The 288,358-nt window shown below is 36.9% G+C and overlaps 5 protein-coding genes and 1 long non-coding RNA gene across 11 annotated transcripts; 1 reads left to right on the top strand and 5 right to left on the bottom strand.

Annotated features, from left to right (window-relative positions):
• Window positions 1–47,271: 47,271 nt before the first annotated feature.
• On the bottom strand, window positions 47,272–51,110 carry LOC114942961 (very long chain fatty acid elongase 7). 3 transcript variants are annotated; one of them, XM_029318469.2, is made up of 7 exons: window positions 50,963–51,110; window positions 50,075–50,123; window positions 49,560–49,750; window positions 49,218–49,298; window positions 48,783–48,945; window positions 48,472–48,611; window positions 47,272–47,569 (listed from the first exon to the last, which is right to left on the bottom strand). In XM_029318469.2, the coding sequence occupies exons 1-7, from the start codon at window positions 51,020–51,022 to the stop codon at window positions 47,405–47,407; spliced, it is 849 nt and encodes a 282-aa protein (XP_029174302.1). In that variant the 5' UTR covers window positions 51,023–51,110; the 3' UTR covers window positions 47,272–47,404. The 3 variants fall into 3 exon arrangements, with proteins under 3 accessions (XP_029174302.1, XP_029174303.1, XP_029174305.1); XM_029318470.2 differs by lacking the exon at window positions 50,963–51,110 and adding an exon at window positions 50,202–50,411; XM_029318472.2 differs by lacking the exon at window positions 50,963–51,110 and adding an exon at window positions 50,218–50,411.
• Window positions 51,111–54,527: 3,417 nt separating this feature from the next.
• Uxt (Uxt prefoldin-like subunit) lies at window positions 54,528–55,536 on the bottom strand. The gene is made up of 2 exons (XM_085482090.1): window positions 55,396–55,536; window positions 54,528–55,174 (listed from the first exon to the last, which is right to left on the bottom strand). Exon 2 carries the CDS (start codon window positions 55,160–55,162, stop codon window positions 54,722–54,724), a length of 441 nt encoding a protein of 146 aa, XP_085338216.1. The 5' UTR covers window positions 55,163–55,174; window positions 55,396–55,536; the 3' UTR covers window positions 54,528–54,721.
• A 21,023-nt stretch (window positions 55,537–76,559) lies between these two features.
• LOC114942848 (uncharacterized) lies at window positions 76,560–135,107 on the top strand. Of its 2 annotated transcripts, XM_029318302.2 has the most exons (6): window positions 76,560–77,511; window positions 83,062–83,549; window positions 84,036–84,237; window positions 100,025–100,180; window positions 120,750–120,996; window positions 130,701–135,107. In XM_029318302.2, exons 2-6 carry the CDS (start codon window positions 83,184–83,186, stop codon window positions 130,708–130,710), a joined length of 981 nt encoding a protein of 326 aa, XP_029174135.2. In that variant the 5' UTR covers window positions 76,560–77,511; window positions 83,062–83,183; the 3' UTR covers window positions 130,711–135,107. The 2 variants fall into 2 exon arrangements, with proteins under 2 accessions (XP_029174135.2, XP_085338137.1); XM_085482011.1 differs by lacking the exons at window positions 120,750–120,996; window positions 130,701–135,107 and adding an exon at window positions 100,529–102,624.
• LOC114942849 (uncharacterized) lies at window positions 123,435–125,569 on the bottom strand. Its single transcript, XR_003821900.2, has 3 exons — window positions 125,352–125,569; window positions 124,270–124,466; window positions 123,435–123,878 (listed from the first exon to the last, which is right to left on the bottom strand). It is a non-coding gene; the product is annotated as an uncharacterized LOC114942849 (long non-coding RNA).
• Window positions 135,108–146,253: 11,146 nt separating the features above from the next.
• Window positions 146,254–195,813, bottom strand: LOC114942914 (homeobox protein prospero). Of its 2 annotated transcripts, none has more exons than XM_029318396.2 (5): window positions 193,206–195,813; window positions 192,311–192,781; window positions 189,918–190,072; window positions 170,492–170,651; window positions 146,254–169,722 (listed from the first exon to the last, which is right to left on the bottom strand). In XM_029318396.2, the coding sequence occupies exons 1-5, from the start codon at window positions 195,792–195,794 to the stop codon at window positions 169,543–169,545; spliced, it is 3,555 nt and encodes a 1,184-aa protein (XP_029174229.1). In that variant the 5' UTR covers window positions 195,795–195,813; the 3' UTR covers window positions 146,254–169,542. The 2 variants fall into 2 exon arrangements, with proteins under 2 accessions (XP_029174229.1, XP_029174230.1); XM_029318397.2 differs by having other exon boundaries at window positions 170,507–170,651.
• A 440-nt stretch (window positions 195,814–196,253) lies between these two features.
• LOC114942915 (uncharacterized) lies at window positions 196,254–272,591 on the bottom strand. Of its 2 annotated transcripts, none has more exons than XM_085482006.1 (4): window positions 272,085–272,591; window positions 256,182–256,242; window positions 237,999–238,036; window positions 196,254–196,662 (listed from the first exon to the last, which is right to left on the bottom strand). In XM_085482006.1, exon 4 carries the CDS (start codon window positions 196,584–196,586, stop codon window positions 196,254–196,256), a length of 333 nt encoding a protein of 110 aa, XP_085338132.1. In that variant the 5' UTR covers window positions 196,587–196,662; window positions 237,999–238,036; window positions 256,182–256,242; window positions 272,085–272,591. The 2 variants fall into 2 exon arrangements, with proteins under 2 accessions (XP_085338132.1, XP_085338133.1); XM_085482007.1 differs by lacking the exon at window positions 272,085–272,591 and adding an exon at window positions 265,835–266,606.
• Between the last annotated feature and the right edge of the window lie 15,767 nt (window positions 272,592–288,358).

Below are 288,358 nucleotides of genomic sequence, written 5' to 3'. Positions count from 1 at the left end.
TATAAATTCCCGGAACTTGGGTACGGCACTTCGCTCAATGAGAAAATCCAATACTTGGTAATTAATTGCGAAGAGAGAATAGCATAGTAGCTCGGGGAGGAATATAATTGAAATATATTATGTTACTGAGATATTAAGTGAAAGTACTCCCGCGTGCATTAAACTGTGCGAATTGTATCCCAATCTCATACGATATGCGATAATTAAAAAAAAATAATACGTCGTTATATGTGATATATATGCCCATCAAACCGTGGAACGGTATAAAATTACGTAAGCATTGATTAATACGGAAAGTCAATATCTCCAATCAACTTCAATAAACTTTAATATAACATCGCGAATACAAGAATGTATTGTAATATTTGTAATTTGCGCGCTATGATAATCTTTCTTGTTTCATATTAATGCTGCGCAATTCGCTGCATTTCCAGATCTCGATAATATCAATATCTCGACAATATAATTACAATCGTCCGATATTAATAATTTACTTATTAAAACGTAATTTATATATACTTTGTGTAGCGCATTTGATAAATCCCGCAAAAGTCTCAATTTTTATTTCGTTAATCAAAGGGTCATCAAGGAAAGTATGAACATAGTTTATTAACCATATGTGCGTTTATGCATGAAAGATAGTATACGTTTGAGTTATAATAACTTTTACTATATGCTGTATCATTTTATGAGAGCGTTATATGTTATCGCGAAAGGAACACAGCCATATTAAACCGTAGCAAAGAAGAGAGTGTGGGGTTTTGAGCGCCACCAGAGAAACGTTCTGAATACCGCATTGGGAAACTTTTATACTATGTTGTAGACATAAAAATGCTTCTTCATACCTTATGCAGAAGTTGCCTTGAGTTCCATATCCCAAAATGATATAATCCTACTCGCGATATAGAGGATCTTCTTGGTATACACAAGAAAGATGTAGATATATATACAGAAAAATTTCAGTGGCAGAATAAATATTATCTTCAATGAGATTTCAGGATGTAAAAATGATGCTTTTCTACTTCTAGCATCACTTTTAAAGAGAAAACCACGCATTATTCTTAATAAATGTTTATATACGTAATATTATCAAAATAAAATAAAATTTTGAAACATGCGCTTTCTAACTGTAAATTATAGTCTAAAATTTTTGAAACGTGTACGAATAAATACGTTATTTAAATTCAGATCATGTTTATATGTATTATACACTAAAATACTATTTTTGTGTAACGACTCGCCGTATAAGAAAAACTCTACGAATGTGCACTCGAATTGACAAGCTCTCTAGCCATTTATCTTTGGACAGTACGTTTATCACGTGAAATTTCTATCTTAAAATTATGCGATCGCAGTTTTGTGCTAGACAATTTTCAATCCGCGTCGCCAGTTTTTCAGTCGCGTGCCCACCAGGAGAAGATACACGGTTGAAACGCACGAGTGAGGAAGGAAATTTACGGAAAGCGTCGAGACGCTGCGTGTCCTCATCCGCGACATCATGCTCGAGCGAATCTTCGCGCTGCTGGTTGCACGCTGCCTCGCGATGAAACTACAACTTTACAAATCGTCATCCAACGTTTCACGACTATCCGGTACCTGGTTCACCCTGACAAGAGAAACTATCTTCGTTGGACGTTTCACGTACACGCTTAACGAGGCCGCATGCAACTCGTGTGTTAAAGTGTGTGCAACCGAGCAAGTAGACATCTCCTCGGCTGGAGACTAGATTTAACCTTTAGGACAGAATCCCACAAGTGTGTGTGTTTGCATGCGCACAGGCACACTAATTTCTTGTACTTCCGCTTGCATCCCACGATTGCATCCCCTACTTCATTTAGTTGTGTCTATTACGCCTGCTTCGTGCATCTACGAATTTTTTACGCTCGAATCAGCGCTCTGAGCGGTGCATACATAATAGCAGAATTAATCTACGCGGAAATTCCATGCATGAAATTTAATTCTTGATCCTTCCGCTTTTCTTTAATATTATAATAAAAAATAGTTTCGTAAAATTAATTATGAAACTTAAAAATTAGATTTTTTATTAGAAAAAATATATATATTTGAATTTCAGAATGCTTCTAATTAAAAACAAATTTTTTTAAATATATATGATATATAATTATTTCTTTTTATTTATTTGTTGCATCTTTCATTGGTAAAACATGAATAAGGTGCTGAAGCAGAATAAGGCAACAAATCCAGATTAAAGTTACTACCTACTATTTACGACTACATGATAATATAGCGTGAAAATTATTCCGGATGCGCGAGATTCCTATGTGCGTCGACGGCGACGAGAGCGAGAGCAATAAGTACGCGCAAACTTAAACTTAAGAACGAAGTACTAGAGTTCCAAGGAACTTCACCTCACTTCGAAACTGGATACGGCAGTCGCCTTCGGGTTACTATATACCGATGTAATACACGGATTTCCCTACGAGAAGCTATGAAGCCATGCGACTTTGATAGAAAAATCAAAATTAATTTACAGCGTCACGATAATTAAACGTAAACTGAATAAAATATATTTTCTCAAATTATCTTTTATATTTATATTATACTCGCGTATTTAATCGAGCGGGATATAATGCACCGTAATAAAGCGGCTGAAAAATTTTACGATTCAAAATTACGAAATTATGGCAACACTTCCGGCACGATGCTTAGGTCAACCTCGGTCTGAATTTGCAAGTAACATTTAAGACAATTAATGTTTATTGCCAATGAAATTACAGCTGCTGCGGCAGATGAGAGTTCGAGCGGCTGCAGAGGAAATTAAATTCGGGTATTAACTGTGCATCCAACTGCGCCGTTATGAGTTGACATTGTGCCAGGATAATAGACTCTGTTCCCGTAATTAACTCGTTGCAAAACACGACCGACAAACGCGGTTTGCACGTTTGCTCTTTGACCATAGCAATTATAATTAACAGACGCCTGTTGGTTTGGGCAAGAGAACCTTTCGATTTTCGAAAAACAGCGAGTGTAAATAGTATTTATTGCGTTCCGATTACAGCATGTGATTGAGCTTTAGTCGACAAACCGATTGATTGCTTCCGCCATTAACAGATAAATTATCCCGACGAATTAATTATTGACCATCAAATTCTCTGATTTAAACTATATTGTATGTAATCTTTGTAATTCTGCTAAATAATTATTTATGATTTATGTTTATAATCTATCTTATATTTTATATTTCTGCATATGTAATCTATAATTAAGTTAACAATTTTTCAAATCATTTTCCAACGCCATTTAAGAAAACTTGATAATTCAATGTTATATTATAACATTTCTTTCTAAATCTTTTTTCTGTTCAAATCTGTTGCAACATAATTTATCTAAATTTCGCTACAAAGATTTATTTAATAACTTTCACGTGTTGGTTAATCGTATTATAATGATTAATATTATTCTACAATCCCAATCTATAAGTACCGAATTTCGATTCGATAGGCAACTTCGCAGTTTCACACGCTAGAAAAATAAAATAAAATATACGCGATGCCACGTCGCTCGAGTGCACATCGCTGAAAGCAATAAAAGTCAAGGAAAAGGAAACGCATTTAGAAGAGTGACGATATCAAAGATATTGATCTACTAAATCTTTGCTCGGAGAACAAAACCATTCTCGAAGAAGAAAAGATTTGTGATCGATGAAATAAAAACGAAGACAGAGGCAAGTCGAGAGTTGCTGTAGTAGAATTTTGGTAAATCTTGAAATGTATTGGCAATAATGTGCATGTATATATGTATATGTATGTATGTATATATGTATGTGTATGCTCGCGCAAAAACGAGGAAGAGGGACTAGAAATGGCGAGGTGGACAACGCGAAGGGCGAAACAGGACGACACTCCATTTCCGTACGCGCTATACCAGCTCCCTGCTTTTGCTTGATTTTCCTGCAAACTGCGTTTCAGCCAGTCTGACGGTTTGTTCGTCCGACTGTGCATTTATGCACACAGCGACAAATACACTCTACCCTTTAACCCGTTACTACTACTACTTCTGAGTTTTGCCGACCGCTGTGTCCACATTCCGCGCTCTCCTTCGCTTCTGCGCCATAAATGCCTGCCGCGGCATATAACTACTTCGCTTCGACAACTCGAATATACATGTTACTGTTAACTTTGTGCGTGTATATATTTGCTAGAAAGTTCATCATCGATACTTTTCAACGTATCTATATCTTTGAGAAAATTAATAACTTTCTTTTCTCATGTTAAAACATATTTAAGTAGAGTACATGTATAACCAAAATTTTTTTTCAAATATACATATATGTGTGTGTAGAATAATTTATATAATTTTATATAATTATCTGCTTCGTCTAATATATATATATATGTTAGATAATAATTTTCTTACATTTAAAAATGTAGCAAAAGATTGCTCCGATGTATTTGTGAATAGCATATTACTTTAATAAATGCGCTTCCTCCGGACGGACTTTTATGACTGCTGCGACTAATAAAAAGTTGCCGCAATCCTTTCAATTCGCGCCTTAATTATACCGTCACGATGCACCTTTTCTAAACGATTTTCTCTGCGCCAGAGATTAATGGAATCCAACATCAAAGTCTACCTTCGCGGTTATTACATCCGTTTTGGTATCAAAATGCCGACGGACTTTTTTTTTCGTAAATTCTGACTCGGCTTACCGAAGCATGCATGATACCAGTCTGAATTAATTTCGCGCGCAGAGCTCGTTGTCGCATTCCCCCGGGAGAGGCCGGTCCGGCGATATATACGAAAAGTAATATTACCGCCGCGGGCGATAGTGCAAGTGACGGAGAATAGAGAAAGGGAAGAGAGAAAGAAAGAAATTCACGGTGGAAGGGTGTCTTCGGTGAGAACGTCGGTCGGGGAAAATGGAAACAGTGGTGTCGGAAGGAAGAGGAGCTTCGCGGTGGATAGAAAGAAGGACAAGAGAGCCGGGCCGCGAGGAAAGGAAAATATAAGAAGCCCCTTCATTTTCATTAATAAAACATCTCGTCGGGTAAGAAGCGGCTGGCGAGGAGACGCCGAGAGCGCAGAGGCTGGCGAAGGGATGACAAAGGGATGGGGAGGCTCGAGAAGAAACGAGACAGATGCGGTAGAAAGCAACGGACAAGCCACCGGTTCCAGGCGAGGCGGTTTGCGACTATTTCTGAATAACAACGAAATGCAAAGTAGCTGATAGCACGCGTTGAAGCTATGCAAGCAAGCAAGCGCACGCCATTCCTCGGCTCCTCCGTCAGCTTTCGAGACCGCAAGCTCTTCTTACGTGCACTTATCGTTAGTAAGAGCTCCCGCCTCTCTCTCTTTGAGATCCTCGCTTCCCGTTTCGCCAGTCACCGGCTGGCCTACATTTTGACTCTCTCCACGAGGGTGTAATCCTTTCGTGAGAAAAATTAGCCCGCAGTTCGCAGCTCGTTGTGCTCGCTGTTTCTTCCGGATTTGTTCAGTTATTCGACTTTCAGACGGGCGATTGCTCGATTTAAGCGATTGAAGTGTATACTTAGTTGCCGCGGTACTTTATTGCAAGCATTTTACAAAACGCATCTCAGAAATCATAGAAATTATAATGAGCACTATACTTATCACGTTGATTAATCTTTCTCAGATTGTGTTTCTCTCTTATCGTGAAACTTTCGAATCTTTCGAAAAATGAAATAAACTAAAAAACTGTTGTATGATTTTTGAAGACTAGTGCAGTTCTAATTAGGATATTTTTAACCAAATCAATTTATGCAATAAATTATTATTTTATTAATTGTTGATTTTTCGTGATCTGCAAAGACCGATTATATTACAAGCAATTTTCATTAACTAGAAATTCCGTTACCCACAAGTGTAGCTTACACGATTACTGAAATGTTAAATGCAGTATGAAAGTTTGTGGGTATATGAACAACGTAACTATCGATAGATAAATAATTTAGCGAATAGTCGATTCTACCTCATTGTGAATACTATATTTTCTTACTCGGTAAACGGAATTCGTTATTACAAATTGATACAGATGATAGTATGTAATATCTTTACATGCCAAAAAGTAATATTACTAGAATTCTGACACTTGGAAACCAAATTTCACATTTTTAATCTAACTCAAACTTAAATACACGAATAATTGCCGCCAGATCTTACACAATCCGAAAGCCATAAACATTCGTAAAAATTAATAGTAAAAATATGATTTATATTTAAACGCGTGATAAATTATCGAAACACCGTTAATTAAGGTTAATTAAGTGCACAATGTAAACTATTGTCTACGTAGTTGAACAATTGTTGTCTATATTGTGAATGTGTGTGTGTATATACATATATACGTATATACATATATAACAATCGAAAACCCAGACTATACTGCATGCCGACACAGTTGTTGAAGTAAAAATAATATTTAGTATAGATAAGATAGCGATGTATATGTGTGAGATGTTTTCATATAAAAGTTACAAAATATATTCTCTCGCGAAATATGCAACGAGATCGTCGCGCCGTACAAATGAAATAACAAAGTTATTTGAAATCTTTATTTTGCGTCTAGACGCGAGCGACGTGCCATTGCGTATGAATTTATTGCGCGTTGCCTATATTTATATACGACAGAGAGAATACAGGTACATATATAGAGATAAATGGCTGTGTTAACATTTCGTGTGGCGTTTTTTTTTTAAACGCCCGCAAGAATAGCCGCCTTTTCCCGGCCACACACATACACATCCCCCCACAATACTTTCGATTAGATCATTTATTATTTGAGGGAAACAGTGGCAAAAGTGATATATAGTGTGTCGCGCGAAAAAGCACATCAGAAGTCTAGGGGACGAGAAGCAACGGAGTACGAAAAATTGTTTTACTACGCATACCAGCGTAACACATATGCGTCACGCTTACCTTACGAGCCATAGAGATAAAACGGCGATGGTGATGCAGGACAAAAACTCAAAGGGGATGTCTGGCTTCTGAAGAGATTCACGCCTGGATGAATTCTTTTGACGTCGATACAGCTCTTTTTCTGAACGCGGAAAAACGGACCCTAGCGCGCCGTACATCACGTCACGTTATGACAAACAGATAATCAAAAGGAACGTCTTTCGATTTTCTTGGAGATTGTAGACAAATATATAAGACAATCTTCCCTACTAATGCAATGAATTAATTTTTTTTTTTATGATTGCTATGATTCATAGCCGTCCGATTAAAGATAGATAATGTCAGGGATATTTAGATGTGTATCTTTTCGAGCTGCTAGACATTCGAAGCTACTTTGTCACAATTTTCTGAATTATATTCTTTCATTTTTTAAATAATAAGTAGAAAGAAGATTTCGCCAACGAAATTTCTATCTCATAAATTGTAGCAAGAAACTCGAAAAAGCGATTATATTGATCACATTTATGGGAAATTATATAATGCACTTTTATGGGAAATTATATAATGCACAAAACAATTACACAATGCACTCGATATACCGATACTGGCGAATAGAATACGATCGATTCTTTGTTAATACATTGCGCTTTCAAACGTATGTTTATATTATTCACAACGAGACAGCATTGTACGATACTGAAAGGATGCTGGTATTACACGAACGCAAATCCGTAACGTTAAAACAATACGGCTGAATAGTGCGTACTAACTGCCCTCGAGCTAGGCAAAGGCGGGAGTAACAAACCATAACAAACTAATGCTGGAAATATAGTTGGTATAGACAAGAGACTTAAATACAAAGCAAATATAACTATATATTCGGTCACGCGGGGAAATGCTCTCGAAAGATAATTAATAACATAATGTACTGAGGCAAAGCCGCTTACTAATATCCCGGAAAATTATTGTATATATACGTGAATTTCTGTATGTAAGAGCAAGGGAGGAAGAGAACCGCGAGAAAAAAAGGGATAACATATAAATTCGTATCGGAAATTCATAGCAGATTGTAGAACAGAATTTAATGTCATTAATACATCTACATCGATATGCATATGTCAGTCGTCATTGCATATTTTTCGTACATTCAGCGCAATCCTGACAGGTTTACGAAATGAGATACAGCTTTGTTGTATATTCCGTTACATGGAGCGTTACAGCTTTGCAGGTGATAATGCAATACAATTCTTCACTAAATACGTCGTAAATAGACTTAGCGAAAACGGATTAGTAATGACGTCGTTGTACTCGATTTGATTGTGCGAGATATTATCGAATTTTCAATTCAAAAACCTGCTGAGATTGCATTAATTAATCTGAAAATTTAAGTATTATTATTTTGCCGTCAAAATATATCGCAATTTTATGATCGATGTTTATGGCATTTAAATTGAAACGAGTTTTGCAATACTTGTAAAAAAAAGAAGATTAAAGTTTACACGATATTATATACGATAAGAGCGCAATATCCAATAAACCAAACATGTATTTCGACCAAACATACTATTGATTAAACCGCAGTTGATTTATATAGCTGATTTACTGATTTATATCTTGATGTGGCTTATTGATTTGATTTGGTTTACACGCATGATTAAAATTACACATTTAATCACAGGAAAGTAAAAATACCTTTAAATACAGAAAAATGATTTTTTAGATATATTTATACTTTCCGAATAATAAATATCAAAAATACCAGTTTTAGTTTTATATTATTTTAATATAAGAATGTATATTATATTTAAAAATATGTATATATATATTTATATAATGAGAAATAAAATTCGGCTCGTGTAAAATTAAAACAAGTTATAAATTAAAAGGCCAACCTAACGAGCTGATTAATTAGGTGTTAACAATTTATTCTAAGTCATGAAAATAATACAAATGATAATTAGTAAACGTTTCGACTGTACGACAGTCTTTATCAATACAAATATCGCTTTGCTAACATATCCATAAATCAAATAATTTGGAAAGACAAAACTTATATCATACATGTAAAATTTTACTTGTTTTAAAAAAAAACTTAATAAATTTTTATCGTGTCTTGAGAGTTCTATATTTTTCTATAGATATAGACATATTTATAGATATATGTAAGTACATTCATATAATTTATATAGACATATATTGTTCCAAACGGCAGAATAATTTTTTTGAAAGACGCGCAAAATTGGCAAAACATTTTCTTACTGCAGTACTGATAAGGCAGTTCTTCAATTACGAATACGCTACATCGCCGTGCTCACATTAATTCTCCAGCTAGTTTCTGCCACGAATGCACACCGGTGATATGATGATGCGCATGCACGTACACCGTAATTTCACAGCAGGAAATTTCGCAAACTTAAGTTTGCGATGTTACGTCGCGAAATTCTCTGGTGCGACTAACGAAACTAAAATTCACACGGCCACTTTACGCTCTGTCATTTGCAAGGACCCGGCAGCCTTTGAAACAATTGTTCCTCATTTATTTTACTTGGTATCATCTCAGATATTTCAGCTTTTACTACATACGAGTGATATTGCGTTTGCAATTGGTCTATTTCATTAATGAATAAAACTTTGATGTTAATAAATAAAACTATTACAATTTTTTAATTTCGTTTTTATCACTGTAAAAAGTATATAACTATTTTACATATTTTGAAGTTTCCTAGTTATAATACTTAAATATTTTATTGTCTTTTTTTAAAATATTGTTGTAAATAATATCAATAATATATTTTGTGTGTGTCTATGTTGCTGTTATCGATATATCGATAGATAGTTAAAATGAGAAGAATAAAATATACTTAAACAATAGTTTATTTATAGTGTTTTGCTAAATATTATTATATGTTCAGTATTATATGTAACGTTATTTGCACACGTTGCCGCTTTCCATCACTACAGATTAATGAGTTACTGTCGATTAGAATTGCCATTTCCACGCACTCTAATCATTATATTCTGTATACATGTAGATAACAATTACATGGTGGCTCTGCATGAAATCATGTAATTTATCATTCTCAGCCTATAATTGTTTACACTCATTATCGTTTGATATTGTACTTTGATTTGCATCTCTATCAGTTTACATTTGACTATATTTGTCACTATTATATTAGTTCAACCATGTTAATGATCATATTTCCATTACGCGCACTGTCTGATTTGTAAATTGCGCACTGACCGTATATATGATTTCGTTTGCAAACTTGATGGGCATGCCTGAATATAATAACATGTACTATTCGACATGTTTATGACGCCGAAATGCTTTTGCTCCGAAACCCTTGACGAGAGAGAGAGAGAGAGGGGGGGAGAGAAAGAGAGAGAAAACCAATTTGTAATATATTATCATAAATTTAGCATTCACATCGGCTGTGTCATAAAAAGCTGCGTACAATTCCCAAATCATTAATCACAAGATAATTCCGTGAAAAATAAAAGTAATTTAGCAAACATTTGATAACGTTATGTTTGTCGTTAATGAATTCTGCTCGTCATAGAAATCTTAAATATTATGCTAGATATACACTTACTTAGACACTTTTGCGTCTACACTAAGTGTCGATGTGTGTATAGTGCTTTAAACTCTGTACACACGTCAACACTTGGTGTATATTTAGTGTAGGTATACATTCGATCTAGACACAAAAGTGTCAAGATGTATACGTAGCATTAGATAAAGGATGCTTAAGAAAATGACACAAATATTTTGATCAAGACAAGTCTAAGATCTTACAATTAATCCTAGATTATATCGATTAAAAACACTGTTCTGGAAAAAACAACATTTAAAAAATATCGTACCGTCATCTTTAACTCTTTTGTGATCTTTCACATTATTCCATGCACGCACATCCATTTTTCAATAAAATTGGCAATATCGACTAGTTTCCCCACGGGCTTCGGTATCAAATAACTTACAAATTTAAGCAAACTATATATATCTTTTAAAAAGTATTTTTACATACGGGAGTATGTATTAAAAAAAGATATTTGTTATGATGTTAAAACCTTCAATAAAACTTCAATTGCTTTATAAATATAAATTTAAGAATTAATGTAATATAAATTAAACTCACACAATAGTATTTTTAATTTAAATTAAATTAAAATTATATTTTCAAGAAACTCTAATTTTATATATTATATCTAATATTGATATACATGTTTTTATAAAAAAATATCACAATGTTCTAATTCTAATTTCAAAGGGCTTTTGTTAACTGCAGCTCAAAAGAGACAATTCATGTTCAAACAATGTCTTCCAGTATTCAGTTTGCGATTTCGTATTGTCAAGAGCGTCAGTTAGAACATCAGGCACTAACGTTGCATTTGCAACAACAGTCACGTGTGTTTCTGTCTAATTACTTTATTACACAAATAAGCAAATGTATACCTCTACAACCACGAAACCATATATCAAAGAGAAACATATATAGAAATAAAATAATATAATTTTTCTCGCATATTTATAAAAGACAATTTAATTAAAACTGAATATTTTTACAAAGACACATTAAAACATCCAGAAAAATTTTGTTATTTAAGTAGAATTTAAAATCAAATTAATAAATTTAATTATTAATTATTACTTTCACGAATATAAAATTTAAAATGTTATAACTCGAAACATTATTCACATAACATTACACACTTTAAATATTATCCATTTGTTTCACTTTTAAAATATAGAATTTTCAATAATATTTCTTATAATTCTGTATGTACACATATTCATATTAATGGTTGCATTTATTACAAAGCATTTTGCACACTTGAGAAAAACTCGCAATTATTGTATATACATCGTATTTAAAATATAATCACGCAATGTCCATGAGCAATTTTGCGAGATTGAAGTTTTTCGGGGCAGAAGTTAGCGATTACCAATTGCTAGAAAAACATTCCTGAATTCCTCCGAGACGAAAAATACTCCGATAAAATATACATCCGGTTAACGATTTCCGTCACCTCGCAGCTACAACGAGTCTAAGGCATCGCGAGGGAACTGCGATATATACTCGAAAATCGACTTACTACTTCCCGATACTCCGCACTCGACCACTTTGCCCGACGAGCTGACTCCGACCGACCGAGTGCTAAGAGTTCAGCAGTCGAAGCGTAATGCACGACTCTAGAGAGACGCGAGAGTGTCCCCTAAACTCCTTTAATATCCACGTACTTACCTACCCACCTATCCGCGCGCTCGCTGCTTTTAAATTCTCCCTGAGCCCGACGCGGACTGCTGAAAGTCGACGAACGAGTCGTGAGCAGTATGTTTTATGAAAGTTTCATCTCTCGTAATCTCGGGGTATCTCGCCACTCGCGTCTTTCGTTTTCGCCGTCTTTCTTTCTTCTCCGGCTGTCTGCCGCGCGCGATGCGCCTCTTTCTCTTCCTATATACTGCATCCGAGATGTTTCGCGACTCGTACCTACTCCTTTCGTCGTGACGTCCAATGCTTTTGCGAATTTATTCTTTTGCAATATTTCGTCGTTGAAAAGCCTTAATTTCACATCTCGTTAATCGTTATTCTCGGAAAAAGAGAAAGCGTCAGATTTAATTCACGGGAAACTCGAAAGACACAAGTACGGCGATGAATGTATTACTAGTCACATATTCTCAGATTAAATCGGGCAATTTTTAAACAATTTCGTAAACGATATCAGCATACTTGAATATGGAAAAGTAAACATCGAATCGCGTGACAGCATCGAATATAAATTCGTTCGGTTTCCCAAAATGTAAATGCGAAATGGCATCGATATCGAATTCGCCGTTTTCGATTCCTCTAAACCCTTTCACGAGATTTTCTGCCTTTGAATCTGATATATGCGCCATAACCCCCGCAGGCTGATGTCCGCAGATTCACGCGGTCTCGAATCTGTTGGGAAATCGTCTTCATGCAAGATTGATCACGAACGTCAAAGGTTCAACCTACTGAAAGATGTGGTCTCAATCTGATCTTCGAAAATACGCTATGCAATCCGTCGAAGAAGGTCGGTAGAATCGCCTTGACATTCGCACAATCTGATTTTAATCTAACCACGAATGACTTTTCGCGAATCTGTTAACGACTCGCTCGACGGATCACGAAACCGAATAATTTGGAATCAAGGACAAACGTTCGGTCATTTAAATCTGCGTCGAATAAAATTCAAATCAGAAAGAAAAAGCATTCCTATATTTAGCCTTTGTACCTACAATTAAGAGAACGCGACGACAAGCATAGGTGATCGAAATACAATATAATAACGACGGTTTATTACATATATATAGCTTGCGGCTAACGTAAGTTTCACCATAAACCGAGGCCAATTCGACGCCGCCGGTAAAGTCAGAACTAACAGCGACATAAATTTCCCGTAACGTGGATCACCGAGGCCTTAGACAGGTTAAAAGGAGCCCGTATATACGCAGACAGAACGAAACAAATTGCATTTCAGCCGGCGCCGCGAAATATTCCAGGTCGAATGTAAATTTCGCCTGTGTTCTAGAAACGTGTGGTGAGAATTCGCCACACGGAACGGGACGAAAGGGAGGACGAATGTAGAGTCGCTCGGTAAGACGGAGAAGCATAAGAGGCTGAGTTAGAGGGTGATGTTAAGGCACGACGGGGGTAGGAAGGGAGGGGGGACGCGCTCGGAGAGTTATGTGGCGACAAGCCGACAACCCCTTAGCACCCGGTGACAAATACGAGGTGCGCCGTACCTTTTTCGCCGCGAGACTACACTCGGTTAGTCTCGCGGCGAAAAGAAGAAAGAACCGGGGCCTCGCCGAGAAGTCACTCAGTCATCAGATTATAGCTGCAACTGACAGACCCTTTCGTCGCTTATACGCCGATACGTGAATATTTTTTTTTCTCACCCCACCTCGCATTTTCTCACCGAGGGTGTGGCGCTGGATGCGTGCAGAAATTGCGGACAATTCCTCCGACCGACGCGGCGGGAGAACTTGTTCAACTTCAACCCGCCGCGCCGCTTGTCTTTTTCGGAAACTGCTCAGGAGGGCTGCTCCAACACCATACGTCATCGTTGTTATTTATTTTGCCAATTTTTCCCGCGAGATGTATACCGAGAGTTGTCAGACTCAGATGCAAATATTCTGTGACTTTGAAACTGAATAAATTTACCAGGGAAAAGTGTGCGCCGGGAATGGAAAACGAAGCGATGTGTAGACATTTCGCGCGCTCGCGTTTTGTCGTGATGATAAATTTTCAATGTAACGACCCATAGATCGTACGATATACCGTATACATACCGGAGGAAAGATCTGGTTCGCGATATAAAGTCATCACCGCCGGAGTGACCACATGTAATTTCGCGGAAAGAAATGGCGAAACCGAATCCATGAGCGGCGAAACGAATTGTCCATTTATTTCCTAGCCGGTAAGAAACGGTCTCCTTCCCGTAAACAATTTAATTGTCGCGCGAGATTAATCACCGCGGACGGAATTAATGGGAGGAATGCGTTTATTTCGTAGGTACGCGGGCTCGTAATTAATGAGAAGGACGCGCTGAATGTGGTCCGACAAACTGTGGGTGTCCGCAGCACTTAGAACGACAAGGACGACTGGCGTCGACGACGCCGTTGCCGCGGATAACAAAGGAAAGTCCATAGTCATCCTTGATGATATTAAGGGCGATTATGTAAAATGCTTAATAATACTACGCTATCCCGCGGATGCGTCATGGTCCATTATTTTCTCGTCTCCGTTCCTGCAATGCATGCCTCGAAATTTGCACGATGGCGAGCGCTTATTTGAGGAAATTTACGCGTTCCTTCATGTAATTAAACCGCTATAAAAGAACTATACGTGACATTGCGAAATATCAGGCGCGATTTTAATAAATTGTTCGTCCTTAGCAGATGTATATCTCAGAGATGACGTGATTGATAATAACGAATATTCTTAGACAGAATGCGTCGTGAGGGAGACTTCAAGGATTTACTTCTCTCTATTCCTCATTTTATATTCCATAAATTATAATTTCCCCTTTAATCTAAAATTAGATTTCCAACGTCCAAGAATCTCTTATCGGGACAGAAACAGCGTCACCGCAGAATCGATAAATCATTATCCGCGATTGCCATTTGCGTGACGCCGCAAATCCGAAGAAAGCCTATAACGTTATTTCTTGGAGCGACCACAGTAAAGAAGACTCTCCCTCTCTCTCTCTCTTGCACGCGAAAATCGGGTCGCGTCTATTGCTTCGCCATCGATTCCCTCCTCTCTTTCATCGAGACATCGCACTTGTACAAGATACTTGACGCGTCCACATTGGAGTACGGTGATTGGCACTTGAGAAAAGGTCAAGTGAATACGGTTAATATGTACTGGGGACATGTATATACAATCAATGTTTCAAGTGTGTTTACGTGGGTAATCTTAATCGACGGTGAAAAGAAAGCTCCTCTCTATGGCGAACCGGGTTTGCTACGGTCAGGTCAGGGCACGAAGACAGAAGGGGCTGGGTAGAAATGCGAGGCAGAAAACGCCACTCGAGGCAATCGCTACGCTCTCGGCGGCCCGTGACCGAGTGCTTGTAAACCCTCTCTCTACCCCTGTATCGTCACCATCGAACCCGGCCGCAAACCAACGTCGTTCGGACGCGCACAAATACATGCATACACAACGAGCAGCCCACCTGACCTCCGATATCGACCAACCGGTCGTATCATCGTACGCGCCGATAACTTTTTCCACTGCTGTGTATCATCTCGCGAGTGACCGCCGCCGAGGATTAACGCCCGCGAACAAAAAGGGGAGAATAAAAAAAAAAAAAAGGAATGCGCGGACCGTAATGACGAAAATAGTTTCTCGACCCGTCGAGCTCGACGCGGCGCCAATTTTGGTTGCGCTTCCACGCGCGCTTTACCACGAACGTTGTTGAGTAATCAGGCTAAAATCCGGATGTTGACGAATTTTCGTGCCGATTTTGTAATGCCGATTGGAAATTTTCTCTTTCTCTCTCTCTCTCTCTCTACCTTTCTATTTCTCTCACTTGCTTTTTTCTATGGAGAACACGTGCCATGCGGTTTTTATCACACATCAGTTCGTTATATGAAACTAGTACGATTATGTTGCAGATCATGACTTTTTGTATAACTTTCGACGCAATTCCCGTTAATCTGTGCTGTTTTCATACATATTAAATTGTCTACGCTTATCGATTTCTTTTGTTATTAAAACAAAGTCAATGATAATATATTATATTTATTTAAATTTTGTAGATTTACCGCTGCCACATAGCACTCAATAAATAAAATTTCAGTTTAAAATAAATGTCAAATTATTTCATTCTTTCAAAAAATGTAATATATTTGTTACTTCTTATATACATTATTAGTGCATTATTTTGTTCACCAAACAAATTTTACTGATAATTTATCCTTATTTAACAATTATAATCAAAATAAGAAATGAGACTATTAAAAGTACTCATCGAGCTAACGTATGATATCAATATTTTTTTTAGAGCTAGAAAATATAGTTTGATCTAACACAATAAAATGTGAATACAAGAATTTGTATTCAGTATTTGACAGGTATTTCTGAAATTCATATGAGAGATGCGTACACATATTTTTATAAACGTTTGACTTTATCCTGACAAGTGTGTTCTCTTGTGTAAAATATTTTTAAAAACTATGTTTATCTTTGTCAGTTACATAAATGTATATTTTATTTTAATCAATTAGATCATTTGATGAAACAAAATTTATGCACACACACACACACACACATATATAAAAAAATCTCTGTTACATGTTTAACGTTAAACATTGCTTCTCCATCGATATGGAAAATTATATAAATTTTTTTACTTTAAATATAAAAATTATTATTAAGAACAAAGCATAAAACTCTTTATCAAAATCTATTGTATATTTTAAGTATCTCATATTTGTAATAAAGGGAAAATTTTAAAGATACAGAGCACGGATTCAGAACCGAATGATTCGATTGCGTAATCCCTATGATTTTCACTGATAATAATATAATACGAAGAGACACGACCACGGATACTTGCATGCGTAATTATTCGTAGCGCGTGCGCGTTTTCGCAGATTTTATCGTTTGCACAGCGGATAGGTACAGTGGACCCGCATTATTAGCTCGACAAATAATGCCCGCGGATTTCGCAGTGACAAATTATCTAGGACGCGAAGCAGTTTATTCGAATAAGTACACCATGTCCGCTGATATTTGCATACACGTTATTCTACATAATACCAATTTCTACATAACAGTCCGCAAATTCGAATGGACAATCGAGATCTTTCCGTATCGCTACGGAAGCGCGATTAATATTCCTATATTAATGTGTACTAGTCGCTAATTTGACGGCTCGTGATTTCTCTCAAACGCACCACAGATATCAGTTTAAATGCATATCTGTATGCAAGAATAATTCTAATTTTGAATATATCATTTTTATATAAAATGGAAATTATATAAGCCAACTATAAACTATTTAACGTATTTGCAATATGTGCAATGTATTAATTATATGATCTAGTTCAAATATATATATATATATATATATATATACATATTAAAATATTGTGTTAACTTTTATCTACTAACCGGAATTTTATAAAATTCCGGTCAGAATAGTTTGAGTAACATTTTACAATTTAAAATTTAAAAAAACACTTTATCAAAATAGATTTAAAAATTTATATTCCTGTAAATATTTTTTTAATATATGGTATTTTAATAAAAAATTCGCGAATAATTTTTATTAAAATCCGATAAAAAGTGCAATGTCAATATTTTTATAATATAATATTTGAATTTTTTTAAATCATCTTATTCGCGAAGTAATATATTGTTTAATCTGTAATATATATATATATATATATATATAGTCTCATTACTTACATCAAATTCATTAATTAATTAAGAGCAACAGTTAACTGGAGTATTGCTATAAAAGCCTTTATATTTATTCTCAATAGTCAATTCGAGTATTGCTAAAAGCCTTTATATTTATTCTCAATATTTGTTACAAGTCATATGTTTAATCCTTAATTTTTATACGTACAAAAATAACTTCTATCTTTAATTTATCTAATTAATTGACTAAAGTTCGAGAAATGTTGTCAAACTTGTAATAAGTAAATTTTATGTTTTACAATAAATTACTTTATGCACAGAATTGTTGAAAACTGAAAAAGACGATAATCTTTTCCTGAAGGAGATTTGATAAAACTCTTCTGAAAATAGTTTCAAGCAATTTTTCCGAATACTCAAAAAATTGTGCATAAGATAAATATATTATATATAGCCTGCATTTAATATTTTTTATTTCAAAAAATCTAATAAGAATTCGTGATTTTTAAGAAATCTTAAGAAATATTATAAAACAATACGCGTACAATAATCATCAACATGATTTATTTTCTACGATAAAAAATATACTCTCATACACAAAACTAGTCGCAAACATCTTTCTCTTATTACATATACGATCAGAAAATCGATATATTCAGCGGTAACTGTTGGTTCGTGCATCTCGAAAAAAATCTATATCTTTAATATCATTCTTAGCTACGTCGGCGAAGATGGTGATCGACAGAGAGAGAGAGAGAGAGAGAGAGAGAGATGGAAGGAGTGTGAAAGGAAAAAGACAAGTTTGGGACGAATGCTACATCAAAGTTATAGAGCCATCTCAGAGACTTTTTCTCAATTTTGACCCTCGAAGCAGCGGTTACGAAATACGACGTCGCAAGATGTTGCCAATTTCTCGTGATCGGATGAGTCAGCAGTCAAATGACGGTTATTCCTCTAACGAAACTCGTAGAATATCTCGGGCTTTAATATTTATTCATAAGAAGAAACGGCGAGAAGACAGAGGAGCTACGAGAGATGGAATTCTTGATACACGTACTACCGCATATCCGCCGTCGTGGTAAGAAGCGTGTGCGTAAATTTGACTAATTATGCGCGCCTAATTCCGAGTGGTACACGCAAAGCTTCATTAAGCAGATATAGAGATATAAAGCTGCGTGTCGTCATTACGCACGAAGAAAATTATCATGAATAAATGCGCATCACGTAAATGGATGCTAAGTTTGCTTTGAGTATGTCAACTTGAGTATGTCTTAGTATAAGACTTATTTTTAGTATTAATAATATATTTAGTATATATATATATATACTAAATATATTATTACATCAAAAAATTCTTATTATTTATAATATATTTAGTATATATATATATATATATATATATATATATATACTAAATATATTATAAATAATAAGAATTTTTTTATAAAATCTTTTGTTTATTGATATAAGAAATAAATATTGGCAGAGACTGATAAATTTGATCTTTATATTTTATGAAAGAGCTGTAAATTTATTATGCTATTCTCGTATATACATACATACATCTAAATGTATATGTATGTGTATATATATATATATATATATATATATATATGTTATACATTTAGATGTATGTATGTATATACGAGAATAGCATAATAAATTTACAGCTCTTTCATAAAATATAAAGATCAAATTTATCAGTCTCTGCCAATATTTATTTCTTATATCAATAAACAGAAGATTTTATAAAAAAATTCTAATTATTTTTATTCTCTTTTATATGTGTATGTGTTTATATCTCATATGTGTATTGTATCAAGAGTATTATATGTATAAAAAATAAGGCAGTTAAAGTATTATTGAGTTTTTCAATGGTGGAAACTAATTTTTATGCTAATTTTTCCGCGCGTAAAAAAACAAAATTGTGAAGGATATTTATTTTCTTTAAAAAATATATAGAAAAGAGAAAAAAGAAAAAAGATAAAAAAGAGACTGCATTAAATACAGCGTAAAAATAAATAGATTTGTTATTGAGTGTCTGAAAAAGGAATATTCCTTTATTATAATCTCGTGGACGATAAATTATTTTATGTCCGTGTGTTTGCCTTATAATAATTTGTCAAATTATATAAATAATAAAAGAAGAATGACAAAGTAAGCATATGCATATGTGTGAAAACAATAAAACAAAATAATGAAAGAAAAACAAGATAAAGAATAAAACGCAAGAGAATTAACTCCTAATGCCGTTTTCTATTCGGTTTCACGTCGCATTAAACACGCCGACGTTTTAAAACGTACAGAAAATAGCCGTCTCTTCACTGACTTTTACGCGTTGTCGCGTATCTTTTTCTTGTTGCAGTCTGCGCCTTTTTCTATCACGTTCAAGTACAAATTTCCGAGCTGAAAATGCGCGTCGCGTCCGAGCACAAACGCGATTTTGACGGACTAGAAGCTACCGTAAAGACGAAATTTCCTTCGCTTCGAAAGCAAGCGAGATAAGAGCTGAGACATTCACAAAGTAATTACGTTGAGAAAAGAGAGAATGACACAGTTTTATAAAAGAAACTCTTTTCTTTTTTTCTAAAGTACTCGTAAAATGTACAATGTACACTGTAACTCCGCACTCTTCTATGTAATATATATCATTATATAAAACATTTAAATATATTATTATATGCATATACTTTCGAGTATATTGTAAGAAGTAACAGATTGTGAAAGATGAGAAAAAAATGTTGCATAATATTATAGATTTCAGTCAAAATTAAATAAATTTATCTCATTCACCGATGCTGATACACAACAGGTGGAGTAGATGATGTTAAAGCTACGTCTGCAACATACAAATATAAAATATAAATTATAACAACGTTCAAATTAATTACTATTTCAAAAAATTACTATTGGACACGTCGAACTTTATATTTGGTGCATAGCAAAATATTAAATTATATATATATGTAAACAATAATTTTATAAATTTAAAAAAACTATTTTTTAAGTAAAAACATTTTATAAAATTTATATATATATATATATATATATATATATATATGTATGTACATTACAAATTTTCTATCAGTTGAGTCATCAGTTTGAGATGTCTCATTAATGTACAAAATCGTCAGTAATAGTCACATGGACGTTTAAGATAAGCGTTTCGAGACATCGCGAACTGCGCGTTATTAAATACACGGCTATGCTCGAATTTTGAAAACAACTTTTCAACGCCACCAAACGCACCCCCATGACGGCCTTCACGGCCTGCTGTTGTCACTTGTCGCCCGTGCTACCACCGCTTCTTCCTGCCTTCGTCGTGCAGCCAGTTTATGTTTATGCTTTATGGAAGTTTCGTATTAAATTTACGACGTTGCACGCTCCACGGAGTTTTATGATTTCACGGCTGTAAACGTTTCGGCAGATTTATGCTCAAAATTTGAATTAAAATCGGCGGTGATGTCATATCTTATTGCCATTACATCGTCAACTGTTTATCGGGGATGTAAATTGTAAAGGATGGTAGGTGGCGAGCTGGTAGGACATGAAAGGACTGATACGGTGAACATCGATCGAGTGCGCGAAGCCCTGTCTGACCAGAAAATAGGCCCTTGCTTATGAAGAGGATAATGACACGCCATGTTGCATTCGAATATTTTGTGGTCGAACGTCAATGTTTTTGTATACAGAACAGTTTGAGCGTTTAAGCTCAAAATAATATAAAATTAGGCCGAGATAATTATGTTTCGTATAATAAAAATTAAATAGTGTGCTTTGTCATATTATTTGACCGTCTAAGTATCAACGATTTATTATAGAATATGTGCTCTTGAATAGGCATAATATATTATAATGTTATATATATTATTTCGATATAAAATCACCGTAATTTAATAATAAAAAAGACGCAAATATAATTAGATATTTGTATAAAAATACCTAGTTATACAAAATACAATTATATATAAAACATTTAATTATAATATATATATATATATATATATATTTATATTTTATAGCTTATACTACTTACATAAGCATTATTTTTGTGACACGGAAATTATTTCAGTAGAAGCAAAAATTTTGTGATTATACATATGTTTGTTTTTATCAAATATCTTTATATACTAAAATGCAATATTAGATTATATAAAAAATGTAAAAAGACTTTTACAAATTAGTTTATCTCATTTATTTAATCATTAAATCGGCGTTTTACATTTCCTAACAAAATTTCTGATAACGTACATTAATAGATTTTTATCAAGAGACTAAAGTGTGCATTAATACCGCTGTTCCGAGTGCGTGACAGGAAAATGTAACATTTATCAGGTATTTAAAACAAATTTAACCAAAGACCAAGTTATTCACCAGCATGAATACTTGGCGAGAAACAGGCAAGTCTAAGCGTAAAACAGGAGTGGTTAGAACACAAGAACGATGCTGATGAGTTTTAAAGCGCAGAAATTACCGTCGGCATTCAACCACCGAGTCTTTTATCCAATCTTTGTTTTAGGAAGCATTATGAGAGACATCATATGACCTAAATCTCGATTTAATTCTTAAACTGCATTCACATTTGCTGCCACTGCTTGCGTCGCGAACGTAAAAAATATTGTCGCGCCTCTTCTATGAATTCCTATTTTCTTGTTTTTTTTTCGTGGTTTGTCAAGCGCATATTCGGTATAGCGCGCACGATAAAGCGCAGTAACGAACAATGAAATGTTTATCAAGTGCTACTACAGAGAGTGGAGTTCGTGGACGGATTTAAAAGTGCGCTGCAACTGAAGTGGCAACGACTCGAAAGGAAAACGTGATTTTGACTGACATAAAAAAAGCTTGTTATGGGCGGCCTGAGTTTGCGTTCGTTACTTCGGCCGATGAAAAAATTTGCTTAATAATTTAGCTTAGAAAGTGTCTGCGTAAAAAACTTTAGTTTTAGTGAATGCGAACGTAAATCGCGACGACTCGCTCCGGCTCGTCGCATCTCGAAGACGCGCGTCACATGATTAATGCACCGGCTAGCAATAGTTTTGCGAAAGATTATAAATTTTGGCTTCGACGACGCGCAAGGCGAACGAACACGGCTTTTCGCGATGATAAAACCGATTCAGCGTGAGTTACTTTGGCACAAGAACTTGGAGAGGAGATCAGAGATCGTAAGACTCGGGAAAAGTCTCCGCAAACTCTGAGACGTTCATAATTAATTAAACGCGCACCTTCTCTCTTCCTTCCGCTCAGCCTATCTCGCTCGCGTAAGAAGAGACGCATCGTATATTAGTAATCCTCTTTTTCATCAGCTTTCGTTCGCCGAAGAGACCAGTCAGATTCTTCTAACAAACGAGAGCAGAAGATGGGGTAGCAAGTTTTGCATTTTTCAATATATCATACTGTACAATTTACAAACAAGCAACATAATTTATAGCATAAAATTTAGTTTTTCATTGACTCCTTTAGAAAGAAAGACGCATTTCAATCAGCGAATAGCTTCCACATCAGAAGTAAAAATTTCGTTATTGAACATTTATTCATCGTCATCTTTTGACGATGACAGCGTTTAATACGAGCGATATCTAATTAAATCCGCGCGTGCGTACACAATTTATCTATTGAAAAGCATCATATAAATGAAATGACTAAAACTTGAATTGTTTGTGTCATACATGCCTCGCGCGTACATAGATTTTGTATGCAACCGAGAAAGTGCCAATAGCAACCACTGTTTGTAGTGCATAGTTTAGATATGCAAATAGAAAGCTTCCAACAGAGCAAGAAGAGACGGATGTTTCCTCACATATATGTATATATAGAATACAATACTCTCTTGCAAACGGTCTAAAGTGCTTTCGACTGGCTAAAATCTGGAATCCACTCAAAATAATTATTAATAACAGTAAGTGACACGCCTGAAGATTTGATGACTTAAACAACATACAATATCGCAATAATATCTTTTAAGTGAAAAGCAAAGATGGATAAATATGAATCAAAATCTCTAATAAAAATAACGAGTATGAATAAAATAATTAATAAAATAAAATCAATGAGAAAGAATTTTATAAAAATATTTTGCAATATTTAGCGGTATTTTGCATTATTTACTTTTAATAATTTAATAAAAACTCTGAATATTCAGAATATTTACATTTGTTGCTTTAAATTATATTTTATATAATCACGTACCTATAACCAAATTTTATCAAAAATTTTTTCTTCAACAGTACAGTTCATAAAACTTAAAACAGAAGATTAAAATGTTTTGTTCTGATTCAACTACGACGTAAAGCAAACAAAGTTGCGTCAAAATTGAACACGATATCGCCAAAAATGGAAAATAAAGGAGGAAGAAAAGTGGTAAAAGAACAGCAAGATGAAAAAGATCAGGTTTAGAATGATCGTTTCGCGTTATAGACAATATGCATAGGTGTGCATTCGCACGAGCGCATACATCTTTACAACCGTATATATACGCGCATCCACCGGCTGAATGTGCAAACGGGGTAGTTTCGAACAGACGGAAAGAGAGAGCAGAGAAGAAAGGGAAAAGGGTGCCTCATACCCGACTGCAGTTTACTTTAAATCTCCCGGATGGTTCCTCGTCCGCCCTCCTGGTTTAAGATAAGCTGCGGGGTCCGTCCGGGAAACGGAAGTAATGGCTTACCAGATATTATCAACTGCTACAGAGCGTACCATAAAGGGGTGGCGCTGGTTGCCGGAGAGCCGCTCCATATCCTACATCACTTTTAAGACACTACTGTACCGAAACTAACAAGCGCTGTAAACTTTTCCGCGCGGCTTACCGCATTACGTGCTGGAATAAGCGGCTTATTGAATTCCGGAGCGCTCAACCAAAAGCTCTACCTTTACCCATCGCACTACAAACTTTGTGCCATTTGTTGTACCGATTGCGCGCTCTCTCCACTTTACTTTACCTTCTACACACGTCAACGCTATCATCAATCTTAACATGTATCAGCTTCGACAAGGATTTTATGTAATCATTAATGTCAACTATTTTTCAAGAAAATGATGAGCTCTATGCGCCATGATATATTTTATATATATACATATATACCCTTTCATGTAAATAATTTGATATGCAAATCATATATATAGAAAAATTGTATGTATAAGCAATAATTAATAGTTTGGCATTATAAGATTAATAGACGAGAAATTTTAAACATCAACAATTTCAGAATTTAATTTTAATTAATATTAATTTTCGAAATTGATATATTAATAGAATTAATGTTATGAATAATATATAAATCAAATTCTAAAATTGTTAATATTTAAAAATTCTCATTTATTATTCTTATAATGTCAAGCAACTGTGTAATTCTCGTTTGGTCAGTAATGTGACAAACTCGAAGTATTTTTCGAGAAACGAGATGAAAGATTAGAAAAAAATAAAAGAAACTCGCTCAAATGAGAATGAGCAAACCGTTGGTACAAATTTAATGGTTAGTTAACAGAACACGCGATATCAGAAACTGGCTCAAAAGAGAAGTCACAGAAATTCTCAAGAGTAGGTGTTTGCCGAAGAAGTTCCCATCTTTATTCCATCTGTAAATGGAAACCTCTACAACTCTAATCCGAGTCCGCGAATTATGATCTAAGATAGGAGACTCGAGCCTCCTCGGAAAGAGGTCGGAGAATATGATAAGAAATGAAATTTTAACAGAGAACATTTTGTATTTTCAAGGACACTTTACTTGGAACATAACAATAAGTTCTTTAAGTGTAATAATATTTAATAATTAAATAAACCATGTTCTTAAACTTTCTTTATCAGCATAAGATGTTAGAAATGAAAATAAGAATGAATGGAATAACATTTGATCAATCGAATCACAATTTAAATGTTATATGTCGAGCCTGGATTCAAGTTTGACTTTACGATCGATTGAAAAGAAGATAGAATTCTCCGCGGTATTTTGTTAGGTCAGCAACCAGCAATGAATCTTGCCTTGTTTTACGGGAAATATCGCGGTTAAGTCGGTCAGATGGGTACTTTCCAGACCACGAAATTCCAAACTAAATCCATTTCCAGTTTGCACGATGCTCTTTCCCGTCGTCGGCACTCGGACGTCCCCGGACGGTTACCAACTTCATAACAGCATCCCCAAATAATTAGAACCCATTAAAACAATCGCGTAACACTTCAACCGAGTTAATTGCCTCCAAAATAATATTAGATGAATCTAGCGTTAGTTTTCTCGCATAAAGTTTGCGCGATATGTGCACGATCTCCATATAGTCTTGCACCTCTCTATTAATAATGACTATTTAAAATCATAATGAATGAATTATAATTGTTTTCTAACACAATTATATTATGTATAATTTTTTTTAATCACATTTTTGCGTTTATAGCAAGATACTAAAATTATGTTATTATTATTAACAAAAAGATAATTTCGTATAGATCAAATATTTTGATATTCTTTATTCTAACAAAATATATTATATTAGCATGATTATATTCTATAATAATAATTTTAGCATACTAAAATTATATGTGTGTGTGTGTGTGTGTGGGTATAATTTTATATAAAATATATGTATGTATGCGATAGAATTCAATATTCGCTTGTAAGGCGTATAGTCAGAGCGATTTGCAACATACTGGATGTCGGTTGAAAGGCTAACCGGACCAAACTTTACCGGGAGTTGCACAGACGGCCGTTAATCATGGTTCTTAATTGCTTTGTGGGTACCTACATTGAGCCGAACGAACAATTTAGGATCCGTTCCATTGACTTATCAAATAAATCGTCGCATCGATTCGTTATCGAGGTTACGACACGAATCCTTCTTTCTCATCACAAAAGGGATTTAAACCTCGTTAATAATCCCAACTTTTTACAATCAATTAGTTTATCACCGGGAGAGAGTAAAAGTGTAAAGAATTAATTTTCGATACATTGATAAGATATTTGTGTATACATGTATTATATTTTTAATTATATATATTCAGTTTTTTTTAAAGTATGTTACTTCGACATTCTTATTAATAATGACGCTATAAAATATGAAGATATGTATATTATATGTAAAATATTCTTTAAAATTTTTTTTGTAATTTTCTCACGCTGATTAAGTGGCAAGTGCGAGAAACAATGTATCTTTAATTCCATCGGTTCTTTTACTCGCAAAATCTTTACTTGAGCGTCTTCGCGCTCCGAGATTGCGACGCGAGATATGTATACCTAGTATTCGAAAGCACATAACCGATCTTAACCGCAACGTCCAGAATAGTGAATGGAGCCAAGACGAAGCCGGATGAGAGTTGGAAGCTATCGCACCATCTCTCTGATGCGGCTAAGTAAACTCGAAAACCTTGGTCGAAGTTTTCGGGTCAAATGAATTTCGTGTAGTGGCTCCGCAAAGTTATGAGTCCTCGTGAAAAACTCCATTAATCGTGCCTGCATGTAGCAAAGCAAAGGAGAATTGAAACGAAGCATATATGTTGACGATGCAAAAGACTGAAAGTAAAGGGTAACATTGCGCCAAGAAAGATGGCCGAGTGATTCTCTATGAAAATGGAGCATTTGGTCAAGACAAGTTGACTTCCGGAAAGAAGAATATCAGCGAATCTATCTGGCGTACTCTTTCTCCGCGGTTGAAAGTACGTTATTAAAATGCGAGTCTCATTTTCTTTCGAATGACTCTATGCTCATGCTACCATTGCTTTCGCGCTCTCATCCACATCGTCTTCCGCGTATCACCGTCCAGTTCTCTATGTTCAACGAGATTTCTGTTATCGTTCAACAGAAACGGAAAATGAAGTAGAGCGCAAAGAGAGATGGCAAATACGACAAGCCTTCCACCAGTCAGATGAGCAGAACTCCATTCCAGCAAACCAAATGACAGATAAACGCTGCCACGTTCTGAATCGTCTTGGAGCTGACTGAGATTAGTCATTCCATGAATAAGCAGGTAAGACGACGAAAATCCGTAAAAGAATAAGCCACTCATCGAGGCGAGTTTTAAAAAATGTGAAAAGTTCGAGAGAGATATACGGTTGTAAAAAAAGAAAAACACAGATACAAATGATAGTTTTGTTAAATAAAACTAAAATGATACATAAAACATACGTAAATGTATATAAAGAGATTGTGTATATATTCCTCTTTATTACAAGGGAGTACAATCCTTAACATGATTTTATGAAATTTGTTTTCTTTTTTTTTAAAAAATAATTATACTTAATTTTTTATCTCGATTAATTTGCGTAGAAATTAATGTATAAGAAGAGATGAAAAAGATACAAATTAAAATATTTTCTTATATAAAATCGAATTAAAGTTAAAAAATTATCAACAATCAAGAGACATGCAAATACTCTTTTATTTTGGATAATTAGAATATTTTTTATATTTAAATTTAAAATAATTTCGGCGAACAGCAATCAATAATACAAAGTGTAGAAAAAAGTATTTTCGAAAATGATATCCACATCATACAAAATGTGTATTTTCCTAAAGAAGCGGTCAAGGAAATTCGCGCATAGTCTGTTGGTTCTGTTATCGCGAATAACCATTGCCCAGTTGAGTAGTCAGACGGAGGGAGAACGTACAAAAACTGAATATAAAAGTGGAATGAAGAAAAGGTGTTCAGGAGCTTATGAAGGGATTCGTTATAAGAGCACTTCCGGCGTGTTGACATTACAGCCGGTTGGCTCAAAAAGAAACAAGTGGCCCTGATCGTCGTTCCTGATAACGGCAATAAAGTCTAAAGGAGTGCTCACATTTATTTATGAAAAATATCAAGCCGACAAGAAACAAGTTCTGAGATATGTGACGTAAAACTACCTTTAATTTAACTTTAATTTTTTTAAATCAATATCTAATCGATGCAGTAAAAATTGACCGTATATTTTTTAATGCATATATCCTAAACAAAATTCAGAACGCGTTACTACATAATCTATTATTTACAAATCTTATACGTACATGTAAAATAATCGATTTAATTTCCAATATCGGTATATGTATATGTTCAACTATTTATTTACACATAATAAAGAAATATAAACATTTTATATTTATAAAATATTATGTTATAGTATCTACATAATATGTGATAATTAATATATAAGTGACAAATGTCCACGTCGATCAGTCTTTAGAATCACTTAATGTTCTTGAATCTTCATCGAATATTTTTTATTGGAGTTCTGAAAAATATAAATGAGACATTTAAAGAAAACATTAAGATATAATTTAGACATCATATTAAAATATGTCTTTAAGACGTCTTATGTCCCGTTTTTAGATGTGATGTTGTTTAGGACTACATATAATAACATCAAAATTATACAGCTTTTATTACATTTTCGTATAAATAAGATCTCTTTAAAAACATTTTTTATATCTTATGCAAAACTTGATTTTATTAAGTGCGCTGCGCGCGCGATTATCTGATATTGTTTCGAATTAGAAAATATAATAAATAACTATATAATAGCTGTTATTTGTTATTTATTTAATTAAATTAATGTTTTAATATTGTATTTTTTTCTATAATTGTTCTCTTGTATAATTTTTCTTATTCTCGATCAATTTCTTAAAGTCTCTAATGTTCGATAAAATTGTAGTTATTATTACAGTCGTCCCTGTGTTTGGTGCCAAAAATTATGAGTATGGTTACTTACTTTTAGATTATTAACGACAAAAAAAAATTTATTTGTTAATAAACAAGGCCCGGAAGAGTTCCGTTTAACGAGATGTTTATATATATGCGTACAAATTTCTGCGTAGACGCCTAAATACTCGTTTAACAATTTATTACAGTCGTCCCTGCGTTTGGTGCCAAAAATTATGAGTATGGTTACTTACTTTTAGATTATTTACGACAGAAAACAATTTATTTGTTAATAAACAAGGCCCGGAAGAGTTCCGTTTAACAATATATTTATATATATGCGCACAAATTTTTGCGTAGACGCCTAAATACTTGTTTAACAATTTCCCTGCATGCAAAAAATCCAGGCAAAGGAAAGGATCCAAAAAACAAGAGATATATGTATGACAAAAGATATACATTAAATGTGAAAATCAATAAAAATCTCGACAGCATTTGACGTGGCGCAAATATGGGCCGCATTAAAAGTCTGGTCAAATCCAGACTTGCGCCCGTTTAATTTTATAATGAATGCCACGCCATTTATATATCAGGCGCAAGGATGGCCCTGATATGTATCTTTTTAATTCTTTTAGATAAGGCTGTAGTGGTGCTAGCATGGTGCTAGCAAGTGTCGTGACACCGGCAAGGCAATTTCTATCAGGGATGTTTTCTTAAAAATACTATAAAATATTCTAATCATTAATTCAATAATATATGTTTTATAGAAAATATATTAGTCTCTCTTTTTCTTTCTCTCTAAAGTAAGCAAAGATTTATGTATATTTATGGATTCGTATAATTTTATATTATAATATTGAATTTGTCAGATATAATTAAATCCTACGATAAAATATGGATCAATCGCGAGTTATTAAAACTTACAAATTATAATAAAATTATTAATTGTTTATTTTTTATTTAATTAGAAAAAAATATGGCATTGCAATTTAAAATATTTAAGCATATTATCAAATCAAATACTTGAAACAAATACTTGAGATGTGATTTAAACTATCGCATGCACGAGTCTTTTCTCTTTCCGATCAAAGAATCAATGCCCATCCATCGAACGCCAGTTTGGATTATCCGTCAGTCGGCCGAACCTAAATCTTTACCTGACCTCGAAAGTTTTAACAAGATATAAGACGCCACAGATGATGTATCGCGTGGGTATGGTAGCGACCGATAAAGATGTAATTGAAGTCCACGAGTGCACACACTGCTGCCCAGAGGCAGCATCATTGATCATCCCATTTAGACGGATACACCATTCTTCGGCATTTGTCCAATTACGCGCTCCGTAATACCCAGGCGTGTTACATAATGGGGAAACTTATCACTTTAACGCATGCCGTGGGAAATGTTTTTCTCTTATATCGAATATTTAGCGAAATCATTCCCCGCAGTCCCGATTCTCGCGATATTGACGATCTTGAAACCGATCCTCCATCTTTCTCCCCGGGTACGAAGGTAAGATCGATTATATTCGCAGGAATTTCTTTGGTTTTATTTCTGGTTATTTTTCCGTATAGTCTCTATCCGGCCTGCAGCAGTGTAGCTTATCGCTGATTCATGTAGTTTTCCGCGAGAAACACTCACATAGATTCCGAAAAACGTTGGCAATTTATCATTGCCGTGATAACATATCGCATATTTATCACAAGTTTGTACAGAGAGTTCGCATGGTGAACTTTTGTTTAGCGCGTAATTAATTCGAGTTTGATAAAATGGAATTGTTTTGAAATTGTTTTCTTCTCCTCTATGCGTTTATACTCGTTAGATATTTTTAATAGATTTTAGTGCTGTACGCGAAATTTTGTGCAATATTACTCCTATTCAATATGATTTGTACATTATTATTTCACGTCAGAATTAAAAATAGATTTAAACAAGTGTCTACATAGAAACCCTTTCTATTTTTTAAAAAATACAAACTCTTTATCGTCGATCATTTCTAATTATATCAATCAATTGTAATTTAAATAATAAAAAAATTTAATTTGCATTACATTAATCAATTAATATTCTTACTGTATAAAAAATCGTAATATTTTTTCTTAAAATATTTCATAATTATAAAAGAAAATGAGCTCTGTAACTTTAATTTTTAAAGTACTAAAGTACAGTTTTTAAACTTTGAAGCATTCTACGACGTGCAAGAAAAATAGCAGAAATTATCAGTCGCCAATACAGCCATTAAATCTTAAATAGTTTCAAACTACCGCATCTTTTTGTACATATGGTACAACGCGAGAGAGAGCTTGCAATGTGCTCAAAGACGAGATTAACGTCGTTATTTTGAAGTCAATACGCGACCATTCGGTGCAAGTTAGTTTGGCATACCGTTTAGAGCGCACAATGCGCGCTCACGTGCCTTCCTGTTCGATCGAATCCCTAACGTAAACTGTTCCGTCGACAGAAAGGATTTTGACAGATCCAAGTGCGCGCGCGGTACTCGCAAGTGATTCGGTTGAATGATTGTTAGAGGCCGTATCCGGTTGGATGCTCGATCGAAGGATCTCGCTATTCGACGCGTAACGTTTCCGGCAAGACAATGCAAAGATCAGAGTTGTCATTAAACGGAGGATAGTGGCGGGCATTCAACCAGCGGAATGCCGATGCGGAGCGAGCCGTCAGCGAAGTCTTCAGACTTCAGGATCCACGACCAACGTCGAGTATCCTCCAGCGCATTCTGCGCTGCCGAGTATATCGGGCAATCCTCTTGCGAAAACAAACGATACAATGGAGCCCGGCGAAACCGCCCCGTTACAGAGGCAGCTCGCTCGGCTCGCTCGGAACTGACGGAGAGACCGAATTCCGTGGATCGAGGCTTTCGGAACAATAGCGGGAGTTGTCCGCGTTTCCCGCCCTACTCTCTCTCTCTCTCTCTCTCTTTCTCTCTCACCCTGCACTACTCCCGCAGATTACACAGAAAATGCCTGCTCCGGTATACACACGTCTGATAAATAGTCCTTTCCTTGCCTAATTCCATGGACGTCGACATCCTCTCCCGCGGGACCGACTCACCCCATGTCATCGAACGAAAGCCGTGCCTCGCTCGCAATCGTTCCACGTAGAGACTCGCACGTAGGAGGGCTTGAAAAAGTGCGCCCGCCACTCGAGCGAGCCGCAAGCTCGCGAAACGGCGGAATTGCACGACGACTAATAAATTGCGGTTTTACGGCGCTGCGGAACGAATGCGGCTGAAAGAGGCTTACCCGATGGAAATGGCGCGCTGGTGTTTCTTACCACTACGTAGTGCAATACGATTTAATGCATACGGTGGAGAGAATTAAGGCGATTCTTCTCGACTTGCGTATAGTGATAAAATTTAAATTTATTGCGGCTGCGACGCGCACTTTCCCATCGCTAAGCTCAATATGAATTACGCGCCATATGGTTTATCGTTCGATAAATTTATATTGAAATTCTTAGTGATATATAAAATAATAATAAAGTCGAGTATGTATATGCATAAGCTAAATTTACCTCTGTCCTGCGAACAAATGGTTCGTAAGAAAAGCACAATGACGCGAAATAATGTTATATGTCATAAATTCGCTTGAAATACCATCATCTACAGATCGAAAGCATTACTGATAGTACACAAATTCCGTCTCATTATTTGGAAGTATTGTTGTATTCTTTCTAAGCTTCTTTCCTGGGACATCGATTACCTGAAGTCGCGAAAGAAATCGTTGTGCGTTTCACTGTACGGTCTACTATCGTAAGAAGATCAAGCTCCGAAGCTTTGCACCGACATAAATTTCTGAAAGGTCACGCGGTATAGCGGCCAATATCCCGAGAATCGAGTCGCGCGAGTGAACAGCGAGCTTGCGAAATACCGTTTGCCGGCTGATTAATGGAGCAGACTTATATACCACAGGCCTCCATCCACTTCAGCATCGAGTGCCATTCGCTCCAACATTCATCCACTCCAGTATCTTCCTAATGCGCGTCGGCGGGAGGCTATAAGTTAAAAGGAGATAGGAGTAGACCGATAACGATGTCGACGGCGGTCGTCTGCAACGTGTTCGAAATAAACGCGCTTCACTCGAGCTTCCTTAGCGCCGCGGAACGAAAACGAGATTAAGCTAGCGAGAAAGCGGAATTGGAAAATACAACTAAAATATTGATGATCCATAATCCTAGTATCAATGCATCGAGGCTCTTATGCGACCATAAATTGTTAAATTGACTAGAGTGATGTAATCGACAGGTCTTCCACAAAGAGAATACCCCCCTCCTAATGGGTTTATTCCCACGGGTGCTACATCTGGAATCGCTTAATTACAGGATCGATATACCGCAACGGCTTGATAAGCTCGATACATCCAAGTTATCGTGCATAATAATTTATAAGAAAATCTTGCAATTTATATAAATTATAACTGATAGTGTATAAATGCAACGTGTATTGTACTAAAAAAGTATATTTTTAACTGCAGTATTATTTTTTTATAATCAATGTATGCGAATACAGATATAAATATGAAAAAAATTATTATATTTATATTAAACATTAAACCTAAATTTTAAAAAGATATTAAAATTTTGCTTTTGAAAATATCCATGAAAAATGAAAATTTATTATATTTATACACACATATAACTGATGTTTAGCACAAAAAACGCGACAATTTCTGTTGCTTATAACTCGATAACTTTTGATGTTTCTGCTAAAATAAAATCAACTCCAAATTTATATAAGAATATGTTTGAAAATTTGCATTGACTCTACCTATATTTTGACTCTCTGAACATTCTGTATGTAATTTAACTATGAGTAAAACAATTTTCTTACTCATATTTGATAAAGGATATAACAAACGATGATTGAAATGTACGTACATAACTCGAGCTTAATCGTGTCCTCTGGATAACTAAGTATTCTTAGAAAGCGAATAATTTGAAACTGCTTTCCGCATTCCATTTGGTGACTTTTTCGTTTGAGAAGCGAATTGGAAATGGTTTAAAAGCGCACCCAAGAAAATGGAACGAAATTGCAGATAAGAAGCAAGCGGAAAACGTCCTGTCCTAGTGCGATTCTCACAAAGGAAATGCTAAGAAATTAGGCAAATTTTAAGCCGGTGATAATTTTGTAAGAATGCTTTCTCTTTACGCCATCTTAAATTAAATCATGACCGATTTTATTAAGGCAAATACAAAAGAATGTAATTACAAAAAAATCAAACGAATTGAAAATACATAACAGCGTAATATACGTAAAATATGTAATATATATGTACACAAAATTTTAGAAAACTCAGAACGCGCATACATATAATGCACTATGTAATAAATTCATTCATTGTTAGAAAATTATATGATATACATTTTTCCTTGAAATTATTGTTATAAAAATAAATTTACAAATTTAAATACTACCTTATATTCACAAAAAATGCGATATAAAATCTATAGAAATGGATGAATAATTGTATTAAAATAGAAGAAAGCAAGAGTTTTTCACAAAGAAAATCACCAGGAAAATAGCAAAAAGCTTTGCTTGTTCGTGCGATCGACGACCTCGTACTACCGAAAGGTCAGTAATTGGCTGTTACATTTTAAACAACCGACCGCGTGCGCTTTAATTTACTTTTATTTCCGCCCAGGGAATTTTCGTTCCAGCTTTCACGGAGGTTTATAACTGGACCCTACCTCGGCTCGACATTGGCTACATCGTGTGAAAAAAAAGACTTTTTAGTGTACTGCTTCCACCCGTCGTTCTTTTACTCTCGATCCCGTGAAGCTCCCACAGCTGCTTAGGGAATTTTAAGTAGTACAACGAAGCGTGCGAAACATCTGCCTTTATAACGCTGAATTATATTTTCTGAATTTAAAAACGCAATACACGCTTTTACATTTTTTTATATTGCAATATTCTATCTCTAAATATTGCAACATTATCAGATTTATTAAAAAGATTAAAGGTTAAAAAATTATATTTTTTTGTAAAAAAAAAAGAATATAAAATATTTAAATTACAAAAATATTTAAATTAGAATTATTAATGGACGGTATAAGAAATGTGTGGATATATATTTTTAGAGAAAAAGAAAATACGGCAAGGAAATATAAAAATTTCAAAAATATAAAATACGGAAAAGAGGAGAGAATATTCTTTCCTCTCTTCCAAAAATTACTTTTGCCGTCATGACTATAATGTAGCGCGCAAAATGCAAGACCAGGAAAAGCCTGTCAAATCGTAATACAAAAATTGGAATACAATTTTGCTGCCCGTGCAACGGGAAGACAAGTAACGTAGCAATAAAAAGTTTGGACGCGAAGAATAATGCAAATTTTACATTTAAAAAAGGAGATGCGCGCGTACGAATGGTCGGTGCCTTTTTTTTCAAGTACGTCGAAAAATATCGAACGCGATAAGCCGCTATTTATGTAGCTTCAACTAACTTACCATCCGTGTTACATAGCGCCGTGTTGCTCGCGGATAAGCGCGTGCGAGATACGCTAAACTAAAACCGTACTCGAGAAGCTCGCTCGGAAATGGGTGGGTATCGTTACGATACTTCGGAAGAATCCCAGTACGCGAATAAAACTGATAGCGAACGTCGGAACAAACGCGGACCGCTATTCCTTTTTACCGCATAGAGTTTAACCATTGCTGCAACCTCCATTTCAGAGAATAGCTGGAAATAGGACTTGGAAGGAAAGACGCGGCAGAGAGAGAGAGAGAGAGAGAGAGAGGCAAGAGAAGAGAAGTGCAGACAACGGAACTAGCTGGAGGTATCCCCATAAATATTAATTGAGTCCCTATCGAGGGAGAAAGGGACATCGTACGAGAACGCGGAGATTTCAAACGGTGCGACGCGGCGTGTCGTTCGGCAGAAAACGAAAATCCGCAGGCCGCAAGGGCCATAAATCCCCAAGTTTCTACAGCTGTCTTCGCCAACCCGCGTAGTGACAAAGAGAAGGGAAATCGGCCGGAGAGGAAAGGAAGGTTGATGGGCCCGCTGTTACACTCCGCGGCTACGGTTGCCGTACCTTATCCTTCCGTTCTCTATTATGTTACTTACGCGCGGTACGCTGAATTATCCGAGAAAGACCTACTATTATGTTTGTTCCAAGCGCCCGTAAACGCGATGTGTGCTCGTCTGTATGTGTATGAGTTTGCGAACCGACTTATCAACCTCGCGAATATATCTTCCCAATTTCTCGCTTGCGCGTTATCGAGCTTTCCGCGCGGGCTACACAAGACCCGCCCGAGTGTCGACACTTGCCTTAAAGTGCGCGTACGCGCAAAAATAATGCATGCTAAAAAAAAAAAACAGAATGTTTCAACAATAAATCAGTTTTGAATTAAATACTCAAGATTTGTCAATATTTCAGAACTTAAATATAAATATGTATGTATATACATACACGTGTATTGAATATATAATAGAAAGTTTTATACGCAGATAAAAAATTGAACATAGCCATTTTTGTATCATTTTTAATTTTATTTAGATTATAATTTATAATGTTTCTCCGAGCAGTATGAAAATTGTAATATAATATAAAAAAATATAATATACAATAACATATTGATTATTCATATGTATATTTTATTATATATATATATATATATATATATATAATAATAATAATAATAATAATAATTGTTTAATTATTCAAAATACTCTGCAATATATTATGATTTTTATGCAATTTTTTAAAATAAATTCATTTCGATTAAACACTACTATTTATATTTAATTTCTCATATAGATAAAAATAAAGGCAAAAAATATTAAATTTCTCTTAGAGATACATTGTAATATGAATCGAACCCAAATGTTATAATAAAGAGAACTCCTTTTGACAAGAACCTTTGTAAAAGATTCGATAGCAATATAATATGTGTGAGTTCATCACTACTATAATATATTTACCAACATATTCTTAGATATGAAGACATTTTTCCACAACGTTATTGATTAAACAAATAATTGATTACAATGTATTATATAAATGCAAATTGATATAGAGATTGAAAGAAAAATGCACTAAAATATATAACAAATTTATATTTTAAATAATATATAAGTAAACAAACATTTTTTAAAAAATATTTAAATTTTTTAAAAATAAATTTGAAGTTAATTTTTAATGTATTTATTAAATATTTTATTTTTTTATCTAATTATATTTTCTATTATTTCTATTATTTTTTTATAAAATAATTTAATTTATAACTTGATTTAGAAGATAGAAATAAAATCTCTTCTAATTAATTATTTAAAAGAATTAAATTGAAAAATAAATTTTAATCTTAAATTATTATATTTATGAAATATTATAATATTAAATGTAATATCTCAAAATTTATATAATATATGAATTATAAATTATCCAATATAGTATATAAAGTATTAGAAATTCCTTCTTTTTATTTGTAAATATCTATAATCTCAATTTTTATCTGTATTGTATTTTGCAAATTGTTTAAAAAATGATTTCATTCGAGAGAAATATATTTTCTCTTGGATATATAGAAAATTTAGAAATATAATAATGGCGCAATTTAAGAAACATAATAAAGGCACAATTCTTGCGATATTACATATATCAAATATAAATTTAAATATAAATACTTTTTCCTATATTTTCTTCTATATTTTTTCAATTATAGAAATTAATTTAATAATTTTATATTTATTTTATAAAATTTAATAAATTGAAATATAAAATAAAATAAATTGATTATTGATTAAAATATAAAATTTAATAATAAATTAATACTTTGAAAGATTAAAGTATATAAAAATGAGCAAGATATAATTTTATAAAATATAAAATTACTTAATTTATTTCTATAATTGAAAAAATATAGAAGATTTATATTTAAATTTATATTTAACATTTATACGTAATTATTATAAGAATCTATCTTTATTGTGTTTTTTAATTTGCATGTTTCTAAATTTTCCATATATCCAAGAAAAAATATATTTCTCAAATGCCTTCAAGTGCAAGTTAAACGATGAAATATTATTGTCGCAAATAAAAAAGGCCGCCAATGAAAAAGATTATAAATACCGGTTGCTCTGCCGTTGCTCTCCTCTCCTGAAATATAAAATTATGGAATTAATTTCTATAATTGACAAAAATATAGAAGATAAATTTTTTGAATAATTAAAAAAATTATAGATAAAAATATGTATTAATTATTTTTTACCTCTCTGCTGGTTTGCATCTCCTATCCCGATTCCTCATCGCTGCTCCTTCGTGGCACTTACGTAACACGTATTCGCGAAAACATTATTTATTTACAATATCGCGTGGCACTACAATACGACGCGCGATACTTTGCACGGCACTCCCGAATAGTCGAAGTTAATTGCAATCGCGCAGCACACTCTATACGGCACTTCCGATATATTATACTCGCATGCATATATAATTTAATTGTATATATCGCGACTGAGAACTAATGCGAAAATTACGAATTGATGAAACTATGATTCGCACGACATTCGTGATGTCTCGCAAATGGGCGAACGAGGATCACGAACGGAGGAAATTCGAGAGTCGCGTCTAACTTCGCGCGCTGCCCGCCACCATGACGATGCTGCACCTGTTGCTCCTAACTATACTTTTATGCATCTTCCTCCTGTAACAAAGTAATACACGCTTGCGTTAAAAGGCAAATTTCTACTTTATATTATATCATGCGTGAAAATAAGTATACAAATTCAAGAGCAGGAATCAGATTTAATTCCACAGATAATTATCTACGTGCAATAAAATATCCGAAAATATACGGTATCATTGCTTTGTCGACCACACACACGCGATATATTTTCCTATCGAATAAATCTCGCGAAATACGTGTTTCGACATATCATCGATATGAACGCCAAATCTGTTATCCATATAATTAGCACATCTTGAGTTGTATTAATTATATATACTTACTAATTACACGCCTCATCACGCCGCTCTCGATCCGTCCCGTGTCCGTTCCGCCAAAACTTCTAAAGCGGTAACTTCTCACAGTACTCACAGTACATGAGTCAAATTCAGACGCGAAATCTGTAGAGATACACATATATTAATTACACATAATTAAAATTCAATTCGACGCACAATACATTCTAAATGCATAAATTTGGCAAAAAAACTTATTTGTTATTAATTTGTTATTAATTACTGAATTATTTTATTTGTTATTAATTATTGATATATTACGAATTTCTAGGTATGACACATTCTGTCCTCCGCGCTTGCTGTACGTCGTAAAACATAAAAGGTATTGTAATGTTTATTTTATTACTGCTACGAAATATATATAACGCAATATATAAAAGAAACATGTTACATATGGTATTCTCTTCGTATACATTAATTTTGATAAACAGATTATTATCGTGTATATATATATATACATTTCACGTACGTTTCATTCTGCATTCAACTTCTTACAGTCGCTCAAGATAAAAAATCATTGATGTTACGAAATGATAAAAAATTTATTCATGCTGTTTAACGATATTCAAAACGCTATACTGTACGATTATCTCGATCTGAAAAATTGTCACGCGTACGCACCGTCAAAGTATATATTAAACCGATCCACCAGAACGGCTAGACGATATATATTTCATGGTAGTGGTTAGATAGTAATAAAATGCTATCTGGCTTCCACTTCGAGTCACTTAACGTTCTCGAAAACATTTAAAGTCCTTAGAAGCGCGAACTATCCGCGTTATAAAATACTACCTCGCCACCTTCGCCGCAGCTACTTATTATAACGACATTATTCTCGCTCCCCCTCATTAACTATACCATCAACGATACTTCCTACTCCTTCCTTCCTCTTTCCCCGTGCTTTCGCAGTCAACGATACCGTCAAGATAAGTAGATGTACTTTTTTCTACCTTTTTTCCCCGTCCCTTCTCCTTCTCTGTTCTTCTTCTCAGCACGACGATCGTGACTGAATTAATTTCGGTTCGATACGCGTAGTAGGTCGTAATCCATTTATCTCGAGGACGAGTTGTTACGCCGTAACTTCTTGCCCTTAGCAATGTCCTTAGCAGGAAACAGGGCATTATCATTTGCGCGGATATCAGATCCCTGTCTTTGCATAAAGCGTGAGTGATAATAGCAATATTGAGCGATATACAATAATTAAACAGATAAGATTATCCAGCGCTCGTCTCATAAAAAATCGATTATTCGAATTTATGTGTCTAAGAATGGATAGGTATCTGATTTTTCTTTATAAAAAAAATTATATAAACAATTCGTATAAAAGAATAAATAATCTTCTTTATTTTTTATATAGCACAAGTAGGTTATTATATCTTTCTTTTAAAGTGGAAGAAAATAAAACATAGTCTTTCAATTCAGAACTTTAAGCAAATCTTAATTTTTATATGTGATCGTAATTAATCGTGTTTTCGTGAGTGCTACAAGTAAAAGAATAGCGAAGGAAAGATGATCAACAACAATAAAAGAGGAAGAAGAGGTCCAGGGAGGCATCGGGCAACAGCGGAGCAACCGTGAGGTGAATAAAAATTTGAATCATTTAATATACTTGAATTTTATGAAATTAATTGTTTATTTATATTAATGAATCGTTTTTGTTATTGTAATATAATATGCATACAATGCATTTTATATTTTATTTTAAAACATTAAATAAATTATTTACAAAAGCTAATATTTTTTAAACATAAACAGATACATATACATATATTTTTTGTGGAATTGCATTGTATTCAAAATTTTTTAATTATTTTATTATTTATGTACAAATATTTGATTTTTACTTATATTATAATAGTTTACTCTTTAAGAAAAATTTTTTTCTTAAAAAACATTTTTTGTGTAACATTTTCTTTGTATTAGTATTTATTTTAATAAATAAAGATGAACTTCTCTATTAAAAATAGAAATTCAATAAACAGTTTAATTAATATTTGACATAATTATTATTTTTCAAAATAATAATTATTTTAAATACATTTAAAATTTTATTAATATTCGTATTTTGCAGATCAAATATGTGCACTACAACTCCGCTACTGCGCATCATACCGGTGAATCTTAATTTATTCTTTAATGAACTAATTTTCCCAAAAAATATTTTAAAATTTTTAATTGGGAAATTAACGCTTTATTAATTTTTAAAAGTATATAGAAAAATTAATAATCTTCACGTAATAAAATAGAAATAACTGAATTAAAGCATTTATTACATAAATAATCATAGTAATATAGCAAAAATTTAATAATGAAACACACATATCACTCGCTATATATTTACATATATGCAAAGCAAATATGGTAATTTGTTATTTATTGCCATTCAACTGCAAGAAAGTATACGCAAAAAAAGATTACGCTTTTCTAAAACTTCTCTAGGTTTTATAAAATTACGTGAAGCTACTAAATCTAGTTCCTTTAGTCAAGAGGTAGCAAGGCACTAAACAAAAAGTTAGTATCCATTTTTTATACAAGTCAGTAAATTGCCCCAGCGAAGTTTAACTACAGCTTTAGTTAAGATAAAAACTTTGAATCTAAAGGGAGGAGCCTCTGAAGTGATCGAACATTTCTTGCGGATTCGAGCTGTTACTTTACTGAATTTTGTTGATGCATATTCACGAATCAATATATATGCATATATGTATAAATTACTTATGTGTAAAGAAAGTTTTATAAATGTTCTTTTACTTCAAGCTTGGCACAATGTAACATTAGCATTTAATCTTATTCAAAGAAAAATTAGCAATTTCTCTAAAAATAATGCTACTTATACTAATTACATAGATATATTTAATAATTGTTTTATTAAATGTTATTCTCATACGAATCTGCACGAATCCCACGATTCATAAATTTTTTCTATGCTTTCCTGAGATTTGTCTAGCCACATGCAACCACTCTCGTTTCAACTGAAAGTCTTAAATCCTGCGCGACACAGAATTTCATCGATATTCTCTAATAAATTCGAATGGGCTGCTCGAGATCCCCAATCCTAGTTGTAAATATTCAAAGTTTTTATTCCAATCAGTTTTTCTCTCCCATCTTCTTGCTCTCACTCTCTAGAATTTCTACCTCTAACCCTCAGTTTCATTCTAACACGGCCGCATCGCGAAAAGAAGGAACAATCGAAGTTTTACTCGGGATGGATTTTCGGACGGAAAAAGAAACTTCCTATCTCAATATTCGCGAGAAGGCTGCGCTGCCTGAAATCGAAATTCTTGATCGACTGTTGTGGTAAATTTTGACGGTATCTCTCGTAAGCAGTCCAATGATTTATATCCCGAAGTAAATCATCTTTTTACGCTTGCTTTTCAAATTACAACGAGCTCTTCGTCATTTAAAATATAAAATCGCAACGGGAAGAAAATAAGCCGACGTGCAAACACGATTTTTTTTTAGCATTTTATTTTCCATTCTCAGTTTGCGCAATGTGTTCCTCGCCTCATCTACCTCACGTTCATTAATCTTCGCCGGCTTTCGGCGGTATGTCTCGCATCCTGACATTTTAGTTAAAAAGTTATGACTGCAACGCGGGATGCAGAGAAAAGATTTTTATACATTTTTTTTCAATAATCGACAATAATCGTTGCTAAGAAAACGCAAAAGAAAATATCTTCATAAATAACGCAGTAATTAATAGCAACTCATTACAAAACTATATAAAGATTTTTAAACCATGGGAATAAATTAGAGCTTACAGAAATGACGCTAATTAATTTTCTGAAAAAATGTGTTCTAGAGTGGAATTTTTTAATAATAGCAGCTTAGGGTAGCGTAAACTATAAGGAGTATGATTGTCCATGCCGTTTATAAATGCAGACGCTTATTTTCATTGTGCAATCGTATATTGGCACGCAAGCCATGCGGCGGACGCGTGTGCTTCCGACGACGTGCAAAGAGGTAGAGGAAATTAAATTAAATTTAAATTAAGTTCAATTAATTAAGCCGCTTTCCCCGTGGGAACTGCGCTTCTGCGCTCGCTCGTTGTCCCTGAAATTCACCTCCTCCGAAAGGGCTGTCTGAGAGGGTAGTGATCCTTGTCTGGCGCCGGATACGGAACTAATCTCTTTTAAATTAGTATTAAATTCTAAACGGTCCCGAGTCCGTACGCGATGTTATTAAATTCCGCTGCGGTGCCACGTGTTGCCGTGAAATTTTCTCGCTCTCCGAGCGAGTCGGCATGGGCCCGATGTTTTACACCGATCATAAATACGGTGAACTCCTCTATTACGTTCCGGCGGCACGGCGTTACGATTTCCGCAATATACGGTATAATCTTTCATCTACGAAATTGTCTCGACAAGATTTAAAGACCGCTTCGAAACATCTGTGGATTTTTAATGATATACGATTAATAATGTCATATTTATTCATCCCCGGCTAATATAACATGCTCGAATAGTAAAAATGAATAATTTAAAGTTATCACTTGTTTATGGTATTTGAAATAAGCATCGTACTATAGCTGCAATAAATTGAAGCAAATTGGATTGAACATACAAAAAACTAATTACTTTCTTTCGCAAGCGTATTTGTTTGATATAATAGCAAATTAAGGACAAGATCGATGCGACCTAGTGTTAGTTTGGTTGTCACTATTTTTCTAAACTTGCGCTTCGCTACAACTTGATCCAAAATCGCGCACGTCGAATCGTAAATCAATGCTATAAGTCACTGACACCAAAAGAAATATACGTTAACAGACAATTGGAGCGAGGTTTCAATCCCGATTGTCGTGCCAAAGAGACTACCCGCCCTAGTCTGTACATTGCCGTCCAAATAGGTACTACACACACACACATACACAATTATGTAGTATATATATATATATATATATATATATATATGTACTTTGGTATTTAAGCAACCAATTACAAGCGATCGTAACAGAGGATCGTAATATGGGAGCGGCGACTGTATGCCGAGCAGAGTGCTACCTTATAAATTTTACAGAATTGGCTGCACCACCGTCACGAGGCAGAGGAGGTAATAATGACACCGGGTGCAGTATTAAAATTTTCCAAAAATAAAGTACTACCGTATATTATGCGCCGCGATATTACCATATGCGTTTTGCCATACGCACGCTAACTACGGTGAATATCACAATGCAATATCTCTATTTTCAAGCCAAACGATTTAAAAGTAGAGAACATAAAATTATATTAAGATATAATTGTAGCTACGTATTAATTTATTATGGAAATTACATATCTCTCGGCAATGTAAAAGAATATTTTAGCCGTAAAAGTATCTTGTATATAAAGAATTTTCCCTGGTACTTTACAAGAGAGTCATATTTTAAAATTTGTATATATACTCAACATTTATAAATATGCATAAAATGTTATATACCATAACATCTATTGCAAAATGTTACAGTGCAACCAAATTATTTATACACGCAATTCTCCATCTACGAAGATTCTTATCTCTTTGTTTTCAAGCACATTCTAATGTGCTCGAAAGTTTCCTTTTAGTTTAAAACAAACGCAATTGTACCTTCGAAGTTTCCTTTCTCGAAATAGTCGCAAACGATGTTCTTCTCTCGCTCTAATAGAACGCATCTACCTACGTCGCACAGCTTGAAACTTGCAAAATATTCTCTAAAAGTTGTGGCTGTGCACCACTTCGAGGTCACGTTCCTAGCTAGAGACTGGCTGAAAAATGAATCTTCTCCATAGTGAAGTGAGATAGGTGCCGAGACAGTCATATATTTCATACAAGAGAATCTACCTTTAGTTTGACTTTTTTTAGTTGGATTGCATACCAACTATTATACACCGATATATAAAAGCTGCTGTCGTTCCATATTTCACGACGATGAATTAAAAGTTGATGTAGCCACTGCAAAATTATTAATTAATTATTGAGCCGAATAACGCGACTATTAAATATTACGCGATCTGTTAAATATTACGTACTGTTCAAAAATTCAATACTAACGAATACTTTATTGCAATTATAAGATGAATCGTCATATACATTATCTTTTTATAAATTTTTATTTCTTGTTTCATCACAATGATTAGAATGACGTATTAAATATAGATAGAAGTATAATATCGTTATAATGCTGAAAAATTGAACGATCAAACTTTTTTGACTAAATAAACGTTCAACATAATTGCGTTAAAACGGTGATGAAATTTTAACTTCAATAATCCATCCTTCTTGTACTTTCTCTCCCTTTCTTTCGTATACCAAACCAAAGTACACAACCCTCGGTCCCTTATACTCGAAATAAATAAATCATCGCGCCGCTTCAATATGTTCAGCAACGATTACTCACGCTGAATAAATAAATGATAAGCAGTGATTATTATGTTAAAGAGCAATTTGTAAACGCTTGTTAAGTAATAAAAAAAGATAATTAATTCTCAACTGTGCTCGGATGTAATAATAATCTATAATTTGCCATAATAACGAATGAAACATTCCTATAAGGAAAAGACAATATAAAGCCGTTGTGTCAAATTGTATGAAATAAAAAGAGCAAAATAATATGCGGTAATACACATAATATATTAAGGATACATGGAACTATTACATGAAAAGGATTAACCTATCGTGTATATGGCAAGAGCCTATAAAGGGAAGGACGTGCTATGCAGAAAGGGGTCGCCGCTTGAAGCACGAGATAAATACAGGCGACGTTAATAAAGTCTTATCGGCGTGAGGCCATGCGTGTCGACTTAAAGCCATGGACGCACTAATCCACTATGCTAATGTCAGTCGGCCGGGAAAACAGTCGAGTAAGGTAATACAATTTTCCCGGACACACGCGTATCTGTATAGAACACAACATGTATGTATATATTATACTCAACCATGTGTGGGGAAAAGCACGAAGGTTGCACGGGATACTTTCGACCAGGGAAAAAGCTATGCGCGCTCAAATATCGGAGCTTTCACGACTTACGGAAAATAATCATGTAAAGAAAGTTTAAGCAACTGTTCACAGAAATGGTAACAGAAATTGAAGTTTTCCCAAGTATCATTTTATTATTATACTTCGATAGCTTTCCGAAATATCTTTTTATTTTCAATGGCAAAGACTCTTATGATGTAAGAAAGAACGAGAACAGAGAAAAAAAAACAAATAACTTCCACTATACGTATTACCGCATATTATATTTACGATACTGACAGGACGTGATCTGGAACATTGTATAATGCAAAGCAAATCAGAAAGGAGAAAAGGATTCGACGGCAAGATAGCCTTGCGAATAAAATCCGAGCTGACGTAACGCGAAAACATTACGAGCAACGTAACATATCTCATCTCATCTCATATGACTGATGTGGGTTCTTTATGTATGCCTTTCTTAAATCTTTCTCTTTTGAGATGCTAGATGAACAATATTTGATTCTATTCTCATGTCTTGTTTTGTTTGATTTTATGATAATTATATAATAAGTAATAAAATGATAAAATTTTTTTAATAAAAGGATTATAAATTATGTTATTGCATGAAAAATAAATATCATAGTCTGTAATTAGATTATGACAGCAATACAATTTCAAAGTACATTGGCAAATATATGCAAATAAAATTAATATTCACAAATTAAAATTATATTTTTTAAAGATATTTTTTATTACAAAATATAATAATGCTGATTATCATTTATACGTATAGCAGAGTGAAAAATTATGATTAATAACATTTTAATGAATATAATAAACACACATACTATAAATAAAAAAATTTTACGTATCCTATAATTTATAATAACAATTTACGTAACTTCTAAAATTTTGCAAATTCTCAATTAATTTGTCTGATTTGTTATTATTACTAATAATTAAAAATTTATATTTTTATAGTATTTATTAAACTTACTGTAAATTAAAAGAATATTTAAGAGAGTGACTTTATTCATTTATTTATAATATATGTATAATATTTATTCTCAAATTTCATGCGCGAATATATTGAATTGATGTTCATGCTTTTTGGCTAATCATAACGTTGTCATCAGACATTACTCATTTACTCAATTTTTTTTTTCAAGTACGATTTCCTATAAAAGTCTAAGAACATAGAAGCTATGATAACAATTTGAGATATGTAAATGCATGCTAATGGTTTCCTCGTTGGCTCGCAGGATGGTAGAAACGCTTGGAACGTATGGATCATCATGATAACAAATTGGATCTGAAATAAAAAATATTGAATCAATTTTCATTGTAATAAATGCGCAGAGGCACATATAATTTTTTTAAATAATATATTGTATAGAGTCAAATATTTAATAGTAGATATTATTTTAATATGATTTTTAATATATAATGATTCTCTTCTCGTCCTAACCATTTTATATTTAGTTAAAAATGTGTCAAAGCAAAATATATTAATGAAATTTCCAAAAGAAATGCAAATAAATATTTGCTACGAATCATGTAAAAATAACAAGGACACATAATATTTATATAGTGTATGTTTGACAGCTTTATATACATATACATATATATATATATATATATATATATATATATTGTGATATATATATATATATATATATATATATATCACATGTAAAAAAAAAAAGCATTTTGCCCTCGTCCAACCTCTGACAGGAATTCTAGAGCGCAAAAACTCCGCACAAAATTAAACAACTACGTAACCCGATAAATCGTTCCGTCGATATCGCCGGAAATAAAAATTCTCTGGTAACGGATTATTTAATTAAAAACGGTACCACGAGCCTTCGTCCACCCATTTCACCCCGCCCCTCGCTGTTACGCTCAAATGCAAACCGAATTGGGATTCGACGAGAACACGTGTGATTCTGCAAGCAGCGCTTACGGAGCTTTTCAATCCCTCGTGAAAAGCCAGTTATCAAGTTATGGGAGCACTGTAACCACAATGAAGTTCGCATGTATGAACATATCACGCAAAACGCGCTATTTCATATGCCCGCCCATGAATCCGGAGTACATTGTAAAACTATTAAAAATTGGACGTAAAAACCTAATTACTTTGAACAATTGATGGCTAAAAATTTGTTAGAACGCCATAATATAGCAAATATAAATTGTCATAAAATCATTACGTACCAATTGCAAAAGTGTCATATATTTCTTCCAAGGGGTGATTATCTTCTGCATTTTGGGCCCCAAACAAGCACAGAAATAATACGTATACATGAATACGTGTACTACACAATTGGGCAAAAAAACAAAAGTCCACATGCCACCTATATAAATATTATTTTATCTATAATCACTACCAGATTGTAACGTTATTATAAATGAAAAAAGTATATATAATATATACCATCTTTTTATTCAATTAAAATATGAATAAAGCACTGACTCAATTTTCTTTCAAAAATATATTATTTTATTTATTGCTATGTAATGCTTACCAGGTGCATATTTACAAGCTATCCACACCGAAGAAACAGTTATTGTGTGATGATATACGTGAAGAAATGACGTTTGATTATATTTTTTCCTGGCGATAAAAATCACAGTATCTGCAAGCTCAATGATTTTTAAAATTACCATCCACCATATCCATTCAGCCATCTATAAATAATAAAAATTTATATTCACGCACACGTACACACATAGATACACAAACACACATTGTTTTCATAAAGAAAATTTCTATATTAAATACTTTTACATTAAATTCAAATTTGAAAAAATAAACTTTATATATGTTAAAATTCCTGAAGTTCTTGTAAACATATTTTAAATATTTTAATTTTATTTTAAATATTTTTAAATAAATCTCGAAAAATAAGAAATGTATCATATTTAATTTTATTATAAATTTTAATCAAAGTATTACTTACTCTAAGTGACATGGGATTATTGGAAATTACAAAAGGCTCACATCCCAAGGAAAGATGTGTTGTATAACCCGATGTAAGTATCTAAAAAACAAAAAATAATATTACAACAAATAAATACAATCTATTAGATGCAATTTTAAATCTAAAAATATAAATAGAAAGTAAACTGAAACATTACAAGTAAAACTATTTACTACATATACTATACACACGCACGCACGCATAAACACCCGTTGTCCACTCAACCGCATACACACACACACACACACACACACACACACACACAACACACACACATACACATACATACATGCATAGATATTTTGACAAATTAATACTTACACCATAAAATGAAACAAGATTTGCAATTGCAATAGAAATATTGTAACAAATCATAGTCTTTTTAAGCGTGTAAGGTTTTCTGTTCTTCATATAACGTGGTCCAAAGTAAAGCACAAAAGATAAATAAGTGAGTAAAATTAATATTATCCCAAATGGATTTGACATAAACAGCCAATCAGAAACTCTGGGATCTGTAAAATTCGGAAAAAATTCAAAAGTTACAAAACAAAATACTTTGCGCGTACTTAACACATTTAAATATAAAAACAGATTGTAATGATATTGCGACGCAATGCGTACAAAAATTGTAAACATTATACAATTCCAAAAGAAAGAAATTAAAAACATTATCACACATTTAATAACAAAAAGAGTCTCTCATTATAAGAGACTCTCAAAGAAATAAACTATATTTTTTATATAATATTATTATTGCTTACATATTTATTTATTTTCATCCATTATAATATATTTCTCATGTATCTCTATCCAATAAATTCATTCATCTAACTTACCCGAAATTTCGTCGATGAGATAGTGATAAGTGTTCATGATTTCCATATTCTAAAAATAAACAATGCAAACAAGACAAATTAATTTGTAGCCGCACATCTTCGATAAGTATGATTAATATTAACGAACCTACTAATGTTATTACCTACTAATCAAAGTAACAAAAAAGTAACAAAATTAAATCGGAATTTACTTTGATAATAAAATAAAGTTTATTTAAAAATTGATTTCGAACTCTTGGACCACAATAATCGAGGCGAAAATTATACATCTATTCGATATAAGTATGTTCATTCGCGAAAGTTTCTACAATTTATACACTTTAAGTCAACTGAAGAAATATTGAATATCCGATGTTTTTTATCCGGCTATTATCCGCGAGCGATAACAAATGAAATAATTATATAGTTAGATATTCAAACGTATTCTAGAGATAATACAAAAAATTAACAAGGTCGAACGAAACATTTTTTCTCGCATCCAAATATTCATGAAGTTGACATTAAGAATCTAATTTAATGGAAATATGTACTGTGTTCTTGAATATTTCACCTACCTCGTTAATCGGATAGGTTAATCTAATAATCGTATAATTAAAAATTAACATCGTCACTGTAAACGTTGGACAAAAGACCGCGACAAATAATAACTTATTTAAAAACAATAAGATAAAACAAGCAATTGCATAATTCTCTAATATACATTTATTGGTAATTATCTTAATGCAATTATAGATTAACCTAAAATTAGAATTCTATATACTCGAAAATATTTACGTAAATTTTATAGAGAATATTTTACATAGAAAGATGTGTTACGAACAATGTGAACTAATAAAACAAAATAAACACATATTAACAATGAAATAACAATTAAAATACAATACATACCTTTAAAAAAAGATTTGGCAGATTCTTCTCACATTGTGACTCCAATTTTTCTGCCGACATTTAAGAAACACTTGTATAATCAATATTCGTGTTAACAACTCTCCGCGTCGGTAACCTATTGTGCTTTACATTCATCCGCAGGCCAAGAACCCTTAATAGGGGTTCGGCTTAAAATGCAGGGTTGTAATAAACATACAAAGTGCCCTGTAAAGAGTCCATTACCAAATACGACAAAACATACATCAAGTAAGAAAAATACTTAATAAAAATTATTTAATAAAAAATATTATTAGGTCTCTTTTTCAGATATATTAACAATACAACTTTAGAATTCATGGTTTTCAATATTATAAATAACTTTTTTGATATTTGAATTTTATATAGATAGATATGATACCATTACTAAAATATCAAGAGAGAACATTATTGCAAATCAAAAAAAATCTTTAAACTATATAACAAACATTATTTTATTTTCATTGGCATTTATCATTCTATTATACAACAAAAATAAATTACATTTAATAACATTTCGTATATTATATTTATTAAATAATATCGATTGACGTAAATTTAATGAAATTAACGATTAAAGACATATAACAATATTAGTATTGAAAAATATATTTTTGGCACGCAAAAATTATTATATTCAATAAATATCAAAATTATGTATACAGCCATGGCGAATAATTATATTCCGGGTAGTATAAATGTATGGCTTCTTCGTAGTTATTTAAATATGGATTATACTCGACTTCGTATACCCGTACTTTTTAACATCACGATCTGAGTCTCGAATTCATCTTTTATTTTAATATTAGAATCTTATTGCCCTCCTCCTAATCAGATCATTCAGCTACTACATTTTGCATAATTCAGCCGGACAAATTGATTTCCGTGTCTAGACTTCGTTATTTCTTTTTCTCTTCTTCTCTTTCTCTTGCAGAAATCAAAATGCAAGTAGGAGCTGGCTGCATTTTTTTCTACAAACAATTTACTTTTGAAATTTATTTGAAAACAGAGTTAGAAAGACATGATGTATGTACTATATTTACTTATTATTAAATATATAGAATACAATATTAGAACATATAATATACATTTGTTACACATCGTTTCATAATATTAAAAAAAAACTTAAAGCACCAGAAATCATAAAATAATTTAATGCAAAAAATATTTAATGCAATAAATATGCATGTAGCACAAATTAAAATACACTAAAACAGAATCAGAATTTCAAGATATATATATTAAAATACCTGACAACGCGCGCGCGGAAAGACTGCTAAAAAGCCGTGTCTAAATTATATAATTTTCCAACTTTTAAAATATGTAACTAATATCTTGTTCATCTATATATTTTTAGATTTTAAATAATAAATCGACAGAAGCTGGTTTTATATTGTGATTCAAAATTTCATTACCCAGACAGTACCAAGCCCAAAATTAGCGCATAAGATATCATTAAATAATCTTTAAGACAGCTTTAAGAAATCTTATGATATGATATCCAAAAGATATCTTAAACATATTTTAAAGATATCTTATGCGCCGATTTTGGATTTGGTGATGTCTGGGTTAATAATAAGTTTATATCTTCTCTAGTGTTTCTGAATAAGTAATTCTTTAATTTAATTCTGTTTCTTTTATTTATCTTTTTTAACGAAAAAGGTAGATATGTATAATAAATTATAGATAACAATTAATGATTATTAATAGCAACTTAAATTGTTATATAATATAAAAATAATATATAATAAACAATTTTTTTGACGCCATCTACGTATTTCAAAAGCAATATTATTAAATATATTTGTGCACATACAAGATTTACTATCTGCCACTAATGCAAGGATATTTAGAATTTACTAACTGATAGTATATAAATAATTTCTTCGAAAGAATTAGTCATCGTGCGATGAAAATGAAGATATTATATATTATCAACTGATGATATTTTCGATGAACTATATCCATGTGCTTTATTTATGGACAGAAGCTTATGTAGGATTTAAACAGAAAATGTTCCTATAATTAAATTTAAATTAATCTTCTAAAATATAAATTATTGGATAATTTGTATTATTATATATGTTTATTATTAATGAACTTTATATATACATATAATTTTATAATATAATCTAATAATTATTAAACTATAAAATTAATAAATATTAATTATATTTATGTACTAGCTAGATTATATATTTATCTTCATAGAATTTGGCAATTTTATCAATCACATACACAATCAAGCAATAAATAAAAAAAAAACTTTTTAAAATATTAGTTTTTAAACTAACAGATGTAATAATTCAAAATTAAATTAAATACCGAAATAAAATTAGAATGAATTTTTTTAGAAACTTTGTGTCTTTTTGCAAAATCTTAAAGAATTAATAAGTGATTATGTGAATGAATATTCTTTATGCCTAATAGAAGAGCGGATAATATATGCGCAAGTACACTAGTAAACACTTGAAACATATCATGCAAGCCTCAAACTCTTATATGCAATATAGCACAGCATCAGCTTAAGTCACAAAGTACAAGATGCATGAAGGGAGAATAGGGAAAAAATGCTAGGAAGACTACTTTTGCATATATTTGCATAAGTGGCTGCATCTAAAATTTGATAAGGGTAATGAAAGAAGCACTTTTCAAACATCTTATCTTGGCTAAAGACATGATTAAGACACTAAAAAGTGCTTCACAAAATGTGTTAGATGTTAAATATTTTACTATTATGTATATATTGTGTCACATTATTTTTGCATTAGCACATTATAAAAAACAAATTTTTTTTTGGAAGTGAGATATTTAAACGAACTAACAGTTATAAAGTTTTTTAAAAAATAATGTGAAATCAGCATAAAAAAATTTAAAAGTAAGCCGAACAATTACGTAAGATTTTATAAATTGTGACCGATTATTAATTGACTTGATTGTACGCAGTGCATACCGTTATTAACCATTGCGCGCAAAGAAACGAAGAAATTTCACGGGAAGCATTTTATAACTTAAGAGGGATCTCTACACAAAAGGATTCATGGACGAAACATCAGATATGACACATTGCGACACGTGACACATTTTTAACATTATTAATTCGATAGGATATTAATGTAATATAATAGCGGTTAAGATATGACTTGATAATTTATGTAACACTAAAGACGACTGCGTGCAGTCGAAACGTCTAATTCTTTTATGTAAAATTTTGTAAATTTACGGTTTTGTCCAAGTCGGTTGATATTTTTTCGGTTTAACAATGCTTGCAGAATATATTAAATAAATTTCTGATTCTAACATTCTATTTAATGCTCGTTATGCTGGCCTCTTTTACTATATTAAATTTTTTTTCTCTTTTTCTCTATATATCCTTTGTTAGTACAGATTAAAATTAAACAATATCTTACATAATGTATTTTTTCTCCTTTTTATATTAAAAATAAGATTATGTCCAAATTTTGAAAAATGAAATATAGATATATGTAAAAATATTTCTTATTATATACAATATTTTAATATATATCATATACATTAAAATATTAATAGATTCTTTAAATTAAAATTAATATATATTGATGCAAAAATTCAGGTAATACATATAAGTTTATATTAGTTTTACAAAATTTATTGCCATTGCAGCTTCAACACACATATACTATAATATTTTCTTATATCTATTTATGAATAAAAAATTTTGTTTATCTTTATATTAAGTTATCTTTTCATTACAAATGATTTTTATTAATCATTTTCTTTAATTCCTTGCAAATCTCTAATGACAATAAGGGTTAACTTAATGTGAGCATTAGTTCTTGCAACTGCTTTTCGTAAATGAGCAATCTGTTCCTCAAGCAGTTTAATCCTTATATTTATAACAATTAAAGCTTCTTCCAAATTAAATTCGACGTAATGTCCTAAACCAACGTCTAATAAAATCTTTGAAGCGTCTGGCACATGAGCTTGAATAAAAAAATTATTTCCTATATCAACTTTGGTCTTGAAGCCTGTTTTTTCGACATTTGTATTCTGAAACGTAGTTATCACTGATTTCAATTGTAGAAATTCGGCAACGTCAGCATTTTTAGCATCGAGTTTTTCAGCCAGTTTTGCAAGATCGGCTTTTAATACATCATTCACAAATGTCTCAAATTGCAAAATCTTCTGTTGAGTTTGCAGATCCATTACACCTTCGTTCTGAAAAATAAGAAAAACGAGATATCAAAAGAGATCATATTATTCGATGTAAAACATTATGCAAATAATTAAATTAGACGTCAAACATATGTTTAGTCAAAAAAAATCATAAAATCAGTAAAAATCATCTAGTTTTCAGGTTATGTCACACATTACAATATCACACATGCATATAACATTTATACTTTGTCCTGTACAATAGCGATACTCATGTCACTCACATTGTTAACTTAGAATAAAGTATGTAAAAGCCAAAGAAATCATATTATAAAATCTTTCTGATAAATATAACTATAATTTTTTTAAGCTATATTCTTAGCGTGTAGCAACTGTTTACAGCGTGTATAGTATAACATCATGCGACATCTTGACCTGGCAGAACTAGCAACAAGCTTTAAAGACTGGAGCAACAGCTGCTAAGAAAGGTCTCTATAATATGTATTAATTCGGCATCATCGAATTTCAACAAATTATACAATAAAATTAATATGATTAAAATGTATAACTTACATATACCACAACTTTATATAAAATATAATTTATGTTTTACATTCACGCGGTCAAATACACATAATAGATAATACATTTTTTCAACACAGCAAAACTTGATAATGAATCTCTAATGAAAACTTACAAAAAAATTACTTTTATAATGACATCGAATCTCTTGATATACATAATAAGTTTTTTCTCCATAATCATAATCAATATTATTAGAACAATCAATATTATATAAGAATGACAAAAAATGGAGTACACCCGCAGATACATACGTGATTATGCGAATATACGATCATATATATTTTTTATATGATTGTATATATATCCTATTTGACATATATTATTTATAAACACATATTAACTATTTGATAAAAAATATTGTCAATAATTTGCAACAAATATGAATCTCTTAAAATAAAAAAAGACGAAAATTATTCAACGTCCTACTTCGTCAGAATAATCATATATCTTTTTTCCAATAATTTTCATATAATATATCGACAGTACACCAGTAGTCTTTTGCATAATTGTATAGGATATTGGTATATTATACATAGTACCCAACATCTTACAGCATCTGAATTAAAAAATATATATAGCCAACACTTACACGATAATCACAATATGATAATATGAAAGAGAGTGTGCTCTACGCGATGCATATATTTAAAAACATGTTACCGAATATATGCTAATAATCGCAAATTGCTCCTGAGTTATTAAGCTGCTGGTAATAGTGCAACGATACGTCTTACAATAATTATATTTACATGACGCTTATGATGTCTACAGTAAAAAGAGTAATTATACACTGCGCTGCACACTTCGCTGTTTTTTTTACATTTCCTGTACTTATTTGAACCTTGTTTGCGATAACTGAAAAACTTACTATGCATACACGTTGTTACGAAATAACTATAAAGCAAACGCGCATTTTCAATCAACAAATATATCAAATTTTACCTTTCATGTAACTTAACTGGTGCATTATAACGGTATACGGTTTATTATGCAAAATCAACCGCTGTATATAGCATAACGGGATTCTGAGCAACTGACAGCTTGATAGATGAGGGATATACGCATAAAATGTACATACACGCGATATAAAGTGAAGCAAGTTTGTGAAATGGACAGAGAAAAATGAATGTAATATACGTAATTGGGTTCAATACAATAATTAATAATTAGTTAATAATTTTAAGTATTGTGACCAATTTGATAGTTATTGATAAAAATAGAGATAACAAACTATAGGATATACTTTATATTACTTTATATTATTTTTTTTTAAATTATATTATTTTTAATATAAAATTGGACAATAGTGCGCTTGTATTGTTCTAGTCCGCAAAAATTTTTCAAATGCATACAATGCATCAACACAGATTTCTACTTTGACACGGGTTATGGCAAAATCAGGACTTAATAAAGATTTGCCGATTTGAAAACGTCAATATACAAGCGACACAAGAGCGCTTATTCTTTCTAAGAGTGTAGATTATTATTTGCTAATCTGTAAAATACGATCGCGGAAAAGGCGATTATTTCCGCGTTTTTTACGACGCGTTATCGTTGCGATCTATATAATGACGGCAGAATCTTTCGTTAATACGTGTCCGTGCATTTACTCGCTTTATTCCAACAGTGATGCGCAAAAAGCGACCATTCTCATGATGCATTTCGCTCACGCTTTTGTGCATTAACCATGACTTAGCAAAATACTTCGAATATTCGTTTTGGGATCGCATGATATAAAGGCTCCATCATTTTCAAATAAAAGAAGCTTAGCAAGAAGATTCGTTTTCGATTTACTCTTATAAGCGCAACAGATCAGTAGGAGTGGTTGCAAAAAGCTCTGTCTCGATATTATTACATGTTTTCATCCCGCGATAAAATGAACATCATTAATGACTACCATTTGAAACACTCTTACAACTAAGGTTTTTTCAACGATCACCACGAGGTAGTAAAATATTTATTAATTTTCAACTAATAGTACGATGTGATGTGTGTGTGTGTGTGTGTGTATTAATTCTCATATAATTCTATTTAATATAAACTATGCAAAAAATGAAGTGCACATTTATTTATATATTAATACATATATAAACATAATATATTTATATATATGTTATATAAATATATTTATATATATATATGTATTTATATATTAATAAATATTCGTTTTCTGAAATATACGTGCTGATTCTCTGGATATCTGTTGCACAATATTGCTGCATAATTGTGCACCCGCATCAATTGTATGTATTTATACACTCCTACTCACATTGGGAGACGCATCTTGCGAGAGGATGTCACTAATTACACAGCAGAGTTTATAAATCTCTATTAAGAAAGTCTTAGAACAACCGAGAATTTGTTGTTGCGACAGATTTTAATTGATTGGAGCAATTAATTTCCACCGAGAAGACATTAAAACGATATCGCGTTGAAAAATGCATTGCTTCTCTCGTGCTTATCATTCAAAGGTGTTTGAAACGATCTTTACAGATTTGACACAATCAATATCAAATATCAAGAGGAAATAGAAACATTTAATTTTTTTTAAACTTATCAACTGACAAGACACTAAAAACACATGACCAGCGCTTATTGCCTATTGTTTATAAGAATTTTACTTAATTTTTTACTTCTGATGTGCACAAATTCGTGCGTTAACATCAGACAGCGTAGGTGTATCGTGCTCTTTACGAGCGCCATCGCGGCCGAGGATGTTTGTCAAGGTTATCTGGCATCCATGGTATAAATTGTAATTTATATCGCAGATAGATATTTTAGCGTCGTATTTTTACCGATTTCATAAATTACCGATATCCCGGAGCTTACGCCTTAGAATTACCAATTAAACGTAGAAGGAAAATACGAATATTGTTTCCATGAAAATTAATTTCTATGAAAATTGTACAAAATATATATGTAAATTACTTTTACCAAATGTTATAATTAATTACAGCAGTAATTGCTCCTTCGATAGAATTATATTTATATTTATTTATATTTAGTAAATACTTATATTCGATTAAAAAAATTATATATATATATATATATATATATATATATATACATAATTATAGATTAAAAATTTTTTTTATAATTAAATAAATTACAACGATGTATATCTTGTGTTAACTAATTGTAAGACTCCTTTACATTTGATAGCAAAGTTATTATAATGTCTATTACACACATTATGAGATTGCAGCAATTCATATTTAATGAGATGTAGCATCAATATTTGATTATCAACAGCTGTTGAGGAATATATTTTTTTTGTGCGAAAAAATTAAAATCCTATTTTTATTTAAGAGAGCAGTAAAATTATTCGACAATATCTCTTAATATCAATTATTGCATTTATCCTATGGTGTGTGATCAGTGTCGGCGACTCAAATAAATTCTTTTATACATATCTCGCGCCTGAAATCAGCGGCTCTGCCTGAAGCAAGAATATCGCCTTTGCAATGATATGCATGACTATCAGATGCATGCAGATACACAAATTTATATATATATATATATATATATATATATACACACATGCGTTTAACAATAAGTGGAAATGTGTGACGCAGCAGGCAGCATCGTATAATCAAGCGTGAGTGTGCGAGATTCTCGTACAGGCCTATAAAAGTCGCCGCAATGTTTAACTGCGGTGTGTCGCAGGCATAAACTAGAGACTTATACCGTGTAGAAATATTCCACAGAGACGATCGGGAACGCTATAGCGCTTTTATGTGTCTGCGAAAAAGACGCTTGACTCGCACTGATTTCTTGGCGAGAGAGCTGGATATCATATTATGTCTGGTCGCATCGGTCGCACTGTCCTTCATCAAAAACGGGAATCGTGATTTTCCTGAAAATACCGTATTAAGCCTTGTATCCACTTTATTAGAAATTGGTTCCAAGTTATTTCGGACCGAGAAATATATAGCCAATAAAATTTCCGTAAAAACTACAAATTAATTGGCTACACATTTCTCGGTCCAAGAACTCGGACTAATTTCTAATCTCGTGGACATAAGGCTTTAGAGGCGTATAAAATTGAGACGATCCGCTTTAGAATAAAATCGAGAGTAAAATAAATTCGGGATGAAGATCGTGACAAAGCGCAAAGTAACATTAATGATGATCCACCGTATAATTGAACCTTCAGATCGAGATCTCGTTTATAATATTTTTTAGAACAAATTCAGTTTATATATATATATATATATATATATATATATATATATATGTTTTAAAAAATTGTACATTTAATATACAAGTGATACCTATAGTTTCATTTGTTGGTATTAAAAAATTCTTTGATTCTTTACTTAGGAGAAAGTATATTTATTTTAATATTGTATGACATAATTTATATTTAAATTTTTTATAATTATAATTGTTTTAAACAATTATAAAAATTGAAAGCAAAATTATATTTTTTACATTTAATAGTTTAAAATTTAAAAAGTTTATGAGAGACATATCGCAATAATATATATTCTCTTGTTCGACCTTCAAGTGTTGTCAAGTAATCATCATTGCAAACTATTTTATGTATCGACGAGCACATGACTGTGTAATCATAAAAAAGATAACCCTGCTTAATGAAGCTGATAAAAGACCTCAGAACCAATGCAATGTTCATACAATATTATCTGAGTTATTATTTCAATCGAGAAACAATTTATACACCTCAATATAATTAATGCAATAAGCAATAAAATAAAAAATGGAAAATTTATAGAACGCGTTATACATGAAAAATCTAATATTTAAAATCAATAATTTATTTATATTCAATAACATTTAAAACGACAAATTCTTCATTTATACGCACCTATAATCAGTTCAAAATTAATTGATAAATTATCTGCTTTTGCACCGACTGAAAATTTCTCTAATATGTATTTCTTATAACATTAGACGTTATAATGAATTCAATTCAACGAGAAATGATTGGTCGAATCGACATCGATTTGATCAATTTGATATCGATTCGACCATCATTTCTCTCTGGAAATATTGTGATAGTTGGTACCACATTCAGTGGTTGTTGCGGTGAAGTGAAATCTCATCACTATGTTCTTATTGCCCCGATAATGCATTTCTATGATAATTCGTGTCACCACTAATTTAAACGTAGTCTCTGTTTAGTTGAAGATTCACGTTCAGACAGCAATTTAGCATAAATCTAACAATTTTCAGGAAATATTGATTAACAGAAGAAAAATTATTAAAATAGAAAAAGACAATATGAGAAAATGAATACTAGACGATGGAAACTTTAGAAATTGTATATAATAATATAGTCTTAGATAATTATTTTGTTTTTTTTTATTTTCTGGTTTTGAATTTAATTCTTCAATGCATAATGCAGTCTATCAACTGTTTCTCATAACTTCTGCATAAATAAAAAGAATCAACCAAATAAACTCATTATTACCAAAAGTTAATTGTTAGTTAAAACTTAAATGGTTTTAATTACGACAATTAGACGATAGTTAATTACACATACATTAATAGAGATGCGTTTCTACCATTTTATCTATTACAGAATGTATTAGACAGAATGTATTGAAATATATTGAACAATTGACATTTATAATTTAAAATAAAAATGTTTAATTCCATAGTTTTTAATTGTACCGCTAAAGTCGATTTTTTTGCATTATTTTCTTCATTTTAATTGATGCAATATATTTTCTATTCCGGTTTAAATGTATAACATCATTTTTAACAGCTTTTATTTTATTTAACTTAATGTTTACTTTAACAGTTTGTATACAGGGTGTCCGGTAATTTGCCCCCCACCCGTCAGATGCAGATAGACTATAGTCTACCATTTTTCGCGATTTACAAGGGGAAGAGCGATCGATAAAAGATAATAACATTTACGAATAGACCTCCAAATGGGCTGTCTCATCTCCCCACACGCTTGTAAGATGCGCGAATCGGCCAATCTTTTTCAAAGAATTTCTCATTAATTATTGCGAATATCGAAAAATGGTAGAGGACTTTTCTACTAATTGTAAGTTTAACCTATTTTATCTGCAACTGACGGATGGGGCGCGAATTACCGGACATCCTGTATACTTAGTAATAGTTTGGTAATAGTGTAACAGTGTATACAAATTTAATTTATATTAATCACTATCTTGTTAATATATTTTATATTTTATATTTATGCCATCTTTTATTGATAATATCAAATGGTATTATGATACAAATCTAAAATTTTGTTATACATATAATAAAATTGTTAAAACATTTGTCTTAAAAACTAAGATTTATATTATAAACATATTTGTAATAAATTTATATACTTATTAAAAATATATATTTAATATATTTTTATATAAAAAATAAAGTAATATGTTCTAGTTGATAAATGAAAAACTAAGAAATACTTATTCCTAAATAACTTAATTTTTCGATAATTTTCTATAGACATATTAATTTTTAAACTAATCAAATTATCAAATTAAAGATGATGTAAGCACAAGTAATAATCTGGTCATTTATATCGTCACAATGTCAAAGATCATGTATTTAACTGCGCGAAACACACGCGCACTGTGGAAACATTTATCATCTCTGATAGATACATTATAATACAATATTATCACATTTGAAGAATATAGTCATGCTTATCTCTGTTACTAATAAAGTTTTGAAAAACAAGTTATATATATATATATATATATATATATATATATATATATATATTGTGTGTGTTGCAATTTTTAAAACTCAGTAAGAAGTAGGCAGCAATAGGACATTTGGTATTTAAAGAGAAAAGAAAGGAAAATAAACTTTAAGTTAAATCATACAAAATAGCCTCCGCCAGGCTCATGCAGCCTAGTGAATATTTGGGATGCACGAGTCTAATAAATAGAAAAAGAGAGATATTGGGTTTATGTCAGTCGCTCGCCGGACTTCATTCTTGGCTGTGAAGTGAAGTGAAGTTACGTTTCACCGACAGACTGCGTAGAGTCTTGCGATCAGTAGTAGCGATTAGTCTTGTGCGAGACGTGCAGCGCCAGCGTAAGGAACATATGGGGACGTGTGACATGCGATTTTGGAATCGCAGGTATTTTTATTGAAAGATTCTTATAGATTTTTTCTTGTTCGGATTTTTTTTTGTTAAAGATTTAAATATTGAACTTTTATACATCACATAATTAATTAATAATCTATTTTAATGCATGCATTGCAATTTTTAATACTTTATTATCAAGGAATAATATAACTTTGCTTTAATTACGCATAATTATATTTAATTAGATTAAACAAAATAAATATATTATTTTTATAAATATTTTTATAAATTAATATTTATAAATATATATATCAATAAAGTTACAATTATTAAATAATTTATAATATTTAAATTACGTAAATTTAAATTATATTTAAATAAATGTAATTTCTAATGAAATTTTCAATTAATCTAGAAAAAGAAAAGATAGATATTTGAAAACATAAGAAAAAAAGTTACACATTGCATGTTAAATTAATAAAGAAAAAAATTATATATTAATTATATTTAGAATATTATTTTACTTATTTCTTTATATCATCTAATAAATCCCAAAACTAAAGATAGATGTATTTGTGGATACAAAAATGTAATGATGTCGATACATATAAATGTGCTCTCTAAAAAATAATTATTTTTACATATCATTTTTAAGAATAAGAAACAAACATAATTAAATGCATAATGTAGAATCTATATTATCTATTATGATGTTAATGAATATTAATTATGCATCGTTATATCTCTCGATAACATTTGCCTGATATAATAACATGAATAAAAAGATATGAATTAAATTATCAAGCAAGTCATTTTAAGATCTTCATCAAGAATGCAAATTTTCTTATAATAAATATGCGCGTTGGAACGTTAAACAAAGAGCAAGTAGTCCCGGTGCTATGCGATCGGGATGAAAAAAGACCAATATGAGTTCACCATATTTTGTTATGTAGGATATCGAATTTCTAGATCAACAAAGTTTATATTATCTCGATTTATTGAAATTGGAGAAGTTCTTTGCGGTACACAACGATACACAACTACACATGTAATGATACAGACTACCTTTCTCCAGACGACTTCCTTCGAAAATCGTCTTTCTCGTCCAATAAGAATTTAATAAATATTACATAATAGTATAAATAAGAGATTATAATATGCGACTCAAGACAAAAATTTATAATTTTAGCAAAATATTATAAAGCGCGTAATACATGCGCGCTATTTATTTTCTAATATGTATATAGTATAAACATGTATTAATTAATCTGCACGAAATCATTAATCAATAGCCAATAATCGTAAACTTCTTTTCTCATAGTTTTTCATTAGAAAAATCATTGCTTGGAAGATTTATTGTAATCTGCTAACACGTTTCACACATCAGTGGCGTTCTGAATTCCCTGACCCAAATAATTCGCGCTGATCGGTAGCCAATAATCAATTATAATCGTTCAATTATTATGATCCAATAGAAAAATTAGCTGTTGTAAGATTCATCGACTTATGAACACGTCTTGCGTGTTAGTGATATATTATTGATATATTAGCAATTATTTGCATGAGAAGTAAATATTTATACATTATTCATATTTTTTTAACTCTCAGCTATAATACAGCTATAATGATTAAATGTGATCGATGCATCAGGACAATGGTTACCATTTATTTCTATAGTAGATAGAATAATTTGCGTTCTATTGTTAGATAATGATTGCTAGATAGTCTCATGAACAGCAGCATATTCTTTTACTTGTCTATCGCAGCCTTCTTCTTTCTTCTTCACCTTGTACTTTTACGCTGTCCAGGACGAACACATATCTGTGTTCGAGATGTCCTTCTTCTGTATTCGTCTTGTTAAAATCTTTGTATTTTTGACAAGTTGTCTTACAGCAATGTCACTGGTTGCTCACTCGACAGAGCACAGGCAACTTGTATAAAATGCCTCGAAGTAAATCAGATAAGAATCTTCTCTTTCGACTTCTGACGAGAATCAAAAAGTCACCGAAGTTTAGCTCGCATCATCGAATTTTCGACAGGTCTTTAACTTCGCGCATGCTCATCTTATTTAAATCTATTTAGATACAAACAAGAAGTACAGAATACGCAGCAAAAAGTGATATTTAACTATTAACAATTTATGACAGAAAAATTTTATAATAAAATGTAGTTGAAAATAACTTATTGAGTAAATACTCTAGTTGAATTACACTCACTAATTATAATAGATAAAATACATTAGAATAACAATAATAAATAAACATAAACAAAGAATACTGTTTTATAAGTATTGGAGAATGTGCTACTAAGACTATTTAATACCAAAGAGAACTTTGAATAATATTAATAATATTTTATATTATCTAATAATTTATATATTACACAATATATATTATATCTGTATAGAGATAAAATATTTTCTAATTTTATTTTGTTTACGTAATGCGTTTCATGACGTATTATATATAAACGTATTATATAAAGACCTCTTCTAATTACAGATGGATAAAGAGACCATGTTATTAGAATATCACAAAATAATATGTTATGTTATGTTTATATGAGTCTAAAATGTTCTTTCTTGTCAACTACAAATGATATATATATATATATATATATATATATATATATATATTTATGACGTTTAAAATAATAATTAAAAATAAACATATTACATAAATAATTTGCCATATTAAAATCAAATGTATCACGCAAGTAATAATTGCGCATCATTATTCGGCCATATAAATACATGAATTATATTATTGTAACTGGTACAGTAATAGTGTGATAAGATGTCTCGAGAGCTATAGAGTGATACAGATAGCCGTGTTTATCAGGGTCGTGAAAATTTCAAAATATGAACATATTAATATACAGAATATATACATAAGATTTGATAAAATAATGAAAAATTTAATCGAAATTTATGAGAATTATCTCTCCCTATCTTTACTTGTGTTTTCGTGAATGTTCGCTATTTATCGCAAGATTAATTTATGTGACCTTTATTCACATTGTGTCATATAAATTTTATTATAAAATATACCGTTATTTTAATTATATTAAAAGCTCAAATTACTCGTATCTTTTTGCACTATATCTTACAGTAATCACAGCTTTATTGCGTGTGTGACATGCAGCCATGCAATGGCCCAGATGTGACCGAAATATATTTCCACAGGCTCCAAAATAGTCTATGAGATTCCTTAATGTGTTTCGTCGCACTTTGTGTTGTGCGCACGCACACACGGCATTTTGCGTATGTATGGTATAAATCATGATGCGACGAAATCAGATACGATCCGATCAACGGCCTGCTATTTCTGCCGGTACAGTCCTTAGCAAAATATGAGAACTGAGCTCAGATCATGACTGGCCGGTTCGCCAGTATGTCCTTCGGCTATAGCCATAAAATAACATTTTATCGCCAGGCAGCCATCCGGTAGTCCATGTGTAGAATGTTGCATCAATTATCTTCTTTAATAACGCTTAAAGAAATTTGAACATAAAATTTTATTTGCAAAGAGATTTAAAATTATAAAATATTAATAATTTTATTTAAATTTGTTAAATTTGTTTATTATATGGAAAGTTAATTTTATTTACAAAGGAATTTATTATATGTGTAGCAAATATAAATTTTAAAACAGTTTATTTACAAAGAAATTTACTATATGTATAGCAAATATAAATTTTAAAACAAAAACTAAATATTATCTTTAGTCATGCTACTATTTTATACCCATAAAAAATGCCAATATATTAGATATTAAAAAGTATTAATATTATATTATTTATTTTATTCATTTATATATTTAATTGTTAATTATTGATAAACATTATAAACTTTCATATATACAGGATGTCCGGTAATTCGCGCCTCATCCACCAGATACACATAGAATAGGTTAAACCTAGTAGAAAAGTCTACTATTTTTCGATATTCACAATAATTATTGAGAAATTAATTGAACTAGATCGGCCAATTCGCGCGATCTACAAGCACGTGACGAGAAGAGACAGCCCACTCGGAGGTCCAGCGTTTATACGACATTCGTAAATATTATTATCTTTTGTCGATTGCTCCTCCCCGCGCTTAGCAATCGCGTAATTTTATACTGTTTCTTCTTGCCGTGTACTTGGTAACCGTATAAAACTGGGTTGTCTTATCTCGCCGCGTACTTGTAGGACGCGCGAATTGGCCGATCTTTTTCAATGAATTTCTCATTAATTATTGAATATCGAAAAATGGTAGAAGACTTTTCTACTAAGTTTATCCTACTCTACCTGCATCTGACGGGTGGGGTGTAAATTACCGGACACGCTGTATACCTATATAATAAAATATAAGTAAAAAAATAGTAAATATGCGCATTTACATACAAGATAGTTTCTATCGCGCACTTTGAATTTCCATCATAGACACGTTTGTAATTGAAAACGATCCAACTGATCTAACAATGACGTGCCAACTTATTCTTTGTAATTGATAGCCAAGATCATTGCCAAAAATAATACAAAGATATAAGTAAGTGATATAATTGCAGCAATTAAATCTAAAAGTATGACGAAGCTTTGCCAAAAGGCTGCATGCCAACTAACGAATGCTATAAGATCAACTTTAAATACTACTCGAACCTGACGTTGACATTCCCAATGCTAATTCTATACACACATATATATATATATATATATATATATATATATAATTGCATGTAGAAATATATCTTGTTGTGTATGTATAAGATAAACGAAAATTATTATCAGGAGAGAGAGAGATAAGTCACATATTTATTATTTCATATTTTTTGTATTTTCCGAGATATTTTTAATTTTTTTTTTTAATGTAAAATATGTGAATGTGATTTTTTGTATAATCAGTAATCATATAATATTTATTATCATATAAAATTTCTATTGATCATGCATATATATGTGTGTCATCTATTTGTGTTTCAAGTATGTTGCATCTTAAATTATAAACTCCAAAACTATCTTAATGATCTAACAGATTTCGTAACAATACTCTGGAAGCTTTAACAGTAAATTTCTATCACATAACATTGTATAAAATAAAATCAAGCATGTCAGAAATTCGTCGGAATTTCAAGTGGATAATGATCAGGCTTTATAAATTAATTGTCTTTTTTCGCTTTTTTTTCGGTAGTAATAAATAACACATGTTTAAACGAGATCTATCAGAAATGAAAGATAGAAAAAATTTTTAATTTAATAAATAATTATGTTGCACATATACGCACATTACTAAAGTGTCGTGTTAATCACATTTGACCAGTCGGCAAAAAAGTGATTTTATTATGTAACATTTTGCTCGATTTTGGTCATTTGATATCTCGTAATCGAGTATCTTGAGTTATTTTCTTCTTTTTTTTATGAGAAACAAGTCATCTATATAATCTATAATGTGCCAAAATGTCTATCGTATGTATGCTAAAATAAGCGGAAAGACGAAAGGATGCTCGACGTGTTTTCGGCCGAAACTCGTTCCCGGACGTTGCGTACACACGCAAAACAAAATGCGTGTATGCGTGCGTGAACCAACATCTCTACTACATATATATATATATATATATATCTTCATGAGGCCGAGGTAACACGAACGTCGCAGAAACACGCGCTTCGTTACGATATGTATACATATACCGAGAAGTTGCATGCCGGTTGTTTATGGGTAACTAAATATGGATGGGGGGACGAGGGAACGGAAGTAAGAAGGAGAACAACTCTCTGAAATCCGTAGTGGGAGAATGAGGCGAACAGAGAGTCAGATAAAGACCAGGAAAGAGGGAATGAGAGGGTAAGATTGAGTGAAAGAGAGACGGGGCAATTCGAAAGGCAAAATATCAGGCTGAACAAGGGTAAGAGAGATGACGCGACAGAAACGAGAGAAACAGAGTAGGAGAGAGAAAATTTGTGTGTGTGTGTGTTGTATTTTTTTTTTTTTTTTTTTTTTTTCATATCATTGGGAGGAGTTCATAAGCAGCAAAATACCAAAGTAATACTCGGTATGCATGCAAACAACGCGATAAATCGAAGAGTACCAATACACGGAAGAATGCGCGCGAAACAGGTTCACCGATGGAGAATACAGGTGCTCCATTTTTTTCACATCGCGTGTCGCTGCGCGCCTAAATACGATTAAATCCATCTCACGCATTTCTATCGGGAAGGGATTTTGTTTGAGAAAAAGAAATAATATTCGCACGTAATCGCACATAAGCAGTGATTGCATGAAGTTTTCATCTCAGAAGAAAACGGATAAAAATTGTATGGCTGTTTTAAAATCATTAATTTATAGATTATAATTTTTTATTAATTATGCAAGGATATTGTTAATTTTCTCGCGTGTCGATAGAAACACTTTTAAACGAGATACAATGTAAAAAATTAGCATATGCTTTGTCGGCCTATTTGCAAATTTTCTAAGGTGAAAATAGCATTATGCTAATTTAAACGATAGCTTCAAGATTTACGTTGAATCGTCTTTTGCCGTTGACTAGCGTATACATTTGCATAGGCAGTGATCACACAGTATTCACTTATTTTAATGCAAAACGTGTAATAATTCTATGAATAGTCGTTCTATTCAGAAAATTGTTAATAGATTGAATAATTGTAGCGTATTGCATATATTAATTACGATTATTTATATATATAAGATAATATCATATGATTTAGAAGCAAAGAGAATAAGAAAATTTATAATGTCCAAGTTCGCGTCATTCTTCTTTTTGATAACACATTATTGATTACTTTTATTCTAAATTCTAAAGCCATTGAGTTGCCAGATTTATTGATTTAAAATTTAAAAAGATGATGAAATTAATTATCCATTTTGTGGTATATCTGTAGGAGAAAAGAATAATAAATTTCGCAATATATAGTTTGCAAATAGAAACATAAGACATAAAAGATAGAAATAATTTACGAAATTTAACAATAAGTTTTTTCCACTTCTCAAAGGTTTGTCACTTATAATTATTACATAAAGTTCGCATAATGTAAATGCAAAATTGATTAATTTTATCTATGAAATTTATTCAAGTTTTACTAATATTAATTATTGTTAAATTATGTTTCAAGTTATAAAAAATAAAAAAGCAACTAATTATTACAAAACGAATCGAATAAACTTTAATTATCCAAAAATGAGAAGTAGCTGGGAGTCAATTATTTTTTGAATGCTATCATAAAGCAAATGAGACGGAATCAGACGGATGTATTAATTTTTTAAATACAACGATCTCTCGGTCAAATGGAAAGCTTGTAACAAATTGGTATAGGAAGAACGCGAGTTCGAACAGATATATGAATTTCTTTTCTAATCACCTTTTTAAATATAAAATAAACACAATTTTTAATCTTGTAGATCATGCGATTCTCTTATCTAATGACCAGTTTTACGACGAGAATATTAATATCGTGAAACAGATTTTATTTAATAACTGCTTTTCTAAACATGTAATTGATTGTTGGGTTAATAAAAGGATTAATTTTTTAAAACACAGAAACATGAATGAATCGAGTAATGAGCGAAATATTGTTGATAAATTTCCTTTCATTTCACTATCTTATGTTAATAGCTTAGGCGATATCGATCGAATTTTTAAAAATATCGGATTTAATGTTGTTCATAATATTCCTAAAAAACCGAATCATTTAATTACACTCGGCAAGGATAGACTGCCTACAGATAAAAAGATTGAAGTAGTTTACGAAATTAATTGTAATGATTACAACGTGTCATACATCGGACAAACAAAGAGACATCTATGTACACGTGTGAAGGAACATTTCAGCAACATCAAAATGCATTTGAGTAATTTATCAGTTATCAGCAAATATAAAATTGAATTCGATCACGATTTTGACTGGACTTCGCCGGTTATTTTGCACAGTGAAAAACACGTAAGAAAAAGAGAAATCGCTGAAATGTTTTTATTAAGAAAAATAATAAACGCTATTAACTTACAAAAGGATACCGACAATTTAAGTAATATCTACGACAAAATAATAAAGGTCGTTTAGTCTCTCATAACTCGTCTAAAAGTCTTGACGTGTTGTCAAACCGACACTATATTCGTTCTTGACATCTTAAAATTATAATTTTATTTTTATTTTTACAAGTATGTTTCGCTTTTTTTTATTATTTTGTAATATTGTTAAGTAAAGTAATTTTTTTATTGTATTAATCTCTGTACTGTATTTCTTCTCTATGTATATCTAGATCACTTGATAAGGACTCAAAGAAGCGTCGAAACGTTGTGATTTAATAAATAATATTTGCCAGTACGGTCGAGAGAAGAGTTTTACTTTTTTAAATTCTGTCTGGCGATTCTCAAATATCTACGTTTATAAAGCAAATAATATCAAAGTCATCGACTGCAAGAAATTATAATGGAATATATAAATAGAGTCGCATACACACTCACACTCACACACACACACACACACACACACACACACACACACACTTGCAGTGCAACATTGACTCTTGTTTTGACCGGAATACTTCCAACACATCTTCTGTCGTCTCTATACGTAACATGTTTAAAATTCTCATGAATTTCATGAAAATAATAGCACGTTTAACCGACGGGGTAGGACAGCCAATTGCCCAAGGCGACGAATTAAACCATCGGCGATTTTGATTACCATGCACGAAGTTAGGTACCGTTCACATGAGGGACGTAGTCTCAAACGAAGCAACAATTCTAGTAATTACATATCGTCAATATAATACGCATTTTGCGCTTTCATCGATCAGTCGAATGATATCAGGGTACACTCTCGGACTGGAAACAGAGACCGCGCATCTCAGAAATAATTCTTATGGCTGTGCACGATAAAATACTCGATAGTGCAATCGAAGATCGAGTATGTATAATACACCGAGCCCGTCCAAAACGATCCGGATGATATTAATATTAATGGGATCTGTATTAATGTCGATGCAGTTTGCGAAAAGGCCGATCATTTTCATCCGCTACCACGTAATCTTTCGAGAGAATCTAATTACTCGCGAGTCTCCATTTCGCGGTGGCTATCGACAATTCCGAGCTCCGAGTGGCTGATAAGCGTGTCCGCGTTCTCCACATTAACTCTACCAAAGATCGTTTTTCAAGAGAGAATCATTTTGCCCGAGATATCTTGGTCGGATCCCATCAATTAGTCACACATAAAAGGGATCCTGCTTTTAATTAAGCGCCAATAAAAAAATGGTCGTCGAGAAACGTTTGCAAAAAATGTTTAGCGCAGGTGTACTGTGAGAAACTTATTATATATAGAGAATTTAATGTAAGGAATAATTAAGTCTTCTTATATATGTATATTATATTTAAAGATTGCATATAGATAATTGCGTTTTTTATCATCAATGTTTAATGCAATTTTTTTGCTGAATCATAAAAGGACGTCTTATAAACGTTCTCGCATTATGTCCATAAAATTATTAATTTTAGATTTATTGCACGTTGAGAAAGAGCAGCTGATTTATCGAAAACAAATTAATGAATTTTTTAACAGACAAGCAACAAATTATTTATGTCAAGAAATTTTTTGAAACTTCGTGTTTTTATTCATAAAAATATACAAGAGTACATTTTTGACGAGATTTAAATGCTTTTCTACAATATAACATTTTCTAAAATATAACAGTAATTTGTAAAAAGTAATAAATAAAAATATAGTTAACATAATATATGTAAGCATATACATATATTTGACTTTTACATTTGACAATGTAAAAAAATTCGACTAAATAAAGCAACTTATTCATTGATTTGCAATGCACAGTGCCAAACGCTTCTCATTTGATGTAAATTTATGCATATGTCATACAAAATATTCTTCAAAATATAAATCGATAACGATGAGATATTTTTATGAGAGATAAAAATATCTACATACGAATTTGTTCGACAGTTTCAGCGCGCATTTTGTTTTACCGAACTGAGAATTGAGAGAAAGTTCTTGAGAGGAACATCACGAGTGTATAAAAATGCAAAAAAACCAGTATGCACACTATACAATTCGAAAGCAGGTATACGGTACAAGTGTATCACAAAACTGGTCGATGGTCAATTACGGATTTTCATTGATCTCTTCTACATGCGATTTACGATGAGATTTTACTATTCGCAACGACAATCGAACATGTTTCGTTGCACCATCGCTGTCTCTTTTTCTCTTTCTTTCTCTCTCTCTCTCTCTCTCTCTCTCTCTTATTATAAACCTTACTCGTATATGCATCTTAAATTGAATTCGGCTCGAGCGAATCCCGTGATATGTCGCGCGCGTACGATTTCTTATCGGAGCGATTCTGTCTCCGGCCAATCACAATTTGACGTTCTCCTTTTTGACTGCCTTGTCGCTATTCTATCACGTGAAATGCGCTGTGCCATCGTTATGGACGCAGAATATTTTTTCAAGAGCCCTATCAAGAACTCCACCTTCATACTTGACACTCGAGTAGCGTGTGTACGATTCGATGTCTTTTATCGCGATTTGCTCTTGTTACCCGTTCCTTACATACGAAACTTAACTTATTACGAATCTAATATTTCGTCCGTCACGCAACATACGCTGTCGTGCTGTGTAAAGCTGTTATTAAAAATTACGCTGCATACCTTTCGTGACAAACTGTCGCCATCGAGCGTTTCAAGCTTTTAGTGGTAGAATTGAGATTTCATAAAATTTTTTAGATTACCACAGCTTGCGAATGATGATATGCAATCCCAATAAATAAAAAAAAAGATTATATCATAGACTTTAAAGTTAAGAATCAGTAAAATGCACCGTAAATATTTATAATAGAGAACAGAAATATATAGTTTGCATTTTGCATATAAGAAATATAAAATTATTAAACGCAGTGAATATAAGAAATAGTTTAAAAAATTGCATTATTTATTACTCAGCAGCACACATGTTTCATACGGATCAATTGAGTTATATATATTATATTGCAAAACAGATAGCTCTTGAGACAAGTATTATTTAAGTTTTACGCTCCAAAGATTATTTGTTACACATGTACAAAAAAATGCTAAAAAAACAGGTAGACAGCATTAAAAAAATGTCTTGATTATTATATAGTATCCTTCTATTAAAATATCTATAAAACATATAACTGCGCGTGCATACAAGTACTGTAAGATACAAAATCTATAAACTATGACATAATTTCATCACTATCTTAATTGCTCGAGATGTAAAAATTCAGCAACATATACATATATATATATATATATATATATATATAAATTTTTTAAGAACGATAAAAACACATATATATTATTTTATGTATATATTTCGAAAAGAGTACAAAAGCACTCTAATAAGATAAGAATTTTGATTTTATTATTGAATTTGATGCCAAGTATTTAATGTTTTAAAAGCTTCTGACTATTTTATAATACTATACATAATGTATACGAAGAATAAAACTGAATTTACGATCTGTTCTTATTCCCGATATAATACTTTAAAATAAGATTTTAAAAGTTCTAATTGTAGATGAAAACATTTCTATTCCGCGACCGATCTTTACAAAAAAATAAATATTTTATTATTTTAAGCTATAAACGCTATAAACATTTATATTTCGTGAATTTACAATGTTTGTAAAATATAAGTCTATATTGCTCAATTATATGTACGTATAAGTTTCTTGTCAAAGAAATAATCAATTTTGAATACCAAACTTTTGTGATAAGGCAGAACATAAATATGTTAAATCAAACGAGAAAAAGAAAAATGTGTTTCGCATTGTGATAACGTTCTTTTGAACATTTGATGTTATTCGACATTTTACTTGACTGTATGTACAGAGCAATTCTTGAATATGTGTAATATTATTTAATTAGCAACATTACACACAAAAGATACGTGAAGCAAAATCATTATTAGTAAATAATTAAATAATCGTATAACCGTTAAAAAAATCAATAGTCATAATTCAACATACGAGTACCCATGTGGGATTTTTTTTTTTTTTTTTGTCATGTGTTCATCTTTTCATTCAACTACAATAATGTTGGTCTCTTTGTGTGGTTGGATAAAAAGAATCCTATTGGGTATATATAGAACGTGTGTGTGTAAGATATTCATGCATGTCAAGAATATTAACATAAAAACAGGTATACCTATACAGATATTGAATTTTTCTCCGCGACTAGTTTCGTTTTACGATCGTAAGTTGTTTCTATGCGAAAGCTACATACACATATACACTTTTTTTTTCAGTTGAGCTTTATTTCCTATCTATCTCAGTACGCCTTCCCTCCGTCTTCAGTTATTTAGATTGCATTGTTTGCATACGCGATACTTATTGTTAATGCATTATACGACGATTTGAAATACGTCGCATTGAGCTTGCCGAGGACAAGAAATCTGAGGCTGTAAGGAATAATAAAATATATAGCTTTGTATATTTTTTTATTTTCTCTCTCTCTCTCTCTCTCTCTCTCTATATATATATATATATATATATATATATATATATATATCACAATGCGAATGATTGGTATCTTAACTTTGTGACTGTATGGCTATTCCATAGGTCAATGCTTCATTAATTAAATAAACGCAAAAATGGAATACGAAAATGTCAAAGGATCTAAAAGATTGCAACAAATATATATATATATATATATATATTTGTTGCAATCTTTTAGATTCTTTGACATTTTCGTATTCCATTTTTGCGTTTATTTAATTAATGAAGCATTGACTTATGGAATAGCCATACAGTCACAAAGTTAAGATACCAATCATTCGCTGCTGTGTCGACTGCTGACGCAATATTACGCACTCATCTGTAAATGCGAAGAAATATTTGACACTAATGTTGTCTGAATTTTCGAATTTTAAAACATGGATATTTTCTTAAGAACAGAATAATACAGTAAAATGTGTCGATCAAAGATATCGATATGAAATTATATACATCGAGATATTTCCATACTTATAAACATATTTTACATATGTATGTAATATATTGTCATATATTTTTCAGTTGTTTAGAAAAAAATTTAAAGAAAAAAATAATGAATATATTGCGATTATCTGCTCTTTTATCGATATGTCCAAAAAAAGAATCTTAGAAAAATAATTACTAAATATAATTAACATATTACAACGAAATGTACATGCACAATGGATGTTATTTAACAGAAAAATAAAAAAAATCGCAATTTTTTTATCGCGTCTTCAATATAATTGAGCAGGGAGTAAAAAGTTTTGTATTTTTTAATTTTATTGCCAGAACATATGTCTCTCCTCTGCAAATATTATGTAAGAAATTATTGCTTTACACATATACATACTTTTTGTCATTATGCTATCTCTAATAAATATTTTTGCATTAAATTAATCTCTAAATTGTTTTCTGCACATTACAAGTACTACAGAAATTCTATTCTTGAAATTTTTAGTAGTATCTTTTTATTTGAAGTCTTATACTATTTTACTTTTATTTATTTTTTAAATATAATAGCAGAATAAAAATGCGAAAGAATGTCAAGTGTCGTTTGACAGCGTGTGTCGTGCACGTAGCCGCAATATTATATAATCTATGCGACAGATTTAACGATCTGTCGATCGATGGATTCAATCGTAAAATCTCGACATTTCGTTTAGAAAACCGACTACAGAAGTGTATCCTACACTGGCGCACAAGGCACTGTCCCCTTGCCTCTCTACCCGTGCATCACCGGGGGAATAATCGCCGCGACGTGTTCCCTCACTCTGCCAGCCGAATGTCCCCACTCCGCGGCCAGCGTGTATTTTGCCGCCGCTACCACTACCGGTACTCTCAGTGAGTTACGGACTACAGGTGTGGATCGAGCGTACTTAGTGGCTTCCGACAGTGTCTCGGTTAGGTTTGCTTCGCCGTTTCTTGCATCTTGCTTCGCGTACCAGTCAATAATTCGCGAACGACTGAGGGTCATCGATGAGATTTTCTCGATCGAAGGATTTAGAATCGAGCTAGTGTGTTCAAAGTAATCATTGACGAGAAAGAAGAAAGTGAATATTCGAGAAATAACAAAAGGACTGTGTGTGTGTATGTGTGTGTAAAGAACGAGACCTTGAGACGAAGTGCGCGTGTGCGGTAAGTGTTTCTTTGGCGGCTCCTTTATCGCTCTCGTCGTGTCTTGTCGCGCTACCGTTCTTCGAAACGTATCATCGCTATATATCCGTGTATCGTTGAGAAAAAGTCGAACTGCTTATTATCGAGGAGACAGACTAATAAAGACTGAGAAAGATATATCCGTACGTGGATATATAAAAACGGACACAAGGGAGAGAGGTAAAAAAAAAAAAAGACGAGGAGAGAAAAGTGGCGGAGAAAGGAATATCGCATTTCCGGAGGCGGAAACTTCCTGTATAACGTTTCACCTGTGTGTTTAATTGCATGCATGCAATACGTAATTTACGTTCGTCGGAGTGTGCGCATCGCAATAATAATCTGCAGCTATCGCGCGTCGTTGATGAGAGTGCGCACGTGCGGCAAACTTAAGTCAGTTACGTCGGCATATTTTGACCGGAACCGGTGAATCGCGCGAATAAATTACGTTTCATACGCGTTTCTCAATCTCGAGTGTGCCGCGTCGGCGGATCTCGCGTGATTGTTAGATACAGTGTTCGCGTGTGTTGAGAAAACTAGTGAACCCTCGCACGACTGCCAATTTATCGTCCACGAAGCGTTCGTTACACGGAAATAGCCATTGACCGCGAAAAGAGAGAAATAAAATACAAGGTAATTCAACATCGCGAAGAATTCTATTATTGTCTTCTTGTTATTGTTGCAATAGTCGCGCGCGTTTTTTTTCTCGGTAAAACTGTACAAATAACGTCTAGAAATGAATAATAAGTAAAGCATAAGTGGTAGAAACAAATGTAAAAACACACTTTCATTGAATATTATTGATTATACCGAGGAAAATTGTTTGATATATATTGAAGGTGATCTGCTTCCGAATAATTTTGATCAAAGTATGCATTAATAATTCCAAATATTAACTTTGCGTCCGACTACTCTTTCATAATTTGTAAATATTATTAGAAAAGTAAATATTTTAGCATATATGTATATATATTATTCACAATACAATACTTGAGCTGAGAGGCTCTTGAAGCAATTGAAACAGAATATTAATTATTTATTGATGCAACATATGTTGAAAACAATATATTCTGAGAAAAATTATATTCTGAGTTTATTTCAATTTATGCTTTTTAAATTATATTTTTTTTTCTCTACATAATTCTTTTTATCCTGTATAACAAAAGAAAGAAACAAAGGCATTCTGTATGTCAGTTTTTGTAATTCTTGTTATTTCATTTATGCACGCCAAATATTAATTATATAAGAATTATATAATAGAGGAGCGTATAGTGCAAGTTCGCATAAATCAAAATAAAATATCCATTCTGAATCTATTTGAATCAACTTCCAATCTTGAAAGATTCACGCAATTTTTACAATGCGAATTTTACGTATCGCGGAACGCGCACTGTCGACTTAATGATATATAACTTTCGATTATTCATTTGCAATAAGGACAAAGTTTTTAGAATGTTTGCACGAATTTGTTTTATGTTATTTTCATGCTTTTATTCCTTAAAAACTTGCGATTGTATCTTGGACAAGTCGCATAATGAGATTTAATCGATTCCATACAATCTCTTATTATCACTTGCCTACCAATCTTCTTATCGATGCAAGAGAAGTATCTGAGGATAGATCAGCCACTTAACTTTATTGGACGTAATGAGAAAATTGTTCTAAAAATGTATGCTATCTTTTAATAGAGCTACATCTAGTTTGCCATTTTATCTGTATATCCAATCTTAGGCAAACGCCTTTATCTCGCCTGTGTATAGATATTTTTATTTCAACTGAAATATTTTTTATAGAATGTATACTTTCATGTTTTATAATCTATCGAAATATTAAATTAAAAATTTTAAAATATAAGATTAATTTGTGCTGTGCAAAATAATAAAAAATTAAATAGACAACTACAATTTGTAAATAATAATAATAATTATAATAGTAATGTTTATCGAATGCTTGAATGAAAGAATTAGAAATGTTACAATAAAGTTGTAGATCAGGATCGAGACATGCAAATGACGTAGTGTGACAGGTAACACATTAAAGAAGGTCAAAAAGAAATCTAACAAGTCTGATTAGGTAGTTTGTTTTGATACAGTCATTCACGAAAGTATTTGGACAAGCATATGTGAATAACACAAGAAATATACTTTTAATAATAACTTCAATAATTACATTTTTTCTCTAAAATGTATATTTAAATTAATCTATTATTTCTTGCATTATTACAAAGAATATAAAATTTATGTTTAATAAAAATATAAAATAATTATGAAAAATAAAAGCAATACGAAAATGCGTGTATATATATACTAAATTGTTAAAATTGTTTTAAAAATATGTACATGTACGCATTTTTGTGTTTTTTCGTGAACGACCGGACACTTTTATGAATGACTGTACTTCGCAATTGATGGAATTTGTCAAGACGTGCCAGGATGTTGTCAGTTAAAAAATTGCGTAAACGAGGTACACACAATGTAACTAAGCGGCGAATATGTATTCGCTTCTTCTACTACGTTTCGCGGTTCGCGTTTCGCACTGCCAAGATCTATTCGCGAGAATCGCGTTCGCGGCGATTTCATCGCGATAACATCGAGACGCAGCGCACATGTATATGTATATGCGATTTATTCCAAGCCTTTCTCGTGTGCACAGCACGAATTTATGCGTAATTGGCTTACAGTCGGCTCTACCTTCGTAAACACTTTGAGATTTCTATCTGTGATTTTATTTTCGATTTTCTCTCTCTACATCTCTATTATATTGTTATTTATAGATATATTTCAATTATGCATTTCTTTAAATAAAATGTTGATAAAACTTCTTGCGATATTTGCAATATTAGAGTGATCAATTAACTCATTAATCTTCGCAAAAAATTAATTAAAAAAAAAAAACAGATTAATCAGATTAAAAATAAAGTAAAAAACAGATTAAATTAATTGAATAGAAATCACAAGATAATTTTTTTAAACCACAAATAAGATTAGATAATTATGTAATTGATTGCGCGAATATAATTTCATATTATCATCATAGATTTGCGTAAGGGAATGAGATAATATTTTAGATTAACTTATATTACACGATTTTTGATAAATAATAATTTTCTTACGCATCACAGTTGATCTGAGGAATAATCTGGTAAATCGGCTTGTCAGTTATCACGGAAAATATCGTGAATTACGTGACAATACTCGTATCACGCATGCGCATTTAAACCTCTGACATTATTATCACGAACGAAAGCAACGATCACTGCTAATGCTATTTATGCCATACAAAACTCACATCATTGTTGACTTTTTACATTTTATAGCGTTGAAATTTACTAATTTTTTAATGTTCCTGTCCTTAAAAAAGTTATTTATTCAAGCAAAAATGATTAAAAGTTATATAGGAAATTACTATGGTATCTATTCTCACGTGTTTACTAATTCAATTAAATGTATAACGCGTTATTAAAAATTCATAATAGGTATGTAATTGTAATAATGTTGCGCATTCTAGATTTTGAAGCGATTGCATATATACCGAAGTTATTCCTTAATTAGGAATACTAAGAAATAACATTTGCGAATTTCTTTATCTATATTTAAAATTTTTATGACAATTATACACGCACACACATATACACACATCCACCAAATCACACGATACATGACATAATAAATTTGTGTATAATTGTTTTTGTTCGTTTAACTTTTGTGTTGTAATTGTTTTGTTTTTTCTTGATAACTATAGTGTTATATCTCATGAATTACATTTTCCTTTGATTCTGAGAAGTGTAGTATGTTTGAGAAACTTTGATAGTGATGAGAATATTTCTCAGAACCCGTGCTTGATTAAAAATCATAATACTTGGTTATACTCTACGATTTTACTTAAAACAAATGCATTTTGCAACATGCATACTTACATTCGTGGATAAACTTTAGCATGCATTTCTAATAGTAGATTATCTATTACATATTAATTAAAAGTAGATCAAATTTAATTAACTTAATTAAATCGTTTTTATTTCTATTTTTATAATTTTCTTGATGAATTTATCTTTTACACCAATCTTATTTTTTTTTTAATCGAGACTTTATTCATTATTAAGTTTTACCTCGCGAGTTTCGCTTATAGTTTAAACTTTGATTGCATTAGTTCCATTTCAGTTCATTAATTCCACCAAAAAATACATCGTGTAATTCGAATTTGTGCAAAACATGAATCGATATTTAAATGCGATGTATATTTTTCGTGCAAACTTTTTTCATAAAACTTTGCAAAAATTACATTTATGTTACTTACACTGCACACAATTTCTGATAATATTTAATCTATGTTTTTGGATTATTTTATGTTTTAAGTTTTATGTTTAACACAATTAGAAAGAATGTGAATTATGGAATTTAAAAATTTTCCGGATAATTGAAAGAGCAAATATAAATATTTTTTATTTACTCTAGCTTACCTGACATTGGCAATTCTTGTAGAATAAATATATTTACACAATTTAAATTATTCGGCAATTATTAATTGAATGAATAGCAGTTAATTGACATTTTCTTATACTATATATTATTTTTACTAATAATAAAACATATGTACATCTATTTCTAAATTTTACTTTACTCTGGATGATATTAATATATATTTTAAAAGATGATTGAATATATTTGAAAAGATATTTAAAAAAAAGTATAAATAATGAAATTATTAATATAAAAATAGTGAGATTTACATAACATTTTTTATAAAATTGTTATTCTCATATGTAATTTGTGATCCTTTGCTGTTAGACAAGTCTTGAGTATTTAATGAGAAAGGTTTCTTATGTGTCGTATCTTTTACCTGCCTTGACCATCTGTGGCGGCGTCAGTATAGAAATTTATCTTTACCTTAGCGAGATCGTGACTCTTGTGTCCTTCACAGTGGCTTTAGCCATGTCAGAATTTATCATAATTTTTGTAGATGTAGTTTATCCATTATCTTATTTCAAGCTCTCAAATATCTTTTATCTAAACATAGATATACGAATAACCGTTAGTGATCTTAAAATATTATTACATTTGTTTTATAATAAACACAACGTAGTTTTAAATATCACATTTTTTGACAATTTTAGTTAATATTAGATATATTTTTTTCCATTTATTATTTAATGTAACATTTGCAGTAACGATATTAATAAAAAATATTTGCTTTTTCTAATTTACATAATTTACATTATTTTCGAAACATTTTGATTATTTTATCATATACACTTGGCTATTTACATTTTAAGATTATCTCATATGCGATGATAATATTTATTCGATAAAAAAATTTTAATTGATGTGTGTTAATAAAAACCTTACGAATAATGCTAATATTTATTTACCTATCTAATATTAACGAATACGCTTAAAAATCGCGAATAGGTATACTAATTTATGTGCATTATTTTGTATCGAACCAATGTAAAAATGGATACAAGCTGTCACACTATGACGTTGATTATTTCAGTCGATTAAAAATTCTTTTTTTTGTCCTTGTCAAGGCAGACAACCTTGTTATTCAAACCGAGGTAAATATGAAGTATTTCTTTATTCTTCTAGTGGTGTTTGTAATGACATAGACCGATCGCGAATGTATCAGCTTATTTTACGATTCTTAAATCGATCATCATAAAAAGATGGATGGCGAAATTACATTGTATTGATCCATCATGAATAATCTACACAGGCGAGATACAGTTTGATAATTGATATTGCGTATCGAGCAATAGGATAAATGCTAAACTATACTCGGTTCGAAAAAATACGGCTAATATTACTGTATAAAAATTATTTTTTGTGTGAATTCAGTGTCATTCTAACAAATTAATGAATTTAATTTATATACTCTTTAATGTAAAGTATTGAAACGTCAAATACAATAAATTAAATTTGTTCATTGAAATAAACTCAGAATTATAAATAATTGTTTTAATTAACGAAAATGTTTGATAACCTTTCTTTTTTCTTTATATTTTGCTTCTTAGATCATAGTCATAATTTAACTATTTTTTAATTTTAATTTTTTTAACATCTAAATGATCAACTTATGCTATTGCTATTTCAGAAAATAGAAATATAAAGATTTTAAATATGAAAAATACATTTTACAAACTACAATTTGACGCGAAAATAACAGACAATTGCCCTTATTTCATAGGTAGTTATCCGAATCGATTTCTTCAACATCGCCAAAAGATTTGGTCATTTCTTCTTGTCTTAAGAAAGAAACAGAAGATATCAGCGCTTTTCCTGTATTAGTAATAAAATTTTACGAACGCCATGAATAGTGAAGATAGTGGATTTGACCAGTCATCAATAGAAAACTCACCTAAATCTTCGAGGAAGAAGATGGTCAAGAAGTTATCAATAGAAGAGTCGCTTAAAATTTTGGTCAGCAAACTCACAGACAAAGGGGGGAAAACACGGATACCACTTTGCAGATTTTGCAAAAATCATAATAGAAAATCATTGTACATTCTTGGTCACAAGACCAACTGTGAAGGCCAGTATTGCACATGTAAACTCTGCACGAGAGCGCGAAATGAACAAATGACTTCGGCAGAAGAGACAAGAAAGTCCAGAGCGATGACGAATCGTCAATTGGAAAAAAAACTAAAAGATCTGAAGAAGCAATATAATATACCGGTTAGTTCTTTTTTTTGTTTTTCCATATAATTCGATTGGAAATTTTGTATATAATTATTGTAGTTGCAAAATATTACTCAGTATTTAAACGAAGTTAATCGAGGTTTATGAAAGATCATTTTTTAATTGATGGTTTAAACTTATTTCTTTAAAAACATTATTTTGTATATTTTTATAAAATAGATTATAGGTTTAGTAATTTTTTTATTTGTATTGATTTTAAAAAAAATCTTTGAAAATGCACTATATAGAGTTAAATAGAATAAATATGCGAATACAAATTCAATATCATCAAAATATTTATTCACGTATGTGCATATACGATCTTTAATGTTTAAAATTAATTATCGCGTTGATAATAATACAGCTGACATATATTATACGAAAAATTATAAATGAGTATTAAATTCGATGATGCGATTGTGATGTACATATATATTTCCTATAATATTTTTATTATGTTATTATAGTCGATTTTTTTTCCAGGAAGATGTTCCAATAAAAAATAAACCAATAACAAAATTTCAAGTCGATAAAAAGAAAGCGGAGGAAAGAAAAGAAGCAGCATCTTTCTTTTTATCTGAGAAACCAAAGTCAAATAAGCGAAGAAGGACAAATGAGCTAAAGACAAATGAGCTAAACACAAATGAGCAGAAAAAAGACACGGAGGAAATAATCTTTCTGAGGAGTAAGTAAAATTGACATTTACATTCATACATTTTTTATGTAGTCTTTAAAATATCATCCAAGTACCTAGTTATTACATGATTAGTATAAGTAGCGTGAATTAACCATATGATCTGTGAATACAAATACGAAGTAAATTGATAGGTAAGAAAATACTTTCGTATCTCTGCACAACTTTCCTTACGGATTAAATTGAAACACATGATTACTCTGTGTTTATATTGAGTCAGCTGTTGTTATTCACAGCGACAGTAACATTTTCTCAATCGATAGGGTCGCGTCGCGTCATATCGTCACGGAGTTATGATTTCTCTACGAATATTTCTTCAATGCGCTCTCGTTGATGCGCAAGATTTATTTGGCATTTAAACATTTCACGTAGGTTATAGTAATATCTATAAAGCATTATTTAATTGACGATATCGTGATTTTTATATTTTACATTGCGATGTAACAATGTTATTTAAGATGGTTAAATATATTTGACAACAGTTTTAAAAATCTGTTCTCAACTGTTTTGACATGTTTTCTGTTATATAATTGTTATATGCAGTTATGTAATTGTTTATGATTTTAAAAATAATTTGGATAATATAATTTCGGGAAAAATGTATAAAATTATATTGACATTTCGATATATGAAATACGAAGTTTAGAATTTTTAAAAGTTACAATAGTATGGATGAAAGATAATCACGCACGTACTCTTCATATACAATTGAAATACTACCTGTGTTTCTTCACAAATATAGCCGAGTTTCTCAGATTATTTTGTTAGATCGATACATATTTTGCAGACGATACTGTTTTCGTTTCGTGTGTTCATTAATCTGAATAAGAAATATTTCGATCTGACTGTTTACGTAATGATACATTTATAATTAACTATAAATCAATGAATCAATTTTTGTGCAAAAGAGATAAATGATCTTACGTTATATCTTTCAGAAATCTTTAGTTTTTTCTTTATTAAAGTACATGTTAAATTTCTCACAAATAAGATTATTTTCTTTGTACGCGATTTTATATTTGGTTTTTTATTATAAAATCTTATTCTTTATTATAAACTTCTATACAACATATAACATTTATAGAGCAATTTTAAAACGTTGGAATTTGTTGTAAAACGGATGACATCACGAAATTCTCAATTGCTCCGAATTTATTAATTTATTATGAGCAGCTGACATAACACTATTTGCTTGTTATAAGCTTTGATTTCTTTTCAATTTTGCGTGCTATGTACTGCACACATATTTGTTTATTCGAAACCTTTTCACTTGCTAGCACAAAATTATATTTTCATTAAGTCTAATATACACAGCACGGAAATATACCTATACTTAATGTGTACATGCGGTTCATCTATTTAATATGCATCTGTTTGATACACATACATATATGAATGTGCGCGATGAAAATTGAGATTGCCAACCTGTTGCATGCTCTTCTAGTCTCCATCCTCATCTGATTTTTTCCATCTTTCGTGCGTTTACGAAATTTATCTTTTATAATGGAAATAATATCAATATGGAAAGTTTAAGTAAAAAAATTTTTTTTAATTTATTTAATATTAATAATCATATACTTTTACGCTTGCGATTTTTATGTGTTGAAGAATGTTTATTATTCGACTGTTGCTTTTCATTAAGCTGTGATATTTAAGTATGTAAAGGATGTAAAAATAACGAAAATATAGTACGAAAAAGATTCTCGAAAAAAGGGAGGATAATTAACCGTCTGAATGTATGAATTATGCGAACGCGCAGGTGTTTTGATTAACTTTAAATTAATATAATTGAAGAAAAAAAAGACTTTTAACGTTCGCGAACGAAGTGAGATTTGCTATCTAGCGATAGGTCGTTGGCCGGTCTTCGTGCATTCCGGTTTCTCGGATATTTTGTAACGGTATGACAGCACCGCGGTGCTAATAACAGTGCCAAAGCGTAATACCGGTGGTTATCGCACTTGTCTCATAGGAAGTCGAACTAAAATTTAATAACGCCATTAATAAAAATAAGAAAAGAATCGTAAATACGTTGCTGTCATTTAAAAAATATTAGAACGTTATTGCTGTCGTTAAAATAACTCGGAAAACATTTTTTTTCTCTTGGTTTTTTCTTTTTTAGATTGTTTTAATTGGTTAAAAAATTAATTTTGCAATCATCATGCTTCAAATCAGTATTTATTATTATAATTTTGGAATTCCTATTTGTAATCTTGGAATATCAAATATGTACAACAAATTTTTTAAGCCGTGATAATTTATAATAATTCTAGTACCTACATATAATAGAAATATAAATTATCATATTCTTGCGTTTGTCAGCCAATTACGAAATAAAAATCTGAACTAATTTATTCTCAATAAAAATTAAAATTTTGAAAAAATTGATCAATTAACATGTATAACACTTTAATATGAAAAATTAATTTTCTTATTCAAATGCGACTTTGTTGCACACAGAGTGCAACAAGAGTAAACGCATGATTGTGCGACTCCTTTATTTCTTAACGATCTCCGCAAAGATTCCGACGAAATGCCAAAGTTCACGAACTCTGATGATGATCGCCTACATCACCATGATATCGTTCTAAGTTGCAATAAAAGTAATTATAAAATAAAGTATAACAGTGAGATAATAAGACCTCCGTTGCGGAGTTTAGGAACAAAGACTGGCATTTAGTAAACTTAAGTAAAGGAAGTTATTGCTTATCCTTATGCACATATATTTTAAATCTCTATCATTATACGATTATTGTACAAACTGTCATTTGACGAGGAAGAAAGAGGGACCATCTTTCATGGAGAAACAATTCTCAGACTGTTCTCAAATATTAAATTGGCTCAATATTGTTAATGCTCGATATTCTCAGTTTTTTTATAGATTATGAAACTAATTGTTTCTACAGTATTACTTACTAAATGTAAATTAATAAAATTTGACATATGTGCTATAGAAAAATTGTTTTATAAAATTTGCGAGAAAAAAATGATTTAGAAAACGATTATGTGATATTGTTTTATTTTGCGTTTCGATAATAATCTCAACCGAAGAATCCACATGTCGCTTCGCGCGTTTGTCATCTTTGATTTTAAAAACTTAGTATTTTAAAAACTAGTCGCAAGTCTCGAGACACGGTGAATAAATGAGGAGCGTACTTATAACATCGTTCACAATGATTCCAACGAAATTCAAGCTACTCTTTCACTTGACAACCCAACCGAATGTTAACCCTGGTTTTACGAGCGTTCCCATTGGTCGGCAGGCAATGCGAACCCGACTAATATAATATGAACTTATAACCAAAGCCGAAACCTAGAAGCTCGCTCTTGCTTTTACGAGCCTGCTCGTTTTTAAAAGTTATCGTTATTTTGCTCTTTTACGGATGAAATAGTTTGTTCCCGTAAATGAGCTGGAGCAAGCGAAAGTCTCTGCGTTCGGAGCTAACTAAACTTGAATTGACAATAGCTCATTCTTCTTTCTTATTGTTAGAGAGAACAATATATTTGTTTGTATCTGTGCGTTTACAAATTTTTCTTTATTTATATGCATATAATGAGAAAGATTGCAATATTTTTTTCATAAGAACGAAGAAATGCAATGGAAAGAGAAAGAGATATTTAATACGTACACTGAAAAAAAAAATTGGTTAATTTGACTAAACCTTTCAACTAAATTACTATTTTCTTAATTGAACATATATTAGTATTTAAGTCAAATATACGTTATATTCGATTTAATGTTTTATTTAATTTAAATATTTTTATATATTTAATTAACAAAATAATATTTAATTAAAAGGTTTAGTCAAGTTAACAATTTTTCTCACTGAAGAACAGTAGATATATTTAGAGCCAACCTTTTCTCTTCATCGTGGCACATTATTTCTTCTAATGCGTAATTATTGTGAACACGCGGTATATTATTTTGCGTTTTCAAAATTAAAAACAAAGATAAGAATTTATCTGAGAGATTATTGAAATTTATCCTTTATATTTATCCCTCTGTGAGTCTCTCGAGAGTTACCACCGAGTTTAACAATAAATGCGCTAATTGATTTACAGCATATGTGTGTGCGTATGACCTAACTATCGGGTTACTCAGCAAAGAGCGCGTCTCCTCGTACGCGATCGGCGATAATGGAAAAATGGCATGGCACTCGATAATACGTTAAGCCAGTGTTCGCCATGATATCATGGAGGGATTATGCCTCAACTTTAGGGGTGATTACGGCGAATATATGGGGGTTGTAAAATTTGACTTTACGAGCTTGCATTTTAAGGCATTGAGTACGGGCTTTTAATAACGCATTACTCGTCTTTTTTACGCGAACGTGACCCGCAAAATCGTAACGCGTGATCGTTGTTTCACATAGACATCATACACATAATACCTCAAAAAATCCTGATTTTTAACATTGAAATATGATAGTATAAAAATATATATTCGAAAAAATTTTTAATTTAACTCATTGTTTATTTATTTGTTCTTCTTTGTTACGTATCTTACTCTTTCAATAAAATAAGGTAATCTTTGTTAGCGTTTAATTCTTAAAGGACATTTGATCAGTTGTAAAGATTAATTTCTGTTACGCATGATTTTGTGGTAAACCAAAGAAATATTAATTTATACTAGATATAGCACACACGAGAAACTGTGATAAACTGGCCGAATTTATTGCTTTTTATTACTTTCAACGTCTCGTTTTTGATCATGTTCTTTGTTTTTAATTGTACGATTCTGTAATTGATCGATTATGAAATCTTAAATGATAACTGATGTCACATATAATTAAGTACGTAATATACTGTCTTAATTAATTTTAAAAAAATTGTTAACTATCATTTTGAAGATAAATCTGTAACTTTATATTTTTTCATTATTTTGTCCTTTCGCTTCTGGCCACTGGACGTGAAATTTAAGACACTATCAAAAAAATTTAACAACGGTTTAATCTTGATTTTTAATCACGTGTTCTACCCGTCCGAACGAATCATCATTTTCAGAAAGTTAATCGAAAGAAAACGGTTTGCGGTTTCATAGAACGAAATGACAAGAGCTCTCTCGCATTCTCGATCATCTTGAGACTTTTACGACTGTGTAGTTCTTTTTCGGTGTCGACCCTATCGAAAATCCTATACTCGTAAATCTCGTGAAGACCTTAGTCGGTTTTCTTTCTTGTTTGGTCAGTGCGTGATGACATTTCATTCATATTAACCATTTACAAATTCAGCAATCATTTCACCGGATATTCTTTGATTGAATCGGATGAAATGGATTCATTATATATGAAACACTTTTAAAATAGAACCGCCGTTTTCAGAATACACGTGCCACCATGAGGTGGCACTTACAATCTTCTTTAGGGTATTATAATTTCGATATTATAATACATAAAACATCATTTTTTTTTATATATCCATGCATTATTATTTCATTGTTTCAAACGAAACATTATATATTTAGATGTATGGTTCTAGATATAGGTATGTATTCTCTCTCTCTCTCTAGAATTGAATGCAGCTAATCAATATATAGAGCTATAAATGCCGGCAAATTATACTCTTTATTGAAACTTTATTGAAACTAGAACAACTCAAGCACGCCATTATATTCAATTTTATGTTAAAAATAATTTTAAAAAAATATAAAGTTTGTTTTAATTTGATTAATGTTTTTCGACAGAAATCAGATAATTGTCAAAAATATTAATTGAGTTTAAAATATTATAATATACATATTTAAAATATATTATTTTAATTTTTATAACATTATTTCAAAATTTGATTAGCAAATTAATGCTTTAATCAGTTGATTTTATATCTAAAAAAAATATTAATCGAATTAAAACAAACATATATATTTTTTTGAAAATATTTTTAACAAAATCGCGAAGAATAAGGCACGCGTAGCACGCACTTGTGTTCTAATTTTAATATAAAATTGAAGAATAACGCAACGCTTATGTTACTTTAATGAATATTAAAATTGCTGTTTAGAAAAAAATAGAGACGGCAAGGGCAAGCAAAGAATTTAACACATTAATGCGTATTAATCCGCGCGGAGTCATCGTTTACAAATAATTATAATTGTTTTATTCCCAGTTTAATAGAAAAATCGTAGTTTAAGAGATGCATTGTAATCCGTATGACATTGACGGTTTCTCATCAAAACCACGTGGAGTCCGCGCGGAGTCATTGAGCGATGACCATTAAATCCAATAGAAAAGTCGAAATTCGTCGACTTGCGAAATAAGCTCGTCTTATTGGAGAAACATCGCTTCTTATTGGTGTTTCGGATTTTCTTTCTGCGTCTCGTTCTTTCTCACGTTATCTCTCACTCTCTATAAGGCACGTCGATCCACGCGGACTCGAGCCTCGAGTTTTTTTTCTCTTCCTCTTTTTCTAATCCTTCGCGTACATCCTTCTTACGCTCTTCCATTCTTTAAAACTCATGCTCGAGTGAGCATCGCATAGTTTTGACGAAACTCGATACTTCTAAAAAAGATACGCCGACACTTTTTTCACAATTTTCAATTGTCGCACACCGCACATCGCACTTCGTAGTGTGAAACTACATGTCAAGCTGTCATCGAGTTTTTTTCTCATGGTGATTTATGTCTTAATTTAGTTTCGTACTTTCATTCACGTAGTTACTCACACGCGCTTGTAACATCGATGTGCGAGCATTGATGTTTCGTTTTTTCCATTCACATTCTCTCTCTTCGTATCCTCTTTCCGTCCTTCTCGTGTTATTTGTATCGTACCTATTACTAATATAACATATATTTCGTTATGATTTTCACACACACACACACACACACACACACACAAACTTATAATAAAACAATATTAAAATTACATTGCAATTAAAATGTAATCTAGGTATTGTTTATATTTTCTAATAACATGATACATATACATGTTTTATTAAGAAAAATTTTTCTTATTACTTAAAATATTTAATTTTTATACATACATATAACTTTTAATTTTCTACATTTAAATTAATTCGACTTTGATGTCTCTGCGATCACGATAATTAGTCAATTCGATTATGATATCCATAGCCATTTCTACGCAAAAGGTGTTTATGGCTTTATCGTCCAAACACTATTAACAAGCAATAAGTTTGCGATTAGTTCAATGTGAATAATAGCTGCTCCCCGCAACAATGAATGTGTCTTGATGTATATATTGAAAGAGTATAAAGAACATATAATTCGTGATTAAAACACCAGCGCGATGTGAAGTTTATATTACGCCATATCGGTTTTCACACAACGATTTTCAACATGATTAAATCATTATTTATCGATAATGCATAAAAATGGTAGGATTTTATAGAATATTACTTTTAATATTTTTCTCTTATTATTAGAAACATTATATCTCAACGCTTAAAAAAAGAACAGTTTTTTATTAACATATATTTAAAAACTAATAAGTAATCTCTTGCGTATGTAAAGAATATATTAGAATTAAAATATATTAACTTTAGAATATAAAAGGATTTTGTTAAATGTTATTTATAAAATGTTATAAACTGAATTTGTAAACTGATCTATTATATATAAAGATTGAAAGGATCCGATATTTATCTTGACATTTTTAATTTGCGCGATTTAAAAAATTATTTTAATCCTTTCTAATCAACGAACATGATGCTTTTGGGAAAGAAAATTACCTAAAAAAATCACTATTTTACAAGACAATTTTTTGTTTTGCTATTTCAAACACGTTTCGTATAGATTTCATTAAAATGACGATAACGATAAAATTATGGTTTTATTTGTACTTAATTTAATACATCTAAAATTAATACAAAAAATATATAAAATATATTTTTTATATTTTTTATATAAAATATATTTTTTATATTAATTTAGTTTTTCAGAAATATAAGGCATTTTATTTAAGTAAAAGTATATCATACATTTAATGTAAGACCTGTAATCGTATCCGTAACGAATGTATAAAATACGATTCGACGAACTGTGATCTCGCGTGGATAAAATTTTTTCTTGCATATTAACTTTATGACGTGAGTGTTAAAAGCCTCTTCCACGAATCTTTCGTGTTAGTGATTCGAGTCAAATCGTTCCCGCATTGGTTTGACTCATCTTTCGTTCTCTTACGATGAAACTTCCCTTTGTGTGTCTCGATTTTAGTTATTGCTGCCATCGTGCCACTGACGCGAAAGTTATGACTCGTCGCCGGCGACGATACGTACAATGCACGCTGGTAAAATTCGATTCTTTGCTTGATGTGTCATCGTTCCGATTCGACAATACTATCGGGACATCTTTTTCACGATTCTGCTTCGATCGTTATCTGTCATTCAAAACGCGCTTATACGGAGGGAACAATCCGGACAAGAATCATTTGGGGTATCTCTTACACGTTTTCTCTCTCTTACGTTTTATGCTTTTTCACAAAATGCCTCCGATTATATATGTATTGATATTTTTATAAAATAGGTCGATTTATCTCGCTTAACTGCAAATAACATTTTTAATATTTCACAATTCGTAGCACGCGATGCTTGACGGGTAATCAAGTGTGACGGAGTAGAAAGCTATAAAAGTGTGTTTCCTGTCGCGAACCGTTTTGCATTATGGTCGGTGGAATCGATCGATTTACTTGGAAATTATTAATGCTTAAATATTCTTGGATATAATCGTCACACTTATGAGCGCTGATTATAATATAATACATAAAATGAAACTCAATATACATATATATAGGTACTTATTAATACATACATGTGCGTGTATGTTTATATAATTATATATATATATATATATATATTGGAATGGTTTGTTGTTAATTGGACTACGAGTAGGATTCAATTGATAAAATTACGCATAATAATTGATTGCTCATTCATCGTAATTAAAGCACAACTTGTACTGAATTTTTATATCACATATACGGAGTACAATCAAAATAATTATAAATTATAAGTTTTAAATTTTAATTAAATTTTCTTGATTGCTTTAAATGCTTTACAGTATTGATACTAATCATGCATTATTGATACTAATCATTCTTGATTGATACTAATCATTACTCGAACGCAATGTCGCGGACATTGATCTTGCTTCCAAGTTTCATAAGATAATTATGGAATATTGTTCGTATATAGATCGACTCTGTCATTTTCTGTGAAATAATAGATGTAGCAATATCGAATAGTTTTCTATAGTTGAATATTACATTTAAGAACTGATATGTATTGAGTATTTAAGAATGAGATTCTATCAATTTCAGTAGATATATTCTACGTTGTTAATATACTTTGTGTTACTTTTATTTAAAAAGTATACGATACTGTTATTCAAACCACAGAATCAGTGCTTTATGATTTACCGGAGAGGAATTAAATTATTTTGTCGTGAAACATGTACTCTGCGTCGTGTCATGTTTTATCTTTTCATTTTACACAAGTAACAGTTTAAGTTCTCGAGTCTCAGTTATTTAAATGATAATAATATTCAAAAGTAATAATACACATAGTAAAAGTATTATAATAATAGAGTAATAAAAGTACACAAAGTAATTATAAACTTAAATATATTATCAGTATAAATCTTTTTCCGTAATCTTTTGTTCTTTTTCTGTTTTATTTGATTATATTATAAGTGCTCTGATTTAATTTTCTTATCTTTAGATCATTAATTACAAATTGTATTATTGAAATAGATTGCTATTCGAAATTCACGAAGAGGATCTGATACCTATATGATTTTTTCATCACTTAAATGCACAAGCCATATGAATTGAAACGGTTTCGAGGGTTGTGTTTTACTTACTGATTACAGCTTAGACTTGATCACGTAATGACGGGTGGTTCGAGGGGTAGTAAATAAAGTTTGGTCACAGTCTAGCGAGTGGAACCGGCTTTCTCTTTTACGAGGTACGGGATTAAACGATCTGTCACTTTCTTCTCCCCTCCCATACCTTTATTCAGGGCAACGTACGACTTACAAAAATATCGTAAAATATTATATGATGCCCAGTGGTTGACGACGATCCGACGACAGTGCACATACTCGTGCATGCTATTTGAGCACACAAACATACATTCCATCCCTCTCTTCTTTCTCATGTCGATCCTCTCGTTTCGATGCTTAGTCGGGCGAACTATGAGGGAACGTCCAAGAGAAACGGGGAGAAATTTTACGGCGGAAACGAACGGAGGGCGGCTTCATTTTCATTCTCGCGAAGCTCCGCGCGAGCCAACTTCGCGTGTCCGAAGAGTCCTAAAATCTTTACGGCTGCCGCTTCTTACTCTCCTACTCTTTCGAGAGGGCAATGATCTTTGCGGCATCTCGAGCAGTCTCCGGTTGTGTTTATGGTTACTTCGTCTCCATAGCCCCACCATCTTCGCTCTCTCGCATTTCTCTCTTGCGCCACGTTTTACATTGTATATCGTTTGCGCATTGATAGACAACGGTACTTCTATAGTAGTAGCTGTACTTGTGACAGATGACTTTGTCTTGATACCAGGGAAACAATATCAATTTCGTGTGAAGATTTGGTAACATGCGATAGAGTCAACTGTAGCTTTCTTCTTAAAAATTATCACGGCGATTCTGCTTAAGATATCGATATATTTGTAAATAATTTTTAAAAAATTTACTGTCAAGATAGGATTTTTTATTATTTTTAAATATTGTTTATGTATGAAAAAATTATTTAATTTAAATTTGTCATGATTAACTTGTTTCATTGTCAGTTATAAAATCCTCGTGTCTCGATGAATAAGCTATTTTAAATTTGTTTATTATAATATAAAAGCTAATTTTTTATAGTCGCGACGTTATATCACAAGCATATGAATGATATTAAACGACATCGTACTATCGGCCACCCATGTCGCTAAGCGGTCGACATACTAAATAATTATATTTTTTCCTCCTTTTTTCGCGAATCGAGAGTGAAGCTGCTTACGTTTCTTCTGTTTGCGCCACAGTGGCTGACGAGCAGGGATTTTATGCGAACATTTGACAGGGTAGAAATTTTACTGCTTCCGAAATATCGTGTCTCGTAAAAGCCGCCGCGTTCACGATCGTTCCTTCATTCGACTCTTTCCGCTGAAACTTATTGCGATTCCGCGTTGACTATTTTTATAGGCGACAGAGAAATTATATGTTGCAGAGAGAAAAAGAGAAAGAAAGACTTCTCTCGGTTATATTATTTTTATTGAAATAAACGGGGTTTGTGATATGCGCGCATTCTTCTAAACCAGGAAGTAAGATTATCGGAAATCTATAACTACTCTTGTTTTGCATTTAATTTTTATTTTACCGCACGATGTTGAATTGGTCTAACGCTTTGGATAAAATTGATGGTATTTAACAAATATACCATCGCATATTGTATTATGATATAAAAATATTATAATGTATCATTCACTTTTGGCTCTTCTATACAGTATCGATTTGGATGTTAATATCATGCTAGATTGTTCTAAATCTTACGCACATTTATATATTTTTTATTTTATATCTTGACAAATCACTAATGATGAATTTTTAAGTGTAATATATGTAATAAATAATATCAATTTCTTATATATACATTACTCTCTATAATCATTATTTATATTTTTAGAATCATAGATATTAATTTTTTATATTTCTACATTAAGTCAATCGTATGAACAGATATATTTTTAATATTTACATTATTAACGGGATGTTTTATAGTAACAGACTTTACGATCATATATCTATATGTTACAAAAAAGGAACCACGGTTCTCGACATATCTCGCGTGTTTCTCGTCGTTTCAAAACGGGCCCCTCAGTCGTATCATGACGACAACGCTTGGTTTCGATTACGCACAGCGGCACAACGGTATCATTGATACAAAGCTCTCATCTCCATACCCACAACCCTCAATATGTTGTGCAATGTCGTGTCCAACGCGGTGCTGAATCGCGGTCTGCAACCAAGGGAGGTACGTTTGACTATGCAATTCGAGCTCCTTGTTCACGACAAGCTTGAAATACGCGAATCCTCTCGGTTGATGTGTTGAAGTACTAAAAACGATTGTTACTGCTCTATATCTGCTACCTGAAGACCTTCATTATGCAACGAATTAATTTGTTATAATTAGAATATGTTACAAGCTTTAAACGCAATATTTCGATAATATGATGTAAAACAAGTAAGTTGAGAAGTGACAATTGTCTTCCTTTTTTTCTTTTTTTTTTAAGTTTTTCACCAAACTTTATGCATATTATATTTTCTATTGAGTCATGCAATTCGGAGATAGAATTTATAGTAAAATTGTATAAATCACGAAAAAATAAAAAATTTTTGTTTTCAAAATCTTTTTTAAAGATCTTTATGACTTGGGCGTATGATTTACATTCGAAAGCAAGAAGCAGTAATGATTTTGCTAGTCGATCACGTAGTATCGAACTATCAGATTTCTTAGATTAACTTTCATGCTGATCCCGCGGTCTTGGAAACTGTTTACGAGCGGCGCGTTTCTCATAGTTAGTTTTTTACGATGTGCACTTCGACCCCGAGAAATTTTTCGTGGTACGGGTTAAGGAACACGTTTTACGAGGATCTAACAAAGTCGGTGGCGACCTACCTTCGTTAGTCGAAACTGATGCGGCACCAAAGCTTAACGAGCGTTCTCGTGCGATCAAAGAGTCTACCATCATAAAAATTGTATAATTATCTTTGTTGACTAGGCAGATAGATGTCTGCTAATTATTACATTTTTATGATCTAATAGTAGTTGCGAGACAAGTCCGATACAATAGGTGTGATATGATATCGAGAAGATATTATAGACGTGGTAAATATTTTAAATCGTATTTATACGACAGTGTTTTATTCTAAAATATTTTTTGGTTTATGCTAAATTATTACTTTAAAACTGTTCTAATTAACATTTTATGATAAACATTTATTAAACATTTTATATCATATAACAGATAAATTAATGTTTAATCTATTATATATTTTAATAGAAATGATGGACTGCAAGAATCTTCATTAATATCGCATATGCACTTTGTGCAAATACAATTGCTGTCTCGTATCTTATCGCAAAATTATCAGACACTACTGATCACATTTCTTAGCTTCTACGGTTTCACATGTGTGTGTGTACACATTTAATCGTTATATATAATTGATGTAGGTATAAGAATTGATATAAATTTTATCTTTAACGAAAATCTATTTTATTACACATGACCAGCTTATCATATGTTATGAAGCACAAGCTATTACATATTCTCTATGAAACATTTATATATATTATTTAATTATTATGAAGTTAACAGGCTCTATATATAGCTTGTGAACAGTTAATATTATTCGAGTTTAATTAATTAATAAAAATATGAAGATAATAAAATAATTTGATATACAATTTTTTGGAAATATGAAAATATTTGGAGAGATAATTATAGAATTATACATATATGCAAATAAATTAAAAAAAGATAAATGTTTTTTATATTTATAATTATTTTATTTATTATTTTAAAACTATATAAATGAGGTTTTAACGCTGCATATTATATAACTCTATATTTTATATTTTATATAATTGAAATAGTAAGAAATACAGGAAAAATATACGAAAACATATATTAATAAGAAATTAATATTAATAAGAAGTAAAATAGAGCAAGAGAAAATTAACAGTGTTGTGCCTTAAAACATTGACTGCAATATAAAGTTATCTATAGCTGCTAATATTTCAAACATAGACATAGAACGTCATGTTTATTTGAATGAGACGGGTCAACTAGAGAGTACGTGCAATCATTCATAACAATCATCATCTTCGCGCTACGTAATCATCCCGTTCTCTCGCGTCGCGAACATTAGAGACACGTCCAAATATTATCAGACTGATTTCATCGGTCCAATGTTCTCCTCTGCTTCTCTTCTCGCAAAGGAATTCGTTTAACGTCCGGATAAAAAAATGAATATAAACGTGACGAGATACGCCAACAGTCATTCATTCTTTCGCATCTCCGTATCGCGCCGTTCATAGAAACGATATCGCATTTGTATATATTCCCCTTCGTATTATGTAATCGATCCCGGCGTTGATAATACGAGCGCAATCACGTCGATTACTGAGAATTGCATAGCAACAGAGTCAGATTTTAGATTTATGACATTGCATTCTTCTTCCGACATATGACTGATATATGGTTGATATGTAAATGAGAATTATGTTCATATAACAAAATGTATAAGTTGTTTAACTATGATTATGCAATGTAACAATGCCATTAATCTTTGGAATGAAAAAATACGTGGATTATGATGCGAAACGAGTCATGTTTGCATTATTTTTATATACATATATTTTTTTCTCATCTCTTCATCAAAAATAAAATTGCAATGTTAATACATTGTACGGATTTTACACTGATAGAACGAGATATTAAATAAAGAGAACTGAATAATTATATACGTGTCACTTGAGCGTCCGCTAGAAAGTCAAGGGTTAATTAACGGATCAAGCTGCTTATATTCACTTTATGACGTTTGCGCATCGTAACACATTCTGCGTAAAGTGACATCGTTTGGTAATATTAATGTTGGATCGAACAATGATCTTTGAAAAAATACCAGCATACATATATACTACTACGATTTACACATCGGTGTTATTAGAAGGGCATACCTACACTTCTTTATATTGATCATAAGGGCTCCAAACTCATCTCCTCTTCTCCGAAACCCTTATTCATTCCGGCCCCACCCATGACTCCCATCGTTCTCTATTCTTTCTCTCTCGCTCTCGCGACACGTGTTGCCGCGCACACGCGCGCACAACAGCACGTGGTTGGCCGGGTTCACCTGCGCGCGTCAAAGGAGGGATCCAACACCAGGCGTCCCGGCGGCGCGGCACCTGCATCATGCTGTTGTCTATTCTGTCGGGTTGCCGCGCAGGTCGGATTCGGCAAACAAGAGTTAGAAAGAGAGGAAGGGAGCTATCGGAGTGGGGTAGAGATGGTGTGCAAACGTGGAAGGGTGAAAGCAGGGGAGGTGAGAGGGGGGCCATTTCCTTATTTTAAAAACGATTCAGAGAAGTCCTTAAGGTAGAGGCGGAGCCATAGCCGACTAGACATGATCATTGGTTATTGGCGTAATTCTAATTATAATATAATGTAAATGTATAACGACCCGAAAATGATGTCCATGATATTCTGTGGTCGAGAAAAGGTATCACGATATTCTCTTCTCTGATAGTGTTAATATTCGAATATTTTGGGTATTATTTGGGTACTTGATATTTTGGATATTGTTGGAATATTACATAAGAGGTTTATAGATACCTTTTAAAATGTCTACAAAGTTTCTGAAAAAAATAATTTCTCAGAAAGATTCTTTTTAATTTCTGCGAATTTCAGCGAATTTGTAAAAGAAAAATCTCACTATGAATCACAAACGTGTAGAAAGTGTTCAATTAATTCTTGCTAATAAGCAAAAGCAAAAGCTTGTCGAGTAAAGAAGTAATATATTGCAGGTAATTCTATTTGTAAATAAGATTACTGACCGTTTGCGACGAAATGTTTAACACGACAAAAGCTTAACAAACATATTTCGAATTATGAAGATTGCCAATGTATACCTATTTTAATACTTATTTATTTTTGACCTTAGACCATAACGATTTCTAAATACTTTTAAATATCCGTTTATGTTTCGCTGATTGATCACAATATTCACAATTTACATCTAGTTTTTATTTATTTCGATAATAATTTTCAATCGACAAATTTCAGATTTCGAGGAATTGCTGCATTATTCGCTGGAGTGTTGCCTGAGATACGATATTGACCTCATTAAATCTTTAATGAACGAAATTATTGCCATCAACTCCAAACATATTTGTGGAAAAATCACGTTATATGACGCTAAACTCTACATATCTAAACTTAGTAAGTATATTTTAAATTTTAAATATTTCTGTCTCTCTTGAGGTAAATCTTTAACAAAAGAAATATCTCACAAGTGTGTGTTTTCGAGAAAGAGTTTTAATATACATATACTTTAGCTATACATAATCAATTATAAATTTAAGAACTTTTAACTTTAATTTTCGAATCAATATTAGATTTAAAAACAAAACATAATACATGATTTTAACTTTTTTTAAAGAATACAAGAAATAGATGAAAAAATATTAAAACAGAAAATTAAAACATAGTAAAATTCAAATGAACTAGATGTATTACATATATTTATATAGTGAATATGATAGTAATTAAATAATTTTTTTTTCATAGCTTCAATAATTCGTCATTTGAAAATTATTCCGCAGTTCGTAATTTTGTTGTTTCTAATTGTACATTTAATATATTATCTATTTCCATTTATATATTTTCCAACTTGAATCATATAATTACTAAATTTGAAGAATTTAATTCTTAACTGACTTTTGATAATTTTTTGATAGAATTACATATTACGGTAATGGAATTATTACATTTTGATTTCAAATAATAATAGAATACTTGTGATTATATTCAAGTACAAGTATTTGCATTTTATAATATAAATTGTACACGGTAAAATAAATTGATACGAACTTAATGAGAACAAGTTCAGCAACAACTTGAAGACCTCGATATTTGCGGATATTAGTTACTTAAATAAACATTTCGAAAATCTGGTGACTATTCAAGAGATCACACAGTTATCTGTCTCATACTTCTCATCACAAATTGAAGATTTCATATCGAGACAATTTATTAAAAAAAATTTACCTGTTTCGTACTTCTTATCACGGATTAAAGATTTCATATCGAGACAATTTATAAAAAAATTTATTATCGCGTTTATCTATTTTTAGTTATTAATTGGCTTTGATTATTTTTCGATAGAACTGCATATTACGATAATGGAATTATTATTAAATTTTGATTTTGATCAAATAATAATAAAATACTTGTGATTACATTCACGTACTAGTATTAATTATATGCAAATTTATATGGTCAAAAAATTGGTAAGTACTGAATGAGAACAAGTTCAGCAACAACTTGAAGATTTCGAATATTTGCGGATATTAGTTATTAAGTGAACATTTCGAAAATCTCGTGGCTATTAAAGAGATCACACAATTATCTGTCCCATACTTCTCATCACGAATTGAAGATTTCATATCGAGACAATTTATATAAAAAAAAATTATCGCGTTTATCTATTTTAAAAGTTCTTAATTAACTTTGATTATTTTTTGATAGTGTTGCATATTCCAGTAATGAAATTATCACATTTTGATTTTGATCGAGTAATAACAAGAGAATATTTGTAATTACATTCAAGCACAGATATTAATTATGCATTTTATAATATAATGCAAATTTATGCGCTCAAAAATTGGTACGAACTTAATTAATGAGAATAGGTTCAACAATTTAAAGATCTCGAATATATTTAGAGATATTAGATTTACATCAAATGCACACATTTCGAAGATCTTGTGCTATTCAAGAGATTACACAGTTGTCTATCATGAGATCATACTTCTTATCACAGATTGAAGATTTCATATCAAGACAATTTATTAAATTTTTTTTTTTTAATTTACGTTACTACACTATTTGAATTCGAAGCAGATGATTTCAGAAGGAACGTTACGATAAATTTAATCTGCTTGATATTTCTAAAACGCTTGCGACTACTACTATTATTTTAACTGTGAAATTACGCGTGTTTGTTTGTTTTCTCAAAAGTCATGCCAACTTAAATATGATTAAAGTTCTGTGAGAGAATAATAGACGTATAATGTACTCTTATTTTGCTCTTCGGAATAAACTCGAGAATCATCTGTGATTGTATTTTGACGGTAAGTAGTAGTGTCTCGATATAAATTGCATCATGATAAATATCTTCTCCGCAACACATGAAGATATTTGAAAAGATATTAGTGAGAATGACGAAAAAGATTGTGGTTTTCTCGCTTTGAAAGAAAAATTTCTGATTTCATCTCTGGAAGATATTACCTGTCCGTATATCTTGAAGATCACCTGAAAACCTGTTTGGTATCGCGACGGTGTGTTTAAAATATGTTTTGTGCGGCTTGCAAATCTTGTGTATACGGCGTTTATAATTCCGCGTTCTATTGAAGTAATATACCTTACAGAAAGTTTCTCCCGTCTGCTGTTGTACAAAGGAATTGTGTGTATGTGCGCGTAAATCGTGATACGGTAATACGTGGCTGACACTTATCTATGCCTTTTCTTATACCAGGAATCGTGTTTGAAATAGTAATGTTGCTCACAAATAAACGACGATCTTGATTCGGCAAATGCAATAGCAATATTGTACAGAATAAACGACGAGTACAGATGAATAATGATATACAGATGAATAATGATGGAATGCTCTTGATTTATTTTATGTATCCCTGCTCTTTACGACTTTGGTAATAAATTAATCTACTAAAAAAATATTCCAACAAAGTAAAAATATACACTTTGGAGAATTTTTGCGAAAGAATATCAATCTCGATATTTATTAATTCCCTTTAATATCATAGTACGAATTTTCACGCCTTAAGCTTGCGAGAAAAGAATGAGATTAATTGATAAAAAAAAAAATAAAATACGCGCTATAGAATGTTTTATCCTAAAGCGAATAAGGAGTTCAAGGTCCATCAAAAAGAAAGGTATGGTATTTTTGCTAATCATAACCGTGGATAATCGATATGCTCACATTAAAACTCTTCCTTCGTTTATCATAAATCGTCTCGGTTCCGGATCACTAATTATTCGCCCAGAACCGTTGCGAGATACTTTATTTAATTATCGATGGTTCACAGCGCTACTTTTATAATATCACTGTCTTATATGCTCTGAATCTCGCATTCAGTGATGAAATTGATAAATAGTATCAACTTAATTGTGCACGTGCTGTATGTACTAATGAGCTTCATGATACAGTCTCTCGTATATAAATGTCATTTTTTGTTCGTATGAGCTTGAAAAGTTTTAATCTATGTATCTACACACGCAATACAATATTTTTTATACAATTAAAATTTATATTAGAAATAGAATTCTAAAAGTTAAGCTCAGTAATATTTTTTCTCTCTATAATGTTTTTACCATTACACGAGATGTCTGAAAAAACTACCGCGTAATTTTTTACAGAATTTTGTTCTATTTACGTTCATATCTTTTTCATAAAATAATTTTAAAATATTTCTTTCTGATTTAAAATTATCGTTTATGTCTTGTATAATTTTTAACATATCTTGGGAATTGAAACTTTCATTATCAGTATATTAAAAATGATCATGAATTATGCAAACATTTGGATACTGGTGAAAATGTAAAAAAATTGTAAATTAATAGCAATATATGCACATATTTATACAGATATTTCAGATTGAACAAAGAGCTTTCTTCTTTATTTTACTTCTAATTATAATTTTTATCGGTGTTTCGATAAAATTATGATTATGTTTTATATACGGCATAACAAGAGGAATGCGTTTATTCCTTAAAGCTAAATTTCGGGAAGAGACAATTAAGCAGCAAAGAAAAAAAGAATAATCTGTTAAGTAGTCAGTCCGAGATACGTGATTCGCTCAACCTGATCATTATAAATCGCTTACGCAAGTATTATTCATCGAAAGAGTCAGTTCCTTGCATACAAATTAATCGTACATTCTAATTCTTGCAAATGAGCAGAAGATCGTAAATAATGGCGTCATTATATTATTATACCTGAATATGTCTATAAACTTTTAATTAATACATGTTTATAACTTTATTTTATTATTACAAGAAAATACATTTTTATTTTACATACATTATTATAACAATAGCATAATTGTGTAATACAAATATTTCACCGTTATATATCATTCATAATAAATCGTGAATAATCGATGCAATCTCGTTTGTCCATTCTGATAGTTAAATTTAAACCAATGCAGAAAGCGACATTCCAAAGACTTGTATAAGTAAGTGGACGATTAACGGCTCCACATCACACTGAATGCATAGTTACACCGTTGCTAACGTTATATATCACGGCATGTAAGGCGCATAAATTTACGCGCGAGGCTATCAAACATGAAACCATGAAATAAAATGACGCATCAACATACACATTAAATCTACTATTTATTAAAGAGTAAAAGAACTAAAAGGTTTTTGATTTATTTAGAATATGTATGAATATAATTATAAAAATCTTTATGTTATTCGGAATATTTCAAATATACATGTATTATATGTGTGTATATGCGTATATGGTGAGTGATATTTATGCATTTGACGAATAAGAATATTTTACTTTATATTGATTATTAACTGTAAAAATCAATATGACATATTGACTATTTGTGTTTGAATAGATATAGTATATATTTGACAGACTTAACCGCATTAGAAGACACTTGATTAAATAGCGAATGTCTGCACTTCTGTGTTCGTGTCAGAGATTAATGACGTTTATTATGAAAAGGTAAGAAGGCTTCGTAATTGCGACAGAGGCAGAAGCACCAGTCTAGTGTAAATAATGAGTTAGTCATACTAATGTACATTAATTGTATCCACATATTGATGGTAGCAATACATAATATTATATGTACTATGTACATAGTTAGCAAAGAGGATGTTACGATCCCTCTTAATTATGGTCGAAAATTACATTATGCATTCTTAAAGCAATTTTTTTTAAATTTTGCTAGAAATTGAACAGATGATTATATCGCGATAAGCACGATTTTTATAAAAAAAAATTCAAAATCTTTGACTCACAAGTATCAATTAGTACAAGTATATAGCTAATAAATTATATAAATAATTATTTGGTTTTGCAAGATAATTATCGATGCGTTGCTGCGGTTGCGTATGGCTACACCGCATGAAAAAAAAATGATATCGCAGTCGCGATACGACAATATGAATGCGTATTTGCCGCTCGCATGTGTTCGTGCACGCAAGTAAATGATAGTCGTATCGCGATGCGAAAGCGCATTTTCAGAGCATTTCTATAGCTGGATACTTTTGGCTTGCATTACTTGCAAGTACTTAGCGCCAAAATTCATGACAATCCAACTTGACATAACTGTTAGAGCAAAACGCACACTGCACTGGCGTGAGACGAAAATACTTCATGTTTGCTGTAGTATGCCACGTGCTACTTTCTCTTTTACTTTATTTCTCCCCAATATTGCATCTGTCGGGGCGTAAATTCTCTAAAACATTACGTAACATTTATACTTACGTTTCATTTTATGATATATATACTTTTATGATATATAGAGACTTTGCGCGAAAAATATTAAGATTTTAAGCTTAAAAAATTACATTTTTAAAAATATGAGATGAAAGAAATTTTTTTTATTTTATACGACGAGAGAAGTTAGAAAATAATTAGGTTCTATAATAATTGGAAAAAAAATTATGAGAAGTTTAAAGGAGAGAGAGTACTTTATCGTAATTAAATAAAAGTGATAAATTTTTTTAAGAGTTTTTTAATCATTTAATAAATAATATAAATTCGCTATCAATATACATGCATCCGTTTTTGACTTTTTACTGGAGTTTAATTTCTAAAGTTTATCATAGCTGAAGATTATTAAAAATTTTATTGAAAACATGACATTGTTTGATAATATCATTAGCGTATTATTATTACGAATCACTGATATATCACGTGGCTGATTGCATTATATATTGCTATACAGTGTATATCCTTACCATTTACTAGAATAATCATGCATTGCATTGTTCTTGTACATTACTAAACGTACACACATCATACGAACGCATATACATAGATATAGCAATTGCAATAGATATGTAATTGTGAGAAATTAAATGAAAAACTTTTCTATAGCATATAATTTAAATAAATATCCGGCTTTAATTTGTAGAAATTATATTTAAAGATTTAACATTTTTGCAGTCCAAGTTTTCTGAGTTGGTATTTTTGTTATAATCATGATTACGGTGCAACACATTGCCTAATAAACGTACAATTAAATAATTTTTATGCATAACATTTTTATGTTACGAATTTGCATTAGTGGATAAGAAACTATAATTAAATAGATTATGGAGCAAGTATCGACTTGAATTCAGAAATTAACATGACGAAAAGGTAAACAACTCACGTTTTTTTATACGATAAAATTTAATCTATTAATAAAATAATCAGATTAATGCAGAGATCAAATGTCATTTAAAAACGATATGTAAGTGCAAAGTCGCGATAAATGTATTCTGCATTCAAAATGCATTTACCTTGGAGTCAGTGAACTTTTCATCAGTTCATCCGCTTAAAAATTAAAAAGGCATTTCGTAAACAAGCAGGTGAGATTCGAGCGATGGCACGATCTCGTTTAATCCAGTATTTGTCTGGAAAACATGCGTGCTGCGATGCATTTAAGACTGATACCATCAATTTTATTGAGCGCCTTGTAATTTAGTGCAGATGATTTCTGAATATAAAATTTATGTCGACCTTCAAGAAAGTACGAAAGCACGTTGTTAAAAGAGGATATGAAAATGCAGGAAGATAAAATAAATCGCGAAATGTAATTTACGTTTTAGCGTTGACTTTAAATTGCATGTAATTTATTTTTTCATGATAATTATGAAATAAAAAAATATTCTGTTTGCATAATAAAAGATAATTTTTATAATACATTATTAACTTTGTTACATTTTACAATATTATAATTCATGGTTAAATTGAAAATATGAATGGATATCAAGTAAAAGTGTTTATATACCTACTGATGTTTAACAAAAAAATGACATGAGGAGTCTTGTTTTTAGACAAGTATGACGATTATTGATTTGCGCATACGAATTGACGATAATGTTCCGTATCTTACAATTAAAATTACCCTTATTGACGCGATAAAAGTCAATATATGAGTTTTGTTTCAGAGTGATTGTATGCCTCTATGCATGCGACAAAAAGCATACATTGGTAAAAAGTGCCGCGTTATACAGAATAATACGCTTGCCGAGCAGTAATGCCGGCCAATTAAAACTTGGATAATTCTTGAATTAGATTAGATAATTCTTGGATAATCCTAGAGATTAGATAATTCTTGGATAATTTTTATACGCTTAACCATTGTGTTGTCACACAACTGATTCTTGTGTGATTAAAAATGAATCTTTGTAATGAAATTATCAAATTGAAAGATTCACCAATATTGTATAACGATTGCATTAAAGTAGAATAAATAGCGAGATAGTAAAAAATTATGTTCAGTTGCATATATTTACAATAGACTTTTTTTATATTATTATTAACTTTGAATAATTATTTTGTATATCATATATGTATATTGTGTGTGTACACATACATATAGTGGTATGAAAAAATTAATTCTTTTTGTTTTGTAATGAAAATTAAATAACTGATTTTATAAATATTTAACAAACAGATTTTATGCAATATTTCTTTTAATATGTACAATTTCTTATAAAAAGCTGATATTATCTAATGTGTTATTTTAATTTTAACGGTCTTTCAGAGTAAAAAAAAATAATTATCACGAGAGAAGGAGAGAGAAAAATATTTCTATATTTAATATATCAAGTCTAATCTTTATCGTAAATTAAGTATGTATATTTATATATTCCAATAATATTTATTAAGAAAAAAGAAATTTTAATATATATATATATATTTCAAGCATATGCACAATTTTGCATGGAATCAAAAAACAAGTTTTTGTTCATACATACATATATGAAAACTTGTTTCTTGATCTGTGCAAAATTAGTAAAACTAACTAGTGTTGGGTCCAACTTATCTCTTTCTCTCTGGGTAATAATTTCGAATAGAATTCTAGACACGAAGAGGATCGACGATTGTCGTCGGGCGTTCGGCGGCGTGCAATTTTCATCGTCGTGTAACAATCTACCTCTGTCTTCTCACACGCCACGTCGCGTGAGGCGAGCACACAAGCGTTTATAACAGTGTGCAGCAGAAGCTGCAAATACCGCTCGCGTCAGCGAATCACTATAAGTGATACCGAAGAAGATGCGGATACGAGAATATAGTCGGCCGAGTCGACTCGTCTAATTCCGTCTGTGACCGCAATTGTTGCTAAACAGACTGAGAAAGCGAAAGCACGTCGTGTATAAGACAGAGATCGCGAATGAGAAAATTTGAGGAAACTAGGGAATGCCCAGGAATCCGGAAGAAATGACAGATGTTCCTTCGCGTTAAAATGTCGACGTAATTAATCTTTGAAGACGTATTTCGTTAAGCATTCGTACCTTAAAGTTGTTCTTACAATCATAAAACTAAGTTTTCTCGGATTCTACAATATTTTTGCGACATATTATAGTATCATTTTGATTGCAAATACTTTAGCAAACTTGACATTTATTTTTTATAGAAATTTTAAGTATCCTATTTATAATTTTTTCTTCTTAATATTTTATTCAATAATAAATTAACAATAAAATGTTATTAGCTTATTAATTAAGTTGCTTATTTAATGCTAATAATAAAAATTCTACTTTTGCGAAATATTAATCTCGTTAATATAAATATATAAGAAAGATTAATAAATAAATCATGAGAATTTATTAATATCAAGTAATGATGTAACTGTTTTGTCACGTACAACTTAATTCAATAAATTGATGACCTTGCTAGCGTCTTTCTGACAGCTGGATAATTTCTTATGCTGAAATTATCATTGTAATTAACTATGACATAATCGTATCACGAAAGTGTTTGCTGTTACGAATGTGACTAAAATTGCATATATCTATAGGTTTTCTCTCTTCAACTCGAAACATTTTGATATCAATAAATACGTATTATATTTGCGTGGCCTTGTCTAAATTTATGTTAAGATATTTATGTTATTGTCTAAATTAATGTTATCTAAAATTATATTAAGACAATTTTATCGGAATGGCAGAAAGATATTTTACCTATCCTTTATTTTAAATATTTTGTTTAATAAGGAAGACCGTAACTATATATACAAATTGTAACAAATAATAAAGAAAAAATGTCATTTTTAAATTATATATAAATAGCCCTCTTGCTAAAATTATATCTCTTTAAAAATCGACATATAGATCAAAGTTTACGATAAATATGTTGATGATCGTATCACATAAAAATGATAAATAACGAGTTTAAAAAATTGTTCCTTATATATATATATATATATATATGTGTGTGTGTGTGTGTGTGTGTGTGTGTGTGTGTGTGTGTGTGTGTGTGTGTGTGTGTGTGGTGTGCGTGTGCGTGCGTGTGCGTGTGTGTGTGTGTGTGTGTGTGTGTGTATGTGTGTATGTGTGTGTGTGTAAAAAAAATATTCAACTATTTCTCTAGTTATATAAACCGCTAAGTTACACATGGCACATTGAGTCGATTACAGTTGATTATAAACTGCGGATAACTGTAAAAAGTGATTGATCAGCGACTTGACCGTTTTTATTGTCGAATCCTATCTCGATTAATACCGGAAATAATGGCACTTTTCTGTCATGCGTCCAAGATGTCACGCAGACCATCTTATCGCTTGTAAATGGAATATCATTAATTCGCTCATTGCGATAATTCCATGCGCACGTGTAACAGCGGTCTTGAACGGTCATGTTACATAAACCACTTTTAAATGACGTATATTTAGACACATAACTTTTTTGATACTACATCAGAGTGATTTATAACATTAATAAAAAAAATCACAAGTATGACTAGTTTATAAATGCATGCAGCTAGAATATCGAAGCTCAGAGATAATAATTTGATTAGAATAATTGTTTTAATAGCGTAGAATTTATAATGATTTGCATTACATTAAAATTTTAATTATTTCGAATGAACTTGATTTGATCATTAAACTTTTTTCTTGATTTGCAAATAAAATTTGTATTTATTATTCAATATTATACTTCTTGATTAATTCAATTTACTGGACTATTAATTAATGTTATTTAATTATTCTCTATCCTCTATAATATTATCATATCTTCTGAAAAATATAACGCAAAAAAAACTTTTTAAAAACAGATAAAATTATAGATTCTTAAAATTAAAAAAGTGAATAATACAACATTATTATTCTTATACACTTCTTAAAATTAAAAAATGAATAATACAATACAATATTCCTTGCATATATAAAGCATTTCATCAGCTTATACATTCCTATGTAAAAAAATTTCTATTTGATGCAGCATTTCATCGGCCGATAGCTATAGAGTCAAGGTTTTTAGTCGATAAATATATTCTCAATATAATGTCCTTGCACTCTTGAACTGCATTAAGGAAACGTTCAATAGAATATGTCACATATGCGACTCGAAAGTACTGCATAATGACTAAACAACTTCGTTGCTATGTATTGACTTGCATACAACTCCATGCAAAATGGACAATGCATTTACAGCAAAAATTTATTAGCGCAAACAACATTGCTCAGTTCGATTCAAGTAACTAATATTGAACTGTGCATTCCAAAAAAAAGAGATTATTACAGACACAAATTAGATTAATGATTAATTAATCGCGCATAATACACTATTTTTGATAAATTAAAAATGTAATTAAAATAAATATCTCTCTCTCTCTCTCTCTCTCTCTCTCTCTTTGCATATGTTGTATTATTTCTATAATAAACAAGTATAAGCTTTATACTTGAAAGAAGATTCGTCATAGGATGTAATTATGATGCAAAATTTATATCCCGACGCTCTGAAAGAGAATGCTCATTATCTTCCTCGTCGAAGGCAAATGTCGTGATTACAGCTCTTGCTTGCACCGTTTGATCCACTTGCATATCTTAATCTTTCGCTGGAGACTAAATGAGTTTATGATCATTACTTCCGTGCATGAACTGGAGCGAGAAGTTTCAATAAAGAGAAAAGATATAAGAAGAAAAAAAAAGATTAACACAATTTGCTAAGATAACTGGATGCATGACTGGAACTAGTGAGCATAGAGTGAAAGAACACATTATATTTTTTAAATTACAAAGGAAACGAATCCGTTAGCTTGATACTTAGATATACTTCATTAGTTCGATGTTTAGATATAACGATAATTGTGTAGAAATAAATAGATAAGTTGTTGAGATGTAAAAATGTATCTATCAATTTACTTGTCAAGTTATTTGTTAATTTATCTTTTGTCGAGCTGTTCTTATATTGCCAGTATCTTAACAAACATTTATTTCAAGTCATAAATGAGTTTTATCGCAGTTTTAAAATATATCGTTTAGTATTTTTACAATTATTTTTGTAATCATACATATATCACATGTATTGTAAAAAATGATTTAAACCATTTTATAGCGTTAAATTATTATTCAACATATGTCTAGAATATGATAAAATACAAAATTACATTTCGAACGTTTAACTTTGACATGATAATTTGTGTAAAAGATACATATACTAATATATTTTTACAACATATGCTACAGTACAGAAATAGAAAAATATATGCAAGAAATAATCTAGATTAAATAATATATACATATGGATTAAATATAAAAATAAGAAATTATAATGCGTCTGATGCAGTTCGCGACATATGAACGTCACATTTCGTGTCTCCCCACAATTTCAGAGATTCTAAAAATCGCCATTGCATTTACGATGTAATCTATTCATATATAGTATGGTCGATTTTTCAAAAACATACATACATACGTATTCTAATAAAAATATCGCGCGAAATCGCTAGAATTACATCAATTTTTTTCGTATCGCGTTCCTAACTGAATCAAAGTCGACACGATCGTTTTCGAATGCCGTATCAGAGTATACAGGGTTTGTCCGGAAAGTAATGCGTCGCATTTTTTTGTGACGCGACTATACATCGCAGAGCGATGGGACCGGTTGGGGAGGAAGGGGGGTACCCTTAGCTTTCCAACGGTAGGTCGCTCAATTGTTTCCATGCGCTTGGAGGGTTAGGACGGCTTATTCTGTGAACCTCTGCTTAGTGGTCGCGTCGAACTTGTGATGGAGAGAACGATAGAGCAACGCTATGCGATAAAGTTTTGCGTGAAGCTGGACAAGACGCCGCTGGAAACTTTTGAAATGCTCAAGAAAGTTTTCGGGGACGATTGCCTTTCCAAATCGCAGTCAAACAGATGGCACAAGATGTTTAGAGAAGGTCGGAAGGAGGTCGCCGACGAGGCCCGCGCAGGACGCCCGTCAACATCGCGAACGGACGACAATGTGACTCGTGTGCGCCAATTATTGAATTCAGACCGTCGAATTCAACAATCGTTTTCGGCAAGTTCAATAATTCCGACATTAAGCGAACATTCATTCGACGGTCTGAATTCAATAATTGGCGCACACGAGTCACATTGTCGTCCGTTCGCGATGTTGACGGGCGTCCTGCGCGGGCCTCGTCGGCGACCTCCTTCCGACCTTCTCTAAACATCTTGTGCCATCTGTTTGACTGCGATTTGGAAAGGCAATCGTCCCCGAAAACTTTCTTGAGCATTTCAAAAGTTTCCAGCGGCGTCTTGTCCAGCTTCACGCAAAACTTTATCGCATAGCGTTGCTCTATCGTTCTCTCCATCACAAGTTCGACGCGACCACTAAGCAGAGGTTCACAGAATAAGCCGTCCTAACCCTCCAAGCGCATGGAAACAATTGAGCGACCTACCGTTGGAAAGCTAAGGGTACCCCCCTTCCTCCCCAACCGGTCCCATCGCTCTGCGATGTATAGTCGCGTCACAAAAAAATGCGACGCATTACTTTCCGGACAAACCCTGTACTGTAAGTGCAATTTTCCATTTTATTTGAAAGTGTGCAAGAAATCACTTTTTTCGATATCTTAATTACATGATAACGGTTATCATGAGTTCGAGAAAGAATGCAATCGGATTCAGAGAAAAATTTATATAAAAACAAAGGCTTATGTCACAAAAATTATAAATGTTTCGATTGCTTCACTGTTTATCCCAATACAAAATTGTTTAGTTTTATAAAGAGAAAAAGGGGCATTTTATAAAAAGCCTAATATTTGTAAATTTGTCTCTATAAATTAAATAATGCAATATAATTCTCTTCTTCTAAATTAATTTAAATTGGAAAATGGCTATTCTAGTATACATAGCAAGCAGTATGCGGAATTAAAATTAGCCATGATTAATTTCACGTTGTTATTGGTCACGCGGTGTGGTGTCACGTACGCAATGTGTTAAACTATAAAATTTTCAATTTCTGGATATTTTAATCAAGAAGGCAACTTCGTATCTAGGAATACGAAGACGTATATTTTTATAATAGAAATTTTTCGTATCTTCCGGGATATTTTCTATAAGAATTGTAAATTAAATAAATAAAAAATTAACATTTATTGACATGCATAATATTAACATTTTATGATACACATTTTTATTTGCATTCCAAGAGTTCACTTTTTTAATTTTTAATGAAAATTTTTCATTCTTATTGCAACGTTATTATTTGCATTTAGTATCATTATCTGTATATCTCAATCTCGAGGTCGATTAAGTTGACGTCCTCATATAGATCAAATAATGGATAAAATTTTCTGGCAATAAACTAATTATTATTACCACGCGTAAAAGTACATAACGTATGGCATAAACCTATAAAAGTTTTACGACATCGTTAATTTTATTGCGTGGACATAACGTCCGTTACTTTCCCATTGTTTATTATCGTCCTAGTGATGATCGCGTAGGGATGTGCATTGATGCACCGGTGTCCGATTATCACCGATTAGTATATAGCGAGTATACAATTATGCTTGATTACGAACACGGAAACTTGTATACGTGTTCGCAAAAGAACCAGGTCGGTATTCAATATGTCGATACGGTTGACGTGACATCAGAAATGGAAATGATTTTATACGGCCCTGAATTGCAACGAATAAGATTGTAAGACGTAAATACGAAGAAGAGAGAAGAGCCGAACGAATCGGTGAGGGAATTCTGCGAGGGGATGAAAGGAGGATGGAGGAATGATTGCAAAGAGAAGAAGATAAATCTGGTAGAGAGAAGCCGGCAAGAGAGCAAAAATAAAGGCTGAGATCCGTCTGTGGAACATCAGTGAGCAAGACGAAGCAAACGTGCGAAAGGTCGAACGGAAGCAAAGTGAGAGAGAGAAAATCACGATTGCAATCTGTACGGACGGAGTTAATATATGTAACTTAAACATAGTGCGGTATGAGCACGAGCAGAGGAAGCACTGCTTTTTTATTTTTTTATCATTTTTTTTTATTAAAGAACGACGCGAAATGGAATGCTGCATGAGGCGAGGATATAATCGAGCGACTGCAATTGCGGGCAATCCGGTCGAGAAAATTGGCAATGCATGAGCTTACGTAACCGCAAATCAGACGTAGAAAGATATAGAAGATAGAGAAAGAGAATAAGAGCGAGAAAGACACATGAAGGAGAACGGATGAGAAACATTGTTCGCGTTGCACTTCGATGAGACGGAAGAGGAGGTGGAGTGACACGTGCACTCACACATGTATACACAGCATACACACTCACACACACACACACACACACATACATTAGCGCATTTGCGGTGGGAAATATTAGGCCCGAGGCGTGACTCGGTTCTCCTTGACATTAGCAACAATGTACGTAACACTCGAGCTGCGGAAATGCATATAAGCGCGCCGCGCTTATCTTATCTAGAATGCACAAACAACCGCAGCGTCGTGACATCGCATATTGTGCACCAACGTAGACCGTGTTGGTACCCATATATGTAAATTACGCGAAGTCGTTTGATCAGTGGAATGTTTGATTGAAACGCACTCTTTTTTGCAATATATATATATACATATTACTTATATGAATATGACATGGATTCTTGTTTGATTTAACGTTTATTTATAAAATATAAAATATTTTTATTGTTCACGATCTCGAATGCAGATCAATGAGAACGATGGTGCACACAAAGTGCAAGAACGATACTATGTGCGCGACATTTAAAGCTTTTTTTAGACAGTATTCTTGAAATGTATTTATACATGTAAGGTCTTCAAATTTTATTGCGGTTTCTTTTAGTCTTTATATTATATCTCTCTACAAAAATTTACAATTAATTTTTTTCTTTTTCAGAATTTGATTAAAATATTATTATATAAGATGCGAATTATATAAAAACATTTGAGTTTTGAAATTTGTAGATATTTGTCATTTATGTATAAACTTTACTTAATTAAAACTTTTTGATTTTTAGCGTTTACAATAATTTTGTACTTGTATCGCAATGTGTTGCACAATATTAATAATAATATTATAAAATAATATTTTTATGATTTGAAAAAACGGTGAAATTTATATGTATATTGCGATTATTATATCCATATAGTTATTTTGTTTACTTGTTCACTATACAATAACGACATTGTTCTTTTTGTAATGCTTTACTTCTTTATAATTTTGTGCATTCTACAAATATTTGTATGTCAATCATTATTTGTGCAGCAATATTGTAATAAGACATGAATGTTTCATTATGCCATATATAACAAGCACGTGCATACAACGTGAATCTTACGGTTTGTCGAGTGACACGAATTAACTAATGATCTCATGCTTTCCGAAGTTACATTCACAAACGCATAGCTAGAGCTTTGATGTATCGTGCAGATATAGTGTTTTCGTAAAAATAGATAACGCATAATTTATAGCAAACATCTATGTAATATCCACGTATCACATGCACCATCATGCTTATCGCGATAAATAATTTATTGATATCAAATAACAGACTTATATATTCATCATTCTTATCGGAATTAATGCAAGCAAATTTTTTTTCTTGGTATGAATATATTTCCAATAAAGTATAATACATTAGTGCACAAATCAATATTTTTATTTATTAAAATTTAAAAATTAAGCTTATTATGATGTGCATATTATGACGAATCTCATTAAATAGAATAATCTCAATAGCGTGAACGAAAATTCATTAGTTAAAATACACTTAATAGTGAATTTTTTAATTTCTAGGGATCAAGAGAATTTTGCAAAAAGTATGTTTTTCACATTGTCCTCATTAATTGTTATAAAAACGTCGCTTTTAATTTTTGATTTAGCAATTTTGATTCTGTGACATTTCAACTTAAACAAATTATCGGGGGGCCAACTTTCGTCAAGCGAGAGAAGGACAGAGGAGCAGGAGACGAACTTTAAAGGCCCCAAGAGCATAAAATGGTAAACGGTCCTTTGCACGCGGGAGACATAACAGCAGGCAAGCCGATTTATATGCGCTTCTTAGCTCGCGCGTGCACGCACTTTACGATATGTAAAACCACTAGGACCGGCATTGTGCGACGTCGGTGCTCCGTCGTAAAACCGACCATTCGAACCGCCTCAACTTTGAAAGACTCGAATAATATTACAACTTTTGCATCACGCAGCCATTCATTTTTTAACGGATGTAAGGCGGTTGTACGTGTATTCCGTTCAGACAGGGTATCGACTCTTCTCCCTGTTATTTTATTCATTCCGTCGCACCTCGACGCCTTTGGACACGCTCCTTATTTTGCAGCAGTAATTATCTTATGCGTAACGTTAAATAAGTAATATTATTCCAGGCCCAAACCTATAATATTAGATGTTTATTATTTATTTTTAATATTATAAGAATTTTATCATTATTATATTTATTAAGAACTTACAAAGTAGATATGCATATACATATATGTGTATATACATATTATATTTGATTTATAAATAGTATTTTAATATTAGCGAAACATTTTTGGGTTTTCCTTTCAAGTAATAAGTAAGTAAATAAATGAGAAGCATATCTCTCATATTTAAACCAGTTTATGTAGGGTTCATAAAATTCCACATTTTTTAGATAAAGTATATATGTAAGTGATAAAAACTAGTATTTTTATAATCATAGAATCACACATGTGAAAAATTAATACGAGAAGAATTTCGTCTTCTTCATAATTATATATTTCCCAAAAGGAAGATCATAATCTGTTATTGATTGATCTGTTTGTATAGATTCTTGCTAAATATAATAGATGTCTTCATTAATGATAACATTTCAATAAATTTTATGTTATATTTGCGCGTTTGCACTCGATGTTTGCCATGCATCGTTGTATGCGACAGATGGTTGCGTAATTATATCGTCGAGAAAACCGGTAATTTCAATGCAGGAAAAATGCATGTGTTCCGCAAAATTTTTTGCTAATATATGTATAATTTGTCACGACTAAATTGCAGAGAGCAATCATTGAAGAATGAAGAAGAAGAGACATTGAAATAATATTCTGGTAACATGCTATAGTTATAGTAAATGAACAGGTGACTGATAAGTCTATATGCAGAAATACCATCTATTTGCATTTGCACCGTTGACCGCACAACAAAATTTTATTAAAATAATATAATCCTGCAATAAATGCCTTTGATTTTTTAATGCATAATTTGAAACGATTGATAAGAAGATTCATAAATAATAAAAGATAAAATATAACACATTGTACTTAAAAAGAAATGTATAGCGGGCGTCACTTCGTCCGCAATGGAGATGGCGTCATGTAATTCTAAAGCAACCGGAAGTCGTGGCGATTAAGTAAGCTGGACGCCAGCGAACATGCAGCTGCGAATCCTATTTCTGAGCACGTTTGATCCGATAATACTCTGTTACTCGTAATACTCATCGTTTAACTTTAGATTTGCGCATTGTTCCCTCGCTCGCGGTCGTAATATCACTTATATATATGATACCCGCTGACTTTCTTTATTACGCAATAAACTCGGATTTATTACATTTTAAGAAAAAAATCAAGAGATGTATGGAATTTATGAAACTTTCTAATTTCCAACGCATCCTCTTATATTCTTTTTTTCTCTAGGGTATATGTATATATAGTGTCATATAAATCGTCGTGAATCATTCCTCACAATTTTCTTATTGCAATCGTAAATGTTTTTCGTGTCGCGGGGTTTAAGTATAGATAAGAGATTCCTGTTTCATGTATCGCGGTGTTTTAACATGCGACGATATAGCGTCAAAAAATCGCGCGATTGCAGACAACTCTCGTGAGAAAAGGATCGGGAGATGAAACGAGCGTGTAGGTGAGATTACGTCGTTGAATGTAAATTACGAAGCAAGTAGAATTTTTTTAAGCTCTCGAGTACTTTCTAGTATTCTCTGGTTGGATTCAAACCTCATGATATTTAAGCGCGTCTTTTTCACCTTTGTAATGAATGCGCTTTTTACATAATAATATATCGTGCAATATCGGGTTATCATTTTTTGCGTGTAGATAATTTGCACGTATCTGGGCGGACGTGTTTCGAAAAATTTCTCACTTACGGCCGACGTGTGATCCTCGTTGAACATATGTAGAAAACTGAAACCCGTAATAAATCTCGAGAATACGCTCTCTCTTCTACGGCCGCGTCGTAGTTTGTTGATAACCACACCGGTTGTCCGAGGTGCACAGCATAAATACTCGAGTGGCCGATAATGTTTCGAACGTGCAGTTGGTGCAAAACACCCAAGATGTTGCCTCTAAGAAAATGATTGCCCCAAGCATGACTGTTATGTAATCATAGTAGATTTAAATAGAACATAATAAATGTATTTTATATTATATATTTTTATATCATATTTTATATATTTTATATATATGCAATATATTTTATATATATGCTATATATACTTTTATATATATGCTATATATACTTTTTTCAAATTTTCTTTCTTTTCTTCCTCGTCAATAATTGAAAGAAAATTAAAAATAATTGAGGTTTCATTCTTCTATCTTGTTTTATTCATTTCTAGACAAAACATTAAACATCACTTTGTCATATTTTGTTATATTACGAACACAATAGCTGTATGTACACACATGATTCATTTGGAAATAATTGCAAGTCTTAAGTGACAATGAGCGCACGTCAGCGTTACATTTAGTATGTCAGTCGTGTTAACGAATGAGTTATGCAATAAAAGTTTTGCAAAGTAATTTCCTTATTCTCTTATTTCTTAGAAGTACATTAGAGGTGAACTTTAACTGCGATCACGTGCTGCATTAGAGGTGAACTTTAACTGCGATTACAAGGAGTGCAATAATCGATGATTATTAATGCACCATAAACTGCTCTTTTAAGTATCGAAAGCATCAGATCTTTTTTGGAAAGAAACTGAGCGTAAGATGTAATTTAGAATGCAGATGAACTTTAAAATTATGATTTTTAAGGCGTGATAGATGCGTTATAAATTGGCCTCATCGTCAAATCTCGATGAAGGTAGTACATCCCTGCAATCAAGAAATGTCGGTCGCAACATGTTAAACCGGTAATTATCGACTCTAAGTAAGAATCCTGTGCGCTTCGCGTGAATTGAAATTGTCGCATAATTTTTAGCGTATAAATTCTACAACCTTGCATATAATTTACTATGATATTCAAGTAATCCTTGTAATTACTGTACATACTTCACGACAGACTGTTACGATGAAGTAATTCAAATTGTAATTTGTGTCTATATAAATCATACAAAATTTATATCTGAAATTAAAAGATAAAGCCATTTTCTTTATTAAATTGGCGATATTTTTCTTTTCGAGCATAAATTCTTCAAGTGTAAATTCTCATTTCTTTTGGATTCACCTTGTTCTAAATCAATGATTTAAAAATGTTAAATGTCATTAAGTTTTCTTTATTTAAATGAATCAATGATTATTTGTATTTATTTATACATTTCCACATAATTTATTTCACGTACGCAAAATAAAAAGTTTTTGAATAAAGCATTGCAAATTTTTAAATATAATATCTGATCATAATTTGATAAAATAGACCATAAATTGGTCTATTTCAGTGGGTGCTCGAGTATTCCGGTAATCGGGAGAGTAACTAATTTAGATCGTTTATAATGCTCTGAACTGTAAGTTAAGTTTATACCGCTAAGGAAGCTCGAGAAATATGGGAAAGGGCTCTTCCAACAATGAACAGTATTCATTATCCCGGTCGCGGGAGCGGTAACAATTAAAATTAAATACCATCAATTAAGCAATGAAAGCACAAAAGCAGTAACTATCAAGATGCATTCATTCGATAGGTCATTTTGAGCCGTTAGTACAATGGGAGAGGTTTATACTTATGCACGTTTGTTATGTGTGAAACAAGTCTCGACACATCCGGTCCATTTTAGATCGAGTGGAATCTTTATTGAATATATGCGTTTGATGGATTTCAAAATTTTATCAGCAACACATGCAGTCTTATAGATAATTTTTATATATGTATCAGTTTACAAATTACTTATTCAGTTAACTTGTGATTATTTAAAAAGAAAACAAATTAAAAAATTTATTAATAGGTATATTACGATTCTTGAAACATTAATTTAATTAATTCTAATGATGTGTGTTGCAAAACAGAAATCATTTATGTAATAAGACTCGATTTGTATATAAATTTTGATTTGTAAATAAATCTTCAATTTTATTACTGTGCACGCGTATATAATTATTTTTTTTTTACAGTTGATGAAAGCGACAAGCTCAACAAATTACGCTGCCCGTCATCGAACATTGTAGAAATTTCTCCGTTCCTACCTAGATTGGCGGCACACTATATGGCGCATTCATATGTTAATGGATTAGAATTGCAGACTCCGTATGGCTTTAGGCCATTTTGGAATGTAACGGGCTCCTTGAATGCGTTTCCGCACATTGACAACTTACCTAAATCTTCTACCGAACCATCTACCGAATCTTCTATATGTTACCGGTAAGTATTACTTTATTATTTGCTTATATTTCCTTCTGTAAACAAATTATTTCGATTTTGTCACATGAACATGAACATGATCACTATACATATAATCTCTCTGAATGAATGCATCAGGACTAATGTCTTTCGTGATATTAATTGACTGTAACGCAAAATCCGACTGATGAATTGAATATGATCGATAGACAGGCGCTAGATGAGAAAATGGATTATCTTTCAGTTTAAAACATAAATCGTGGTTATTTCCTGATGCCTTTATTTTGTTCGGATCGTTGTGAGTCTGAATCGTGTAATTACAAATTCGGCACACATAATAGATTCTGAGCTATAAAATGTCCTTCCTTTTGAGAGCCCAGCAGACTACAGCGTTTAGATCAACAAGCTCATCCTTCTTTCTTCTGTAAAGAAATTTCTGTAAAGTTTTTTCTACTGTAAAGATGCTTCCTAATTATCCGCTTTTCCTTTTCCGTTCTCTTTATCATTCGATATTTTCTCTTCCGTCAATTTTCTAATTTTTAATAAGTATCCGTAATTGTAAGAAGAGATTTTTTTACTTGCAGATTTCATATAATTGTTATCTGATTATTAGAAATTAAATTTTCTCATATTTTCTCGTATATTAATATATTATAATAGTAATAATTGAATTGTAAAAAATTAAAATTACATCAAACAATCCAACATCGTATCATAGCTATATATATTAAGTATATCGTGTAGAACGAATGGCAAATCGTATAGAGGGAAAAAAGAGAACTACTACATTGCGTTTTCTATGAAAAACTTCATCCATATCAATTTTGTGACTAACTTCGTCAAAGCGATCGCTCAGGACGCATATATATATAAGATGTGCAGAACTTGAGAATACGACAACCCTTTTCGTTTCTCCAGCTTTAACGATGACAACACTATATAAAGAATTGAATTTACGAGTGCTGACCAGTCTCCCTTGCCATTTTTATTCACGATAGTCGGCTATCGTTTTTGTCGGTCGATTTAGAAGAAATAGCTTTGCTGTTCGTGAGAAAGCAGGATTCAAAACCCGAGGCCAATCGGCTATCAGGGATTACGCGCTCTGCCTCAAAGATAAGCTGCCTACGGTATTTACATTTAATTCGCTCTCATACGTTTGCTGGTATCCCAAAAAGATTACGGCAAATCTCGATTAATTACCGATACTTTTCAAGGATTTCTCGTATCTCATAGTTTGCATATATTGAGATAAGCTCCAAATGCGTACATGTTTATATTTACGAAATATTTTTGCAACAAATAATTTTAAATCATAAAGTTTGCTTAGAAGAATAAACTTAAAAACTTGAAATTATAAGTAAATTTTTATATTAGAAATTCTCATTTTAAAAGTTCTTTCTTTCATATTACTTTCTATAGTGATTTAATATTATTTTAATTTTGTTTAATTTTATGGATTTTTTGGATAAAGCTAATAGATTATATATAAAAAATGTATATTAGAACGAGAAGAGAGAGAAGGAGGATTATTTCATAGAGACAATACAAAAATTTGATATTAATTTAATAAAGGTGTTTTGTAAGTAAAACGTAAACGTAAGATACTGCGTACACAAGGTTCAATAGAAGATTCTTTTTTTTTCTCTTAACGTTTAAAAAAGATTGACAGGCAAACTGAAATGACATGTTAATACAGGCATAAAAATTTATATATCATGACACGAAAAAGAACAGCTGATAAGTATATATACAAAATTGAAGGTAATGATAATGTTTTTACTAATATAATATTTTCTTTCTCTTTCCTTGCTCTCTGCATTTATTGCTCCTTTCCTTTTTCATTCTTTCTTTCTTTTCTCTCTCTTTTTCTTTAGATATTAAATATAATAATCACAATTATAATTATGGTAGATATGATAATATTCTTAATATGTTGTGTTAGAGTAATTTTTATTTATTTTAGTAACAAAATAATCACATATTGAATAGACCAATAATCAGGATTGAGAAATTTTCTCTTATGTTTTTATTAATATAAAAATGAAACTTCGTAATAATATAGTCACATTTGTGGCGAGTGTGTTTTCTCAAACCGCAACATCTTGATCGTCGAAAATGCAATTCACCGTAGAATTTATGTCTTGTCGTATTCAAACATTTAATCTTGTAATGGTTGATATTTCGAAATTCATTTTCTTTCTCATTCTTCATTCAAAATTAAATGATATTATTGGGATAAAAGTTGCATCTACTTACAAATGTACGTAAGTACTTTAAATCCGAAAAAAATTGTGAAATAAATTGATTATTTTTATCGTACAAATTAAATCCGACTTGAGACGAGGACGTCGATTCTCAAGATACTGAAGAAATCCAGATTTATTGGATGCATATATACTCCACCGTTAAAACCGAAGAGGTATCAACATCGCACAGCGCAATGATGGTCGTAAAAACAATTACGTATAAATATGTACGGCTCGCTAAACGACACGCGGCGATATGAAAATGGAAGAGGTAATTAAAACGTCGGCAAGGTTTCGTCGACTATCTCGGCATACTGATTGCTTTCAGCCCGTAATTAGGGGTTGTTAAAAGCGAGTCGATTTTCCTTGTCGTTGATGTTTGTTCTTCGTATCGAAGTCGAGGCTAACTAAACGATTCGGAATTCGGCACGCAAGTTGATACTTCGTACGCCTTTTCTCTTTCCTTCTCCAATGTAAATAAATGTTAAGCGTTTCTGGCGGGAAGTCATGGCGAAACGTTTCACGTCGAATGACGTTTCTGTCGGTCATTATGTGGTGGATGTTGGAATATTTTGCGACGGGAATTGTAAGACACGACGTTGCATTTCTCTCAATCGTCGCATATCCGTATTATCACTCGTCTCGTACTTTTTGCATCTGCAAAATTGCATATTTGCGTGTAAAATATGATACACAATTTCTTTCAATATTTTTCTCTATCTCGTAAATTGATTTGGAAAAATATCCTCGGTGACCGAAGACACTTGTTAAAGCCAACTATACATTTAAAAGAATGCCTAATACTCTTCTCATCGACTCAGAAAAAAATCGATCCTCGTCAATTTAACGTCGCATAAGCAAAGAGAACAAGGATTCACAATTGCCCCCTAATAGTTGCACGAACGTACGGCGAAAGGATTAGTGCCGCTTTTGCAGTAAGCAGCATCAATGTAATCAGACAGGTCGGTCAGAGCGAATTTAACGACGGTCGTAAACGCGGTTCGCTTTACAACTTACTCTTTTTTTTCTTATTCTACGCTTCACCTACCTCGTCATCATTGTTTTCTTGTTCTTCTTACCGCCCTTTTGCGTTCCCCGTCGTCGCAAAGTCATAAGTGAGGCACCACAGTTTCTCCCGCTCATTTTGCTCCGTGCGCGGTAAACTACCAGAGTTTATGTGACAAGCATTAGGAAAGTCGAGTCCCATGCCTCACAAAATATCGCTGATCTCCCCAGAACTCATTTCTATTTTTAGTAAAATCCTTGATGTATAATAATACAGGAAATCGTGATATTAACATCAGCTGAACTTACATGATTATAATTGTGTCGTGCATTATTGATAATTCTTTTATAATTGCAGATATCGTTGCTCTTTTGTTAGTTTTTTGAATTTTTATATCTATAAATTTTTTGTGAATTTTATGTAAGTTATTCGCTAAATTATGTGTACAAATATAATTCTGTTTCTTCGCGTATTTTAGACGAGATATAATAAAACTTATGGAATTAAAACATCATTAAAATAGTTTATTTCAATCTCTTTGAATAAATAGTCTGGAAAAATTTTGATAAATCTTACGAGAGAGATCTTTAATTCTTACATTAATTTTTACACGGTAAATTTAATTCTTTATATAAATCTATCTGTCACTATTTAAATCCGCGAACAAAATTTTATGATTGCAAATAGAGAAAATCTACTGGAAATGACAATGTCATGATTTTTAAAGCATGCACACGAATATAAGTTTGCTGCGAGCTATAATTTTGAAATGTATATTGCGCAATTCGTTTCCAATATTTGAGAATTCGCATGTTCTAATAAACTGTATTAATAATAATTTCCGTCCGCAGATATGACAGTTTCGGGAGAATCGATATTTTATAAAAAATAAAGTAAAAAATAAGTAAGAAAAGAAAGTAAAACATGTTCAATATATACATGAATCATATTTTGTACGTAAAGTTTCTGTAGATTTTTCTTCTAAGCCTTCATATATATTTTAAATTATTCTGAAATAACACTGTTTTTTTTCACGGAAATATTTTTTCCTTCATTTCTATCCATTATCGCCTGCTGCAGTTTATTATACGTTGATTATGTACAATTATCTTATGTATACTCACAACGTTATGGCATCACTCGTTGAAATCACTGATAATGATTGCGAATCGGCGAAATTGCTCGGACACAACATCAATGATCTCGATAACGATTATCGATCTTATACTCGGAAAATAAAGGCACAATTTATTCGACAGATAAAACAATAATTAGCAGCATCAAAGTGCGTGAGCCGCTGCGAATGCTTCTTTGCTACTTCTTCTTCATCGTGCACACACACATAAACACACACACACACACACACACACACACACATTGTCCTTTTCATATGTAACCAGGAACTGGAGAGCGTTAAGCAGTGTAACAGACTACAATTTCGCTGGCGGAAGGAGTTTTACTACTTTCTAACTGCAGTCGCGGGCTACAATTAAACCCTCATAAACTTCGTCATAACTTTTTTAAAAGCGACCGACCGCGGGTTCACGCGCACTCCCTTCTTTTGCTTGGCAAAAAACCCGCCATATTGCATTCTTAATGAAGCTCCGAGACGATACACGGGTACCCGACGTCTTCCGGTCGACTCTAAAACGTCCTTGCCCGGTCGCCTGCTAGAGACTTCTCGAAAAGGGGGAAGGTTTCATCTATTCCTAGAATTGCAATAATCGGCGAACGTGCGCATAAGTTGTGTCCATATAACTTTAAAGTGTCTTTCGCGCATTTACGTTGGTTGTGGCTAACGATCGGTTGCGCTTTTTTATCACGAAACAATTTTTTTTACCAAGAAGGGTTATACTCTGTACGACACTATTAATTTTCAAATCAATAATTCACAGTTTGTTTGAGATAGAAATCGATATTTCGAATTTAACACGATGTATAGAAAGGCACAAGGCGAAACGTCGATCGATATATTCACATTATGTGTAATTCAAGAATTTTATTTTCTAACATATGTATGCGAAGAGAGAGTGATTGCCTTTGTAGGCTCCTCTCGTAGACTTTCCCGTTAGTGTACTCGTCAAGAGCGACGTCCTTCAGGAATCGCGCCAACGGGTAGAGAACTGTCGGATAAATTCACATGATGTTCGCCGAAGACGTCGGTTGCTTAAAGGCAAGAGAAACGCGAAAAGAGCCAAAGAGAAGAGAAAGAAAGAGAAGAAGGTGGCTAAGAGAGAAGGCTGAGGAACCTGACAACCTGGCTTGCGGTTTTAGCGAGGACTGACGTTTACGGCCTGGAGCGGTCGACCTAGCGCCAGTAAAACTTGAGAAGAAATACAGGCGAAGCTCGCATCGACAGTTAAAGTCATACGCGCGAATATACAAGCAGGCTTCTATAAAATACGGTGTACTTACCTATGACGAGAAGAGCCACCGAGGTCCACCCAGAATATTTCGTCTCTTCTTAATGAAGGTGACTGCGCTTTCTACCGATTTGCACTTGCCATCGATAAACAAATCATAACTGACATGACAGTCATGTTTCATGTTTGTAAACGAGAACGAGGAAGCTATCTATTATATTATATTCTAATCTCCTAACCAAATCCTCGGATCGTTTTTTAAAAAATGTAAAACTGCACATAGTTAGTATAAAAAATAGCAATAATAATATAATATAAAATCTTGAATGAGAAGTGCGAAAAGACGACCGTTCATTCGCCAATATTTCGGTAGAACGAAATGGGACATTGAAAGTAGATAGGTATTATTTCAAGTATCCACAGAGTGATTTTACGGCCTCTCCCTCCTACCCACCTAAATCCTCGTCAAGGGTAGTAACGCACGGGTAAAAGTGTGAGAATCTGCGAAGCACTTACTAGCAGACTATAAATTTCCAACCACCTCGTCTCCGCAACCATCGCGACTGTTTCCACTTTAGCTACGTGTCTGGAAATCTCTTCCTCAGACCTTGTTTACGACTTTTCGAGCGGTCCCCTGTTTGTCTTAGGATCTACTTAGATTGGAAGAAATTCTTTATATCGATAAATATATGACTCATCGTGTGTAGATATTTTCACGAAATTGAGAAAGAATTCTGCTTGATAATGAATTTGATTTTTATGTCATTCCTGTATTAATCCTCGTCTTATATAATTATCGAAAACATAACGAAGAACTATCTTTAACAAATAATCTTCGATCAATATAATTCAATCAGTGGACAGCAGCAATAATCAGTGAACGCGAAGTATCTTAATTTTTTCTTCTGTCAGATCAAAAGTCTATCAAAAATTTTTATTATATATCACATGAAAGAAACATTTGCAAACTATTTGGTCGATAATTTTTGTTAATTTAATCTTCAATGTGGCTTGTCAAATCAATCGAATCATGCATAAAAATCATCGATGAAAATTGCATGGAACGAGACAAAACACGAATCATCATATAAGGAGATTATAGAAGGCAGTATAGCTGTAAATTATATTTTTACGAGACACTCCAATCTGGAAGAGAGAGAGGATACCTTTCAAAAATGACGAAAACATTAACTGTACTGATGATTCATCGAATCTTTTTTCTTTTAGACTATAATTATATTTATTATCTGCTATTATTACTCCTGTGAAACTATGTTTTCAGTTGTAAATTTCAGTTTTTAACAGAATTTACATTACAGCTTTATATAGAGCGTTATATAATATATGTGCGCAAGATATTCATATTAATATTTCTTGTCTCATTTGGAGATGATTATATATAATTACACATCTTATACAGTTTTTACGAGAATACGTAACAAGAATAATGAGTTGCATAATATATTCGGCATATAAAGATATTGTAATGTAAAAAGATAATGTAAAAAAACACCGTATTTACAATGGGACGAGACGTTCAGCTGCATTTTTATTCGTCGTCGTGCTTGAAAAACTTGTGTAAAAAAAAAGGTGCGACGACTATACTAACTCTCGTGCATTCGCAATTGGTCGTCGAACATTCTTGAAGACTCGCATCCACTTAAAGCGAGTAGATCTTACACTCGTCGTGTCATTATAGATACATGTACTTAACAAAATGGCTGGCACTCGGACAGTAACCTCGTAAAAAAAGGACTTTGGTACAGACGGTTAAAGCCCCATGAAAATGAATCGTATACAGACGCAGATCTACGAGCTAGAGTGAGACAGGAAAAAATCTGCGTATTGCGGAACGACTGGAAACGAGGACGTAACACCGGTTTCGTCTCTGAGATGGTGCATCAAAATGACTAGTGTTAGAGGGAAATCGACTTACTTAATATTTCACGCATCGTCGGAGCTGGTCCTATGTAAAAATTGATGGGTGTCTAAAATATCAGATTATTACGCGAGCAACAAAGAATTCAGTCAGTCTTTAACGTAACATTTTTTTCTCCGTCGGGTATATTTGTTTTTGAAATCAATTTTCTTTATATTGATTTACTGATGCGTTAACAGTTTAAGTTGCTTTGAAGCTATTATATGCTAATCGCTCTTACTTCTACAAACATTTGTCTCTCCTACAGTCTTCTCTTATTTGAATTACGAATAGATTTTATCGATGATACGAGTGGTATCGACAAACAGAAGAGCTGATTAAAACGATACCTCTTCCGAGAAGAAGTTGATGATGTCTAGGAAAGATCCTTTCAAAATCGATTCTTCGAGATGCGAATTGAACCTTTATCGCTACTACGCTTTCGGAGCATTATGTCTGCGGAACGTGTTTTACGATGCGACCAGGTTTTAGTATCGGACGATGTTTTGCTTGGTCAAGCTTTTTAGTGTCTATCTTACACTGCTCTTTATTTACAAGTTACGTAGCTTCGTGTATCTTCCAGATAAGATAGAAGTCTCAATCGAAATATACAACGCGTCAGATTTTTAACTTTGTTATCAGTGTGGTTATACACTGCTGAGACCGCCGATTTTTCGCATATCATACAATATTTTATTTATGTTTCTTGATTATTTATTTTCATTTTTTATTTAAAACGGATATATGATTTTAATAAAATGCGTATTTTTATGACTCTGCATTATTGTATCGTAGTTCCTTAGTTTTATTATATTATTTTGAAATGTTTTTTTTTCATACAATGGAACAATGGTTCTTAATCAATTAATGTTTACAATAGTTTAAAAGTTTAATTTAGTTTATGATTATTTTATTTATTACTCTATAAATCGATTTCAGACTTTTGCGATGCTCTTTTCGGATGCAATATTTCTTTATGTATGAGGTGATGTTCAAGATGTTGATAAAAAAAAGAACAAACGAAATTGTACCTCGGTGGGTAACTTTTGAAAAAGTCACGTGATCGGCTTTCAGCAAGCAAAATTGTCTCAACGGAGATGTCCGATCAAGGCATCAATGTGTCTAGACTTTTGAAAAAGTCTGTCACAATCCTTTCCGCTGTGTTGAGCAGAAAACCGGGTCCGTCGGTGGTGGATGCACGTATGAAAACTAAGTCCAGGTTTCATTTGACTGGCTTTACGAGGGAGACATAAAATGGATTTTACTGTTGGCTAGTTCGCCAGTTCTCGAGTTGGTATAACATTGCTTTAGCGAACATAATATATTCTCCCCCTCTCGCACGTCCCGGTCGTCTCTTTCTCATATATTCCTCTTGCCATCATCCCTGTCTTTTTCTTATCCGTTCCCGTTTCCCCTCTCGCCGACATTTCGTAGGGGAGATTTCGTTTATGACAGAGAGAGAGAGAGAGAGAGATCGTGTATCCCTTCCCCCGCATTCGTGATCTGACGCATCTTTAGAGCATCACGGTAAGTTTCCTCTCACGTCGTTCGTCTCTTCGAGAGAAAACTTTTCGAATGAGAAACGTTCCGATTTAATATCCGTCGGTTAAGTCGACACGGCGATCGTTAACTTCTCGGTTACGTTTCCAGACCGGCGGTTTCCGGTATTTGGTAATTCGGTATTTCTTTCGCATTAGTATGGTTGTTTGAAACTGCTGGTTTGTAGTTAAGATCATACTAAAAGTAAAGTATAATTTAATTTAATTTAAGAGTAAAATATTTTTTTTTATGCTAAAATAACAGATATTTAAAAGAATGATAGTTAAACTGAAATTATTACTAATTTAAAAATAATGATACTTTTGACAGAAGGAAATATAAAAATTACGTATCACACATTAGTCACATTACATTTTCAAGTAAATCATTACTTGTTTTCTGAAACTCTTCGTCGCAGAGTAAAACACATGATATGTATCTGTGTAAAACTCATTACACAAAACTCATTGCTTATTGTAATTATCTGCTGGAAATATATGTAATTACAAGATATAGCAATTACTATTGCGGCTTAATTAGATATAATTATATTGTACATAAATGATAGTTGGAGAATAAAAAATAATATAGCTTGGCTACATATGCATGTCTTCTATAAAAATAATTAAACAGTTTTTCTTTTTTGTTTTCAGACCAGTCTAATGGTCAGTGAAGTCGAGGAGAAAAACATGTCAAATCCAAAGAAAATCGCGTTGCCTCCAAAGTGATAAGACGGCTATCAAGGAGAATGGTGGACCTGACAAATTTGATCATTGCTAGGTCTATTTTGGACATCTTGAGGCATCGCTATGCGTATTCGATGGACTAAATCAGTTGATTGTGAGATCAAGATTTCGAGTGCTTTTTTGTTGCGAGAAAGTCGCCGTAATAATTTCGAAGGACGTTCCTAGACGCGTTTTCCGTCCTTTATTAAGCTTGATCATTTTAAACGTCGTAATCGCGGTTCTTTAACAGCAAGTTTCTCCGGTAGATGACGAATTTCCGATTATCTCTTTACGCACACGATTTCTCTGTAAGTTTCATCAAATAAAATTCTGGAGAACGAGAGATCGCGTTTCTGATTCTCTTTATTATTCGTTTTCATTTATTTAACGAGTCGTTTCTTCTCAAATGCAATGCGTGTCTCCGATTGTGTGTAAAAAACCGGACATCCACGATAATGGCGACGGCGATCAGTCAAATTAATCGACAAATTGTAGTGATTTTGACGTTTTCTGCTTTATTCATGTATCACATATACATATATTGATTATCGCAAATATTATTTTCTTGATTTGTGTTATTAAATGTTACTGGAGGGTTACGAGATGTGCAGCTATGTGCGTGTAGCTTTGTGCGTGAGTTATGGTAAGATATTCGCAATTTGGTTAATTTTATTTAAGATTTAAGATTACGTCGATGATGAATATTCATATAAAATCTTTCTACCAGAGTATCTCTTTCTAACAATAAGATATGTTCCTTGTTTTTGCTCAAGAACAAATTCGTGACTTTCCTTTAAAAATAATATTGCAAAACGAAGCAATTAATGCGACAAGCATTAATCATCAGGACGTCACGCGTTGTACGTATTAAAATTCTTTTTTTCGCACGGTATTCAGTGATTTATCGTGGCCCCATTTATGTTTCCTTCGATAATTAAAACTTACATATACACAAGTGCAACTGCATGTATTGTATAATCGCGAAATCGGTGAATGTATCAGTCATGCGATGCGGTGCGATAAAACAGCCGCTCCAAAACTGGTCCTTCCAGCTCGCAGCAAATTAATATATAAATAAGAGCATCGAGAAAAACTGTCTTCGACACATGCAGTTTTAATTTTCTTTTGCTTGTTTTTTTTCTTGGCATTTTTTCGACCTTTTTCCTTCTCTCTCTCTCTCAGTTCTTTTCTTCTGCGTTTGAAACATGTGCCGATTAATTTGATGTATAGTTCGATTGAATATTATCATAGATCTTAATGACTCGTTTTTGTAAATAATGTTATGTTACATGTCGCACCGCGCTACATCGAATTTGTCGTCATTGCTTTACTCAATTTGTAACAGAAAAATTAATTTACATATTAATCAAGCTTTGTGGACACAAGGTCTTACTCGAAAATTATCTCATGATTAATTTTCCTTTTGTGATTTGCATATACATATAACAGATGCTATTTTTTTTGGTGAAATTGTATACAATATTTTTTGTTTTTAATAATATTAGAGTTTTTCAATTAGAATCAATTCTATTACGGTAATATTTTTATTTTATTTTCGTGTCTTTATGCTGAGATGAAGATGTATCATTTCCAGCGTGGCTATTCAAGTGTAGAAACATCATTCTACTTCCGCCGTGTGAATCGCGAAAAGAGTTTTCATGGCTAACGATAATTAATTTGACAATTAATTTTTAATTAGCTGAAATCCGGCAACCCTCCCTTTTCTTAATTCGCCATTGTTTTCTTCGATGATTTAAAATGAGACACCAGTCGTGTAAAATGTCATTACAAAGACAACATAAAGTACGTCTCATCAACCAGTAAATCGATATTCTATAATTTGTAGCATCCTGACGTATTTATTACAGAAAATTACATATTCTCAATTCAAGGTAGTCCGCTTAACGCGGATTACATTATGGAAATGCGATTGTAATGCAATCTGTTTATCATCTTAATGGGAATCACAAGGCAACACGAATCGAATTAGTTGATAGGATTTGTTACGTTTGATAGAACTTGAGCACCTGTGAAAATTATAATATTGCTGAACAAAGATTACTAATTTGTTCTTGTTTGACTTTGTCTGTGTTAATGCGTTCTTTAGAATGCCTCAAAATTGTAAAGTATCAACCAGTAATGGTAATTGACGTACGTTGTAGAAATACTCGCGTACATTACATTTACGTGTGCAGCATGTACAATATGACTATACCTAAACATATTGACGTATGTATTTGTATATATATTCATATATGTGCTCATCTCAGCCAAGTATGTACATATGTACAAGTAGATCTGCACGCGTTACATCATACATGATACGTGAAATTATCTGATCTGAGACATATAACATTGACCTAATATAAAAAAAATGAGAACATGCAGAAGTTTTGAAAAATTCTATAGCTAGCCGGATGTCCATAATTTTTCGATAGTTCTAATTGTTATAAAGAGAGAGAGAGAGAGAGAGAGAGAGAGAAATTTAAAAATAGATTTTTATTTGATTTTAGAGAGTTAATATAATTACTACAGAAAGAAAATACAATTAGATCGCTGAATTATTAATTAGAACACATCATATTAATGAAACGGTTTTTATTTTAAAACTCGACGACTTTATTTTTTCATTTGTGAATAATTCTATTGAAAAAGAAAGGATTTTTATTTTATGTTTAATTATTAATTTAATTAGTCAAAACTTTATATTTTTGTTTGACAAAATGTACTTTGATGTATTGTACGTCTTGTACTTTGGATATTAATGTTCGCACGTTTCGTGACAAGGGGAGGGATTGTTAGCCTATATTGCTATTTGTTAGCCGTTAATATAACTTTTAATAAGGTACACGATTTTAGAGATTTGACAATTTTACAAGTGTTAGGTGCTGCGCGAATTGCTCACGGCAGATTCGCTCTTAAGCTTGCAAATTTTACGTATTGTCGCCATATTTTTTTAAAGAAAATAATTCTTAATTATAATGTAATCTATATCCTATAGATGTATTTGTTAGAGATATGCATCCCTTTTGCGTAGATAAGAATAGATTTGCGCTGTGTGGATAAATGCACGCACACATTTAAGTGAATGATAAAATATAATATTAAACTATTGGTGTCAGCGATAGCGATTAAATCGGTCGTTATATATGTACATGTACACACACATACGCATATTCACATACATACATACACACATATACACATGCACGCACATATATACAGGTATACATTTATTGTTCGTGATATCTATTTTTTTTTTATAAATATTCATAGAGAGACTTATTCGCGAGTAATGTTTTGTGAAGCCAGCTCTCTAAAAGAAAATAATTGTTGATTGTTGTTTTTCTTTTTCTCTTTTTTTTAGAAGTCGTTTATTTTGCGCAACTGAAATAATCGATGGCGAATAATATTTAATACTTGATAATACGTGTATATGCTGATATAGAGATATTTAGTGTATAAGGAGGGTCATAAATAATTCTACTTTATCTCGTTACAATGTGCCTTTTTTGCAAAAGGGAGAAAAAGATCTCGATCGTGAAATCTAGGCGTTACTCGTCGATCGAGACGACTTTTTTTAATGTTAGTCTATACACTTTGTAAGTTTTCGTGAGCTTCTTCTGAAAACACACTGTGACGGACACTTTTATCTTGTAATCGACAGTAAATATGTTGAGACATTGTATTGAATAGTTTATCTAATAGTAGTAGTTTGTCTGTTCACCGATTACATGTACGTGACTGCACAATTATTTTTGCACAAATTTATTTCAAGTATTCAAGATTTAATAATACGAGAGTGGAACACAAGTTATGTAACCTGTATCGAGTTATTTAAAAATAAAGCTAAACAAAGTATATTCACGCTAATATTTCAGTATGAAACGTTGATTTGCATAATTGCAATCTATTTCATATTTTTTATTTACATCAAATAATGAACATCACTAGGATATGAAAAGCGCGAATGATACTTTGCTTAGCATAATCGGGTCATAATAAAACCTGAAATTAAGGGAAGAAGACTCGAGTATACAATTAATGCAACTTACTTGTTCTAATAAATTTGGCTCATGTAATAATTTATTCTACGATTCGTGGAAAAAATATTGTCAGAAGCAAAAAATATTGTGTGTCAGAAGCAAGTGCAGGAATAATAATAATTGCAAGATGAGAAAGAAAGATGATTATGATATGATGAAAGAAAAATAACAGTTTTGCTTAAAGTGAGAAGGCGAAGAATGAAGCATATTATTGTCTGCGCATTCGGTGTATTTGACGTATTTTTAAGTGTGTTACACAATACATATATAAATAAAATAATACTGCTAATTACAACGCATAAAGCACTTAATCTTCCCTTCCAGAGAGAAAATGCCATTTTCATTAATACTAAACTTTATCAATATCATCTCATATTTGATGTTTCATTAAAGAATAATTATATATATATTGTATAATTTTAATATTATTATATTATCAGCTCTCATTTAAACATACACATTCGTCATATTAAAAAGCAAAAAAAATCATTGATAAATATATCTCGGCGAATTGAGGTAAGTGCAATATATTTTTTGCAAGTTGAGAGAAAATAGATGGTCTAATAATAAAAATTATCAAGATTCAAACTAGAGTGATTAAATCGCTATTCTCAGAATCGATTTTGCGAGGAGTGCGAGTATCGTAGCAATTTTATTTGCATGCTGGCGATTTCTAGCATAATTATTCGAAAAAATGATTCCTCTTTTATTTTCGAGAAATTGTTTTACAAATCTCTAGGAATGAACGTGTATGCGAATTCAAATTAGAATGCTAAATAAACCTCTCACTAATTATATTATTGCACTCTCTTTAAATTGCAGTAATATACGTAAACTGTTTTAATATCTTAATGTGTCTCGGATTTTATTACGTACGAACTTTTTTATTTTTTTATATGTTATTTTGTTACTCTCGTGGCTTTCGTTTCTATTTGTCGCTGTAACTGTCCCCGGGTTTAAGGTACAAATCACTACTATAAATTATACCTTTATATCTTTATAAAAATTCCCGTGAAATGACTATATATATTAAACTTTACTTTCCTGCCGCATATACATTGCATGACCGCGATTATATGACGGCTCAATCCTATGTTTCATCCTGATACCGTTACCATACCTAGCGAGAAATGATTGTCGAATCGATGTCGATTCGATCAATTTGACATCGATTCGACGACGAATTAATGTCGTTTTGACTCTCATTTCTCGCTGAGATATTTTAAGAGTACGTTTATTACTTTTTCTCAAAAAAAGCTCGCGTAGCAAACGTGAACCAGTACGCGTGATTATAAGGCTGAAAAAACGAGAACCGAAAAAACTGAGAAAGTACTTTTTTAAGAATCCTATAACGGGAAAAACCAGGTCAAATCCGGTTTTGAAATGGAGTTTAATATTATAATCGAAAACAAATAAACGTTATATTTTTCCAAATAACACTTATTATGGAAAAGTGACACCTTTAAACGTATATCTGGGTATCAATTCTGTAACTTTTTCTAAAGTAAAAACGTGAAAAATGAAAAATTTCCGCCAATCACGCATTGATTTTAAAATGAAATCGATGCGTGATTGGTGGAAATTTTTTACTTTTCACGTTTTTACTTTAGAAAAAATTACAGAATCGATATCCTGAATTTTCGTAAAATCACCACATTTCTAAAAAAAGGCATGTTAAGTCGATACTCGCATATCTCGAAGTTTATTGTTATCGTCTTTTCGTGATGCTAATTAGCTGTCGCGTTATATTTGTAGCATTATTGAGCAATTGTCATCACGAGGGTTATTAACAGTTTGATAGTAATTTAAAATTAAATTAAATTAAATTAAATTAAATTAAAGCATTAAAAACGAAATCAAACAATTTTTTAGAAATTCTAAGTTTTCCATTTAGATAATGAAACTTTAGTTTATGACATGATGTTTTTCAATATTGTCTAATTTTGAACCGAGGACCATTTCATTAATATATTTCGATATTTTTAAACACGCTATTTCATTTTCTTACGTTTTAATCATTAGCGGCGGTATTGAATTTTTAATACGTAATTCGTAACATCAGCTTCTGTACGCATGCGACAATTTGCTTTTGGTTGAAAGGCAAGCAGGAGTCACAAATATGAGAACTGTATTCACACATAATCGTTTCAAGTTTTTTTTCTGCCCTCTAGAAGAGCACACCCGCTATTATGGCGCATTTAACCACAGTAAAATATCCGATGCACGCGAGCAATCTTTTCAATCATTCACAAAACAACGGAGTGGTATCTCTCGCAATAATTTTCGCGTTTATCTCAAATGTCAAAAAAAAAAGTTCGATGGGTACGCTACAGGTATGTTACGTGCGTGCTGGAAATTGTTCGAATACAAAAGTAGAAAGTAATAAAAACAAATAAGAGAAAAGAAATGTGGAGCACGTCATTCACTATATCAAGGAATTTGGTTCTGCATTAGCTTGGTGCGCGCATTAGTTTCAACCTTTCAATGATGAAAGATGCCGAAGAAACGTGACGATTTAAAAAAAAATGTGCTTTCTAATACATAATACATTTCTGCAGCTTCTGAGAAAAATACAATAGACATAATCGCAATATTAAAAGTTTCTATACGTCACATCTCAAATTATATAAAAACATCATCTTAGAACTAATATTTCAAGGTTGAATCTACAAATACATTATGTTTCTATAAATTCTTTTAATTGCTCAAAATAGATGTACAAATTATACACTTTCGTATATGCAATTATTCAAAATCAATAAAACATAATTAAATTAGAATGTAGAATTTTAGTTTTGCAACATAACAACACACTTGAAAATGTATAATTTGCGAGAGAGATCCGTATTCGATAAATTGATCTGATTGTGATAATCCGTGCTATACAGATCTACAAGCTATCATAATAATGTGTTAACTTACCCGTGCAATCAATTAGATCTGCTTATACACCAATTGCGTTATATTTACTGAATTAATTTTGCACGTTTAATAAGCATAACATATTATGTAGATATTTATTTCATAAATTAGTTAGAAAATGATATACCGTTCTGATCACCATATTAAATACATATATACATATATACATATATACATATTTAATGTATGGTATCATCTCTCTTGTACTCTTATTTATACGCGCTTATATCATTCTCATTATTACGGAAATTTATCTTTCGATATAACTGAGATAAATCAGCTGCATGAGATATTACTCGTTGTAATACTTGACAGAGTTTTCTTATTGTAAAATTACTATAATTATTTATGCTACCATCTGGTCATTCTCTTCGCCAAGGTCACCAAAACTTATCTCTTCCAAGATCTTACTTGATTCCTGCCTCATATCCGTTGAATATACATTTTGCTAATGGTTTAGTGGTTTAGTGTAGTATATACTCAATGTAGAAATTCCATCATAGCAATTTACGAAATTTATTGTATTTTTTTAATTATAAGAATAAAATAATAGAAAAAAAATCAAAGAATTTATCTTTTTGAGCGGATTTAATTTCTAAAATATAAATTTAAAAAAATTACGATGAAAAATCTATATCACATCATTATATCAATTAACTTATAACTTTGAAATTTAAATCTATCGCGCTAATTAACCCGATAAGAATTAAATATATGAATCTTTTAAATGCAATAAATTTGTCATTTTCGCAGCAAATTAAGACAACTATAGAAGCAATCGCAATCTATAGCGCTGATAATAATTAATTAATCTGTCAAAACTTAAATGTGTATTTTTAAAAATTTAATAAATGTATCATTTTCTCGAGAAATTATGTTAACTGTGAAGACAAGCGGAATCTCTCACTGATAATTAACCTGTCAAGAAATAAATATATATACTTTTTGAAAATGCAATAATTTTCTCGGCGAAATTAAGTGAACTGTCGAGACAACCGGAATACTGGAAATGAAATCTCGTTCATCGACGATCTTCTTAGGGCTCGACGTGTGTCGCGTCGCGTTACGGCGTGTCGGGGATCATTCGTACACACAAACCGGGCGCAACAACCGGCGGCGGTTCGTGATGTACGGCAGGAAAGAAAAAGAAACGAGAAAGAAGGAAACTCGCCGCCACAGACACCGTCCGTGCGAACATTCGCCGATCGAGAAACTGGATTCTTGGCTGCAAGATGATTTGCTTTTGGATGCTGCGCACGGTTGGGTAATTCAATGTCGTCGACGGACGGCGCCTCTTGCCTTGAACTGTACACGTTTGGGCAACACATTGTAGTTGCAATTTGTCCCTTTACTATGCGTAGAACGGCCTCGGGCGCATCGACGTGCACCGTACCTAATATCTCGTTGTCCTTCCCGACATTCGAGTTCCTTTCTCCCTGCATTTGTACTCCCCTCCGTACTTTTCGCGAGAGACGCGCAGGAAATCAGAGAACAGAATGCGTACAGACACCGAAAAATACGTATATTTGTCGCCGCATCAATAGCATTTCATATATTTCTATATATAGATATGAAATAAAACTTGCATTTGATTTACGATTCATCGTTAAATTCTCATTACAGCACAAACTGAGAATTTTTCAAGAAACGATTAAATACATTTTCAGTATAATTTTTACTGTTACGTGAATCTTGAAAAATTCATTTGAAAGACTTCACTATAATGCCTTTATTATTTAAAGGACGGAGGCCATATAAAATTAATTTACGATTATAATTATGATTATATATTTACGATTAAATATATTTATGATTTAAAGTTAATTACGCCAAGTTTCTCATTCACTTCTTTTCTTTAAACTGAACTGTAACGAAATTCTTAAACTGCGCACGTATTTTCTAATTATCTTTGCAATTACTTTGCAATAATTATATGTATGTATGTCGTCACATTTAATAGCAAGCAAAGGTTATCAATCATGTCAGTTATTTATATATTAAATGCAGAACGAGCGTGGCCATTTCAAATTTACTTTTTGAGCAAGGCAGCAAAAGAGAGATGCAAACACGATGAACGATCTGAATGGAAAGTTATTCTTTATTTATTGTTTAAATTGTTCATGAATTTGCCTGAAATGTACGCGCATTAAAAAAGAAATATCAAAAATTCAGAAGGAAAAAAGAAACTAATCCAAACCCCTTCATTTTCTTGCATCGGAATGAAAGTACAGTGTTCATGAATGTCGGCGGAGATCAATCAAAAATCATAAATTTTGAATGGTAGATACGTAATGAGTAGCAGTTCGTACGCTTGAGGGGTGGGTCGAAAAAACCGGTTTTACCTAATGACAGACTACCAGCCAAGACGAGAGAATGTTAACATCATTTTTCTGTTTCAATAACACCATAGCAGAATTTTGTGATTTATTCTTGCAGTAAACGCATTTCCTCGTAGCTAGTCTTTTGTTTCGCACGAACCAATTAAATTGCATATTGAAATACTTAGTTATAATAGAGAGCAATTTCCTATTAATTAAAGAGACTATTAATTAAAGTAAATATGCCCTTGTAAAAAAACATTTCGAATTCTTAAATAAATAATTAACGTTAAAATATGTATTTAAAATAATTAATTCTGTTGAAAAATAGTTTTCTTTCTAATTTTAATTTTTATTACACAATTGTAAAGAATGTAGAATTAAAATAATATTTTTCATTGCATTTCTTCATGATTACAAAACTTAACATTGATCAACAGCAATCACAAGCTTATTTTTTTATAACATATAATTTATCAAAACTTGTCATTTACACTGTATTATTTTATTTCCACTTGAACAAATCTCTTATATATCTAATATAAAATAATATAAAATAATATAAAATTCGTATGTATCTAATAGAAAAAACTCTTGGTTATATATTTAATAAAAATTCTAGATAGTTAATTTTTCTCATATTTAATTCGCATTTGCATTTTATACACAACATATTAGTACGGAGAAGATTAACGATAAGAAATAAAGTGATAATAAATTAATCTTACCATCACGTATGCCCACGTATTCTAAATTAATCATCAATATTTAAATTATAACAGGTAATATTACGATGTTTATCGAACGTTGTTACATCAAAGAAATTACATCACAGCGCACTCTCTGTGATATTTTAAGCTTCTCTCTGTGTAGACTGCACTTTAAGCGATCGATGCATGTCCAGGAGATGCAACAATAACAATGTCGATAATATAGTTTTACAAATAATTTTATCGTAGAAAATATATAAAATTCTTAAATTAAATAAATATTCTCGTTTATCAAATAAAACTAAAAATAGTTTTAAAGCATGTTTATATTGTTTATTAAAAACTTTTTAATAATATAGTATAAATCTCTGAGATTTTTGAATATAGACAACGCTGCAATTGTTATATATATTTAATTAATTTATATAGTTCATATAGTAATATAAGATGAGAAATTAATAATTGTATCGATAAGAAGAAAAATATCGAATGTCGGTAGTCGGAGTCTAATCTGCTCTTTATGGAACATCGAGACAGGAACATCGCAAACCGCGGTCGGCACATGAACAAAGGAGTGCGGCATCTCTCCGATGCATACGTTTATATGCAACAGTTTCTGCTGGTCAGTGGACATTTCCGTTTACCGACACCATTGGACGATCCACGAGTGGTTTTGGTCACTATGCTCCAGGAGATCCGGTGCATGTACATATATTTAAACCAGCGCAACCACTCACTCGTGCTCGTCTTGGATACTCGATCATCCTTCGGAGGGTCGTTTCTACCCCTGTTTTCCTTTCGAGACGAGACTCCGTGAGAGGGGTAGAGGAAACTCGAAGGACCCGAGAGGAGCCTACGACGAAGATACGTGGCGGTCGGGCGTGAAAACGAGTTCACTGGTTATATATTTCTCGGTTCGTCGGGGCGTTAAAGTGTTGAAATTTCATTGAGGGTCTAATGAAGCGCGCCGCGGATAAGGTCTCTCTTTCTCGCGCGGGCTGTTTGTTCGTAGGGTGGATGGCCCTTGGAGATGCGTAAGCGAATTTACATGCTTCAGGGTGGTTCTCTCAGTCTCTCGGAAGACCGGAGCAAATGGCTCGAGCTTTTCAGCCAGAATGTCCGCTCGAGTTTAAGAGGGACCCCCTCCTTCCATGCGTTTCATTAGCTTTTCGTCGTTAGCATTTTCTCCGAGTAATTCAATTATCCGTTTAATGTAAGTATATTAATAGTTTTTGAATCTCTCGTAATACGCGCGGCGTGCGTATATTAACTCGAGCTTGAAAAGAAAAAGTTCAGAAGTTCTGGAAATCGTGAATACTTGGAATTTTAATTGAGGTGCCACCACAGGGTTGATTACATTTTCCTATTATTTTTTAACTTACGAAAATTTCAGTGTTTTTTTTAGCTATTAAAATTCTAGGTATCTTTTCTTTGAATTATTGTTTAATCATGATTTTTGGAATTTTAATTTTTCCTATTTGAAATTCGAGACATCTGTAAAGCGTTCGCGAGACATTTAGATGAATGCAACTTGACCGGATCGAATATATAGGTCGGCTTCCGTTCTAATTGCCCCTTCGAAAGTTTTTGCATTAAAATTTCACACACGTGTAACTATTGGCGTAATTGTAAGGAATTGTACGCGAGATTACCTCGAAGGGTGCTAAGTCGAGGAGACTGCCTCTGCAGGTACTCTGCGTCTTCGGGTCGACCAAATGGATCAAAGAAGAACTTTGTTACTCTCTTGTCTTTTATCGATGGATCATGCACCGTCCTTGGAGTATATAAATACGTCTTCATCACGACACAGATACGTGATCTGTTAGGAATGCGAAATGCAGAAATTCCCTGAGAACTTGATTAGGAATTTCTTTGGAATGCATATTACTTTGCGAACGCGAGATCACGTATCGGTATCATGAATTTTTGGTAAAAGAGAAAAGGGGTGAATAAAGGTTGCCAGACATATACCGCATGATTTATTTTTTTTTATTAAGTTTATTTTATATATCGACAACAACACGTCATACATTAGAAAACAGAAGGTTTCTTGAAGCAAACTCGAATGAAAAGTTTTGTGGAACAATCCGAGAGACACTATGTGAGTGTGCCGCGCCATCATCTATGGAGTCGTATATATATAATATTGCGTGTCTCTGTGTTTCATATATGTCGCGTGTACTGTATCTGTATGTATTTCCGTGTGTTTGCGCTGTGTACATGTGCGTGTCTCCGTGTACTACGATACTCTTGTGTCTTCTCTCTCTTGTTTTCTCACTCTCATTTCCTCTCACTCGCATTCCTTTCGCACTTTCCTTTCTCGCATCCCCTATCACTCCCGCCCTTTTTCGCGTTCCTTTCGCGCCCTGTCACATATACGCGCGTACACTTTCTTTCTTTCCGCCCGCCTTTCTCTCCCTCCCTGTTTTACTCTCTAACAGATTCCGCGTGCGTTCTCCTCTCTTCGATGTACTCCGATGTATTCTCGATATTCGCGTATTTCTACGGAATCGAACTCGACTCTGAGGAGGGAAACTGCGCGAAATCGAACGAGACTCGTAATCGTTCCCCGTTCGATCTCGCGTCTTGGGGTTGACAATCGATAGCTTCCACTTTCCCTTTGCGTCCCCTCGCGCGCGTATCGGATTTTTTTCTCTTGTCTCAACTCCTTTCCAACTTGTCTTTTCCTCTCTTTCTCTCATCGATATGCATTCTCTCTCTTTCTCTCGCTCTCTCACTCTCTCTCTCTCTCTCTTTCATACTCTTTCTCTCCCTGTTTCTATTTGTGATGAATAGTCTCCGAAAATACTTTATGTAGTGTCACGGTGGGAAATAAAAAATTGTAACATTATATAACACGCCAGAGAAGAAGCAACGCTCTCGTAGAAAAGAAAAAAAAAAGATGAAACGCAAAACGTTTTCGGTATCGGTCGCGAGGGGTGCAAAAACTGAAATCGAGATTCCAAACGAAAGAAATTCGCACGAGGCGCCCTCCGCGTTTCATCCAGCCGCGCGCGGAATTTCGCACGATTTCCGTTCTGCCATTTTTGGTGCCTCTATCTATCTATCTATCTATATATAATATAATATATTTATATTTATATATATTATTTTGTTTCATTTTTTGCTTCAAAAAGCGGCAGTGCATCGTCGTCGAATTCACTCTCGGGCTTTGAGAAGGGAGGGCGATCGTTCTTTCTCTCTCTTTCATTCTTTCTTCCTTTCTTCCTCACATTCTCTCACTCGTTCCTTCTTCCACCCTCTCTCTCTCTCTCTCTCTCTCCATCTCCATCTCACACTTTTTCTCCGTTTAATATTCTTCTAAGTTCGATTCGCGACGAAATAGTCTTGAATCACTCTTCACATCTTCACGGCCACGATATAATATCTAGGAACGTCCGGGGTCCGGCCGACGGCCTTTCGCAGCGACGAGATATAAAATTTCGACTCCCGTGCCGAAAGAGGTGTCTTTTTTCCCCCTTTATTTAGCCAAAGATATATAAGAGAAAACTAGCCGCGCAGCGCGTGCCAGCGATGCAACCCACCGCGCCTCCTCTTGCAATAATTTATGTACAATTTTACAACCTACGACGCCGCCGACGATATAATTTTATTCTCCTTATAGTTCACCTTTAAGTACACGAATAGGACCTAGACATCGTTAATTTTTTTTTCATCTTTACACTATACTAACGAAATCTAAACGTTCAATTTTCATTTTCACCACACTAGGAATAATAAATTTTGCCGTATCGTTAGTATACCTTTATAGAAATATGCTTACAAAAATAGAATTTCGTGAGGCGCGGAAAGCGCGTCGCTGCCGGATGCGGGCGAGTTTATAGGAATTTTTTTATCTTTTCTTTCATCTTCACTTTGATACGGAAGACAGCCTCGTGCTATCTATTCCTCATATATATAATATATATAGCCCTAACTTTCATCGCTCGGCGACCGAAATACCGCGAGTGTGTGAGAATTTTTTTCCCTTTTGTGCACGCTTCTCTCTCTTTCGCGCGCAGACCATCGGACGTTTATTACCCCGGGTGAATAATTTTAGCGTGTGAATTTTCTCCCTCGCTAATTTTCTTCGTCGCTTTCACGCACATTCTCTTCCGATCACTCTTCTCTTTCTCTCCCTCTCTAGCATTCTCTCTCTCTTTTAATAATCTTACACGCACTCACGCATCCCCATTTCTCTTTTCTCTCACATATTAGCATATCTTTCCTCGTTCGCGTATCATTCTCTCCATATCATTTTCTTGTCACAAAATTCACACTCTCTCGCTTACATGCGCAATCTTGCTCTCTTGCATCAGTCGGTCTTAACATTTCTTCACTTTAAGCGCTCGAGTCGATCTCTTCGTTTTTTTTGTATAGTTTGCCAAGAACGTATATGTGTCTCGAAATTGTGAACAACTTATATATCGTTTCGCTCTGTCACGCATCATGTACATACAATAATAATAATATTATAATAATAATTATAATAATAATGATAATAATAATAATACAATCAATCGCCGTAATAATGATAACGGTGACAATCATAATGTTTGATAGGGTAGTAAATATATATATATATATATAACGTAATGTATATAATATGGGGGAGGGGAATGGACTAAACCGTTATAACGAACAATATCAATAATAATAATAAGTGGCGGGTGGGACTGATAATAGTTAATCGCAATAATAATAGTAATTATTACCGGTAATTATTATAAAGGTGTAATTTGTCTTTTTTTTTGTTTTCGTATGCACAATAACCTCTTTTGTCCTCTCTTTTTTTCATTCACGTGCACTCTCACGCGCTCTCCTAAACTTCAAGGTAACATCATCATTTAGACTCGTCATTACAATATTACATTATTAGATTACATTATATCATAATACGCTAGCGTTTATTCAATAAATTTTACATACTTTGATACGCAGTATGATGGTTTCAAAAACGGTCATCGGCCAACCAAATTTTGTTCACACATCAATACACCTACGCTCAGTAGTCGAAGTAATTTGTACTTGTAGCCATATATTATAAATATTTTTAGTAGTTCGGCCTCTCTCTTTCTCTCCCTCGCTATCGTTTCGCAACTTTTTTTTCGTATCTCTTGTTCCATACGGTCGCCAGTAGTTCGAGGCCCTACACATTTTTTTTCTTTTGATACGAATATTTAAATATTATTTTTACCACCGTTTTTTCCTGTCCCGTTCTCTCCCCCTCTTTCTCTCGCACTCTCATGTTCTTTCTCACACATGCGCTCTCTCTCTCTATTCTTCTTTCTCTCGGTTTCTCTTTCGCTCTTTTTCCCTACCACCCTATCTTTCGTCACCGTAAACTTCCGATCTGACGAAATTTTTACAAATTACGGAAGTGATGCGCTTTCGAGCCTATCGATCTCTTATCAGTTTCGTTTACGTCATTCATTATCTCTTTTTTTTTCGTGACGCTTAAATGGTACCGACGTATTTTTGCCAAAAATATATAAAAGAGACATAATCGCCGTTTATTGTTATTTTTCTTTTTTTTTATCGAAATCGAAACAAGCGTATTGCGGCTCGAATGAACGAGAGCACTGTAGACAGAGGGACCGTACGTCTTTCGTTTTTCTACACGTATTTAACGTTCACGAGTTTTACCCCTTTGATTCCTCCTCCACCGTTTTCCTGAGAAATCTCGCAAACGTCACACGCGACTTGTGGACCGCGATGAGGAAATTTAGATCTGTCTCCGAATGCCATCGCGAGGAAAGACATTTACATATTCGTGACCCCTGAGCTGACAATCGAGTAAAAATCTCCCATCTCCAGGGATCACCGATGTTTTCCCTCGCGCGTCATTCCTTTTTGGCGCTCCCGAAAATTTCGAGCCCACATCGAGATCGAGGCACGGTCACCGGACGACCGAAACATTCTCCAAAAATGTACAATAAAATTTCTCTCAGTTTCGCCACCTCTTTCTCGCATACAGTCTACTCGTTCCTCCAAGGTACACACTTCCGCAAGAAACACTCACTATATATTCCCAATGCACTCTCTACCCTTTCCCTCTATAATAGATCATTCGTTTTCTCTCTTTTTTTTACAATAACTTTTTTTAGAACATCCTAAAAACCACGAGAGGATAGATAAAGTCTCGATATCTTTTAATTCTTTTTTTTCTTTTATACATCTAAACGTTACTTGCATCCGTTACGGACGGGATCGCCGGTGACCGAGCCGTATCAATCGCGATAGTAGGATTCAACCTCTGTTGACATTTCGTCATTTCCTCCCTTCGTCTCTCACTTCGCTCTCATATGTTCATATCGCGCTCACACAATCGCATTCTTGCTCTGTCACGCGTTTTCATATTCTCGCACTCGACATCGCTTTCGCTCTTTCTTACATTCTCACTCTCACGATCATGTGTTATCTTTCTCTCTCTCTCTCTCTCTCTCTCTCTCTCTCTCTCTCTCTCTCTCGCTCGTTTCGTTCCCTTTCTCTCACGTTTTTTCAAATTAATATTATTATCATGATTCCTCGCTACGAATATGTCGCCCCTTTATTTTTGTCTGCCGCATCTAACGTATTTCTTTTTTTTATCTTTCGAAATGCAACCGCGACCTTTATAAAAATGTACACTTACTACGTTTAATTGTCATCATTTTCATCATTTAAGATACAACAACATACTATACGTATATGGCTCTACAGATGTTCGCTTGCACTGCAACTCAAACGTGTGTCGTGAATATCTCCCCGGCCCGTCGATTATATCGACGCGAGAGAATCGGCCGATCGGCGGACGAGAGGTGTTCTTGAAGAGGATCGATTGCGCGCTGAATCGCGGGAGTACACTGTACACTCTCGTCGTTTAGGCCCGTACTTTTGCTCTTTATATTTTTTGTCTCGTCGATGGAGAGGCATCGATCGCGTCGAAGCCGTCTCGCCGACTCGATCGTTCGATCGATCGCGCCGATCGATCGACGAGCCTCGGGGAGTATGGATTTAGTGTTTCGTTATTTTTAAATTTGTTTTTTTTTTGTTTTTGGAAAATTAGGACCTTCCCGCGAGCCGAGTCGCCGAGGGCCACTCGGACACGTCAGGAATTCTTGTTTAGAAACTCCTACCCGCGTTATGCTTCTATCGGGGTACCCGCAAGCAACACTTCCCGGGCTGCGTGATCGTCTTACATCCCTTCGCAAACCGTTCTCGTGAGATAGCCGGCACGGTTTGCGCTACCGCTTGCTCATTTTCTTTTATTTTATTTTTTTTTTTATTCGATTTTTCGACACGAGTTTAATACAGCTCGATGGGCATAACGGCCTAATGAGAAAATCAGGATGTTAATTTCCACGGTGTGTAAAATGCACGGGTTATCGCGAATTCGTGGGCCTAATTCTGTGTTTCTCCCATTCTTTTTTTCTCTCTCTCTCTCTCCACTTTCTTCGCCCTTGTATATTTACGCACGGCCTTACGGATCTTGTCATCGCGCCGTGTCGATTCGAGAGGGTAGCTCGACTCGCGCATCGGGACGGACGCGCATCGATCGATACAGATCGTTTTGATTTTCAACAGGACTCTCCCGTCCGATTCTCCGATCCCGTTCCGCGAGTCTAGTCTCTCTCTCGAATCCGATATCTAGTCTCATCCGATTTTCACTGTGTTGCGAGCGGGCGGGCCCCAGTCTCGTTGACCATGGCGTGTGTGTTAAAACTGGTCGCCGTGTCGCGGCGGCACCAGGCGGTATACTGTATACAAATATCATTAAGTTTTATCATTACAATATAGGATCTGTTTTTTTTTTCTTGTTAAGTTTATGTGGCATGTATATACGCATTGTCATGGGAAATGAGAACCAGTCTTATGGCGCCTGGTCTGTTAAGAGCTCAGGCATATTCTGTAACGTAAAAATATATACATCATCTGTGTGGTATGTATAGTGCTGCTCTGTAACTCAAGATTTTACATCCAGTTAATTGCATCTCCTGTTTAAATCCTGTACAAAAATGTTCAGCTACGCTTTGAGGCAGATTCAGCCCCGGTCGTTAAGCCCGAGTCGCGCGCGTTAACCCGTAACGTTGATTCGCTTCGATTTGTTTCTCGAGACGATTACGAGTCCCTCTCCGGGGAACGCGCGACCCAGTCTCACGGGGCAAGAACGAAGCGGACCCGCGGGTAGGTCGGTGGTTACCATTATTATTATTATTTTTTTTTTGTTGACAAACTGCACGGCAACTAGTGTTCTGTTTATCAATTTTTTATTTCTGCTGTTACGTCTGTTCTATTACTGCTGGTACCTGTACTGTGTATACGTATGCGTGTGCCGGTGTATTATATATTCGTGTCCCCGTGTAAAATGTCTCTGTCCCGTGTCGATCGAATGGTCGTGTGAGGATGGCGTAGTAATCCGTGTGGTGTCCTATTAGTGTGTGACCAAACGTCTCCCATACCTTATCATCGTCGTATTATCATTAAATATCATTAGTATACTATATATAATATTATATCGAAAATAACGGATAATACAACACGTAGGGAATCGAGGGGTTGCGATTGGATAACGGATAGGGGCGCGGGGGAAAGGGGGAAGAGAGAAGGGAAAGTCAGCGGGATAGTTGGTGTTTCCGGTTAAGGTGGAAAGAGGACGTCGAGGGACATTATTATTTTTTTTTTTTTGGTTACTGGCGAGAGGGTAGACGGGGTTGGGGGAAGAAGGGGGTTGAAAGGGGCGCTAGCTGCTAACACCAGCTGGTGGTGGTTGTTATTTCGGGGCGTTCGCGCATCCGCGCTCGCGATCGGTGCTCGATGACCTGGTCGTGTCGCGGGAGACGCGCCGATCGACGCTCGACGTCATCCCGTCCGATCCCGCGGGGAACAGGACGGCGACCTCTCTTCGACTTCCTCCCTCGGGTGCCGATCGTCGTGCAAACTCGATGGTCGAGCAAACTCGTCCGGCGCGAACTCGCCGATCGCGGGCGCTCGGACGGCATTTTTTTTTTTATGAGCGGCGGAGCTAAAGTTACATGGTCTCCCCACACGTGTGCGTACAATCGTAAACGAAGTCCTTTTCATTATAAGTCTGTCTACTAAAAACACTAATGATAAATACGTTATCCGGCGCGGGGTTTCTTTATACTGACTGGATTATATTTTCCGGAGGATTAATTGAACGGTGAGCAGGAGGGGGATGGGGATTAATGGCGATTAGATTCATGGATGGTTATTAGATACGGGGCTAGAGAAGGAAGGGATCCTTGGGATAATCGGTAATCGATCGAGGGCAATTATATTCGGAATAAACGTAGGTAAAATCGAATGATCCACTGAAGAAGGGTCGGGGGAAGGGTAAAGGGGGAATGGAGGAGGGTGAGCGGGACTTAAAACCGGATATCGGGTTACTTTTAATCGCTTGCTTATTAGAACTGGACTGGCTGATACAACTGGTAGAATACAAGTTTTTTTTCTTTCCTTTTACATACGGCTATTACTTCGATATACGGTAGGTAGTTAGTTATGTAGTTGTCGACACACAATTCAATGATTACTGGGCGTTTACTGTTTATACTGCTTTACTGTTTGTTTAATTGTTAATAATTAAGTAAGTTTAATTGTAGTTAGTTAGTTAGCTCTTACGTAGCTTTCGTCATTCATAGTTAATGTGGTTAAATTCTACGCTTGTATTTGGGAAGTCTTAAGGGGTTTTTTTGGGGATCGGTGAGTGTGGACAGCGCCGAGGGATCGATTCCGGACGATGCCGGGCGATCGCCGCGAGGGTGTAGACGCAAAAACGTCGCTCGATCCCCCGAGCGATGCATCCGGTTGCGGATCGGAAGCGTCGTCAGCGCGCGCTCTCGACGATCGCCGATCGTCGCGAGATCGACTCACGACTCGCGGGTTAGTTTGATGGGGAGTGGGAGAGACCATAGTACACATATATATTATGTAATTATACTTATCGCATAGTAATTGCATTTAATCAATATACGTGTGTATTATCGGTGCATAGCAGCGTTCCGAACTCCTTGCACGAACCAAAATACTTTTTTTTTTTTCGTTAGGGCGTGGATAGATGGTATGTGCATGCGTGTGCATATATAAGTGTTTGTGTGTCAATAGTTTTGTCTCATATGAACACGCGCGCGAATATTCATATCTTCTTCTTTCAGTCGAGAGGATCGGACACTTCCGAGGATGCGTTTCGAGCGCGTTTCCGGCCGAGCTGCGTACACGAAGCTTTAACAAGATCGCGACACATGCGTTATCATTATACGTAATGTGCCACGTGCAACACGTGCCTCGACGATCTCGGAGGTATTCTTGTTATTAAGCGTACGAGTGTCACGCGAGGACGATAATGCCCATGGGATAGCCGTTGTCCTCCCGTTCAGCGTGCGCCCAAATATTTACCAAGGCGAGATCGAGGAGGCATCGCGGTAGGTCATCGTGCGCGGATTCATCCGGAAACGCGCCAAGATACGTCGTGACCACTCACTGGGTATGTCTACGTGCGGTCAGATTAAAGACAGAATGTGCGTCACCCTAAGATTCGATATATTTTTATTACGCATGGTCCCGATACAGAGTAAATAGAGGCGAACTCTTGACATTCGCCGCGTCGTATTATGTACCGCGAAGATATTTGAACAAGGGCGTCTCTCCCTTCTCGCTATCCCTTATCTCAGACGCCCTGATTGTGACGGATCCTCTCGACGACGATGGTCGGGTGTCGCGCGCGAACTCTCTGTTTCTGTTCTGTATTTGGTGTATGATATAGCCGGCTTAAGGGACGAAATTAACGGGCAGCGGGCGAGCACCAGTCAGGCTTTGGGTGGGCGTTCGGTCTATGTCGGGCCCCTTTGTATAATTTTAGTATTTTTTTCGTATAAAATCAACACTGAAGGCACATTCTATCGGACGAGTCGGCCCAGTGTGTGCTGTGAGTGAGAGTGGGCGCGGGACCCGAATCCACGTCCTTTACGTGGCCGCGGCGAGCCTGGCGTATTTTTGCTGCGGGCCCACGGGGGCCTTATGCACCCCCGTTGCTAGCGCGGGGCAATTACGGACACAAGGGCGGGAGGGGGGACAGGCTAGGAGAAGAACGGGGTAATCTTAAGCGGGAGATATCTTGGTGGCGGCCGCGGCCGGGCCCCGCGCGAGAAACTGTTGTTTCATGTGACAGTTATTTTGATCCGGTTGCCTTCGTCTATTGCGTCGGGTTTTGGGGGTCTGTTCATTTTTTTCGCTTAAGTCGAAATGGCTATTTCAAAATTGAGAGCCGGCCCGACGCTCGCCTGACTTTGCCCAGGCCAAACACAATGGTCTTCGGGGTATTTCGTGCCCGGAAGTTACGCGCGTGTCGATCGCGACGTCGATTTTACGATTTCGTCCAAGATCACTTTGGTGAAAGATTTTGGAAAATTAAAACTGGTAGTTTATGCCGAAACGTCGAAGAGTCAAGTATGGCTATTGTTTGCTGTTGCTCGCAAGAATCAGCGTGTAAATAATTAGAAATATACATGCGCTTATGTGATATCTGTAACTAAGGCATTTCATCTAGTGGAGAACCTTGAAAATATTTCCCTGAGTATATATATAATATACAAATTGTATTTGTGAAATCTCTAGCTCTGTAGTCTGTTTGCGATCATCGGAGTATCGACGACGATCGCATATATCGGTATATACCTATTTTTGCTACATCCTTGCGAGAAAGAAGACAAACTTAAAACAGATCGAACGATCGCATAATCCAGAGTGGATTGTCTTCGATCGTGTCTGCCGCGTGTTTGTTGTGAGTAACAAACCTGATAGCGTGTGTATTATTATATAACCCAACGTGATCTTCGACGGATATTCAAAATCGTGCCGCTCACTCGCGAACTCCGAGCACTAGGATTACAAACGTGAAGAGTCTGCGTGTATCGTGATGCGTATATAATGTGTGTGTACGTGTTTACATGTGAATGTATCACTCTTTTATTCTCTGCACTTTGAAGAATTTTGTCGGAGAGGGAAACATTGCACACTGGCGTGGAAGAGCGTAGAACCGGAAACCGTCGCTTCGATCGATCTCGAACGATTGAAGACGTCTCTGAGTTAAACGATATACCTGAGGTATAATTCAGAGATTGATTCGGAGATTTATTCCTCGACGACAAGACGTGGCGTCTCATTCTCGGAGAGAAATAACGCAAAGACTCTCGCCAAGAGGAATCTCGAGATCGTTCTCGATCGATCGATGCGCTCGTGTTTACAGTTCCGCGTTTTTATATTTATGCGTGGCTCCTGGAGATCGTATCTAAATCGATAATACTGCTTTTCCCCTACTTTGTCCGTGACACCCTCTGATAACGGCGTAATCTATACAACAGTCGGGTGGATTTCTCCGAATACGCGGATTTCTCCAAACGGATGATGAGTGCCGGTACAAGTGCGCGTCTCCTCCCGAATTATACTAGCGAACTATACAAAGCGAGTTATATTAGCTTTGAGAAACAGAACGAACGATCAATTAATTCTCCGTTCATGGTAGTAGCGGCCTCGCCGTGTTCAACGTACATATGTCAACAACTTAACCCTGGGCGAGAGAAACAACAGAACGCATTTAACTACCTTATTATCGTTTGTACATAACGGAGGCGTGTTATGAGATCACGACGAAGAGTATCGGAATTTTTGCTCGACGCGAAACTCGAAGGAAGAAAACGCGCCTCTTGACGCGGCACTCAACGTGTTCAAAAAGACTTATTAGCAATAAAACATCGTTAATACGAAAAAACACATTCTAGGTCGATAAAAATCGAAGCGGCACTTAAGCTATTGCGGAATGTACAAAAAATCTCGGCGACTGGAGAGATCGGCGAGAGAGCGGCTTTTGCGTACATTTTTTTCTCGAGGCGACGATTTAAGGGAAATATATCCCAGTTTTTGCCGGCTCCACGCGAATCAAACTCCCAGTCGCTCTCTGCGTCTACCATACTCACTAGAAAACTTAAACTCAACAATCAGGCGAACCTATGATTGGAGACGTCGATCGAGAAGAATATGATTCGTCGCGTCTGTCTCGCAGACGCTATTATTATTATTATTATTTTTTTTTTTTGGCTTTCCTCTCTCTTGCGACAACAATAATTCTACATATTATCTTCGTATATAATGTTTCGATGCGCGCGTCAATATTAATGCGTGGTTCTCGTCGATGGACGTCACATGGGTACGCGTGCTTAAAAACAGAGGCAGAGGGCTCGGTAGTGTTTCTCATAGAATTGTTTCTCTTCTAAGCCTTTTGCTTTCTTCTGCATATCTCGGGCCTTCGCTTTCTTCCAAACGATTATTTGCGCGCGGAGGGTTTTTTTCTTCCGCATTCTATCGAGAAAAACATCCATTACGGTAGATTTTTCTCATACATTTTTTTTCGATGCGTTATATTCACGTGATTATCATATGCTACTGCGATATCGAATAGTCGTAGATGCGAAGGATATTTCTCATTGTGATTATGTCGTAGATATGTAGCATATTAGTTCGATAGGTATCAGTATTCTTACTGTACTGTACTGGGTTGCTGAAAATTTCTCGTTGTCAGTCAGCATATTTACATCACGTGTAAACTTGAAATAATCTTTCTCGTTTTACGTCGAAGCGTTATTTTCATGTTTGTGATCTCAGCAAGAGACGGAAGAAAGGAGCTGTGAGTAGCTTCCTTGTTACTATCGTACTGTTCTTGCGTGAATTGATTGAATTTGGAACATAAAACCGGTATAGAGTCTGACGATACTATCTGTATGTTGCGTTGTGCGTTGCTGGAGAACGTAAAACTGAAAACTCGTTTTAACGATATTGTGCGTCTCTTACATGATTCTCCATAGAAAGATTACGCTTCGCGATTCATAAATGCGAATTATATCTTGCAGTAGCTTACGTTTTCCTCGCGATGATCAAATCTTTAACGCACCTCCGCGCGGACTCCAGTTTTCTTGTTTCAAACGGAGGGTTATTAGCCACCTCTAAACATTTTCTTTTTACACTTCTGACCAATATTTAACTTTATCGAATTTAACGGTTCAATATGATTTTTTTTTTTTTTTTCGTTTAGCACCCATCTCTTATTTCGGTTCTAAACGGGGTATAATATTTCCACTTATGTTAAGAGTTTTGTGATGTCTTTGGAGTGGATTGTGATCGGTTATTATATTGATAAGAGAAAGGGAAGGGGGTAGGGGGTGAGGAGAGAGGGAGTTTATGGGTGGACTTGTATAGGACTCTCGACGGATAGCATAGAGTTCCAAACGCTCCGTGATCTACAGACATTCAATATTAAACAGATCAATCAACTATGTCGTCGTATAATACCACTAGGATACTTCATAATCGTAAGTTATATCAATAATATAATCATATCATTAGGTATCATTAATGCTGTGTGTATGTGTGTGTCTTTCTTCCTCGTATGTGTATCTCATTATACTTAAGTCTCAAGTTACAAGCTAGCGCGTATAAATGATGGGTAAGAAACGACCACGCGAGACGAGATAAATGGGTGGATTCTGCCGGTCCGGACTTGACGGAGTGTGCCGATCGACTCCTGCTGCGAATCCGCACGTTCGGACAGAAGAGCTCAAGGTATAGCATCGGATATAACAGCCGCCGTAAAAGCGTCCCACGCACGGTCGATACACCCCTTTACGCTCGATGAAGCAGAACCGTCCCGTCTCGGTGGATGGTTTTTTAGCCACCATGTGTACCGGGTTGCCTCTCGTACCGTTTATACTATATATCATTAATCGTATTATCGTTATGTATCATTACTCATTAATTATTTAATTAATCGTTAGGTATAATTCAATTAATCGATACTCTTAACCCCTTTATCGTTTAATTATTATTGTTAGGTAGTTTATAGTTTATTAGGTTTTTTTTTCGATAACGCGTACGGATTGGAAGCAAACCTTGTTCACGTGGGGAAGGATCACGGGAGGGGCGTTGGGAGGATGAGCTGGCTCCTGCGGGTTGTCACGGGGGGCAGGTTGATGTCTCGGAAGGGACGCACCTGTTGTCCCGCGCGAAAATCTGCGAAAAATCAGAAAGTCGAATAGCGGATCTCCAGTGATTCCTTTTCCTTTTTTTTTATTATGTGTCACTCATACTCTCTCTTTCCCTTTTACACTCCTCTTTCGCTCCCGTCCTTTCTCTCCTTCTCTTACGTACCCGCTCTCTTCTTTTTTTTCTTCTCACTTTCTTTACGTTATGCGAATTGCGTTCTTAGAAACGCGTCACGTCTTCAACGAATTGCAAGTGGCAAGGTCTGATTCGTTTCGCAAGTCAATGTCTTGGGCATTTTTTTTTTTTAACTCTGCCTGCGTCGGTTCACACGGTTGTGTCCGTGTGGAATTTTTGTTATATTCTCTATTTTGTTTTTTCTTTTTTTACTTTTTATCTCTTTCTCTTTTCCTTTACTTTACTTCCTTCTTTGGTCGCGTTGGTACGCTTTGCTTATCTCACGGGACCAATGATCATTTCTCTCGTCCCGACGCGTGGCATTTTATCTCGTTCTTCGTGGCTTTTGCGTGCGATCTCGTCCCACCTGTCTGTGTTTTTTCTCTTCCGATCCTTCCCAATATCTATCTTCGGAAGTACGATGCGCGTCACTTTGAATCGTAATGCCGCCGCACTACTAAGTAAATCACCGTCCATCGGTAAAATATGTACTGCGTGTACAGCGTGTATTTGACGTGGAAACTCAAGTCGTTACTATGGCATTATCGTTCTGTTATACTATTTTATTCAATCGACTGTATTGTATGTATGGCATTCTGCGACGAGAAGATTTTTCCTTCTTGTCGACGCATCGTTAATTGCATTAATTCTGTATTACATCGTCGTGAAATCTGTAACTTCTTGTGGGAAAACTGAGACCGAATTATTTAACGAAGGAATCTCGATACACAGATGGCGTAAACTGAAAACCGGTGTCGATCTGATGTTCGACGTGTCTGTCTGGCGGAGTATATTGTGGTAAAATCTTGAAATTAGCGCAGAAAAGTAGGATCGATTGATGAGGTATCGATATAATAAGTAAGCCGTGTGTGTCCATATTGATTAAGTGATGCGCAGCACTTGCATCCGATGTGTCGTCATTAACGAAACGCCGTTATTATCGCGCTCTTTGGAATAACAATCCCCATGTTGACGATATATTTACGATTGGCCGAATTAGCAGTAATGATTCCCGTAATTATCCCGTAATTATGAAATTGGAAAATTTTTGCGAGGCATCACGGGTGGGTCGAGGCACATCGTATTTTCCGAGAGCGCTTTCCGACGTATTCGTTACGATGCTCTTTATTATTTATGCGTGTTTTAATCGGAGTACGCTATCATCCGGCGTGCGTGTAAGTGTGTGTCCAATATCTCTGATTTGTCGATTTTAATACTTGATATTTCAATATTTCGGATTTCTGAATAGTATACTATGTTTACTCGGATCTTGTTGTTCGTTTTTCTCAGTGGAAGGTATCGGGATTTTTATATTGCGTCGTCTTGTTTTACATCGCGATGATTAGATAATTCTTCGGTAAAAATAGTCGTCTGAGAAATTATGGCAATTGCCGTAAATCTCACAACATTAGTCCATATTATATCGTCGTCGTTTAGTTTGCTTGAAAATCTAATATATGCAATATATACGCGTGGCTGAATAATCAAAGTGATCGCTTGGAGAGTGAAATACAAACACGAATAACGCGAATGTCTCGTTTTTTTCGTGAAGGATTGAAAATTCTTATCAATTTGAAATATTGCGCTTCACTTTATTCCTTATTGTTGCTCGAGCGCGATAAATATCGCTTTACATATGTATATATATATATATTTTTTAAATACAGTTTCCATTTTTGTTCACGCAGTTTTAAAGCAGTGATGTGTGTTTCTCTCATGTGAAATATATTATGCATACAACAATTGTAATACTATTTATATGTGCATAGCCTCGTCGAATGCGTCGTTGCGCTAGATTATTTTCTGGTAGCGTACAATGTAGATCTTTTTTCTTTTTTCTTTTTTTTCTTTAGCTTTCTCTCTCTCTCTCTCTCTCTCCATCTCGATCGTCACAGAGTCGAGTCTCACGAAGATACGCTCGTGAAAAGAGATATGGATGGCAAGGAATACCGCGGATATACGCGACGAGATAATGATACGATCTTCCTCCTTCAGCGCGTATGTATGCGCGTGTGCATCCTCGGTACATCGCTCTTCGAGTCTCTCGGATTTTCAGCGAATTTTCTGCCATCGGCCCCCGGGAGACCCCGGGGAACGGCGAGTCGACACAGTCGTCCATCTTCCGCATCAAAAAGTTGTCTCTCCGCTTCTTCCTCTCTTCCATTCCACGTCATCGTCTTTGCTTTACTTTAATAGCAACGAGCGTCCTTACACTATAATCCCGGGTGACCCGTCCACTCGCGTCGTCGCTTCTTTTTGTTACATGCAGGAAGTGTTTTTCTTCTATGCGCGAGAAAGGCTCGCCTTCTCGCCGGATAGGTGTGTCTTTTTGCTTCGTTTTTAGCTTTTCTCTCTTTTTTTTTGGAGGGGAACACCTTGCGGGGAGTGTGGGGTACATCGGGACGTGCAAGCGAAGACGAGCGACTTTCCAGGCTTGGGAGGTAGGGGTTTTTTGGAGGACCGGGTTAACGCGTCCACGATGCGTGCTTTTCTTTCGTTCGTCGATATCGTGGACACGAACCGCGAAAAATTTCGAATCCGACCTGACGCGGCGGGAACGGAGAGATCTATTAATTTTAAAATTTTTTTTCGATGGTTCGGTGGTTTGCTGAGTTAGCTGCGAGGTTTCGAAACTTCCCACCGCCGGCGGAATATAATTATATTGTATATATATATATTATATATATATTATATAATATTTATATCATTTTTTTTTATATAATCTAAAGAGTTGAGGATTGGCGTGGAAATAGGTCGTAGAAGGAAAGTCGCCCGTCCTGTGTTTTCCACGTACCCTGGAAAAGTATATACTAAGGCCGATTTTGGTTAAGAATACGCTTCACTTTTTTCATCTCTTTTGATCAACTTTTAATTTTAACGTTAAGGCGCAACGTGATAAACTTGTACTTTTTTCCTTGATGTGTCTTTTAGATTCTGGCCGAAACTGCATGTATCTGTGTGCATGTTTCGTGTGTTTAATGTGTGTACTTGTGCGTGCGTGCATGCGTGTGTGTGTAAATGTACGCGTGTGTGTGGGTGTGCTGCATCGCGATCGATGTTTATCGCCTTGCTGAGCACTATCTGTTGTGTGGCTTCGAGAACTCGCGGGAGAAGACGCCCGTAAAACTTGACGTGCGTCTTCTCGCGCGCGGCTCGCATTTTAGGAGCTGCTTTTTTTGGTGTCTGCCAAAAAACGGAATTTTTTCACTCTTCGCCGCAATGAGGCGCAGATGCGCGTCGGTGCGCGTATACACCCTGGCTTTCGAAATCTTTTGACATTTTCGAAACAGGTAGATATCGCAACGATGGATATATGCGCGCGCGCGCATATGCGCCCTTCTTGCTCTACTCTCTGTGTGTCGTCTTGTGCGCAACCAAAGTTTAGCAATCAACTAACAAAATTGTTCTTCGTGCCAAAAATGAACCCAGAAAAACGCCGGTAAAAGGTACGAAAGGAATTCTCGCGTCGAAAGTGGTATAGTCATCAAACATCGTAATGTATGTATAAAAGTAGTCAGGTTTCTCTTCGTCCGAAGTTCTGTCTCTCCTGAGTGAGTCCAGGTACAATGATGCGCAATTGTATCGCCGGTGAAGACCTGGCGATCACAATACAGTACGTGGTTATTGCAACTAAACCCGGTTTTAAGAGAGTCACGTGAAGGAATAAGTGAAGTTGGTGCAAAATTTGCCGAGACAAAAATATGATTGCCTTCTGCAATAATTTGTGCGTTCAACAGTCTCTCCGCTCAGTGTACTTTTCTTTCAAATGTTTTTCTTAAATATTTCTTTAATATTTCTTGGCATATTAATGATTCCCCGAGAAAAGTTTCATTATCTAGATAGTACTAACCGTAAGCGCAACAACGTAAACTTTTTCTATCGCGTGACTTTTGCATAAATAAATGGAGTGTGAAACGGTTGAGGGTATATCGGCTGTGATGAGCCTTTCTGTGTGGACTGTATGAAATAAAGATTCCAAGTACAATATATACATACATACATATATATATATATATATATATATATATATATATATATGTAATCGGAATGTACATACACTCTCTCTCTTTCTCTCTTAGTGCGAGAGCATCAGCGGGTAAAGACAGAACTTCCGGCCTAAAATGTACTGGCTCGTGTGAATGGTGCCCCGTCTTGGACCGAAAACGGACTCTCGCGGGGCGCAGAAAAACAATTCCCACAATATCTTACAAGACGTTCCAGCCGACCGAGCAAGTCGCCAACTTCGTCATTCATTCCGCTTTGTGCCCCGTTACGTCGGCTAAGTCGCTCGTAGGAGACATAAATTTTATCGTCCTTCGAACCTCTTTTCGCCCGTGCTACTTTAATGTAGAGGAAGAGTTTTTTTATTTTATTTTATTTTTTTCGTTGCTGCTATCTACAGAATTAATTGACGCGAACGTTTCGACGTTTTTGATCGTCTCGATTTAGACGAAGTGACGAAGATGGCCGACAAGGCTGACAGTCGTGCGCCCTTTCACCTCATTCTGGAGGGTCTGCGTTGTACATCTCCGAGGAGTTCAAGTTAGACTCAACGCGGCGATCTAGCTCACATCCTCACACATCAACGTAGGTTTACTGTTGTTTGTTGCTTGCTGCTAGTCCTCGTCTTTGCTCTTCTTCGTTACTAAATAAGTTATTCTTTTTTTTTTGTCTTAATACACCTACGAGATTCCCTACACGATAATACGTATAATCTAACACGACTGTTGGTTGAGACGTATGCGCAAGTAATATATTCCAGGAATACAGGCATTACATGTTCTCATTCTTATTTCGTGTGTGCTTCTCTCTGGTACACGCGTGCATACAATTCACACTCTCTTTCTGATTGCCACTCTCTCACTGTCTCTCATTCTTCTCTTGATTCACGCGCGACGCAGGGTCGCAATAAGAATTGCAGACGGTAAGAAGAAATATTTTTATATTAAATACGAAACATTGATGTCCATTATTCAAGAGAGTTTTAACACATTAGCGGAAAACCGTTAGATGATAGATATACGAATTGAGCGCGGGGATAACTGCGAGCATGTTACGAGCGTTTGGATAATATGTGAATATACGGAGTATTGTATATGTATATGTGTTAAACTAAACACACATATAGATTGGAAGCGAAGGCAAGATCAAAATAATCCAATTTTCTGTCAAGCAGGATTGGCCAAAATTCACTGTTCTACACTCACTGTTTCTCATATTCTCGGTGGCCGAAGGGTTGGATGGATAATGACATTTGTGATATCTGCCATTCTTGATGTGCGCGTTGCCTGCCTCTCGATTCTTCTTCTTTCTCTCTCTCTCTCTCTTTTTCTCTCTTTCTCTCTCTCTCTCTCTTTCTCTCTTTTCCCTGCATCTCTTCTTATTGAGTCGAACGTCGGATCGTGCTGGACCAGATTGCGTGTCCGATTGCTCTTTCTTTATCTCTTTCTGCCTCGATCTCTCTGTCCTCTCTTCATCCGAATCATACGTAATTTCAGATATTCTCTCACGCTCATGTATAAATATTTTTCTATCTCCCGTCTTCTCTCTCACATTCGCGCTTACCTCTCCGCATTCACACTCGCGAAAGATTTGCCAAAAGTATCGTGCACGAAAGGGTGGGGAGGGGAGAAAATTCCGTAATAACTTACATTTACAAACTGGCCTAATAATTTCTCCTCTTAAAACTTCGCTTTTTCCTAATTTTATCATTTACTAGTCTTGACTTTACAATACATATATGCGGACCTCCCGGTAGGCAAGGAGGTCGGCTCTCTCTGTATAATTTCTTCACCTTTTTTTTAGCAATTTTTTTAGCACATTCACTCCTCGTCTCTCGACTCCGTCTTTCATTCTGTCCCTTTCGCTCGTTGTCTATCACTCCGTCTCGCATTCACTCACTCTAACATACCCTTTCACTCGTCATCTCTTTCTCTCAGCTAGGATCGGTTTGCGCCGAACGTCTTTTGCCCGTGGCTCCGAACTCAGTCCGAAATCGCAATTCGCATAGATTTCTTCTCAGTCGTGACTCTTTTTCCCCGTGCATGTTATTCGTTTGCGTCTCTCATTATCTTCGATCCGCTTTTATCTCCCTGCATGGTTCAACTCGTCCGAACAAAAAAGATCACCTGTTGAGATCGCGAGATTTCGTGGCTTCAACGACGGTCGCATCAAGGACACTTGGCTCCCTACACGCTTCTACACCATCCACAATTTCGTCGGTTTCCATCTTTCTTTCTCCCATTAATCGCCATCCCTTCCATCCCTCGTCGCCCACCCATCCCCAAACGCCCGACTGCTACGGATTTTCCGAGAGGTGCTCTTTTCGACGCTCTTGAATCTTGAGCGAGACATTATTGTGACAGAAATTTCCGACAATTGACATTCACGATTCAAGACGAGAAACGTGCGCGTTGTGTTGTATGTAAGGTCACCAAGCCGGGAGCTGGAGTATGCACAGCCTCCCGACGTCTGCTTAGAAATTAAAATATGTATAAAGTGTTATTAAAGCGTTAGCTTTTCACGGTCTACAAATTATAAATATTTATTTAAAAAAAGTTATCACGTACAATTATTAAGTTAACCAATTAGGTATAGTTAATATAAAAAAGTGTAACGAGATGAAAAAATTGATCAATAATGCAACCTTCAAATATATAAGTAGTAATTAATAACTAATAATTTCAAATAATATATTAATCATAATTAAAATAGTGGTATACGACACATGACGAATTCTCGATAAATCAATCACCATTGCTAATCAACACTTTATTTAACGACCCTGATTTAACTCACAAAGATTTTATTTAACTTTCTGAAATAATAATGTGATCTCGCGTGGACCGTAAAAAGTTAAAGATATATTAGTCGCGAGACAGGAGTATCGACTGTGCTCGCTATCGTCCTGCAAATAAAATCCTAGTTTTTCACGACTTCTCGTTCTGGATCGTAAAGTCAGGGGATACGAAATTATCGGTATAAAATCAACTCAAAGTTCTCACAAGCTTATCGAGGAAAACTTAATGTATAATCTACGTTAAATCGAGACGCCGGAGTAGTTCGACGGCGTGTCTCGAGCACCCTGTAACTTAGAATTACGAATTAACAATTCATAATATACACGCGGTGATATGTCGAAAGCCGAGGGATTGGCGCGCCCTCGATCGATTTTTTTTGTTTTTTTTTTTTTAGAAACATCGTTGGGAGGTAGACTCGGAAGACCTCTCGGATTCCTCGGTCGGATTTTAAAAAATTCCCCGTTCTCCTGCCCGACTTTTCGAAAGTCGCTCTCACCTTATAATCCCCTACCAAACGTATTGTAGACTTAACATGCTACGTGTACTACGAGATTATCACACAAAGTTTGCTCACTCGGTGTCAACAATCAGTTTCTTTTTTTTATTTTCCTCTTTCTTTTGGCTTACGCACGCGATCTCACATAGAAACATAGTTTACGCTCTATTTTCACGCTCTCCCTCTTTCTCCCATCGTGTACATATATATAACATTCTCTCTCTCCCTTTCTCTCTGTTTCATTCGCACATTCGGTCGTTCTCCCGGGTTCGCTCCTCCACTTCGTTCCTATCGCGCGCGCGAAAATTCGAAAGACGCGATTTCCGCCTCGCTGAAACGTCATCAACGGGGGAGATAACGTAATTTCCTGTCCCCCCTAAATTTATCTTCCCCCCTTTTTTGTATATACTACCGCGCCACTATCGTAATCGCGCATTCGCCATAATAAATATACCCTAATTACGCTCCTAATAGTTTGAGGAATTATTATTCTCAATGAGTTTCACTTTGAATTCCCACTCTGCCTCCTTCGCTTTCTCTCCGGTATTTCTCTTTCGCTCTCTCCCATTCTCACTGATTTTTCTTGTTATCACGGCTTAATCTCAAACTCGATAGTAATGATCGTAATAATAATAATATAATCATATAATAATAATTAGTTTATTAGTGTGTGTTTTTTTTTAAAGTAGGTATCCTCTTCCGCTGCAGCGTGATACGACCTTTTCCGCTCGTTTTTTTATCTTTAGTTAATCGTTTATATAATAATTAATAGCTTGCAAGTGTTAACGTTAAATACTATTACTTACTTCTGCTTACGTGTCCTTAAAATTTACGCGTTTAGGTATGTACGTATGCTTATTATTTCTTCCATTCTCTCTCTCTCTCTCTCTCTCTCTCTCATATTCGTTCTCTCATTTTTTAATTTCGTTCCGTCCCGTGTACTCATTTTCTCCGTGCGTCGGCCCCGCTACATAAACGTAATGAACGGCGAGTCTCGATCGACTTCCTATATTTATATGTAACTTCGTATTTAATAAGGTGAACGCGGTCGACGACTCTAATCTTTCGTTTATCATCCCTCGGGAGAATTGTGTGTGTCACTTCGCCGCTAATACATCCTTCGCATACATACATCTCGTCGATCTCGCCGTCTGCCTTTCTTACGTTCGTTATTTTTTCATTTTATTCATTCTCATTGTATACGCGCATCCGTAAAATCGTTGAGAATTTGCCCCTTTTTTTCTCTACGCTCGTGCTGTTCGTCGCCAGTTTTGTCCCGCGATTTCTACGTCACGTTGGACATTGTAGATCATCATCGGGATCAGTAGCATCGATCGGGAGGTAAGGATCCGCGGCTGGTTCTCCCATCGAGGAGAGAATCTCGCGGTGAGAACCACCGATCGCTAATTTATTAGCCTTTGCTCAGACACTGTCCTGAGCCTCCTTTTTTTTTTCACTTGGCTCGAGTAAACCGCGTCTGCCGTATTTAAGATGTCTCACGGTCTGTCCTTCGCGCGCTAGGAGCTTCGATTCTCGGTCGACGGAGAAATATAAAAGCGGACTTGTACTTACTCTTCCATTTTTCAATTCGTAGATGGCCTCGAAGGATCACGCGAAAGTTACTTATGCGTTGTAACGGTTTCTCATTCTCATTTCAGATCTTTACGAATAAGCATAACCATACGAGATTCCTCTCATGTTTCAGCTTATCCGCTATCAAAAGCGACTGGGGATCTAAAACCGGCTGGTCTTAAAGCCTTTGTTCAATTTTCCGTTTATCACTTTTCGAAAATTTGTGGTCATATTCCGAAGAACGTGGAAGCGAGATATAGTTGGCTTAATCAGCTTATTGTTAGATAATTGGCTTGATCGGTAATAATATGTAAATTCAGTTGTGTGTAGTTACATGATTTTCTCGATAATAATTGTCAAGGTAAAAAAAAATGAAAGCATTGTAAGCATTGAAGTATCATAAGTTGTGGTATTTAGAATATGTCGATTTAATGTTATAGTGTATTTAAAGGTTCCTTTTTCCGTTTAATGTAGTTAATGTTTAAAACAGCGGACTGATCATTTTCTGTACGACAGAATAATTTTAAATTTATTTTCTTAGGTCTCAGATGAATTTCATTACTGCTGAAATTAATTTGTTTTCTATGACTGCAGTTATACAATCGAAGAAAAAAGATGAGAGAATTATCTCATATATTAATAGCGTAATATTAAAGTAGCGTATAATCTATGTAGCTATATTGCATTTTTTTCATATTGAAATTTCACGTAAAAAGTTATGTAATGTTTTGTTGCTATAAAAATGATGATAACTGAAATATTAACGCATATCGACGTGAAAGCGCAAAGCTTTTAAAATCGTAATGCATAATAATGCGAAAAGTACATTAAAGATCTGTCAAAAAGATCGAACAGATCAAATTGTATTAAGTCATATTTACGTTTTAATTTAGGTACTGTCTTCCATTAACCCAGATAAAAAATACTTGGATAATATGGAATATTATATCCTTGTGTTTTATATTTTTTGCTAATAAAAAATCAATTGTCAATTTATGCAAAATGTTAATATAATTAACTTTCAGAAATTATTTCTTTTTAGTTTTTGGTGTATTATCAAAGCTTTTAAATAATTTCTTAATCGATATGATATATATAGGATATATTTGAAAAGGGATAGGATATATTTTATTAAAATAATCTCAATAATATAATTAAAATTCAATTGAAAATAAACATAAAAGACGTAAAGATAAGTTTTATCAATAATTTCCCAATAAAATTATAACGTCGATCTTGAGAAAAACGCAATTTTTAAAAAATACAATTGAATTAATAGAAATTTAAAATAAATAATAAAATGTAAATATCCGAGGAATATTTTTCTACCAGTGCCCATTATCTTGTAACGCGAATGCCCTCAAGCCACTCGAAAATTGCGACAAACAAATTTAGATAACGCGTATATATATCATATAATCTCTTGTTTTATAATATCCAAATTTTCTACATTACTTCCTCTTCCATTTCCTTCTTGTCTCGCTAAATGTTTAGACCAAAATCTTAGGCCAGCGCCGAAGGAATTGCTACTAGTTTTAGGCCAAAGTCTAACGTATTATATTATAATAAAAATTGAAATTTTCAAAATTTCTTACTTTCTCAATTCAACAACGAACATTCTAGTTTGAACGAAAAAAGCTACTCGCTTCTATCTTTATTGAAAATAATTCACTCACTAATCGCAAATTCAAGAGTGGTGCATTATATTTTTTACATAAAATATGATAGGTCTGGTAGGATGTCAAAAATATTCCAAATATGCCAAATTAAAATCATATTTTTCTTTTTTCATTGTATCGATGTAACGATTTCCAAATTCTTTTTAGGGAGGGGATGGCGTAGAACAGTCAAATAAAAACAAAAGTGAAATGACGTTTACGCCAAATTAAAGAAACGCAAATAAAATTCATTTTCTCATTTTATTGTCGTAATTAATAAATAAAATAATAATCAATAAATCGACCATTAATCAATTAAAAAATAGTGACTCGTGACTAGGTTAAGACTCACCGCTTGCAAAAAGATATCCGTGTGGTTGTGTATACGGCCTGGTATAAACTACTGATATAATTTTAGTGATTATTATTATAATAACTAAATATACATAATAACTAAAGATAGAGCACGTAATTCCAGGCACGGGATAGGTAAGCTTGGCAAAGTTGAGAAAGGTAAAGTATAGGAGTTGAAGGAATTGACCTTTGTAAATAAAGTAATGATGAAAAATTGGTAAAGCATCGTGGAAATTACATATGGAGCAAAAATGTAGGATTAATTTTAAATTAACTAAATTCCCGTAAGTGACAATTCTAACGTTGACAATAATAATATTAATAATTATTTCATACTAAAACTGTCGTATTAAGAGGTAATAGTGAGTCTAATAATATAATAATATATTAATAATAATATAATAATAATATAATAATAGCAATATAATAATAATAATAATAATAGTAATAATAATGATGATAGTGCACGTAGTAGCGGAAATGATAGTGATAAAAATAAAAGTTAAAATATATGTGCACTTTTCGCGCTACCACTCAAATTATCTCTAATATTTATACTGTCTCGTAATATACTATATCTACAGAAATTTCTAGCGCGAGAAAGAGTCACTGGTAAGAGTATAGGGCGCCGTCTCTGATTTTTCGCACGTTCGCGCGCGTGCGTACGCGTGATGCAAATTAATATTTGTATAAGTGGTCGTATATGTGTCCGTGTACGTAAAGTCTGTACGTGGGTCGGAGGGTCGTAGATGATAATATAGTGAAGAAAAGAAGGAAGGGAGAGGACGCGGTCTCTTCTAACACGCGTCCTCTTCACACTATTTTAATCACACGCCAAGACATCCGTCTCTCTCAGCTTTTTTTCGCTTTTAAAGAGTCTAATATTTATTTATAAATTACGCACACTGCGATACGCGCGATTATATAGCGTCTTGAAATCTCTTTTTATCTACCGCACACAGTTTGAATACTGACGACGCCACAATCCACATGTAGCAAAAAGTCTGCTGCATCTAATCTGTTTATCTCTTTGTCGCCCATACTATTCCTAATTTCGTCTCACTACAATTAGCCTAATCTCTCGTTTATACAATCAACCATTAATAAAAACAGCTATGTATAATATATTGATCCGTGCACTGTTTCTCCCAATGCAACGTATGTATTCTCTACGACTCTTTATCGGCCCGATAAATAGTAGTACTCGGCGAGCGGAAAAAAAAATACGGGGGGAACGAAAAGGATGTAGGAATCTCTTCCTCGGCAGATAGGAACAGGTTCTTCGTGCGGAAATTGCCATAAACGGATCGCTTGATTATTTATGCGTCCGGTGTTTTCGCATTTAGTTCTCGTGAAGTCGATTCTTTTCTTTGGTATCGATATAAGCGCGCACGATTGTTTCTTCGATTTAAATTACGCGCATTGTAATTTAATAGCCAAGCATTTTCACGTCGATTTCGAATCTTGTCGATCGATTTTTACGCGAAAAAAAAAAAAATTAAAATTACGTACGTATAATAAAAATTTCTTTGAAATCGAAAAGCATCGAGAGGTAAACCTCATATTTTTTAACTAACGTATTTATAACGAAGACTAAACTTTTCTTCTGAAGAAAAAAAGAAGCGTGCTACGCAGATTGCAGTAAAAGTGTCTTCTTATCGACGTATGAACTGTCATTATACATTCATTCGTCGATAGGAAGTTTTCTTTTCCAAAGTTTTATCAGAGAGCATCGATCTTTGCAAAACCGAAGCCACTTGCAGAGCTCAAGGTAGAATTATCCGGAATTGTTCATAGCACAAGGTTTTTCTCCTCGTTTACAAACGTATTGTTACAGAACGGTGAGGGACGAGAAGTACTCGCTGCCCGTCCTACATCGTTCCTTATCGACGAAGGTTCCACTTCCGGTTCTCATTCGAATCGGAAGAAGAACCGCCGTGCGATTCTAAATTTGACTTAGTTGATTTTTGGATATGCTCGCAAACGTTCCGAACGTCTCTGTTTCTCTCTGTAAGTGCAACCCCAGCAGTGTCATTCGTCCTTAAGTCCCTATCCTTATCGTGATGTAAAATTAGGCGGTAACAAAGTAATTACCCTACACGTTACAAACAAGACGGACAAAATCGACGCTAAAAGCTATCTATCCTCGTCGTTCGTTGACCACGTATTCGTCGATGCTTCTTCGTCTCGTCCCAGGATCACCTTCTTATGCTCGTTCGGTTGAAACAAGAGGAATGTCGATGAGCACGTTCGGCTGACATTTTTACGACCTTGGAATTTCGTCGGTCGTAGATTCGCCATAGGTAATGTTTTTCTTTCGTGTATGTATGTATGTATGAGTGTATGTGTGTGTTTCTTCTCCCGTTTGATTCGGTCACAGCCTGATCCTTCGTTGGCATCTTGACGTCACCCTTGGACGTCGACGGTGCCTTCGCGTTCCTTGGCTTTTTCGTCCGTGTCTCTCCCTTCCTAGCCTTCTCTCTCTCCCTCTCTTTCTCTCTCTCTCTCTCTCTCACGTTCGTTTCTGCGATATGTTATTTAAGGATACCTGAACACGCATTACGCGAAGGACGTGTACCTCCTGGCGGATGCGATCCTTCCTCGTTGGTCGTTCCTGATTATCGGGAGCCGACGAGCGCAGGCGAGCCCGCGCACCACGAAGAGCAAGAGCCACGCGACCTCCTGATTCATTCGAGTTGCTCCAGGAAGTTCGGACTCTTGAAGTACTCCGGCACCGGATCGTCCAACCTCGAGATCACCTTGTAGATGGACTTCTTCCAGCTTTGCTCGGAGTCCTTGCCGCCCTGAATCGCTTTGAAGAACTCTTTCAGCGTTTGCTCCACAACGTACCTAAAGTTGCTGGGTACCTAAAAGTTTCGCGATACTGTTAGCAGATTGCGTGATGATATAGAGTCGCAGATTCATATTAGCTATCAACGTTTTTGCGATAAGAAATGCCGCAATGCGATATTTTCGAATAATGCAAAAAAATTGTAAAAAAATATAATTTCTTGAAGGCTTTCTAGATTTACTATTTAATACATTTGATTCTATTAATTATTCACCTTCATAAAACTAGTAGCAAAAATAATATTAAATTATTATTTTTTTTATCATCTTAACTATTAATAATAATTGAAGGATCCAATGCAACAATGATGCATTTCACATTTCAAGAATTCGAACATTTTAACATATAAATTTGTCTTTTTTCCAACACCTCTTTTAAGATTAAATTTTGTAAGTTTTCGAAAAAATGATTCATAAATATCTAAATTTTTGTATATCTGCAATGAATCCTTCAATTCACGATGTCATATAAGTAGAATTTTTCAATTGTACAGGCAATAAATACGTCTTACTCGAATGTTTCTTTTAACCATACAAAACGTGCAAACACAATTACAATTATAGTGAACCACAAAGACGCACGTGAAATGTTTGATAAAACGTATGATAAAAGTACTAACACAGAAAGCTTAATTTTGTGGAATTAATCGACCGACAATTCGTAATGGAAAGCAAAAAATCTGTAGCGAAGAAATACATGCTCGTCTTTTTACTTTTTCGATTCGCGAAACAATATTGGATGAAAAATAAAATAAAATGCAGCGAGTGCGTGTTCGTGTTGCGCACCTGGGGACCCCATACCTCAATGTGGTTATTACGGTTGTAGTGAAGGTTGAGAACTCGGTAGATTTCGGAGTCGCCACCGACTCGTAGATCTTCGACGTTTTTCACTCCTTCCGAAACCGCTTGTCTCGCGTATTTCTCCATTTGGATGTAGTAGAACTCCCTAAAACGATAGAAAAATGACACACATTAGACAATATAACTTGACAACTTTGTCAAAATTTGCAAGAATATACTTGATAATTTTAATTCAACTTAATTGATACATGCGCTTTCATAGATAAATTCGACAACTCGATGCGTATATCGGGGTGTCAATTAATAATAAATCTTTCTACGTCATCGCGGCTGATTCTTGTCTCGCCTGGTTTTCAACGCAACAGACAGCGGCAACGTCTAATGCGTCATCGATAATTAATTAAAGATCGATGCTAACAGTGGTCTGACGTAAGCGGAAGAAGATGAAAAAAAGAAGGAAGGGGACGACGCACGTGGAGAGCTCTATGCGAGCTCTCCTCAACGTTAAGCGGACAGAGACGCAAAGAGACGATGAGAAAGGTATCGTATCGAAAGAGACCCGATGCTCCTCGTAACGTACGATGCGATCGATGCGATATTACGCATTCCTACTCGTAGAACGACCTGCAAAATCGGTTGTTACTTTTACGCTCGTTAATTAATGCGGAAAAATAAACACGACTCGTTAATTGGCAGATAATTGTTATAGGAATAATGATCAGAGAACGAGGGAGCAGATGCGCGAAGGGCAGTTCTCTTTTGCGGATGACGCATGCGAAAAGAGAAGAAAAATATGATGAATATATGAACATGCTCTGTACGGAAAGAAAATTATTAATAGAAAGTTTAAATTTATAACATTTTTATATTATATTTGCCTCTCATTTTTACTTGCAGTTTTTCGTTAAGCGTTCCATTTAATGATGAAATTTTATTTGCATTATTTCACCTCTCTTTCAATACATCTTACTACAAATATGGCCAGAAAAATGGATAAAGCCTACAAGATGCGACCTACGTCAACATTTTTTTATTCCTTTATCGACCGTCAATGCGGCTTCTAGGTATTAAAACCCTTTAGGTACATATTAGCATCAGCCGATTATTTTCGTAGAATTGAGTATAATATAGTAGTTGATCTTGCACATTACATCCCTCGGGGATACAAATAAGTACGATTCCACGAGAGCGGAATACGACTCATCATCGCTGAATACTCGACAATATGAAGCAACTCTGCCTACAACTCTGGCTTAGCATCGTTGAGAGCAATTTTTAAGATTGCTTCCGCTTGGCAAATCGGAACTTCATTTGCGAGAGAAAACGGAAAATGGACAATGGAATGTTTAGCGACCTAAATTAGTAGGACATTTTTTCCAGCTTGTCTCAAACCATTCAATAAATGTTTACGACTATATAAAATCCCCTCTCTGATATATTTTTTTACAATTTTGCATCGAAGCAAACATTATTTTATCTACAATATTATGCTTGTAAATTGAGAAAGGTCGGAAGAACTTGACTTGTTTCTCTTGACGAAGAAAACAACGGGGATCTTCCGCAACGTTCACCCTATTCAAAAGCACTGAAAGAAAGAAAGACGACGGAGAAGCAGACGCTAGCGGGGGACGGTAGGTTCTTCTCGTTCGATCATTCCGAATTGGCTTTACTGCCAATTAAGATAATTTCGCGTGCTCTTATCAGCAGTCAGTCGGCGAAAGTTACGCACGCGGGAAGAATCGAAAGAGGAGAGTTCCTCCATCCATCCCTTCGAACGAATACCGTCCCTCTTCATCTCCTCGAAACGTCACCATCCATCGGCGAGCCGTCCCCGACTTCGCCCTATGCATGTGTTACCTGCGCCTATCATCCTTACTCAACCATCCATCGACCGCATTCAAGCTCGTCGGATCGCCGAGTATAGACGGTATATCGCCGAGGTGTAGTGGTAGAGATATACCTGTGTGTTGCGCTTACGTACCTATATTAACGTATATCGTACGTCCTGGACGCACACATATATGTACGCGGGCGCACACATGTGTGTATACGGGTATCTACGAAGTGCCTAATTAAAACAGACACCCGGAGACAGAGAGAAAGCGGCAACGAGAGAGAAGGCTGGCCGTATAATGGGGCGCGAGATCGCGAGGGAGACGCCGCTAGTTTCGTAGTCTGTTTGACAAAAAGCCCGAGTGCTAGAATTGCCACTCTTCGACCACCAAGTGCAGAGGATAAGAGCAACGACGAGCGAGAGAAAGCATTGGCAAGAGGGAAAAACAGAAAGAGAGAAACATATAGGTGACTGCGAGTAGTGAAAGATGCGCGGATAAGTAAGCGAGTGCTAGAGGGTGAGAATCGCGGAACCATTCATTATAGTATTGTATAATTAGGATAATAATAAGCTCTTCAGGGCTTCTCCGGTTTTCTTGCGCTCCGTTGCAGCGGGCCGATATCGCGAGAAAAAGAGAAAAGAAAGGAAGAAAAAAGGTTAATGAAGAAGAGAGAGGAAGAAGGCAAAGGTACTAATTATTAGTATCTAATTACGACACGCTTCGTCAATGAAAAAGAATGAGCCACATGTATAGAGATCGCGACGTTCCAGATTCTTCGAAGCGAACTCTTTCGTCTCCTCTCTGTTTCAGCTCCTATCATTTCACTTTCTCGTTTTACTTTTTAATTCGAGGCAATTTAAAAAGACGCGAAAAGTATAGTCACAATATTTGTGTATGACGTGTTTACTAACAAACATTTGTATTCTGAAGTTTAAGTCACTTTGTCTCCGAGATATTATGATATCCGATCGGATGCGTTACGTCTCTCGCTCTTATGTTTTGTAATAAATGTACTCTTTCTTATGTATAAAAATGCGTGAGATGGAGAGAAAAGAGACAAATAAAACAAAACTAGAAGTGTCGCATATTGAAGCAGTTAATAGTAAGCGTATTTGCCAACGCGATGCCTCCTTCAACCGCGATCTTCATCGTTGTCAGTCGCTTTTTCAACGCGCCGCTTTTGTGATGTGTGTCGTATATGCGAGAGCGCCAATTAAAAGGGAAATTCCCGGCTACTCAAAAGTTTTTTTTTATATCAGTGCCATTCTGTAATTATTCGGTCGATTCGCGATAAACAGTGCGTACGTGTCGACATGTTAAAGAAATTGAATTTAGAAATGATCGTTATAATTTTCTCGTAATTCTAATAAATGAGCTGGAAGATTTATTTTTTTTTTTTGCTTCACAAGAATTATTTAAAATTATATTATAGAACATCGTTAAAATTAATCGTCTTTTTAAATATATTATATTTAAACTATCAATAAAAAAAGGCAGAAAGGGTAAAAAAAAACGGAGTTTTCTTTTTCTATAAGTAAGCAGGGAAAAAATTTGCATTGTGACTTTAAGAAACTAGGCTGGCAACGATACACAAAAGGACATGGCGAGAAGTCGTATAAACCTTCGGGAAGTCTCGCCTTACGATCTTCCCCTTCCCGATCTCTATTCAAGGAACGTATTCCTTAAGTCACCGAACCAGCCTGCCAAGCCCCTTTTAACGGTTATGCCAAGTCGGTCGACCTCCAACAATGGCAAACGCCGCAGCCCTCAAAGACTTGACCCTGAACGTTTCAATCCCTAACCATCATGGATTTCTTGGCGAAAGTTTCCCACGGCATTTCTCTCTTATATAGAGATTGTAAGAAACTTGCGAATTCATTCATCTTTCGTAAAAAAAAAAGAAGCAAAGATTTCACTGGTATTTAATATATATTTTTACTTGGAAATTTTCTCATAAGATTGTCGATTTAGCAATTCATAATTTTTATAATCTCCGTAAATTTTCTATAAAAAATTATATTAAAAATATATAAATATATTTAATAAATAAATATATTTATTAAATATATTGCATATACGAAATTATACATAAAATTGTCGACAAACTCAGCTGACAGATTGGCTGACAGGTCGCGGCCGTAAACTCGAGAGCGCGGTTAAAGAAGAATTGGAGAGGTAGCCGTCGTCTAGCGTCGTCACGCTCTATTTTACGGCGCGACGCGAGACGGGAGGTCACGAGGCGTGAAAGTGCGTGTAACGAGAGAGCATTAAGCGTCCGCGCGTTAGAATTCGCGCGCGAGCGCGTCCGTGCGCGGGTGGCCGCGCGTGGTAGATGTGCGTGTCGCGTCTTCTCGCACGTCGTGCGTCGATGAGCGCGACGCGGATGGATGAGCGACTACGCGCGTTTGCCCGCTGGGGCGTAAGCGTCTTTCAGAGGGCGCGTTCAAAAAGGTGTCGCGCAGGGTCTTGATGTTGTGCCGCGCGCATGCACCCTTCTTAATTAGTAATTAACACTTTAATGCTGTCTGCACTCAGACTTCGCTCAGATTGAGCTCGCGACAGCCTCGATTTTAAGCCCTCTCGCTCATCGGAAGAGAGAGAGGCATGGCATGTCGTGGAAAATAATATATAACCAAAGCACAAGTAGAGCAGAAGCAGTTTATGCCGACACGTCGGTTTAAAGATTGTCAAACATGTATGTATGAATCAATATTAGATATAATTTATTATTAATTTTAATCAATTAATTGCGAAGATCCCAAATCGTTTTACTACGATATCGATTTTAGCGTTTCATCTTCATTCATTTACCGCACCAGAGTTAACGCAAACGAATATCTTGGATATTTTCAGAATACGTAGTTGCATGCAGTCCACGATATTTGCGCGCGGCAAAAAGTGGCGCCACTACTTGGGGAAGATCTTCCCCATTCTCTTTTCGGCGGCCACGCGCGTCCACGCACCACGTGCGACGTCGCCCCGTCAGCTAAGCCGCCTTTTTTTCACGAGCAAGTTTCCTAAGCCTGCGAGACAATCGGCCGGCGATCGCACGGCAGATGTGCCCCCGACAATGAGCTTCTGGGCCCTCGCCCTTCATAAAAGAGGGAACCCGAAGAACGATGGCGCGGAGAAGGGACAGAAAAAGGGGGTTGTGGGGAGAAGAGCCAGGCGAGAATGAACACGGGGGGTTCTAGGCACGACGGTATATCGAAGGTTCCGCGTGCCGCACGCGCCGATCTTACAATGCACACTTCTCGTGTGCCCCTTGCTTTTCGACTTTCCCTTCTCGTCCCCTCGCATCTGGCTTGCCTTAGACCCGTTCCCTCTTTCATCCCTCGGCAACTTCTGTCCTTTTCCTTCCCAGCTGGTTCTTTCCCCTCGCCCCTACGAAGGATGCAAAGCATCGGCAGACAGATAGACGGATAATTTTGTCAGCTACGCGCGCACTTCTCGACGTAAATCCGTCGCGTATGGGACTAAATTTATTATGCAAAGACCGCGCGAATAATAATAAGGATCGCAGTTCGCTCGTAGGGTGCACGCGTTTCACGTTTCACGCAGATGAATTATATATATATATATTGTATATGTATATTTCGCGTGGAATAATAAAAGAATCGAGAAAAAACGAAAAATCGGCGACGTCGATTTTCGAAAAATGGAGAAGTTGAAAAATCTTGTATCGCGCACCCAACGAACCGGTATATAAAAGTTACCGTTAAGCTCTTCTCTTAACGAAGAAGATACGCGCACGGCGGAAAAATGAGGGGAACCTAACTACATTTCTTGCACTTATGGCAACGAGCGAACCCCTTGACGCAAAGTTTTCGACCGCGCGGCCACCCCCTTCGAAGTAGAAGAGAAACAAAGAAGAAGGGAAGAGAGTAGGAGCTACGGGGTGCTTTGCAGGGGTGTACCGTCCAACCGAGGCTGAGGTAGGGATGGTTTTTCAAAGCTATACCAGGAGTAAGAGAGAGGCGAGCTCCTAGGGTCGGCGCACAGGCCGAAGCGGACGGGGAAGGGGGTTGGAAGCTTGGACGCAAGGGGGCGAGAGGGGGGGGCAGCTGCTTTGAGCGGTTTCACTCTTCAATGGTCCCGGACTATCCCTCCTTCCGCTACCGTGCCGTGCACCCCTGTCCCCTTCTTCGCCTCGTCCGTTCATCGCCCGCGATTCGCGTCCTCGTCGCGCTTCGGCATCGGCCAAGCATTTTTTTATTCGATCGATTCTCCCTGCCGGTGCCGGCGTTGCACCACCCATTTGCTGCACTATGCATGTGCATCCTCGCGTGCATAAGGTGCGAAGGCTGGACTGGACTGGACCGAACTCTATTTGGGTACACGACAGCCCAAAGAGATCGAGCTCTAACGTGCCGTGGTCTAACGTGTTCCAATGTAATGGGAAGCAACGTTGGATACTTCGTGACCAATCTCGTGTGTTAAATCTCATCCCGATTGCTCGCTCGGACGCTCCGAAGAGAGAGATTCTCGTATAATTCCGCCAAATCCGATAAATATAAAGTCACTTGTCAGAAAAATCATGTAAAGAGCTGTTATTCAATTTAATAGATATCTCTCTTACGTTTCATCGCTATTTAATCAAGTTTGTATACGCGTTGCGCGATATTCTCAGAAATTGAACAGTCTACAACAAATCAGTATATGTACAAGAAGCGCGTATAAATCGAAAATCATGCGTCAACGATAACTTCTCAGCCTTAAATTTTGCACATCTGTCGCGAAGCTCCGATTCCTGCTGGGATGACAATGAGGCAGTTAAGTCCTCGCCACATCGGCTGAGTACACACGGACAGCGAGACGCGAGAAAAGGTGGGGAGGGGAGCAGGGCACCGAGAAAGGACCGCGAAGAGAAAGGGAGGCTGTGCGGGGCAATCCCGCGTCGCATACAGAGACGAGTACACCCACGGAACTGAGGCAACACACGGCAGACACATACGGGACGTCGAGCGTAGGAGAAGGGTTGCCTAGGTTAGGGACTCGGAAAACATCCTTTGTCGAATACCCTACCGGGACCGCTCAACCGCCCAGCAACTCGTTCAACCCGCTGAGAAAAAATCAATAATTCTTTGTTGCCAAGTTTACCTCCTGCCATACCACGCTAAACTACATTACGGGTGCAGCGCGTCACACCGGTAAGGGCGCAAACGAGAAGACGGCGATTCGGAGAAATAAAATCGTCTCGCGATGCTTTACTTCGATGAGACGACCAGGCGACGAATCTATAAAGCCGGAAAAGGGTATTACGTCTTTTTCTTCGTGCTATATACATATCTGACAGAGCCCTAACTCGTGGATTTTCTGATAAATATTCATCGATAACCATTGAATATATTGACGATTAATCGCATCTTATGTTCGACAGTGATATAACGTTGCGAAATCGTTCATCCCTTTTCCAGAAAATCACGAGTCCAATCGTACTTATACCAGCTATTTATACCAGCGTGCGTGGACTTTATGAACTCGGGGAGAACAAAGGGAAAAAAAGAACGTCGGCGATGCAGTGAAACAAATTAGCCTGGCGCTTGCATATCACCTACAGAGAAAGGGATCGATAGTTCTTATTTGTTACCGGCGTATTGGAAACAGTTATAGGGAAAGAGAGAGAGAGTGTGTGTGTGTATGAAGAGTAGACGAGGAGGTATTGCACATTTTCACCGCGTGAAATGGGGCCGATATTTCAGTATCCACCCTGAAAACCCCGTAAAATGTTTGCAGCGAAAAACGAGAAATATCGTGGGATCATTGCGTGATTCCAGCCACGAAGAACCGTTACGAGCTCTGTGGAAGATGATGCGCGATAGCATAGGGGAGAGGAGTATGAGGTGAGGGCAAAAAAATAAGAATCAAAGTGTGACGAGGAGATCGAGATGGCGAGTGAGAGAGAGAGAGAGAGAGAGACCGCGGTGCTTTTAGGGGTGAGACTCATGGCAGTAGGGCAGTAGGTTAGCTAGGGGTGATAGGCACCCTCCCAGCATCTCTAGTGCGTATATAGTTCGTTGGGTAACAGTAAATAGGATTTGTTAGACAACTGTCGACCACATTGGGGATGGGTAGAGAGGCTACTGTAAATATTCCGTAGGATTACGTTTATGGCTCTTAAACGATCCCGGTCTGTCAAGTCCAGGTAAACGTAAACGGAATCCCTTCCGATGCCCCGTGAAAAAAAAAAGCGTGTACCTATTTCGAGAAAGCGTGCGTAAAATCACGTTATCGATCTTACACGACGGATATTACCGATATCGTAAATATATTTATCCGTAATCCGCGTCTTTTAATTATATCTGGCCTGTGTGCAAATTTTTCACGCATACATACTTTTATCTCTTCAACTGTGTTCGCGAAAGATTAAAAACGGTAAGCCATCTCGGCGACGTGCATCACATGTATACGCTACAAATCGATAATCGAAAGTATATAGCTTGCATTTTTTTTTCTCCTCGGCTTATTTCAATCGAGGTCGCTCTTCCTTTAGCGGCGTTGTATATATTTGCCGCCCGTATATGTCGCGGCGTAAGATAGTCGTGCTTGCTTACTTCGCTCGCCCGCATGCTTATGATGCACTCAGAAGGTGACTTGGTATATGGGCGATTTGCATACGATGCCAATAAGAGTACCGTTCGTACGAATTCTTCGACAACGCGTGTCTGGCCCGTATCGATCCCACTGGCACCAAATTTTGTACATCGTTTCAAGACGCGTCATCACTCTGCGCGTTACACGACATCCCTACGTAAGTGAAACGAGAAAAACTAACGTCCAATATCTATAAATGATCGGCCTGGATTAAATCGATTGAATTAAATGACGATTGTGCAGATAGCTCGTGCGGCGAAGACAGATTTTTTTTTCTCTGCGCGCGATGTTATCGCGTGCGTATAACCCTCTCGATTTAGAAGTACTCGATCGTCACCGACTGCCAGATAGAAACGAGAGAGTGGTGCCGGGAACCGACAATATCAAGGGAAGAGTAATATCCAGGGCCGAATACTGTTTGATCTGGCTCGGCGCCACGGTGTAAAGGACAGATGCAATTTGCCTGATATCGTTTTACTGACAAAAATATCGAATGACGTGGCGCCGGGAACCGTGACACCGACCCTTTCTCTCGTCTTCGAGATCACGATGGATATTATCGGTCGATTTAACGAAATTTTCGAATTCTTTTTTTTCCTCGTGCGAGACTTTTCCATTAATCCCGCGATTCTTTTTCTTTTGGTTCTAATGCGACGATCTTTATACCTTCCGTCATTCCCCCTTTCATTGATTCGCGCTCTTTTCAATATCTAATCTATTTTCAAATGTAAATATATTACTTCATTAAAATGAATCAATTTTATTTTTATTTTGTGCGTTAAATAATTCATCGAGATCGAATATTCGATTGTATCATAAGAGAGATACTTACTATATATACCGTTCGTCCGCGTATTTATATTAACGAACGAAGATTGTATTAAAAAAAAAAAAAAAAACAGAGAGAAAAAAAAAACACAAATACCAATTTTTATGGCGTAATCGTTTTATAGAATTATCGTCAACATATATCGTTCAACATGTAAATCGCTTTTTACATAAAATTGACACCCTCCAGCTTTCGTTTCATTCGTTCGCACACGTGACGCACTCTCCTTTCGCGCATTTCCGATCGAACCGGCCGGCAATTAATTTTTCGAACGTTCGCGGACGATGAAAAAAAAAAAAAAAAAAAAAAAAAATAGCAAAGGGGGAAATACATTTGGCGCAGCGTCTGTAGCGAGGCGCCACGGATGAGATTAAAAAAAAAAAAAAAGATGGAGACGGCGAACCATGGCGGGAACAGAAGAGGAGGAAAAGGAACGAGGACCGAGAATGGAAGGACGAAAGCGCGTGAAAGAGGAGAAAGCTGGAGAGTGGCGAACGGGCATCGATGGAAGAGAACGAGACTCTCGTTGGAAGAGGCAAGCGCGGGGAGAGAAGCAAGGGAGGGCTCTCGGCGAAGGGGTAGGGGTTTCAAACGAAATCAATTCAGAGTCGCTGTCCAGTCGAACGTTACCCCCGCGGCTGCCGGGGTAAATGTTGGCCGAAACAGTAATTTTACGCCCGGTCCCCGGTGATCGCAAACCCGCCGCGCTGCAACTACGAAACGTCACGATGGATATCGGACCACCATCCCGATGAAATTCATGCGTATTTCATAACCACCGGTGTGCGAGTCTCGCATATATCTCGACCGGTTGGATATTTTATAAAGGCGTCTTCTCATCAGCCGATGATAATTTTATTGCGAGAGAGAGAGAGAGAGAGGTTGTTTACGTTTTCTATTTCTGAACATTTCTCCGAAATTAGATATACTAAATGACAATTAAATAGTTAATTGTATGCATCGCATTTCGCAGTTTAAATGACATTAGCATTATATTATCCGTTGCTGTTCCCGTTCTATAGAAATGGAAATCGAAAGAATTCGTTTAACGAGAAACGTAATTAATTCGGCTTTTATTACGCACGAACTATAATAGAAGCGCGTGCTTTGAAAATGTCGAATATAATTGGTAGATACGCGTAATATTATACAAAAATGGTCTAAGAATTTCCTTCATAGCCGGTTACATTTAAGTACCTTTTTAGAAACATCGAATAAGCATTGCATCAGGCTTCAAATATAGAAGAATGGTAGAGATGAGGCAAAAAAGGAGAGAGGTAGATAAAATATGAGAGAAAGAGGAAAAGAGGATTGCGGAGAGGAGGGAAAGAGCACTAATGCGAGGGCATAACGAAGTCGGCGGTAATCCATGCACGGACAATTTCATTTCTGCCGTCGTGTAACCCTCTTTCTTCCGTTCCCTCGCGTCCTGCGTTTCTCTCTCTCTCTCTCGCATGTTCGTTCTACGGCTCGAGCCTGCGCGGTAACTTTTTTGATAAACTGTTTTCCGCGTTTTTCGCCGGTGGATGTAAATTAAATCCTTCATGGAGGCTGGCACAGACTCGCCTCTCTTGACTGCCCCCCAGGATCCCGGCCATGTATCCTCCGCCCCGTCGCGCCGGAGCCGTCCGCGTTTAGTACTTCCGATATCACGCCGCAACCCCCTTCGTCCACGAGCCGTCACAGGCGGATACAAAGCCGATTAGAGCGAAACGCTGGGAACATTATCATATCGCATTTTTCGCCAAGATTCGTCCGATGAGCGCGCACGCCGCGCGCTGCGTCTAGGATTTCACGCGAGGGTGTGTGCGTGAACGCTCGCTCGCGCACGCATACACACACACACGCGCGCGCGCGCGGAGATCTTTCGAACGCGGGGATGAAAAACGGCGGCAGCCGTCTGGATGACTGGCATGGGGTCGTTGCTGACTAGCGGAGGGAAGGGGACAAATGGGTGGCATTGGCGATGGACGTGACGTAATGGATTACCGGTTGCCGGGTAACTCATTTTTTTAATCTTTACCTATGATGATTTTTTTCCGCTCGGACATCGCGATTGTTCAACCTGCAGAAAACTCGGTGAAATTTGGAAATTGTACTTTCGCGTCAGGTATTCGGCATCGTTTTAAGGTGTTTTATTAAATAAAAGTGTCGAAAAGAAAACAAGCAAGATATATCGAGTGATACCTATTGTAAAAATATATAATAACGATATTTTTATATGTATATTTCATCAAAACATATAAAAACTATAATTATTTTTCAACTACTTTTCGTGTGTGAAAATATAGTACTTCTTGTGAAATGCACAAACTATTAATTTAGGACCGCGAGCGGTTCTAATTCGCGGTTTCGCGAACTCACATTTTTACTCGTAAGCGGGTTCGATGAACTCTTTTAATTGTCCGGCAACAACCGGAAAAAAAGATTCGCTTTGAGGAAATCTTTGGCGAGGAGTGTACCGTACTTATGCTGCAAGTAGCAGCTCATAGCGGCGGATTAGCCTTGCAGTAGCGATGCTTACATCCCCTATAAAGCCTCCGCTGCCATCACCCTCCCTCTCGCCCACTCGCTGCTCCTGCTCCTTTTTCCCTCCCCGCATGTCACCTCAACCATTCTACCGCCCCCTCTGCGAAACCCCCGACAGCCAACCCCCGCCTCTCCTTCGTTGTTCCTCTCGCGATAGCCCTGCGGCCACAGCATTGTCTGCCGCTCAGCCAATACTTGGTCGTGTTTCTCGTACTTGTGTTCATTATCAAAAAATTCGAGAAGAACCGACTGCTGCTATCGGCTGCCTGCTGCAACGCCAGCAGGAACCCCTTATGTTACGTTACTGACGTTTCACGAGGGTGGCCCCGTGTAAGCCCGTCCTTCCGCGTTCATCCGTGCTGATCCGAACTTTTATTCTTCCTGTTTGCTCGCATGTTAAATCACATGTGAACATTGAATTTCAGTTAATTATTCTCGCGATTAATCTACGACTATTTGTCAAAACAGAGAGCGGCCACATGATGTAATTTCGCAATCTTCAACGTTCTATTGGCTGGTTACATTTCAGTTAAAATATTCGAGAATGTTAATAATCTGTTTCCGCAAGCTTGAATCGCGCGAATGATCAACCATGAAGATTAGGTTGACCACGGTGCTTAAAAAAGTCGGCCATGAATCTACCGGTTTAAGAAGAGATCCAACATTACTTGGGTTTTTACGGTATGTATGCACCGCTGTGAAAAATTAGCTCGTCGGTGATTCGATATTCGTCTAGAAGAGAAGGAGTTTTCGAGAGAAAAGTCGCCGCGAGCAAAGAGCGAGAAGGAAAAAGCAAGGAACTTCAACCAAGGCAAAGACTTTGCTGGCGAATAGATGTGAACGGAGTGTAGAGATGCAAAAGAGAGTGTAAGAGACGGTGGAGGCAGTTAAAAGGCGATGGCGATAGAGGGGTGAGAGAATAGGAGCGAGATGGGCAGAAAGTGGGAGAGAAGGAGGTAGTCGTGGTGCACGGCTAAGAGAGAACCAAGCGTACCTAATTAGTGCCAAGAACGTAATTAAGTAATTTTTAATTAAGTGACTGCCGTTTACGCGCACAACGACTACGTATGTGGGGAGCCTGCTCGATGCAGGGCGTTTCATCTATATCTACAGTAACGAGTAGGGTTTATTGTTCTTCGAAAAACTATCTCTCTCGTAAGATTTCTCGGAATTGCAATTCCCTGGGGTCGATTAACAAGGCTTCATTAATGATATTAATACAAAATATCTCACGGGGCGACAATTTAAGACAATATTTGCATGAGATAATATATATTTATATTTATACAGAGAGAACATTTGTTTGAATATAAAACATAAATTGTATCGACATCTATTTAAGCAATTATGACATAAATTCGCTTTAAAAAGCGAATTTAATCTTCTATGATAAAATATAAAGCGTGAATATATTTTTTTCTTATATCAATAATATATTGTTCCATATGGTTTACTGATATATATAATTTCTTTGAGATATAATTTTCAGCGTGCAACATTCATTGATACGCTGATGACAGCTGAGGCATCGTATAATATTCTCATGCGTATGGACAGTTAGAAACATGTTTTAGATTTATCGAAATGGAGTAGATAGATTAAATACCTACAAATAAATCTTAAGAAAATAGAAATGATAATTCGATAATGACAGTTTACCGAAATATTTTGAGACAAAAACGTTAAAAAATGCATATTAAGGGCTCAATTTGGAAAATTTTGATAACGAGTTATTTGTAATTCGATGAAAAGGAGATATTTAAAAAAGCAAGAAATACTAATTTCCAATAATTTTCTAATGTATATACATTACATGTATTTGAATTTATTTATAGAAATGCTAACAATAAGTTAAACAATTGTTATATAATATCCCTTTGTGAATATTCTTTTGTTAAATATCAAGAGATGCAGCTTCCGTTTTCTTTATTCGTAAGTCTAACTGCAACGTTCTTAACAAGACAACCGACCGAAAATCAAAGACTAAAAAAAACTTCTTTCTGTTCATTAACGGCGTACGGCCAAGATACAACCCACTGTCTCTACCCCTTTTCTCTCCCTTCTGCGTTTTTCCTCCTCGACTTCTTCATTTCGATTCTTCCTACCACCTCGCGGTAACTTTTATCTCAAAGGATTTTTACTTGCTCATTTTTCTCGGACTCTCTTGTTCATTTCGAGGATCGCTCTCGCTCGATTAGCTTTTTCTTTACCTTTCTGAACGACTGCGACGAGATGTATATATATCTAGAAATATTTAGCTATGCGTGCCATAGAAAAAAGCTCGCGCTTTTTGATCTTATTTCACGAGATCGTCTTTTAACCGGCGAAGGTGATACAGAAAAGATGTCGCGGCGAAGACGTTAATATCCAATAGCAATAGATATTCGATAAAGAAGAGATGAGGACAAAATCGACTGTAAATAGTACGAAATGACGGATAATTGCGAGGAAGATATTAGTGGTCTCCCGTTTTCCCGGAGTTAAGGCGCAGTGAATGACCCACGAGAAGGATGCTGAAAATTTGCTCCCTTGCCTTCTACACGCATATACACTTAGGAGAGCACATATGCTTCCATCTCTAGCTCAAAGCACGTATTTTCCACACTCGTTATCGCTCTCTCTTTTGGCGCGTAACCACGATCGACTTATTTCTCAGCGGTAAGAGAGAACCCGGTGTTCTCCATCGTCATCGTACATAAACGTCTAGGCTTTCACGCCAACTGGTCACCCACGCACACGTCAATCCTCCGTCAAACAACTGGGTGAGTTCTTGAATAAGCCCTACTACTCTTCCAGTAGTAATCTTGAATTTAAAACGCAAGCCACTGTCGGAAGTAGAGAACGTAAGCATTTTTTCTTTTTTAATCCAAGATTGCCAGGTTCTCTCTCGATTTCTAAATAAATGCGCTTTTTCGGTTCAATATCTGAGAGATACGACGTAAGATAGTGCAGTCACAAATATCTGAGGCATCTAAATCTTTTCTATGTATTCCATGAAATATTAAAAATAAATGTTAATAAAACAATTTTATAGATTTTATCATTAACGAGCGTAGTACGGAAATAAAATATGTTTATCCTTGACTAGAAGTTTATCATTTTTATCCTGTCGTTTATAATCGCTACTTGGATCGTAAATGCCAGTATATATAAGTATGTACCAGAAATTCTCGTTGCGACGGCCTCTCGATAATAGCATGTCACTAGGTGAGAAGATCATGCTCGATACAAGCAAAGGTGCGCTTTACTCGGAAACGTGGGAGAGGTGCTGCGTGTCACGGTAGGGCCGGTAGTTACTAAGAACGCGTGGACAGACCGCACGAAGGAGGAGAGCGAACGCTAATGACCGGTCACGTGTCCGACCGGGAGGGAGATAAGGGTTGAAAAAGGAAATTTGTGTTTAGAAAATTACCGCGTCATTACCCCGACTCCAGCACGTCGTTATATATATATATATATGTGTGTGTATACGAACAAGCAGCGACACGGTAATGCTCGCCCACGAAACCGATCGTCGGTTGATAAGAATGAGGCGAAGAAGCAAATTAGAAAGAGAAAACCGCCGTCGGAGTCATCCCCTTTCGAGGAGAATTATTTATCGAATATTTCGCGCGGCGATAAGCAGCCCCTTGAAAGCGTGACTGGGTAAATTCATTGTGAACTTCATTATTCGACTTACTCGAAAGAGAGCTTTCGATTCTTCAATTTGTATATCGTTTTTCTCATAACTGTCTCTTCTTTTCCCGCAATATTATGTTATTTAGCTCGTGTTTTCTCGTCAACCGCCACTTGAAGGTCTTTCTCTTTATCGACGATATCGTTGTCCTCCACTTTGCAGTTTCCGGAGATGCTCTTTATATATCTAACCGAAATTAATCCCACTCCGTTTATAAATCCGTTCTCAATTCATCGCTAAATAATGCGAGGAAAATATTTTAACGTTCACTCGATTGAATATGTCTATCGGAAAATGCTCAACGGATCAGTGAGATGTTGCACTTATCTCTCACAATCAGAATTGCGCAAATAAAATATTGATCATCACCGAATCGTGTCTCATGACGAAAAATAACTACTTTTGAAATGAGTATCTCTCACATAGAAAAAAATATTCTTTATATTACAAATATAAAATTGAATACCAGGAAAACGTCCAAAAAGATGAATGCAATATATTTAAAAAGGGAAAATCATTGCACGATTCTCGTTCCGCGGCGGTTCAGGTTTTTCGTGCGAAATGAATTCACCGTCCGGAGTTAGAACCGTGTCGTGTGTACGTTCGCTATCCATTCCGTTGTCCATTATATACGACATAAAATTTTCTTCCATCCTACAGAGATAGGATCTATCGCTACCTCAGTCGCGTGTCCTACCGTGGGATCTGATAACGAACGAACCCGAGTCCGCCCGCGCATCTCTTTTTCTCGCGTCCTTCCTCCTCTCTTTCACGTTGAACGCGGGGGTGAACCGACCGACCGATCGGTCGGTCGACAGACAGACGGACAGACGGGGTGAGATGCGCGGAGATAGAGACGGGTGCGCGCGCTCATACACACACACACACACACACGTCGTACCCTGGATCGCAGACGACCCCAATCATCCCCCACAGCGTGCTTCATCGAACGAAGGCTGTCAATATCGTCGGTATAAGCAGGTCCGATGATGTACGCGCGACGTCAACGAGTCTCCGTAAGATATCGGACGTGCTTTCGATTCGACGCGAGAGCGTGAGCGTGAGAAAATAGGGTGCGAACGATCGCTTTGTGTCGCATGGCCGCCTTGCTCTCTCTCTCTCTCTCTCTCTCTCATCGCTCTCTTTTTCTATCACTCTGCGCTTCTCGCTTTCCATTCCTCGTTTCCTTTCTTTCTATCTCTGTTTCTTCTCGAATCCGATTTTCTCCGGCAACTGCCGGAAGGGGGTGTACAATGATAAATGACGTCATCGGATAAAAATGTTACGATTACAAAAATCATATAGACTCGTTGTCATTTATGTAAGACTCGTGATATTGTTTATAAAAATTACGTTTATTATATATGATACTCTCAGCATATTATCAGGAGAATACACGTATTATTTTTAGTTAAATACGCTGGTAAAATAATTTATTTTGCCTCCTTTTATAATAACTTTACCAAACTACGATACCTGACGAGTAAATTTATAAATTTTGCAACTAGGGGAAAACTAAGTATTTGTGTTACATTATCCATGTTTAGAAAAAAAAAATAAATTTTTCACCTACGTTGTATCCCTTTGATATCCGTAAATCGATAGTTAGAGATTGATCAATCAGTACGAACTCAGGTTTCTGATCGACGGTCTGTATATTTTATACGAGGAACGAGACGATATAATAATCGACGTAGCAGGTGACGGCGGTGATGGTCTCGGCCCATTCTCGTGACAAAAGTACAACGATGATCTAGGGTGGGAAAAGGATAGAGGGTTGACCGTGCGCGTAGAATAATGTAGCGGCGTATTTCCGCATAGGAAGCCGTGCATTAGGCTATCAGATCAAGCACGCGCGACAGTGCCTCGTAGAAAAAGAGGAGGAAAAAGTCGGAACAAACCCCTTATGTGATTAGTGGTAAAAGGGAAGAATTCCGAGTAGATGCTCGCGAAGGTAAAAGTATCAATCTTCGAATTTTCTTTGAATTACCTTTCCTCGTAAAACAAGAATATAAATTTCACATCGTATCTCTTAATCAAAAGCGAATAATAACGAATCATGCGAATTGAATTATTTTAAAGTCTCCGTAAAAAAGATGTAAATTAAAATTTTATTTCATAAATAGTATTTTAAAGGACGGATGTATGTATATATTATATATATCAATTATTTATATATACATACAGACAGATTTATCTCGCATAAGAATAATAAATGAAAATTTCTGATTTTATACAATGTATATATATATAGATGTATATATATCACGATTACTTTCTACATTTAAAAAATATATTCACAGTTATAATACAAAGCAAGACGTATCACATAACGTAATATTACATGAAATATTCGATCTCATAGATTTTAAATTTGATTTCCAAATTTATTTGCGAAAGAATTATTTATTAAAAAAAAATTAGGCAGTATTTTAGAGTGCAAGGTTGAAGGAGTAAATCTCATTAAGAAAAATTTCGGTAGGGTAGGAGTAAAATGACAAATAGGTGAAGAAACCCCTCGGGCCAAATGTACCGAAATATACCGAAGCAGAGTAATTAGCTTTGTGCGTACCGTCGAATAGGAGCGTGCAATTTTCGCTGGACGTTTGAAAGTTCCGCAAACATACCGCGTGCTTGCTCTTTTATCTTCGATTCGACTCTTTTGAATAGTCCCAATGAATAAAGTTACACAGAAGCCTGATAATTAACAGCCAGTACAAAATAGACACACAGAATGCCTTTACTTTTTAATTTTCGCGACTTTTCACGTATATCTATAACATCCCATTCTTTACTATCTTGATATAATTGTGCTCTATATTAACCGGAAATTGCTCAACATTACAGTACAATGAAAGATATTCTCGGAAATGTCTATTCTTGCGTCTTATAATAGCATAAGATGCAACGTTGAGTCTCATAATTCACTCGACCATTAGCTTGTATTTTATTTATCGTCGCGCATGCAGTCTTTACGTAAGGTATATCTGAAATGTATAGAGTTGTCTTCATACGTAACGTAGAAGCGATAGAAATGCCGGTATACGCGGAGGCATAAGCGCGCGAGAACTTACGATTTTCATGAGAGAGTGGACATCTCGTGATAAGAAGGCGGTAATAATGAAGCGACGCGGCCACGTGCGATCCACCTTCGACCGCCCTGTATCTTGGATCTGTACTGTACTCAGCCTAATTATAATCAGGCTAATGCCTGGCCGGACAGTATGTGTCGGTACCTACGGCCTTGTACGCGCTTCTATACCTGCCGCTATGTAGGCAAGCGTTACTTATCCCCAGCTGCTACGAGAGAGGGTAATTAAGATTCGGACACACCCATCGTGACTCTCGTCTCTTGGGCTCTGACCGCTTCTGCAAAGGGAGTGGTCGATCCCTCGAAAACCTCGTTCTCGTTTGCATACACGAAACGCGCCTCTGTTATCAGAAACGTCTTCCACGATTCCATTCTTTCGGGGGAGTATGCTGAACGAGATCGAAAATGTCCGAGATTGTGTAGGGGAGTGGCAAGTGGATTGTCCGTCGAGAATTCTCGAGATTTTCTACACGACTATCCGCTCCCATTTTCATGGATTTGATTATCCATTTGGTACAAGATAGTGACCATGTCCCGAAAATAATTCAATCTTGTTAATTTAAATGAGATCGAAAATTGGCACGAATTAATTACATCCGAGGTTTAAATTTGAAAAATTCCTCTATATTAAAAGCGTTTTAGTACATCTATTTGTTCAAATATTAAAATGTTTCTAAATTCGTCTCTTTCATATACGAGCATACTTCACAAAATATCTGTTATTTGCGAATGATATTATACAGCGAGAGAACGATGGAACATGATACAAGAAACTAGCTGCTCGCGTAACATATTTAATTTGAAAAGATTATTTGCCGCATTATACTGCTATAAATTCAAAATTGTATATTACTCACCGGAAGTTGGAGAACCACTTGACCAGCTGTGCTGTATTGTTTTTATTGAACTTGATGTCGGGGAAGTACATCTTAAGGACGGCCGAGGACGGGTACCTGACCCAGAAGAACATCAGCTTCGCCTTCCTCAGATGCATCGGCGTCAGCGTCGACGAGTTCACCGCGGTTAAGAAAATATTCATTTTGCAATGTAGAGATACACACATATAATATAAAAGAGATTTCTTGCTGTCGCAAAAGAGAAGAGATTAAATCAAAAGAGAAAACAATGCGATAGAGAAAACTATTGGCTCTCGCTTTTTGGGCATCTCAAATGTAATCTTGTTTTCTTTTGTATCGAATCGGATTAGAAATCGTACAAATTGCGGGTATCGCCAAGGGTAGAAGGGTTCTTTCTACAAAGTTTTGATCTACGATTGGCCGCATCTTCAGCAGAAGCCTTACCGACTCCTTATTCGTAATAGGATCTCTACATGTGGTTTCAATGCAATCTTATTCGATTAATTCGCTTTCTACTACGACACTCTCCGCGCGACGAGTTAATTTGTTTATAACACGTACACGAATATAGATCATCGGCGTGCAAAAAACGTGTAATCTTAAGCTTAAATCTCGAGACAAATTTTTTGGAGAAAGAAAAAAAACGAGACAAAAATCGGTGAAATGCATTCGGATGCATCAAACGTTTAGAACGAATCGCGAGACTAGGATGCGTCCGGAGGAGCGCGGAGTAGTAGATCGTGTCACGGCGATGCACGACGCGCTTAACCTACCCCTAGAGAGAGAGAGAGAGAGAGGGGAGGAGTGAAAAAAATGCGCCATTGATTTTACATCAAAGGCCGACTAAAAAGGCGGCAAAGAACGGCACACGCTACCCGATCGAGCGAGCCGGTCCAACATGCCGATGCAGTTCCGACATTGCATCGGACGATAGCCGCTCACACAAGCCCGGGCGCGCGAAACTCGTCTTTTTTCACTGCTGCATCGAGGCTGCGACCTCCCCGAACTCCCTTTCCGCGAACCATCGGATCTCTCTGTACGTTCTTTCGGTAACTCAGAAATAAATCGCGACGGTAGATTGTACATGATAATCGAGCTGATGTGTTTGGTTTGCTCTCTCTTTTCCGCCAACAGATTTAAAAATGTCTCAATTAGATGTCTCAAATACGGCTATTTTAATTAGACTATAACTAATGGCAAACGGTTGAAATAAATGCTTGATAAATTTTTAAATAAATTTAAACGATTTTTCATCTATGTCTAATTTCGTCAAGCAAGATATAGCGTAACAAATTGTTCGATAAAAGTGATCAAATTTACTACTTCTCGATAATCTGCAGATCAATAAATTTTTAATTAATCGTTATCATAGAAATCATATATAATTATTTATGGACATTTAAAAATTATTATATGTTATTAAAGAATATATGAAAAGAAATATGATTTATTAAATTACTGTAATTATGTAAATTTGTTTCTAATAAACTCAATTAAAAAATTTCTTTAAAAAATTCATTCTATTGTGTATACACATTTATACATCAAATTGTATCCATAAATTAGGACTGATATATAAGTGAAGCAAACAACATCTTTTTCTTTACAAATTAAAAAGCGAAAGATGTGTAAATGTCAAAAAAAAAAAACGATGCATAGGAATTTAACACTACAAAGACTCGAATCACCGAAACCAGCTAAAGTAGCTTATCTACGATAAGTCGAGGAGACGCTCGAGATGGGAAGTTCGCGAAATGCTCACGCTGAATTGCGAAATTGCGGGACAGATTATTGGCTTGCGAAGTTGGGTGAGACTGCAGGCCGAGGGTGAGCCGGGTAGGCAAAGAACTTTTGGCTCGATGCGTTGTTGCCGGACAAACTCTACTCGTAGGTGCAGCCAGCATTAGCCTAACTCCGTAGCAAACTAATCTAACATTCGTCCGAGCTTCCTCGCTCCAACCACCTTCCAGCGAGCGAATGAGCTATTCTCCCCAGCTTTTTCTCTCCCTTTCTCTCTCTCAAAAACTCATTGCTACATCCAAAACTTTTTGAGTTTCGCTTCTCTTTAGAAAAAAAACACAAAACAAAAAACAAAAAAATGCTCCTGAACATCTTCCTCGTTTTCCTCACTATTTATATATATATATATATATATATATATATATATATATATATGTATCTACATTCTTTTCAATTGTAAAATAATCTTCAGCTAACGTAACACTTTTCATCTTAATAATATGAATCTTTTTTATAATAAAATAAGCAAAAAAATTGACATTTATTTTATCTTAAATTTGAATTTTAACTTTTAAATCTGTTAATAGAATAAAAATTTGCTTCATAATGTTACCAATTTTGCTCTTTAGCGTATAAGTATTAGTAAAGGATATTGTAGGCTGAATTCCATCGTAGGTGATGTCACCCGAGTTGCAATCGCTAGCTCGGTCGTTGCTGTCCATCCTGAGGTGTCCGTAATCCGGACTGCCGTGCTGGGCTGCCGCCAGTAGAGCTGGATGCAACATAGCCGGCGGATGGGGCAGTGGAGGAGAATCCCTGAGTTCTACACCGCCACCCGGAGGACTCGCGGGTAAATGATGTGGCCCCGGAGGTGGTACTTGACCAGGATGACTCGCGTGAGGATTGAAGAACGGCGAATAGGGCGAGAACACTTGACTCTCGTGGAGACTTGGATTTGGTATCGCTACACTGGTTGGCAGGGATACCGGCAGCATCGGTGGTGGCGCATGGTAGGGTCTCGGTGGTGGAGGAGGCGGGGGGCTATCACTACCTCCTTGCGATCCGGTCCCTTCTTGCGCTAGGATTCTGGACACCGTCCTCGGAGTAATTCTCGTATCCGTCACCTGTAAAGCGTACTAATTAGTATTTCTTTTTAGGCAGACTTTTCACAAGTTTTTTTCTGTTTTTAGATTAATTATTAGATATTTATGTAGCGATATAAATTAAGTCTAACAAATAGAAATAATGATATAAAATTAACAAATTTATTTTTCTCGCTATAATTTTGTTGATTTTCATTTATATAGTTCTATCTTGTTATAGTTCTATCTATTTATATAGTTATATCTTGAACATTTTGGATGACTTGAAATTAATATCTTTAGTGTATGCATGATAAGAAATTAATTTGTATATTTACATTAATATATCAATTTGTATGTATAATTATATATAAAATTTTAATTAATAATATATAAAATTTTGTTTATATATTTTATTTTTATATCAACTTTTATATCAATTTAATAAACTTTGCAATATGCTTACCTTATGACGTTTTTTCTTTGGCGTCATGACAAGTGACAGGGCTTCGTTTTGCTCCGAATCTCTATTTTCTCTCTCGTCGTTTCTCATATTGCAATATTGGTCGCGTTGTTGTTGCTCCCTTTGCTGTTGTTCGCGTTGCTGTTGGTGCTGCTGTTGGTGTTGTTGTTGCTGCTGCGCCTGCATGGAGGCCATGGCGTATATCGTCGGCGGTTTTGGCGTCTGAAACATTCCAACGCCCGGCCTCCCATGCGAAGGCAGCTGATTCATCTGATTAAGATTGTTTTCCGTGGGGCCAGCATGAGGACCATGGGGCACACCACCTATGGACCCGATTTGCGAGAACCCCGTGGGTTGTGGAGGAGGGGGCCCACCGTTGAGGGGCCCCCGTGGCCCGTTTGGGCCACCGGGTGGTTGCGGAGCTCCTCTATCAACTACTTTCGTCCTGGGTGATTTTCTCTCGAGCATTTGACTCGCCAGAAGAAGGTCCTTGTTCAGCTGCTCGGCGGCAGCCTGCGCTGCCTCGGTCTGCTTACCGATATACCTCCTCTGCTGTACAAACCTCGCGACTATACTGTCGATCAAATTGGTTAATGAAGAGGTTATTTCCGTCTTCAAGATATCCGCTAAGCCTTCTAAATCGGCTCCGGTGATATGAGGACCAGACGAACTGGCTGCCGCAGCGGCACCCCTGAAGACGTTTAACCTTTCCTGGAAGTCTTTATGTTGAATAGGCGTGTTGGCTGGTTGCATCTGCGGCGTCTGCGGCGTCGGGGGTCCAGTGTTATTCTGGCTTTGTGGTTGAGGCTGGCTCGGTGGCGGTGGCGAATTTTGTCGTTGATGTTGTTGCTGCTGCTGTTGCTGCTGCTGCTGCTGTTGTTGTTGCTGTTGCTGCTGCCTCGCGGCCGCTTCTTGATGTTGTTTCATTCTCTCGATAGCAGCGTGCTGTTGCTCAAAGTAGAGTTTATGGCCCATGTGATACATAGCGGCAGCTGCTGCGTGGGGATGATCAGGTGGAAGAGCTGGGAGGCCGTTATACGGCGGTGGATGAGGTCGTGGCGGTCTAGGTGGTGGTTGCGGTTGAGGCTGAGGTTGAGGACTAGGTGGTGCGTCGCCGCCGCTCTCGCTTGTATCTGGTTCCATTCTACTAGAGAGCTCCATGTATTTTTGTTGCATCTCCGCCAATTGCTCGTGCAACATCTTCAGCTGAATCTTGAGATTATCTTTCTCCTCCCGTTTCTGTCTGATCGTCGTCGGGTCTTCCTCCTCTTCGCTCTCGTCATCATCGTCTATCATGGTATCGTTGACGGTATGCTGGAGAACGTGATGCACCGTCTGTTGTTGAGGTTGATAGAGCTTGCGCTTCTTACAACCGTTCACCGTTGCCGGCTGAAGCGCCGGGCTACTGCGCATCGTGCTGACGATGTTTTCCACGCGCGCGCGTTTAATCTCCGTTGTCGGAGAGTTCGTCTCGGTCTTTGGCACGATCGGACAAGGAGAGTGACTAGGGCTACGTTTGATATTTAGCGACTCTTGTATCTCTTCCTTGACGGAGACAGAGCCCGACCTTGGTGCCGTTGGGCTAGGAGGTAAGCTCTGCTCGCAATCCGATCCGTCCAAGTTCGCTCCTGGTTCCATACCGGCTTCGGCAAAAGCCTCTTCCATGGCGCGTGCCGCGGAGGCAGCATCCTCAGCGCTGTCTTCAGCATCACCCGGCATCACGGTATCACGGTCACTGTGATTCGCGCTATTTACGACGTTATTGCCATCACCACTCTCTTCCCCGCCACTCTGCACTGTTCCACTGCGCGCACTATCACTATTTTGTTGTTGATGCTGCTGGGGACTCTGCTGATGCTGCGATTTAAGTAATTCCGCGGTAGTGTTATTATTGTTGTTATTATGTATACTGTTGTTATTATTGGGCTGCTCTTGCACGCCGAGAGCGGAAAGCTTACGGCCCTGCAGTAGCATGTCGCGGAGCATGTGCTGAGTGAGATCAGCCGTGGCGGGGTCGTCGCAATTAACCACGGCACCCGGTTGTAAATTCGAGGCGGGATCCATGCCGGCACCGGTCATCCCGTGACCGCCCTCTGGCGGTGATCCGCCAGCGTCACTGGCCTGTTTGACCTGCCGTCCTAATAACTCGTTCAGCATCTTGGCGGGGCCGAAACCCGGAGCCCCGAAGAAGCCGAAGGCCGCGTGGGCGGAATGCTGCTGGGTAGTAGGACCCGTCGTAGCTGTACCTAAATGACTTTGACTGCCAGTTGCTCCAGTCTGCTGCTGGAGCTGTTGTTGCTGTTGTTGCGATTGCGACTGATGGTGTTGCTGCTGCGACTGTTGTTGCTGTTGTTGCTGCGGCTGTTGATGCGAGGGTGGCCCGCTACCACTAAAGATCGAGCCGTATAGACCACCACCGAGGAAGGATGGCCTGGAGCTAAAGTTCGGTATACTCGAGTAGCTGTTGCGCGGCTCGCCGGCGTCCACGCGCTGTCTGGTGCGCTTCTGCTTCTTCAGAAGTTGCTGTTGCTTGCTTTCCGTGGTTGCTCCGTAGAGGGCGAAACACTCGGTCTCCTCCTCCGATGACATCATCGGCCGTCTGGTTGGTCGGCCCCCCAAAGGCCTCCGCTTCCCCTCCCCGCCAGGGCTCCTTGTCACCCCTCCCCTTCTCGCTCGAATAGCCCCTCGTGGCTCAGCGCGCTGCTTCGCCTTCTGCACTGTGTAGTCTCTCCAGCTCCCCTACTACAGCTGCCTCTTTCTCTGCGTTCCTTCTAGCTAATACTCCCCACTTTGTTTGCCACCAACCACCCCTCTCTACTTCCTTTGGCTTCGCCGTCTCCTTCTCGATCTTCTTCTCCTTCTCTTCGTGTTCCGTTTCCTCCGCCGCCGCCGCCTCCTGCTGCTCTGTCTTCTCCGCCGCCGCCGCCGACGACGACGACGTCGGCACCCTTCTCTTTTCCTACAAACTCCTGCTTCCTCCTCTTCTCCTTCTCTCGCGCCTCTTCTTCTTCTTCTTCCGTCGTTCCTCGCTTTTTCTGTGCTTTCTTTTCACTATTCCTCGCCCCGCACCTTCCGCCGTGGAGATGACGCCAACGACTGAAGCTGCTGCTCGGTGACGAGATGTCGGCCGTCCGCTCTCGTCTCGGGATGGCGGGCCTTTTTCGAAAGGGTCGATTCGTTATCGGATCTGTATCCGCTGCTGTCGTGCTTCTTACTACTTTTACTACGGTGATTGTTGTAACCGGGACCGCCGCTTCTGCTGCTCTTATTATTGATGCGTTTATACCCGGTAATCGTTGCGATGTTGTTGCCGTTGGTGATATCCAGAACGGAAGCCGGTGCTCTCGCGAACGGAATCCTCGTGCTCCCGCCTGGGAGCTGCATCCTTCGAGCTCGCCAAAGGGCTAAGTGCCCCTCGCTCCCTCGTCTCGATTTTCGTGGCCGCAATTCTCCGATACGTCTGTAACCAAAAGATGACAGTTCATCTTAGCGATCTATGCCGACTAAACGAATGTCGAGTGTCGCTCGTCTATATATATAATAAGAGAATCGATTCACACAGCACAACAGTAATAGCACATCGTAGATTATTTTAAGCTCTGTATATAGACTCTCACTTCCGTAGATAGGAAATACTCGCCAGTGTGTACACTTGTCATTTCCCTTCTTATTACGAGCTTGTAAAATAAAAAATGTAAAATATAAGCTACTACAGATGCACTTTTAGCATTAATTTTCGTAATCGTGATTTGTTGCTTATTATTTCCCGTGCATACTTTGCGTGCGAATTATACAGACGTGCATTTTATTTTACTTTCTTAAATATTCTGTCGTGTCATTGTACGTGCATGCATATTACCACAGCTTCTTTTTTTTTTAAAAAAAAAGGAAAAAAGAATTGTAAAAAGAAATTTCCCACTTTTTCAAACTAGGATATCCGATGAAAAGATATACGAGTTCATTGTAAGATGACGTCATGTTACGAACGCAAGAAAAAAAATGCACATACAAAGTGCTATCGGTTAAAAATACGATGATCGACCACGACGACGACGACGGTGACAAAGAAGAAGAACAGAACCGCGGGTGACAGTTGCAAGCAATGTGTTTCACCCTCGTCCGAACATTCTGCGGTCGCTAGAAGCGAAAACTCAAAGTATAGTGAGTTACGAGGGGGTTAGACGAAGAAGGGGGTGGTTCGCCTGAGAAGCGGCCATAAGAAAATTACTTGCGTTGAATATCTTATTCGATACATAAGCAGTTCCGCCTAGAGTGGTCTCTCTTCGTCAGCGGATGCATACCGTCGTCGGTCGATATCTGGCGAAAGAAAGGGGCACAAAAAGTAATTGATGGTTCGTTCATTGCGCGTTCGATCATAGACCAAGCCCATCATGGGTTGCTTGAATGAGAAGAATAGAATCGAGCCTACGTCTCTCTTTGTTTATGCAATCAATCTTTAACTTTTCATTTCGTTTATAAATTTACAGTAATGCTAATTTTATTTGTATTTAAAAATTATAGCACGGTATAAAGCATTGTGTCATTATCTGTACAATTATTTATTCTACACGATATATTGCAACAGAATTCTGTTGTAGCTTACACTCTCATAATCGCTCTTTATTCGTCAATGATATGGCTAGTTAGAAGCTTCGATCGTCATGCAGTTCAATTGATTCGCTGCGTATAAGTGCGTAAGTGAGACGGTTGTGTAACTGCACGTATGCATTACGGAACAGAGCTTGAATACAATACTCGAGCACGTGTTCGTGCACACATACGTGAGATTCGAAGCAACAGCTGAGCAGTTTAAAGCACCTGCGCTCAATAAGCCGACAATATTCCATAGTTCGCCTACGCATAAACTCCCTTCGAGAATACCTTGATATTCATTCCAATACATATAAAGAAAGAAATGGAAAGAGTTTACAGTAAACAATGCTTAAGATATCTCAAACAACAAAACTTGATGAAAATATATTTCATGAATAAAAAGTCAAAAATTTATTATTTTTTTTACTTCTGCTAAAGTCAATGTTTGACAAACATTGATCTAAAGATTTATAAAAATGTATTAAAAAATGTCGAAAATGTCTTATACGACAACTGTCGCAAAGAGATCTTTTCTTCTTACTGATAAAAAATTGCTGAACAGAAAGGCAAATTGCTGCAAGGCGAGCAAATACGCGCATGTAATTGAAGTACCATCGACGTTCTTATTGCGCACTTGAATCACTATTACGTAAACGTTCAATTACGACAAGTTAACGCGTTCTCGAGCGCTTCCTCGAAGAGGAGCGATCCGTTCCGAGAAATTACTAGGCAGTTCCGTTGGCAATTACTTTAGAGGGGCGCAGCGCTTGCTGCAGGGCTCGTTACTCCAGAAGTGACATATGGTGTCGACCTCGATAAGGTCTACAGGACGACGACGATCGTACCTGGATAGGAAGGGACGCTTCGAGGGGGGTCGGATGGACTTCTGTCTTTCCCATTTTTGATCGGTACTTCCCCGTGTGCTGCCATGCGTGGGATGAAAAGGGGAAAACAAAAAGGTGCCCTGCCGGAAATGGCTTCAGGAACTCTCCCATACTGTTGCGTCGATTCGGAAGTAAACATGACGAGCTAATTACACGTGAGCAACATGTTCAGGAAGGCGAGCGCAGAAGGCACGAACAAGATCTTATTGCTACTACCCGATTTTTGGCATTTTCAAATTCAAATATAAAGTTCTTTAATTTTTTTTCAGACGATATAAACAATCTTAAAGTAAAGGTAAAAATTTTTAAATATACAAAAATATATATTATTATTGTTGTTGTATGAGAATCGGTGAAATGCGTGAAAGAAATGTACGAAAATGTATATTAATTATGTATACGCAAGCACAGTCATTTTTAATATCGTAAAATCAGCGATTATTAAAGCACAAGAAATACACATCGACAAGTCACCAATGACTATTTCCTGTGCGTCATACGATATTTATCATTTAAGCAGGTGGGTAGATTTCAAAGCGTGATTATAGTGCATAGTGATAGGGTCCGCAAGTAATACGTAGGATAGTTAACGCATGGGGAGCCCTCGATAGAACTTCAAGGTGATAGTCAATATTACAACGATGAGCGATCGTTTTCCTAAGTAGATGACGACGTATAAAGAATCGTGATTCGAGTAACGAGGCAATATAAGCTACGACTTACAACGCCACGATTAAATTTGATAGAAGAGAAGAAAAATACTGGAAGAAAAAATTTCGCGATATCCTCGCATACACGCGCGGCGCAATTTTTAGTATCCCCCTAGGAAACAACATTGACGAAATGGAAGGAGATAGTTGCCGCGCGAGCATCACATGGTGTACGTACCCCACATGGCGTCGTAGAGGTAACATAGCAATGGCATGTGCATCGGAATTCCGCCCCCTGTAAGTGTCATGTGGTGAGAGTGCTCGCAGGGGGTTGCTGCATGGGAACTCGACTGTGGTCATCAGTCCATGTCCATCGCGCGTATATACACGCATTGCCATCGCTTAGACGTATATATAGACATACGTATACATGATTTTACCCTCCCGATATATAAAATTATTGTAACAATTCGTTTCGTCATTATGCTTACGACAATAGGGGGATAGGCATACCACCCTCGCCGGCAACACGCATCCCACGACCGCACAAACACGTACGTCCGTACGCACGCGGTCTTGGCTAAGCGTACGCAAACGTGTACACGCGCACACGTGCAAGCGAAATGTACGCTGAGGCTGAGGTACTCATACACGCGTCGTGTCGAGGTACGCACACCGGGGCGCACTGTATGTACGTACACACACGATTCACACGCGTTCAGCATATTATCGGCCTGCTCTGATGCAACAAGTTGACCGGGTGTCAATTGATGTGTTATTAATTGGAGGTTAATTGCGTTAATGCGCTGCCGACCCCGCCTCTCTGTCGTCTACCCGCTCTCTCCCACCCCCGACGCCCACCGCACCCGCCTTCAACGAGCCCCACTGTTTTATTATTATTTTGCATTCGAATCGTTTCGATTCAACACACACTGGCACGCGCCCAAACCAAACTGGTGCGAGAAGGAGAGCGAGAGCGCGCGAGAGAGAAAGAACGAGAGCCGAGCTGGGAGGTCGCGAGCCAGAAAGAGCGCGAGAGAGCATTTAAAAGCGGCGGCCTGTCACCGATTTTCATAATTCACAGCTCGTTAAATTTGTTTCGCTTTTTGCCCCGCTTTTCGCGGTTACGCGCCCCGACGCCATTAATCTACCTTCGGTCGTTTTCAATGAGTTTAATCGCGTTTCAAAAACAATGTGGGTCAACGCCACGCTTGTGTTATTCCTGACACGTGAGCATGACCTTCTCGCCGTTTTCATTTCGATTTCGGTTCCCATTCATGCTGTTATAGATACTACGCGATAATGAGCACCAGTTTTTTTCAATGTTTGTCATGTTTGCGCGTTATTCAAGGTGTTGCGCGTTTTATACCGCATTGCACGAAGTTTATGAAGGCGAGAAGGGAGAAATTCTATAAAAGAAAACAATTTAAGATATATATACAATATATAAGCTAAGCTTCTCACTCTTTCCCTTTCTCTATCTTTATAAATTTTAATTATTTGTCTGGAAATAGATATTAGTAGCTTTTTATTCATATTTTGATAGAAATATTAAAATTCCATTTCATGCTTAATGAGATAGATAAATGGATTCGAGAAATTAAAGAAATGTGAATAATTCACGATTCAATTCATTTCTTTCATTTCCAAGTCAAGGGCCATCAGAGAAATGCAATCGCAAATCTTTGAGACGTCTGCACGACTTTTCTTCGATATATTCTCATGACTTCTCGCGGTGGGAAACGTTAACGTCTGATATTGAAGGCTACAAAAACTCCTGCGACGCCCTTCGTCCTCCCTCGGAAAAGGAAGTAGGAACAACGGTCCTTGCCCTCAGTGGCGTGGACAATAAATTGTAGCATTAAAATCGAAAGTTGTGAATTTATGTAATTTAAAATAATCGCACTTTTGTTTAATGATTTATTATATTAATTAACGGTTTGTACGATCAATTACGCTGGCCAATTTCACTTCTGTATTTATATTTATCTACGAGTATCGTATAAAACTAAAATCAATAAAGCTTGTTAAAGCCGCTTATCAGTTAAATTTCATTAATTTAGACATCGTTAAAAATGCATCATTTATGCTTGATTTATATATAAAACGGCGTTTGTAAATAATAAAACAATTGTCTAATAATTTGTTATACAAATAAGCTAATTGTTTAAATTTAATTGTATTAAATTAATTGTTTTTTCATAAAGAAGCTTGTATAATAGAGAAAAATGCAGTAAAATTAGACAAGAGAAATAAAATATCTTTTATGAATGGAAAATCTCAGCGAATTGTAATTGAAGCATTCGGTAAAGCCAAGAAGCTCCCCTGTTACCGACGACACTGCAAGATCAAGGAGCCCCCCTCGATAGCATTCAGGTGGTTCGCCGGGTGGCGTTCCCGATTTAAATGTCCAGGTATCCCCTGACTGTATACACGATCGAGGTAACTTCTCGAGACTCCGGTTTCCCCTTAGGAGAGCTCGCCCTACCGAGGAAAGACGAAGGATAAGGGCGAAGAAGGTAAAAATGCCTCCTTACGACAGAGAGCGCGTGCCAGCTGCCGTTTCGAGGCGTAACCGACGTTTCGGCTTCTTGTTGTCATTGTTGTACCCCACTAAAGTCCCTCCTAACGTCTTGGGGTCAAATAAACCTCGCTTTTCTAACGTCTTAAGAAACGCACAAACACGTACAAAACGGTTTATGCGTAGAGGAGTAACGGTTTTCGCTTGCTTCGAAACATCTCATATATTCCTATTTATTTATTTCTGTTTATAATTTCACGTAATAATGCCTCAGAGTACGAATTTTGTAATTTTATTCTGATATATATAGAGTGTAATTAATAATGAAAAAAATAAAAAATCTATATATTTTTATTGTCGTATATTTTTAGTGTTAAAAATTGCATCATCAATATATTTCTTTTTTTCATTTTTTCGACGTAACTCTCACAAGAATAATTCTACGAAATATATCTGTTAAATATAAATTTTTTTGACTGATTGCCGAGAAAAAATGGAATAAATTTAATTATTCTGCATCTCTTTTCTCTCCGTCTTTTATTGGCTATGAGCTACTTTTGGCTCGAGACAATTATGGAGATACGTTCGCGGCATATTGGCAACCAAGAGAGTCCAGGATTACCGACGTTATTGTCGTCGCCATTTCGAGGCGCAGTCTTCTTATGGCACTTAGCCAATATGTTTCCTAGTTTTTGCGACGAGTCACTGACATTACCGGCTATCTAGAATTACTTAATTATATTCAATTGCTAAAGTTTTGTGTATTTGCGCGACGTATAACGGCGCAAAATCTCCACGAAAGCGTCCGCGAGTTACTATTTTTAAAAGTATTCCAGAATAAATAGGAATGTCGTTCCATCAGAAAAGTCTGCAAATCGCGTATTATTGAGCGCATTTTATTAGACGTAAAAGTGCAATGTGTAGTCTATATAAAAGATCAAAATACAGAAAATTCATAAAATATTTTCTCGTATGTTTTGTTTAAAATACAGATACAGGTACTGATTAAGATTAAAATATTGGCAGAAATTTTTAATAGAAAGATTAGGAAAGCACATCAGGAATTCAATGAGAGATGTAAAATTATCTTCGAGAGCTAAGAGAATAGATACAAGAATAAATAGATATGTGTGCACATTCTGCAACGTACGAGACATTGTGATGCAGCTGGACCTTGATCTACATTCAGGAGCCTGCAAACAGAATCAACACCTTTGATCACCCTAAGGCTGGAAACACCTGGTTGCCATTAGCTATCGATCGAATACACGTTAGCGAATGACAGATCCAATGATTATTGGTAATCAAGAAGTCGCAGTCCAACTCGTGAGATCGTATACGAGTGTTTTCTCTTTACATAATTTTGATAATTAAAACGTATATGTAAACTTTGTTAAAAAGCTATAAATATATATTCATGTAGTATCTTTTTTTTATATAAAATAACATACGATTTATTTATAAAATAAAAATTTGTTACGAGCTAATTGTCCATTTATTTTCATTAATTTATTATTAATAATCTACACACACGAATGGATACCGATTGAAATTCTTAAAGATCATAAAGATCGACGGAAAAACAGGATCCTTGTACAGATACGACGTGGCACGTCCGCGCAAATCTCCGCGGAGCGACGTGCGGCGAACAGTGGTCTGATCATTTGAGCCAATCATGCCGTGATTGAGTATAATGGACTTGCGTCTTGTCCCCCAGGCCAGTGGCTCTCGAGCCAACTCGTACGATTCGCGATCGGCCCTTTCGAGCGACAGATCATGGACCAGGCCGCTCTTGGGTTGGTCACCCGCGAGCCGTAAGTGACTAGGGCACAGGATGAAGGCTGTGTCCGAGTGAGTGAGCGGCCTGTTGGTATGATAATGAGGAAGGTGACTTCCGACGATCCATATATCGCGGAGAGTGGCCAAGAGGAAAGAAGACAGAGCAAGAGCTCTAAAATGCACCGATGACGAAGATGGAGAGGCTCATCGAAAGAGAGACGGAAGAGGGAGAGAGAGATGGACGGAGGGAAGGGAAAAAAGAGGTACATCGACGTTGATGGAAGAGGAGGAAACCCCGACGTTACGCAGAGTCGAGGGACGGCCAAGAAGCGGACACTCCAATCCACAACATCCCTTCCGATTCTCTACATTCATATACGTAAGCCCCGCGTGTAAGCTCTTCTCTCCGCGCTTGTTCCTATCTCTCGTATCTTCCTTCCGCGGCCCCTACCGTAAATTGACATGAGAGACAGGTCACGAGAGGGGCGACGTACGCGGACCGGACTCGAAGAGCGGAAGACTCTTCGTGATCCACGACAACGAAGGGGACGAAGAGGAGGTGGCGGTCGCCGTGCACCGCTCGGAAGACACTCGGCACGATTGATTGTGCGCGTGTCTCCTCGTTATAGAAAGTGCGAGCAGGATGAGCGGAGAACAGGCCTCCTACGGAGAACGAGCGACCCGATGACGTTGCTGCGACCCGATGAGGATACGAGCCAATTTTCCCAAACGTCGTCAATTCAGCTAACCAGCTAAATTCGCGAACGCGAGGCGAAGGCGAGGGAGGGCCGAAGCGTGTGAGAAAAAGGGATCGCTCCGGGGAGAAGCGAAACGACGGGACTAAAGTGCTGGAAATAGCGCGATGCGTTATTTGCATGAGAAGCAGAAGACTGACTCGCTCGCGGATACGCTCGGCGCGATGAGCCGGTTCCCAAGTGTCGGGTGAGCTATGACTCGGTTAATCCAATTGAGTTCATTTGGGTTAACTTAAAGTCGTCTAAACAGCTTGTTTAGACGTCCCGCGATGCCTCGCGTTCGTAAAAATACGTATCCGGCCTTCTTTCTTCCTTTCTATTTTCAACGAGATTCTTCTTGTTCTAAGCGTTTACATCTGCGATACATTGCAAAATAGATTGATTAATAACCATACGTTAATCATTTCAATTATTGCGATCAGCCAATATATATTTATTTCTTTATATTAATTAATTAAATATATTTTTTATCACAATTTTTTAAATTTTGTTTATACCATTGAACTTTTTAAATTTCAAATTGTGTATTAAATGTCACATTTCAAAGTTTACCAATAATGTAGCATAAAAGTAGCATAATTAATAGCATAAAAATAATGTCATTTTTAAATTAAAAATATGTTTTATTATAGTTGCTTTCGATCCAGCTCGCAAATAGCGGAGCTAACAAACGGAGCTAGTTTATTTTAGATATTCCTTAACTAAATTCTCTCTCCATTTTAATAGCGTTATTTCTACTAATGTGATATCATTGGAATATTGATCGATGTCCCGATTTTATTCAGAAATCTTATCTCCGTACTTTTTTCTCAAAATTTCTTGATATTTTTATTCACAATTTCTTCTGCAAATATTTTTAACGATTACAAAATGCAATAATTTATTTAGATCTTTAGTTATTGAAAATTAAAATTAAATTGTTAGATTCAATTGAAATTATCGTTCCCAATTTTGCATATCTGCATCATTTTACTTATGTCACCGAAAGAGATCGATCTCGATAAGATCGTCCGTCGAGAGAGAAAGATAAAGAGAAGCAGAGCAGGAGAGTGAGAGAGAGAGAGAGAGAGAGAGAGAGCAAAGATGCGACTAGCTTAACCACCACCTCAACGATGATATAGTCATCAAGTTCTATGCTTTAGTGCGGCGGGGCACATGCGAGAGTATTTGCTCAGGGTACATACTAGACTCGTCTCCCCAGCTGACGTTGATTGAAGGAATAAGGGAAACGGCGAGGTCTCTCAAGTACCCACCACCACACTATCACTACCAATGTTTCGCCTCTGCAGCCCCTAACAGATCGACCTCTACGTACGTCATCGTCTCGACCGCCTCTATCACGATCGTATGATCATCATCGTGAGATGTCCTATGCACCGATGTGACGCGTCAGATACATCGGAAATGCTTCCTCTTTCAATCCGCGCATTAATTAAACAGGATTTACACGGCTACGTCGAGGTTTCGTGATGAGACGCGAAGGAACGTATACGATGTTCTGTCACGAAGCCGATTCAGCAAAGAGATAGGAAGCGTATCGTTTAAAATTTATCGATATTGTGCAACTGAAGAACATTAAAAGTTTTATTGTTTAATGAAACGCATAGTTAATTAAATTTAAATTTTATTAGCACATTAAACAATTAAAAGGATATGTGAGAAAAAAGGATTGCGACGAAAAGAATGAATCGAGTAACTCAGAGAGAAAGAAAGAGAGACAGATAGATTTTAATTAAGAAACGCAATGAGTCATTCGACACGTACGTGAGCGTTCGACGTAAAAAAAAAGAGAATAAAAAAAAAAGAAAGGATTGATTGCGGTCGGTCAGCGAAGAGAAAGGCTAAATAAAAATGTCGAGATGGATAGGCGGGTATCTCAGGATCCGGAACTTGTTGACAATGCTGCGGAAGGCGATACACCTGGACGGCCGCGAGGAACGCGCAAGTATTGACCCGTCGCGCACTGCAGCCGGACAGTGGGCGACAGCGACTAAATTTTCTCGCGCGTCTGACGTGGTCAGTGGACCTCGTCTCCTGAAAAGAGAGCCCCCTTCGGCCCCACGCTATTCGTGCCGCGATATTGCGTTCGTGCGATGGCGCGATTATTTACATTACTTCCGAATTGGTAAATAAGAGACGCGATGTGTGCTCGGACGCGGAAGCGTGTCGCAACCGCCTCTCTTTCCGCGTGTAGGCACATTCCCTCTCCGTTCGCCATTTTAAATCCCTTTTCCGGAGTTTGCGTGATACGTGACCGCTCACCGAAAGTTCATCGTAATATAGGAAGAGCGGACTTTGAAGTAATAAATATATAACTAATAAGTTAAATTATATCTGCAGTGTTTTATGTTTCTATGAAAATAAAATGTATGCGCTCTTTCTTTTTTTAATAAATTTTTTATAATCTTGATAATATGAGAAATCGAATACTATTTATATCTTTTATTTTTAAATAGGATAGAGGTAATTACAATTAATACATTATTGCGTATACATATATACCCTCGTTAGCTTTATACATTTAAGTCTATAGATACAAAGTAGTACAACACTACAGTTTAGCATAATTGCGATGAACAAAGTATCTTGTTATTATTAACGTGCATGTAAGTTTGTTACCGTGCTTTCAAAGAAGTGACGTTGTGATAGTATTATTCGCGAGGCACTTAACCATCTTTCGAAAGTTGCCTCTGTCGTCAGGATATTGGCTCAAAACGGTCGTTTAAATCTCAGGCGTCTAATGACACCCGCGCGATAATAGGGCAGCTGATTTGACAAGCAAAGTGGTTACGAAGACAAATGAGTACTTTAGTCGCGCTCGAAACCATCGATCGTTCAAGCTCAGCCAGATCTCTTCTTCATCCTCGCCCTCTTTCTCTCTCTTTATAAATGTATATACATGTACATATCTTTTTCTTTTACCGATGTCATTAAGAGCAGAAACTTCTCATGTGGTATTCATTAAGTCGTACATAAGATGTAATAAATTAATGATCGTTAGATGTTAATGATGTGCCATCATCAAATCGTAAGTAAAAAGAAATTTAAAATTAAGTAGATTTGTAAGAAACTACCAGTTTCAGTTAAATTAATGTTTTCTTTATAGAATAAAAATTTTAAAAATATTTATAAAATTTATAAAATTAAAATGCATATGTGTAATAAAAGCAAAAATAGACGACATTTTGTTTCATTTTGAGTTTATTTTGAATTAATATTACTTAATTATGCTTTTTTTATTAAGCTAATAATTTAGTTCGAGTGAATATAAATTATGATAAATTTTATAAAATTATGCAACATCTATTATAACGATTTATGTATATATATTCTCTTATGCAGGCTTTGTCTTAACTAATGTCAAAGCAATTATTCGACATTAGCAAGGTCTGAAATAGACACAACTGGCATTATGTCATCCTTTTGTGATTTCACGGATCTTACGTAGGTAGTTCGTGTATTGTGCATCCGACGGTTTTCCCTAAATCTTGTAACAAGCTCGAATTAATCGATGAATAACAATAATTTGTCCTGACAAATTAATTTCGCGGGATGATGCACGACAAACAATGAGATTAATTACATGATTGAGTAGACGGTATCTGTCACGTGCGAAAACATTCTTATCGATATTCTAATAGAAATGAAGGTAGTGGGCAAAAACTGTGATTACACTTGTACAAGGTAAAACCGATATCGTCACGTGTAACTGATCGAGCGAGCGCATGATTGCTACGCGTCAGCCCATCGCGGATCTCCGATTTATGAAATAAGCCATCATCATAGATTCCGGCCGGCCGAGTAGAGATGTTATGACACATCGGACACGCTCGCGTGTCTGTGTCCCCACATATATGCGCAACACATATCCGGGGGTCGGGTCAGTTCTCAGGGCTATCATTGCCTGCCGGCCGGAAGACTCACTTAGACCCGTCTTGAGTTACCCCTCTTCGTCCCTGGCCAACGCTCCTCGACAAACTCACGACTATAATCCCTCCTTCCCTTTTCGTCTCACCGATTCGCTCTCTCGTTCTAGCTCCCGCTCTATCCCGTCCCTCTATCATTTTTCTCCCCCAAGGGGAGAATCTACTTGTCGGATTCTTTTCTCCTTCGGCTTTTCTTCCCTCGCTTGTCGGGGACACTTGCCTTACGAGAGGCAGCGTCACAGTATTGTTTACAGATCAATCCTATGAGTAAGCGATTCTTTCCGCGATTAGCTCGAAACTTTTCTTGGCATATTTCTTGAAACATTAGATGTCATTATAAATACTATGATTTTTTTCTTTACTTTCTTTATTTAAATAATTCTTTGAATTACAGTGTGTGATCAAATAAAATATAATATAAAACTTACAAAAATAATAATAAATAATATATTAAAATAATCAAAGAGAGATCTTAATTAAAAAGCACTATTGTCAATAAAATCGTTATTGATAATTTACCTTTTTACACAATCATTTTGCTTTAATTGGAAATCTTCCAATTTCAACTTATTTATGATGAACAGGTGAATTTAATTACCGCTATAATAAATAATTGTTCTCGATTTGTGTACATTCATAATAGGATGTTGCACACGCCATCATCGCTGCTCGCGAACTTGTTGCGAGCTTTGCGAGTAGAGAATGACAACGCGCTTGGAACACGCGGATGCATACAAGCGTTCGTCGAGTGCCATCGCATACGCGTGTATGCATATATGTGCTGCAGCATCTGTGTATTAGCACGGGTAGGGCAAACGTGTGTGTATAGGCCTATTGTGCGTTTCTGTGGCGGATACGACTCCTTTAACCCTTTAGGGAATATCTATATGTGCGTTATACGAAGAACGGCGCTATAAGTGCCGAGTTTTTTGCACATCAGAATCATTATGATATCACATGCATTGATTGTAATTGATTGCATAGCTTGCCTTTTTCTTGTAGTAATATTGAATGATTCGTCCAAAAAAAATTCAGGCATCATCAAATTATGTCTCCTTATAATGATCAAGTAGTATAATACTACTGATAATTTACTTATACTACTGATAAATTTTTTTACATTTTCTCCGGCAAGTAAAAATTCTCGCGACAACTTAGAAAAGAGAGATAATTGAAAATAATTTAATGACGTCGTAAGATTCGAGAATAAAATTGTCATTTACGCAAACACAATATTTATATCGATCAATATATTTATTTAATAAACTTTACACATAGGTGCGAAAGTATGTTGTGCGTTGAGGAGGTGCGTTAGAATGTTAAAACTTGAACGATGCATCCGAGACACTTTCTTCTCGAGAGAACCCTGCTGTCACGTTAAAAAGAAACGCATAAACGCGCGGACAATAACATGCTTTTATAATACTTTGTTATGTAGTCGAGTAGCTCGTTAAGTCGTCCCGCGTGTATTACGATCTTTCTTTACTGCCTTAAGTTCGTTCTGGTTAGTTTACGACCCGCACGACGACGACGAGATGCATTGGGTGTCGACATGCACTCTCTTCCTTCTCACTTACTTCTCCGTTTACTCGTAAAAATATTCAGGGACGCTCCCTTTTGGGCCGTAAAACTATATTTCGCGAAGATAGGTGAGAACCTTGCATGAAAAATAAAGAAGAGCAAGTTTCGGGTTTTGGATCGCAGCTATTCCCTTCTTCTCCTCGTAGCAAATAGTGCTTAATTATTTAACTTGTCTCGCTATGCTGATCGCGTGAAACATATACAGTTACATCGCTGACATCGCGAGACCTCGCTCGGCCGAGCAGTCTCCCAGGCTGACAGAAGAGCGGCGGATCAATTAAGACATCATTTCCGTTGCAAGTAACAATGATACGACCGCCAAGGCCGGAACACGCGTCCGCACCTTTCGGCATCGCGCTTCTGCGTCCACTCGAGCCCAACCCTGGTTACGAGGCTTACATCCTGGATCGGTTCACGGTGTTGGTCCGTATAAGCGCGACGTGCCGATATATACGCGCCCGCGTAAAACGCACAGATACGTGATTGTAACAAAACAACGGACGTCCGGACGACGGACAGTCGCACAGGTATCGCTCCACCGTTCCCCTTAGCACCGGCACTCCTCTTACGCATTCTTCCTCGCTCTCTTTCTCTTTCTTTCTCTCTCCCTCCCTTCTTCACACCCTCTCTTTCTCGATCATTTCTCCCACCATACTATGCAATCCTTTTACCAGTCTCTCTCTCTCTCTCTCTCTTACTCTCTTTGTTTCTCTCTTTCGCGCGCTTTGGCCCATTCTCCTTCTCTCTCAGCAAGAGAACGGAACGAGACTCCCGCTTCCTCTGGAAAATTGGAAACTTCCAGGCGAGACTAGCTGGTCCAGCACACACGCGCTTCCGGTTACGTTCCGCATGCGATCGTGCGGAAATCTTCTCAGTACGATTGCTCTGATATCATTATAATACAGGATATTTAAATAAAATTAAATAATTTTGAAAAAATAATAAATTATGACATTTTAAAAAATGCCAAAATCTTGATTTCTGACATATAACACTCACGTACGTAAAAATGACGCACGTTTATCGGCAATTTTGAAATTTTTGAGAATTCTGAAATATTTAACTAATTATACAATATTTTAATTCAATTGAAAAAATAAAGATATATGAATTTTAGAAATACTAGCCTTCTAGAGTTAATCGATCGTGAAAGAGCGATAACGGTACGACAAATAATATGTAATTTTTCGTGCAAGTATACATCTGTACTTCATCACATGTACTTTTGCGGAACAGTTACACGTCGGAGCCGTATCGAAACATTTTTACATGCACACATTTTCCTCCTCCGCGTTCCCTTCGATTTTCAATATCATTTTTCGTCGCTTCGATGTCGGCACAGCGGATAGTATAAACATTACATTGTTTTTTTTCCTGTCGAATACTCGGAATGTATACTTTTGAAACACGATAGGCATATGTGTTTTTTTAAAGTCGATCATCTGTCGCTATATCCAGTGCGCGACGAAGAAATATGATATAATAAAGCATGATAAAAAAAGTCAAATTACGCTAATAAACGTGGCTTTTGTTGCGCGGATCGTTAGGTGTGTATCATTGTCGGTCATCGGTCACCGTGCTTTCCTCTCGAGAACGGAAGAAGCGAGAGCCCATTTCCTCCGTGAAAGTGGAAGCTTCCACTAAGGATACTTGGTCCAGTGGACACGCACTTCCTGTCACTATTTGTCGCGCTTCAAGTACTTTGCGCACCGCAGAAAATTATATTGTCGTTCGACCATTTATGATAGACATTGTGTCGCCGACACACCCACATAATATATCAAGAAACACATAAGTGTTGAATGTCAAGTATAAATAATTAGATATTTTTTAGAAATGTTAATTAATCCTGTCTCCCTTTCTCGTATCGTCCGCTTCGTTCAAGAGTTGAAAAAATTATGACATTATAATATATCGAATTAAATATGAACAGTTAATTTATTGACCAAAACTGGCTTATTTTATTACGTGCAAAAAAAAACATTACAACGTTTCGATCACTGCTTGTGATCCTTTTCAAGTAAACTGAAAAATACATTGTTAAATTAAATTAAAGAAATATACACAAAAATTATAAAATCATAAATTCTAACTCACAACTAAACAGGCGAATTGATGGTAATCGCTCACATAATCTCTTCAACAATCTTAAGGTTAGAATCATGAAATCGTTGGTCAGATAGCAACAAAGCCTGATCAATTAAATTAATGATATTATTAATTTTATATTTGAGCGGGATTATAATATATCTAATTGTGTTATTCAAACAAGAATCGTCACTTGAGCAAGATATATACAAGTTATAACGGCGCAATTGCTTTAAAAGTGAACGTGGATGTCTCGCATTTTGAATAGTAGGCTCTTAGGATGAGAAAAGCGCGGTGGCGGAGCTAATAAAGCTCTAGAAAAGCGTGGTGGATGACACAGCATCCCGAAAGAAACAATTCTCGCCTCGTACCACTCCAACACATTACGTTTTCCTTCGCGTTCTCTTACCCTTACGTTTCCTTTTCCTTGATGCTTGTCGGCGTCGAGCTCTCGAGCGTGAGAAAGGACGAGAGATCAGTAAGGGATGTTAAAAAGCATGCCTCCTCGACGCATTCAGCGGCGTTCGCTTTCTTGGATTGCTGTGAAGGCATCTCTCGGTTTTCTTTCAATCCCGTAGGGCGCAAGAGCAGGGTGGGAACTTGTACATTGCGAATACTGCATCGGAGGCTACTTTTGTCCGCGTCTTCGCGCCTTTCGTCCCACCCTTTTTTCGCAGGTAACGAAAAACGGAAAAGCGGAGAGAAAAGCGGAGGGACAACATTGAGAAGACTCGGTCTCTTCCGCTCTCGTCTCCGCTGCCTCTCGCAGCTTCTCATGAAGAGCATCGTGTAGAATGCGAGAAACAGCGTATGTATATATATAAGTTGCGGAAAGGTACGAAAGGGATAGGGTACAGTTGATAGTAGGACGAGAGTGTTTTCTCGCCATTGTCCAACGCGCGCATCAAGAACAAGAAAAGCTCTTCCGATGACAAGCAAGCGTGCTCTGGCATTACCGCGAGAGTTGCCTCCCATCCACCGTGTGCTTCTTGTATCGTCGTTCTCTCTATTTATGACGTAAGTAGCACGCTGCACTTTGATTTCTCTAAGTAGCACTCCGTCCGATAGAGAACAAGCGCGAGAGAACGGTCCGACTTCTTTTTTTGTACTCATGCTCATTCACTAGAGTCTTCTTTTCTATCGAGAAGCGAAGGGCGAGAGGATCGTTGTCGGAAATTGCTCGATACGCGAATTGCAGCTTCTGTCTCTCCGCTTATACATCTCGTCGCTTTGCGGGACGTGAAGCTTCTTCCTGTCGAAAGCGCACGAGCAACCTTTCCGCCACGATTACGATTCGCGACAAGAGTATTAACGAGGGATTTTTCTTCGCAGTGACAAAGGAAAAATGTATGAATGAATTAATATCGAATAATATACATTAAACGCAGTATGTATACGGAGAAAGCACGGAGGTGAAGAAAAAACGCGTATCTTTTCGATTTATCATCAATTATGGAAGATCGTGCTTCAAACGTATTTTAATACACGTCATATTTCAAAATTAATTGAAATATCTGCGAGATCTGATATAACTTAAAAAATATTTCTCGTCCGGAAATCGTTTTCCGAATAGGATAATAGCGGAAATGACAGATTAGATTGGAGACGCGTAAACATTTATCGCGCGATAAATGTCTGATTAAAGAAATCATTAAAATTCTGATATATTCACTCGACCGAAAGAAAACGGAATGAAGACGTTATACGGAAGCAGCGGATGAAGAGTGCATATATCAGAGAGGGAGAAAACGGGAGAGACATAAGATGAAACATATAAGAGAACGAGACGTTGAGACTGAAGAAGTGGGATCAAACTCTCGAAAGCTCGTTGGCGTTAACAGTTAAGAGATTATCTCGACCTGCATACGACGAAAGTACATCCTTCCGTGACTAACATCTTATGATAAAGTGATGTAAGAATAAAGTTTATATCGCTCTCGTTATCAAGATTTTTTTTTTTTTTTTTTTTTTAGTGAGAGACTAAGGTTGAGGAAAAAAAGCTAAGGCGAAGATGACATTTAAGCTCTTAAGCACTCTTGTAAATGATGATTCCACTTGAGCCTCAACCGCTCGCGTATAAAAATGCGCAAGGAATGCTGAATGTTGACGATGTACTCTTGCCAAACAAATGCTCAGATTTTCGTAAATATATGCTTCAGATGGAAGATTGAGGAAAATTGAGAATGTGAATTATTATCGATCGCAACAAGATTGTTTAAGAAATCGTACTTATTCGTCTCGATGTTATTATCATTGTGTCAAGATGTTTCGCATGCCACTCTGCAAGGGGCGTAACATCCCGACGTGGACGTAATTGCAGGATTTTTTCACGATGATCAGTAAGTTAGACCGGCAAAGGAAAATGGAACGTCGACGTGCACGAGCAAGTTTCGTCTCTCTGCAGCGTTGCTCCTTTCTAGTCCCATTAAACGCAATTACGTGTCGTCTCTAACGATGTTCGATCGGGCTAGCTAACCGTTAGTGCAGAGGCAGAGTAAACTGAAGAAGGAAAGACGAGAATAAAGAGAAAGAGGAAAAGGGAGCAAAAGAGGTTGCAATGAAAAAATGTAGAAAGAGAGGCATGGTAGACAAACTGTAAAGCAAACGAAGGGAACGAAGGAAAGAAAATACGAGGGTGAATTGTAGGGGCGGGAAGGGGTGAGAAGACATAATATACGCGTATTGAGCGCACGGCCGAATTTTCGGAATCTTCCCTTCGTACCCTTTATCCCTTCACGGGTATTGCTTGAGGAGCTTGGAGTGCGCCGAGGGTGCGTGCATTGTACGTCGTCCATCTTATATGCATCACCCACCCATCGCCATCCTCCTCAGAATCAACCCCGTCCACCTTATACTTGCACTCTTTGTTCTGCGTGAACCCTTTCGTCCTGGCCCTCGTCTTCCTTCAATTCCTGCTTCGTATATACGCTCGTACGATTTCGCACCCCTTCGTATATCCGTGTAACACCAGAGGGATCGGATGCAGAGAGAACACGGAGAAAAGGAGCAAAGGAGAAAGGGGGGGACAAGGAAGACACGAAATCTCGAGGACGAAGGGGGCCACTGCAGTATGCACTTGGTGAGACTAGGGGATGTTTTAAGGAAAATCGATTCAAGAAGTGAATCATTATTTTCTCCGCACTAATATTGAACCTGAATTGGTGATTATATTTTCTAAATTTTTATATTTCTGTAATATGCTTATTTGTCAATTATTTTTTGCTAATAAAAAGAATTCACGAATTTCATCCATTACATTGAAATTTTTCTCTAGTATTCACAATGCTTTTCAATTTTGCATTCCATATATCAGACACTAAACTCGAAACGACAGCGTCAGCGTGGTGAATTGTGATTAAGGATCGTAATGAAAGAAATCTGCAACGCAAGAAGTGTTCCTCCGTCGCGCAGTTCCGAAGCCCACCATCTTGATTTCCAGTAAAAAATGAAATCTTTGTTCCGGCGATCCGCAGACTAATAGGTGAAAGAGAGCAGGGATAAAATTCAGACTGACGGTAGGCCTGGAGTCCATCGGGGAAGGGGATGAAGACGAGGGGTGTGCAAGAGGAGAAGCGGTAATCGGAATAGATAGAGATTTTCCTAGGGACAAGCCAAGGAGAATGGGCCATTCATACATGGAAACCACGAGTGACTTCGTGGTTGGAGGACTGCGGGATTTGTAATACGTCTCCAGTTCCGTCGTGGAGATTACGTCCCCGTGTGTCCCGCGGGGCTGCAATATCTTGCATTCCCTTTCCTCGGGGTCCTCCACCATCATCATTTCTCACCACTTCTGCCCCTCTTCCACCCCCGTCCATCTATCGCGATCGTTCACTTCGTCCTCTTCGTCGTCGTCGTCGTCACAATTCTCGAAAGAAGAAAAAAGAAAATTCGAAATGACTGCTCGACGATGGTGGTGGTGAGATCATGGCAGAGTCTGAGATCGAATGGAAACGAGGGGTAAGAGGCAGGAAAAACTGCATCCGTTCGAATCACATCTGCGAACGCCACCGGGTCTTAAGAAATCAATTAAACGAAGAGAAGTTCGCCGTGGAGGGAGATAGCTCGGGTTGAAGGATGGAAAGGGTTAAAGAAAGAGAGAAAGAGAACAGTGGGAGAAGGAGGGAATACCGAGAGCAGACTGCTCTGTCAAGTGGATGAAGCGGCGAAAGACGAAACTTGCAGTAATCAGTGGATCTCTAGTTATACATATATATTTTTCTCGCGACTCATTCTTCTTCTTTTTCAAGCTTCATCTATTTTGTCGCCTTATTTCTTTCTATAAAGAATTCATCAAGTGTATAGATTTGATACAAAAAATAAATAACGAGAATGCAATGCGAAAAGGGTGTCGAAAATAAATATAATAATATAATTTAATAACTGTAAGAGAAAATACAAAATCGTAAATTTAAAGAGCGTTAGATTTTTGGTAAATGCAATAGATGCGATTTGTGCAGTTTTTTTTTTTTTATATGACCTTCCAATTTTTGAACAATGTTTTCTATTAAAAAACAAAACGCGTTAATAAAAATTCTAAATTGATCGCCATCGAACAATTGGTGAGAACAATTTTGCATACCGATACTTGAGGGACATTCGCGTGGGAAGGAACGGAGAGATTGCAAGATGCGATGAAAGGAGAATACTGACAAAAATAACTGAATAAAATATCGGGAGAGGAACGACGATGGGTCTGGTAGGTCTAGAAGAAGGATGAGGATCGTGGTCGTGCGGAGAGCATACAGGGAAACGAGGCGGACGAAAAGGGATAAAAAGTAAGGGGTTGCCCACCCTAACCAACCGCGTCTAGTAAGAAGCATTGGAATCGATATCATTGCAACGCGGGTTTCTCCATCCAGTCTACTCTACCTTCCGACTCTCCCCACAACCTCCTCCGCTGCGCCTCTCGTCATCAAGCCGACTCTTAACTCTTTCCTTCTCCTTTCCCCTTACACGAATTCTCATTGCCGGTGGAGGTCGTCGAGTCGGTGGCCGACTCCTCAGACCCTCTCGTTTCTCTCCCTCCTTCTCTCTCTCTCTCTCTCTCTTCATCTTATTCGCTTCTCTACTCGGCCCCGTCTCCCCTTCTTGCTTTTTCGTCGTTTTTTTTTCTTTTTCTATCCTACATCGGCTCGTCTTGCTTCGAATCAAAGCTCGTTTTCGCTATTAAGAAGATTCCGCGTCGTGAAATCGTTTAATACTCTGTTAGATTATCGAACTGAAGCACTTGAAATATAGATGACGGTTTCAACGAGGAAAGTCTTCTTTCTGTTCGATCTCGGTAAGATTTTTTTTTTACAAAAATTTAAAACTCTTATTTATAAAAAGTTACAGTGCCGATAAAAAATTTTGAATTTTCTTTGATATTTTAGCTTTGTCCATATATTGTCACATGTCGATACATCATCTATATTTGCACTGGCACGTCATAATTATATATTATAAGAGTTCAATAATGTGCTCCGATTCTAAACTGATAAACAATGACAACTTTTAGCAAGCGCTTGGTAAACGATGCCGATCGGCAGTGCTTTAAAAATATTCAAGCAACCCGATAAATCCAGCAATTTAACGAGCTGAAGCGTGCAGAGTCTCGAGACGAAGTTAGAGGCTCGCAAGTTGTCGACGAACGAATCGTCGAATACATCCCCATCGAAGCCCTCGGTTGAAGGACGGCGAGTTTTAAGTCGTGTTCGCAAGAAGGGTACTAGAGGATGTCGAAAGGATGCGGTCAGAAGAGAGGAAAAAGGATGAAAAACTTCGACTCCCGTTTGCCGGAGTGAAATAAACGACGGAGGTAGAATAAAACAAAGTACGGGAACGAAAAAGTCACAATTAAGAACGCCGTTCGGCAAACTTTACAAATTGCGAAATCCAACGAGAAGACATTGACCCGCTATTTGTAAATGTCACGAACTCCCTCGGATAAATGATGCGATCATAACGATTGCGAAGAACAATCAAGTTTCCGCCCATTTTATGCACAAGTATACATTGTGAAAATTATTAAAATTCTTTTGCAGTAACGCAAACTTGAGTATTATAACGTTTTTAATATTCCTGAGTGTATCAAATTTCGACTTCTATAAATTGTATTATACACATCCTTTCTGAATTAAAATCTCGAACGTGAGAAAACGACTTCTTTCGATTTTTCTGTGTGCGAGAGAGATACTTTCCGAGTTAAATATCAAAGCATTTCCGTAAGTGAAACTCCGCATCACCGATCAATAAAGTTAACTCTATGTGCGAAAGGTCAGGGGGTTCGACAAAACTACTGCACACGTGCACCCCCGTTTAAGCTAACATTCGGCAGGCATTGTGTTAGCACATACGTTTCCTACATTTCGAAGCACAGGTTGCCGCTAACTACCCTCTGAGTGAGTGAAAATGAGTAAAGCAGCTCGTGTAACGGAACTTTTCCTACACAACGATTTACAAAGCTAAGCGCCCACCGCCATGTCGGTCTCGAGGACCTTTGAAACTTATATCCGCAATCATTCTTCATTTTTTTCCGTCCACGCTACAATCACAAAACGTAATATAAGCACGTTAAAGAATTTATCGGTAGTTAATGCACGCTTTTCCGTCTTCGAGGAGGCTTCATTCCGCGAAAGGCAATTCTTATTCTCGTACAAGGCCGCGAGGAAGCGGATCAAGCTCCGTAACGACGGAACAAGATAATAAAATTCAAATGAAGAAATAAATAAGCAGTAGGGACAATCCTTGGAGCAAGGCTCTCACTGAAGGGCGTAGGCATTAGACTTGCTTGGGGTGGTTTTCTGCCCTCTTACATGCTCGATGCAACCCTCGACGGAAACCAACTCTATAATATTTCGCTGAAAAGCACGGCGATGCCAGATTTTAAAGGGAAACAGATAAGAAAAAGCTCGAGAAAGTAATTTTGCTTCTCTTAATCTTAAAAAGCTAAATCGCGATCAAAGTAATATTTTATGTGTCAAAAACAGGCAGGAGAATTTGCATATTTCTTTAAAGAATTTTCTTATAAAATTCGAATACAATTATATATGTATGTATATATAAAGTACTAGTACTTCAAAATTATATTTCTTTAGATTAAATATTGTTTCCATATACATCGGTTATTTTTATTTGCAACAATGCAAAAATATAATTTTGATAATAATTTTGTATCGTTTACTAATTACGTGATATTAATCCCAAGTACCTTATTATTTTTTGTACTTTGAAGGACCTACTTCAGCAACTTTTCTATTCCCCCATCGTATGTTCCCCTGATCGCGTGCTTCGTTCCCAGCATCTGTTAGTTTCTCTTTTGCTGTCTATAAGCAGATTCGCTTTAAATAAAGGTTTTAACACTCTCAGTGACATACCGATATCGTTCATCCCGTTAATCACCGTTGCACATATCGCCCTTCTTACTTATCTCATTGCTCATCACTTCCTTCTCGCCATCGTTATTAATCTCCACAGTCTATATAATGTAAAGAACAGTTGCAAATGTACCGGTGAATGGCACATTACGTAATATTGTGCGAATCGCGAAGCTAGAGGTTCGAATGGCTCATCATCATGTACATGTGTTCCGAAAGCTTATCAAAGCTTGCATGTGTTCCGTTCGGGGATTCGCACGCACGGCGCTCACCCCCTTCGACCCACGTGAGCCGTCGGTTGGTATATCTTCCAAAGCCCTCACCTTCTCTCCCTCCCTCCCCCCTTTCCGTTCTCGCGCTATGTCCCTCCTGCTCCTCGGTTCAATTTAAACTTTGCCCCTGCCAAGCCAAAAGCCGCATTAAGATTTTTTAAGGTTACACGAGAAGCTATATCGCGCGGTGATTTGGCACATCTACTCGAGAGGTTTCGTGCACGTTATACCGTATTCGTCATACTTCCGGAATAACGTTATTTCTTTCGCGAATATATTTTCGGATCTTCTCGTACCAATACGTTTTTCGCGATAAATGTTATTCTTTTTATCAAGATACTTCTTTTTCTCTTTGCGATTTATTAAAATCATTTTCCAGTTTTTCGATTGATGTAAAAATTATTTCTCTCTCTCTCTCTCTCCCTTTGCCATTTTTTACGATACTTAATAACTAATTGTGAGCACATATCGTACGTGTGGATTCGTAATTCTCAGTGAGACGAAACCCGATTAACGAGAACTCTCTCGCCCTCGGATAGTGTTTTCCGTGGGAGAACCATGTCCCCCTCTGCCTGCGCCGCCGTCACGCCTTAACCCAACCTACCCCAAATCCGTACGAGGGAAGTTTCAACTCCAATTTGCCATTTCGTGACTGCAGCGAATCTTGCATTTTTCTTTCCCGAACAAACGTCTATCATTCTATCACGAACCGCAAAACTTTTGTTCCCGTGTCTCGTCCCACCTTTCGCCTTCCACCTTGCGTGGATTGGCCCGGTATCATCCGATATTTCCTTCGACCGAGATATATTCTTGCCCTGCGAGAAACTACGAGCTATAATTAAAGCTGCGTTACGTTCCGATCGACCCGCGCGCGAAACATCTTGTCACCTCTTTTATTTCTTTCGTATAAATTATCGTACTTGTCCGAATATATATAAAACGAAAAATCGCAAGAGTTTCTTTACTTTTTGCTTTTATCTTTCAATTTTTTTTTTTTAATATTTCAGAACTTTTGTAAGATACATTAAAGTTGTAAAAATGTGAAAACTAATTTTGTAGAGACGCGTGCATTCATTTAAAAAGACGAGAAAATAAAGAATAAAAAAAGAAAAACAGAATTTTCATGATTATATAGATAACGCGAAAGAAGTAGACAAAGAGGGAGAGAAGTTGCTATTTGATCGTTAGCCAGTTGGCTAATTTCCAGTAGAAATCATGAAAGCGAGGCCTACACGAGGGCAACCGGCAGTAACTAAGGGTGACTTTAGTCATTCGATGATGCACTCTGCCAACGTGGCCAACAATGATTTCGCTTCCCCTTTCGGTCCATTCAATGACCGCGCATCAGTAGTTTGTTCACCGGCATAGCACGCCGAAGCTTTTCGATGATTCTCCTGCCAGTATACGTGCATAGCTAGCTACCGTGCAAACTTTCAAGCGTAGGCCCTTGATTGGGGTAGGTTAGGCCGGGTTAAAACTCACTCGCTTGCAACCTCCTTCTTTCACCTGCCATTTCGCCCTCCTTCTTGGCTTCCGCTCGAACTGTCCTTATGACCGACACTTTTTCCTCTTTTCACATTTATGCGCAATCTCATCAGTTATTTATATGATCTCCTGTCATAAGTGCGATAATTAAATATTTCGATATCTCGAGTGATTATTCAACTACAAATAACTAAGGCGAAAATATAGATTCGTAAATCCAGAGTTTCAAAGATTCGTCCGCCGCTTTTCTCGATGATGCGATATCTCGCATCGTGTGCAAAAGAAAAACGCGCGTGTTGAAAATTCGTTCGGAAGAAAAAGTGGAGCGGCGGTCTCGCGAGGGGCAAGAAAATGCAGTCAAGCGGAGAGACGACACAAGGAAGTACCGGAGTATCTGAAGCTGAAGCGCAAAATACGAAGAGTTTCCACGCGCGCTTTCCGTTACTTCAATAGACACAACAGATATATACATATATACCATCGCTGAGGGAAGCTCGACTGGAAATGTGGGGACTGAAATTTCGCGAATCGGCAGAAGTTTTGTCACGACGCAACAACGTCGACGACATCATCGTCGCCGACGACACTTGTCCGCTCGCGCTTAGATACCCGTACACATTGTAAGGTACTTTCTTAATGACGGAAGAAATTCTATCATACACACATCCGTTTAGAAACGCCTCGATGGAGGGAGGACGGAAGGTTTGTTTCTCCCTCGGGGTGTGCAAGCTAAGGATCGCACGAGGAAACGCGGACGAGGGGACATCATTAACGACCGTGACGGCGTGTCATTGGCGTTGAACTCCTTTGGTTTGCACGAGGAAAGCTTCGTATGACAAGAGAAACCCGAAGGGACCACGTTTTACATTTCGCGCATATCAGTCAATACCTTTGATATTTTTTAAGTAAATATACATTTTTTGCAAAAAAAAAAGTCTCTAGAATCTAATATAATGGAAAGAATAATGTTTGTGAGATTTGAATCTCGCGTAAAAAGATTGAAAAAAACGGTATCGTGGCAGAAAATACGCTAATTGAAAAGTATCAATACATATTGAAATGTATATGTATATATACATACATATATATATATATATATAATATTTAAATATTTATATATAGTTTTTTTAGAATATCGAAAAATCAACATTTTTATGGATAACTTGAAGACGATATATAAATATAAATTTTACGAAATTATTAATTAAATGAGAAACACATTTGCAATTAATCTAAATAGTAAGCGTTAAAGTAAGTATAAGATAACGTATAAAAATAGAGAGAGAGAGAGTGCGAGAGAGAGAGAGAGAGAGAGAAAGTTGAGTTAAAGAGTTGCGATATTATCGCGGATTTAATGGTAATGCATCATCGGTGCATATTGCGTTTTATTACAGATAAAAGCGGAATTTCCGCGCGATAAACAATTTACATGCACACGTTTTATACGAAATGAAACAAAACATGACTGGTCAACAAAATTATTTACATAATCTACATTACGCGCTTTGTTAAATAAAATTATTTCGCACGCTTCTCTCGTAGCGTATTAAAACTGACCAATTATTTGTATTTATTTCGGGTTTAACGCACGTGACATTATAAACGTTTTGTCTATACGCGATACCACATTACCCGATGTTTACACGTTATCGCCGCGTTATTTTAATTGCCCCTGAATCACGATGTTCCAAAAGTCAGAGATTTTCACACGGAATAACGCTTCGTTCTTAAAGAGCTTAACACGAATATATATAGCTAGTAGAAAGAAAAAAAAAGGTTGCAAAAATAGAGAAGAGAGTTTTTACCTATACAACATTGGGCTCTGGTTTCCAACGTCGATTTGGGAACAACCGGTTTACATCGGCGCGACCTTCTTCTCGACACGTGTCGAAAAAGAACCGAACGAGAAGAAAACGGCGCGACAATGCCGGCGTACGTTCGGCCTCTACCAATCGCGAGGCTGCCGAATCCGCGAAAAGAGGGCAGAGCTGACCGTTGAGCGAGTGTACGTAAAATCATCCACCGTCATCGATTCCCTCCCGTCGTCCACCCTTTTGCGGGTGGACCACGAGGGGGCAGCGGGCGGGGTGGTACGCGAGGGTGGTGTGGGATCGTAAAGGGGGTAGCGGAGGAGGAGAGGGCGGGCTGCTGGTTTTCCGGCCGTCGGCGCACCCTGCCTCGTAGTTTTGCACCCTTCACCTCCCGGGCCTCTCTAGCCGCCCCGAGGTCATCAAACACCCGACGTCAGCCTGGCCGGAGGTGGATGGAACCGGCCATTTTTTGTCTGGCCAGTCAGTGAGTCCCAGGGATCAGTGAATGCGCGCGGGGACGAGGGCAGTAGATGCAGGGGTGAGTGCAGCAACCATCGATCAGCCTCGAGGCTGGACCGCGCAATGATTTTTACCCACCGTTTGTCCCACCGTTCCCTCCTTCTCCCCCTGGTTGCCCCACGGGCCATGTTCACTATAGTTGAGCTCATACAGGAGGAGAGAACCGGCGTGTCTGCGTGCACACACGCGGTGCAGATACGCGTCGCGTATGCAACGCACGACTACACCTAAGCGACACACACACACACACACCGGTGCATCTATAACTTTTTCTCGTCATCCCTCTCTTTCTTTTCTCTTTCTCCCTCGCGTCCTCTCTCTCTCTCTCTCTCATTCTCTCTTTCGTCATCCTTCTGTCCATTCTCTCTCTCCCTCTCTTTCTCTTTTTCTTCCTCTTTCTCGCTCTCCCTGCCTTTTTTTCCCTCTTCGCCTGCTCGCTCTCGCTGATTCCGGTATCACGGAAACACGGTTCCTCTTTCTCTTTCTCGTTTGAAACCTGCCAGAGGCCGCCTGGCCACGCCCTCCACCCCCGACGGCCCCCAGCCTCCTCCTGCTGCCCTCGTCCGTCACGAACCATCCTCGCCCATCCACCCCTTTTTCACCTCCCGCCTTCTGCCACGCAACATCCGTACGAGCCTGGACCGGCCAGCGCGCTTTTTTGCATTATCTCGTTTTTGCAAAAATATGCGGACGCTAATCCACAGGGCTAATTCGTTCTCCTGCGTCGACCAGCGCACCAGCCTACCCTTCCTACCCTTTCTACCGGTGGCGTTGCTTGTCCGCCACTCGTTGGACGCGTTGCGACTCTCGTTAGGATGTCTGCTCAGGATAATTCATGGCGAATTATGGAACTCTGAGCACGATTCGGCGCGGAGCCGCGATGTTTCTCGTCATTTTCAATTTTCTACCTTACGCTATGGTCTTCCTCGAATTTTTGGAACATTTGCTTATCGCCATAAATTAGACGAAGCAAGACACGTCGTATTTTTTCAGATCACAAGAGAGAAAATTAATCGCTTATAATTGGGGAGTTTAGAACTTTCGATCGTCGGATTGTATACTAATATGCTTTTATATAATAGATTTCTTTTCAATTTGCGAGCATCAAAAATATTAGGTACATATCGAGCGAAACACCAGGGACGATATAACGATAATATAATATTCCACGTGTCGAAATAAAGTGTGCAAAATTCGTTAAGGATCAACTGCATATATTTATACGCGCGCAGCTTTAAATGCCCTACACATCATCAGGGTTCGAATGAAAAAGTAATAGTTGCGGAAATACTTGGGGGAGAGAGAGGGTAAAGCGGTATTAAACACATCAGAGTCTATTATCTCTTTTCGAATCGTCATACATATCAAGCATCGCGCATATTCGGCTAATTACGCGCATTAGTCGGCAGGCTATAAAGGATGGCGGGCGGTACGTTAAATCCTCCTTGAATCCGTTAATATCGCCATTCTGCGCCCGATGCTGTTAAACACGAGCTGACGAGGCTTACGGCGGGAAGTTGCTTCTACCGGATAATAATAATAAGTGCCGTCCGGCAGAGAGTTCCGCTCTCTCTCTCTCTCTCTCTCTCTCTCTCTGCGCACTCTGGAAATGATTTTTCAGAGCGCTACTCTCGAATTCTCTCTTTATTCTCTGGTAATCCGAGAGTCTCGCGTACGTCACACACACGTCTACGTCTACTGACGGGCTCTCCTCTTCGTTCCACCGCGCGCCCTTTTTCCGTCTCTCCCCCTATATCTACTATCTTCCCTGTGCTCCTCCCTTCCCCCTTTTTCCTCTTTTTCTACGAGAAAGGAGGAAACGGCGAGAGGAGTGCGGAGAGAAGCGGAGGATATATGGTAGACGAGGAAGCGGAGGCTAAAAAAAATAAGCGGTAACATGACATCTGTTCTTTCGCTCGTTCGGCGAATCGCGATCGCGAAAAGCGATTATTTCATATAACACAGCCAGCCAGACGGATTGCGCATTATGCAGAAACGCGACGCGCTAGATTCATCGAGAGGGTGAAAGAGGTAAAATTCCGTGACCAGCGCGTGCACGCGTCTGTTTCGCGCTCGCAAAACTACCCGGACACGCATCGTCGCATGCGAAGTACGATGAGAGGAAACGGGAATGTCTGGCGTGGAAAATGTCGGGTATTCTCGCGCGAAGTACGACGACTGTGACATACATAGCGCGACTATCGGTCTTAGTTAGCTTATAGCTTCTCGGAGAGTGTATGTTTTTCACCTGGTCTCGGATATACAAAAAAGCTATAAACGTCTTCGCGAGGGAATAAACTGGCTTTCCTCGACGAGGTGAGGTTTCTCAAACGTCGATAATTGAAAGAATCAATTTCTTGTGAAATAAAAATTGAGAATATATAAATACTATATTCTCTTCCTTCACAATATTATTTCTCAAAACTATGTCCATCATTATATACAAAGCGATAGAGATTAATGAAACAGTGGAAATAAATTGGATTTGTCGACGTGACGAAAACTCATCGCGATTGTGAAGAGACCAATTTCTCGCGGGCATCCCTTGGCATGTAAAATTCACGATGGAATTCCGGATTTGTCTGCGAGGACGCAGGCTAGTGTGAGTAATCGACGTTCGATCGAAACGAATGGAAAGAGTCTGGCCGGTTAGTAGTCTGCAGCGCAACTGCGGCGGCTGGAACGAATCCGGAAAAAATTAGGCTGTAACGAGAGGGAGAATGCATTACCAGCGTTTTGAATCATTTAGAATCGTACGGGGATCTCACGTAGGAATGCGAGCATATTAAGCAACGCGAATCTACCGCGAGATACCGATATCATGTTGTGTATGAACGCTCCGGTATATATATATATATATAGAAGGTTTCAGATTCTTAAATAACTGAAATTGTACAATCTCTTTTATAATGTAAAACAGACGTACTCTTTCGCGAGAACAATGCAATTACAAAATCATTCTCACGTGTTGATCGTATATAAAACGCATTTAAAATATTAATTACATAAAATGTTAATTATCTGTATGAATAATTATGCAGGGAAAAAGAAATGAGTAGAGAGAGTGACACGCCAGAAATATTTGTTTAATGTGAAAATGCTGGAAATATATCTCTCTTTTCTGTTTAACTATTCTCTTATACGCACGTTTGAACGACTAATGGCGAAAAGATTGCATTGCTCGTGATTAAAAATCACGTTTCTGCTGCACATTCATAGATTATTCACGACAATCATATATATAGATGATACACACAAACGGAAACATTATTATAATTATTTTACGCGCTACCTGTCATTGTACGGTTCCAAGAGGAGAGAGTAGGCTAAAACCCTAACGGTACTTTCCTGTAGGGTGTGTTCCGGGGTGTTTGACGGAAGCCTCGCGTGGCAGCCACGTGTCGAATGGTCCAATTTGCCGGGCGGCAATTATGTTACCCAATTAAAAAGCTAACTGTTTTTGTTTCATCTTTTCCTCGATACAATTAGAACGGTGGTTTTTGGCTCTACCAGAAGAGGCGGATTAGCTCTCATATTACGTTCTCGCGTTTTGATTTCGACAGTCGAGACAATCCGGGTTTCTATCTTCTGGGGAAAAATAGGTTTTTTTTTTTTTTTTAACATCCGCTTTTTATACACAACAGGCGGTAGGCCTGTTCTTAGCGGGAGCTGTCAGTTGAAAATTAATTAATTTTTCCACGGAGTGGCACGCGGTAGTCGAATGTTAATCGCCAACGATTCGGCTAGGCTTAATAACAGGATCGTGTGCGTTGACGTATGTAAGCGAGGTTCACTCCTTCGAAATAATTCTGTAAAATTATTAATTCGATTTACGTATTCTTCTTCGTAATAATGTTACATCACGTTACGCGTAACGGAAAAGAGATTTCTTTTCTCATAAATCCATATATATATATATTCCGGACGCTCTTAAAGATTATTTTGTAAGCGAACAGTTTAATAGGATTTCGCGTATTTTCCGTTCGCTCTTTCGTTCGGTTGTTGCTTTCTACCGCTGCAATTACTGAAAATTGCATTCGCGTTGAATTATATCGAAAAAGAGAGAGAATTCAGGGCTAATCGAGTTATATGATGAAAACCACTGGCGGTCAGTTAGCTTATCGTCGGGGTTTGCATTCTACATCCCGAAGCCAGAGCAGTCCGCGGAAGGGTTGAAATAAATCGCGATGGTATGTTCGCGCTAACTTTCCGCGACCGTTCCGTATTTTATATCCTCGCGTTGCGCGCTGTTGAAAATTCGACTAAATAAAAATACACAGCCGTATTCGAACCAATATGTTTCGCTCTTCGATCCGCGAGTCGTACAACGTGTTGCGCATTAATTGAATTATAGTAAGTATTTTTTGGCATCGCAATGGAAAACATTTGCAAAATGATAGTTTACCTCGTTGCAGTAAATATGTCATACGAAATTGCGTCCCGAAATATAATAAATCAGAAAACATTGTTCCCTTTCTTTCATTATTCACAATTTAGCTTCCTTGCTTACGTACGTACCTTCGTCGAACGTATTTCAATTCTCGCATCATCATACTCGATCCTTGCAACCGCGTCGAGCAAACTTCCGTTCCGAATGGCTATAACGGGAGGACACTTTTTCACTGACGAACATGGCGAATAATTAGAGAGAGAGACGAATTTACGATGACGATACCTAGTGAACGTTGTCTTTCTCGTTCGACGAATTTTTGACGCGCCGACTATTCGATCGATATCGATTGTGCTCGATACGGAAACAAACGCGTGTCGCGAGACCGGAAGTTAGCTTGCAGCTACTAAAGCTCCGTACAAAAGTTTATGAGTTGTATACAGGATGGGGTTGAGTGGGTGGCGGTCGGTAGGGTGGTAAAAGGGGGTAGTTGGGCAATGTGGTGGTTCACGGTGGGGGGATTGAAATGGTGGACTCTGAGGAGGGTGAGACAGAGGGCAGCGGCAGCAGCATTCGAGGAGGAAGATAGGCGCGGGCGAGCTTTGATGTACGAGCTTACGCCGCGGAAAGAGAAAAAGAGGGCGAGAGAAAGAGGACGAGTGCGCGAGAGAGGAAGGGACAACATTTTCGCCGGCAAAGGGATGAAATACGATTTTATTTGCCGCTAGGGCGCGCAGCCATCCTCGATGGGGTTGGCAGTTCAACTGTTCGGTCCGGCACTGTCCGGCACCGCTGGTCTGGTATAATGAATAAACTTGCGACTTCCCGCCAAGAGAGAGAGAGAGAGAAATATCGACCGTGCACTTTTCTAAAAGGAGCCTGCAATTTTTTCCGCACGTAGTATGTTCGTTTCAGTCGGCCAGGGACGATACACCGAGAGGAAAGACAAACAAATTTGTTTTGCCAATTAATATTTCAGAACAAAATATTTTCTTGATTTATTCTCAAAATATTTCGACATTTTTATTTCTTATAGAGATTGTATTTTTCGACGTTTACATATACAAAACAACAGTTGCATTTTAATATTAAGTAGAAATAGTATATATTTGATATTATCGAATTGTGTGATACGAATAATTTCCGAAATGAACATGGCATGTTCGATCTTATTGATTTATTCAATCTCGCGTAAAAAATGTGTTACTTAGACTCTGACGAATGAGCAATTTATGTCGAAATGGTAATAAAAGTATTGAATATGCGTGACCAAATCCATCTCCGACAAATTTTCACGATGAAACAACGACATTAAAAATGCAATCGGCAGGCGAGCCGCGTCCATTTCCGGGCGGTACATCCCCGTCATCGCACGTCCTCCGCCGTTGCGAGCTAGCGACGCCGATGCATCGCCTCGCGATGTAATTCGGCGGCTCGGCCGTCACTTTACGAGGAAATTTGCATTAGCCCAGGGCCCTTTTGAAATAAAAGGCCAACGAAAAAGGTGGAAAGGGTGAAACGGCGGGAGGGATGGAAGTGTGTGTGTGTGTGTGTGTGTGTGTGCGCGCGAGAGAGAAATGGAACGAGAGTGCCGGATGCGAGCGGAAAGAAGATAGAAACGCGCGTATGTGCAACGAAAGGTGCTCGTCTAACTCGAGCGCATGCGCTTCAACTATGCACCCATCCCACCCCTTGCTTCGACACCCCCCTCTCACGCTCCTCTCTCTCTCTCTCTCTCTCTCTCTATCCACCATACGTAAGCGCCAGCGAGATTTATCTGCCGATGCGAGAACGCGGAATCTGCATGCGTGCAGGTGCATGTGAGATGCATATACGCGGTCGCGTGTGCGTGCACGAGAACCCCGTGGAAAGCCGGAGAGGCTCGAATGTCCAGTCCGCGTTGGAGAGAGAGAGAGAGATGGAGAGAAGGAGAGGGCAATAGCAGGGTCAGATAGGCCGAAGGCAGGGAGACGGAGAAACACAGGGTGGAAAAGTGTGCGAGAAGGACTTCCAGTCCGTTTCTCCCGACCGTGGAATGGCGAGTTGGACGAGGAACGAAAAGGACGAAGGAGGTGGAGAAGGTAGGTAGGCGGAGAAGGACGATAACGGGTGAGGTGAAGGCGGAGGGAATGAGATATGCTGATAGAGAGAGGTCCGAGCGCGCGGAGAGAGAAGAGTGGAACGGACGCGAAAAACGGGCGAGAGACGCGAGAAGGGGAGAGGGAGAAAAAGTGCACGTATATGCAAGGGAGAGAGAGAGAGAGAGAGAACGCGAGAGAATACTCGTCTACTAGAGTGGGGATTGCGAGGGGCACGAGAGGTGGTGCAAAGGTGACGGCGAAGCAGGCGGCAGTGCGTCGAACGAAGAGAGCCAGAGGCTGACCAAAAAAAAAGGACGGACGCTTCAATTCATTGATCGCCCAGCGGTCCGAGCGGCGACGCGCGGGGTAAAAATGAAAAAAAAAAAAAAAGAGCGCCGGATACGAGAGACGGGGAAAGAGGGTGGTCGGACATCGGGTCGTCGGAGGTGGTGAACGGGGGCAGGGGGCGTTGCGAAAAATCTCCGCGCAAAAAGTGCGCACGAGATGAAGCGAAACAGCGATTGGGGGTGGCGAGGAATTTACGAACGACGGGAAATCGCCGGAGACGATCCAACCGGGGCTCTCTTTCTCTCTTTTTTCAAGACCGGCGGTGGTGCGTCTATCGCTTCTTTTTTTTTTTTTTTTTCTCTTCCGCGATACACCGACACGGGGGATGGAGCGACGCAAGAATTTCACGCGACGTCGACGAGCAGCGGCTCGGGAGCGAACAAATTCGCGCGTATACCTCCGAGCGGATCTCCTCGGGGTCGAAGAGACTGCGCGCGTACATTTTTCAGGATATTGGCAATATTTTACGCGACGTCGCACACCCCGTACACGGATTGTGCAAATAGACATAAATACGGCTTACGCGTGATTGAGTGAGTTCCCGGGGATCGGCGTGTTGAAGTAACTGACAATTAAAAATTACGTTTTTATCGCGCGAGAAGAATTCGAGCGCGACGAATCTTCGCGCTATCGCCATTAATGTACGACGCGCGCGTCTCTTTTATTCACAGTTGAGAGATATTTATTTTAGAGCGATAAATTTTAATACGCCGATCTTCGAGGGACGGAATTTGAATGATTTCTCTCGACGAGACTCGCGCAAAATTCCCACTGTCGGCACAAGAAACTCGACCGAAAGCAGATGATTTCAAGACGCACCTGGCAAAAGACTTGGATCCCTTTAGAATCGAAAATAATGTCTTGGAAGGGCTCGAAAACTCGCGATATAGCCTATTTTTCTTCCACTCGAGCAGCCGTTTCTTGCGATTTCCAGAAACATCTGTATTCCACCCCTTTTTGCATTTTAGAGACAGATGCAAATCAAAAAAGGGTTTCTCCTGGATGCGAGAAGACCTAAGGAGTAGCGCGTTACTATACCCTTTCTCGAATTCCTTTCATTCCACGACTCTCTTATATGACGCATCTGTCTCACCCACAATATCCTCCTACGATTTCGCTTTCATATTCAGTCGTAAATTCGATATACAGTCATTGTGCTTTTGCATTTGATGGAAATGCAGCTTGTGGAATCGAGCGCGAAGAGACATTTGCAAGGGCCACGAAAAGAACGTCGCGTAAAATCGAAATATCTACAGAGCTCGCGTGACGCAACAATAAATTACGTGCATTTGTGGTGCATCTTCTTCCTTTTATTCTCTCTCTCTCTCTCTCGCAATGAAAATTAAGACGAGATAAACGACGACGAAAGGTTCGGTCGAAGAGCGCTTTTAAACCAGCTCTTTCGTTACAATTAATTGCTTCCTTTCTCTATTCTTAGCTCATGAAATCAAGTAAGCGCTGCACCGCGATATAAGGTAACGTATGAATTAATGTCATGTTGGGAAAACGTTTGCTTCCCATGGAAATGGGTTTTTTTATGCATTTCCATTAATTACTTTTTCCGAAAGATCTTGCAATCTCGCCGGTCAAGACGTGCGCGCTCATTGACGCATGAGAAACAAAGAGATCCAGGTTTCATTAAAGAGCAAATAAAAACGTTATTCGCTATTGGGCATGTAATAAAAAAAAAAAAAACTGGGAAAAGACAGTGGTGGCGGGCAGGCTTTCAACGGAGCGTGTACTTGGGAGATTAGTGCGCTTTACTGCGCGCGCTACTTTTTTCTTCTCTTTTCCTCTTTCATTTTTCTCTTGAGAAGAAAAACGCGCGGTGGCCGGCGGATTGCTTTGAAGATGGACACCACCCGCATTTTACATCTCCTCTCTTGAACGAAAGAGCGAAGATATATATACGAGAAATATGGGAGAGCCTTCGCGGAAGAAACGACAGCGGAGATTTCTCACAATCTTGGCATTTTCGTGTGCATCGCATATTCGTCTTCCGTTTCTACGTGTCATTTATGTATGTGCGTCATATATTTCGATCATAATATTAATTCAAAATAATGATATTAATATAACAGAATTTTCCGCGCGTTGTTTCGAATAAATAAATTGATAATAAAATTCATTTCAGAGAGAGAGAAATAATTTTCGTTTACGAAAGAAAACTCAAATATGAATGGTACAAGAGCAGCCTGTAATTTGCACCACACAGTTGCGGTGCAATATGGACGGACGCGCACGCGATCACGAGCGATAAATCTTCGATTTTCGACGCGGGGTCTCACCTTGGGTGATCGTGATCGCCAAGTCCCGAGAAACATTGGGAGGAAGGCCCTACGTCACCGTGTACACGGCAGCTGCCGGTACGTCATACTTTTTCTTTGTCTCAAAGGACCCTCCTCTTCAGTCGGTGCTCTTTGGGGTACGAAAACCAAAGGCCACGCGCCCGTGGCAGATGTTCCCTGTGACGCATGCCCCTTTGCCTCTGCATATTACGTACTTACACTTGGAATTCGCACGTACAAGGCGCGTACAGCACGCGACCGATCGATTCCGAATGTATGTACACGCGCGTGATCTTCGACGATGGATCGGAAAGAAAGCGCGGGGTGACAAACGCGTTTCTGCGAAATGACCGATGCGCAATACGCACGAAGGGGTTGCGCATCTAAAATTCATGACAAACCTCTCGCAATCTCTCAACTTCTTCATAATCGAAGCTATAATTTGCAGACCAAGTGAGACAGAATCTTTTAAACAATTCATAGACGCTCTATTTTAAGAAGGATAGATTCTATATAAAGAAAGATATTAATCATTCTCTCGAGAAAGATGATTTAAATATTAATGAGCGCGTTTATCTATTTCAAGTTACAAATTATTAAACAGAATTTAAATAATTTTATTTAATTCCGATTAAAATATATAATTTATTTATATTTTTTGAAGCAAAAAAAAAGATAAGTGTTGCAAAAAAAAATGTGTTTTTCTTTAGCTTACATTCCATTTCTTCAAATTTATTCTCGATAGAAGAAGCATCCGTGTAATCTACATATGCATAATGTAATGCGTATATGTATATATATCTTTAGAAGCCGCCCCACGCGATAACAGCAAACCTCGTGATAAAGAACAATGTGACGGTCTTGTTAAAGATACGAAATACGCCTACTGCGATAAAAGTGAGTCGCAGCACGCAATGTGATGAAGTGAAACACTAGAAGATTCGAATATATCCCCATCAAATCAATCCCATTATTTCTCTCTTTTAACACGCGCGAATGAATAATTTTTTATGTACAGTTTTAAGGGTCTAGTGAAGAGAAATTTTCGCAAACACATCATCAAAAGCTTACAAAAATCCAGTTATAAAAATTACAAATGACACATTCTCTTTTATTTATTACAGAGAGATAAATTAAATATTTTCCTCTTTACTTTAGATAGAAAATTCCAGCATAATATTTGTGGACAATATTACACGTCTCATTCGAGTTTTATAAAATCACATATTATACAATCTCTCTCACTTTATAAATTATATTATAACAGATTGTTTTTGATCGCAATTAGAACATTTAGATGCACATTTGAGAAAAGGAGAAAAGAACACGATGCACATATATAAGAGACGGAAGCTTCTTGGCTCAGCACACGTCGTCACACCTGACGTCACACACTCGTTAGGGGGCAGATGGCCCCCCTCTCAAGCGTGACGTTGAACTTACGGGGTACCTGGCGGCGTCTATCTATGGGGCCCTCCCCTTACTCTTTTTGTCTCTTTCTCTCTCTTTGATATTCCATAAGGCGAGGCAAACTGCTAAAATAAAACTCCCGCGAAGGGAGTTCCCTTCTCCGCGCGCACACATGCCCAGCTGCTCAGGTAGCACGAGCTACTTCCACATTAGAGGACGGAACTGCTATGGGGTGCCCCATAGAAATTCCGTCTGGCCACAGACGCCCGTCAGCTCCCTCGGCGCGTATGCCATCGAGGGGGAGCGAGCAAGAAAAAAGAAAGAGGTTATCAAGGTGACGGAGCTACGATCGATTTGTAGGGGTATTAGTATACGGAAACGATTCGCGCGCATACACACGCACATACACGTACATATGGAGGCGCACACACGCAGGGAATGCGATTCTCGCACGGAAGGGAACGTACTTCCGAATACCACTATGTACGCGCATTTGTCACGCATCGAGAAGCATACACGCGCTCAATTATCTCTAAAATGAAAAAGAAAAAAGATGTATCTTTTCATTAGAAAATATATGCGTGTATTTGTACAAATTCAAATCTCATTATTTTTCGACTTAATTTATACATACAAGTTTATTAATATCATAATACGATAGATTTTCTTCAATATTTAAAGGCAAAATAAAACTCAATTTTTTTATATAAAATATTTAACTTTTTAAAACGTCTTTAATCGTTATATTTGATCTATTAAATATTTAAAATTTCTTCACAAAAAATATAATAACAATTTTTAATATAATATTGAACCGTTACTTCAATTTTTATGCGTTATAATAGAGTTGATTTCTTTTCTCCGCAAATAAAATCGAGATGTACGAATAACGAATAACTGGCGCAGACAGATCAAAGATCTCCGCGGACAATCGTATAGGCAGGCATTATTGTATATTCCGATTTTACCTAAAGCTGTCTTGTTAACGTGACAAAGTGACCGAAATAGTGATAGAAATAGCCAAAGAAATTTTTCTTTTTCCCCAACTGACCATCTCTACTGACTGTGAAGGGCCAACGGTAGCCTAATTACGGCAAGCAAAAGATTTACAAAGTGGTATACGAGCGCGGTACAGCGGTATTGTACGATATATCTCGGCAAAGTGGTCCCTCTCTTAAACGATTTCTAAGCGTTGCCAATATAACGAGCATCGATCCTTTTCATGCATTGGTTAAAAGAGAAGGCAGGCGATTTGTCGCCGCGCCGTAAATCTTGCTAATTCTCAGCACGAGACATCCGGTTTTGCGGCTAGGCGTTGCGGGGGCGTTTCGTGTGGTAAACATAATGTCGAGCCTGTAAAACCTGCCCCGTCCCTTTTTACACGCAGCATCCCTTCTTCTCGTCTCTCCGCAGCGCGTGCCAGCCGTGGCTCGCATCAGCGAATCGCAGCTTTTCCGACTGACAACACCTGGAGAGATATATATCTTTCCCTCTTTTCGTAGCTTCTGTCTCCTCTAGACATTTATCTTGCGCGTTTTCTTTTCATTATGCATTTCGCAATATTTTGTGTCGCCTTCTCTTTGCATGAGCCATTAAAATAAATTTTTACACACGCGTATTACATTTTCTTCTCGTCTTCATTTAACATTAAAATGATTTAAAATTGATTAATACATCTACAAATTTAATTTCCTATTTTTCATATGTAAGAAAAAATCTCGTTTTTAACGCAATTAATTAATAATATCTTAGTACTACATTTCGTTTATAATATTAACTAATAATATGTCTCTGGTAATTAAACTTTAGTAATATGCCTCTGGGGATAAAATCAATCTTCATGGAGAAATTTTTAATGGCAAAGGCGAAACCGTAGTAGTGATCGTGAGAAATAACTAATTCACCCGTTTTAGCGGTAAACATATTTCAGCGTCCGCGGTGCAATAGAGCTCTATGAAAAATTAATCCCCCAGAAATAAGCAAAATTTGTGTGCTCTCTCAGAGTATATATTGACGCCATAAATATGTTACTCCTTTATGTATCGTTATCCACCCACTCGAGCCACCGCTCGTGCGCGTTTAAATCGTTCTCGCATCTCGGCACGAGGCACGATAAAAAAAAGAGAGAGAGAGAGAGAAAAAAGATACCTAGACGAACGAATAAAGTATTAGGGAGTGATCAGAGGGAGAAAAAACGTAACTGTTGTGTCGATGCCTGCGCGTTTTCCCTGGCCGTAGTTAAGTGCGGAATTCTGTTCGCGGCAGATTGGTCGATCCTCTCAACAGTATCCGGCACCAATTTCGAGGCTCTCGTCTATAACGGGAGATTAAAAGTACTAATAACGAACGGGCGAGAGAACGGGGAGAGAATGAGAGAAACCGTTCACGGGGCCCTCAAACTACCGCTACACATCGTCTTTCGCCGCATGACGCACAATGACTTCCGAAACATATGTCGAACGATGGGTTCCTCTCGCCGGCCCGCATCGAGATGCGTTATTAACGTGCGTGAGAGGGCGGGAGCGAAAAAGTTTTGTCGGTCGAACGACTGCGCTCGAAGAACGAAAATCCATTTTCACGTAGGTGGAAGAACGGGGGCGGTTATAAGTAGGAGGGAGGAGAAATCGAACCATCTGGGTTCCAGGTTGTGGCAAGGTCCTACCGTTCCAAGGCATCCCTCCCCGTCGTGAGGGTCTTTTAAATCCACCAGAGACACGCACCTTGAGACCTGTCCCGGCCAAGGACCCTCGACCGCTTTTTGGCCCTTTAAATCGACACCGCTGCGAAGACACCGAGGCGCCCTTACGTCCTTCCCTCGTGCCTTCCGTCGACGACCTCGAGGGTCGAATCGCCGCCGAATGAATAGTACGGCTCTTTTCATTCCCAACTACGCTCGCGTGTATTCTTTCATTCGGTCGGCCTCAATTAAGCTTCGGGACTGGACGATCGCGTTTTCAATTTATATCCCGCTTAATAGACTTTAATGCTCCTTTATCGGCAAAGGCTTGCTCACCTGCGAGTAAGCCATTCAACCGAGCACAATATAAGGTTCCCAGCTATCTCTTGCGTAATATTATATTAAAATTGATATAAATATGTAATGAGAGAAAATTGTACGAGACTGGAGATACATCCGCATTCTCAAAAACAGTCAATGGCGTTGTTGTGACGAACCAATGCAAGGCACTCCTCCGAATGTCTGTCGTTGCATTACGTAAACGTGCGTCGTGCTTGTGCTGTTTGCGTGGAAGATCAATGCGCTGTTGACAGTCGACCGACAAAGCTAAATTAATTTGCAAATCGACCGAATCGGAGGATCGTTACGTTCGCTACGCGGAGAAGCACTATTGTATCGTTAGGCGAAGAAGATGGTGCGAGAAGAAAAGCGCGGAAACACGTGTCTTCGAGTGCTCATCGGGAGACCGAAAAAAAATTGCAGCTCCAGATGCTGCTACGGCAAGCGTTTCTAACCCGTATCCGGTTTCGTGACTCTACCTACCCTACTCTATCCCTCCCCCGCGTCCTTTTGTTTTCTTATACAACGACTCTTTTTCGATTCATCCCGGATCTCCGTTACGTATCCACGAAGGTTGATACCAGCGAAGAGTGCATCGTAGAACCTTCGCTATCAGTTTTGTGCTTTTGTCTATGTGATAGGTATATGTACTGTCATTGTGCAACGTAGTGAGGAGCAGAGAATCGATCCAGTAAGACTTTTATTAGGGAAGAAATCAGCAAGCATGATTATGTACCTTAGAGCGTCTCTCTTTCTCTTCGAATTCCCCGTCTTTTTCCCTCATTGACATCCTTCTTCCACCGAGTCGACACTCAGCGTCATCACTGACGTTGCGCGACGACGAAAGCAACCACGACTCAGAAATACATTGTCAACCCTCAACTCGACAGTCATACGTGCATGCATTGGCGTAGAACTTGGCGAGAAATTATCACGATTGTGGTTGTCTCGTTTCGTCTCGCGTGAATAAAAAGTAAATTTTCCGAGGAACGTCCTCTATCTTTGAAACTCTATAACGCGTCAATTTGATACTATACTTACGTTGTTCGTTGCCGTGGCGGTGCGAAAGGTGCCGTCCCCTGAAACGAAAAAAATTATTTTGTTAGTTATTTTTAAATAAATTATAAATTATAAAAATGATATATGTATATATTATATAACTTGCAATTTTTTATTACATTATTGTTTCATCCTATAATATTTTTAATGAACAATTAATTCGTGTATCTCAATAATTTTTAATTTTTGTAAAAATTGATAAAAATAAAATTATATTTTTGTCTTTTAATGAATTTTAATAATCTTTTGCTTCGGCCAATTCTCGCAACTAATAACAATTTTACGAAAAGAACTATTGTACGGTAAAGTTTGAAAAATCATGATCAAACATTAACGAATCTATAAAAGTGAAATTGCAGAGAACTAAGCCGTACTACTCCTCGAAATTTGCATATCTACGTCGCCAATGCCGCCCAAGGCGATATTGTCGTCACAATGAAACCCTCTCTCCAAAGCTCGCCACTATCCCCTAACACAGTCGCACGGACGATGCAACGGCCGCGTGTCGCCGACGAGCTTTTGCTTCGCGTCACACGTGCCAAAGTTCACGAATTTCGATCGCGCATAAATATCGAGGCGATATAAATATAGCGTCGCATTCTATCGAGATTCCTCGCAATATACTCTACGGTTAAAAATAAAAGCATTTTCCTGCGATGAGTCATTTTATTGGAAATGTACATAAAATAGAGAATTGTGTGAAGAAGTATCCCGTTTATTTACATTAATAATAAATTTTGTTTTTCCAAAACCATTTTTACTCGCGTGCAATCTAATGTATGTGTCTATTTATTTATTTTTATAGTGCACAATAGCTCGCTATGCGCATAAATATCCGCGCTAGATAAAGTTGGTTTGCACAGAACTCAGCGTATCTCAACATCGATAACTTGACTTTATTATTTGAGACTTTGGGATAGAACGATGTACTTTCGCATCCACTGCATTGTTTCGACTGGAATGCACAGGGAAGGATGAAGGAAGTACAAGTCACGGGAGGAGGACGAGAGTCAAGGAGGTTGTAGGTATGAGGTACTGTTCGATGCCAGTATCTGAGACAGTTTCGGCCGGCAAGACTTAACAAATAGGTAAAGTTTTGTCGCGAGGATGCCGGAGTTTGTGGATTCTCCGGTGTAGCCTCGACACATCCTCTCTTCTCTTTGTTCCTAAGTTTATGATGTATTAGCTGTTTTCCCAGCCGTATCCTCTCTCGCTCTCTTTCCCGTTCTTTCCCTATCCATCTTCCAACGTTCCTTTCCTCCTCCGTCACTAGACTCTCTAGAGTTAACCAATTTATGCAGCACCGAGATTTAAGTTGCAAAGTGAGTTTAGTCAACAGCGTTATACAAGGAGATATAGAATTGAAAAGTTTACGTAATTTAACAAAGATCGCAAATTTTTATCAACTAATCGATTTTGATGTTACAGGGAAGATGTGTAGAATTTTTCTAATTTTTCTCTAAAATAGCGATATCACAATTTCTGCAGCACGATGCTTTCGATATTTTACTCCAAGATAGTCTCGATTGTTTCGTCTTCGCGAATCGTCGTCGAATAATTCGCGTTTGAAAAAACGATCGAAATCGTGTGCGTCTTACCGTGGCACGCAGACGCGTTCGCTGGGATTAATAAATTTCGCTGCGTTTCGGCTTAGCCCGTGGCGCGTAACACTCCGCGCGGAGAAAATCAATACTCAATACACGTCCCAAAGGTCCGCTTATACTTGTCGCGCTATCTCGCTTTTATCTCGATCGTATCTCACATATTGGCATACATACACGGCTAGCGTTCACACAGAGACGTGTCCACGCAGACACGGAGAACACGGAGACACGCGTAACGCGCTAGCACACGTATCGACGCCGCCGCCCACACATCGTTTCCCACACCCTCACACGAGCACTTCGGGGTGACAGATGGCTTTGTAGACAAAGAACTTAGCCGACTGGTTTTCGTGGACGTTGCGTAACCCGATAAAAGCAAACCCAAGAGTCGATCGTTTTCTAACATGGCGGGATCGTCGCGCTTCACCCCTTTCCACCCGATTGGGGATGGAAAACGATGGGGTTGAAAATCAAATCCGAGAGTTTCTCGGATGAAAATCTTTGTCCGGCCCAAGATTACTCCCTAGCTATCTCGTGCCCGTTCTGTCCATCGCCCCTTAATCATCAATCAGATATTCCCCCTCGCGACGGGATGGCAAACCGTGTTGTGTGTGCGATCGCGATTGAAGCGCACTTCGGTGCCGTTCTACGGCGATTAGACGATTACGAGAGTCCTTTACTGGAAAGCGCGTTACGATCGCGGCCGTCGAGTGTAGAATTAACCGCGGCCATTGTGCGCGAATGCTCTCGACGCTCTTGCGTGCTCGCGTTAAACTCTTTCTCGTCGTGGCGCGCATTACGGCGTATACACGGCGTTTTATGCGTAATAGACTTAAAAATAGTTTCTAATGTGTCGGACACAAAAGAAGTACACGCGCGCCGATGTATCAACGCGCCGAGCGCGGTTATAACGCGTTGTTGCAAACAGATTTATAATTAGTTTCCTGTTACGCGCGCGCGTTACGATCGCGTAAAGCGTACGCTCTCGTTAGGTATAGAGCCAGCTTTGACAATTTAGCCTCGATACGCTTGTTCGAACATTGACATGATATTTCTGGATATGGATTATATATTATACGCATTATTCATTGTGCACATCGCATCATTTGTATTGTACGAAAAACTATCTGATACTCATTTATGAAATATAAAATAATATAATCATTGGTTATCAAGAGTTGTATTTGATATTTCGATTTCGAAAATAACTCATTAAGTTAATTTTTGCATATTTTTATAGTTTTATTTTATTATTATATTTTATGTAAATATATTTTAATAATTTTCAAGTTTTCAAAGCGTAATTTATGTAATATTGTGTTCTTTTCAATAAATAAATATATTTTTTTCTCTGAAAATAACAACGACTACTAAGTTCTTTTATCGATTTTACGCCGCAATAAAAGCTCATAAAGACTAGGTTTAGTCGAGCGAAGTATCCTCAATGAGATTAGTTTTTGGGTTCTCGTCTTACATCCTGTGCGTAAGCATATATGCGTGCTATGCGCGTGCATCCAAAAAAAGGGGCGTCGCATCGATAGATGGTACAATAGACACGTGGCAGAATCTAATCATCGCAAAAGACTCAGGGCGAGCTTATGTGTTTTTTTTAAGTTTCCTATTCAGCGTGTTAACTCACTGGAAATTTATTAATTCGCGCTAGTCGCCAAATCGATATAGATTATGTTGCAATTGGCTCTCCCTCCCGTCTGTGTTCAATAAAAAGCAAACAAATAGCAATCTCGATATATAAATAAACATATTTTTCGCGCAAAAAAATAGGAAAATGTTGTACAAAAAATCATTAGATTTTAATTTTTTTCTTAAACGATCGATAAACCGTAAAGTAAGATGCTAATTAGAACGATAAATCAATGTTACGTGTTTGTACAGACCAAAAATCTGAGATGTACGACTCGATAGAAATAAATCAATACGTCTATAAAATTCGTACCAATTTAACTCTTACAATTAAACATGTGTACCGGATGCCATACGTCAAACGTATCTCTGTCGCGCATTGTCGCCCGTTAAGAGCAAAGTCGTATTTCCATATCTAAAGTTAGCATTTGAACTTGATAACTAGCTTCACATTCGATTAAAACCTCTATCGTGCACTAGAGATTCGCTTATATCTGAAAGCGAGCCAGGGACATGTGGCCCCTGTCTCAGGAGACGCCCCCTTCGTACATATAAGCATCAAAGCAATAATGGAATATTTCGATCATGACAGGAAGGGAAGAGATAAATTTATCATAAGAAAGACTTAAAAAAAATTACATAGAGAGAAATTTGCATTTAAATGTATCATGTATTAAAGTACCTAACCATAAATTGTGTAATAGAATTTTTTTATTTTAGCATACCATATTTTAAAACAGCACAGTAAGAGTACATTTTACTTTTAAGATATACATTTCGATTGCAGTAGTTTCGTAGGATTTCTGCGGTTATCAGTGCTAAGTATCCTGGTACGGGACCCGGGTTTCCTTCCTAGGAAGGACGAAGCAACAAGTGGCTTCTTAGCTCGGACAATCTTAGCTCAGTGTTCAACAAGTGTTCTCAAGTAAACACGCATCTCGAGAATGTCCCGTAAGAAACCTTGAGTAAAATGGTTACTAATTCTCGCTTAATGATTCTTTCTTAATCACCAGACATTTTGTTTCATGTAATAACGCGACGCCATTATTCGTGTACGTTTTACAATCTAGAGACTATAATCGCTATTTGATTTATAGAGATAAAAATTCAATATAGAAAATTTAAAAACTAAAAGTTTCTATTAACGAATATCGTTTTTCGCGAAAAATATTGCTAAACTTAATGATAGAATGTCTCTCAATTGTATAATCAATTTACACAGAAATTTAAATTATAACATTAAATATATATTTAATATGTATTTAAATCGTATTAAATCATATATTATAATGAGCCACATCAAATATTTACTGATTAAATATTGTGTTATTCTATATGATTGAGATTTTATTAATCTAAACTGATCGAATTACTGGAAGAGAGCGACTTTTTCAAATATTGCGTGACATGTGCGGTTGCATAAATTGGCTTATAGAGATGAGATTGTATACAAACGAGAGAAAAAAAGACAAATTCATTTTATGACATTCGATTTATCGCATTTTAGATGTTCTTGATGTCAGTGAAGCATAATATAGTAGTTGGTAATATATTAAGTCGGAACAAAGCGCGCGGCTAATTCCGAGACGAAGGAGAACACAGAAGAGAAAGAGGATAGCCCGGTCTCGCGTGCCGTGTCTAAATAATAAAATAAAACCAACCCTCTACAGAGGCCTTGGCCCGCGCTCAATACCTACAGCAACAAGTTGATATCTTGTTCCCTAGACGATTATAGTAGAGGTGGAGAAAGAAGCTCGACCAAGGGTAAGGGACATCGTCGTAAGAAAACGTTTGTCCTTTCTTCCGAGTTTCGCCAGCGGGACGTTTCTTTACATCAACAGGTACCTCCGTAACCCACGGCCCGGAAAATCTTCGAGGGCCGGATCTCTTTGGCCGCGAGAAGGGATCGAGAAAACTTGTGCTTCAAGAACGATGTGGGGTGGACGAACTTCCTTAGGGTTTGAGAAAGGGAGCTGGAATGGGACGAAACATTTCTTAAGGGTAAACGGAGCGAAGACGTTCAAATCGTGGCGTCTTGTAACCTGTTGAAACTCATCCCTCGGGAGATAAAGCGTCTTTTCGAGGGAAGAAGAAAAGCGGTGTAAATAAAGATGCCGGAAGTAAAGAAAACGAGAGAACGGATAACACAATTGCGTAATTACATTTATGAATTACAAATAACGATCGGATTTCTTATCAAATTGGCATCGCTCTAATAATTTAATCATGCTAATTATGATAAGTCAAATTGTTCTTTTGAGAAATGAATCAGCAAAATGATGAAAAGAGATTAAAAGTAATTAAAAGAAAAGTAAAAATTCTCAGATATAACCCGAGATGAAATGTATGCATAGATAGAGTTAGTTCCGAGGTCTCTAGATAAGACGGTCAAGAGAGAAAAAAAGAATTGTAAGAGAAAGTAAGAGACCAAACAGTGCGAAAAAAAGGAGAGCTGAGGAACAAGAGCTCTTTGAAGAAGTGACACCTTTGTTTTCCCAGAGAGCGCTCGAATGTAGCATGAAGGGTTAGTAGTCTCCAGGAAAATTGGCGTTAGGAGGAAATTATTCGGAAGTGGAGACAAAACCCTCTGCGTTGATGATGTACACTTGCACGATATTATGTACACATCAAGAGAATCGCTTAAAATATCGTATCAGATTGATACAGAATTAACTAATGTTACAGAACAAATGCATATCATATTAATATTATATATTTATAAAATAAAGCACACGTGCAATTATATTAATTTAATTGATAATCATATATCAATTGCGTATTGTGCAATTATATTTTAATTTATTCATATCGGTTTTAGAAATCGGATTCTAAAACTTGTTTTGCGTTTTCCAGGTTTTTTTTTTTCGAGCACTATTCAATTTAACCGGAAGGACCGATCGTCACGTTTTGCATTCTCCGAAAAATAGATCGCTCAATCGAATACCCATCGGTCTCTAAGAAATGATCAACCTCGCCTGACTTTTTAACAGCGTGTGCGCTTTTTATAGACACGGGTCTCTTCATAAGACGACGGAAGGGAGTATTGTGTCAATGCACCCCGCCGAAATAAATATTTAACAGCATCACTGCACCGCTACGTCAACATCCCGGAGACGTTCTTCCGGTGGCAGCCAGGAACTCACATGCCGCTCGATCATCTTCTTCTTTCGTCTCTTCTCGTCGGCAACAATCACGGCCGGAAGGAGCGAGCGATCTTGCACAGATTCCAAATATGCAGAACGCGGTTGCGACGCTCGAGCGCACATTGACAAAAGGACCGCCACGGGAGTCGACGCGGGGGTGGTTTGGAGGGAGAATGCGTAACCTATCCACGAGCGAAATGAAAAGGAGATCGCCGATTTTGTTTGTCCACAAAACCTCGCAAACACAGAGGCGGTTTGGCATTATACGGCTGTCGTAAATAGACAGCGGTGAGCCACCTACAAGCAGATGATGATGAGCCTTTTCGGGATTCTTCTGGATTATCGACAGACGGGTAGTGCGCACGAGCCGAACGTTGAAGGACGCGAGGGAGGAAGGGGAGATACGAAACAGAGAAACCAAATGACGAGAATCGTGCGGGAGTAATTTGAGATGCTCTTCTTCTTCTTCAGCTGCCATTGGGCAGATGCCAAAATTGGTACGACGGAGACAATGCTGCGAGGATAATGGACTTCTTAATTCGAGAACGTCTAGTTGAATCAACGTACGTATTTCTACCGCGGGCTGTATCTTTCGTATCAAAACGTCCGTTTTTGTCTCGTTCTTCCGAGAGAGCATAATTGCAATATTTCTATACATTGAAATGCAAATGAAAGCTGAATAAAAATGTATCAGAGATTATTAAAACGTATTAAAAAAAAAAATATATATATATATATATGTATATATCAAGAGAAAATGTGTCGCATGAAAAAGAACCACTTCACAAATGTTGTCTTTGGTGTTCAATTATAATGATAAAAGTTTTAAAGAGAAGCTTAAAATAATTCAAAAATAAAGTCAAATGAGTCAGATAATTCCCTTGCAAACGCAATGACATTTATGGGAACATGTGAATCTTTGTAATATTATTTGTATTTTTTTGTGGTCGGATACGATCAAACAGAAAAATTTAATATAAATCGACGAAATTCTTTCACCATTTTCGTTTAGCGCTCGTTTTCTCACTTTTACTCAGTAGGGAAATTAAAAAATTCGAAGATCTTTGAAGAGTATGTAACGCGAACCCTTCTCATCTCCTATGTTATATCAACGACGAGCGTATAGGTATGTATACACGTATACATATGTATTACGCGCAGACTCGTGAGGACATGCATGCGACTCATTGTCAGCTGACACCTGTAGACCTACCTATCTACCTACGCGGGGGATACATACGTGGCCACTTACTTAGGAGAAAACGGGGTGAAAAGCCATGACGCTTTCTTTTCAACAGGAATGCTGCTTTATGTATGTGTGCATTTTTGCTTCGGTATACTGCTACACATTATACCGAAAAATGACTCTTTTTTATATCTCATCTTTATTTAATCGCTCTTAAATCTCTAGGCTTCTATTGTCATTTTTCATCTCGATAATTGATTAAGTCACTTATATTTGTTGCGTAAATAACATTTTATGGATAAAATAAGCATCGCGGTTTTACATCAGGAGGTCGACCATATTACGAGAAGATTTCAGAGAAGCAAATTTCCCGAGAGAGTCTCTTTTAATTAAAAGACAGAGATATTACTCTTGAAAAGAACGAGGAGGTTGCTTACTTATTTATCTTGGGAACGAATGTTTGATGACCGAGCTACTTGCAACTAGAATATTTTTCTAATGAGAACGCGCGCGCGCACAACTCGAGGGTATTCTTATGCTCACGAAGTCGAGTAAATCGAATCTGTGCATTATTTTAGAACTTCTATGTTTGCAAAATTTATTTTATCTCACGTTAAATCGTCATTATTATTATTATAAAATCCATTTAATATTTCTACTATCAATAATGCGAATGCACTCAATAGCAATATGAAATAAAATAAGATTTTGGAAAATTTTTAGATGAAAAAGATTATATATATGCTTATGTAATACCGATTTAAATATCTATATAAAAAATGTAATCAGCTAGATAATAAATAATTTTTTCTTCTAAATATATGTATTCTCGTTAGATCAAGATCACACGTATAATTTTTTTTTAAATTGATATCATATATAATAAATAATATAATAATTAAACGTTTAAATAAATAGAAAAGTCTTTTTAAACATCGTATAATATTTTTTCGTAACGCTTATTCTCTATCTAAGCGTGACATAATTTTTATAGCACAATCAATTATTCATATTGTGAATTTATTAATGGATCGTCTCGTGTCGCTTCTTAAAGGGGTGGCGGCCGTAAGTAAAACCGCGCGTTATTACAGTGAGGTAGTTTACCATCTGCCTTTCGTTACCTGTAAATTTGTGCACCTGGATGCATTGGCGCGACACCGCGCGATTCTCGACCTATCCTCATATTGATCGACTGTTTATATGTATGTTTATCGATTCGCACGAAATTGGCGGTTACGACAATGATTTGTCAAAAATTGTGCCCGATTAATTCCGCACGCGGTACAAAGTGGAGAGAGGAAAGTTCCGTTTTACTTTTACTAAAATTAGTGCTCGAAAATAATTCCTTCAATTAAAGTCATCCCAAACAGACTGAGAATTTAATTGTACGCGGTTTGATATGATGCATCGTGTATTAGTGTGTGTGTGTGTGTGTGTGTATGGGAGATCTCTCATTGATTAGATTAATTTCGCGACGGATAAGCGAGAGATGCCAGATGAAAGAAAGGCAGCCAATTCCGTTTCCGTTCCGTTCGCATAACTCGACGAATTCGTAATAAAAACCTTTCAACGACGAGCGAATGATTGTTTGAACTGAAGCATCTCATAGTATCGGCGAGTGCATTCGATTTATGCACTCGATTAAACGCAAAAATCCATTGCTTAATTATCCGTAATATCCGTGGCAATCCGTGGAATATCATGGACCGCCGGGTCGGACCAGTTTGAAGAGCGACGAGTAGTGAAAAAAAAATCTACCTACGCATATACGTACACGCGTGCAGTCGATCGGCCGCGCTGGTTGGTCTGGGGGTAAAAACAAAAATCGAGGCCGAGCCCGCAGATACGCGGTTTTTGCGAAATTACGGGTCCCGCCTCGAACCTTCGCACACTCCCGTAAATCAATCGGCGCTTCGACATTCGTATATATTCTCCGTTAATTATTTTTATTCACGGCCCAGCGTATAGGAACGCCCAGTTCGCCGGCCTGGGAGTTCGTATTTTGTACGCATACGCACGAGTTCCTAGTCCACCCCGGACCACACGTTCCCGTTTTTACACATACGTATACGGAGACACATAGTCACGTCAGCGACGTACACTCTGACAGGCCAGGCACGTACGCTCGCACACGCAGACGCTTGGTTTAAGTACGCTCGATGCACCGAGATGTGCGTGCATGCACGTGTCGCCACGATCGACGCGCGCATGTGTGTATAACGCGATGTGTGCGTATACGTGTTGGTCACTCGTGCGCAGCATACGTCCGCGTGTATCGGCACACGCGTGTGCGTTACGTATTTTCGAATAGCGAGAGCCAGGCTGGTTCGTCAAATTTGCACATTTATTCGTTTACCGTCATACAATCGAGCTTAAAACTCGGGCGGACGCGTGTGAGTGTGCACGGCCATCCCGTCGGTGCACGGCCACGCATACACCTAGCGACCTCATCCCTTATTCATAACTCTTCGAAGGGCTTGATGGAGCTCCAAAGCTCACGACACAGCCCAACGATTTTTTTTTGCACTTCTCTCCTCTGTTTTTCTCTCGCCGGGGACGGGAGTCTGTTCCTTCCTCACAAAACACTTTGACGAACCTCATTCTATAATATAGATCTCGATAATATATCTCGCGTATTCAATGGGAAAGTTTCTCTCGAACCTGCGCTCCGAATTGAATTAATCCACGTTAATTCGCGAGAAAAAGCATATACGCGCGCTTTTTTACGACGAGAATCTTAACATAATATTTCGACATTTCGAGTTGATGATACCCGCGAATAAATGTGCGTCTATCCGGGTGTGATAATTTGCAGGATTTGCGAACGCGCCAGGCAGCTGCTAATTAACGGTTCAATTGCACACTCGGTCGCTCCGATAGTTTAATTGATTCGGAAATAGTTGCCTCGCGCGGGAGAGCCGTCGTCGGGAATGAACCCCCGCACTACCCTTGTCAGACACCCTGTGGTCAGGAGCCGCATGGAGATTCGGCAAGAAATAAATTACCGAACGCGCTTACTCTACACGGGTGCCCAAGAATGTCCACCCTTTCCACCTTCTTCCCTACTCGATGTTCAGCCTTGAGCCCTGTCGAACAATTCGCGAAACAATTCTGAAGCAAATCGAACGCTATCTCTTCTCGTTTCCCTCACTTCCGTTCAGGTAGGGTAAAAGTAAGAGGTTTTGCTTCGAAGAGAAATAGTTTGTCTTATCGATCAAAAAAAAAAACTAGTTGAAAATCGCGACGTGTGGACGAAATCGTCCAAAAGCAAAATTATTGCAATAAACTAGAAAGTTGAAGATTATATCAAAATATATTTTTATTCTCTTCAATTTCTAAAACTGAAGAAATGTATCGTGACAAAAATATTCATAAATTTGTTTATTTAAGTTATTGTGTTTTTAATGTTATTTCAAGATGTCACACAATCTTTGCTACGATAACGTTAGTATAGCTGTGCGAAAAATGGAGAAGCATGTTTGTCACATATACCCTTCTCGTAGTTTCGGAATCTCAAACTTTCAACATGCATGTAAGTAGTCCGTCGTACATGCACCGCCTTCATTTTCTCGCCTTTCTGTTGATATATTCGCAAAGTCCCGAGGAGCGCGAAACAATCGTGAACCGGAAAATTTTCCTCATTCTGCGTGCTTTCCGGATATCCGGCCGAGTCCAGAAGTATCACAGTTATTGTGTAACTACACGATACTTGACAGTCTCTCGGACGCGAGCGAGTAATTCAAAGTGTTTCACGCCGAAAAGTTTTTCAGCACGTTTGCTACCAAAGATTTGGTGTCTTGTTCCATATGTATTAATATTTATTTGTTAAAATATTAATAATTAATTCATATTCTTTATCATTTTTTAATTCCTAATTAATTCGAATTTTCCATAATTTTTCATTTCGAATTATTTAAATCTAAATTACACCACGCCACAAGAAGTCGGAAATTCCAGTCTCTCTGAGGGTTTTAATTATCTCCGATTGATCTAATCCTAAACCGTGATATACATATATATATAGAGACAGAGAGAGAGAAAAATATGATCGATCAAAGCCGCGCGTAGAGTGAATAAGACGCCGCCACTTCGGCCATTAACAGGAGTCTGCGAACGACAGAGAGGGACGTATCAAGGATAAAGGTATAAATGCAGCGCACGCACACATCTTGCACGAGGAGGATAGCAGCGCGTGTCGACGACAGCTAGGCACTACACGGCCGCGCATCGACGGCTGGATGCCCGCGGAACGGCTCGTAGAGCTCGCAGCTTTTAAGCTTGACGTGACCATTGGAAAGAACCGAGAAATCGAAGGAAGAGAGAGAGAGAGAGGCTGACTGCAATAATTATCGGACGTGGGAGGGGGAGGACGGATAGACGAGGAGAGGACAGGACGAAGGGACAGGACAGAGAGGACGGCTGAGAGCGAGAGCGGAGAGAAGAGAAGAGAAGAGAAGAGAAGAGAAGAGAAGAGAAGGGCGAGGGCGAGAGCGATCGCGAACGCGAACGCGAACGCGCGCGCGCGCGCGCAAGCAAGAGAGGGTGCGAGGGACGATGAAAAGTTTGACCGGACGCACAGCGAGCACAATGCATCGTGGTCCACCCTCCACCCCCGGGAGCGACCCACCCCATAATCCACCCGCATTGTACGACCAATCAATATTGTTTTATATCGTGAGACGAGACCGGCTTCGTTCGGCTTCGACGCTATACGCTCTCTCCTCGATGGTACATAGCTGCAGTTCGTCGAGAGTTTCTCTGGCTTCCGGAAATTCTTTCGTATCCAGAAGGCTGATGACCTTCCTTTCACGAGTCTCAGACATTCGCGAATTCGCCGACTTAATTCTGGGGTCTCGTCATTTTTATAACAATGACGAGTCTCTCTTCGAATTATTCAACTTCGTTATATCTGGAAATTCTTAATCGGATCCGTTTCGTTCGACGAAGAATGGATAGACATGCTACGCGTCGATCTGATTGTATAGCGAAGTTTAAGTAAATGTATTTATGAAGAGTAGCAATGCACGTTTCAGACGTGTAATGCAAACACGAGCTCCGACGTTCGCGAAAGTAAATATAAAATTCCACGTGTTACGATTAATACCCTTTATCCAAAGAGCGCAAAACACACGCGTTTATTCAGTGCACGCGATAAATGCAGGTTCATTGATTAAACATGAGAGCGATGCGCGTATAATTAATTAATGAATGGCTTCCGTGTGTAGTGTATGAAAAACGGTGATTCCTCATTTTTTGGTATTGCGCGATACACTGTCATTATATGCGATTTTCATTCATTTAATTCGACCGAGTCGATACGCGTACGCGCTTAATTAGTTGTTGCGTATGTGTCGAAATTACTCGTACACTTTATGCTCCATTTCAACAACACGTAACGGTGGAAAATTTGAGGTTGATTATTCGATATATTTATACACTGTGAATTTCAAGAAGTGCGTGTCGGAACGCTGATACATACATTATTATCGACTCGATAAAATCACCTATCGCTCCGAAAAAACTTGGCAAAATTAAAGTCAGAAATTTCTTGTAGCAATACGTATAGAAAAAATTAATCAGCACGCATTATACAAGATTTAGAGCTAATTAGATATATTCATATACAATAGTAAAGTCTAGGATGATTAGAAATAGATATTTCAAATAATTACAATTTCATCGAAAATGATCATCGGACTCTCAACATTTTTATTCTTGATAAATATTTTCTATTAGATCTAAGTTGCAAACATATTTTTTTGAGTTTGGTCTTTATTTAACTCGAGATTCAGCATAAAACGATAATTCGAACAACTTCATCCAGAAGATCGAGATATTCAGACCGATTTTTCTCCGCCAACGAACCGACTGAAATTTTCCTTGCACAAAAGAAAAACGCGTAAAGAAACGGCGCACAATGTGCATCCGGTTGGCTTGTGCGCGATGACGCTGATTCAGGATTATTCCTCCTTCTTTAATTATTCTGCCTCCTCTCCTTCGCCCTGGCGTAAATGTCGCCATCGTCATCGTCTTCTCTCTTTCGCTCTCGGAAGGACATGAAAGTCCGGCGCGCGACGCGAATTATCGAGATAAGATAACGAATTATCTTTGAGAACACACTTCTTGGGCAGGAACCGGAAATATTGCCCGACGATAATGGCGATATCTCGCAAGAACCGTCGCGTTCTCTACGATGTTTTATTTTTTTTTTCCTACACCTACGTCATGCGTCAGAAAGTCGAGAGTGGATATATTTTTTTCATCTTTGAAGAAAAGAATTGAATTTGAAAAATAAATCTTGAAAGTACTCTACTGAACGAATTCGTATTTATAAATTTAAATTGATTGAACGTGGTCTTTTTTTAAACTGCTACACGTATTACAAGTACGATAATGCAACGACGAGGCATTCGAAGATAGCACGAATCGAGGACCGACCGGAGTCATTTTCGCATGTCTAGTGGCGAACTCATAAGCCCGCACGACATATGCACACATCTATTTGCGTAATTACCCCTATGTGTGCTTGTATTCGCGTGCGAGAGATTATACATGTCTGTACACAAACGTGACACATTCGCACGCTCTCCTTCGAATAGAATTCACCATTCGCCTTCCGCTCATCACGCGCTCAAATATCTATACGAACATGCCGACCGTGAACGTAATCTTCGAGCTGCCATTAGCTCCATCAAAAGTATTTTATTTAATACCCGTCCACCATTTCGATCGCGTGCGGATCCGTGACACGATTCCGACATAATTCTTTATTTTTTTTTTTTTCTGAATCTTGATCGGGGCAAGAGAAACAGCGATCGGCAGAATGCAGCGGCGCGATAAGCGAGAATGATAGAGCGCTTACGAAGAGCGCTTCCCCACCCTTCGCTCTTGTCGCATATTGCGACACAAATGCGAGGACGTTATTCTTGTCACAATTATTTTATATGGAATATGTGTCACCATTCTACAATCCGGTGAGGCGGAATTATAGACAGAGCCCCGACATTTCGCGTCACGCACAAGATCGCGAATCTTTCTATCATTCCCAAGTTGTCATTAATCGTAATTACAACCGACACACGGCTCAATTTAATCAAGTCCGGCAATGGCGGAATTTTTGCGCAAGCGAATAGATACGCTTCGTCTCTCGCGAAAGAGATGTGTATACTTTAATCCCGGCGGTTATATATTTATCGGACGTATCGCGTGCAGAGACCCAACGCGTTCGTAATTGTTACGCGGATTCTTTATACCTTCGTTACACCGTGATTGGTCGAGGTGGATAATCGAGCCTCAGGAGTCCAATCGCGTTGCTGGGACTCAGCGACCGAAGATCCGGCCCCATTCGTCGCACGGACTCGTACAAAACGACATTCGTTCCGGAAGAACAAGCCGATGTACCATTGTCATTCTCCATACTCTCGACGGCTGTTTAATGTACCCATCCCCGTCTCCTCTCTTCTCTCGACAACGAAGCGATCACACTGATAAGTGCCTTCGTGTACACTTACGTGTACTTATGTGTCCACTTATGTGGGATATGACGTAAATGTCCCATCTATCCATTCTCGGCGACATTTCTGCATATCGCGAACGTTGGAGCAGCGAAGAAACTGTCTTCCTCTCTATCTCTCTCTTCTTCTCTTTCGTTTACGACATATATTTGCATCATACTTACTCGAATCATGCAAATCCCACGGATTAAGAGAATAGAAATATATAAATTTCTCCTAATGATCACTCTCGTGATCTCAATCTCGATAAAGTTTATCGTTGATTCCCGATACCGATGTATATTCAGCATCTCTTTGACGAGGGGCTGCGATGTCCGGCGACGCGTAAAATCAGGGGCGATTAGTCGGAATGCACACAATTAGCGCTGCAGCCGCTCGATGCGGTATTACATTCCACGCGACACGCATAGACGTGCAGTCGGATAATAGGTTTTTGTCGTAGATCTAATATCCGCTGTTGTCAACTAAGAATTCACGTTTCATTAGGCGCCGATTTATAGATTGATATATATATAAATTTTTTTTATCATCGAAAAATTGTGCGATGTACAGATTACTTGACAGTCAATACTTTGCTGTTTGATCAGCTGATGAGATAATCAAAGGTAATAAATTTCGATTTGTTATATTTGCACAAAAATATTTATATAAATAATTTGAATTAATTGCGTGATTGAATTACATTTTGGATAAAATGAATCATGCGTATTTGTGGCAAACAGATCCTTAACGAGAGTTTGAGAAATGTTTCGCTCGTCGAGGTTAATCGAGGGTGAACCGAGACTCATCTTAGACAGATGTCGAAAACCGACCGCAAAGTTCATAAGGCCGTTATCCCTTTATTACGACTTCACGAGACTAATCTCAAATTTCTCCAAGTCGTCGTAGAAAGCGATCGCTCTGCTACATTTAACCAAATTTACAATAATTTAAAAATGTCCACGTACGACATAAGTGCCATTATCGGAATTTTAATATTTCAACGCAAATTTATTATAAATGCATTTCAATTAATACCTTCTCGCGCATACAAAATTGACGATTAAAAGAGATCGACCGCTTTATGATATCGTTTCCGGATCACGAGACGTTCTTGTTAAACGTGCGTACGGCATCGCGAAATCGAGCGTGTCCGAAAACAAAAAGCACCGCTTGTCACCAATGTATACCAGTGATGTCTGCGGCCCCGGATTCACCGAACCACAGAAAAAAAGATATTTTCCGCCCGTAGACACCAATAAGAGAGCGCGCGTTCCCTTCCCTCATTTTTTTCCTACTCGCAGTCATCAGCGCGCGAAATGTCCTCCCCGCCATCCGGGGCCTTTGATGTCGAACATTACGGAATACGAAGGATCTCCCAGAGCGTATAGCAGAGAGAAATTCGACGCCCTGCCACCCACGGTGACCACTCGTAAATTGTCGCGCTCTCACCCCCTCGTCGCCTGTCGCGCTTTCGAAGAGCTCGCGCGCAAAGAGAAGAAACACTCTTCGGCATCGTTCTCGCACTTGAGCGAACGATCGTCGGCAAGAACGTGTCGAGGTTAGCCGTCCTTCTCTCCCTCCCTTTTCGCGAGACTGGGAAAACAATTAAGGGAAGGCGAGGCGTCGCCTTGTATGATAATGCGTTGTAACCTCCGACACAAGAGAAACGATATGATAAAGGAAGAGGAGGATTACACGGCGCGATGGGGGAGGTGAGCAGGAGGAATGCATGAAACGGGGGTTGTTCAGGTACGTGATGAGGGAGAAGGGGATCTAGAGAGCGCGGCTAGAGAAGAGAATACGGAGTGGTTGGTCGAGGGGAGGTTAGCGGAGGTCGCGGTTCTTACTTTGCATTCTTTTGTGTATCGTCCTGAAACTCTCCGCACCCGCCACACTGCTACCCAGAGTCGTCCTTCTCTCCCTTGAAGCTTGAACTAACGCCCGAGATTTTAAATACACTTGTCTACTTCACATACCGTTCATAAAGACACATATGTCGTCTGTTGAACGAGTGAGCACGAGAGCAGAGGTCTTGGAAAGCGAGATATAGGATCCCGCACGGGCGGGACTGAAAGAGAGATAAGGACGAGAAAGAAGAACCCAAAGGAAATGGAAAGAGAATGTGCGTCGCAGATAACGATATGAAATGCATTTAAAATTCTAAGCATCGACCGCATTATCAGAAGGAGACTCTTCGTCTGCATGAACCTATGCAGATGGAGAGCCGAACCGCGCGGAAGTTGAAAGAGGAAGGGACGAGAGAGCTCGCGTGATTTTTTTTCGTATATATGTGGACACACGGGGATTACATCTGTCTGATACTCTCAGTTTTAATAAAAACGCATTATCTAATATTCCATACTCTGGTATCACACACATATCAAATGTATTATGCATGTATATTCATGTCATCTTTCATGCATTATATATATATATATATATATATATATTATATTCCGCGCAAAAACTAAAAACTTTTTATGATATTTTCAATTATACAGAAGGATTTTATATTCGTAAATATAGAACATACAATATGTATGTGTATATATATATATATATATATATATATATATATATATATGTGTGTGTGTGTGTGTGTTAAGTGTAAAATTTGTAAAATTATTTTTTACGAACAGTAAGAAGTATCGATTGCGCTTTTCGAAAATAGATAGAGAGATGAAATAATAAAATCATGCATAAAACCTATAATATAGTATTGAATATATAGAATTGAATAAATTATAAGTGTTTTATAACTTGGCTTGAAATTATTAATATTTTAATTTGATATCGAAGTATTGCAAGACGCTATTCAAAACGCAACGTTTGTAATTAATACATTACCTATTCGAAATTTGCAATATTCCTGTACGCTTTTAATTGCAAGTTATGCAGCAGCCAATAAATTGTCACCGAAATAATAAGCAACGTTAAATATTGTACATTCGGCTCTACCAAGAGAATATTTAAGTATGTATTACTCAACCGATGACTTACATTAATCTACGCAATTGCGCGATCGCGATAAGATTTTCAAATTTCAATCGATCGATCGCACAATTTTCAGAGTATAATGATTAATTTCAACTTACCTCTCTTGCGTCCCGGTATCCGCGCACCAACCAGCTCTCTGCTACGGCGTCATTCGTCAATCTAAACAGAGGAAACGTAGTTTTAGAAATGCGAATATACGGATATCTCTGACGGCCAATTCGTCTTGATTCTCCCGATACAATAATAATTACGCTATAAGTACAAATTCACGGATAATACGTCCGTAGAGCATTCATCAATTCATGAGATACAGAGTCCTCCCAGTGGAAGAACGAATGGGCAATTTTGCAATTTTTCTCTCGCGCGGGTATGTATAATGCGACATAGGGGGTATCGAAGGTGTACCCCAAGAGTACGTCGATTCAATAAGGCAACGACATGCGTGGAAGGGGACCGGAAAGATCCTTTCAAACGGGAAGAAAGAAAGTCAGGCGCGAGATTCGCACCATTCAACTCGCGAGTCTACTCGGGGGAAAGATGCAAAAAGACCTCTCCTTCGAGATGTAATTAGCACATCTTTTCGCGACGACGCGCAACAATACGCCCTTTTAATTAGTATGCGTCCACCGATTCTTCTTCGCTACAGCGCCTCCGTACCACCCCCTCCTTCCCCCATCACCCCGCTGCTACCACCCCCTTCGTACGCGTAAACGATGACGACAACGAACACACGTGGTCGATTTCACACATACACGCTCATGCATACACATAACACACACGCACACATCGGAGCGCAGCAACGAACCGTGCGCGTTTATGTCGGCGCATCACACGCTACTGCACCGCAGAAGTGTCAATACGTGGGTGCGTGTACGCGCGCGGCGAACGAGCTCGCGTGCATACCGGTTTGCATTTACGGCGGATATACTCGAGCGCGTAAGGCGTTCCTGCGGTATAAAGAGCCGCGACGAGCGTCGACGTAACGACATGTAATTCGATGCGTCGCGCTCATTTTCCGCTCGTAAATCGCTCGCCATCGCCACTAGCGCAATTTCGAAATCATTAGCGAAACATCAGCGAGGTTGAACTTGGAAGAAGCGCGAGAATAATTGTCGATAGCAACGCCCGCGCGATTTCTCCAATAATTTCTTCCACAATAAAAGACGCATGCATACGTGCACATGTGTGGAAGAAAGGAGGGATTTATGTATGTATGATTTATGGAGCGTGAGCTAAGTATAAGTTGTCTTAACACTGAAATAAATGTCGAGATTCAACAATAAATTATTAAGCTTACCGGTATCGAAGAACACAGATCGAATTTGCTAATAATTTTCTTATAGACTTCCACGGTAATGCATTGATTTCAATAGTAGAGACGTCAATAGTCTAGCCATTACCGACTTTCAAAACTTTGTCGTCTGTCACCGATAACCCATCGTAACAATTGTCGATGACACGTATAACATAACTCAGGGACACGACGCGACGAAATAATGCGATAATCCCCCTGCCCCCGCCTTATTGTGCGTACAAGTAAATTATGCCACTTTTTTTCTGCAGCTCGCGATGACGTGCCAAAGTATAACGATACAGGGTGCATCTCAATTAAGCGCGAGCGATCGTAAGCGCGCGAATTCATACATTGCTTCAACCTATCGATATCGGCGAAGGTCACGTGGTTCAGATGCGTACGTTCCCACGTCTTAAAGACCGCGCTTTATCGTCAAACGCAACCACGTCGATATATAACGCGGGCGAGCGTGACGCGTTAACGCGATATGTCGATCCGCAATTACCGTGCGAGCCTCCTCCACTCGCATCCTCGAGACAATTGTAGGGGGATGACGAAGGACGCCAATTGCTGCTGAGCCAGCGACAGAAAGCTGCACGATTTCCGGGATGTGTGTGTTAATATCTGACATTAGATCGAGTGTCATTCGCGCGCGATTACGCAGTGATTACGCGAAATGAGGGAAACAAATGCAAGAATATATATGTATGTCTACTGATTGCGGCACTATAAACTTTTCCATGTCAGGGAGAGACAAAAGCAACAAATTATAATCTACGACGATATACATAGGATATGTGTGTGTGCATATATATGCCATTTAATACATGACTATTTTCTTACGTAATTATATCTTAAGTTTCAAGCAAAGGACGATACTACTTCAATATTGTTAAACCTCGTAAATAAATCGTAAAGTATTGACCGAAGGAAATGTCAAGCTCCACAACGTGTAGAGCAAGAAACTTTTGTGATTTTGAACGCAAAATCAAGTTTACAATAACAAATTTGCAACGTGTCCGATATGTCTTCTATTAAATACGAAAACATCATGATATAAATTTATAATTGTACGTATTAGTCTCTTCATTGGCATGTATAAACATGTTGTAATTCCATTTATTTTAATAAAGAGAAAATAAAGAGTATATTAAATATGCAATGAAACGTTTTACATTCATTATGTTTTATCGAAATATATACTATTTTAATTACGATAGCATGCGATATACACGTGTCGATCTCGACGGGGCGGTTTAAAATGTCCGACCGAAAAATCGAGTTATATATCCGATTTCGAAGCGCCCGATCTGTGTCAATGCCACGATTTACAGTTGCAAACCTTTTGGGAATTGAACGAATATTGAAATTGCGGGAAACGCACAGAACTTTTGCATAATGAGCTGGTGGCGGCTCACGGACACGCACACACACCAATCGCAGCGTCGGCGCGTACATGAATATTTTCATTTGATTGCGTTAATTAAACTCGCGCTACCCAGGCGATGACCTTTGAAGTTCAGCGGCACGCGCGGTACGCATACACCAATTACCGATATTATTAATTGCAATGTGTGCTCCCTGTTTTCGGCAGTCATTGAGTTTGCCTGGCGGACGAGACGCGATATCTTATTACACCCGTAATCTTATGCCCTTTAATTGAGAAAGGTCTTTCCTTCTAAAGCCTAAGCGCAGGAAATCGTAGACTATCAGTCAAATAATGTCGTCAAATCAATCGATTTTTTGTCTTTATACAAATTATATTGTATGCATATTTTATATTATAATGATAGGTAATTGTATTTTTTAATCATTCATTTCGCGGTTAAATCGTATCGATAACGCTCTAAATGCAGTGCATCTTATTGCAAGCAATTGCAAAATGTTTGTGATAATGCAGTTTGCATCGTCTTTAAAATTGTTTCGCGGTTTTGCGGTGAGATTTTAAACCGACGTTGCAAGAAATTAAAGAGATTTAACGGGGAATTCGTCGTTGTGGGTTTTTTTGATAAGACCGGCCACAAGATGACGGAAATTATTGCGAATGTACTTACACGTTGAGATAACAGGAACACGGAATGTGTTGTTATATATATGCGGAATTTGTTGTCATGCTCTTCGCGATATAACATCTCACTCAATTGCGATATAGAATAAATAAAACAATGTGAATATAGATAAGCGCATCGATATGAACGGCAATTTGCAAATATAAAACTACATATTATTAAAAAAGAAAAAAATTCAATGTTAATATAAAAAATACAAAACAAGGAGAGAGCTATTGTTAATTCAGATCGTTATCGAAATTTTTATAATATATTACAATTTTATATTCTCCAAGTTTGTTGAAAACGACTGACGAGTTTCGAGATCAAAACCAATAAAGAAAACTACATGTGTTTTCGTAGTTGTTTCGCTTATAATCAAGACAATGTGAACAAACTCAGCATCAGAAAGATCGTAGCAACATAAAATAATGTATAAACAAGAGCGACAAAAATTGTTGCGAAAAGTAATGTTTTAAAATTCAATGCAAGAAACATCATTGATCGACAAATAATAGATATAATTCAATATTCAATTTTATTTACTAAAACCGAGATATGTCATCTATTTTTATACTTGTAAATTTTTCTCTTATTAATGTAAATAAAAAATTGCACGGCTAAAGATGACTACAATCAATGGTCAAAATATTCTGGAAAGTTAATTGTTTTAATAAAAGAATTGTTCGCGCATACAAACATTGGTATTTTCGCATTGGCCATGCCTGTATTCACATTGATTTTAAATCGACGAGCTGTAAACTTTATTTTATAAATAAAATCTTTTGTTTTATATCACATTAATCTCTGTCTAAACTAAAAAAAAAAAAAATGACAAAAATTCTTACAGCAAAGCAATAAAAGGAACGAAAATTAAAAACGATAATTTTTCGAAACAACAAATTATATAATTTTTTTTTAAGAGAGAGGAAGAGAGAGAGAGCTTGTAATGCAACTTAATTTCACGTATAATTTTCGGGTGACATTTCCTTGCCTGTGGTGCTAACCATTTTCATCGTGCTTTCGAGACCTCGCACCATCCCAGTTTTGTTATGAGATCTACCCAACCACCGCCGTTAGGGTGAAGCACTTACAGCACAATGAGTATGCAAATAGGCCGGCATTCGGCTACATTTGTTTCAACGAGCTTAGGAACGCGCCGTCTCGCGCGAAGAAGCAGTTCCTTCACGCAAAAAGGCCATAAAAGTCTGTCCCGTATTTCCCAAATCTTTACAAAGCAAAGGGAGTTACTTTCCGCGCGGTTTTTTATTGCTCGTTACTTCGCCCGCATCGCTCACTCGACATTGTTTCCATCGTCGCGTTCGTTTCAGCACACGAGTGACGCTACTTTTCTGCTCAAATATATATCGATCGCGAAAGTTTCCCTCCGTGTTTCATTCCCGCGAACGGCATACAGTGTCCGATTAGATCAAGGTTTCTTCTTCCAAGTCTCTACGCTGTCTGTATGTGTGAAAGGTTCCTCCGTTCCAAAGTTAAAACTTTCTCAACTTCATTCGCATGCAGCCTACTTCGTTACTTCTCCGCGCGTGTCCTGAGAGATTAGGGCCACCGACAATTCGCGGATCTGACGAAACTTTTGTCTCGCGTCTCGCATAAAGCTAACGACGACGCAAGGCGTTAAGACACGTCACAACACAGTGGCAGCAGTCCGAAACTTGGCAAATTTCTGACAACGGCGGTCGTTTGGGAACGCGTTATTCCCAACACTTGCCGGGACATGATCCATAATAATCGGTCGCGAGACTCCTAAAGCCTCGACTGGTTTGGAACCCGGCCCGATCGAACGATGATCCTCGAATGATTCTTCGAGTATCGCGCTCTGAGTATAGGGGAACCCTATGTAATCGGAGCTCTTTGTCTACATGCGAGGCTCGCTAATGACACGAGCGATTAAGCTCGCGCGATGACAATCCATTCCCTACTCGAAGAGTATCATCTTTTTTTTAAACGCGGGGGTAAAAAAGAATATGCGCTGACAAAGTATGTAATGGAATTCATTGCACGAGGTAATCTCTTACTTGCTTTCTTTTTATATTAACATTATTTCTGTAGTAATATTTCTGCACGTACAAAGAGATAATTGAACTGTTTGAGGCGCTGCTGCCTGACAAATAGCCGTAATTACGCTTATCCGTTATATCCTCATTAAACGGTTAAATTATCTTTCTTGATCTCTCGGATAGTTTTTCGTATCAATTATATATTTATGTTCCGATATCTCTATGTCGCATCGAGACAATTATAAATCTATATCGAACACTCTTCCATTGCATATATTTATTATAGATTTTATATACATTTTTTTCAAGATACGTCTCCCGACTGCATTCGAGATTCGTGGAATGAATAATTTCCCCAGACGTATAAGAGACTATATAATCTTATATAAACGATACACGAAAGTGTCAGCGAGTATTGTTTGACGCATGACAGCTTTAGATGTATCTCAAGGCGAAGTGGAAACTCTCCCACCGAAAACCTCGAGACGTGCCGCAAGTTTCGCGAGCAGGGACGGATGTGAACTTTGAAACCCGGTAGGCCCCACTGAATTCGTAATCGCGTAATCCCGAGATTTCATTAAACCAAATATCTCCGAGCTTTCTGTCGCCGGGGCTTAAGTACGCTCCCTAGACCGAGAAAAAGTTATGCGATTCGGTACATCGGAAATCTCCTTTTATCCTTACCGCAAATTAGCTTTAGCAAAATTAATTAAGAACCGGGAGTGCCGCGGTTGAGTAACGCTAAGATCGTCCGTAATGGAGAAACGCGAACTTTAATCCCATTCGATCAATCCGCTGTCAAGCAAGTAAGCTAATCAAGCAAGTTGCCTCCGTCCTCTTTCTTTCGCGTGTATATGTAAAGTTGATGACAGAAGTTTTACTTCGCGAACTGCAGACGCGCTGCAATTATAATTTGCATTGCATATACAACGTGCATATCGCGATTATAAAAAATGTTTTGCTGCGGCAGCAACGCTGCCGTATTGTGTCTTATCCCGAAGCCGCGCTCGGGATAAAACGTATCGAAATGTATATATATATATATATATATATATATATATATATTTACATGTGTAACACCTCCTGCTGTCAAAATTGTCGACGCGCGTGAGTTGTGTAAAAGTGTCAACGCGCCGCGCGCGCATATATTTTATCGGCCGCTAACGAATCCGAACGTGTGAAGGACGTTAAGGAGCGCGGCTCGTGTGGGAAAGCGACGTCCATTCTTTCGACGACAATACAAGCCATTTGATAAAAGTCACTCGATCCCCCTTTCGCCGCGAACAAATATTGGAAGGAGAGAGACTCGCGCGCGAGATAAGCGCGTGAAACTCTGAATTCGAAGCTGTTGTAGATTACGGATGCGTTTATACATACATATATACGCGCGTGTGCGTATATATGCGTGCGCATATATATTGGCGTGTCGTTACACTTACTGCGTTGCTGCTCTAGCGAGGCAGATGTTGATAACGAACGACAGCGACAGAGACAGGGACAGTGACAGCTGCCCCGTATTGTTCGACACGTTCGTTGATTATAGGTCAAAGGCCTCTTACCAAGGATCAAAGAATTGTATATACGCAATATACGATCGAAATCTTTTTTACGCAAAATTATCATTTCCGACAAATCTCCTTACTTTGCGCGAAACGAACACTTTCGCGAAATACAATCGCGGAAATCTTGCAGGGTTGCGCTGGAAATCTATTATTACGTCTTTAATCAATTTTCTCCATCGACGTGAAAATAACTTTGCTCCGTCATATTGATCTGTTTATATAGATGTACATATTTATAACATATGTACATTTACCTTTCTCTCTTCGATAAGTGAAAGATATGTGAGATTTCTACTCCTCCGCCGAGTCAATGGCGAACTCTATTTAGTCTAAATGAATACAATCTTGTTTAATGTTCGAGGAATAAAGACACAAAGTTCTTTTTAAGGGATGCTCTTATCATCGATACAGATTCGTAGACTCGTTATTTATTTAAGAATACGTTTGAGTTTAACTGGAATAAATCGTAAAAACGATTTAATAGCGTCTTTATTTGTGTGCTCAATTTCCATCTTTTGTTCAATAGTCTGCATTAAGATACACTCGCAAGTGTGATATTTTTATGGCAAGTAAAAATATATTAAACTTGACGTGTATAAAATATTCTCTTTTTCTTAAAAAAAATATAGTACATTATCAAAATATTTATAAAATGACATATTCTGATAGCCTTTCCAAAATATGCGATATAAAAACTAGTTAAGTTCAATTAATCAAGTATGCTATATGACAGATATAAAATGTTATAGTAATATTGCGAAATAATTACGAATGAATGAGAATTGTCACGTGTAACAAATTTTTCGTGAAAAGAAAATGTCAATAATTCTTAGGCATTAATCGGAAGATTGAGAAGACGATTAATAATTTATTCTTAATTATCACTCAATAATAATCATTAAATTTTTTTATCGCAAAGTCTTCATTCTCAGAAATTGTGATATTTAAAATTTTTCAATACTATGTGTTTGATAAGAAACGAGCTCAGTTTCGATATTCGTATGAATTTTTGTATTCGGATATAACTAAGTAAATCTTTTTACTTATTCTGTAAAATAAAAGAAAAATGACATAAATCATAATCTCCGATAACTTAAACACGAAATACAAAAACACTGATTGAAACATCCGACATCTTTCAGTAGCGCACAGTTATGTTCTTGAGGTTTACATATTGGCCCGTATTTGTACCACAAATTCCGAGGTTCATGAACCTTAAATTGATTCTTTAAAAAATTCAGATATAAATGGTAGATATCGATGGATAGAGTCAACGGTTTAAGATTGCTGAAAATAAAGGTCGACAAATATCGATTTTATTAGTTAAATAAACCCGATGCATTATCGGATTACGACCAGTGGAATGTTCTTAGTGAGAGAAAATAGAGCGGATATAAATGCGATGTGTCGAAAATTGCGCGAAGGATTTCCGACGGAGGCGACGCGCGCTAGAGATTCACGCCATCGCTAAAGATTCGCGTTTTCGCGTAAAAACGTCAAACGTTATTATTTACGCATAATCCGCACTTCCAACGACGTTCCCAAAGTGATTACGAAGCGTCTTACGCAAACCAAGTGTCACCGCGTCGCTCCGATACTGTCTCCCTTATATGATGCAAACTGTATAAAATAAAATATAAATTAGAACAAGGAGATTCAGGATGTATAAAGGATGTGTCGCGCAAGCTTTCGTCGTTTGGAGCTTTTGTAGATCCGCGTACGCGATTGCACAATTAATTACATCGTCATTGTGACGAGAGCTTGCAGCGTCGATTAGGCGAGGCACGGGAATACACATGTAATACATGGGAAAAATATAAATAAAATGCAACAGAAAGCAAAAAGCATAAATTGTATTTCGTAACAATGATATGAGCGAACGAAAGCGAAACACTGGTAACACACACCGCATAAACCGCGCATTGACAATCGCGATGAATAATGGAGGGGTCAATTAAATCTCAATTAAACACCACCGGATAATACGAATCGCGGCTCTTTTCAGTGTCGCCTCACCAGAGGGCTAGGTTTTTTCAAACATCGCCGGCGCGATTCATCCGCTTCGAAAATCAGCATGCCGTCTATAGCGCGAGTACACACAAACGCACCCACCCCCACACACACACACACACACACATACACACATACAGCTCAGTCATTTTATACACCTCGTAAAGAATGGCGCATTAAAATTACGTTGATGGGCCTCGAAAATATGATTTCCACTCTGCGCCCATCGATAACCTCGCCATTCGACCGAATCAAATTCTATCCCGACACTTGGCGATACCGATACCGCGCATATTATATTCTGTATCAAATTATCCGCTAATTTAATAGCACGTTGTGTCGTCCTAATTTAAAGCCGTGTCCATCATTAATCACGGCCGCGACTCGAAACTAAATCAGTACCAAGTATGTGCGGGTATAATGGGAAAAGCATTACGAATACGTTTACACCCCTACACGAAGGGAGCACGCAACGCCCTTCTTCGTTCGGACGACCTTCTTCGGAACTCGGACGAAGGGAGAAGAAATGCACGAAAGAAGAGAAAGTCGAGCACTCTGAGAATTAATTTCTTTTTCCTTAATCTTTGCAACTTTTTCTTCACCGTTTTCTTCACCCTCTTTCGTCTCCCAACGTATAATCGGTATTGCCAAGTATCGTTGATACTTTACCAGGTGTTTTCGAAATCTCCGAAATAAGACGCACGCATTGAAAGTAAATTCGATCGTCTGGTGAACCCTATACGAAATAACACCGAAACACTTGGCTACGGATACGCGGACACAATAAGCGATCAGACACCGGCCACGTAACTTTACCTTGTCTACGATGCGATCACGTTATCCCCGAGATAAACACACGTGTCACACTTGGTCACGAACGGCGCGCCGAAGATATAACACGGGGATCACAGACTGATATAGAAAGAGAAATGTCAGAGTGCCGTGGACCGACGCTCTCGGACACGACTCGTCACTACTGTAGTACACCTACAGTTCACTCGTACGACCGGTGATTGCGAAAAGTCGGCGCGGGATCACATTGTCTTCCGCAAAGTCTTCTCCGCGGTCATCGCGACACACGTCGACCGTATCCACGACTGTATCAAGCACTAACGAGCAACCCACTGTCTGTCCGTTGGCTGTCTGTAGGCTGCTAGCGACCACCAGCGACTCAAGATTCCGCGCAATCTTCCGTGCACCACGTTCGCGGACGCGCAGCTCCACGGCGTTTGGTCCTTCGTGTCCTTAGAGCGTACGTATATATCCGCGAGCGGGTATGCGCGTTTCTTGGACGTGTACGCACGTGCATGTAAGCCGGATGCGTGTACGTGTTACCTCCGGTGTACGTGTGTGCGCGCGCGCAAGTAGTCTCGTGTGTGAGTGTATATGTGTTTGTGGGCGCGTGTATACGTGTTGGTCGATGTATGCGGTGTGTACGTGTACGTGTGTACGTGTGTATGTGTGTATGTGTAGGTGAGCTAACGGTGCGCGCGCGCGTATCTGTACCGGTGGGTATATTACAAGGTGTACGCGTCTTAAGTGATTTCGGCCTCGCTGGTCAGGCAGCCCCGGCAGCTCCGTATGATGAGGCCGCCGCTTTGCTACTGACAGACCTAAAGACCACCCTAACCCTGCAGTCGGGGACGAGGGGTTCCCCACCCCCGTCGTGAGCGGACGAGAGAGAGACCACCCTCCCCCGCCAGGGACCAGGGCGAATAAGCAACCCTTAGCACCCGATGCCACCTCCACGGCGGCGGCGCAAACGCACTCCTGCCTCCGAGGGTAGTCTTATCCCCACCGACTCTTTCGTAGGAGCGAGACTACCACCCCCCACCCACCCCCCAGTCGATTCCACAGTCCTGCCACCACTATCACCCCCTCGCGACGCACGCTACCGACGCCGCCGTCGACGCTGCCGCCGCCGCCACCGCCGCCGTTGCCGCCGCCGTCGACGTCGACGCCGCCGCCGCCGCCGCCGTCGAATCCCTTCCAGAGACGAGAAACCCCTTCTTCTCGTCTCCTACGGCTTCTACGGAGGAGAGTCGTCTTAAGATAAAAACACGGACGATCGGGTTTTGCAGTTAACCCACTCACCCTCGACTCGCATCCCCTCTACACGCGTGTTCTTTCCGTCTCCTCGTCCTCTACCCCCGATGTATCCCCCCCTACTCCATCTCCGCGCGAAGGCTCTTGCTCAAGCAAGCAGCCTCGAGTCGCCCCAACCCTTTCTCCTTCACCCCGTCCACCTCGCCACGCTGCTCTCCGCGGATCTCGACGAAACTTTCGATTCTTTCGGGGGCAACCTTCACAGCCCCCACCTCCCTCTCTATTTTTTCCTCTCTTCGCCGACCGATACATCGCGTGTCGACCCGTTCGACGTTATCATACCGTTCACCCTCGGAGCACACATATTCCCCACCCCTCGCCCGACGTTTCCCACTGCGAGAGACAACAACGGGACCGACCTCGTGGTTTTTTACAGAACGGAGGGGGAAAAGGGTGACAGTATATATTGTTGTCATTTTTTTGAACGATTTCAGGCGCATCGATCTTCGACGACTACACGTCCCGTCCTGGTCACGCGCCGATGTGACGCGCCGACAAGATCACTTTCGCCGCCGTTTCTTTCCGGGATGAACTCTATGACCCCGCGCATTACTTTCATCGATATTTCACGTTAACGAACAGAATTCTCTCATCTGGGAGACGGTGGATTGTACGGCGAGTTCTTATTTGCGAGAATCAAAATCCTGACGCGATTCGTACCATTTCGAGACAAATACGGCTTTTCGACTTATATATTCTTACTCTATTTGGTTTTTACCTTCTGCAATGAAGAATAAAGTCATATCTGTGCGCGTACGATTTCGAAATGTCATCGTTTTCAAACATACGAAGGAATCTTTTTACATTTATGCAAGAGCAAACGCGGAAAATTAGATATATATGCAATGATACATCAGTCAAGATTGAGATATACAAATTTATATATGACAATGACAGATAGTATAAATTAGATAGCAAAAAGTCAAAAATATATTATATATATCAATTATGAGATATATAAAATGGATTAGAATTATATAAAGAACACGAAACATCGCTCACCGTCACTGAACTGTTTGTGAACAATACTTGTGAGATTATGTGATTATTTGAACACTTATCTTGAAAATTATTTTGAAAAGAGAGAGAGACAGAGAGAGAGTGATATAATTGTATTTTGTAAATCTTTCGTTCGTGAGCTACTATGTAAAATTTGTAAATGCAAGAATCGTGAAATTGAATAACACGGAAGATATTTTCTACAAAAAATACATTCACAAATTATATTGTATTTTGCGAATCTTTCGTTGGAAAGCTACTATATAAAATTTGTAAACGTAAAAATCGTGAAATTAAATAACACGGAAGATATTTTCTATAAAAATACATTCGCAAATTATATTGTATTTTGTGAATCTTTCGTTCGTGAGCTATTATATAAAATTTGTAAACGCAAGCATTGTGAAATTAAATAACATGAAAGATAATTTCTATAAAAAAAACACATTCGCAAATCTGATTGTAAATTCTTAAAGATATTCATATTATTATACATGTATTTGTAAACGAAATTTTTGCACTGAATATATCGATCCTTATGTTGAATAGATTTATATTGTCATTCAAATTTGATTGAGAAATACAAATAAATAAATTTTGAAATAAATATAATTTAAATAAAAAAATGTATATAAAATTACAATCTCTCTGTAATATCGTTATAATATAATACATACGTATCAAATAAATAAAACAATTTTCATGCAACTTTGAAATATTTGTTGATTTATTGATAAGGTGAGTTTTTAAACAATCAAAAAAATATATAAAAAAGAGACAATTTAGATGAAATATCAAAGAAAAGATAATGTAGATACAATTTATTTCAAACTATATATTTAATATTGCGAAACAATTATACGTATAATGCGAAACTATTCAAAGCAAATGTGTGAAGCAGTTCAAATTCAAGAAACAATAACAAGATTATTAACTCTTCATAGCTACAAACAACTTACGAACGAACGATCACAAGATATGCCCAAAATAATCTAAAAATATCTCTAAAAATATCTAAAAATATATTAAAAATATTCAAAAACCAAAATTATATCTCAAAAATATGTTAAATAGACAAAAAGAAGAATTCCGATTTACGATGTAGTGTCACGATAGATATTTCACGCTTGGTTTTTTTCAACCACAAGATCCACTAAAGTATCCGAACGAGTACGATCGTCTTCGTTTAATCAAAGTTTGAAAAAACTAATATCAATTTTAACTTGACCTATAACTTATAAGTGTCACGCGTGTCACGACGCATAATCGAAACGATTGAAAAATCGAAAAATTTTGGAAAATAGTGACCATATTCGAGCTTTTTAAAGTCCGGTATTAAACTGCAATCTATTGAAATATATAAGTATCGTGAGTATCATAAGAGGTTGCAGGAACCTACGGGGTGCAGACAGGTCCCGTCTACCTAAATCATACCACAGTAAAAAGAGCCGCGGGGGTGGCAGATGTATCGAAACAAATTTTTATGCGGGTCAAGCTTTTCTGCGCTTTTCGAAGCCGCCACCCCCACCCCTGGTTATACACCCCACTACCGATCGACACTCATTTATACTTTTACCACCACCCCACCGCTCCCACCGCGGGGATTGTTTATGACACGATTCGTTTGATTATTAGCTGTTTATACGCGACCATCGATCGAACCGCTAACTGCACGCGGCATTCCGACAGCAAAACAGTTCCGCCGCGCGCTTTATTGCAACCCTTTCGCTCCAAAACCGGGTTTTTTTTCCGAACGTGTATCTAAACTGGCGAAACTGGTTCTACTGGACTCTACATTGGATTCGGTTACTTCTTTTCGTGATCTTAGTTCTATACGGACGACTGTTCGAACGACATCTCGAAAGTGCTCCATGGATACGTCTCTCATTGTTCATCGATGCAACCATTTTGTGTACAATAGAAATAAGATTTCCAAAATTCTCTGGTTCAAAGTATGAAAAAATTTGCTTACAAATATCTTGTTACGCAATAATTAGTAAAAACAGAGAATGATAAAGCGTCATTTTATAACATCTCGATCACGAATTCTTTTCAGAGACAATCTAAATATTTTTCTATGTTTTCAATTTTCGATTATTGTTTTTTTTTGTTGCCGCGAAAACTCAAAAGACATAATTTAAACGCGTGATAGTCTTTTTCAAATCATTATAAAAATCTTTGATACAAAGCAATTGAAGCGGATTTTTAAATATATTATTAATTAAATTTAGTCTGCGAAATGTATTTTGGTTATTTATACATTCCAATTTACATTGCATTTAAAAATGGCTTCGATGAGGTTTATGTTATTGATTTAAAAACGAATCCGCGTAGCGTCTGTCTCGACCTGTCGCGGGTTAAACGGCTGCCGTCGGAACAATGTTTGACATCTCCGCTTTTCTGGCTGACAGGAGCCAACTGTATCTACTGTACCGAAGGGACTTTCGATAAGTTTTGTTAAATTATCACATGTTCAAAATTTCCTTGTAGATATCGATACTTGTAACTTGCACCACAGTGTTTTCAAAATACTTAATTTATTATCTGCATCACCCGAAATTGATAATCAATCATTACACTTTTTAACAATTTACATATTATCTCAATTTTATTCATGGTTCAACATTCATGTTTATATTTTTATAATATAACACGACTTTTATGTAGAATTTTAAGTTATTTGCAAAAGACGTCATTTTTTGTAGCAAAAATGTTTATATTGATGATGCCATATTTCTGCCATTTATTTTAAGTATTATAATTATAATTAGAGGAACTTTTATAAATATACAACATAAAAAAATGTTATATTTTATTATTCACATTTTTTTCCAACAGAATAGAAATGTATTATATAAATAGCACAAACTTTAATATTAATTTATGGTAATAGTTGTAATGTATAATGAATTTTAATGCAATTTTCAAATTTTAAAAGCGATTGAATATATGACTCCGATATTCAACATTAAGATAATTGATAAATATTTTAAGATATCTATTTTAGCGAAGCGTTTCACAATTATTTATAGCATAAATAAATTGCACGATATATTTTTATATTAATCGTGCGATTGTTTCACTTTATTTCATTAGATGGTTGTGTGCACCATCGACTCTCATCGTATTTTTACGCGTTGCAAGATTCCAATTTCTTACACGATCTTATTATCACTCAGATATTATAATCGCTGCCTTTACGCGAGTTTATTTTATAATTATTTCCTGACGTGAGCACAGTTAGCACCAACACATCACACCTGTCACCGTTGACATCACCACACGATCAAGAATTTTTCCTTCGCTCGACGCGCGACTAGTCTAAGGGGAAACAGTCCGTATATCACGGACATCGTGAGACGTGAGAAATAACCGGTTCGATCACTAGCAAAAGATATATCATTTTTTCAAACTCACAACATACCTATCTACTGAAAAGAAGTAAGTGTTATTGTAAAATGCTTAATTATACATAAAATTGTTTTTGCATGTATATCCCATTACTCCGAAAAAAGCTTTTGCTAAATGTTATTTCATTAAGATGTAAATGTAAAAATTAATACTCATTTCCGTTAATCTTTGTATTGCAGAGAATTGTTAGTCTCTTCTTCTCTCATATAATAATTTACCACTATCATAATTTAAATGGCAAAATTTCACATATCGTAGAACAGAAAAATCCATTTATATTCGAGACAAGAAGTTCAATGTGTGTTTATCTTTTCGTACCGCGTTTATCTTCTTATTAATTCACATAATCACTGTAGAAAATATCAAATACTCTAGCAGTCCACGAAATCTCTCGTATATTTACCGGATTACTTCGCGTGTCATTAAGGGAAGAAGATCGTCGCGCGCGAACCATGAGTTAGCAACAAGATGCGGAACGAAAAAAATGATTAAAAACCCGAAAAGCTCGAAGATTTCGATACTTTTCCTCGCTCGTCGATCATGAACTCACCTGTTTGTTGCGCCGATCCCAAGAAGACAAGTTCGGAGGACGAGGACGGGTAAGAAGACGTTCACAACATCGGCGCACTCGAAGCCGGTAGGACGATCCTCTTCGATTCTCTCTCACTGCAAGCTCTCGCGCGAGCTTTTAACATCACAGTATCTATACAACGTCGCGAGCCGCGTTAAGAAAGTCCTCCTCTCCCCGGCACCTTTTCCTTCCGTCACGAGAAAATTTTCTTTCCGTTTTGAAACAAAAAAAAAAGCGTTCTTTTCCTTTTTTCTAAATATACTTTTAAACAAATTGTTCCTTCTCTCGTCCTTTTTCTTGGCTCGCGCGCGCGGCCCCGATGCCTCTTTTTGCGTTGGGGGCTCCCGGCCTGACGAACGTGGCCGATCAGCGCGCGGGTAGAGAGAGCTTGGGCTGCGTGGCGGAGCGCGAACTTTCGGGCTTGCGGGCGCACTGGCGCACACGGCACACTCGCACCGCGTAGACGGAGAGAGGAGAAGCTCCGGCGGATGCTGTAAGCCGAAGGGAGAGAACTACGCGCGCCGGCCAGCGGCGGAGCAAGCCGGTGGGGCCCCTCTTGGTCACTCGCCCCGGACAGTGGCGCCCCTGCCGCGCGCAATCGCAAACTCGCCTCTGCTTCTCCTAGGCGCGTTACACGAGCGACGAGGACGGCGGTACCGAGAGATCGAGAGGAGGCGGTGGGAAACGAACGAGAAAGAAGATCCGCGCGCCGGCCAAAGAGAAGGACCGGCAAGCGGGCGAGCGAGGCGGTGGACCGACGAAAGGGGTTGACGGGGGGAGGGTGGAAAGGGGGGCGGAAGGGGGGTGGAGGGTTGGTGCGCGCGAGATACGGCACTCGGTACCGGGAGAGGGATAGAGAAAAGTGCTACGAGTAGCAGGACCGCCCCTTGGCGCTGGCTCTACGCGGGAACCGACTGCCCGGAGCGGTAAAATTGAAGATTTATGCGAGACGCCGTTTACGTCGATTAACGCTACGCTATACTGCCCACCGTGCTCTCGCCTGTAACTTATTTAAGAATCGCGATCGCGCGTTTTTCACGGAGACCCCGGATCGTATTAAACACGATTGCTGAATATTCGAGACGAGCTAGAGAGACCATCAATTTCGACGTTCGATATACACTTGCGAGATTCGTCATCGATCGATTCGCTAATGGGATTTCATTTCATATTAATGACAAGTATATACTATCTCGTACAATGCATTTCAAATGCAATTTATCACGTCGAATATAGTTTCGCAATTTTCGCATCTTATCATTTACTTATACATACAATTATAATATCTTATTTCGATATCAATTTAAGATAGAAATGCGACGTTATATCGTGCCAAAGATGCGATAAAGACGCGCGATTATCCGCAATATAGGGAAAAGTACGAGATGATTGAGGATAATTCGAAATCTAGCTAAGGTGGAAAATTTCAATGAAAAAATATTGATATATAGAACATCTTACCCCCGGGGCGACAATGGCCTCGCCAGCGTTCCTGAACGAGTCCACCCCGAGAAAGACGGTAGCAACGGGCGAATCGGCGGTGCGACGAAGAAGATCCCGATCGTGTAAGCTCGCGACGGAATCGTCGCTGGTGGATGTACCGAGAGCGGACAGGGGTCGGAAGGGGTGAGTCGTGCTCGAAGGAGAGAGACGGGGCGACGCTTTCCCGTTCTGAGCGCGACGAGGACACGTCGACGGACGATACGAGCGCCACCGAACTCATTCGAGACAGCGCCGGACAGCGATCAGGAGAGGAAGACGGAGCTTGCGGAGGCCGCGGTAAGGGTGAAAGAGAGAAAAGCTTGCACGCCGGAGGGATAGCGCGACGCAGACGGAAGTAGATGAGACAGCAGGGGCTAGACAAGAGAGAGAGAAGAGCTCCCGCGCTGCAGGCTGACCATTGCGCTCTTACCCTTTATGAAGGCGCATGAAGAAGGAGAGACAGACGCGATAGGGATAGGCGCGAGAGAGCGACCACGTTTTATCACACCGACGACTCCTCATGTACGTGTGAGGATACCCCGACGTGTAACATCGGTATTTTCGAGACGAAGTGGTGTGTGTTCGCGATATATATCAGCCGGATATCTTGAACACTCCACCTTCGACCCGAAGATTCGGAAAAATGTCGAAAAGTCCGCGCGATCTTGAACCCTCGCTCTCGCTCTCTTTCATTATTGTTTAATTGAGCGAAAAATCGAGCGTGGGGATCGAATGTTTTTTTCAACGCGCGAAAGAACCGTAACTTTTATATCGCGATTGTCGAGAAACGCTCGACACATCACATCGATCCCGGTCCTCTCTCTCTCTCTCTCTCTTTTTTTTTACATTTACAACACGCATCCGAAGCATTACAAAGTTTTCGCGTAATTAAGCGTGAATAAACAAGCGAACGGACCTATAATTTAGTCGGTCACTCGCCGGCAGAACGAAAGCGGTGCGAGAAAGACGGCGAGCGTGTTCGGTCATGCGCGATCGCCGGCAAAAGAGAGGCTCCGCTACCCTTTCGATACGCGAAACGAGGACACGCGCAACCTCTCGCCGCGCGCGCGATGGGGTTGCCCGAACCTGTAGTGGTGAAGCGCCGGTGGGTTGTGTTGGTGCAACCCGAAGAAAAATCGCCGCGAGTCTGTAGACTCCTGTACGTGCGTACTAAGGGGTTGAGGATGCTCTGTGGTAGTGAAAGGGTTGCTGGACAGTGGCGAGCTCTTGCTTAGGCGGCCACCGGTGGAACTAACGAGAAAAGGGGTTGGAAACTACCACCTTTGCTCTCTAATAATGCATCATGCTCCGCTTCTCCTTCATACACCTAAGATATATCGACTCGATATTAAATATCAACTATCGTTTCAAAGTGTGTGACCTTTCTTACTTTTTTCGCAGAGTTTTATATATCATCTGATCCTCCCTTATCTTGTACAAAGTGAACAAATTTAATTATATGATATTATAGGTATATTATAGATGTATATAACAATGATCTACGTAAAAGCATAATTTATTATAAAATATAATTATTTTAACACAAAATTATATAAATAATGAAAAATATGGAATAATATTGCTAATTAAGAGCCGAAAGCTTTTTCTTGTATCTTTGAATTATAGAAAATAATCCATGTACAGTTTATTTAAATCTCTCGTCGCATGTATTACGATGCATATCAAATATCAAAATTAATGTTAAAAATGAATAGCGTGGAAAAAGTACGACAAATGCAATGACATTATGTTGCAATTTTATCAAACTTTATCATTATTTATGTTATAGAGAATTATGTAATTTAAGTTCGAACATTATTAATTGCAAACAGCAAACTTTTCTCGAACATGTTTACGATATTCATAAAATAGTCTTTTAGTAACGCGGAGAAGTTTACATCACGATATCACGATAAGTGACGCGAACAAAAGAGCCAAACTACGGAACGGTATACTCGATTTAGACCGGCGTCTCAGTGTTATACCACTTTTTGCACTCCCTCTCCCACTCCGTTTAACTCCAACCCCGAAAAGCCCACTTACCCAATCATACCCCAATCTACCGCTGGCTCAGCGGCGGCGTGCAAAACTCTCGATCAACCGCCAGTATTTTTATCCCAGCAGTTTTTAAGGTCACTTGTTGCTTCTTACTATGCGCGCTAGTGCCGTGAAAGAAATCTCGAAAGAGTTCTCTTTACGAAGACTAGATCCATTTTTTTTTTTTTTTTTTCGTAGCGCAACGTTAATAATTAAGTACGGCTATGGAAAGCGAATGGAAAGAGACACAATAATGTCTAGTAAATAAATTAATGAAAAAATCGCAATAATAATTAGACCTATTGTTTAATGCAAATTTCTTCAAAAATGTTAATTTAAACCATTGCATTGATTGATTCTCTCATTAGTTTCGAATAGATAATTTTTCATCCCTTTATTCCGACAATTTTACAAACAATTCTAATACAGGCAAATTATCCATCGTATTACAATACAGTTTGCATATCAATTAGAACAACAACGAATCCTCATCAGGAAAAGTCGAGGCGCATTAAAAAGCTTTTCCTCGCGTATTAACGAGGAAATCGAGCCGGGCAGCGAGTGCTCGTTAACCTGCTCTAATAATCGCGTCTATATTTGGCAAAAGAAGAGAAGACAAGGACGGAACACGCGAACCGGTTATAATCCGGTGCAACCATCCCCCGTGTGCACTTTCAATCGACGAAACTTCCCTCTTGCGCCCGCCTTTTACCGCATATATGTTCTCTCTCTTTCTCTCTCTCTCTCTCTCTCTCCGTTGTTTTTCTCAAACGCGATCGCGATGTTTGCATTTGCGAACCGGCGCGCGGCTTGCTCGAGCTTTCTTGGCGCGATGGCGATAACGCACCCCTTCACCTAGTTTCACCCCTCGCGCTCTTCTCCGTTGCAGCTGCGCACGATATCCGATCAGTGGCCGGTATTTTTATTCGTAGATTTTAAGGTCACTTGTTGCTTGTTTAGTTATGTCGGCGTACACACGCGCCGTCAACACACGGACACACGGGCACACGGATCGGCTCCACGAATGTGTGTACACGTACGTGTGTACGTAGGTGTGCGCGCGCGCTTGTATGTTCACCGAACGTCCGCTCTCGTGTATCGTAATGCACGTGGACAAAGCAATCCGCCGACATGTGTTGAGGATGCTACATGCACGCGCTGGATTGTGTACGTGGCATCGGACCGATAGGTGGACGCCCTGTCGATTTCATTTCCCCCCATCGGACCGTCGGGTGGCGAGGGATGCGCCGGCGGGGTTGAGCGTTCCACTATTTTTTTCTGGCTTTTTGCCCCTTTTTTCCGGGGCGTCCGGATTTCGCGTTGCGGTTTTTTTTGCGCAGCTTTCGCTACTCGCGCGCGGTGCTTCTACTCTCTCTCACTTTGCTACGCGTTTTGTCTCTCCCTTTCTCTCTTTCTCTCTCTTTGCCACTCGCTACGTCTATCGGAATGTCCTCGTCCCTCTTACCGCTTCTTTTCACACTAGTTTTCTCTCTTTTGCGCAACCCCCGACTCCCTTCCCCTCTCGCTCTATTTTTTCTGGCTTTTGCTTTTGTTTTTTGTCAACCACCGTTTGCCGCGTTGCGCGTTCGTTTTGTTTAGTGAGTTATGTCACGGCCACCAAATCGATCTTCGATGTCTGAATGCGTGCGGCTGGAATTACGCTTGTAAAGCAATGAAAATTATTACTGCGAAACTTAAAAATGTGGAACAGTTTTTTTTTTCTTTAACAAAAATTTATCATTATTTTACAAACTGATAACAGTCAACGTGTTCGCGCGTAGTTGACAAATTTGATCAACGTTAAGTATATAAACATATAATTTTATTCTCCGTATAAAAATAAAGATCTGCAAATTTTAAATAAAGATTTACTGCTTTAAGTCTCGAAAAAAAAATTTATTTAATTTCGAATCCACCCGATATTGACTTCCTGATTCGCACTCGCATTTATACCGAAGCAATAGTTTAATGGCAAGAAGTGGCAGTGTGTAGTCATGTATGTACAACAGAATACATGCACGAGAATGTAGTGGGTGATTTGCGAGCGTCCAGCTTCCATAGATCGAGCAGATCAATGGCATCGACTCCCTAGAGTCAGTCTTTTCTCCCATCCTACTCCATCAAGTTGTAATGTACATGTGCGTGATCCGCTAGAATCGAGCGACTGACATATTCGATTCCGATTATCGAATGCATGTTGTCGTAAACAGGTGCAATCGGGAAACCTTAAACACGGCTTAACGGTTTAACAGTCATTCACACTGTCGATTCAATGATAAATGATCGATATCTATCTCTATCTCTCTGTCTCCCCCCTCCCTTTCTCTCTCTCTCTCTCTCTCTGCCAAACACGGAGAATTGTTCTATAAATTAATGTGCAATATATATAATATACAATAATTGCAGCGACTATTATTATATGCATATAAGAGTGGTTTGTTTCTTTTTTATTCTCATTTTAATACAAAATTTTCAAAGGAAACCTCAAACACACAGCGCAATACGGACTTCTCCCTGAAAATACATCGCACTCGCTCGAGAAAATTGAACGCGCCGTTGAAAAAGATCCGGTGGTCGATGAAACTCAGAATATCCCTTCATACATTTAATTGCTATTAAAACATCAGGGAAATGAAAAATGCCTCGTATTCTTGGACAGAGTAGTGCTAGAATATTCGCGTGAATTAAATGGACGATTTGTAAGCGTAATGTGCATCGCGTCGATGAATTTTTTACTCCTTGCGCGACGCAGACTCGGCAGACTTCCTAAACTATCGCGCGGAAAAGTCTAAATCCGGTGCGGGACGGACGGACGGATTGCAACGGTGAACCCGTTGCTGGCGGTGACAGCCATGGTATTAGCATTCCTACTCCGACCAGTAACTTCATACTCAATGATATGCCACAACGAGAGAAACACGTATAACGTGTGTATACACATATACTTATCTACCTGCGCGCATACAAACGCGACCACACACACACACACACACACACACACACACACATATATATATATATACGAGATAGATTCGTAACCGCGCCGCCAACGGAGGATATTGGGGTGCTTTCGTACTCGTTTCACCATAATAATTCGCCGGCATACAAGTACACGCGTACCTAACGTTTGCACGGAGGTCGTCGAGCTACGTCAGCTGAAAGGTACCGGTTCAACTTGGCGCTCCCCTTCGCTCCGACCACTACCCTCTTTTTCTCTTACCCTGTCTCCCACCCCCTCCCTACACTCCTCTTACCCGTCGCTTCTGCTTCTCGCTTTCCCTCGGCCTGGACTGCAGTCAAACAGAGTCCTCCACCTTTGACCATTCGAATTAAACCTTTTAACTGTCGCATTGTTTTTGATGGCTCATTTTCTCCCGCGAAATTGTTATTTAAACTCATTTCGGATTATACGTACGTACGCCTCCCCAGCCCGACTTCCGCCCGTTTCGCCTTGCTCGATCACTTTCACTCGTACATAATGTTTTTTACTCGTTTTAGCAGTCTCTTTTTTCATTGACTAATTTCTTTTTTATATTCTAACAATTATACATGGATCGAATAGTATCAAGATTCTTAGAACAAAACTGTAATCATTTCGTTTCAAGCTAACTGTATAGCGTCAATATGGTTTAGGTTTAGGGTGAAATCATCTAGGGAACGCATTTACGCAACGACAGTAGTTATGTTTAAGTTTTCGTGTATATCGAGTTGATTGAACGGTGTTCTTAAACATTAACGTATCGCCGGTGGACACTTGTAATTGTATAAACGATATTTTGAATAGTGTCTGGACTACATTTTCAATTTTTTACATATGAATATATACAATTAAAAAATTTTAAAAATGTTGAAACGTAAAAACGTGTATAATGTCTGTGGCGTATCGTATTGCAAAATGCGCGCAATTGAAAATAGAATGATTCGCGTTAGAAAACAAAAATGTCATCCACAACATTGTTGTACAGATGTACGTCGATACCTCGTCGTCTTCATCGCGATTCCATCATCGTTGGCGAATCCGTGGGAATTTCGGCAACGAGTTACGCTTTGTCCCATCTCGCTACTTGCGGCCTAAACCGAAGCGAATTGCGGCCGGGTATGAAAGCTTTCAGAATAGGCCCGGGTTTGCTATATTAGCCCGTAGTTAGATTTTAGTTTAATGATTTCCGCCGGACAATGTCCGCGGTAATGGCGTCCGAATCCTGTTCGCCTCGTTCTACCCCGAGCAGCATTCTCCGAATGGTTCCGCCGCGTGAACCCGCAACACGTTCCTCCGCACACTCAGGCACGCGCGCGCCTTCGCCCCGCACGCGCGTGCACACGCACATGCACCGTCGCGAAATGCATCCGTAAGTGGCGGCACTTATTGACGTTCGCGCGTCCGCGATCTTAACAATGCAGATTGAAGGTACGCTCTTCAGAGCGCGGGGGACAAATCCGGTAACTATGACGACCGATTGTCGTCCCTGGGGAAACTTGCTCGCGTTACGTTGTTCAGAAATGCTTCAAACTGCCCAGACGTTCAGCCACGATCGTCGCAGAGCCATCAGGCTCCGCTTCGATCTCCTGTCTCTGAATAATGCGTTACGAAAATCGAGTGCGCACGAATACAAATTTCTCCACAAAGTGTTCGAAGAAAAGGCTCTTTTTCGCATTTTTTACCCGTGCACTGTATGCGATCGAATAATTTTTCACTTTTAAAACAATCTAAAAAAACATGATTTGAATTCTCAAAATTTTTCGCTGCAAAATATATGGCAGAATAGTTACATAATAACAATTAATGCAACAAGTTAAGCAATATATATAAGATATGTCAAATAATTTTTAGATTTTAAAAAATTTTAAAGAAAATAAAAAAATTCAGAACAGTTATGTAACAATCGTGCGTAAAAATAACCGTTGGAATTATTAAAGAGCAAGCAGTTTGGCGTCTCAAAGGATATCCGGCTCTTTAAATCGACCTTAGCACGTAACTCCCGCCAACGTCTTCGTTACGGTGAATGAATACCCCACGCTCACAAGGTCTCGCTTCCTTGTGGGGCCCCCAACAGGTGCACCCCACGTTAAGGTAGACACGCATCGTGTCTACCCCCTCGTACGGTGCGCCTTTAACGCATGGTAGATTCTCAACCGACCCATCTTGTACGTACGATCTCGAGAGACGGTTATTTCTTATCTTAAAAAGACCTAACCGTCTTTTCGTAGAAAAAACGTAACGGTTTTACCGGTCACCTTTTACCTCGCACCTACATCGAGATAGTCTTGACAAGCTTAATAAGAAACAGTCACAACTTGTTTTCACGTCGCGATCGTATATTTCTCTTATAAATGTCCATATAAAATAAGATTTTTATGAAAGTATCTGAATCGGGAAACGCGCGCCGCGTTTATGTCCGCTTCATCGAGCAGATAAAATTTACATCGTATTTTAAATACAATAAACACGAGTAACACTGTGGCGAACTGATATATCCGCATAGCGATTGGTTTAAAGTGGTTTAAAGGGAGGCCGATAGTATCGAATTCTCTTTTTGATGCACAGCCAAGAATATTTTTCCTCATAATACCCAAGCGTATGCACAGATAACAGATTAATATTCAAACAAATAAATATTTATTTTGCAATCAGGCAGCAACAGGTAGCAACGTAATTAAAGCGTGCAGTTTAAACATTATTTTAACAACGTTTCCAGGCACTGACAGGTATGCGATAATTATTGATGGCAATTAGAGGTGTGCGGTAATGTGGGATTATGCGGATTTATAATTTAATCGATATCATAAAGTGATATTTAGTTTTTCTGTTTTATACAACGAGATCAGCGGCCACAGAAAATTTAACTAAAGCATCAGGCTTTTATTGGAAATTATAAATCGCGCACGGCCTGTTGCACATTCTGTTTAAATTACTCGTATAACGTTAAGTTTGGCTTGCGTAGTAGAGTAGTGGCTCGATTTGCTGTTTCAATAAATCATCAAAGATATTTATTGTTATACTCGAATAGTTTCTCAAAGAATAAGACTAAATTTTATTTACACACATTTATATGTATATAAGGGAGAGAGAGAGAGAGAGAGAGATTTTTATTTTCTTTTGGCTTTCCATTGAAATTTACTATGTTGACGTAATTTGCGCAAGTTTTTTTAATTCACATTGCAGAAATCTTCCCCCGTTCGACATAAAATTCCATCATTTCGAAAGCTATCCGCTTCGTAAAAATGTGAAATAACGGCATACGCGTTACATATTCTGCAGGTGTCTTTTATGTTCTCATTACCGGCCGAAATAAATGACTTTATGGCACAAAGCAGATATAACCGTTGGCAAGCGAATCTCTTTTGCACAATTGCATAGTTTTTACAATGAAGGAAAAAGGGCTGGTTTATAGACTTGTCGATTCGTGACTAGATAGATGTAAAATATTATATATAATACATACACACACAAATATATATATACATTAATATTGAAAAGTTGAAGAATGTAGTAATTTTAGCTGTGGCTGCAAGCATCGAATTTTACATGCGAATCCAGACACATACATACATATATACACACACATTTAATGTGCTACTTACTAGTAGCTAACCTTAAGGGACAGAGATTCCAATCAAGATATGCTACTTGCTTTGAAACAACAATATCTTAGTACGGCGTTATCGTCAAGGGACTATCTTTATCCGCTATAACCTTCGAGATTCACCTATAACCTTCTGTATTCATAGCCTAAGGAACATTCGAGGAATAATGAGCCTAGTGGTTGGACAAGAATTATCGCTATGCGATCAGGATTTCGTAATGACTATCTGAAAGCTTTTAATTACAATTTTTAATCTTTTAAAGCTTTACCGATTATAAATCATAAACTTTTAATTACTGCAAATATTACAAGCTATTAAAATATTAAACTCCAAAATATAATAGTAATAAAATGACATAGAATTAAAATCGTAAATATATTATTATTAAAAGACTATATCGCATCATGCCTCATCAATTGATGCAAAATCGAAAATAATTACAGGGGAGGATTAATTTAGATTACGCTAATGCGTATCGTTTATTACTTGGAAATCAAAAATACAAACGAATGCCATTGATAGAGTGCTTTTTAATTAAGCCGTCTTGTAAATTGCTCTCTGTCGAGTTGGCACAGTGGATCACTTCACGCTAATTTTTCGCTGTTAATTACAAGTATTTGTTTGATTATCGACACCGTGGCGAGTCAATAATAAAATCACGAACCGAGTATAATTGTTTTTGTGATCATAAACATTTTGTCAATTTCAAACGCTGCCACTGTGATTCGATGCGCGCGGTTTCGCGAGTACTCACTTTAATCGGCGAGAAAAATGGTGGGGAGGGGGATATAAATCGATGGAAAAGCCCAGCGTGAGCGGGAAAAGTGTCGGCGACACGCGAGCGTACAATGAGATATTAATACTCCCATTTGGTTTCGATTTCCTGGAAAAACGTTTGATGGACATAAAATTACCGGCAACAACGGTACAGCGCCACAATAAATCAACCGCATATCCACCGTCATTTCCATTGTATAAAATCCGGCCAATTATGCGGACTCGATGAGGATCGTATCGATCATTATCTTTGATTTCATTAATGATAAAATTCAGAATGAAAATACCTGATGACATATTTTAACGTTACATCGTTAATGATCAGCGCATGTTTATCCCCTCAGGACAGTTAAACAGATTCTTCATATTTCAAACGCTATTCTATGAGTAATGGATTTAATTGGCGAATAAATTTTTAAATTAAATTAGTTCTAAAAATAAAAGTATAATATATAGGTATACAAAATAATTAATTTTATACAAATTCGAAATATATATTTTTCATAATTATACATCAAGGAAATTCTTTAAATATAAAGTCGTGCAGCGGAGAGAGGATTGCAAAAAATTATGAATTTTTTACCGACGCTTTCATATCAATTTGACATTTGAACATTACGTATGATTCCTTGTTATGCACGCGCGTCTTCGCGTTTATGAAAAATCGAAACGACATAGCTTTCTCGCGACGCGCAAGTTGTCATGTTAAACATGATCATATGCTGGGAACCTAACTAACTCGTCCTGCACACGATTGCATTCACACTCAATAGGGTCACCGTATCAGTGGGTCGTGCTACCATGGTGCGGGGACACGATGGTTCACCCCCATGTTGCACCCTCTGATAATAGCATTATGATTCGCCTGATTGTGGAAATAAACATGGGATCCGCACCGGGGTGCAACGCATATGTATATATTACATATATACATATATACATATATACACACATATATATATATATATATATTAGTATGTATACATTAATATATATTTGCTACTATATATACAACACACATCTATATAGTATATTGTACATATATAATATATTATATACACATGCGCGTTTATACGCACATGCTGGCACCACACGTACACATACGCAATGACTCGGACAGTTCACGCCGCCGGTTAAATACGATGTGACAATAAATTTCGTTCCGTCGATCGGCTGTTCGATCGCATCGTTGATAATTACGATCGTGCGATTATCTCGTCTGTGAGCGATAACGATGCCGCGGTATAATTCGCAGGTGATTATTCGATCAGTATGCGTTTCATCGAGGATCACATTGCTGCCCTGACAGAAGACATTTATCATCTCTCCGAGCAACTTTATTTATGCGCCTTTAATTGAAATCTTCAATATTTTATGAAATTGATTATAATTCCGCGGATGATTTATTTAAGCTTGTCAATTTATTTCTGAATTTAAAGCGCGTATTTATTGATGTATTTAATTTTAAAAAAGTAGAAAATTCTTATAAATTATAGCAAATATATTTGACACACATTCGATTATTATTATTCATTTAAAAAATTCCCTTCGTTCGCCTAAGAATTTTTTTAAGACAAAGAACCAAATTTTTAATAAATTTTTTTAATAACAATTCACAATGCTTTTATTCCTGTTTTGAGAAAAATAGATGCTATATGCGTGTATTTCAGCGTGAAAATACGGTAAACCTAACATTTTTAATTTTAATTAATTAGAATCAAACACAGAGATGTGAATGTATAGATAAAAAAATATATAGAAAAATGCGAACGGATAAAGAAAAAAAAATAAAAACCTATCTGAAAATATGCGCTGTGATCTTCATAGTATTAGATTAACCGGATCATCAGCATCGTCGCTCGCGTGAAACACGTCTGTCAACGTGATATCAGGATTCCGTCAATGACCGGCGCTCGCGCGGAGCGTCGAAGGCGCAAAGTCCGCGAATATTTCGTAGGGCGACATCACGTGCAACAGGCGTCTCGGTGCGAGGGGCACGTGCGTTCGGGCTGCCTCAGAATCTTCGGTATTTGATCGGTATCGATGGCGACCAATACGCGCGCATCGGTGTACATAGCCGGCGCGCGCGAACGTGAGGCCGTATACGTGTGTGTCTGTGTTTGTACGAGAATGTGCCGGCTAGCGTATAGCTAACAGGGTCACTGTGCCAGCAGGACACGAAGGGATCGTGCACCCCCTCGTCCCCGATTGTCCGAATACGTAACAGACTATCAGCACTAACGGTGTATATAACGTTTATTGTAGATCGATCGATCTATTCCATTGATCGTGTTGCCTGCTCGCTCATACCACGCCGTTTTACTATCTATAAACACTATGCGCGGATTCACTGTCGCTTTAGGTATGCGTCGGCTATTAATTATCGCGACAGATAACATCGGCCGCCACTGTTCAACTGGCGTAGCCGGTGCAACATGTAAAAATCTAGAGATAATCAAAACCGTTCTATTTTTTCTCTCCGAAAAATCAATCGCGTATATTTTTCCTATAATAATTGTAATTATCGATTTCGAGTAGTGTAAACTATGATAAAATTATTATATTAAATAATCTGTCATAATGGATACGCTTTTGATCTACATATTAATTCGAAGATCTCCGCTTATTGTCGATTACCGAGTTAAGACCGCTTCGAAATTTTTGAATTTTGAGATATTTCGACTGTCAAAACGTTCGCGTTATCTACTCTCTATGCTGTAAATTATTCCTACCCTCGCAAAGTCGTCTGTCGCGTGACTAGAAAAGGGTGTGACTGTCATCCGGATAGTCTCCGAATGTATTAAGACATCACTCGGCGCTATAAAAGTAACATCGGGCACATTTGCTTATGAGAGAGCTAAATAAGATGGACTTTTTTATTTCTCCATTATATTAGTTTAAGTTATCAAGGAGATAATATGTGTTTATGTTCTAAAAATTTACATATATATATATATATATATAGAGAGAGAGAGGGGGGGGGGGAGAGAGTGTGTGTATATATATTATGATTATTAATTATTAAACAACCTTCGTTCTCTACGCACGCGAGACATGTGCACAGCGTGCGGCGCACTGTATATCTATTTTTCATTACCTCCCAGTGTAATTAGAGTACATTTCGGTATCCTTGCGCGAGGCAATTGTATTACATTTCCCATAGCGACCAAATGTAATTATTTTTACAGTGAACTAGCCTGAATTGAATGGTGAACACGGCTGCTAATGATCCCGCGGCATACCGGTATACGATATGAGAATAACGGGCAATGAGCTTGCCAAAAATTCAGACGCGCATAATTCGCCATTGTGTTGTTGAGGCATAATATCTTGTTCGTGCGGCGTACGATAGAAGAATCCGTAGGTTGTGCGAACGATCGGACAGAAAGAGAGAGAGAGAGAGAGAGAGAGAGAGAGAGAGAGAGAGAGAGAGAGAGAGCAAGAGAGAGAATCGATGGTCGAAACTCGACGCGGAGAAGACAATTCACGAGCTTAGCTGCGTAATAAGAGACCAGTGTTTTTGGCTTGGTATGGGACGATGTTGTCCGGCCGCCGGATCACCGTGCATGGGGATAGAACGTAGGTGAAATGAGGGGTGAAGGGTGTCCAGTGACGATAGGTCGCCATGGCAACCGACTGCACCGCCTCACCACCCCGTGCATCCCCCATGGCTGCAGTCCGAGTTTGCGAGCGGAACTGCATCCTGGCGGAATGGGCAGGAGGGGCGAACGGATGGAGGCACCCTGAATTTTGGTGGATAAGTGCGGAGGCACGGAGACGGGGTTGAAATGAGGGAACGGACAGTCACCCCTGCGAATCTATGTCTAATGATTATCGCGTATCCTCGGTCCGTTGAGATCCCCATGGAATTTAGCCTCGCGCGTTCATTAAAAATATCAAAGCCTCGTGAAATCCGGGAATATTCCTCGCAAGGCTTACACAAAAGAGCTCGAATGAAAGGATGTAAATTATTCGTAAACTTGTACTATTGATTAATATTATTACATCGTATTATCAAAGATTGTTTTTCTACTATTCATTATATTGAAAATGAACCGTAAGGCTTCGTAAGGCAAATGCATCAAAGTGCAAATGCACGTCAATGGGGTTAATGGCACGAAAGAAATTGATAGAGTAACGCTTCGCGCACAGGCACGCGATCGGAGATAGTCAAATAACGACTTTTACTCCGTGTAGCACAAGCAGCGTAATGGTCACTCCCGGCGAATCTCCTTGAACGAGGCCAATCGTAGTCATTCTGCGCGAAACACGACATTAGGGCTCGCTGCTGATGGACGTGCACGCGACTCTCAAAGTTTTTCGCGGGAAGGGGTACGGAAAGGCGCATTACATTATTTATCTTATTTATCGGAGTTTGCGCCATTTTCTGATCTGATTCGGCGATAGCGGTCACGTACGACCGCCGTGTGTGTCGTCGGAGACAGCGACACACAAGGTGGCGTGTCAGAAAATTATTATATGCCTTACTTTGCCGTCTGTGTCTGCCGAGTGAATATTTTATTAATTCCATAAAGTGCTCGCCTCGGCTTACTCGCACGCCCCGGAGGCTTCTATCGCGCCGACGAACGCACGTCAAAAATGCCAAATGCCCTTTATTCGAAGCAGCGTCGAACTGCCTCCGCGAGCTATAATTGTCCTAAAGCGAAGCTTTCGCGTTACTAAAAGCGGATGATAGCTAATACTCGTCAGCGAATCAATCGTACGGCAAGTGAATAGATTTATCGTAATGTTTTAATAAATTTCAGTAGTATGTTCTCGCATTACTTATGACCGAAGAGCTCCACAAAAAAGCTAACCATATATATACATATAAAGCTATATATGTAAATTTAAATATATGTATTTACTGTAATAATATATGTATATTATTAATCAAAATAAAACTATTATATGAATAATTTTATTTTGATAAATAATATACAAATGTATATTTATTTTATTTTATTTTGATAAATAATATATATGTGTATAGTGCACATATATATCGTAGAAAGTAAAAGGAAAATTATCGTATAAATAATTTTATTTCAATAAATAATATTATTTTAAATGAGTGAAATTCGAAATGCGCGATCACGCGCCGATTTTAAACGAGACGATAAAGGAACTGAAAGTTTGATCACGTGGAATAAGGTATGCCCGGTGTCCTTAGCTCCGAGGGCCTAAGCCGCAAGCTATGAATTTATGCAAATCGAGATAAGACTGGCACGTCTCCATGACCTCGACCGAACCCCATGGCCGCCGGGGGTTACGTAGTGGCTTACAGTTCGGACTTCATGCCCTCCGTTCCAACCGGACTAGCCAAACGGTCCGAACTATCCGCGGACTTAACCGACTGTTAAGTTCGACTT

This window comes from Nylanderia fulva, unplaced genomic scaffold (assembly GCF_048542155.1).
Source record: "Nylanderia fulva isolate GAGA-0341 unplaced genomic scaffold, ASM4854215v1 Scaffold2, whole genome shotgun sequence".
Classification (NCBI taxonomy): domain Eukaryota; kingdom Metazoa; phylum Arthropoda; class Insecta; order Hymenoptera; family Formicidae; genus Nylanderia; species Nylanderia fulva.
This window is presented reverse-complemented; position numbering and strand designations above follow the sequence as displayed.

Coding starts and splice junctions, on each gene's coding strand:
- LOC114942914 (XM_029318396.2), bottom strand. CDS start 195,794: ATGATGTCATCGGAGGAGGAGACCGAGTGTTTCGCCCTCTACGGAGCA. Junction 190,073..192,310: donor ACGATGGAATTCAGCCTACA/ATATCCTTTACT, acceptor ACCGCGGTGAAC/TCGTCGACGCTGACGCCGAT. Junction 169,723..170,491: donor TTGAGGTATGGGGTCCCCAG/GTGCGCAACACG, acceptor CGAAACTTTTAG/GTACCCAGCAACTTTAGGTA.
- LOC114942961 (XM_029318469.2), bottom strand. CDS start 51,022: ATGTCGGCAGAAAAATTGGAGTCACAATGTGAGAAGAATCTGCCAAAT. Junction 49,751..50,074: donor TCTCATCGACGAAATTTCGG/GTAAGTTAGATG, acceptor CGAATTTTACAG/ATCCCAGAGTTTCTGATTGG. Junction 48,946..49,217: donor ATAATCCCATGTCACTTAGA/GTAAGTAATACT, acceptor TATTATTTATAG/ATGGCTGAATGGATATGGTG.
- LOC114942848 (XM_029318302.2), top strand. CDS start 83,184: ATGAATAGTGAAGATAGTGGATTTGACCAGTCATCAATAGAAAACTCA. Junction 84,238..100,024: donor GGAAATAATCTTTCTGAGGA/GTAAGTAAAATT, acceptor GACAAATTTCAG/ATTTCGAGGAATTGCTGCAT. Junction 100,181..120,749: donor ACTCTACATATCTAAACTTA/GTAAGTATATTT, acceptor TTTTTTTTACAG/TTGATGAAAGCGACAAGCTC.
- Uxt (XM_085482090.1), bottom strand. CDS start 55,162: ATGGATCTGCAAACTCAACAGAAGATTTTGCAATTTGAGACATTTGTG.
- LOC114942915 (XM_085482006.1), bottom strand. CDS start 196,586: ATGCAGCTCCCAGGCGGGAGCACGAGGATTCCGTTCGCGAGAGCACCG.